Source organism: Neomonachus schauinslandi, chromosome 11, assembly GCF_002201575.2.
Source record: "Neomonachus schauinslandi chromosome 11, ASM220157v2, whole genome shotgun sequence".
NCBI lineage: Eukaryota > Metazoa > Chordata > Mammalia > Carnivora > Phocidae > Neomonachus > Neomonachus schauinslandi.
The window spans coordinates 26,881,101-27,169,458 of record NC_058413.1 but is presented as its reverse complement, the minus strand read 5'-3'; the positions used below and the strand labels follow the sequence as shown (position 1 = coordinate 27,169,458).

Here is a 288,358-nt window from a genome sequence, read left to right as displayed (position 1 = left end):
GGGAGAAAAGTTAGAGGATGGTGGAAAATGGAAAATTGGAGTATAGAGCCAGGATAAGCAGTCCGTATTGTGTGGCTCATAGCAACTGCTCCTGGAGTCATCAGAAGTAATATTCTTAATCAGATCAGTCAACGCTTTGGAGGAACGCCTGTGACTCTTTTGCTTCTGGAAAGCCAAATGGCCTGTCTCCCGCAGACCTGCAAGAGATTTCCCCTCACATGGAAGGGACCTGACAGCAAGGATGACTTTGAAAATATTTAACCACCGTGTCGTAGAGACCAGACCAGTCAGATGACACAGTCCATAGACATCGGGATAGTTTCTTCAAAGTGTGTGCAGATCAAGCCCCGGCCCTGTCTTAGGGACTGTCAAACCCGACCCTTGTTTGGCAGGAGAGGTTGAAGGACTAACCAGAGACCATGCGGTGACAGAGCTAGGAGTGGGAGCCAGGTCCCCTGAATTCACCCTCCAACCCTCTCCACTGCACATCTGACTCCTCCCTGGCCTCAAGGCCTGCATGAGACAGGTGTCCTCCTGGTTCATCCTAGACTTGACTCATACCCATGGCTGCCCATGGTCAGGGTGTCTGATTCTTGAGGGATCCCAACTGGGGAAAGCTTTTGTATTTCCACTCAGAAATATAGCTCTTACACTGCTCATGCTAGTGTTGAAAATTCTTTATCCACTAGTAAATAAACATTTATTATTTGTGTTTTGATCTACATCTACTATTTGTGTAATGTATGTAATTACAACCATAATTTATTTGCAAACATAATATGTTACATAACATATGGGAAAGGATGCAGGGGAATAGTCAGTTTTTTTAAAAGTTGCCTATCAGATGTGTAATATGTCACTATTATTTTCCTTAAATCCACCTGATTCTGATTCCAAATCCCCATCCTGCCAGGCTTGTGTGAAAGGAAACTATCCACATCCCTCTTTTCAACCCAGAGGCTTGTGCAGAAGTCTAGAGGTCTTATGCAACACCAAGGCCCTGCCTTATCATCATTATTCATTTGTTCAACAAATATTTATTGAACACCTACCACGTGCCAAGTCTGGCTCTAGGAGCTGATAAGTAGTGATGTACAAAAGAGGTTAAATCCTTGCCCTCTCTTCCTCATTGGCAAGGCTGGGATCGGGCCTCCCCTAGGAGCTCATGCAGCCCCTCCCCACTAGACGCTGCCTATCTAGGCCCTGCCAGGAAGCAGGGAGAAGATCCCCATCTAGATGATTCTGCTCTCCTTCCTGAGGGGGATCTCTTCTCCTAGACTCATCACTTCTCAAAGACATCCTCCCTGGGCCCTCCCTCTCCAGACCACCCTTCATGGTCCCTCAAGGCACAAAACTTTTTTCAAGATCATAAATGTTATGTTTATTTCTTATTATGACATCCATACATCAGAATACTCAGAACAAAATTATTTTGTATTTAATTCAATGATGTTTTTAAAAATTATAGTAAAATTCATGTAAAATTTACCATCTTAGCCATTTTTTAAGTGTTCGGTGGCATCGAGTATCAAGGTGCAAAACTTTTACCTGGAGAGGCTGCATCCAATTTTTTAGCTCTGCCCAAATTTTCCAGGCAAAGCATTGCAAAGCCTGCAAGTCTGTTTGAATGAAGGGAAAGGGAACCAATATAATATTTTAGTTAACCAACCTGACATATAAACATTGTCACTGTCAAACCAAGTTACAGTGTCGACTTGTCCCCGCTGAACTTTATGCTACATTCCTACCATATACATTTTGTCTACACATGTGCGTGTGTGCGCGCGTGCGCCCACCTGCGCATGTCCGGCAGCTGGGCCTCGGGAGACTCTTAAAGGTGGTTCTGTCTGTTGCCAGATCACTTTCTAGTCAGAGTCCTGCTGCTTCTTCCTGATCTCCTGAGAAGGAGATTAACCTCCACACCACTTCAACCTAATTCCCGCTGTCACTAGCTGGGATAAGCCCATGCTGGGTCAGGTATTTTCTGATCAAGGCCCAAAGATTATTTGGGGATATCTGCATTGTAACTGGGGACACCGAAGACTAAAAAGCTCCCAAGACACAGAAGAGTGGATCTGTAAGGACAGAATTTTGTTCATCGCGACAGGACAAGATTTTTGGATGGAGGAATAGTTTTGTGCTTCATTCTCTTTTAAGGATGGTCATGTGATTTTCACATGTTTATCCAGCAATTTAAAAAGTGTGTGTTTGCTGGGTAGGGGTGGTTTGCAGCACTTTTCCTTGGCAATTTCATCTTCTGCAAATAGTATAAACCATGACTGCTGTGCCAAGGACTCTGATTTCTGACTTCCCCCGAGTTCTGTTTTCATAAATCCAACTTCCTGCTGGATACCTCCTCCAGGATATACTCATGGAATCTCAAATTCAGTATGTGTACAACCAAAGTCATCGTCTTTCCCCCCAAACCAAACTCTGTTCCTGGTGTTTCTATTTCCTTTTTTTTTTTCTTCTATTTCCTTTTTTTTAGAGAGAGAGAGAGAGAGCATGCATGAGGGGGCGGGGTGGGGGAAGGGGCAGAGGGAGAAGGAGAGAGAGAATCTTAAGCAGGCAGCATGGAGCCTGAGGTGGGACTTGATCTCAAGATCCTGAGATCATTACCTGAGCTGAAATCAAGAGTCAGATGCTTAACCAGTTGAGCCACCCAGGTGCCCCCGGTGTTTCCATTTCTATTAATGGTGCTGTTCTCCCTGTTCTTTGTGTTTACAATCTTCAAATGATCTCTGGGTCTTTCCCTTCCCTTGCTTCCCACATCTGGGTAATTAGAATATTCTCCAGATGCGATGTCCATAAGATCTCTCAATCCACTCCTTCCTTTCCATCCCCATTGCCAGTGCCCTCATTCTGGCCCTCCTGAGCTCTTACCTGAACCATTACAGTGGCTTCAAAGTTGGTTTCTTCACATTGGTGTCTGGTCAGTCCTGTGATGGTCTAGCTCAATCTTCCTGGTTATGTTTTCAGTCATATTACTAGATGGTGAGGACTGAATTTTATTCATTTTTATATCCCAGTGCCTAACACAGAACCTGGTCCATAGGAGGTACCCAGTAAAGGCTGGATTGAATTTATGTTGTTTTTCTACTGAAATTTTTTCAGTGGCCTTCCATTGCCTACTGAATAAAGCTCCAGCCTGGCATTCTGAGCCCTCCATTTAATGGAATGGGTTATCATTTTACTAAACTAACTGCTTTTTTGCAAATATTCTCTCTACTCTCCTATCTCACACTCTTTGCTGGTACTTTCTCTTCCATTTGGAATGCACGTCTATTAAAATTCTGCTCATTCTTCTTTAATTTTTTATATTTAAAATTTTTAAATGATAAGCATATATTACTTTTATAATAAAAAAACTCTCAACATTTTAGGGGCGCCTGGGTGGTTCATTTGGTTAAGTGACTGCCTTCAGCTCAGGTCATGATCCCAGGGTCCTGGGTTCGAGCCCCACATTGGGCTCCCTGCTCAGCGGGAAGCCTGCTTCTCCCTCTGCCTGCCACTCCCCCTGCCTGTGCTCTCTCTGTCAAATAAATAAATAAATCTTAAAGAAAAACTCTCAACATTTTAAATTTCATATGTTTGAAATGTTTCATGAAAAAATTTGAATCCTCCCATCTGGACTATTATATAGACGTTCAAAATTGGATGTATATTACATGCTATTGTTTTTTACATTTTTTATGTTTGAGATTTTCATAATAACTTTCTTAAAAATACTTGCCAAGTATGTATAAGAACATAAGAATATTTATAATTTTAGGTGAGGAAAAGCACATAGTAATTATTAGTGATGTCCACTGATAACTTCCCGTTCTCCTTCCTAAACACTTCCTTGGAGTTATGTGTGGCCCTATGACTTGCTTTAGTCAATTATATGTGAGCAGAGGGCACCTGGGTGGCTTAGTCGTTAAGCGTCTGCCTTTGGCTCAGGTCATGATCCCAAGGTCCTGGGATCGAGTCCTGCTCCACGGGAAGCCTGCTTTCCTCCACTCCCACTCCCCCTGCTTGTGTTCCCTTTCTCTCTGTGTCTCTCTCTGTCAAATAAATAAATAAATTCTTTAAAAAAAATAAAATTTAAAAAAAAATTATATGTGAGCGGAAATGACGTAACTTCTAGATGGAAGTCCTGAACAGCCACTGTATGACTGACCATATTTTCTCTCCCACAGGTTCTGACGATGAACAGATGGTCAAAACTCCATCAGCCCGAGTCCCTGTGTAAGTATGACCTGAAGCAGAGGCTCCAGGAACTACACCTTTGTTTTTCTAAGGTTTGGGGGATGTTTGTGACTGCAGCATCAGGTGGCCAATTCAGACTGATGCAAAGGAGGAGCAGCTTCAGGCCGTGTAGATCACCACATACCCTGAAGGCCTTCCAATCACAAAAGAACAGAATCATTTTTTAAATGCCTTATTGGACTTGCAAGCAGTAATAGAATTGTCTAAGGACAGCTCTTCCCCCCAAAAGTGAGTTGAAGCTAGAGCTGGGAGTCAGAGTGCTAGGAAACTAAGAAGATGGGTTGTCCTGAGGGCCAGGGTAGCACTGTAAGAAGCTTTAAAGCATCAGAAGGTAGGGACTCCAAGAATCTAAGATTTCGGCATTAGGCCAGGACACTCCAGAAGGGGTAGAAGGTTTCAGGTTGGTATTTTCCCTCTGCCTCCCACCAGAAGCAGAAACAAATCCTCACAGTAGGAAGGCCATTAAGATCCACGTGTGAGTTCAAATCCAAGATGACCAAGCGCAGAAGGAGGCAGGCCACTGAGAGAGAGACAGTTGGCAGAAAAACACACATCCAGTTTAGAACCCAAGAACTTTGAATATTGGAATTCTCAGATACAGCATATATTTTTTAACTTCCAAAAGTGTACAAAGCAATGATTAAGTGCTAGGCATCACGGCAAAGATTTTTTTTTTCAAATTTAACTTATTTAATTCTCATAACAATTCTATGACGCAAGTATTATTATCACCCCCATTTTAGAAATGAAAAAGCTGAGGCACAAAGAGATTAAGTAAATTGTCCCAGGTCAACCTTACTTAGGTAGTAATGCTAGTTTGGATCTCGGCAGTTTGATTCTAGAGTCTGCACTCTCCACCACTATGTTTTGCTGCCTTTCTAACATAGAATCAGTACCTATGAAGAATTTAAAGAAATAAGGTGAAATACCAAAGAGAAGCAAGCAACAAAAGCCCCTCTGGGGGGCGCCTGGGTGGCTCAGTTGGTTAAGCGACTGCCTTCGGCTCAGGTCATGATCCTGGAGTCCCGGGATCGAGTCCCGCATCGGGCTCCCTGCTCGGCGGGGAGTCTGCTTCTCCCTCTGACCCTCCTCCCCTCATGCTCTCTGTCTCTCATTCTCTGTCTCAAATAAATAAATAAAATCTTTAAAAAAAAAAAAAAAAAAGCCCCTCTGGGATGACCAGGTAGATTTGAAAAAAGAATAATAAAAGAACCCCTAGAAATGAAAATAAAATGGTTAGAAGTAAACATTTGATGAACATGTTAAATATCTGAAGAGGTAGGTCATCAGTGAACTGAAAAACTATCTGCAGAAAATATCCAGAATGTTGCATGGGAAAAAAAGGAATGGGAGTATGAAGGGGAAGGTTAAAGATACAGAAGTGAAAATGGAAAGTTCTAATACGCATTTAATTGGAGTTTTGGAGGGAGAGGATAGAGAAAATGGAAGAGATACAATATTTGAAGCAACAGTGGCTGAGAATTTTTCAGACCTGACAAAAAGACTTAAATCCACAGATTTAGGAAATACAGCCTCTCCCTAGCAGGATAAATTAAAAAGAAGTTTATGCCCTAGATATGTTTACAGGGAAATTGGAGAACACCAAAGACAATGAGAAAATCTTAAAAACAGCTTGGGAGAAAAGAAGCATCACCTACAAAGGACTGACAATTAGACTCTTAGCGGACTTATCAATAATGACAGTAAATGCAAGGAGACAGTGGAATAATATATTCAAAGCGTTGAAAGGAAATAACTGTCCACTGTGTATCCAGAAAAGCTATATTTTATGAATGAGAATAAAGTGAAGACACTTTCAGATAAACAAAAACTAGCAGAACTTTTACTAAAGGAACTCACACCCACCCCTCAAGATTCATCTCAAATGTTATTTCTTCCATGGAGCTCTGGCCTGATTCTCCTCTTTTGAATTTTAGTAGCATTTTATTTGATCCTGTCTCATGATGATCATCAGATTCACAGACCGAGATTATATGTGCCTTTTCTTAAGGCCCCTCCACCCCCCACCCCCATTGCTCTTGCCCTCTCTCATTAAAGACCCCAGGAATGCTTTCGTGTCTAACTCACCTTAACTTTTTGTATAATTCCTATCATGATTTGTGTGTGTAGTAGGTGTTTAATAAGTATTTGTTGAAGCCCACTTGTCAGTCTTCTCCTGTGCTCTCTCTCTGTGTTTCATAAACTACCCGTTCCCAAAGATGTTTCCTTCAAAGGGGGTGTTACGATCAAACCCTCTTCACAAATGCTGCATAGAGCACTATATCTCCCTGGGGGCAATCCACAGTGTAATTTGTTTAAGTCAGCAGTTCCCCAGATTATTTGCTCATACAACTCCTTCCACTCTTTACCCCATGGATATCTCAAGAGAATGGTGTTTCTAAGGACACACTAACTACAGAAAACAATGACTTATTTGAGTATCCAAGCCAGAGAGCCAACATTTTGGATCACAGTTCTGTTAACAACTAACCACATAATTAGTTTTAAGTCATGTGTCCTCTGGCTCCTTATTTGTGACACATCATAAGCAGATCATATCATAAGCAGTCCCTTCAAACTCTAAAGTTCCAAGAATTAAAGAGCATTGCCTCTTACAATCAACCAGTCAGTCATTCCACACATATTAAATTCCTCGTATGTGGCAGTGTGCAAAATACTGGGCATGTAATGGTGAGTAAGACCAGCATGCTTCCATTTTGCTATCAGTTGAGAATGATTTTCTAGAGCTCACTATTAGAACATTGTTCTTTGGCTTCCAGAGCCAAATTTCTTCTGGTTAAAAATTGAGCATTTACTGTCTCCTTTGTTATGTATATCAGGTTGTGGAATGAATCTTTAGAATCAAAATTTATGGTCTATCTAGGCTTATGACTCTGTTTTACCCAAGAGTTCCACTGTAAGAATCAAAAATTTAACATGATCACTAGTCTTTAGATTTTCATCTTTTCTTCCATAACTTTGCATCTTTCACTGTCTTTGTAAAAGTTCCATCCTCCGTAGTTTAAAAAGCAAATTCTAGTGATATGGTGTCAACCGAGCACTATTGTGTATAGACACTGTCCTAAGCATTTCACATGTATTATCTCATTTAATCCTTATGACAACCACGAGAGCCAAGTGCTAATACGATTCCCATTTTACAGAGGTTCAGTAACTTGCCCAAAGTCATAGAGCTGGTGAAGCCGGGCTTTGACCCAATGCAGTATGGATCCTGAGTCCACACTCTGAACTCTAATATTTAACTGCTGCTATTCTTCAGATATTGTCCAGAAGGTTTTCTGATGGAAAATTAAGGGTTAACATCTCTGAAGAGCTGAACAATCATATGGGATTTTTAAACGTCTAACTCCAGCCAGGTAGTATAGTGAGGAGGTAATGAAAAATTAAAAGCCCTTTCTTTTTTTTTTTTTTTTTTTGGCTAAGTAGTAATCTTTGTGGTTCTGAATATATCCATGCGCCAGAGAATTGCACTTTAGATAATAAGTTAACAAAAAATTGGTGGTACAGTTTAAACCTGACAGCTCTGTGTGTCTGATATGTTCTGCAAAAGTAATTTTAAAGATAAGACTTTACCCTCAAATCTGAAATAGGTTCTTTAAACATTTCCAAAACCATCCAGTATTTATGGAATTGTTTCAATTATATGGAGAAAAACTATAGTGCTAAGAGGAGAAGCATCTTTTAATCATAAAATATTGTATTATCAGGAAAGAAGCAAAATATAATCAAAGAAATGTGCACCAAACAATGTCAGTGAGAATTCTTGGCATTTACTTCTAGAAGCCATTTTGCATGGAAATGAATAAAATATAAACACAGTACTTTATCTAGGATACAGCAAGAAACTTCAAGATTGTAATGTGCATTAAGATAACATTCCAAACCTATCCTTTCAAGTTTTCAGCCAAGAATTTGTTTTTACAATTTCTTTGCAGTTGGCAAACTGCTAGACTCTACTTGAGATATCAGTTTTTCATGCTTATGGTCCCAATCCCATTGTGTGTAACTATTAACTTACTATATGACCTTGACAAACTCACTCCCCTCCACCCAACCCAAATTAAGGAGGTGGCTCTCTTAGGCCCCTTCTGATTTTAAAATTCTGTGGTTTTAGCCTATGGATTATGACATAAACACCACAAAAAGTGCTTGCTAGAAGGGATTGGATTTTTTAACATTTGGGCTACTGAAGCATCTTTAAGTGACCTACCTTTGAGCCAGTTATAAAGAGAATGTAAGGCACGGCAGCCAGGGCCCCTCAGTGATTTACTTGGTTTTGGTGCTGGTCAGCAGCTGCTGTGTTTGTTTCAAGTCCCCAAGCACCTTCTGTCATTCACAGAGACAGTCCGTCTTTGGGCTTCCTTGACTCCCCAGTGCGAAAGGGGTCTGAGAGATTCTGGGCAAAAGAAGCAGTGATCACAACTGCCAGTGACCATGAGTTGACCTTGAATGCCTTCTTAAACTGCAGGGAGGTGTGGACCCTGTGGTGCCCTGCCCAGATTGCCTCCTCCAGACTGAAGTGCATATGCCTCCGGCTGCCTTGAGGGTTGGCTGCTGCAGTTCTTCAGCTCCGACCCTCTCAGGAGAGAGTTTTTGGATGAAGAGAGCTGCTTTGCCCAAAGCCACCCCACTTCCGGGGCAGCCTATGTCTAAGGACTGCATGTTCCACGGAGTGGCTGGTTAATGGCCAACCCTCTGCCTCAATAGGATCCAACTCGGAGGGGCCGCGTCAGTGCCTGAGCTCCCAGTGTGGGCTGAGAGGTGCAGCTTCTCCCGTGGCCCATAGATGTCGCCCCTGAGCACCCCTCCGTAAACTTCCTGCCCCAGCATCTCTTTCTCAGAGTCTCCTCCTGGGAATCCAGACCTGCCACAGAGACTTATTGACCTGAGTTCCAACTGGGGCTCTGCTTAGTTCAATGCTGAGTCTAGGGGTAAATTTTCCTCTTTAGCAAAATGGAAGTAATAACTACTTCATAGCATTCTTTATTGTAAGGAAATGAGGAAATGAGTCCAAAGCACGTAGGAAATGATTAGCAGCAATAATTTAACATTTATTGAGCATTTACATGTCATGGCAATGTACTTCACCACACAAAAACTCCATGAGAAAGATAATATCCCTATTTCACAAATGAGAAAACTGAGGTGCAGAAAAGTTAAATAACTTCTCCAATGTCACACAGCTAATAAAAGTCAAGAATTCAAACCCCGGCAGCTGGACTGCAGAACCGGTGTTCTTAGCTAAAACCCTGCTGCCTCCCATTGCTAAACAAAAAATTTTAATGTATTTGCGTGACGATAAATGAAAGCCCAATAAAGTCACCTGATTCCAGAAGGACCTTTAAAGCAAGGCATTGTAAAAGAAAAATTTTACAAAGAACTTTTGTACTCCTATCATTTATATTTTTGTGTTACTATAGATTATGTTTATTTTTGCTTCGGATCAACCCTTTCTCATCAGGGAAGTGAACGAAACGGTTGGAGGGGAGGGGCTCCCCCCTCTGATGTGCCAGTAGCTGCTCCATGACACCGTGTATTTTTGTGTTTCTATTTTTTTTTTTTTAAGATTTTATTTATTTATTTGACAGAGAGAGAGAGCACAAGCAGGGTGAGTGGCAGGCAGAGGCAGAGGGAGAAGCAGGCTCCCCGCAGAGCAGGGGGAGCCCGACGCGGGACTCGATCCCAGGACCCTGGGATCATGACCTGAGCCGAAAGCAGTCGCTTAACCGACTGAGCCACCCAGGCGCCCTGTTGTTTCTATTTTAATGAAACGTGCTGAATTTCTGTTTTAATGATAATGTACTAAGTATGAGGTCGAGGCATAAATAAAACAATGACATGTTTCACTATTAGGAAGTAATTTTGCATACTGATAGGGTTGAGTTATATCATATTACCTGGGCTTTTAAATATCTCCCTCCTTGGGTCATCGGGAAGTACGCTGTAACGGGGAGAGGGGCCCTCTGCAAAGGCCCCTGCTGTCCACTCCTGACCCCTCAGTTATAGTCTATTTTTGTGTTCGCTTCAGACTAGCTGTCTGTTATTATCCAATGGAAGGCCTTTGTTTCACATTTCACTTCTAACCTAACCAGATTTATGCCATAACTTTTATCTTAGGGGATAATGTGTTAACAATGCTTGTTTGGACCCCTGTTATATGTTTAAGGTCAGGGAAGTCTGTTTTACTCTTTAAGGCACAATCTGTTAAAGTTTTTATGATTTGCAAACAAAGTGGTTTTTCATCTTCTGCTATTAGATAACTAAGGTATAAGAGAGCTCCTTCTACACCAAATAAATTAAACATCTAAATAATTTACAGCTCCAGGTATGTTTGCCAGACTAGCATTACTGAATAAAGTCAACAGATTAAATGTTCCCTTGGCAATCAGTAAGGGTATGAGATACAGCACCTGGGCTGCTCCATTGGGTCTCGTTATTAAATCACAAGCAAGAGCTCAGAATCCCAGGGTCCCAGGTGACAGGTAGGAGCTGACTTTGGAGGATGGAGTCATAGCAGTCATTACCCATGACTTAGGAAGTGGGAAACTCTTAGCACAATTGAGATAGAGACAGAAAGAGAAGGAGAGAGGGAAGGAAGGGTGGGGAAAGAGAGCGAGACAGAGAGAAGAGTGTTGGGGAGAGACTATATGTTTCAATGAGGGAAGATTCTAGTTACTTAGTTATGTCACTAAATTGGGAATTCATCAACATAACACTGTGTATTTGTACAATCTTAGAGTAAAAGTTAAAAAGAGGGAATATTTTGTATGTGGAAGCCCAATCAATCACTGGCAAGGTCAGAACAAGAACTTGCTAGAAAAATAGACAGTATTTCCTTCTTTCTAATTTCTTAGAAAGGCTTCGACCAGCAACTTCTTTTGCTTAGAGAAGGAAGGTTTGGTCTGCAGAGCTGGTGGCAGCCAGAGAAACATCGGAGCACAGGATCCAAGAGGTTACGTGTAATATCCAGTCTAATTCTTGGGAAGGTTTCAAGTGCCAGAAACCAGTCATCCCATCTTTAACAAATGGAATTTTTTAACCTAAAACATGGTTTTAAATTTGCACACATTTAATGATGGGATGAGCAGTGGAAAGATGGGGTGAGGAGCAGCAAGTATACATTTAGTCAGAGGAAATCCCATTTTTAGATCATATTCATTGAGCCCAGGAGACAAAGAGGGTCCCATTTAAAAACAATGAATACCGCTCTCCTCTCTCAAGGTCTCGTGGGAATGTTAAGTGCTATAAGGAAAATATGAAAGGCAGAACCGTGCTTAGACTTCTTAACTCTTGTTGGCACAGCTTCTCTGGAGATGAATGGGAGAGGAAAAAGGAAAAACAAACATTCCAGGTGTACCGTATACTGCTGTCTTTCGTAATTACTAGACTTCCAGTTCTATGATAGCCCCTTTGGGGTGGTGTAAGAATTGGAAGGAGAGGGGACAAGGGGTGTGTGTGATGATTTAGCATGCCTGACCTACAAAGTATCTGAATTTAAGGTAAAACCATTAAATTGGGTTCATTGCTGAATTCTCTCGGGGCACACTAACCTTTTCATTTTCATTTAGGAAGAAAGGGTAGAAGAGAAGCTTCCCATGCCTGGTTTATAAATACGGCCTTGAAAATGTCCACAGACGTATTGTTGTCTTGTTGAGTCTGCAGCCAGGAAGGCAGAAATCACTGCAGCAAAGCAGGTGTGAACGTCCCCCTACTTCAGAGGCAGCTCTCTTTGAAGCTGGAAAATCAAGGACGCTGGTACCTTCAAGGAAACAAGGATATAATTATCACAACCCCCAACTGGCCAGTGACCTTCCATTCCTCAGGCCACCTTACTCCCTTCGCTGGCACCAGCCCAGGTCCTCACAGACTCAGCTCTGTGTCCCAGACCGCTCAGATCCAGCAGCAACCCCCTCATGCACCCTTTGAAAGCATTTGTAATCTCTTTCTCCTGCACTGGGCTTGCGGACATAAATCCGCCAGCCCCGGGGGGGGGGGGGCCCTCTGAACCCCCCATGGAGGGAGGCCCATTCAGGCCAAGTGGAGTCTGAACAGCTTAGGAGTAGGATTTATGCCTCCCCTCACCTGTGCCGTCTGTCTGTGGCCCCCACCCTGGTCTGGTTTTGAAGGTTTGAACATGACCCCCCAGCTTTTTGCCAAGCCTGCCAGCGTCACCTCAGTCACGGGGGTGGGGTGGGGGGTGGTGGGCAGCCGTCTCAAGGCCCTTGGAAGCTAATAACAGGGACTCTCAGCTTCTTTGTTATATTTGAAATGTTGAAAGCAGAAGCCTAATAAAATGAGTTCAGAAAAACAAAAGGAGCAATAAATTATCATTTGAAAAGAGTGGCTAAAGAACTCATCTACCCTGAATACCTAGGGGCTATTTCGAAGCTACAGCAATAATCCGGCATTTGGATTCCCTTCACTGCGCAAAAAACCTTGGCTGTGTTCTCTTAGCACAGATTCTTCCCGGCTTCTAGGAGCCAAGTGTCCAGAATCAAGAGTTACACAACACTCCCCACCCAACTCCTTTACACACACACACGCACACACACACACACACTCCCTACCCAGCCTTGGTCCTAAGGGGTCCACTGAATTGTATTAATTCTTTTTGACCATAAAGAATTTATCCTGCATTATCATCAATCAGCACTCACTGCAAATTTACATTTTATTTATTTTAAGATAAGAGTAAAAGTCTACTTCCTTGACCTCATAAAGACTACTTATGCTAAACTGATATATTTAATGAAAAAACACCAGAAGCATTATTCCCTGTGAAATCAGAAGCAAATTAGGGATGCCCTTATCACTGTTGTTCTTACTCAATGTTTTGGAACTTCTAGACCAGTCGTTGCTTCTCAGGGCACATTTAGCAATGTATGGAACCAATTTTGGTTGTCATAACTTTGGGAACTGGAGTGCAATTGGCATCCAGGGTAGATGGCTAGGGATGCTGCTAAATATCCTACAATGCACAGGACGGCCCCCACACAAAGAATCCTCCAGCCCAAAATGTCAATTGTGCTGAAGGTAAGGAACCTTGCTCTATACAATACAACAGCACATGAAACATAAATAAGAGAAATAAAGCTGAGAAAATAACTAATTTTCATTGTCATTAATTGCGAAGAACATGTATCACCTAGGAAAGCAAACCCCCCCCAAAATTAAATAAACATTCTTAAAGTTCATAAAATAGTAAATAATGTAGCTTGATAAGATGTTTTCAATTATGTGATAGACTTAAGAGTCTTTAAATTTTCCTATGGGTTTATTTATCTATTCTACAAAAATTTCCTGAGAACAAAAGGATTTGTTTTATAAAAGAACACTTAGGAGGTATAAGATGACTTTTACATTTTAAAACTATGGAAAAAAATTTAAAATTTTAATAACTGAATCTATAACACTGTAATACAATATCATAGGAAACCCAAGGGGACATATCTTCCCCAACTATAAGCTGGACTTGAGGAGGACTTTTTTAAAAAGTTTGTTAAAGCATGAAAAAATTGTTTAGGGGGTAGTAAATACACACACACACACACACTCTCTCTCTCTCTCCTTTTAGCAAAAAAAACTTCCTCCGTATTTTTTAATGAGGGTAGTATTCAGATGCATCATTGGAAATCTAACTAGTCTATCACAATAGATCATTATGATCCAGCAGATGAAGATTCTTGAGGGGAGGGCCCATATCTTATTAATCTTTCTATCTCCATAAATGACACATACCAAGAATTAATGAAATAAGGAGAAAACACTAACAGTGAGAGATGGTCTTTGAACTCCTTAGTCAAAAGTTAACATAGACCCACAGCAATTGTAATTCAGTGTCTAAGAACCCACATCTGAAAGGCTGAATGAATAGTCAAGATCTTAATAGGTTTTGCCTCATGTTGCAGCTATAAAATGTACAGGCTAAAAATAGAGTGAGTGAACAGAAATCAACCAGTGATGTTTTACTAAGAACAGTAAACTCGATTTTTATATGTTGAAGACTTGAAAGAGTCTATAAATATCTATATGCACATAACCTAAATATATCAATGATTTCTTGATCTTTAGTTCGTTTTAATGACAAGCCTTCAAAACTTGAGGGGAAGGGAGGGAGGAAGGAAACAAAGGAAGGCCAGGTGGAAAGTCACAATCAGGAAATAATCAAAAGTTTTCGCTCTACCCCTTCCATCCAATCTCGCAGGCTCTCCCGAGAACCTTCCGTCCTGAATGTTTTTTTTTTATTATGTCCTGAATGTTTAATAGCATTAATTCCACAGTTTCAAGGTGTTGAAAACCCTACAATCCAGTTTAATATCCAGTTCATTCAAAAATGCCGTATTGGGACAGATTCACAGTCCGAGAAGCCTCAGACAAATTCACCAGGGAACATATTCCAGTATGTTCTCTTGTTCAGTTTGATATAAATTTCAAAGTTTAGGGACAAGAAAAAATCACAGTTACTATTCATTGAGCACTTGGTATGTGCCAGACATCTTCCTACAGAACTGTTTATATATTTTCTTGGCCAACCCTCACGATAGCCCTCCAGATGAGGAGACAGATGTAATGGAGGTAATACAAGAGGGCCACCCATAAACTGGCAGAGCCAGCCACACCTGCCAGCCCCCAAAGCCAGACTGCCACATACCACACTGCAGGTGTCTCCAGAACATCATATTTCTCTCAATAACCCACTTCTCATGGATTTGTCATAAAATCTTCAGATCAGCAAGCATTGCTGAGACAGGGAACATAAAGGAAGTACATGAAATAGTCTTGGGCTAGAAGGACATGCTGTCTTCTTGGAGAGACATGATAGGGAGCAGGTGGTGAATAATACCAACTGTAAAGAGTGCTAAAAGAAAGTTAAAGCATGTGTCAAAATGGATGGTATAGCTAATAAACATGTGGATGACCAAGAAGCAGAAAGAGAAAATACCAGATGGCATTGTTAGGGAAAGTCTCATTGAGGACCTAAGGATTTGATAGGACTCTCACAGGATTTGGACAGATAGAGAAAGAAGTAGAGGTTGTTCAAGTCAGTTTCTGCTCACCTGGGCTCCTAGACAAATGGTGGCCAGGCATGGAGCTGTTCAGGATGCAAAGCATGGAGCAGAGCTTGGCCAAGAGACATCACCCAGGGTGACACCAAAACCAGAAGCCAGGAAGACCACCCCTGAGGTATCCATATGGAGGCACTGGGCCGAAGGCAGGAAACAAGAACAGGGCAAAATGTAGGAACTAGAGAGTTCAGTCCAAAGTCAGAGAATTGCGGAGGGAGGGAGAAATGAAATCTGGAGAGCCTTCCCAAGCTTCTTCATCCCAAAGGCAGACACCCTTAATCGGACGTGGAGCCCCAGCTCTGAGTGTGGAGCATGCTGTGAAGGATGTTGAGGAAGACTGGGGAAGAATGAATGTGTGAGTATGGTCTGGGGTCTAAGAAAGGACCAGCCAGTCTAGAACTTAGGGTGCATCTGTAGTATCAATTGGATAGGCGAAATGAGGCCAGTTAAGAGACTAGAGGACCATGGGCAACAGCCAGCTTATCAAGACACAAAAGCAGGCCTAGAGTCTGATGAACAAGTATAAATTCACATGATTAATCTGACTTTTTGAGACTGGTTAAGTCCTCTTTCTTATTCCATCACCTTCTAAATCAGGAATCTCAGCTCTGCCCTTATCAGCTGTATGGCCGTGGGAAAGTTACTTAACCTCTCTGTGCCTCAATGTTCTCATCTTTTAAATAAGCATAATGATAGTATCTACCTTGTAGGATCGCTGTGAGGATCAAACCGGTTCATATATGTCACTTGCACAGCGCAGAGCCTGGCATGTGCAAGTGCAATGTGAGGGTTTGCTGTCTATGGTTCCTTCCCCATTTCACCATTGTATAGGTTGAGGATTCACAATGGGGGGGGCAGGAAGGCGAAGAAGGGGAGGGTATCTCACAGCCATTCCTTCTCTGGATCACCTGAATTACAAATGCATCTTTTGGAAACTGTCCAGCTCCTGAATATCTTCCCTCTGTCCAGAACAGCCCAGAGAATGCTGTCAAGTTTGCTATAAAAGACTGCACCTTTCTAACAGCTTTGGATTCCAGTATCCCTGCCTGGCCTCTTTCCCTGTTAGCAGTAATACTGGGCTGATGTCTAAGTGAGCAAGTCCCCTTCTGAAGTTCTCACAATTACAACCACTAGCTCAGAGCTTCCACCATGCTTTCCACGTGATGTGCATGATTTCAGCATTATTTGCCCATCATTGTAAGAACAATGAGGACATCTGCCATTTCTTCCATTATGCTGTGTTGGAGATAGACTGAAGGGACAAGGATAAAACAAGGGAGAACAATGAAGAGGATAAAACAAGGGAGAACAATGAAGAGGGTATTGTAATAATCAGATAAGAGGTGAAGGTTGGCAACAAGAGAAGGTAAGGGGTGGTAATGAGAGTAGTTAAAAAGGGTCAGATTGGCTTGAATGTGTTTAGAAGGTATAGCCAATAGGATTTCCCGGCAGACTGGACAGGGGTGAGAAAAAAGCAAAGCAAAACAAACAAACAACCAAGAGATAAGAGGGACCTCAATGACTTTCGCTCCAGTAAATGAGATTGGAGTTGTCTCTATCTGAGATGCGGATGTTCAAGATGTCTGGTTCAACATCCAAGAGTGAAGAAATCTGGGCTGCAGGTAGAAATCAGTCTCAAAAATAGGTCTCAAAGCCCATGCTCTAGCTAATACCTTACAAACTCGGGATTCGGGGACTTGTACCTATTTTGTATGGGGCTGGGAAGAACAGGTTTCTGGAAGTAACAAGAATGAAAAAACTAATTAGACAATCTAAAAACCTAGTTTAAGTTATGACTTTCAAACTCCTGATCTTCCCAAGCTTTCTCTGATTATCTGGGCCCTTCTCCTACCTTAACTGCGCTCCACTCCCACCTCAAATAAAAGCTATCTATGCCCAAGTTGGTTCTGGCATGATAACAACAGGGCCATCACTCCCAATGGGAATGAATGTACCTTTTCACAGCAAACTTTACAGAAACAGTGGTTCTCTGCTTGTTAACACGCTCTGAGCGCCACCATGAACTCAGGCACCCCTTCCACTCTTCAGTTCTTTAGGCTACTGGCTGTCTGGACCTCTTGGCCATTTCAGAGTTTTTCTAGGTTGACAAATGAGGAAGATTGCAGGTCAACCTAATCATTCAAACAACTCTGCAATGCATCAGGAGATTCATCAGTATCCTTTTCACTTGAGTTTTCTTATCTAGGTTGTAGATCAGAGTCACTGTGATTTTTGAAGACTGCATATAAAAGAGGAGAGGCAGTTGATCGTTGCAGGAATAAAAGACTGAGCTAGACCTAAGAGCAGATGTCTTCTCTCATGGATAGGAAGTTTTGTGTGCTTATATCCTTACTATCCATTGCTTGGGAGGTGGATATGAGATTTGGATTCAAAAACATGTATTGATTTATTGACACAGCAGAGGTTAAGTGCCCTTGCTTATGTTACTCTCATGTAATCCTCACATCAGCACTGAGAAGCGGTACTGTATTATTTTGCAGTGGGGGAAAATGAGGCTCAGAGAACACGAGCAACCTGCCCAAGCCCAAGCCACCTGTAAGTGGCAAGAATCAGCCTTCCAACCCAGGGTCTCAAGGGGCTCTTACTCCCATGTCATGTTTTTGCCTCATAATATGAACAGATAATGAAAGGTTTAAGGCAAAACAGATAGTCTCTAAGCCCAGTGTTAGCCAAAGATGACTTGTCTTCTCTTTAGAGTTTTTTTTTTTTTTTAAGATTTTATTTATTTATTTGAGAGAGAGAGAATGAGAGACAGAGAGCATGAGAGGGAGGAGGGTCAGAGGGAGAAGCAGACTCCCTGCCGAGCAGGGAGCCCGATGCGGGACTCGATCCCGGGACTCCAGGATCATGACCTGAGCCGAAGGCAGTCGCTTAACCAACTGAGCCACCCAGGCGCCCTTGTCTTCTCTTTAGAAAGGAAATATCCATGTGGGAGAGGTTTCACCTCAGAAGGTGGAGATTGCCAGGAGAAGGTGAGTAAAACACTTTATTCAGTCCCTCAAAGATATGATAACAGAGACAAGAATTTTCCTTTTTTCATTTGCTCAAGAGAGTGTCAAAATTCACAACCATAAGACACACACCCCAAATGTGTGTGTATGTCTTTGTGCGTACATGGGTGGGGGAGGAGAGAGCACAGATCGGTGCTTACTCGAGGTAGGTACAGATCTCTCAGGGACCATCTGTACCTATTGGATTTATGATTTCTCAGCTTTATGGTGGTGGGAAAGCCATATGCATTCAGTAGAAACCGTACTTCGAGGGCTACCTGGCTGGTTCAGTTTGCAGAACGTGCGACCCTTGATCTCAGGGATCTCAGAGTCATGAGTTTGAGTCCCACACTTGGCATGGAGCCTACTAAAGATTAAAAAACAGAGAAAGTGTACTTTGAATTCTGAATCTGGATCTTTTCCGGGGCTAACAACACGCTTCTGTCCTGTGACGCTGAGCAGGGCAGTGAGCCACATCTCCCAATCAGCCGGGGGATCACAAGGTCAATGACAGATACGCTCACAACCGTTCTGTACCCACAGCCATTCTGTTTTGCACTTTTAGTACAGTATTTAATAAATTACATGATATTCACTTCATTATAGAATAGGCTTTGTGCTAGATGATTTTGCCCAGCTGTAGGCTAAAGGTAAGTGTTCTGAGCACATTTAAGGTGGGCTAGGCTAAGCTATGACGTTCCACTGGTTAGGTGTATGACATGTATTTTCAATTTACCATATTTTTGACTTAGGGTGGGTTTATTGGGGCATAATGCCATCATAAGTCAAGGAAGATCTATATTCTGTTAAGTGCTTTCCATACATGATTGCTCTTAATCTTTGCATCTGTTCTTTGAGGCATTCCCTCCTTTATGTTCTGGAAGAACAAACTGAGAGTCTTTCAGGTTAAGGTTTATGTACTTACTTACAGTACCCAAAGCTTATAAGAGGCAAAATTCCAACCCAAGTGGGTATGAGTAACTCCCATTTCCCCTGTAGCCCAAAACACACCATTTGAAAACAGTACTCCTGTTGAAATGGCGACTCTCACACTTCACCCACGGGCGTGTAAACTGGTAGCTTTCAAACTGATACCGTGGCGCTTTTGATCCAATTATAAAAGTAAGCATATTCTTTTGGCCCATTAATTTCATATCTAGGAATTTTGCCTAAGAAAATAATCAGACATGTGTGTGCAAAAATTAATGTGCACGTAAGTTCTATACGTTGTTATTTGAGTTATTTATCCTTAAGTTATTAATACTGTTACTAGGTTATTAGACTCAAATGTCTAATAGGAGCTAGGCAAGATCCATTATGGTATATCCACAATGGAAATGTTAGGAAGTCATTAAAAATTAAGCTGTAGGGCGCCTGGGTGGCTCAGTTGGTTAGGCGACTGCCTTCAGCTCAGGTCATGATCCTGGAGCCCCGGGATCAAGTCCCGCATCAGGCTCCCTGCTCGGCAGGGAGTCTGCTTCTCCCTCTGACCCTCCCCCCTCTCGTGCTCTCTATCTCATTCTCTCTCTCAATAAAATAAATAAAATCTTTAAAATAAATAAATAAATAAATAAATAAATAAATAAATAAATAAATAAAAAAAATTAAGCTGTAGAAGAATATTTGATAACAGGAGGATACCGCTATCAAACATTCGGTGAACACAGAGGTTATCCCAGCATAGGCTATATAGTATGTGTTGAAAAAAATACTAAAAGAGATACACTGAATTTTCTGAAAAGACCTGACCTCATTTAATGTGGCTCAAAGCTGACAAGAAGGCTTCCTCAACCAGAGGTTCAGGGCAGTGTCTTTGTGAAGTTCTGTCTTCCCACCTTGTGGAACAAAATCCAGATTTTTTAACTTGGGCTGGAAAGCCCTACACGACTCTGGTCTTCTGAACATCTATCCACCCTCCCTCTGCGTTGCTCACTATGCTTCCCACACACAGGCCCTTTTTAGCTCCTGGACTGCACATGCTCAGCCCTAGTGTTGTGCAGGGACTTTGCACATGCTGTCCCTTCTGCCGGGAATGCTTTTCCCCATTCTAATGGTTGGTTTCTTTCTTCAGGTCTCAGCTGCAATGTCACCTCTTCAGTGGAGTTCTTCCTTGACTACCTCACATAATGTAAGCATCCCCTTTTATGCTCCCCCACAGCATCCTATTCTTTTTCTTTTCATGTGTTCAAATGATCACACATGTGATCATTTGTAATGACATATTTATGTGTTTTACTTGTTCAGTGTCTGCCTTCTTACAGAAGGTAAGCCTCGTAAGGGTAAGGTCCACATCTGTTTTGCTCACCGTTGTACACTAAGTCCCTACTCAGAGGCTACTCATGGTAGGCGCTCAAGAAAGACTTGTTGAATGAATGAATAAATGAACAAAGATAATACAAAATTATTAGGCCCTGGCTCTACACCTAGCAAAGTGCCGTGGAAGGTTTAGAAGGTCTTCAGAGAAAAGAGACAGGAACTAGATAGTCAGTGGCTGATGATCAATGTAAATCAGTGTAACACACAGGCTACAAGAATTCATACAAGGAAATGCTTTGCTTACCTCGAAACCATTTTCTAAGAATGACTTGTTAGATATGAACTATGCCCTGTATCCTAGAAGTAATACGAAGTAGAGAGATATCACTGAGCACAGGTCTTCCATTTTTCTAAAGGTATCCAGTTCCAGATACATCGGTTAAAGTGGAGCCAACCTCTACCACTTGGCATGTGCTCACTTTTGCCCCACGCAGTCCCTCCAAATCTGACTTCCTTCCTGAAGCAAGCGGAGAGAACCTGCTAAGCTTGCCCCATATCCCTAGGATGCGTTCACAAGTAGAAGTCATGTGTCTTCTGAAGAACCACACAAAATAAGAAAATGGTGGCCAAAAAAACCCCCACCAAAACAAAACAAATCACTTTTCTGTTAAAAGAGAAATCTTCATAGGTAAAATCTTGCAGAAGCCTTAAGAATAACTGTAGGGAAAAAGAAAATGGATTATCTTACACATTTTATTATTTTTCCCTCTGCAGACTACAAAATGGCAACCTTTATCTGATTCTAAAAACAAACACATAGGGCGAGCTTAGGACCCATCAGCGCTCCTAGGAAATGTTGCCTGTGGACATGAATTTGGGTGTTTGCGGTGGGGGCTGGGACGGCATGAATATTTTCCAAGCCTTATTCAAACAGTAACTTCTATCTGCTACCATGCTATCAATTTTTCCAACAGTGGATTGCAAATTCACCTCATAAATCAATCTGTACAAGAGGTCAGAAGCCAACCACAGCCAATTAAAACCTCTCAGCAATAATTCATCTAAGATCTGAGTAAGGATTTTTTTTTTTACAAGTCCTAGGAGGCTCTTGTTTATTCTAATCAGATCAGTAGAGGAAGAACTAAATTGGGTAGAACCTGCATTTTTCTCTTATCCCAGAACACAAACTCAGATGTTTTTATAAGGAAAGGAAGAGGAAAAGGGGAGAGATATGAGGAAAGAGTGGGCTGAAGAATTAGAACACTTTCTGTACATAAAGTGCTACCAAGGCTCTCCCAATGCCAGACCTGCGTCTAACTGCTTCATCCTGGGATGCTTCTATTCCAACCTCTCTGGCGTCTGAGTCCTGTCAATACTGTGTCCAACAAATAAATACAGCTAAACTACTATTCAGTGAGTGTCTCTGACACCTCAGGCCCTTTGGAAGCTTGAAATAAATCCAGTATGTTTGTTGCTTTTTAGACAACTGTAGATTACAGGTTACCCAGATGTGAGAAAGTGCTGGAAAAATTAGGAGGCTGTAGAGCATATACTATAAGTGTATAAATATCTGTATAATAAATAGCTGTATACACACATACTCATATACTACAATTATACCACTGTAATTATATTTTCACTGTAGCCCTGTGTTGAAAGCTGAGCAAACTTGGAGAAATGACTCGGCTTTCTGAACTTTCGTTTTTCATCCGTAAGATGGGTAATAACAGTACCAACAGCACAGGAGGCATGGGGTAGATGAAACAAAATGTTTGCAAAGCTTCGGCACGCGCTCTGGTCCCCAGGGTGACCGCTCAGTTCTGGCTGTAACTGAACATAGTATGAGATTCTAGGCCCCATGGCAGTGCCCCCCGATTATCAGCTGATTGGGTTTCGAGATTCTCCCTCCAGCCGTGAGTCTAGCCTGATCCTTGATGGATCACCACACTGACGTGTCCTAGAGGATGGGACTGAAGAACTGCAGGCTCCTGCTGGCAAGGTGCCAACAGCCAGCCTCAGCCTCCCGCTCGTGGCAGAAGAGCCCACTGGGCAGTGTCTGCCTGGCCGGAGGGGCTCGGTGCGGCCCAGCATGCTCCTGCCTGAGGAGCAAGGCTCCGACTTATCCTCCTCCCAGCCTCCAGCACACAAGCAAACCTTCTAGCTACTTTTTAAAACAAAATGCTCTATTTCCTAATTATAAACATAAAAGTAAATGCTTATCGTAACCATTGGAACAGACCTATAAAGTGTATAAAGGAACAAAATTAATAGCCTTGCTGTCTCCACCCTCTCTACTCCCCAATCCACTACCCTCATCCTGAGGTAACCAACATGACTTGTAAATATCCTCCCATGACTTGTAAATACCTAAAAAATACAATGTCCATACTCTAAAAATACACATGCAATCATACAGACATAGGCCGCAACTTGCTTTCTTTTTCCCCCTCCGCAGAGTCCAAAGCATTACGGACATTTTTCTCAGCTACTATTTAGAAACTCTAGACAAAACTGTGGGATCTTTACCCAAGTTCTGCAGGACATTCAACAAAGTAAATAGAAATACTGGCTTTGTCTTCCTGGTTACTATCTTTTAGATTTCATCCAAGGAGTTCTAAAGCGTTAGGTTTGGGATGAGGAAGTATGTCAAAGAACTCATAACTGTTTTATTTCTCTGTAAAACCAGAATAGTTTAGCTATTTATGGTCTGGTTCCTCTTCCTAGGAAATTCTGTCTTCAGCTTTTTCTAGATTTTGAGACACGTGCAAAGAAACCTGACAGCAAGAGATACTGTCTTCCTCGTCAGAGGTCTCTCTGCAACTACCTCATCAGGGTGAGGAAATGGTGTGTGTGCTTGAGCAGACAAATACTGTCCACTCTGTGGTTACCCCGGCCAGGAGACCAGGCCCTCAACCACACCTGCCAGGAGCGTAGAGCCCATCAGAAAACATGACACACCTAAGTCTCTTAGCAGCTGGAACAGCTCGCATTTCACTTAAACTGGCCAGGGTGAGCCCAAGAGTAGAGTTAAAAGTCACTTTTCTCATCAAGTCCTGGGCAATTCCTGAGAAAACGCACATGGAGCCAACCCTGTCCCACACCCAGGACTCCAGAGACTGGGAAGGAGAGCGGAAGTTCACAGGGGACGTGGTCAGCCTGATTGCCTCCTTCTCTTGTTCTGTATTCATCACCCGCAGGGAAAACACATCCAGAGATATGGGGATGTTCTGGGGATGAGGTACTCAGGTATCTCTCTCAACTCTGCTGGGAAGACAAGAAACCAACACTCCCTCCCACTCACCTTGTGTTGGGGTCAGAGGGCAAATAAAGAGACCCTGCTGCGTGAATCAAGCTAAGAGCTAGGAAAAAAATCATGTATCCTGAGAGAGAAAAGGTACTGTGACACCAAGCCTAAACCCCTAAATCCGGCCCAGCACTAACAAGGATAAGGAGGCTCCTTCCAGCTGGAAACAGAACAGCCCCCATAGAGTTATTTATCGCTCGCCCACCATGTTTATTATTGTTTGAGAGCCAGAGAAAGTAGATGTGTTTACAGCAGGTTACAGGGATATCAGAACACGCCACACGGGATTCGTGAGGCTCCTGGAACCTGACGGAGATTAGAAAGCATAGAGACGCCCCTCCGGACACACACATATTCTCTAATTACACTCTGTGTGTGTTTATCCAAGGACTGTGAGCTTCTTGAAGATAGGGGAGATGCTTTATATCCTGTACATCCTCTCCCAATCGTCCTTTAGAGGAAATGAGACTTACGAAGTAGGAGCTCCATAAATATTTGTGAAATGAGCTCAGAGAACAGAATCTGCTCTGATTGTCAGTAAAAACAACTTAATCTTCAGCTAATACTATTCAGAATCTAGTATGTGAGGAGCTAGATTACCCAAGGGAGGAGGAAGAGATGAGCAGAAGTTAAAGGTAGATGCTGCTCCCAACCCTCCCAGTGGGGTGAGGAGAGTAGCATCACCTTTCACAGGACGGGTGACTCCATCTCTTAAAATAATTTTTTTAAACTTTCTCACTAAAATTTTTTGAACATGGCGGTCAAATCCCCACCGTTTCTCATTTTAGACATAAGGCTTAAAATATTTTTTAAAAAGGAATATATGGAGATCCCCTTGCACAGGGCCTGGAATATGCCCCCAGATGCTGGTTTCCTTCTCATTTTCCCTGTCCTGTGGGCTTTAATTCATGGAAGTTGGAGTAACCTGATGCAGATTCTTTCCTGAAAGCACAATTTGGCAGGAAAAAGGAGGATGAAGGCCAAGGAGACGTGTCAGTGAGGAACTCGGGGAAAGGTGCTGTTTTGGTGAACACTCTAGTTTGCGAGCAAAAAAGTATGTGTGGGAATATCTGCAACATCAAGGCCACTTGATGCTTAACAGCCAGGCTGAACACAACATGCTGGAGAAATCTAGCTGATAGGAATCTTACTCAGATTCTGCTCAGAAAACGCTTTCTATAGTCTAGGTTGTTATTGCTGTCACGTATCTTGTCACTCATCTCCCCACTTTGAAAAAGAAAATACGCTTACAGGCTTTATGAAGAACCTTATGTTTACTATTTTTTTTAACATGACCCCCCCCCAAAAAAATGACAATGGAAGGTATCGCACAACAACTAATAACAGAAGGAGGTGAAACCTTCCCCTAGCCCTCCAACCCCAACCCCATTTTGAACAGGAAATTTAAATTATTTGGAAATTTAAATTAGCTGTGGCCTATTATGGAATTTACTTAGAGGAAAGATGCGGATTTATAATGTGAAATAATTACATGTTCTTTTGATGGAAAGTTCTTTAAATTCCTTCTGAGACAGAGGAAATGGAAAGAAGACATCTCAGATTCTATAGAAATAAAAAGTACATTAAAATATGAAAATAACATTATGGATAACATGGCTTTCTAACTAACTTAAACTGTGATATGGGCATAACCCAGTTTTTGAGATATCTTTGACAAAGTTGATATTTCTCAAATTTGTGTGAAAATCCTTATAAGTACTGATTGAAAAGGTATAGGATTTAGTCAAAAAAGTCAAAGCGAGAATCTGAGGCTATTTTTTTCCCCTGATTTTGTTTGATTCTGTTAATTTTTTTTCTAAATTTTTTTCTTTCCCAGCCATGTCTTTTTTTCCCAATGCCATCATTTTAGCTTCAAATACCATTGTAACTAGACTTTTAGTTTATCACAATTTTGCATTTACATATAAATAAGATCTTTTATTCAATAAATAGTGATTGAATTGCCAACACTGTACCAAGAACTGAGTTTCAAAAGGCTAATAACATCTCTCAGTCTGTATTTTCATATGGCCCTTCTTATTAAAACATAGTAATATTTCAATATACTTTTCATATGCCCTAAAAAATAAACAAGCAAAACTAACTAGGATATAGGGGGAGCTTATAAACACTAACGTTAACAAACACTGACAAGTGAATACCATAAATACACTAAAAAAAGGGGATGAAAAGAATTGACTCAAGTAACTATGGAAAACAGTTACCTTGATTAGATAATTGTCAGGCTAAAGACAAAAAGAACCATTCAAATGCTGTCTTCTGTTTAGAAATGTGTATCTCATTAAATGTTTACTAGAACATTTAATAATAAGTGAATAGGTTGTAGATAATCACAACCGGGTTTCTCAGTGTTGGAGAAAGAAGTTACAAGTAAGGAAAGGGGAAAGGTTAAAATGAGCCCTGTGGATTAGAATCCAAGTTATCAATATAAATTCATATTATTATGTACACACACATATATGTACACATATGTATACACGAATACATGCATGTTTATATATATGTATACACACACAGATACATACACATAGAAAGATACATACAGAGATATAGATGGGTATAGATGGTACTGATGGGTATATATGCATGGTTTAATAGATATGTAATTTCCTAGCTCTGTCTACTGAGAGGGCCTAGAAGCAAAAGTCCCCAGTCGCAATGAGTACAACTAGCGCCCAGATCTTGGTTTGTAAGCACCATTCTCCAATAAAAGGAACCAGGGCTTCTTGGAGAAATAGTAGGGTAGGGGCAAGGGCAGGGAAAATATAAGATGAGCCTGAAAAGTGTTGTGGAGCCAGAAAGGAGAGAAGTGCTCTAAATAAGATGGGAGCATGTCAAAAGAAAACAAAAGTCTTGGGGCGCCTGGGTGGCTCAGTCGTTAAGCATCTGCCTTCGGCTCAGGTCATGATCCCAGGGTCCTGGGATCGAGCCCCGCATCAGGCTCCCTGCTGTGCAGGAAGCCTGCTTCTCCCTCTTCTACTCCCCCTGCTTGTGTTCCCTCTCTCGCTGTGTCTCTGTCAAATAAATAAATAAAATCTTTAAAAACAAAAACAAAAACAAAAGTCTACAAACATTCCTAATGGTCAAGTTGGGACAATTTGAGCAACAAAACAAATATTGATACCATTGGATTTTGCCCATAGAATAAAATGAATATTCATGAGACTAGACTGTGATAAATATATAATTGAATAAATAGATAGATAAATAAATGGCTAAGAGATGGCTTTTTCTTACAGTAGAATTTTAATGAATAGATGTAGAAAGAAAGATGGAAGTAGAAAATCACCATTAGGTAAATATTACAGTAATTCTTGTTGCAGACAAGCTCTACAGATGAATGATTAAAAAAAAAAAAAAATCTGTGGACAGGGGCACCTGGGTGTCTTAGTTGGTCTCAGCTCAGGTCTTGATCTCAAGGTTGTGAGTTCAAGCCCTGCATGAAGCCTATTTAAAAAAAAAAAAATCAGGGGACAAAAAATTGAAGATTTGCAAAGTCTCAAAGTATCTCCCTCAAGATATTTATTAACTTCAAAGGGAAAGACGGAAACTTTATAGTGGATAAACCTTTGCAGATACCACCTTAACCAGGTGACCAAAGTTAAAATCACCAACAATAAAACATATCGACATCATAAACCCCTTGATTTGAGGACACAACATCATTTCTGTGGTGTTCTTGCCAAAAATTTATAATCTTACTTCAAATGTGAAAAAACATCAAAAATCCAAATTGAGGGACATTCTACAAAATAAGGAGTACTCTTCAAAATCGTCAAGGTTATGAGAGACATGAAAATCCTATGAAAGGAGATAGGAGATTTAACAGGTAGATGCAATGGGGGAAGCTGCATAAGGTCCTGGAAAAGACAAAGAACATCAGTGGAGAAAGTGGTGATATTCAAACCGTATCAATGTTTGAACATTATGCTATGGTTATGTAAGATGTTAACACTCAGGGAAGTGGGGTGAAGGTATCCAGGAACCCTCTACACTATTTTGGCCACTTGTTTTTATAAGTTTAAAATTAGCTCAAAATAAAAGTTAAAAAAAGATTTAAAAATATTTTAGCCCTCAAAGAGAATTTAATAGGAAAAAATAGTGGAGGAAATTGAAGGTCCCACCTACATAGTACAGTGCCACTTCTGACTTCTCTTACTGTTTTCCCATAGCGCTTACCAACTTCTAACATATTATATAATTTACTTACTTATTATAGTTAGTGTGTATGACATGCTCCCCTATAGTTTGTTTTGTTTATTGGTTTATCCTGAGATCCCATAATAGTGTCTGGCCCAACGTAAGCAATCAATATATATATGTGTATTTGATAAATGAATGGGTGAAAATTTGCAAAAGAATAAATGCAAGATAGCCTATATTAAGTAGATGCTACAAACTCAGATGCCTTCAAGGGCTTGGCCAGGTAACTTGAATATGTGAAGGGGTGTCTGTTTTGTTCACTAATGTATCTCATGTGGCCCAGATAGGGCCTGATACACTTAATAAATGTTTGCTAGGAGAATTAATGTAAGTTTTTTTATAAATTGGGTGCAAATTACACATCTGGATTTTAGTAGTGTTTTGATTGTATAACTATGACTATCTTGACTTATACAACATGAAAGGAGGAAAAAACTAAATTTATTGGTAAATGCAAAGATATTCTGGATAATACTTTTATCTGCTCCATACTAAAAATTTTACTTTCTTTTTGATTCAAAAAATAAGTTTGTTGGCGGGAAATTATATTTCTCAAAAATGCTGTATTAAGATACAGTGACAGGGGCTCCTGGGTGGTTCAGTCGTTAAGCATCTGCCTTCGGCTCAGGTCATGATCCCAGGGTCCGGGGATCGAGCACCGCATCGGGCTCCCTGCTCCACAGGAAGCCTGCTTCTCCCTCTCCCACTCCCGCTGCTTGTGTTCCCTCTCTCGCTGTGTCTCTCTCTGTCAAATAAATAAATAAAATCTTTTAAAAAATTAGATATAGTGACAGTGTCACATATTGCTGGTGGCAGTATTAATTTCTATAACCTTTCTAGAAAGCAATTAAGCATTATGTATCAGGATCCTAAAAAAAGTGCTTAGGTTTTCAAAAAAACAATTCTTTTTCCGGAATTCATCTTCCAAACTGCACTGTGTAGATATAGTAATCACGGAGTTAGTTATGAATTAGAGATAGTTAAGAAATGACAGGTTGACCAAAAAACTACATCAATAATGGGAAAATGAGTAAGTACATACAATATATTCAAATTATGGATTATTTTGCAGGCACTAAAATCCATGTTTATGAATTGCTTTTTGTACCATGGGAATGGGTTTGTATTAGAATGTTAAGTGAAAAAGAGGAGGATACAAAATTGTATAGGCAGCATTATCACAATAATATACAATATGATTTTAAAAAGTGTAAATATGCACATATGTAAACTCTTCAGAATTTCCCCCCTGCTTCTCTGTACATTTCTTTACTCTCCATTAACATACACTAGTTTTAAAATCAGAAAAGATGTTAATGATAAAATACAAAAACATTCAATTGATTAATCTTAAAAATACTATGAAATAAAGAAAAAATCAAATGACAAAATAAAATCTATTTAAAAACATACACCAGCATTTATTACCAGAATAAATGCTGAATGGATCCAGGATTTAAATGTAAAAAATAAAACCAGAGAATTACTAAAAGGAAACGTGGACAAATTCCTTTATAATCTGCAGTGGGGAAAGCCTTCCTAACTATGACTCAAATCCTAGGAGCAATAAAAAGAAAAAAACTAGTAAATTTGAATGCATTAAAGCTTTTTAATGGAGAAACAAAAACATAGGCAAACAACAATAACAACAACAACAAAAACAAATGGCGAGGTTATTTGCAACTCTCAATGTAAAGGGCTAATTTCCCTACTGTATAAAGGACTTTTAAAATTGAGAAGAAAAACAGCAAAACCTGATAGAAAAATGGTCATAAAACATGACCATGCAGGGGCGCCTGGATGGCTCAGGCAGTTAAGCATCTGCCTTTGGCTCAGGTCATGATCTTGGAGGGGGGCTCCTGGGATCGAGCACTGCATCAATCAAACTGACTCCCTGCTCAGTAGGGAGTCTGCTTCTCCCTCTCCCTTTGCCGCCCCCGTCCCCTGCTTGTGCTCTCTGCTCTCTCTTGTGCTGTCTCTCTCTCAAATAAATAAATTAAAAAAATAATAACATGACCATGCTGTTTATAAAAAAGATATCAAATGACTCTTAAATATATGATAAGACACTCAACTAATTTCATAATAAGAGGACTGTAAATTAAAACCACACTGAGACACCATTTCTTACCTATTAGCTGGTGGAAACCCAAAAGCTTGATAATACTGTGAGACTGTGGGAGAACCTACACTACAGGTAGGATATAAGAGTACATTCCTATGGAGGAGAATTTGGCCATTACTATCAAAATTACACATGCATTTACCCTTTGACCCAGCAATCTTAACTCTATGAGAGTGCCCTTCTATTTTTCTTTTTATTCTCCTTGCTCATAACCACGTGTGCAGTTTACAGCTAGTGTGTTATAAAGGCATTCTAAGGAGACTGAGTCTTACTCTTGCCACTTTCTACAAACAAATCTTTCTGGGAAAGATCAGATGGGTCTGTTTGGAAGTCAGCGCTGTTTTTCCATCACCAAGGGGATTGCTGCGGAACGCCGCCCCCAAAGTTCATTATCTCAGCATTTAATGTTTTGTTTTTGTTTTTTCAAAATACAGAAAAGTAATTAGAAGACATGATGGGCAATAACCTCTGTGCCAAATTACCTTGTTTTAATTTGATGATGCTTTTGAATTGTTCAAGCTCAAATAATTAATTTAAAAACTGCCAGTCTCTTGATAGGATTTTTTTTTTTTTGGAATGTGCATGCCAAGTATTATAAAGAATGTTTTTCATGGTAAAATCTTAACCCCCTAAGAAACACAATGACCACCGGACCACTGATCTGCTTCAAATATTCGAAAGATAATAAGCCACAAGTTCACAGGAGGAAATTATGGCCTGGCCAGCCTCTAGCAGTCTAGGTCTGATGATTTCTTTAGTGACATTTATAAAACCCCATTTCTTTAATCAGATCATAAGAAGACTGAATCAGGTTTCAGATTCACTCGGGGTTGATAATTGAGCTCATTCCTGAAAGGCCTGAGGAGCACAAAAGCACTGAAGTGAAACCATGGAAATTAGTGATTTGAATAGGAGAATCATGAACTTTGGTAAAGAAAACATTCCCCTCATGGAACAAGCTTTGCCAAACTCTAATAAGATTAATGAAGGTAAAATTAAGGAAAACACGGTGAACCTTGTTTTCTATGAAAGGAAAGAAGAGAGGTGGAGAAAAAAGATCAACCTCATTTATACCCGTAACTATATAATTATGGGCCCACGTGGAGGGGCGGGCAGCACTTTCTTTCTTGCTGAGGGAATGCAACATCTAGTCCTTTCTCGAGTTGTGGGGTTTGCCTTGGGAATAGCTGGCTTCTCTAAATGAAACGGGACCAAAATTCCCGGCCATCTTTTGTAAATGTTTGTTCTCCACAAGGGCAGGGTGACTTCCTAAGTGGGTAAGCTGGCTGGAGATCTGAGCAAGCTTAGAAAGGAGAGCCAGGTCTGACCTTGAACTTCATGGGCACTGCGCACGGCAGCGCACACACCCTCCACCCTGGCTTGGGGCCCTGATGTGCAGCCCGAAGGAGTCTCCTAATCATTCACTCACATCCCCTCACCACACTGTCCTTGGGAGGAGGCTGCAAACCTGGTAGGTACACCCGGTCTTAGGAACTGTCTTCCCTCAGCTATCTGTGGGGCTTTCTCCCTGTCCTTCTTCAGTGCCTCACTCAAATGCCCCTTCTCAATGAGGCCTTCCCTCAGCCCTCCGCTACCCCCAAGCCCCCTCCCCAGCTCCATTTTTCCTCTTTCTCATCATTATTGTCTTCTTAGTATTAATTACCTTATTTATTGTGTTTATTATATGACTCCCCTGGTACAACATAAGCTCCCTAAGGGCAGGCTTTTGTCTGTTTTCTGCTGTGCTCTCACTGATACAGGAATGGTATCTGTGCACAGAAGACATTTCAATATTTTTTGAATAAATAAATAAATGAATGAATTATCCTGCACTTGCCTTATCATGACCCAGTCCACCTTCATCACAATTGTTTTCCTTAATGGATTTTAGGCTCCATGCAAGCAGGGATGGTATCTGTGTCACCCAGTAGATAGTCCCAACACCTGGGACCATGCTCGGCACACAAATAGGCCTTCCACAATCACTTATTGAATGAAAGAATTAAACCATCCTAACAATCTTTCTGAAGATATCGAAATGGCAATAAAGAGCCACAGATTCCAAGTAACTTTGGGAAAATCTTTTGACCTTAGTGGACTCAGCTTCTCCAACTAAACAACAATGGGATTGGGCCAGAGCAACAGTAAGGTCCTGTCTAGTCTTGGGATTCCATGGACCCATGCCTTCGTAGCATGTCTTCCTCTCTTCTTATCCAGTTTATTTATTTTTTGAGTATAGTTGATACACAATGTTACATTAGTTTCAGGTGTACAACTTAGTGATTTGACAAGTTTATACACTATGCTATGCTCACCACAAGTGTAGCTGCCATCTGTCCCATTACATTACTATCACAATATCATTGACAATATCATTCCTTATGCTGTACCTTTTATTCCCATGGCTGTCATTCCATAACTGGAGGCCTGTATCCCCCATGCCACTTCACCGTTTCTTCTTAACAACTCCTAAAAGTCCAGATCAAGTATGGTTACTAAGATGTATGCTCTTGGAAATTGTTTGCTGTGAAAGTTGGGGTTCCCAATAGACATTTTAGACAGTCCCAGGGGTTTGAGACATGTACATGGGATGGAAGAAACTGGCTCATCTTTTGATATGGGAGCCACTGCCCAAAGTCTGAGTCTTTCTAAGGATGGATAAATTGACTTCAGACAAGAAAATCAAGGCTTTTTAAGAGTTTTAAAATTATTTTGTTTATTTATTTTTTAAAGTTTATTTTTTTAAGTAATTTCTACACCCAACATGGGGCTCAAACTGACGACTCCCAGATCAACAGTCTCATACTCCTCAGACTGAACCAGCCAGGCACCCCCCATAAGGATTTTTTTTAAATAGTCCTACTTATAGTAGTCTATCTGACTGTTGGATCATTTTTGTTGCAGTTTGAGATTCAGAAATCTTAGACACGTTACTTCAGAAAATCACAAGACCCACAGAAGTGATAAAAATTGTAGTGTGAGGGCACCTGTGTGGCTCAGTTGTTAAGCATCTGCCTTCAGCTCAGGTCATGATCCCAGGGTCCTGGGATCGAGCCCCACATCGGGCTCCCTGCTCAGCGGGAAGCCTGCTTCTCCCTCCCCGCTTCCCCTGCTTGTGTTCCCTCTCTTGTTGTCTCTCTCTGTCAAATAAATAAATAAAATCTTTAAAAAAAAGTTGTAGAGTGAATGCCTTCTGCAGTCAGTGAGAATTGACTAAGGTGTCTGCTCATTTATTCAGGGCCTTTTCAAAAGTTATCCCTTTGCTCTAAATTCTAGGTCACTGTCCTGGTTTCTAGTGTTGGATGCCCATGTGATCTACCAATACCTCTTGAAATCATGAACTAAAACTCTTACCAGTTTCCATGGCAGGTGTAAGAAATGGAGTAATTAATAAAGCATGTAGCAAGATGCTTTCATATTCCTAACCCTAGCTTATTTTTAATGTTCTCACTGCTTTAAAAACTCACTGCAAATATTTGGCTTTGATTACTCTGCACTTCCAAACCTGCCAGTTTTTTTGTGGGCTAGGGATGCCCATGCTTTTATTGATTCTACATTTTCAATACATTAAGAAGCATTAAAATATTCTGAAGCTGATTGCATTCTGTTTTATATTTTTAAATTCATTCTAACTCAGATAAAGCTAAGTTTGAATGGTCCTTCTTGATAGTGACCAGTGTTCCCTGGCTCCTCCAAATCATCAAGTCTGTCCCAAGCTATGCCACCAAGCACCACTAAGCAACTTCCTCGGGATATGGACAAGTCTCCTCAAACCGGGTGGCCCATCACAAATTGAATCCACCCCCAGTGAGGTCTTCCATAGAGACTCAGACAAGCTGAAAATTGATGGGAACCAATGTACGATGGTTGAGGAGATGACATTTGAAGACTCAAGGCAAAGGAGTTCTACGGAGAGGGAACAGCATGTGCAAAGTTCCTGAGGTGCAAATATGCTTTACATGTACAAGAAATAGAAAAATACTGCTGAGACTGATATATGGGAACTGAGCAGTCACATGGAACAAACCAATTTAAGTAAGTTTTATTCTTCATTCCCAAGTCTCTCCTGCACAGTTTGGTATAAATGACAGCCCTGGCAAAGCTGAAAATAGTGCACTCAGGTTGGAGCTCCCCAAGACAGAGATTAGATCAAAATTCTATTTCTGGACTTTTTAGACTGACTAATCTTTAACTGGTGGTTGTTTAAATAAAGTTTCTCTACCTCTGATCTAACTTCTTTGCATTCTAATCCCCACTTTCCTTTTTCTACCCTTGACCCGCTTGGCTTCCAACATGGCTGCAATGTCCACAATCCAGGATCACCTGAGCTGGTTCACACCTGTCTTCCTGCCCTGTCAGAGCTTCTTGATTGATGACCTAGCAAGTCAGCTTCCTGATTGTTGCCTCTTCCTATCCCTGATAGCTGTTCGTCTTCACCCTTTGTCTTGCTTCCACTTCTGCTTCTCTCTCTCTAGCTCACACCTCTGGCAGCCCTACATCCATATTCTGTCTGGTCCAGCCTGCTTCTAAGTACTCCACGCTTTGATGGAGGCTTTGTGCCTGGTGCTCACTTCCCCACCCTGACGACGAGCCAGATGGCAACATTGAAAGAACCACTGTTGGCTTAGAAGCACTGCTGGCATCACATGAGGAATTTGGGCTGCAACATCTCAGAAACAACCTGCACAGTATTTGCTGACAAATACTGACCACCTCTATGGCACAAATTTCTGTAGCTCAATCAATCTCTTCTCCCAACTCAGCACCTCCTTATTTTCCAAACAACACAACTTGATATTTTGTTATAGATTTGCATTATTTTTTTGTTTTGTGAAGATTTTAATATTGCATTCCAACAAAATGTAAAGTTCTTGAAAAGCAAGAACAGTGTCCTGTATGTCATTTGTAAATTTTGTCAGTCTGAATAGTGTTGTGCCTACATATGGTGAGAGCCTAATAAATACTGGCTGATTGATCTTTCACTGTCTTAATTCAGCTAGGAGTTTTAGGCATGGGAGCAAAGGTGATGGAATGTGTAGTCCTTCTTGGTAGATCTGTGTCATTGGAGCTAAATGCTACCTCTAAATGGTGGCTAAAGTTAGAACCTGGGAGGCTGAGCAATAGAGCACTCCCACATCCCTGGAAGGTCCACAGTTGCACAATTCAGGACAAAAGGGCAGCCCTTCCTGCTTCATGTGATAATTAGATTGTTCACTCATTTGTTAATTCAGTGAATATTATTATTTTCTGAGTCATGCTCATGTACTATGTGTGAGGCAACGTGCTAAGCGTCATGGAGGACATACCAAAAAATTCTGAACCATGATGTCTGGGGTGCCTTGCTCAGCCTGAATTAGGATCAGATAAAAATCTCAGCTCTTCCTCACGGAAGAACATTGGGGGCAGAATCTGCAAACAATAGGCATCACACGTCAGTATCTGGGCTGCTGGCTGGACTCTGTCTCTATTGGAACGTGCTGTCTGGGTGGGAAGCAAAACCATGGATCAAGACCTTTTAAATCAGGACCTCCACACTTCAGAACTTCCCTTTTCTTTTTGTAGCAGGATGTCAAACGCATTCCAATAAACCACAAGAAATTCTGATGTGAGAAAGAAATATTTTAACTAGTTCATGTGCACAGATCTTATTCTAAAATGGACTTGTAAATTTTATCAATGATCACAAATGTAATGAAACAAAAGGACTTAAAAATCTGTTTCACTATACCATGATACTATTATGCTCAGCACGCGTGCTAAACAGAGGCTTCATTCATTCATTCATTCATTCATTCATTCATTCATTGGATTGTTTGTTCTTTCCTTCACATATTCATTTATTTAACAAATGTTTACTGCATGCATACTATGGGCGGGACACTGTGCTAGGAACTATGGGTGACATAAAGATGAATAAGATACTACCTCTCTGGCCTTAAAGCACTTAGAGGAAAAAAAGAGGGGATAAAACATGCCCTTAAAAAACTATGGATAAAACATGTGATAAATCATCCAAGAGAATTAAAGTGCTAGGAGAACAGAGATCTGGCTTGAGAAAAAGGGCTTCATAGAGGAGGTAGCTGGGGCCGAGGAGAAAGGATGGGAAATGAGGATGTGGAAATGGGAATGGGGTTGAGGATGAGGCATTATCACCACCAACACAATTAAGCCATAGAATATTTATATCACACCAAAAAGTTCCTTCATACCTCCTGTAGTCAGTCTCACCATCCCACGCGCCTTCGTCCCCTGGAAACCATGATTTGCTTTCTCTTACTAGAAATAAGTTTTGCCTGCTCTGGAGCTTCATTAAATGGAATTTTACAGTGTACGGTCTTCTGGATCTGGTCTTTTTCATCCAGCATGTTCTGAGATTCTTTCATATAGGTGTTCATTTTAGTAGTTTATTCTTTTTAAATGCTGAGCTGTATTCTATTGTATGGACGTGCCACAATTTCTTTATCTATTCACTTGTTTATCAGTTTTAAAAGAGTATGAATAAAGATGCCATGAATATTCATGTACAAGTCTTTGTGTGGACGTATGATTTAATTTTTCTTGGATAATACCTAAAAGCAGAATTCCTGGATTATGTGAAAAGTGAATGTTTTCATATAAAAATAACTTCCAAACCGTCTTCCAAAGTAGCTGTACCATTTTACACTCCCACCAGCAGCATATGAGAGTTCCAATTATTCCTCATTCACTCGCACTTGGTACTGTGATTGTTTCTAATTTTAGCCATTTTAATAGGCATGTAGTGCAATCTCACTGTGGTTTTAATTTGCTTTTCCCTGATGACTAAAGATGTTAAGTATTTTTTTCATATGCTTGTTAACCATTTGTATATTTGCTTTAGTGAAGTTTCTGTTCAAATCTTCTGCCTATTTTTAGTTGGTGTTTTGTTTTATTATTGTGTTGCAGGTGCTCATTATCTATTTTAGGTACAAGTCCCTTATCAGGTTTATGTATTATGAATATTGCCTTCTAGTCAGCAGTTTACTTTTTCCTTTACTGTAATGGTACTTTAGGAGAGAAGAAGCTTTAAATTTTAATGAAATTCAATTTATCAATTTTTTTTCATTTATGGTTTATATTTTTTTGTGTCCTATCTAAGAAATCTTTGCTTTCCCAAAGTCACAAAGAGTTTCTTATATGTTTTCTTCTAGAAGTTTGTTTAGTTTTGACATTTCAGCATAGGATCCATTTTCATTATGATTATGATTAAATTTTATGTAAGTTTTGTGGTAAGGGACAATGTTTATTTTTTCCATATGAATCTCCAGTTGAAACACTTCCACTTACTGGGGGAAAGAAAACTCTTTCCCTGTTGGATTATTTTGACACTTTTGTCAAAACTCTCCTGACAACTTATGTATCAGTCTCTTTCTGGGCTACATATTCGATTCCATTCATCTAGGTATCCATCCTTACACCTAATCTACACTGTTCAATTTATGTAGCTTCACAGCAAGTCTTTCAATCAGGTAAAGTAATTTCTCCAACTTTTTCATCTTTTACAAATCTAGAAAGCCAATTTGATTTGGTTTCATAACAACCTGCTGACCAACAGCAATATCACGGATACAGCTGTGAATGATGTGCACACTGCCACCAATTTCAAATACTTTTCTACTCCAAGGTAAATTTCTTCACTTAATACAAGCATTATTTCCACCTCAACACTGTGCTCCGCCAAAATTCAGATTTGTATTATTACCAGAAACATAAATTATTTTATCTTCAGCGATGAACTTTTAAACTAAACTTATGATAGCTTTCACAATAATGGAAGAAATGGCAGATGTTTCGCCCTTGACCAAACAAACTTCCAAATAGTTTATTTACTCTTATTTCATGAATTGGATTAAAAAATTGAATCACTATTAAAATTAATTTCAGTGTGTAATGGTCCCTGGAAGGAACTTGTGACCAATGGGGCCAATCGTTAAATGTGATCTATCCCTGTCTTCATCTGAAGGACCGTCTTGAGATGCATTTAATATGGCTCTTCAGGCAATCTCATGGGTTGAACAATAAGTCATATGTAGCAGTGGCCAACACTGATAGCACTTCTTTATGCTGACTCTACCTCCTTCCCTGCTTTGCTCTTCCTATTCCTCATTCCTGCTACCCAAATCTCATCACCAATAAAACATTTGAATATAAAGATTTATCTTAGGTGTTACTTTCTGGGGAACCCAGGGTAAGATAACTCAAATTAAAATAGCCAAATTAGGGGCACCTGGTAGCTCAGTTGGTTAAGTGACCCACTCTTAGCATTGGCTCAGGTCATTATCTCAGGGTCGTGAGATTGAGCTCCGCGTCTGGCTCTGCACTCTGCAGGGAGTCTGCTTCTCTCCCCTTCTCTCTCCCTCTCCCTTTGCCCCTCCCCCTGCTAGTGTGTGCGCTCTCTCTCTAAAATAAATAAATCTTTTAAAAAGACATAAAATAACCAAATTAATTTATAAAAAGGAGAAATTATGAGGCACCTGGGTGGCTCAGTCGGTTAAGTGTCTGTCTTCAGCTCAGGTCATGATCCCGGGGTCCTGGGATCGAGTCCCACATCGGTCTCCCTGCTCAGCAGGGAGCCTGCTTCTCCCTCTCCTGCTCCCCCCTGCTTGTGCTCTCTCTCTCTCTCTCAAATAAATAAATAAATAAAATCTTTAAAAAAGGAGAAATCATGCTTTAACAAGTGACACCTAAATATAACTTCTGAAGCTGCATGTGTTGTCTTCTTAAAATAACTACTAACCTAATACTTCTTCAGAACATTTATGTCTTCTAATTCCCATTAGTCGATGATATTCACTATGAATCCCGTAACAGATGGTAAATGTATGCAAATATTATGTGCAAGTTCATCAACTTTCTTGAAACATAGAAACTCAGTATTTAATTTTTATAAAACAAACCTTCCATCCATCCCTTCCTTCCTCCTTTCCTGCCTTCCTTCCTTCCTTCCTTCCCTCCTTCCTTCCTCCTTTCCTTCCTTCCTTCCTTCCTTCCTTCCTTCCTCCTCATCCTTTTCATTGCTGCTGTAGTGAATACTGTGGTGTGCTGCCCAGATTCCCCCTGCAGGACTGTGGCAAGGTTCTCCCAGCTGCTGGGAAAGCTGGCTGTTGACAGCTCACAATTAATTCCATATTCAGGAATTGCCCTTGGCTGAAATGTGCTGCCTTATGTCATGTTCTTTCTCCTGGGGAGGGGCAGCCTCCAACCCCCTATAAAATCGATAAATGGCAGGGGGATGGAAGGTGGTGGTGAAATATAAAGAAGTGGCCCGCTTGCCTCACTTCAGGACAACCTTGATAGATCATGCAGTTCCAGAACTCCCATGGGATCAGTTGAAGCTTCTGTTGCACCTGCATCACAAATCAATTTTCCTACCACCCAATCCTGCTTCCCTCGCTCTGTTCCATCACAGGTGTTGTTCCTAATAAACCCCCTGGAGGCAAACCTCTATTTCAGAGTCTATTCCTCAAAAATCCAGTCTAAGACAGCTGTTGAAAGGGTTTCATTTTAAAAAGCATTACTAAACAATGAAATAAATGCTATTTTCATCATGCAATAAATAATAAAACTTCTGTACTAAGAGTGTTGAGGCTATCCTCTATTCATTTTTCAGTAGGACTGCTCAGCCTATATTTCCTGCACACATTGCATGAAGAGCTAACCCATAATTTCCCCAATTCTCTGTGACCCAGCCCACTAATGGTCTGGTAGGTGTACCAAGAGACCAGCAGAAGCAGCCTCATTGACTGTCTCTCCCACCATCTCTGGAGATAGAAGGAATTAGCTGCCATGCCTGAGCCTATCTGATGGCACTTTGGTTTTTATCAACGAGCACTCTCCACACTGTCCTTGAAAGGAAGGTGTCAATTGCTTTGCACCTTGAAAGGGTCCAGTAAAGAGAGGAGGCTTAGTCTCCAGATCAAACCATGTGTTAAAGTGAGAATTCCATCCATTACACAACCATTTCACGTGCAATGGAGATCATGACAGAATCTGGATGTTCAGAGTGGAGGTCTGTCAAAATCCTCCCAGCTTCTCATTCCACTGTTAATAAAAATATCCCATTAAAAATGAAACACAGATGGTGGTACAAATGCTGGATGGGAGTTGGGAAAACAGGCACCAACTCATTGTCTGGGGTAAACCAACACACACGGTCGCCCTCATTTATAGGTAACAGAATGACAATGAGGCTGTGTGCTCAAGAACATTCTCTCACACCCTACAACCTTGAGTGGATGCAGGAGTGCCCTTCGGCAATACCAATAGAACCAAAATAGCTCAGAAGAAAACTAAAATTCTCCATTCTATAATATGCCCTTGGGAGATGTCACAGAAGTTAGTGATAACCCAAAAGCATGGTCTTGATAAATATTCTGTGGGTAGAGATCTCTATCCATACAGGATGTAAGATAACCAAGGTCTTAATGATGAATAACAATAAAAGCAAACTGCCAAGAGTCAACAGCCAATTTCCAGAGTTTCTGCGATTTGTCCATGTGAAAATTTCCTCCAATGCAGGTTGAAGATGATGGCATCCATGGCCAGTGTGAGCAGAATCAGAGGGTTAGATTTGTAAAATGACCATTTTAGATAAGGCAGATTTAACTGAACAGTTTAAATGTGCCTGGTTGCATTCTATTTATGTTAGGAAAAAAGTAAATATTTCAAAGGGCCAAAAAATCAAGCAGAGTTTGTTTTATCAACACAGGTTCTGAGCCTCTCCACTAAGGATTCCAGTTGGTTATTTAAAATCAGAGGCCTCTGTAGCAACTGTAGAAATTCCTAACTTTTACTCTTGAAAGATTGGGGAATAAAGTCATTTTCCGGTTAAATTAAATTTAGAAAGATGTCAACTAAATCTTTTAACCTAGTATAAGATACAAATTTCTATGCGTGTGTTAGAATTTCATACGCTTTAGGGGGGCGCCTGGGTGGCTAGGTCAGTTGAGCCTCCAATTCTTGGTTTTGGCTCAGGTCATGACCTCAGGGTCGTGAGATTGAGCCCCAAATTGGGCAGAGTCTGCTTGAGATTCTTTCCCCCTCCCATGCCTTTTCCCTCTCCTGCTCCTCCCCTGCACTCTCTCTCTCTCAAATGAATAAAATCTTAAAAAAAAAAAAAAGAACTTTACACACCTTAAATCTTTATAGGAACCCATGGCATTGTGATAACTAAATTAACACATGCAAAGCACTTAGAACAGTGCCTGACACCTGGTAAAGACTTAATAAATGCACGATGCTGGTATTAATTTTCTTTTAGGGAGAATTAGAAACAGAAGAAATTTCAGAAGTAGACAGAGTTTACTGAAAAATTGTCAAGCAACTTTTGAGATGTCTGTTTGGGATTTTCCCATTCATTATTCATTGATTCAGCAAAGCATTTGTTCAGCACGTGGTCACTGTAGCTATTCTCATTATTTGAGGCTGCCTGTCATGTAATCAATATAATTTAATCACACCAACATATGATCATAACAATTCTATTGTTGCTCCCAATTCTTTAACCAGTCTCAGCGGACTCAGATAAACCATATAATAAAAATTTATGAAGAAAATAGCTTTTAAAATAGTTTGTAGATTAAATGAATTCATTCTGATATTCAATTTCCAGACAATAATTGCCCTTCAGAAATGCCAGCAAGACACAAGAAGCTGTAAAGTCAGAGAAATGTGAACATTAACCGAACAGCTGGGTCAATTATGATGTCATTAAATAAAACACACACTCACATAAGCAGAAGCCAAATAGACCATAAAACAGTTGATTCCTTTCCACATAGAAAGACCAAACTCATCTATCTTAAGAGTGGGGATTACGTGTGCCAATTAAGTTATATATTAGATACTTTCCATCAATGGAACAAGTATAATCAGAAGCTCCTAGGATTTGATTTAAAAAATACATTTAAAGCATGTGGCAATATACAATAATTTTAGCCAAAAAAAAGGACCAACAAAGCATCAATTAAAAAAAATTGATACTCCCAAAACTTTTTGAATATAATGGGTTAAATAAGATACATCAAAATGAAAAACTAATAGATATAACTAATAGTCATTTAGTAAGTTTTGGTAAAAACTTTGGGTTTATGTCCCAGCAATTTAGAAAGCAAATTATTCTAATAGCTGAACCACAAATCCTTTTACAACATTAAAGGAGGGTATAATATAGTTGGTAGTCAACAGAAAATTAAAAATAATTTGTATGCTAGAAAATTATGTTATTTTTAATGCACATTTTGAAAGGAGCTCAAAGAATTGAATGACACTGTCCTAATAAAACTTACCTTCTATTTATGAGTGAGGTTTCTCAATGCTTACATATAAAAGATAGATTGGAATAGAATTGATGCAAAAATGCTATTTTGTCCTAGTAATAAGTAATATCTATGATAGATATACAAATCCATTTTTAAAAGCCCATCTGTCTCAATAATCATTTGCTTTTTGGGGTCAATAGTTGTTTATCAAAATTTGTAACATATTTTATGATCTTTTGCTTAGGTGGGTAATTGCCATGTACTGTATAATTGTAATTAAAAACTCAACCCAGAGAAAAACAACTTCTCTCTTGGAGGTTTATGATCATGGAGCATTTTTTAAAATTTCAATTTATTTACATATTTTAGTGGCAGAGAACTGTGAGGGAGTCATCAATAAAAGTCTGTCAAGATTAAAACAATTTACATGAGGGTGAAATTGTTTGGTGGAAGTAGAATGAAAATATAAATTCAAGAGAAAAGAGAAATGATATAAAATACTATTTTTTTTAAAAGATTTTGTTTATTTATTTGACAGAGAGAGAGACACAGCGAGAGAGGGAACACAAGCAGGGGGAGTGGGAGAGGGAGAAGCAGGCTTCCCGCGGAGCAGGGAGCCCGATGCGGGGCTCGATCCCAGGACCCTGGGATCATGACCTGGGCCGAAGGCAGATGCTTAACGGGACTGAGCCACCCAGGTGCCCCTAAAGTACTAACTATTAAAAGAGTGGATTTGTGTAATCTTTAAAAGGGCAAGTAAGGGCTTCAAATCACTGACGTACTTAATGTCTTTAAAGTCCGGTTTTATTTTAAAATGTCAACGTTTACAATGAACCAGAAATTACTTCATTTGCAACTTTCTAAATTTATGATAACACCTTTTTAAAAGATTGACTGATTGGTTAAGAGGGAGAGAGAGAAAGAGAGAGAGAGCAGCGGGGAGGGACAGAGGGAGAAGGAGAAAGAGTCTTAAGCAGACTCTGCACTAAGTGCAGAGCCCGGCTTGGGGCTCCACCTCACGATTCTGAGATCACAACCTGAGCTAGACACTTAACCCACTGTGCCACCCAGGCGCCCCATGATAACACCTTTTGATAGTCAACATAATTTGTGCAAGAGGATGCATAGTTTTTCAAAATAGAGTTGGTATGTATAAAAGCAAAAACACTGGACGATCCCTGTGGATCTCCCTGTCTGCAAACACAATGTCCACACTGAACCAAAAGGATGAAGAACTCTCCAGGAGCCTAGGACTGGGGACTGGCAGCTTTTGCAGGGCAGGAGCAAAAGCTGGGAGACTGGACAGAAAGACTGACATAGTGAAGAGAAGTGTTTTAGTTTAGCTGGAGTGAGGCACCGGGCCAGTAGCTGAAGCCACAGGAGTAGACAAATCATCCAGCTGAAAAGTTAGAATAAGCCGAGCAGCGGAGGGTAAGGATGGAGCTTCAGGGACAGAAGAGTTCGAGAGGAACCCCTGAGGACGCTAAAAAGGTATGATCCAAAAAGTGGGAAGAGAATGGGGAGTGGGTATCTTGAAAGCCAACTAGGGGAAAAAGTTTCAAAAAAGGGAATTGACAACAGTGTCCATTGAATTTAAAGGTAAAGGGTTTGCTGGTGAATGTGTTAGTTAGGGGTGTCTGGGGAGCATGGCTGAGGAAGTAGTTTAAGCAGGAAATGTGGTAGTGTGGAAAGTCAGCCAGAGTTGAACGCCCAAGCAGGAACCAAGGCAGCTGGAGGAACTTAACCTGGAGCACCAGCAGGACTCCTCAGGGGAAGCCACGAACCAGCTCGCCCCAATCACTCCCGTCTCTGGGTTTCTATTCAAACGTCTAGGAGATTGGCCCAGCTCAGGGGAGGTGTCTCCTCTTCCATAATCAGCCATGGCCATGGGGTATGATAACGTAGCACAGAATGGCTGATGGGGGGCTATTCCTGTGTGTTGGGGCTGAGTTAGAGAAGCAGGAACCACTGTGAGCGGGGAGCCACCCCCCGCGGGGGTCTACCACAGATTGCCTCCGCAGGAGAAGTCGTGGGAACAGAAGTCAGACTGCAGTGCTCAAGGAGTTCATGGGAAATGAGAAAGTGGCTTTGAAGAACTTGGCCGTGATAGGACAGAGTGAGAGAAGTGGTAACCAGAGTGACTGGATTAAGAGAGGGTATCACCAATGGAACCTTCTATACACATTCAGTGTTTCCCCTCTCTCCCATGAACATAAGAATCTGCTCTTTAATTCCATCTATGATAGTTTCTCAATGTGCCTGAACTATAAAATAGTTGATGCGGGGGGCAGGCGGAGACGATGGACTCTCGACACAGAAGTCCTTCAAATCTCCAAGGCACAAGTTTCTAATTTATAAAATGGGGAATAGTAAGAATTGTGGGGGAAAAAAAGAATTGTGGAATAAGCAAATAACAAAATGTATGTAACTCTTTCATAAACTGTAAAAAACCAAACAAATAATACAATGTAACATCCATAACAAACATGCAAATTAGAACTGGCTCACATACACAAACTCCACTCGTGAAAATTCTATGCACTTGTTAGTCCAGTAATATTTTTTGTTTTGGAGAGCTTAGAACTTTGGAGCTGGAAACATCCATAATGATTATCTTTGCAAACTCTGATTTTGTTTAGAAGAAACGTGCCCAGATGGGGCGCCTGGGTGGCTCAGTTGGGTAAGCGACTGCCTTTGGATCAGGTCATCATCTTAGAGTCCCAGGATCTCATGATCCTAGAGTCCCAGGATCGAGTCCATCATTGGGCTCAGAGAACATGCTCAGAGAAGCTTAGTAACTCATCCAAGGTCACACAGCTAGTAAGAAACAGGATGAGAACTTGACTCAAGCTTTCCTTAGTATGCAACTTCTCGCATTTGATTTACATGTTGAAGTGTAACATACTTTTTCTGCTATAGCCTATGTGTTTTTTCAAATTCTTTCGGCTATAGTGAAATCTATGTCTGTGGAAGTAAGAGAGAGATCTACATTGCATCGCCTCAAAGGGGAAGAGAAATTTCTTTGGATCACGGAGTCTTTGCCTTCTAGTTGTAGGGATAAAGAAATCACACTGGTATAGCTGAAGGGAATGGCTACTTCAGGCCAACAGCAGCCTGAAACTGCGTAGCCGTCTTGGGTGCACAGGTTTGACTCTTGGCAGGGTCAACAGGATAGCTTAACCTTTTAAGACAGATAAGTTGAGTTCTTGGAATGCCCCTGTTTAGTGGGCTTGCAGGGGTCTTTTGGATGAGCCCCTTGCTAAGTGAAGCTCAGTCTGCTTTGCATCAACTTTACACAATCTCAAGATAATCTAAGACTGGATCTCATGAAGCCAAAGCCAACAATAGGAAATTCAGTCTATCAGCTCTTTATTTGGCATGGGAGAAATTGCTATATTGACTATTGCAACAGTATTTATCGTAGTGAAGTTTGGAAACGTGCTCAAAAATTAGGAAATGTTTCAATAAATTATGGTCTATTTGTATGAAGGAATATTGTGCAGCCAATGAGATTTTGCTTTCTTAGATTCTAGGCATCTTATACAGCTAATTTTAAAAATGATTTAATTTATATTTTTGACACATGTTGCCACAATATTGACTGAGGCTGGTGAAATCTTATATAAGTCCCTCTATGATGTTTCCACTTACCAATTATTGCATTGTCTACTCCATCCTGTAGCCTCTTAACCATGACCACCACAGAAAACTTTTGAGTTCCAATGTGACTCATGAAGATGGGGGTATAGTTATGTAACTCCAGAAGCGGGGTTTTAATTCTTTTTTTTTTTTAAAGATTTTATTTATTTATTTGAGACAGAATGAGAGAGAGAGAGAGAGCTCATGAGAGGGGGGGAGGGTCAGAGGGAGAAGCAGGCTCCCCGCCGAGCAGGGAGCCTGATGCGGGACTCGATCCAGGGACTCCAGGATCATGACCTGAGCTGAAGGCAGTCGCTTAACCAACTGAGCCACCCAGGCGCCCCTAATTCTTTATAGTATACTGAAAGATGGGAAAACTCTTGAAAAGTTAAAGTGCTACATAAATTTCAGTGTTATATCTCTGTTAAATACTTTTCCCAGTCTAATTAAATAATTAAGTACTTTTTCTACTAAGTACACACTTTTCTAGCCAAATACTTTTTCAGTGTCTAATTCTGGCACTGTAACAACAGTACAAATAAATGCAGACAGGCTCTGATCAAAAACTCGGTAATAGCAAGTTTTAGAAAGTATATGGAGCAATCAAAACTCTCCAACATTGCTTGTGGGAATGTAAAGTGGTGCAGCCGTTTTGGAAAACAGTTTGGCAGTTCCTCAAAATGTTGAATGTGGCGTTACAATATGATCCAGAAATTCTACTCCTAGGTATATATACACCTACGAGAAATTAAAACATATGTCCACACAAAGACTTGTGCACAGATGTTAATAGCAGGCTCATCATAGCCCAAATAGGGAACAGTCCAAATTTCCATCTGAATGGAAACTGATGAATGGCTAGATAAAATATAGTATATCCACAGAATGGCATACTATTCACCCATAGAAAGGAATAAAATATTGATGCATACCACAACATGGATGAACCTGGAAAACATTATGCTAAGTGAAAGAAACCAGTCACAGAAGACCACCTATTGTACAATTCCATTTATATGAAACATCCAGGATAGACAAATTTATAGAGACTGAAGGTAGAGTAATGGTTGCCTAAGGCTGAGGGGTGTTTGGGGAGAAAATGGGGATTGACCACTAATGGATACAGTTTCCTTTTGGAGTGGTAAAGTGTTTTAAAATGGATTGTGGTGCTGGTTACACAACTCAGTGAATATACCAAAAACCATTGAACTGGCCACTGTAAATGGGCGAGTTGTAAGGTATGTGAATTATAGCTCAATAAAGCTGTTAAAAAATAAACTTAGATACAAAAGCGCTCTTCTCTGATTAGATGAAAGGTCACACACATTGGGAAGTGGAGTATTGAAAGGTTTGAGGTACCTGAAGATTTCAAACAAATGGGAAAAGGTGTATCTGAAGCCACCAACAAATGGGGAAAATACCCAATCTAAAACGTAGATCAGAAGTGCAATACATCTAGACTAAGTTCTAAGACACCATCAAATGGTGGATGACAAAGTTGATGCAATTAGGCAAGCTAAATATCAACAAAAGCACTCAACTTTATACCTCTCCCATAAAAATAATTTAAGTTATCACAAAAGTCAGTGGAAAACCATGATTTGCATGGTATTTAGCGATACCAGCTCTGTGATTTCCTTAACCAATTGATCCTAATCTGCCTATCAGAAGCGGAGACAATGTTGATATATCTTTTGCTTTAGCCAGAGGGAGGAAGACATTCCCACATAATAATCACATCCTTATAGAAATTGAAAACGTATGTTCCAGCCATGGTGGTCTTACAAAAATATAAACCCATACAGGGGTTCTCGATTCAGTGTCATCATTCATTTTGCTCACTGGAATAACCAGAGTTTTGCCAGGCTCTACGATGATGGATAGCTTTTTCATAAAAGGATATTTTATGAAATATTGAAATGTAGCTCATTTCTACCTGATAAATGCCAGGACCTGTAAACTCTGAACCCTCATTGGCCTTTGTTGCTTGTGACCTTGTTTAAATGATTAATGTTCTTTTAACAACTGCAGGCTGCAGGAGGCAGCCTATGCTGACTCTGTACAGATTCTTTACTCGAGGCAAAATCGAGTTGTTCAAACATAAACCTGCTCACAAAGTGCACTCTAGTACGCAGGGAGTTGCATCATTTTTTACTTCCGTTGCCCTACCAAAGGCCAGTATTGTATTTTTGTGATGCATGTTTTTTATTTTAAAAAGTTACAAAGGTCCTCTCCGTTTTTTAATTCCCACCCCCCAAAAGTGTTGACACAATGTATTCGTCATCCCCAAACTAAAAGTGAGTGGACAGATAAGATTATTTTATCACACATTTAAAAATATTTTTGTTTTATCAACATTCAGTAGCATTTTGTGCCACTCTGCTGTTATCATCAAAGTTGGTGAGTTATATCATTACCGAGCTATCTGAAGTCTCAAACCCCTCAACTCTATCCACTGTTAATATCCATCACTTAAATATCAAAGATCTGCGTTTGCCAGACGTCAGTAGAACTCACTTTCAGGGACTCGATGAAAAATGGACTGGATCTTTCTTAATTAACATCACTCTGGAAATAGTGAAGACATAACAAATTTTTCTCACTGGCTGTACACCAAAACTGAAAACAAAGGCAAAAAAAAAAAAAGTTCTTCTGGCCTACAAAGTGTTTTATGAACCCAATGTTCCCTGAAAAGATTCATAGGAAATAAATAAAATTGGAAGTCTTTAGCAGCTTGCTCGGTATACATCATTACTTCCAGTGGGTAACAAGATATGTGCAATTCTGAAATGAATGTGTTTGATAAAATACATTTTCTTATGATTACAGTAAGAAAGATCCTCCTTGTTTAGAGATAAAGATAAAGGAGGGTGAGAGGGTTACCCTATTAGGGTTAGGGGGAGCAACTATGTTTTAAAGATCTCATCTACCATGAAATCAATGGATTATTACATCAGCACTACGAACAAGACATTTCTTTTAATTAAGTTTTTATTTAAATTCCAACTAGCTAACATACAGTGTAATATTGGTTCTAAGCGTAGAATTTAGTGATTCAACACTTCCATACAACACCCAATGCTCATCACAAGAGCTGCCCCCTTTAATCCCCATCCCCCCTTCCCCCCATCCCCCCCCCCCCCCCCCCCCTGGGAAGCATCAGTTTGTTCTCTATAGTTAAGAGTCTCGAACAAGCCATTTCTTACCTTATTCAGGACTCATATCACTATAAGTAGGGTTTGGGGTTAACAATTTACATAAAATATTACTAGAGGTAACTTGCTTTTTTTTTTTTCTTAATGGCTCCAAGGTTAAAGTTGAAAATACCATCTTGAGGTTGTGCAGAGATGTGGCCATATTGAATGTCATTTCCACATTTTCCAGTAAATCACTTCATTATCCATAATAATCATCTTCACTGGCTTTATAACTAATTGCTTTGCTAAACTTAAAGGAAGTCTGATTTTAATTTGCTATCTACATCTACATTCTCATATTCTTTTTATAGATTTTTAACAAGTTATCAGTAGAATCTTCCTTCACTCAAACATAAGTGAAAGTTTTATCTATCTTGAGATATCACTAAAATAATTTATTGCTGGGGAAACAAAACCTTTTGTCTCAAAATATATTTCTTTCCGACAGCTGTGGTATTTCAGGGAAAGCACCAAAGCTATGATGGTCTGGACTGCAATCAACCGTTCTTAATAGGAAATTTTACAGACTTTTAATAAGATATCCTCAAATAATTTATGGGGAGAGGTTTTGAAGTGAAGAGGCATTGTTTGGCAATATGTTCTTCTTCTAATCTCAGGAAATTTAAATAAAAGAGTGCTCATTTCCTCTGAACTCAGCAGTTCTCCTTTAAAAAAAAAAAAAAAGATTAAGAAAAACACCTGCTAAGACAGTCCTAAAACACGGGTTACTTGCTTCAAACAAAATTGTGCTAAAACAAACAAATAAACAAATACTTCAGTACTAAAGACTTCTTTTTTAGACTTGCTGGTCTATTACAGGTTAGGAATTTCCACAAGCAAATCCACAAGGCCAGGGTCATTTGAAAACCATCAGAGAAGTGTCTTCTGTTTACTAATTGCATAGAGTAATCCCTAGGTCACCCTGCTCCCTTGGACTAATGGTTCCAATCTGTCCTATATCATGGCCCCCACCACCTGGCTGTGTTTGGTTTGGTTTTGTTTGGTTTGGTTTGGTGTTATCTTGATGCCACTCTTAATTCTTCCCATTAAAGTCATACATTACATTCATCTTCTTTGATTTTCCACCACTTTGTTGGTTTTGTTTGATTGGTTGATTTGGGCTCAAAATTTTGTTGTTTTCTTACTTAAAAGCGGAAGTCTGAACTCTCTTTACCTGTCATTATAATGGTAATTTCATCATCTTAGGATATGCCAACATTCACTCCATTTGGTTCTTATATGGGGTAGGATAGGGACTAAATTCATGTCTCTTATGCTTAGCGTACACACAAATCACTATGGTATCTTGTTCTGGTTCCTGTGGGGTCACTGAAGAGTCTATGAAATGTCCCAAAATCCTGATCAGAAAATTTTGAAAAATTTGGAAGCCACATATATTGCCTTTCTTCAAGAAATTCAACGAGGAGAATAAAAGTAAACCTAACACTAGCTGATTAGCAGCAAGCGTGATGTTGAACATATCTTTGTCTTGGGTCAAGAGAAAATTATTTTAGTCATTCTCATGCTACTTTTTTTTTTTTTTTAATGCGACTTTTGTCTCTTCCTCTCTCTCTTTCCTTCCAACAACCTTGACCTCTCTCCCACACATACATTCAGTTGGGTAGCTCCTGTACTTACATAAATTTTGCTTTCATTCATTAACCATCATCCAGAAACTCACAGCTGTACTGTTAAAAGAAAAGAAGATACCAAGATATGCCTCTGATAAGATGTACACAAATTTACTCAAAGCATAGTTGTATTCTCAGGGAAGGATGGGAGGAAATGTGGATTCATCATATATGCTCCTAAGATATCCTGAGGCTTTAGCCACTAATTCAAGAGACTTCTTTCTCCAATACCAGTTCATTCCTATATCATTTACACTGTATATGTAGCTAGAGATGGATGATTCTTAAATTTTCAGCCAAGATATAAGTCAAAACTCACCCCAAACTTAAAAAGTCATTGACCAACTTAGAATCTATTGTTGTGGACTGGATTTCATGGATTTTTCTTCTTTTCTCTTTAGAGGAAGAGATATACTCATTTAGAAATGTGGAAAACTGGCATCTCTGTTTTCTCTTTGTTTCTCTTTTCTGTACTTTAAAAATTATAGATCAAGGGAGATTACTTCAATTTTCCACTTCGCTTTGTACATGAATATCCAATTTAATGAAAGAAAAGACTTCAAGAACAGTCATGTTATACTGGATAAATGTAAGTGGAAAGAATTTTTAAATCACTCAAGAAATTACTTTTTGTAAAATTTCCAAATGTATTTGTGTATGATAGGCCTTAGGTCAGATCGCTTGAACTATTCAGAGACCAAAACAACTGAGGTCTGACATAAATTCAAAGGCTTTCAGCAAAAGGGCAAAGCAAACAAAACGATGGAGGATGGGGCAAGGGATAGGAAGAGAAGAGCAGGCCAGAACTGAAAAGACTATCTCTCCCTGGGAAGGTTTCTTTTTGAAGAACATTTAGAGCTGGGAGGGAGGAAGGGAGTATCAGCTTAGCCAATATAACCAATCCAAGGGATCAACAGTAGAGCAGATGATGCAGACGGATGACCCTCAATTCCAATTATTGCTGTGTAACAAATGTCCTGAAATTTAGTGGCTTAAAACAATAGCTCTTCTTATTGTATCTTGTAATTTTGTGGGTTAGGTTTTTGAGAAAGGCTTGACTGTTCCATGTGGTGTACCACTTGGGGGTATTCATCTAGTGGATGGTCTCATCTGTAGGATCCAAGATGGCTTCACCCCCAGGTCTGGTGACCGATAGAGATGGCTGTAAGGCTAGGCTCAGCTGGGATTGTTAACCAGAATGACTTCATGAGGCTTCTCCAGTGTGGCAGCCTGAGGGGTCAGACTTCTTACAAGAGCCAGTGTGCCAGTGAACAAGGTGGAATCTGCATGGCCTTTTATGACTTGGTTTGGAGATCACACATATTACTTCTCTGTACTCTTTTTGTTGAAGCAGTCATAAGACTGCCTACTACTTCCAAAGGAAGGGAGCATAAACCCTAACTCTTGAAGGGAGAAGTGTTAAAAATTTGGTGACCCTCTTTAAAAACTGCTCCACCCTCAAACCCATGAAATACTTCTAGAAATGGTAGACATCAGTATTTAACTACTGGCTACTGTAGTGAATGGAAACTTAAACAAATGTGCCTTCTTTTTCTTGTGCATGTATAAAAGGATGCATTTGAAATGAAAGCTGCATCTCCTATTCACATTATATTCAGATGTATGAAGTCAGTCTTTTTTTTTTTAAGATTTTATTTGACAGAGAGAGAGACAACACACAAGCAGGGGGAGCAGGGGAGGGAGAAGCAGGCTCCCCACAATGTGGGGTTCGATCCCAGAACCCTGGGATCATGACCTGAGCCAAAGGCAGATGCTTAACCGACTGAGCTACCCAGGTGCCCCTGAAGTCAATCTTCTAAAATTTTATTACTCATTTTGACAATAACTCAGTTACTACTTTTTAAAAAGATTTCATTTTTAAGTAATCTCTATACCCAGCATGGGGCTCCAACTCACAACCCCAAGATCAAGAGTCACACACTCTACCGACTGAGCCAGCCAGGCGCCCCATCAGTTACTAGTTTTTACATTACCCTTTACTGGTATTGTATTTTATTACCATCTACTTTGTAAAACATTCAGATATTGGTATCCATTGTCAACTACAAGACAATAAATTGTAGCTCTTGCCAATAACATACAGTCAGTGTATTATAAGGTATTTTTCATGTTAGGATTTTACTCAATTCTCCTGAAAAATAGATGAAGAATGGTTTGCAAAGTCTTTTTTTTTTTTAATTGAAGTATAGTTGACATACCGTGTTACATTAGTTTCCGGTATACAACATAGTGATTTGATAAGTCAATACATTATGATAAAATCTTTGGATATCTATGAATTAAATATTACATGGGGACACAAATTATTTTTGTTAGTAATGTGAAAATGTATAAAAGGAAACTTTGTTTAGAATGGGAGGCTGACAAGGGGAGCTCTCACACCCCACCATTGGTCATCAGTTGCAGACTACTTACCTTGTTCTGGAAGAAAGTCTCCCCTCCCCCACGACAACAGCCCAGCCACTGAGAGGCGGTCACAATCAGCCAATGAGAAGCCGTTATACTTTGAACTCGCAGGTTATTCCAATGGACTCCTTGTTTATAATAACCCCTCCCATTTTCCTCTATAAAAGAGCGGTCCTCTTCGTTGTTCTGCAGACTTTACCTATGATTTTGTTGTGGCTTGCTTCTCTGGGACTGCAATTATGTGCGAGTCCCAAATAAACCCATTTTTGCTGGTAAAATAATTGGCAGTTTTATTTTTTAAGGTTAACAGCTGTTTGGCAGCTTTGTGCCAGATACTTAGATCATTGACCTACGATTTCCAAACTCCTGCCCACAAATGTGTAAGTAGGTTATTGAAGTTTTATCAGTAGTTGTAGCTAGTAAAATAAATAAAATCCAGGGAAGATTTTTTTTTTATGAAAGGGAATGATATAAAATGATATGTAGAACTTTTTGTAAACCACTCATTATCTCACATACTGCTTTTTCTCTGTTCTGGCCACAGCTGAAATTTGCATGCAGTTAAAAAAAGTTAAATCGGCAAGAATCTGAAAAATCAAGGGACTGGCGCAAGCTGACTTATCAGAGAAAGTGGCACCCTCACACCAGCTTAAAAGTATGTCTTAAGCCCCTGATTCTCACGGATGATGTATTCCTAAACAACCTCTCTTTTTATTTGTAAGTCAATTAAATATAAATACACTTGGGGAATGGCTGGTAATGGGTACTGGTGACGGTTTCACAAACTTTTTGGGCAAAAAAAAAACCCCACTGAGCTGTACATTGTAAAATGGTGAATTTTATGATATGTGCATTGTATTTCAACAAAAATGTATACTGCTATAAATGTATGATCCTTATAGAAAAGTTAGGGAAAGGAATATTAGTAACAACTGAAAACCTTAAAAAACTACTTTAATTAGCAAGTGAAGTTATTGTATACAAGATGTTGTAGAGCTTAATCTAATTTATATTTTCTATCATTGTGTTGATAGCCACAGTGGGGTATTAAATTCTGCAGGAGGCAAGATGAACAGTGAGTTAATCTTTGCCACTTGTCCCCACTTACTATCACCACACCAGCCACACTCCCTAAACTGCTCATTAAAATGTCATGGAAGGAATGTGACCCAACCTTTTCAGCCTGGCTCTAACAAGACTATGAGGGCTACCAAATCAATACGTAAACTCATTCCATTTGATCAACTATTCAAAGTAAGGTTTACTTTGTAGCTCAGTGGAAGCCAAAGCACCAAAAGACTCCCACCAAACTGAAAATTGCTACTTATGGTTATTAGTGTGTGTTTGTTTAATATGGACAGCTTTTTTTGTCTTTTCTCCACTTAATTGGTTTTATCCCTTATTCAGGCTCATACTATATTAAAAATACAGTTTTTAGTTGACCTTTCTTTTCCAAGAAAAGGCCACAAAAATGCTTGCCAATAACTAGTACTTAAAGGTTATGACAGTGGTACTGAAGTAGTGAGATATTACACACAAAATGTCTTTTAAATTTCAGGCATAAATTGGTAAAGAAAAGTTCTTGCACGAAGTTACCAAATACTAGGGTTGTAGCTATAATTCAATAGTCCCCACCATATTCTACTGCAATAAAAATATTGTCCCAGATTTTTGCTCCTGGAGATCAATTATATGATGGATTTGCCTCTGGAAATTGCCAGCAAACACCTCCCTCTGAGCTGTGGGGTGCAAGACACTCAAGCAATGAAGTCATCTAGAGCATGCTCTCCTTGGCTGTGCCCCATCTCCTGGGCTTCTCAGGCCCCTGTTGGCCTCAGAGTGTCCTTGTGACGCCTGCAGCCCTCTGATGTGTGTCTCTCCACTCAAGCTGTCCTCTCTGACCATGCCCTCTGCTCCCAAATTAGTCCTCCCATATCTCTCCATCAAAGCTCCTATTTCCTCCCCGATCTCTCCTCATAAATGTTAGAAAAATGATATGGAATATTTACAAGGTGATGCTTTGAAAACTTCACAGCTCTATAGAAAAGGCCTTTGTTATTGTAACTCAGTATGATGTATTTGCATGTTAACAGAGGCTGTTTGTGGTAATGCTTTGGCCCAAGGAAATGGTAGAATGTTAAGTGGGAGGGACGTTTTTTGGGAGATAGAAGTTTCTCATCCATCCATACATCCATCCATCCATCCATCCATCCATGCAGACATTACATCATACAGCTGCTATCTACTCTATAATGTTATTAAACATATAAGGCTTCTAAATTTCTGAATAGAGGCTGAACTTTGCATCTTTAATGCTGAATTGCTTATTATTGTATGTTCACAATCTTTATGACTGAGAAAATGTGGATCACACACTTCAGTGAGTTTCTATGTTTATCAGAAGCTTATCATTACAACAGGAGGTTAATTGTTCCAGGGGGTGCCCTCTACTCTGACCCTTTAAATTGCTTATCCCACCAGGCACCACAGCCTAGCTCTTCCTAAAAAGAACACACAAACAGCAGATGCCTCCTGGAACCCATGAGGACCTTTCCCCAGATTCTCTCATCACTGTGTTATTTTTCTACAGTCTCAGATCCCTGGCTCCATACCCTTACTTCACCCTCACTCCCCCTTCTTTTTGAAGACACACTATATTCTCTTCAGGCTTTTTGAACTTTGGATTCTCACCAGATTCTGACTCTGCTCCCTCTCCCAGTTTTGGTATCCCACTTAGTTTCAGAGGAGAACCTCCACCTGCACAGAATCTGACAGGGACCAGCTCAGTCTCCCAGGAAAGGGGTGGTAGAATTCATACCTCAACACTAGTAACTGCTATATAAGATAATAATTTGTTATAGAATGGCTTACTTAGATTCAGTTTTGTTGAGACAACATGAGAAAATGATTCTTTTATTTTGTAAGACTACAAATCTCATTTAACCAACCTTAGATGATGCTAGAAACAGGACATATTCTTGTGTATCTTAAATAGAATGTATATTCCACAGTGTGGTATTCTGTGCCTTACATTTAACTTCAGGAGGCATACTATCATGTGCCATCAAAGGTCGCTGTGCATATAGCAGGTGAAATAAAGAATACCCAAGTTTGTTTGGTTTTTTTTTACAAAAATAAGCTACCTTCTGATGCTTCATAAATTAAGATAAATTTGGCCAATTTACACAGGCAACATTGTTCTTAAAAAAAACGAAGGACATTGCTATTGGCATTCTACGTTAGGTGTGTTCAGTTGCTGTGGATTCATTTAAGGGCATGACGTGAAGGCTGGATCTGTAGACTTTTAAATGTAAATAAACTGGTTTGAGTTTAGCTATCACCAAACAGACATGCTCAGAAGAAATCTTTGTTTTCCCGTGATCCATGTAATTTCTATTTCCAAGTGGTAAACATGGTATAGATTAGCACTAGGCATCCATCCACCCTCCTTGCACGAATGTTCTTATATGGCAGAGGCTGGAAAGCTGAGGAGGGGGACACTTCCTAGAGTCACTTGAAGCTAGGTGTATTATTTCCTAGGGTTGCCATAACAAATTACCTCAAATTAGATGGCTTAAAACAAGGAAATGTATTTCTCATAGTTCTGGAGGCCAGAAGTCCAAAATCAAGGTGTTGGCAGGGCTGTGCTCCCTTGATGCTTAGGGCAGAACCCCTCTTCCAGCTTCCGATGGCTCCGGGCATTCCTTGGTTTGTGGTTGCATCACTCACTTCTATCTCTGCTTTCATCTTCAAGTGGCCTTCTCTTTTCTCAGTGTCTTCTCCTCTCTGTCTCTTATAAGGACACGTCATTGGATTTCCAGCCCATCCAGATAATCCAGGATAATCTCATCTCGAGATTCTTAACATAATTATTTCTGCAAAAACCCTTTTTCCAAATAATGTCACATCCTCAGGTTCTAGGTGGACATATCTTTGGGAGAGCCACCATTCCATTACGCTGGAGTTTCTGGAGGTGAACTAGGTTATGTCCATTAGATGTATCGTGTAAAAGTTGGAATGCAGAAATGAGGAGGGGGCCATCCTTTCACTTCCTTGGCTGAAGCTGTTGGTAGTCACAATTATGAAGATCTTGGGATTTACTGCAACAAGTTAGTAGGGGATAGCCTTTACATTTGTGCAGATCAAGGGCAGTTCTTGTGCAATGGCTTCCTGATCTCTAACATGTAACTAGAGCCCTGTGTTCTTGACGGCAACGAGAAGGAAGGTGATTTCCACCTTCCTAATTGAGGCAGAGGTAACAGTACTCCTGGTGGGTCAGCTCTTTGGTGGTGGTTCTGGGAGTAGTTCTGGGTGTCCAACCTATAACCTTATATAAAATCACTTTCTGTTTCAAAAGCAACTTAGACAACTAAACCCTGCCAATTCATTCCTGTTTGTCCGATACATTCCTACACATTTTTTGAAAAGAAAATATGATTACTTAAAATAGTATCATTTAGATTGAGCCCCATACTATCTCTTATGTCTGGCTCATGGTGACTAGACCACAAAGTCATTTGAACAGTGAAGCACAGGCTTTTTTTTTTTTTTTAGGGCAGTGAACTAGTCTGTATGATATACTAGTGGTGTTAAATGATGCAATACATTTTCCAAAACCCATAGAACTTCACAGTACAAAGAGTGAACCCTAATGTATGCAGATTTTTAAAAATTCATTTAGGGGGCTAGGGGATCCTCCTGGAGAATGTGACAAAATTATCAACTCCATTACAATTGTATGAGACAACCTCCCTGAAGGAGCGGGGGAGAAACATGCTGACCCCAGTAACTTTGGAAATTAGTAGTCTGTAAGATTAAAGGCCAAAAGGCCTTTTTAAAAAATATCACTTCAAATTCCCTTTTAAGTGATTATTTTCCTTCTTCATTCTTACCTGGGACATTCTGTATAGAAGATGTAAGAGAATCCTGGCCTTTCTTCATAAATAACCTGCATATTCTCAAAAATGCAAAATTTGTTCTAAGCTAATGCAAAAGATGTAAAGTGGTGGCCCCAGGGCCTGATTCCGCCCACAGACACATTTTGTTTAGTCTGCACAGTGTTTTAAGAGTACTGGAATTAGTTGTTTATATTTCAAAATCCGAAGATTACATATAAAAATATGGATTTCCGGCTTTTTTAAAAAAATCAGAATCTCTAGCAAGACTAAACCCATATTTGCATCTGCCAACGTGCGTGGTGACAATGGGCTGCAGCTAAGAAGATGGCGGCTTCTTTACACAGACCTGTTATCCAATTTGCCATGGTCTTCACCACTCACTTAGGTTACCTTGTAATTTAAGGATTTTATTTATTTATTTGAGAGAAAGAATGAGAGAGAGAGCATGAGAGGGGTGAGGGTCAGAGGGAGAAGCAGACTCCCTGCTGAGCAGGGAGCCTGATGCGGGACTCGATCCCAGGACTCCAGGATCATGACCTGAGCCGAAGGCAGTCGCTTAACCAACTGAGCCACCCAGGCGCCCTACCTTGTAATTTAAGATGCTGCCCTGACATCGGAGTTTGCAACTCCTGAGATAATGGAAAGATTCGGGGCAATCCTCTGAAATCCTGTGAACAGGGTGGAGCTTGTCCTTTTGGCCAACCTCATTGCCCCTTTCCAGACCTTTCCCCATCTATCAGCCTCACTTTACCCCTAGTTCCCAAGGCTTCCCAACTTGCTTCCTGTTTTCCCAGAGAAAATTAATCTGACCGTGTATGACTCAGCATTGCATCCTTTGCATTTGCAGAGAAGAGAATCTAGAGAAGACTTTTTAACAGAAAGCAGTTCATCTTTAATGACAGTATTCTAGGCACCATGAGGCCTATACTGGGCCAAAGCCTTTACATCACTATTTTACCTGTTCAGACAATAGGTCTTGAGCACAGTCTCTGTATTAAAGCTTCAGAGGTATGTCCATTAGAATTGAGATTCTTTTGGTTTTTGTTTTAAATGTGGACATGGTAGCAGTGAAACATACTAGCTATTGAGTCTGGAGTGTTGGAAACTACTCATTAAGTTTATTGGTTCTTTGATGTCCCGTTCATGGCAAACTCTCATGGTTATTTTGCCAAAGAAGTCAAAGTCATCAAGTCAAACACATCAAGTTGTGTTTTTTAATGGGGATTGATACACTTTTATGAAAGAGACTTTGTGGAATTTTAAAAGGACATCCATTTCCCTTCTTCCTAAGTACAGTAACCTTGTCGTGGCCCCTTGAGGCTACTCAACACCAGCGTGAATCTGCTGCTTTTTTCATGAATTTCACAACCCACCCCACAAAATGTTCCGACTTTTTCACCTAAATAGCAAAAACTTTCCGTCAGCCAAGAGAAGAAAACATCATTATCAAAAGCCTTTCTCATCCTCGATGCTATGGAAACCACTGACCATATACAGGAAAAATAGCAGGCAGCCGAAGTTTAGATGGGGCATTCATCTTTCTTTTGCGATAAAAAGTTAGGCTGGTGACTCGGGACCTCGCTACACGCTTCATTGGCGGAAGTGCTCTGTTTCTGCTTGAAAGCGTGGGCATTTCACAAGTGCCTCCCCTCACGAGGGTGAGTAAAAACAATATCATTTTCCCTGATAGCTGCTGAATTGAAGTGAAGGATTATTTATTTAAACTTTTGAAGCATGAAGCAAAATGCCGCCAGTGTCCGTCCCAGGAACCATAAGTCAGAGGGAAGAGTTTACGAAGCGTTTGGTCAGCAGGGTGATTCCCACTTTCTTGTGTAAACCACACACACAGCAGCCTCTGAACCCCTATTAAAAAAGCAATAGTTTCAGCTCCTTAGTTCCTACTAGTGCACAATCCTATTACCTCTTCTTTCCTCACAAAAATATGTTTTGAATTATTCCACTGCTGATGGGTGATGAAAAGCTCTCTTATTACTTGCTGACAGTCATTGTTATTACCAAGCACAGTGCGTCGGAAAGCCTTTGCTCTTCCCGCCTCCCATCCTGCTGCCAGCCCCAAGTAACACCATGGGTTTGCCAGATCCCATCACCTTGGCACCTCATTGTTCCTGTGAGTTGCACACGTTCCTTAAACCTGGCTGTGGCTAGCTGCATTCAGACCTCCTGCCCCAGAGTCTCCAAACACCTTCTCTCCAGAGCTGCTCCAGTCCAAGTCTGAGCGGCTGAAACAGCCATGGAAGGTGAAGCTTAACACCTACCCTGTTAACTAGTCCTTTTACTTTCATCTAAACACGAGCCCTTCCCCAGATCTGAGAAGCCTCCTAAGGCTTGCAGCTTTTCTGATTTTCTGTTACACTCCCAGATATATGGCCCTGCTTCCTCTCTCTCCTTTGAGGATGAGTTTCTCTGTTTCCTTTTGTCGCTGTAACAAATTACTGCAAATGTAGTGGCTTAAAACACAGAAAATTTTTTCTCTTATGATTCTGGAAGACAAAAATCCAAAATAAGTCCTCTGGAGCTAAAAATCAACATCAGCCGATCCAGTTCTTTCTGGAGGCTCCAGAAGAGAATCTATTACTTGCCTTTTCCAGCTTCTGGTGGCTGTTGGTGTTCTTCGGCTTATGGCCACATCATTCCCATTTCACTTGAGTGGTCAGATCACCTTCTTCTCTTCTGTAGTCAAATCTCCCTTTGTCTCCCTCTCTAAGGACACTTGGGATGATATTTAGGGCCTACCTGGATAATCCAGGATAATCTTCCCATCTCCAGATCTTTAATCGCAGCAACAAAGTTGCTTTTGTCATAGACGGTAATATGCACAGGTTCCGGGGATTAGGATGTGGGCATCTTTCGGGGAGCACACACATTCAGCCTACCATAGGCCTCAAGTGTGAGTTAACGATATTGTTATTATTTGCTTCTAGGTAGTATGTTTTCTTTTTAAATTTAGATGTTCAAAGAATACAGTGCTTTATCAAAGTAGTAACTCTTCCAGGGGAAAAATCTTTAGGAATCTTGTGAGCTGCTTTAAATGAGTGGTTCTCTATATATCCAAAGTTTTTGATATCTGGATCTACAAAGTTTTTTAGTTTTTGTTTTTTGGGTTTTGCTTTTTTTTTTTTTTTAATCCAAAGAAGTCCTATTCTCCATAGTTCTCAGATTATGGTTTCTAAATGCCATTTTGCTCCAAAATGACTCAGAGCTCCTTGGATAAATAGTTGATGCCAGGAGTAGGGGAGGAAATCTACTAGATGAGCCTGAAACATTTCAGATAAAAGCTAGAAAAGACTCCTGAAGTCTCTTAAAAGGAGTCAGGGGACAATTTGCCAAAGCTCCCACTGGCCAATAATCACAATGGATTGAAATATATCAAATATATATAAGTCCATGAGTTTTAACTGATATTTAAAAAGTATCTCGCTTGTCATCTTTGGAGGATGCTAGGGAATCAACTTACTAGTTTAAAATCTGGTAAATAAAAGGAAAGAATCAAGCATTTGTCCTGCTTTTCTTATATGGGCTATATCCTAGGGTAATCAAATGGTTGAACAGAGAAAGTGTCTCTTTATAGGATTATTTCAGCTGATAAATAATGAAGGAACTCTAGAATTAGGAAAATCAAGGTAACCCCTAATGAATTAGTGAATCGTGCAACCCCGGTGAATTAATGGATCTATGTAACGATGATCCATGGTTGCTAGTACCACAATGCTGATACTCATAAACCACTGCTTATAAAACATCCTGCCAAAATGAATCTAATCAAAATTCTAGATCTAATAACCAATTCACAGGAAATGGAAAGACAAAAGAAACATATTAAACAATCCTAGGTTAGATGCAATTTGTAAAATCTACATGTGAGGTACTCTATAAAACCAAAATTGCAAGAAAAAAAAAAGATGGTGGGGAAACCTATAAATTAAGCCTGTAAATAAATTGCCATGTCAGTCAATCACAAGGTATAGAATCTAGTTGCATCTTTATTCAAGCAAACTACAAAAAATCAAACAATAATAAGGGAAGCTTGAACTCTGACTAGATATTTGATGATGTTAAAGAATTAGGATTAATATTTTAGGTGTGATCAGTTTAAAAAAGAAGTTCTTCTCATTTAGAGCTGTATACTGAAATATTTATAGCCAAATGAGAAATGGGATTTGCTTCGAAATAATCTGGAGTAGAGTAAGGATCAATGGATGAAACAAGATTGGCCACAAATTAATAACTATTGAAATTGAATGATGGGTGCCTAAGAATTCATTATACTCTTCTCTCCCCTTTTGTGTGGGTTTGAATTATTTTCACAATAGCCTTTTGGTTTTGCAATAAAATCTTGCTTTTGCTTTTGGCTTTAACCTAACAATATCAATAGCAATAATACCAAACACAGATTATTTAGGGTATTTTATTTTAAGTTAAACACAGTTAAATGTCTTTAGCTACAGTTCCTTAGTAGTCCAAAACTCCCCATGGACTTGTTAGTAGGGAACATAAGTTCCAAGTTCAGGCACCGGGGCCCTAGCTAGCTATTCTACGCACCTTGCATCCTACATGAATTTTTCTTGAATGTCCCACTGTGTTTTGTTATATATCAAGGCTAGACACAAGATTTAAACATGCTATAAATCCTACCAAGTTCATAGATTGCTCTTATTACCCGTTCTCAAATATCTTGATAATATTCAAGGCTGTAAATCTCAGATTGCTTTCTGCCCTAGTGCACCTTGCCACTGGAGAGAAAATTACAAGCAAAATTCAGCCCATCTCCTAAGGCAGACTTTTCTGGGAAGAAAGGCTGAGAAATATACACATTTTAAAAAAATAATAGCATGGGGGCGCCTGGGTGGCTCAGTCGTTAAGCGTCTGCCTTCGGCTCAGGTCATGATCCCAGCGTCCTGGGATCGAGCCCCACATCAGGCTCCCTGCTAGGCGGGAAGCCTGCTTCTCCCTCTCCCTCTCCCCCTGCTTGTGTTCCCTCTCTCACTGTGTCTCTCTCTGTCAAATAAATAAATAAAATCTTTTTTAAAAAATCGTAAAAAAATAATAGCATGGTTATTAATCTGTAAGGATCGTCCAACTAAAAAGTTAGCTATCTCTCCAGAGCTACACGACTCTCGGTAAACCAGACTCAACACCTTGGAGTCATCACTGATGTGTCCCATGTGCTCTTTGGGGTGACTATTTTTGAGTGGCTGCTACGTGCAGGGCATCATGCTTGGCGCTGAGGATACAGGGAATATACGACACATTCCTGCCCAGGAGGAAATCAATCTGGTGGATGGGAGAGAATGAACATGAATGAACATATCTGGTCAGGGCTGTAATGGAAGTCTTCAAGTTCTCCAGCTTTTGTGTGTCCTCTTTCCCTTCCATTCCCAAAGGACCTTGTCTGAACCAGCATCCTCTGTGACTGTAGATGGCATGGTCCAAGAGACATCAGAGTTCAATAGTTAAGAGCAGAGACTTGGCTCACCAAACTACCTGGGTTTGAATCGTGGCTCCATTACTTCCTAGATGTTTTGGAAGTATTAAATTTCTCTGTGCCCCTGTTTCCTCATTCATAAGCAGGGGGTAATAAGGCTGTTGCAAGGATTAAAGGAGTTCATGCCTATAGAGGTCTCAGCATAGTACCTGGTGTAATAAGGACCTTATCCGTTTAAGTGTCTTATCCAGTGCTTCAGACTCCTGTTTTCCCACCCATCCATAGCCCTTCCAGAAGTCGCAGTTGCTTCCCTTAATTCCACAAAGCGCTGCTAATAAATAGCCTAGTGTTTATGAGAACACTGCCAGACCTAGGGTCCATTGATGACGCCTCTTTCTGGGAAGCCACTTACAATACATCTCTCTGCTCAGCCTTCAGCCCGCCGTTGCGTTGCAGCAGCCAGCTCTTAAACCTCTACAGCCTGTCCTCAGCCCCCACCCAAGTCAAGCACCCCAACATCTCTCTCTTGGCCCCAGCAAGTGATAGCCCTGTTTAAATAATAATTTCTGTAGAAATGCTCTCTGCTCACAGCAAGACTGTCTTTTACACGTTGTTCGGCAAAGTAACTCAGCAACTCACCCTGAACTGCTCTACCCCAAAGTAGGATTTCCTTTTACTCAAGAGGAACATTATAAGTTGCTTTCCTTACAGATACACAAGCCATCTTCCCTTAAATAAGAATTCTGCATATGTATAAAATATTATAAGCACAGAGGATGAATCCAGCATGGAAATCCAAGAAGGCTTCCTGGAAGAGGTGACCTGTAAGCTTTGATTCATCCTTATTTCAATATTCTCCCCAAATGTCTATTAGGGTAATGAATGTGGAGAGACTCAGAAGAAATATGGCAAAACATAAGCAATGAGTATCTCAGGGGGAAGGACTTTTGGTAATTATTTTCTCCTTTATATTTGTATACTTCCCAGCTTGCTACAATGCATGTATTACATTTGGCATAAGAGGACAAGATGGTATTTTAAATGTCTCATATCTGGTTTTTCCTTTCCATTTCCATTGTCCCCATCAGCTCCATGGTCTGTCACTTTTATCTGGACTCTCTCCCCTGCTCAAGACCTAACAGCGGCTTCCTCCTACTTTTTCCTCAAGCCCTCTTAACTCTGCCAGATTTTCACCTTTCTTCATAATTCATCCCACCCTAACCACCTCATCATATTCCCCACTGCACCCTCTCATCGCCCAAGGATAGAATCCTACCTTTCAGCAGGAAAATGACTGCCTTTTCCCTGTTTCTGAGGGCTCGCAGGAAAATACCCAACAATGGCTAAAAATTCTTTCTTGGGTAGGTGGTAAGAAGAAGAACTAAATACAAGGATGTTAGCATGTTTATCTTCTTTCTAGGAATTGCTGTTATTTATTTACGGGAGTCCTAATTGTTACTATTAATAGCTGCATTTCATAGATGGGGTTAAGTAATTTGCCCACAGTCATACAACACTGAAAGGTATGAGAGCCTGGATTAGGACCCAGGTCAGCTGGATGCCAAAGCCATGCTCTTTCCATCACACCATGCCCTTGGCAAGGAGAACTCGTCGTATTTATGTTCACTAGTAGTTGTAATTGACATTGGCAGTTGGCAATTATCAATTACCAATATTGACACATTGGCACTGAAACTGAAAAATTGTTTCTAGCCAAGCTAATTCACTCCCACAACTCTTTTAGCTCATCATTTTGCACATTTTATACTGTATTTTTGCTAATTGTTTCTTATGTATAAATCTTGTCTCCCTAATCAGATCACTGGTTTCAGAAGATGATGATCATGTGCTAAGCACATACTAAATACATACTAAGAATTCATAGACTAAGAACTTCATTTCAGTTGAAAGCTTGCTTTATCAAAATAAGATCTCAAAGATTATGTAATTCCTAACTAAAAACCTTGAGTAAAATGATAATTTACCAACCTGGGAAATGTTTTTTTTTTTTTTAAAGATTTTATTTATTTATTTGAAAGAGAGAGACTGAGAGAGAGAGCACATGAGAGGGGGCAAGGTCAGGAGGGTCAGAGGGAGAAGCAGACTCCCTGCCGAGCAGGGAGCCCGATGCGGGACTCGATCCCGGGACTCCAGGATCATGACCTGAGCCGAAGGCAGTCGCTTAACCAACTGAGCCACCCAGGCGCCCTGAACCTGGGAAATGTTTAATAAATGAAATAATATTTCTACAGAAGCCAAAAAGAAGCTAATGTATCCCTTATTAAACTATTTATTATATCATCCTTTCTCAGTCTTTCCCAAACGCTGAGGGTTCTGCCAGTCTTACAAAGATATACACATTGTCATTGTAATCTACAAAAGAAAGTACAGATGGACATAAAAATTTTATTTTTTAAATTAAATTAAATTTTTTTGGACATACAAATTTTAAATGCTATATATTTACAGAGCAATGGGGGCTAGCTGGAGATAAAAAGATACCATTCAAAATGGGTGAAACCAACTCAAACTTGCATTCAAGAAGGAACCTAAAGAAATAATTTAATATGCCTGCAATCTGTTTTTACCCAACAAATACCTGAAAAGGGAATAGCATTTGGGAGACTGACCCAAGATATTTCTGTAATGAGGCTTTCTCATGTTGGCTACCAAGTAATTCATAATTTTTAAAATGTCAAAATGTCATAGTTTGTTTATTGGTGTTACTTTTAGAAGACTAGATTGCATGCTGCCACCAAATATGAAATAAAATTTTCTACCTGGTGAAATATTTTCCTGGTTCCTCTACCCATTCAGCCTCATAAGAGGGAGTGGAATGACAGATGTGCTGTTACTAGCAAATCGTCATCTCCATTAGGACAAATTTCATGAGTGTCTTTTCTTGTAGGGAATCTCAACTCCTTCAATCTCTGCCCCCTTCCAGCATTTTCCTTTTGGATTGGATTATAATTTCATGTAATTGTTTTCAATTCCTAGAAGGATCATCCTTCTCCAGGTAGACTCTATACTCTCCAGGGTTGGTTTTCTTTATATTCTGTAAACCCCCTTAGCTCTTTGTAGTGGAGTGCTGAAATAGGCAGTCAACAAATTAGAGCCTTATTGGATTTTATTCTTTTAGGGAAACAGAAGTGGGGTCATCCCTCTGCTTTGCTCCTGGATTCTTTGGGCTTCTCTAAAACCACATTTCCAAACACAGCACAGCTGAAATAACAACAGCACCAGCTTGCCTTTTTACGATACCATATACTTTGCCAAGTGCTTCCATGTCTCTTATCTATTTCTCACCCAAATCCTAGGAGGTAAGTAGAGCAGATATGGCCCATCTCATTTGATAGATGGTAAAACAGAGGAAGAGGGAGGTTAAGTGACTTGCCCAGACTCTCACCACTCCAGTACATCTGCCAGAATTATCTTTTTAAAAATAAATATAAACATGACATTCCCCTGCATAAAATCATCAACAGGACCCCGGCTGTCTGCAGGGTAAAGTGCAAACTCCTTAGCGGGGCACGCAAGTCCCTTCACATCCCAGCCCCATGCTCCTCACCAGCTTCATCTTCCACTACTTGGGCCAGGCACCCCACACTCCCCCAGCCACCCACAACTGCCCCCCCCACACATACACATCATTAGCACTCAAGACTGCATGCCTTTGGATGTGTAGCTTCTGCTCCCTAGAATGCCCTTTTGGGTTTAAACCTCTCGCTACCACCTGAAATCCCTATTCAGTCCCCCACATGTAAGTCACATGAAACCTCCTTTATAATCTTGCTTCTGGCTTCCTTTCTATTGGGTAAATTGACCACTCTTTACAAGCCACCAGCCCCTACCTGGTTGCTCCCCTTTACCCTGCTCTATTTTTTTCTTTTTATCCCCATAGAACTTGTTACCTTCTAACATACTATGTGATTTGCTTATTTGTTAAGGCTTCCTATCTGTCTCGCTCTGCTAGAATGTCCCGTCCTCTAGGGCGGGACCTTTGCTGATTTTCTTCACCATTCTGTATCCCAAGCACCCAGGACAGAATCTGACACATGGTAAGTGTGCGGGAGATTCAGAAAGCGTTAATTGAGGGACCATGGTTCTGACACTGAGGCTACAGAGTTGAAACACAGTCCCTGGGCGAGGAGAAAGGGAAGTGAACTCCAGCATTCCAGCACACAGGGTTGGGGAGTGTAGTGATGGTGTACATGCGGGGTGAGATGAGAACACAGATAAGGGGCAGCCAGTGAGGCAGGAGCCTGGCAGGTGTAGACGAAAGCTGCAGACAGGAAAGGCTTAGGCTCCATCCAGTGGGTGATACAGAAAGAGAGCCTTGACAGCCACAAGCAAGTTCACCAAGGTCAGAAGGAGGTGGGGGAGAATCTTTGCATTTGAGAAATTACAAGTCACTTTTTATAGCTTGATCTTAGGGTGTGTATGGGGGTAAGATATAAGGCCAGAGAACTAATAACTGGAGGAGAGACACAGAGCTCTCCAACATAAAGAACCACGTCTTTGCCTCAGATTCAAATGCATCTGGGTTGTTTATACATCCCAAACAACTATGCTTCAGAACACCCTTTTTCTGCAATGAAAAACTGCTAGACATTATTAATTCTGATGTTAATAGTTTAGAGAGGAAAACAGTCCGAAGTCTGGGCATTTCACCTTGATCTCTTGAGACTCTAGAAGAAAATTCTAGAGTACATAATTTGAAATATTAATCCTGCTCTTCCATGAGAGCTTCTGGATCAGCAGAAGTTTCATATGTTTTTCCTTATTAAGCCTTTTCTTTTGCCCTTTCAGAGTTTGAAAAGAATTTTTGTAGCTAGAGTATATCTAGTTAGAGATGAGTTGTGATACTTGGCTTAATTTCAGGAGAGTAATATTTTTATTCTTTGAGTAGCTCTCTGTTTTAAAACATCTAATGAATATCAAGCACTGTGCTAGCCCTTTTGCTACAAAGACTAATAACATAGAGTCATGGCTTTTCAGAGGCTCACAGACTGGTAGGGATAGGCAGACATACAATGCTGTAGAGATCAAATATGGAAGTTTGCATGGGATACAGAAGGCAGACAAAGAAAAGAGTACTTTATTTCTCTAGAGAGAGAGCGAGGGGGAAGTGGGTGTACAAGTTTTCCCAAAAGAGATGAGGCTTGATCAGAGTCTTGAAAGTTAGTGTGTGTTTGTCAGCGGACGTTGGACAATGGACATTCAAGGTAAATGGAGAAGCATAAGCAAAGGCTTGAGGATATGAAACAGGCTGGTGAATTCAGGAAAGTATAAATAGTTCAAAATGTCTGAACCTGGGCTCTGTGTGCCTGTGAATGTGTGTAGGCAATGGGGCATATGACTCTTTATATGCCGTGGTAAGGAGCTGGGATTTCATTTGATAGGCCAGTGTTTCTCAAACTGTGATCCAAGGAACACCTGTCTCAGACTTTTCTAGAGCTTCCTCATTAAAATGCAGATCCCTGGGCTCTTAGGATTCAGAATCTCAAGAAGAATGATGGGTGAAGTTGGAAAGACCAAGAATCTGCAAAGCTCTCTAGGCGATTCCAACGTAAAATAAAGTTTGCAGACTGCTATTATATCAATGCAGCAATGTATCATTCATTCTCATCATTCATTCTCATTCCATATGTCACAACGGGAGACATTCAAATATTATAAACAGAGGGCAATCAGATTTACTTTTTTTTTCTTTAAAGATTGTATTTATTTATTTGACAAAGATCAAGAGAGCACAAGCAGGGGGAGTGGCAGAGGGAGAGGGAGAAGCAGGCTCCCCACTGAGCAGGGAGCCTGACGCGGGACTCGATCCCAGGACCCTGGGATCATGAACCGAGCTGAAGGCAGACGCTTACCGACTGAGCCACCCAGGCGCCCCAATCAGATTTACAAAGTTTTTTGTTTTTGTTTTTTGTGAGTAGTATCATGAGAGATCCTAAACACAGGAGCTTACATGGGCTGGGCATGTGAGGTCAATGACTCAAGCAGGCCAGGTGTAACAACGGGGAGTAGTAGGCCCGGCGGCAAACCCAGAAGCATAAGCCTTGCTAAAGGAACAGCCGTCGTGCAATTTCAGTCAATTGTTGACAAGCAGGAATTTTAACCCAGAGCTGTCAGACTGTTCACTTTTCAAAATAAACTGGGTCATCTATATTTTAATATAAAATTCCCTAGTGTTTAAATGGCAACTATGTCAGTAAGGTAGGGAGCTAGCTATACGGAGTAGAAAGTCATTCTAGATGATAAAGCAGAAAACATTTTTTTAAGTAGGCTCCATGCCCAGCGTGGAGCCCAACACAGGGCTTGAACCCATGACCCTGAGATCAAGATCTGAGCTGAGATCAAGAATGGGATGCTTCACCGCCTGAGCCACCCAGGTGCCCTGAGAAAATATATTTTTTGAAAAAGATATTAAATACAGTAAAGCCACTTTGGAAAATTGTTTGGCAAACATGTATATACCTTGTGTTCCAACAACCTCTTCCCTAGATATATACTTAAGTGAAATGTGTAGGTGTGTCCCCCGGAAGACACATACTAAGATATTCACAGAGCTATTAAAAGATGGAAATTACTCAAACGCCCATCAACACTAAAAGGATAATATAGCATAATATGTTTACACACTGGAATACTATGTATAATGAGAATGAATGATCTACAACTACATGCAGCGATATGGATAATTCTTACAAACATAATGTTAAGGAAAAGAAGCCGGAAACCAAAGAGTACATACTGTGTGATTCCATTTATGTTTAACACAAAAACAGGCAAAACTAATCCATGCTGAGATCAGAATAGTGGTTACCCTTGGGAAGGAGTGTTGTGATTGGAGAGAACGCAACAGGTTGTTTTGAGGTTCTGAAAATATTGTCTCTTTATCTGTTCTGGATGCATTGGTATGTTCTGTTTGTGAAGATTTATTTGGCCATACATTTATGATATGTGCAGGGGTGTCCCTAGTGTATTTATTTATTTGTTTAAAGAATTTATTTATTTATTTATTTATTTATTTATTTATTTATTTAGGGAGCAGCAACGGGGATGGGGGACATGGGCAGAGGCAGAGGGAGAGAGAGAATCTCCAGTAGACTTCGCAGCTAAGTGCAGAGCCTGATGTAGAACTCAATCCCACAACCCTGAGATCATGACCTGAGCTGAAACTAAGATCTGGAAGCTCAAACAACTGAGCCACCCAGGCGCCCCCATTAGTGTATTTATTTTTAAACACCTTCCTCCTCTACATGACAAAATAATTTTCAATAATAGTCATGAAATAAAACTAAAATAATAATAGCTATAAAAGAAATGTAGACCATGAAATCTTTTTAAGTTAAATTTTACGTGTGTGTGTTTGTGTGTGTGTGTATGGGTATATGGGTGTATCCACACATACATGTTATATATAAGGTTTTAAATAATTGTGATATTGTGATTTATAATAAGAAATATATGTTTTGGTCTTCATCCCCCTTTCTGGCACAGAGCTCTTAAAACCCTTGCAATTTCCTGTGATCCCGGGGATAAAGGTTATGTTAATCAAGTGACCTACTGGCTAGGGCTGGTTGCTTGGAGAACCAACCAAATGATTAGAAGATTGAAACTTTCAGTCCTCCCACCCCTCTCCTCTCCGGGAGGAGAGAGGGGCTGAAGATTGAGTTCAATCACCAATGGCTAATCATGCCTTTGTAACGAAGCCTCCATAAAAACCCAAGAGGACTGTTTTGGGAGAGCTTCCGGGTTGGTGAACACGTGGTGGTGCTGGGAGAGTGGGGTGCTCCGAGCGTGGAAGCTCCGCCCCCTTTCCCGTACCTTGCCCCACGCTTCTTCTCATCTGGCTGCTCCTGAGTTATATCCTTTTATACTAGACCAGGGATCTGGTAAGTAAAATATTTTTGAGTTCTGTGAGCTGCTGTAGCAAATTAATCAAAGCTGAGGAGTTGGTCGCTGTAAACTCCAATCTATAGCTGGTTCAACAGAAGCGCAGGTGACAAGTCACCTGGACCTGGAATTGGCGTGGAGGATGGGCGTAGGGGGCAGTCCTATGGGACCGAGTTCTTAACCTGTGAAAACTGATGCTGTCTCTGGGTAGTGGTTGATATCCAGGAATTGCTTGCTGGTCTGGGAAACCACCCCCTACACACACAGACACATACAGACACACACACACGCACACACACACAGACACACACACACACTGGAAATGGATACCAGAATCATGGGGCGGCTAGGTAGCTCAGTTGGTTAAGCTTCTGCCTTCAGCTTGGGTCATGATCCCAGGGTCCTGGGATCGAGCCCCACATCAGGCTTCCTGCTCAGAGGGAGGCCTGCTTCTCCCTCTCCCCCTGCTTGTGTTCCCTCTCTTGCTATCTCTCTCTCTGTCAAATAAATAAAATCTTTTTAAAAAAAAAAAAGAAATTTCATGTTAAAGACATTCAAATTCAGTAAAATACACTACATATGAAGTAAAATTTGGAAAGCAAAAATTTTTACGAAAGTATCTTGCAGTCCCCTCGGTTTCACTGTTCAAATTTTGAATACAAAATAAAACTTAAAGTAGTCATAGATTGACAGAATTGAAGTAATTTAAGTTCTTTTTCTTTGTCTTTACATTCACCACACTATCAGTTGTCTATTTTGAACCCCTTACTTAAACACAGAAATATGTAGGACCACAGGGGTCAGAAACACAATCCGTGTGGAAATGCAGCTCAAAAGATTTAGACCTTTAAGAGTTACTCTTGAGATGTACACACGTAGCTGAGCCCACATGTGTCAGGGCCCAGCAATATAACTGGATGTCCTCCAAATTAAATTCCTTATAGAATATAATGCTTACTAAAAAAATAAGAAATAAAAGTGTGTTAATTTGATTCTTATATAAAAGATATATATATATAATAGCATCAGAATAATATATTAATGTACTTACATATAAATTAATATAAGTATATAAGATAGCATCAGATTCCACAAGTTAATATATATAATATGTAAGTATATTTTATATATTCTTAAGCTATATAAAATATATATGTTTAATTCAATAGTAACTGCACTGATTACTTAAAACATAACCTTCAAAAGATTTTTTCAGGGAGGACTATTCTGTCCTTCACATTATTTAGGAGGAGTTGTGCAGGGCGGTAGTAAAAAGCAGGATCAGCTTTGTTACTGTTTTTAAATGATCTACAGACAATGTACTTACTTACTGTTTGTACCTGGGGGTGGACCCCTCCCACGACCCCACCCTTGGTATGCTGCCAAATGTGTGTGCTTTTCTGTATGCGTATTGTGTTTCAATAAAAAGGTAAAAAAAAATAAAAGGAGTATCTGGGGCGACTCACAGAAACGTTGGGTGAGCTGGGCAAGTAGGCTTGAGGCTGTTCTTAAAACAACACCCCAAACGACATGGCCCATCTGGCCTACAAAAGCTGTTACAGCCACTGCTGCCCGAGGGGACCTACGAGGACAAGCCACCGGCACTGTAGCCCCTGAAAGCCCCTGAAAGCCACCTTGGCCAAGCAGATCATGCATCGAGTTTTCTTCTTCAAATTGCCAGTTCACAAACAGTAGATTCAAGTGGGTCTCTCTAACTGATGGAGCCTAAGGTCAAATGTTGGGGGATTTGTTTCCTGAATCCCCCTCAGGGGAGACAGCCATCAGAAGGCTGGAAATCATAACAAGGGTGTCCAAAAAATGATAAATAGCCAAAAAATATGAGCAAGCTGTTTAATATCGATATGTCTTTGTTCTATACTTAATAATAATGCATGAGCAATCACACTAAAATTCTCCGAAGGAACATAATGCAAATATCTCTCAGACAACTAAACATGCTACCTTTCTTGTCCAAAAGGGAGACCATCTTGAAGGGAAAAAAAATGTTCATCTAAGTACTGTGTACAGTTCAGAACCTTAGCCCTGGATGATGTGCAGTTCCAGATGTGTCTCCTCAGGGCCCTGTGACCTTAGCACAAAGACATGGTGACTACCTCCAGTGCACTGAATGTGCAATAGGGAAAGATCAGGATTTCAGTAACAACTTCAATTCAGGAAAGAGAATGGGAAACATGGCAGTCAGAGCAAACACCAAACACGGGGTTCTGGTAGCAGGATTGAGGACTTCTTGCCTTGGTGGTGGTATAAGATCTTGGTTAGCCCATCTGATAGCTTCTGGTTCTGCCTTCTGGGGAAATCCTCCTAGTCCATTATCCTCCATGGCATCCTATGAGAAGAGCTTTGGGAAGGATGCCTTTTCCCGGGAGCCTCACAGAACTTCATAGCCCACTCCTATCTCATAGGTGTGAGTTTAGGGTCCTGGGGTGGCCTTACGGGTTGAACAATTAGTGGCTGTTTCCAGACAGGTCTGGAGTTTCTTTGACGATATACTGTTGTGAGACAGTTTTCCTTGGGCTTCTTGCATCTGTACGTGTCTTATGCGCTGAAGCACTGATAGAACCTTTAGTTTCCAACTATCTTTTCAACGATGTTTCTGTAGAAGACAGCCCCATGGAAGATAACAATAGTGCTTCCTTCCAGAACAAAGGTCAATCATGCTTACAGTCCCTTATAAAATATTTGGGTTTCCTAAGCTTGGGGTTCCTTTCCTGTGACGGGCACATCAGACACACTTCTGGGCCCATCCACGTAGTCTGAATTCACCCCTATCGTTTGGATCTTTGCAGAGAGTGGCAAGAAGTCACCAGCATATGTCAACATGAATTATATCTACTCTTTTCCTCTAATAACAACCTATAACACCAGGGCTTATGTCCCAAGAAATAGGAGAGAGTTTTCCATGGGGAATGCTCTGATATCATACAAGGGCCGTGCTTTTTCTAGCCTGCAAAATCTGTGTCCTCACTGTCAAAGCCTTCTTTCTGTAAGCTGTTGCCATATTTTAGATTCTCTTAATTAAAGCACTCTACTTCTGGTACCAAATTTGTTCAGTTAGATTGGCTCCAAGTAATAAAATAAAACTGCCATACAGTGGCTTAGACAAATAAGGGGCGAACTTCATTCACAAAACTAGAAATCTAGAGGTAATTTTCCCAGGGCTGAAAAGGTGGTTCCATAATGAACCAGATCCTAGGTTCCTTCTAGCTGCCTTATCCAGTCCTGTTAGCATGTGGAGTTCATCCTCAGCTTATTAGCGTGGGGTTGCAAAGTGGTTGCCCCAACTTCAGCCACGTGTCTACATCCAAGGTAGCAAGAAGGGGAAAGGCAAAAGGATAAGTAAGGGCTCCTGCCAGTTAGGTATGCCTCCATTTAAATGACTTTTGAGAAAGCCCCACATAATAACTTTCTTTTCTTTTTTTTAAAAGATTTTATTTATTTATTTGACAGAGAGAGACACAGCGAGAGAGGGAACACAAGCGGGGCAGTGTGAGAGGGAGAAGCAGGCTTCCCGCTGAGCAGGGAGCCCGATGTGGGGCTCAATCCCAGGACCCTGGGATCATGACCTGAGCAGAAGGCAGATGCTTAACGACTGAGCCACCCAGGCACCCCAGTAACTTTCTTTTCATCTTATCATTCAAAAGAGGTCACATCCCCACCCCCAGCTGCAAATAGAGGCTGGAATACTTAATTCTTTAGGTGGCCATGATGCCACCCTGAACAAAAGCAGTGTTCTGCTAGTAAAAGTAAACAGAGAAAACATGTATTGGATAAGTTACCAGCAGTGTCCACCACAGCAACTGATTTTAAAAAAATTTTAATGCTATATGGGACAAAATAGATCTTTCAGCTCTATCTGTTCTGCAAGTTCTCTGAGTACAATCTCAGAGAATCAGTGGCAAGACAGTGAAAGTGGATATAGGGAGATCAGATAGGAGATGCCTGCAATAATCTAGACAAGAAATAATGAGGGTCTGAATAGAAATGTAAATAAAAAGGATAGAAAAGCTGTTCAGGGGACGCCTGGGTGGCTTAGTCGGTTAAGCGTCTGCCTTCGGCTCAGGTCATGATCCCAGGGTTCTGGGATCGGGTCCCACCTCGGGCTCCTTGCTCGGCAGGAAGCCTGCTTCTCCTTCTGCTTGTGCTCTCTGTCTCTGACAAATAAATAAAATCTAAAAAAGAAAAAAGAAAAGCTGTTCAGAATTGGGGGATATGGTCTCTCCCTATGCTCGATGTTTCCTTCCAAGTGAAGAGAGCTCTACAAAGTATCCCTCTGGTCTCTGCCTATTTTTCTGTGCCTTTGCCCAATGGGCAGTGGAGTGATTTCTCTGATCAGTGCGTGTGGGAAGAACAATGAGGCTCATTTCACATCCATGGAGCAGTGGCATGCATCCTTGTGCTAGGAAACTGGAGGTGTCTTTCTCCACTAGCCCCGCATAGTGGGGACCCAGTCTGTTACTGCCTCTTTTTCCTCTTGGGCAAGCTGGCCAGGGAGAGCATAAGTTCAGTGCTCCTCCGTGGTGTAAGTCTTACCATGTCTGAGGCCTCCCTATCCAGCCTTGCCTGGGGCCAGGTAGGTAAAAATCTGCCTAATTCTGGAGTTGAGGTTTACCCAGTGTATCTAGTTAAGAGGTCAAAAGCCATATGACCTACCTCTATCAGTAATGAGGATGCTATTTTGTCCCCCATCTGCCTCTCCTGTGCATTCTTTATTTCCTTTTAAACAACTCTGTTGATATAATTCACATACCATACAATGCACCCATTTCAAGTCTGTATTTCAATGGATTTTAGTACATATACTCAGAGTTGTGTAGCCAGTACCACAGTGATTTGGGGAACATTTCCATCACCCCACAAAGAAACCTCTCACCTTCTAGTTATCACTCCCCATTCTGCCCCCCTTGCCCCCCACCATGGAATCGTACAATATGCGCTGTTTCTGGTTTCTGGCTTCTTTCACTTAGCATAAGATTTTCCACTTTCATTCATGTTGGAGCATGTATCAGTCCTCTATTCCTTTTTACTGCCATTGTATACATATACCACGTTTGGTTTATCCATTCATCAGCTGATGATCATTTGGCTATTATGAATAATGCTGCTATGAACATTTGTGGACATGTTTTTGTATGGACATACGTTTTCAGTTCTCTGGATATATACCTGGGAGTGGAATTGGTGGGTCACATAACTGTACGTTTAGCCTTTTTAAAGAAACTGCCAGACTGTTTTCCAAAGTGGATGCACCACTTTACATTCTCATCCTCAGTGTATGAGGGCTCCACATTCTCTACATCCTCAACACTTGTTAATATCTTTTTTTATCCTAGCCATTCTAGCGGATGTACAAGGGTATCTCAGTTTGGTTTTGATTTGCATTTACCAGGCGGCTAATGAACAGTCTTTCGTTGACCTGGATGCTGGTTACGTGTGTGTGTTCACCATGATAATTCATCAAAGTGTGCACTTATGATTGGTGCATTTTTCTGAACATATTATATTTCAGTACAAAAGTTTATTTAAAAGTATATATTCCACATCAGGAAAAGACTTTTTTTAAGATTTTTTAAAATTTATTTATTCATGAGAGACAGAGAAAGAGAGAGAGGCAGAGGCAAAGGGAGAAGCAGGCTCTCTGCTGAGCAGGGAGCCCAATGTGGGATGGGATCCCAGGACCCTGGGATCATGACCTGAGCCAAAGGCAGATGCTTAACCATCTGAGTCACCTAGGCGCCCATTTTTATATTCTATTTTAAAAATGAAATCATTACCAACTAACAAAAAAGAAAAGATAAGAGCAGTGGCTTTAAAGTGAGACAGACTTGGGTAGAAATCCATGCTCTGTGTTTCCTGGTGGCAAAGCTCCCTAACTCTTCTGATCCTCTGTTGCTTCATCTTTAAATACAATTTTTTTTATGTAATTAAGTAATAATACTTCACAGGATTGTGGTTAGTGTGGCTCATGTAGGAGCTCAAAATAATGAGGTTTTTCTAAAAACATAGAACTTATTAGCTCATAAAGCTCGTCTTGCATTTGCATTGTTTGCAGCTGATAAGCCTCTTGACTAGTGAGTGCATTTTCCCCCTCTGGCATAGACATGCCTTTCTGCAGTCATTAAAAAACATAAATGATGAATGTGTCTTTCTTAGATTCAACAGATTTATTAATGTTTCAATGATTGGTTATGTCATGTGAAGTGAAGAAGTTAACCTTATGAATATTCTCTTACTACAAAGACTAATGGGAAGATTAAGGTTTTCTAATGGTCAATGTGTTTGAGATTTAAGGCACAGTATTAGTTTTACTGCTCAATCTACAGCTCAGGTGCAATATGTTCCAGTGAGTCACCAATCAACTGGCTTAAAAGGTTGTTTCATCTATAAAGTCACTATAATCATACGTTGCATCACTAGCATAAAATTTAATTATTAGCTGTAAATCTCTGAGATCCCAAGATGATAGTTGCTTTGTAAATGCAGTGTTACACCACAACAGCACTAAAAGAGATTCCAAGATTCCCACCACAAATATACATTACAAAAATTCATGAATTTATACTTAAGTAAACTTTTTATTTACAAAATTATGACTTTAGATTTTAGGTTTTTCTCTTTGTGGCAGTCAGGATTAGGTTCAGCTGCATAAAGAGAAATCCAACATAATGGTGGATTAAAGAAGTTGAAGGTTTATTTTTCTCTTAAGTAAAATAAGTCCAGAGGTAGGCAGTCATGAGCAGGCACTGCATCTTCCTGATGTTCTCGGGGACATGGACTCCTTCCATCTTTCCTCTCCATCATCATGGCTTTGACCATTATGGCCACATCTTGGTTTTAGTTTGGTTGCTACAACTCCCACCATCAAGTTTATGTTTTAGGCAGCAAGAAGGAGAAAGGGGAAAGGGCAAAAGAATCAGCTTCCAGGCCAAGTCTGTTCCTTTATTAGAGCTTTCCAAAAAGGTACTCTCAAAATCCCCACTTACATCTCATTGGCTATCCTTCCCCATAATAAGCCTGATAAACTTAGTTGCACAGAAGGGTACATTGCCACACCTATGCTGTAGGGAGGGCTTTGCTACCAAGGAGTAAGAAGATGGGTAGCAGGTTGACAAGTGGTAGTCTCTGCCACACTTTTTTTAACTCTTTTTTATGTCTTTCTAAAATATTATAACCATCTATTTTTCATTCACAATTAAAATTTGAGGCAATTATCAGAGATTTATTACAAATCAGTTTAGTTAACTTTTAAAGTATCACTAATATAATAACTATTTATTGAATTTTCTTTGTGTCTGACACTTTGATAAGTGAAGAGATGCAAGAATGAACACATCTCACCTTCTTAGAGGTCAGTGGACATTGATTCAGTAAAAGGATAATGATTATTAATTTAAATGATGCCCATTTCGAATGGGTTATCCTTGATAATATAGCATTACTATTAGGTAATCAACTACATGTACTATTTTAACATAAAAATATACCTTCCCTTATCAGATGAATAGTTCCATAGTGTTGAGATGCCTGATATAGACTTGAAGATAAATTTTAGATATCAATATGCAAAGCATTCTCCTTATAGAAAAATTATAGTTTTGGTCCAATAATAAAATTTCAAGTGAATATATTAATATGGCCCTTGCAAATAGAATAATTAAAAATATAACTAAATCCACGTTTTCCAGAATGCTTGATCAGAAAAAACGAAGAAATAGCACTAGAGGAAAAGCAGATAAATTAAACAATAAAAAAACTATAAATATTTGTTAGTATTTTTCAGGTAAAAAATCAGCTAAGAGAATATTGTCTTGCAGAAGATTGTTCAACTTCTTGGCAATTCATTTTTTGAAGGTTTCTAGGTATGTTTTTAAGAAACTCTGAAGAATATGATAACAGGTTGTTTTTGTGGTGGTATAAATGACAACTCTTATTTTATTGCCTTTAACACACTAGTGACCTGTATTTTATTTCAGGCATAGGATCAAGTTGAAATCAGCCAGCTCCGATTTCAACTGGCTGCAAATTTCTTCAACTGGCTCCAAATTTCTTTATCTTAAATATTTGGAACATTTGGAACATGCCATATATAGAAAAACAGATAATATTTCTTATATCACTTGTCTAAGTTAAGGAGACTTAAGTGAAAAAGAAAAAACCACAGAACACTTATTTTATTTAGCAAAAATAAAGCTAAAAATCTTTCCATTCCTTTAAAAATCAATTCGACTTGAGATGCTGTTTTTTTTTTTTTTTTTAAGTAGGCTCCACGTTGGGCGTGGAGCCCAATGCAGGGCTTGAACTCAGGACCCTGAGATCAAGACCTGAGCTGAGATCAAGAGTCAGCCATCTAACCAACTGAGCCACCCAGGTGCCCCATTTTTAAATGACTATAAGCCATAGGAATATACAACATAAACTTTTTCTCATGAGGTTGGTCCTTATCACCCACTTGAAAGTGGTTCTCCTACCCAGGAGCTATTAGGAATGGAACCCAATTCCCTGTTTTGAAAATTAGGAGGAGAGTTTAGAAAAGCTGATTTCAAGCTGAGGCACATAAGCTTCCTATCCCTATTCAAGATGCATCCTTTAATTTTTTCTTTCTGGTATCCCACATAACTAAGCAGTACCTAGTACATAATAGAGATAAATATGTATGAATGAGTGAAAGGTTAAAGTTTCAAATGATTTTCCCCATATCATTCCACCATCTCCCTCTCAAGAACTTCCCTTGAAAGGATGTTCTTTTACTTCCCAAGAACCATAGAATGAAGAAAAGTGGTAAAGAGGATAAGACTTCAAAATGTTTGATGAAATGGTACATGTATATTTTGTATTCTTAGAACTTAGTTGGTATTCTTAGGACTTTGCCATAATAAGGTGTCTTGTAGGAAGAACTCAGGGATTATTCCTTTAGGACCAACAGATACCTATGGACTAACCTGCTGGATGCTGGGGCACTGAGGGTGGGAGCAAGGAATGCAGTGTAAACATGACACCTAAGTTCCCTGCCCTCGGGTTTAGTTTCTACATCATCAAGGGTATTCCATGCAAGATTCAATCCTTTTAAGTTTGGTCTAGCCAGATGGTTCTGTACTTCCCAGTCCTTTTTTCCCCCTTTACCTGCCTGCCATTTTTTATATTGAGATATAATCATGATATCAACAAACTATACATTTTTAAGTGTACAACTTGATAAATCTTATATATGCCTACAACCATGACACAATCACTGCAATCAAGATAATGAACATATTTATACCCCCCCCAGCTTCCTTTTATGCCCGTTGGTAATCCATCGCTCCCTCTCCTTGCCTAGTCTCTCGCACCCACGTAGTAACAATCTGCAGTGCCGCTACTTTAGGTTAGTTTGTATTATCTAGAATTTTATATAAATGGAATCTTACAGTATGTCTGGCTTCTTTCATGCAGCAAAATTATTTTGAGATTCATCCATGTTGCATATATCAAAGGCTCATCTTTTTTAATTGCAGAGTAGTATTCTATCCCATGGATATATGACAATTTTTTTTTTTTATCTATTCAGCTATTGTGGAACATTTGGTTTGTTTCCCATTTGTGGCTATTACATATAAAGCTACTGCCTTTTTGGAAACTAGTTCCTCAAAAAGCTAAAACATAAGTACCATATAACCCAGCATTCCACTCCTAAGTATTTGCCCAAGAGAGATATAAACCTATGTTCACACAGATTCTTGTGCATGAATGTTCATAGAAGCATTATTCATAATAGCCAAAAAAAAATGGAAACAACCTATATATGCATCCCCTGATGAATGGATAAATAAAATGTGGTATGTTCATAACAATGAAATCCTATTAAGCAATGGAAAGGAATGGATGACTGATATATACTACAACTTTGAAATCATTATGCTAAAAGAAGCCAGACACAGAAGGCCATATATTGTATGATTCTATTTATATGAAATGTCCAAAATAGACAAATTCATAGAGACAGAAAATAGAGTAGCAGTTGCCAAGGGCAACTGTTCCAGCACCGTTTGCTTAAAAGACTAAATTGCCTTTGCATCTCGGTCAAAAGTCAGTTGACCATGTGTGAGTCTGTTTCCATTCTCTCTATTCTTTTCCTTTCATCTACTTGTCTGTCTTGATTGCTATTAACATTCTGCATTCCTATCAGCAATTTATTACAGTTCTAGTCGTTCTACATCCTTACAGCACTTGGTATTGTCAGTTTTTTCTTTTAATTAGCTATTACAGTAAATGTGTAGTGGTATCTCATCATGTTTTTAATTTGCATTAAAATTGGGTTGTTCTTTTTCTTATTGATTCTCCCACCATTTAAAAAAATTTAATTTTCCCTTGTTTCCTAAAAAATAACCATCTCAGGTATGTATCAGCGCCTTCTTGTTGTGTTTTCTTGCATTTTCAAGTAAGAGGCAAGCCAGTAATTACCATAAGTAGTTTGCCCCAGAATATTAGAAGGCATTGGCTTGAGTTCAGGACAAAATTTGGAGTCACCCTGCCTCTTTTTCTCACACCCCACATCTGATCTCTCATTAAATCTTAACAGCTTTACCACTAAAACATCCAGAATTCAGTTTCTCACCACCACTCCACCATCTTCTCTCACTCTGCCTTCTGTAATAACTTCCTAACTGGTGTCACTACTTTGACCCTGGCCCAACTTACCTCAAATTGCAATACAGCTGCCAGAGTGATCCTTTGCAAAAAAAAAAAAAAGAAAGTTAAATTTGATCTCCTCACTCTTCTGCTCAAAACATGTCAGAGGCTTGCCAATTCATTAAGAGTCAAAGCCAAAATTCTTGTTATGGCCTAGCAGACCATGATCTGGCTGGCCATGGCTATTTTCATTTTTTCTTTCCTCTACTTAGATCCGGCCCACAGGCCTGCTTGCCCCTACCTTGCATCCCTATCTTGCTGTTCTTATGAATGAAATGCTTTCCTGCAGGTTTCTTAATTCATACTTTCCTTATTTTCTTCAGTTCTCAATATGAATTGAGCAATTTTCTTCCATCACCCTACCTAAAAAGGCATGCACACAAACTTATACACAGCCACCCTTTCTCTCTGTTTTTCTCCCCCGCCCCCCTTCTGCTTTCACCTTTTTGGTAGAGCTAGTTAACATGTTGCATACAGTAATTCTTTACTAATAGCTAATACATTCAGTGTTCACCATGTTTTAAGTGCTTTATATATTAATTTACTTAATTCTCACAACAACACCGAGGTAAGCACTTCATTCTTATTTTTCCAAGAGGAAGCCGATACACGGATATTAAGCAATTGCCCCAAATCACACGTCCATCAAATGGTACAGCGGGGATTCCATCCCTAGGAATTCTACTCTGGAGGCCAAGCTGTAAAACACGCCATTCAGGACTGCCTTTCTAACTACTTTGAAATGTTTGTGTTCTGTGCGCCCGCTGGAATGTAAGCTGCAAGTGGGAGCTTCTCTTGGAAACTACGCTTATCCCCGGCGCAGAGAACACTGCCTGTCAGCAGGTCCCTCAATAAATGCTGAAAAGTGGGATAAATTTTAACTCGAAAAAAATTGTCGGGATCAGCAAAAAAAGTAAGCCCTGAAGGCTCTTTTCGTACTGCCAAGAGCCAAGGCGCGGTGGCTGGGGGGAGCAACAACAGAGGCGCCGTGCACTGCAGCCTGAGAGACTGGCTGGCAGAGGGGGTGTGGCTGCAAAAGAACAACTATTTTGAGCACAATTTTCGTTGGCCGAACTGGCTTAAGATTTCAGAGAGGAGGTGAGGTAAGGCGCAAGACGTGAGTTCACGCGAAGGATAATCGGCGACATCATTCTAAAGATTAGAAGGGAGAGGCGGTGCCAGGACCTAGCCCCGTAGAGCGCGTCCGCGACACCGGCCCAAGCGCGTGCGCTCCGCCCCCAGCGCCCGATGGGATTGGCCCCCCCCTGGCCCCGCCCCGCAGGGTAACCCGGAAGCAGTTGTGTGGCACACACACCTCCTCACCCCCCCGCCCGTGCGCGGTAGCTTTCTTTCCGGTCGGCGTGGTTTTTGCGAGTGGAGCGGCGGCGGTACCCGGTCTTTCAACATGAGCGTCCCGGCCTTCATCGACATCAGTGAGGAAGATCAGGTGTGCTCCCAGGCCGCGAGTGCCTCCAGGATGGGGTTGGGAGGGTATGAAGGGCTGAGCCAGGAAACCAGGCGGTCGGGACACCGCCCCGCGGAGCCCGCTCCGGGGCTTAGAGCCGCAGCTCACTCCCCACACACGGGAGTAGGGAGGCCGTGAGGCGAGGCGCTAATTTTTGACCTGGAGTTGAGTTGGCCCGCCGACCGTCGGTTCCAGCGCTTGGCCCGAGGCTTTACAGCCAGCTTCCTGGTTGGCGTCGGGAACCTTGCAGTCCGTGTCACTTCTGACGACACTACTTTTTGCCTGGGAATGGTGTCTGCTTCCGTCTCCCAAATGCAGCCACATCCGGAGTGGGAGGTAGCGAATCTTTAAACAACGTAAGCAGTCTAGGAAAAATTATTTTGTACAAAAGCTGAAAATGGTTTTATTTTGTGATTACAGAGGCAAAGGTGACCCTATTTTAAACGGAGGCCATATTTTATATTCTTACTTGTGCAAGAGTGAGAGTTCTGAAACATGAAAATAGAACAGTTTCACCCTCATGCTTTGAGGCATACACCTGGTGAACCATCGTAATATTTTTAAATTTTTTATTTCATGCTTGGTCTTTTGTATGCATGGCTGATAGTTGATGGGAGTAAAACCTGAATTTATTTTCTCTAAGTTAATTTTATAGAACTGAAAACCATATTCTGTGAAGTAGGTGTTGTTTTATATTTTTTGGTACTCCACTAACACGGAAATTTGGTTTCCATAGAGGAAAACACCATTACTGTTCTAAGATAACTCTTAGAATTACAGATGTTGATTTTTACCCCCATGGTAGAAGTGCAGACCCTCAGCCCTGAAGAACCGAGTAAGAAGGGGAAATGAAAGGCGGGGGTGGGGGGCGCTAAGGGAGGAGATAAGGCTAGGGAAGGAGTTGAGCACATTAGAAAGGAAAATGTGGAAAACAAGGAAAACATATTAATGGAATCATGTTATCAACAAATTGCTATTAGATTACCCCAAAAAAGTATTTGATTTTAACATAGGAAAGAATTTGTAGATGGAGGAAGTTCTTGTCGTTGGCCTTATTTTAGTTTTAAAGAGTCATTTCTAATTAGGTTATGCCACTTTTGTAATACATGAGTTTGACACCAGCCATTCCTTTCAGGTAGATGTGATTGCTTCAGAAGTTCAACTTTGGACAAATTCTGTGTTTGAGTAGGGTAGGAAATGGAGTTCAGAATTTTGTCTTTTCCTTTACTTGTCCTACTCCACAACTACTTGTAGCCGGTGAGGATGACAGATAAAAACAATAAACTGTTGATTGAATGGTTCTTAGAAAAAGTTTGCTTTGTATCTACAAAGCAGAAGCTGAAAAACTTTTTTTGTGGTTTTTTTTTTTTTTACCATATTATGCTTCCTTCATAGGAAAACACATTCCCCACTAGTGTTTTTATGCTCTTTGATATGGTGACAGTTTTATAAAATCTAGTTTATAATACCAACTCATAAGTGAAGATACTGTGTTGTTACCTGAAAGGGTAGCGCCATCAGATCTACAAATTTAACCTACCTTTTGTAGGTAGCCAAACATGTTTGTGGGTTCAGAAAATGTGATACCTGGGCATTTACTAATGGTATCCTTTCATCTTCCTGCTTAAGTTTTTCATTTTGTTATCTTAAATACCATCTACATTCATGTTTGGCTGCCATAAATACCAAGTCCTCAAAAGAGCATCTTACTAAATATTATATATATGCTTTAGAGTTTAAAATGTCTGAATACCTGGATGTGGTACTGTAGTTACAGGTCCCAGGGTGCTTTCTGATACAGATATGTATTTTGCATTCTAAAAAATGAATAAAGTAGATCCAATTTGAAAAGTACTATAAAGTCAAAACAACATTCAAAGCATCTTTTTATCTGTGTTTCCCAAAATGCTTGTCTCATATAGGTCTCAAACATTTTATTAACAAATGATTACCTTCTTGCCAAGGTAATGGCAAATGTCTGTAACTTTTTAAAGTAGCTATATTATATACACTTGAGAGCAATAAAATTTCGTTTCTTTAAAACAAGTTGAATTTACCAGGTCAGATTAATTGTCCACACACAACCCCTCATAAACGCTTTGGTGTATATTAGAAGTTTTGGCTATGTACTGGAAGTTCAGCAGCATATAGGTGATAGAGAAATTCTGAAGATGATCCATGTGGGTCATAGTGAGTTTGTGTAGCCACTTGGTTTTGTAGAGGAAAACCTGTGGCTCCTGTGGGGTTGTGATGGGGACTGAGGTGGGGGAGAGGCACTTCAGCATAGTAATTTAAAGTCAAGTATTTACTTCTTATTTTTTCAAAAAAGAATGGTTTGAGATCTTGAATTTTGGCATTGTCAGTTTTAGAGATGTATAGCAATCTTAACTTGATTCAACAGGCTGCTGAGCTTCGAGCTTATCTGAAATCTAAAGGAGCTGAAATTTCAGAAGAGAACTCAGAAGGTGGACTTCATGTAGATTTAGCTCAAATTATTGAGGCCTGTGATGTATGTCTGAAGGAAGATGATAAAGGTTTGTTTTTGATTTTTTTGTAATATTTCTTACTAATCAGAAAGGATCTACTTTTTAAATTTTTCTTGTAAATTATATTTGTCTTAGAACTGTTAAGCCCTGTTGTTTTTTTAATCTTACCTTTACACATACTTTCAGGTTATTCTAATCTGTTATACCTGTGAAGTAAGCCTATTTTGAGAAGACATCTTTTTTAATAGGTCATGTTTTTTGAGTGTTAAGTGCATACACTCAATACTGATAATTTGAGAATGAACTGAGGAAAAGTGAAGCTCTTCTTTCCTTTTGATAGGTTTCCATTAATATCAAATGGGATATAATTTCAGGTAATCTAAAAGATATTTAATTATTTGGCTGATTCCCTGTTTATTGACATAAAATGGGAAATTTTGAAAATTGGGAGTCCTGTAATCTTTAGTTAAGGTTTGAGATTAAATTTGGCTTGTAGTTAATATCTTACAGTCAGAAAGCAATGACCCAGCCAGGAAGTTGACCGCTTCCATTTCTCAATAATTTCCTATTTATATATAAAAGTTTTCTTCACTTGAGAAAGCATTCTAACTTAAGACCGAACCAGTAACTTCCAAATGATTGAATATCTTGCCAGTAAAAATTGAAACCATGTATATAGACATATATATCAGTCTTCTGTTTTACAGGTTGAAAACCAAATCTTAGGTAATAATTTCCTTTTTCTTTAATAAAATGTACATAGTGCTTTCTGGTTGTTAGTTGTAAACAGAACTGGTTTCATTTGAATTCATGTATAATATATTTTTAGCATAATGCACACCCTTGAAGGAGAAGTGTCCTCTGGTGGAACTGTTTTACAGTAGCCAGATTACATCTTCCTAAAGTGTTTTATGTTTAATGGTCTTCTATATATTAAAACACTGGAAATACATACTTAATTAGACACATTAAGTATGATAGTATTGCTATTGTGTTATCCATGCATGTGTAGATGTTGAAAGTGTGATGAACAGCGTGGTTTCCCTCCTGTTGATCTTGGAACCGGACAAGCAAGAAGCTCTGATTGAAAGCCTGTGTGAAAAGCTGGTCAAATTTCGGGAAGGCGAACGCCCATCTCTGAGACTGCAATTGTAAGTTAAGAACTGAAAGAGGCTCGGTTTTTCAAGAGGTTCTTTTGATGTCGCTGTCATTTAATGGTTAAAAGCAAGAATTATGGAACTTGACTGTCAGCTGTGGCTCTTACTAGTTGTATGACCTTGGACAAATTGTTTAACCTTTCTGTGCCCCATTTCCCTCCTTGTAATGTGAAGTTATTAATGGTGTCTCAGGTTTGTTGTGAGAGCAGATAATCTCAACTTAATCATCATAGTTACTGATCTCAAACACTTTTATTATTTGTTAACCAGGCTGAGCAACCTTTTCCATGGGATGGATAAGAATACTCCTGTAAGATATACAGTGTATTGCAGCCTCATTAAAGTGGCAGCATCTTGTGGGGCCATCCAGTATATTCCAACTGAGCTGGATCAAGTGAGTTACTATGTGGAATACTTGTTCTGCTTATAAGAAATGTAGAGTATATTATAACTAAAATAGCAAATATGTATGTTCTAAATGTTACCTTTTAAATGATGAAACTGTGTTCAGCTGTGTCACTAAATTTCCTCCTTTTGTCAATCCTGTAGGTTAGAAAATGGATTTCTGATTGGAACCTCACCACTGAAAAAAAAACACACCCTGTTAAGGCTCCTCTATGAGGCACTTGTGGATTGTAAGAAAAGGTATTCAGAATTAATGCACTAGCTTAAAACTTCACAGGCAATTTAACTTAAAACCTCACAGGCAACAAACAGTTGAGGCTGTTTTTAAAAACAAGTAGGGTAAGTGATTTTGCTCTGTTTTGTTCTCCACAGAGTTGCTGTAAATGTATTTCTGTAAATTTCACCTACTAAGTTAAACATAACTACAAAGTTTAAAATAGTTTTCCCCATCTTTAAACATTTTTAAAAGCAAAACTTGCTTTTGTTCTAAAAATGGTACAACTGTTAATCCGAAAGCTATATGTAACTTTAGACTAAGTTATTTAATGATGCTTTGATGTCTTAGTGTGGGGCAGTGCTACCACTTTTGTTTAGTGATAGGGTTTACCAATCAAAGTTTCCACAGTCAGTCTCTTATATAAAAAGTGCCCCCAAGATCAAATTTTGCAATAGACTCTACTAAAAGAGTACCTATTGGGCTTCTGCAAGGTCTTGGGTTTCTAAGGTATGTAATTCAGCCTAGCAAACTTCATGCCCAAAATACTTACTCTATATACCCAGCTTATAGGTTTGGCTCAGTTTTCAGAACTAGTGTTAAAAGATAATCTTACCTTTTTGACCTAGCTTTTCAATTTCTTTTCACATAATGGTTAAATACTTTTAGAAAAAGTAAACCAGTCTTCCCTTTAGTTTTTTTATTGCACAATTTTTATACTGGCTTTTAGTGCTGGGTATTTAATGTATTAGAGAGGGTCAGTAAGGTTAATGTGTTTCTGTTAAGTAATGTAAACTTTTTGCAACTATTTAACAATATAAAAGGAAACTTTTGTTACAAAAGTTGGAACGCTTTATCATAAAAGAAGAGAAGCAGGGGATATTGCGCTAACAGCCTGTTTCATTCTGATCCGTGGCTACTACCTATTGTATGTTGACAGACATATGACAGCATTCTAGCCAGTAGTCAGTAAAGTGTTAAGAGTAAATAGTTTATAACAAAGACCATTTCAAATGGAGAGAGCATTAAAAGCTGTTAGAGAACGAATCCTTATTTTCATGCACACTTCAGATGGGCAGACTGTGCATCCAGACTACTGGGATTCAAGTCTTGGCTTTCCTGCTTGTTGTATGACTAAATAAATTACCATCTCTGTAACTCAGTTTCCAATTGAATGGAATTTCCAATTTAGAGTGGAAAAAATAGTAATACCTCATAGTGCTGCTGAAAAACAAGATAACAATACTCATATACTTTTTAACACAGTGGCTTCATTATTGGGACAGCACTCCGTAAAAGTTAGATATTCTTACTATCCTTTTCATTTTTCAAGCTCACCTTTAAGAAGTTAGTCTTTTTTCTGGTAGAGTAATTTAAAATGATGAGTGTTATGGTTTCCCTCTGAATGTCTAGTGCTTATCAGAGATGATGACTACTCACTGGATGATTCTCTAATTGCTGTTTAGTAGGTCCTTAGTCTGTTATATGTAGAATGGAAGTGACCAATGTTCTAAGGAATTCCAAATTTAATTTTCAGAGAAATTGAAATAGGACATCAGTACCCATCTATGCTCTACTAGACATGTCTTTTTTTTTTTTTTAAGATTTTATTTATTTACGAGAGAGAGAGAGGATGAGCAGGGAAAGGGGCAGAAAGAGAGGGAGAAGCAGACCCCCCACTGAGCAGGGAGCCCGATGTGGGACTCGATCCCAGGACCCTGGGACCATGACCTGAGCTGAAGGCAGATGCTTAACCGACTGAGCCACCCAGGTGCCCCTACTAGACATGTCCTAATGTTAAACCTCTGCAGTATTTGGCATAGATGATCACTTTTTCCTTCTTGAAACACTTTCTTCAGTTGGTTTTTGGGGCCTCCTCCCACCCCCCTCATTTATTGAAGTGTAGTCGACTTACAGTGTACTAATTTCAGGTGTACAACATCGTGATTCTACATTTATCCCCAAGGGGCTCATCTCTCTCGATTCTTCTCTCTCTCTCTTTTTTAAGATTTATTTGAGAGAGTACACATGAGTGAGAGTGGGGGTGGGCAGAGGGAGAGAGTCTTCAAGCAGACTCCCTGCGGAGTGCAGAGCCTGTTGCGTGGCTCCATCTCAAGACCCATGAGATCATGACCTGAGCCAAAATCAAGAGTGAGAACCTTAACCAACTGAGCCACCCAGGCGCCCATCAAATCTTCTCTTTTTTTTTTTTTTTTTTTAAGATTTTATTTATTTATTCATGAGAGACAGAGAGAGAGGCAGAGGGAGAAGCAGACTTCCCGCGGAGCAGGGAGCCCGATGCAGGACTCGATCCCAGGACCCTGGGATCATGACCTGAGCCGAAGGCAGACGCTTAACCATCTGAGCCACCCAGGCGCCCAATTCTTCTCTTTGTTCACAACTTGTTTATGGGTTCCTTCTCTCAACATTAGGATAACTTATTCCTGGGACTTTTTCTGCTCAGTTACATTTATTCCCTGTGCATGTTGTTTGTATTTTTTTTGCTGTGATTTTGGGTGAGGCTGAGTACCAAATGCAGGACAGTTTTTTGTATTGCTGAGTTGTTAAAGTTCAGTACAAGATACTTCACATCCCTGTCCTCACCTACTAAAATGCCATTGGTGCTTCCCAGGCATTAGAAGAGCTGCAATGCTCCCATGCACTTGCAAATGCTCTGGAGGGCACCTGGTTAAGAGCCACTGCTGCCTAAGTGCTCTCATTCAGTCGCATGCCTTTAAATACTATTCATATGCTAGTGATTTTCACATGTTTATCTCCTGTATTTCTCTTCTGAACTCTAAATATCTATTCCTGTTTAACATCTCTCTTTAGATACTCAAAAGACATCTCATACAACAGCTGCAAAAATGAACCTTTTTTCCTTCTAAATCTGTTTTTTTTACTTTCTCCAACTCAGGAAATGCCATTTCTGTCTTCTGGTTGTCCAAAACCCAAAATTGGGATTCCTTTACGGTTCTTTTTTTGTCTTCCACTCTGTATCTAATCCAATACCAAATCCTGTCAGCTCTGATAAATCTAAAGTCTACCTTGTGGTCTAAGCTACCATTATTTCTTATTTAGATTTTTGAAGTAGCCTCTTAAATGGTCCTTGTTTGGGTCTTGTCCCCCTACAGCCTGTTCTTAATACAGATTAATACAGCTTCCAGAAAGTTCTGTTTAATATGGAGGATCAGATTATGTTTCCCCTCTATTCAGAACCCTCCAGTGGCTTCTTTGGGAGTAAAAGGCCAAGCCAGCTCCAGATTCTTAGTACTGGCCCTTCTGCCTGGAGCACTTTTTTCCCAGGTAGCCACATGGCTCCCTCCCTTCTTCAGATCTGTTCCCTTATTATTTCATCAGAAAGGTCTTCTCTTGCTGTCTGTGTATAACAAGATCTCCTCTACACCCTTGCATTGTTTTTGTTTCTCTCATCCCTATTTCATCATTTCCCCCTTGCACTTCTTACTAACAGACTTATTATAATGTTTATTATCTGTCCCCGCTAGAATGTAAGTTCATGAGGGCAGGAACTTCGTTCATTACTCAAACAGTGTCTGACACGTGGTAGGCACTCTATATTTGTTAAATGAATGACTGTTTACGAAATACGTTGCAAAAGCAGAGATGTACAAAAGCACATGAAGTGGTGGTTTATGGAACTAGAGTACATGCCCTTCCTGAAGGCTTTTAGATTAAATGTCAGAACACCTTGCAAGTATAAGATCCCTGGCTTTTTCCCCTATTTCTGATGTTACAGTAATTAGTTTGCAGTATTTGAGTGTTGGTTCCTTCATTTCTAAGAATAGATGCAGTCCAGTGGTCACTCTACAGTCCCTGTTTTCCTCCACCTCTCAGCACCATGTGACTGTGATATTCCTTCCCTCATAGAAACTTCTCTTGACTAAGGTGACACCTCTCCTTGTTTTTGTCCAACCTCTTTGGCAGTTCATTCTCAGACACCTTTGTAAATTATTCTTTCTCTGTCCCATTAAATACTACTATTACTCAAGATTTTGTCGGAGGACCCTTTTTTCACTCCGCCTGGGTCATCTCATCTATTCCCATGGCTTCTGTCATCTACTGAATGGACATCCATGTTTTTGTTTTTGTTTTTTTTAAAGGTTTTTTTTATTTGACAGCGTGCGCGCGCACGCAAACAGGGCAGCAGGCAGAGGGAGAAACAGGCTCCCCACTGAGCAGAGAGCCCGACATGGGGCTCGATCCCAGGATCCCGGGATCATGACCTGAACTAAAGCAGCCACTTAACTGACTGAGCCACCCAGGTGCCCTGACATCCATGTCTTTAACACAGTCTTCTCTTCTGTGCCTTGGATCTTTGTATTCAACTACTTTCTACCCTTTTCTGCATGTTTCCACTCAGATGTGGCACATAGCTGCCTCAAACTCAGTGTGACCAAAATGAATTTGTCATTTTCTCACTCAGTTAGTCTCTTTGTTCCTAAGTGAGACATCTTGAAGTGCAATCTATTTTCTCCAGTCTGCAACCATAATGATTTTGTGAAATAGAAGTTTCCGCAAATTTTTCTTTAGGATATATTACAAAACTCATAGCATGTAAGACCTTTCTGACACGGGCTTCTAGGTTACCTACTGAAGTAGCTTGGGCTTGGTGAATGTGATGATAATCATGCCATTTTTGTATGGTACGTTGACAGACTACAATGTGTAATGGATATTCCCTCCCTCCATTTTCCCCCAACACACAAGCGTTTCCTCTTGGTTATCACATCCAAGACATACTAAGCCTGTGTCAGCTGTAAGAGCACCCTGCTCTTTGCCAGTCTAGACCAGGGGCTGGCACCTTTTTGTATGGTCCACAGGCTAAAAATGGTTTTTACTATTTTAAATGGTTAAGAAAAAGTGAGAATAATATTTTATGACATATGAACATTATATGAAATTCAAATTTCAGTGTCAGTAAAATTTTATTGGAACACAGTCCTACTTACTCATTTATGTATTGTCTATGGCTGCTTTTGCCAAGACTAGAGTAGTTGCAGCAGAGACCATATGGCCTACAAAGCCTAAAATACTTAACTGTCTGGCTTTTCACAGAAAGTTTGCCTACCCTTGGTCTAGACGACCTATGCTCGACTTCATTTCTCTGCCTAAAGCACTACTCTTATGTTTAGGTTAAATGCCTCTCTTCTACAGCACCGTCTACTTTTATCATGGTGTGACAGCCTTAGCGGTTTGTGAGGCTGTACGCTCATGAAGGCTAGGAACCTTATCTGTCAACCATTGTGTATGCCCAGGGTGTTTGGCACATTATGGGCCCTGGATGGATAAATGCTACCCTCCCTAAGGAAGGTAGAAGAGGATGGCTGTTTTATTTAAATACAAGTTTCTGTCACACTGCTGATTTAAATTTTAAGATTTGGTTTTTGCTCAGTACACATAAAATGTAATTTTCTTTGCTGCTTCTGAATTAGAATTCTGAGGTTCACTTTGCCCTTTTAGTAAGAATGCTTATATCTATGGGTCCTCTCCTTCATTATTTTACTTACATTGGTGGTTGATGAGTACAAATCATGTAACATTTTCTTGAGCTGATTGTATGTCAGATACGGTGCACTTTAAATGGATTCTTTTATCTGGTATTTGTGAATTCAGATTTCTTGATAAGATACATTAGGTTGAAGTATATTGTGGCTGCTAAAACTGGAAAATGAAATGCACATGTGCTTGTAGAGTATCACAAGATAATTAACAATGAGTAAAACAGGTTTTCATTAAAATTTTCTTCAAATTCTTAGTTTGGGGCGCCTGGATGGCTCAGTTGTTTAAGCGTCTGCCTTTGGCTCAGGTCATGATCCCAGAGTCCTGGGATCGAGCCCCTTATCGGGCTCCCTGCTCAGCAGAAAGCCTGCTTCTCCCTCTGTCACTCCCCCTGCTGTGTTCCCTCTCTCACTGTGTCTCTCTCTGTCAAATAAATAAAATCTTAAAAAAAAAAATTCTTACAGTTCTATCACTGTATATAAGATGCTGGTTACCACTTAACCACTCCTATATTTACATTTGTGTATATATATTTTTAAAGATTTATTTATTTTAGAGAGAGAGTAGGGGAAGCAGAGAGGGAGAGAGAATCCCAGGCTGACTCCTCACTGAGCACGGAGCCAGTCATGGGTCTCGATCCATGATCCCGAGATCACGACCTGAACCGAAACCAAGAGTCAGACACTCAACTGACTGCGCCACCAAGATGCCCCTACATTTGTATATTTTAATAAACCTTTGGTTTTTAGGAAGTTTTAAAATACGATTTAACTTTTGAAAATCAATGATACAGCTCCTACTGATTTTACCCAAGTTGAATCAAGATGTTGGGTGGGGGGAGTGTTTTTAGAAAACAAAAAAAGAAAAAAATGATTTTTCATAATTCACTAAGTTTTCTATAACTGTCCAACGATTCATCAGTTTAAAGGAAGAAATAAAGGGTGAAAATAAACATTTTCTAAGACTTCAAATTGAATGAATACATTTTGTGCTTTTCACTGCAACTAAAATCTATCATCTGCATAATTTTAAGGATAATTTAATTGGAAGGATATATTTAGTAGAGTTATTTAAATATATGGTGTCGGCTCAACTTCAGCCATGCTGTTCTAATAATTTCTAGAACACAAAACTTTTTTCCTACCTAAGCCCTCTGTACTTGGTCTTCCCTTTGTCCGGAAAGTTATCCAGCCTTCACCTCCAACACTTTTCATGGCCAGTTACTTTACATCCTTAGATTTCATCTTATATGTCATTCCTTCGAAGAGAGACTTTCCTTATGTACTTCCCTGTCTCTGCTTGCGTTACTCTTTTACATCACCATTTTTTTTTTCCTTCATGGTACTTATTTGTGGCGGGTTTTTTTTCATCACTTTATTATTTTTTTTCCATCATCATAAGTGTACTTTAATCCCCATGCCCTGTTTCACCCATCCCACCACCCACCCCCCTCTGGTAACCGTCAGTTTATTCTCTGTGGTTAAGAGTCTGTTTCTTGGTTTGTCTCCCTCTCTCTTTTTTTCCCCCCTTCATTTTGTTTCTTAAATTCCACATATGAGTGAGATCATACAGTACGTCTTTCTCTGACTTACTTCAGTATTATCTAGCTCTATGCATGTTGTTGCAAATGGCAAGTGTTTTTTTTTCTTTTTTTATGGCTGAATAATATTCTGGTGTGTGTGTGTGTGTAGGTGTAGACACACACACATCTTTCTCCATTCATCTATTCATGGACACTTGGGCTGCTTCCATAGTTTGGCTATTGTAAATAATGCTGCTGTAAACATAGGAGTGCGTGTATACCTTTGGATTGGTGTTTTTGTATTCTTTGGGTAAATACCCAGTACTGTGATTGCTGGATCATAGAGTTGTTCCTTTTAAATTTTTGAGGGACCTCTGTGCTGTTTTCCACAGTGGCTGCACCAGTTTGTATTCCCACCAACAGTGCACAAGGGTTCCTTTTTCTCCACGTCCTTGCCAACACTGGTTTTCTTGTGTTTTTGATTTTAGTCATTCTGACAGGTGTGAGGTAGCATCTCATTGTAATTTTGATTTGCATTTCTGTGACGATGAGTGATGTTGAGCATCTTTTCATGTGTCTGTTGGACATCACCCATTTTTTAATTGGATTATTTGGATTATTTGTTTTTAGGGTGTTCAAGTTGTATCAGTTCTTTATATATTTTGGATACTATCCCTTTATCGGATATGTCCTTTACTTGCAAATATCTTCTCCCATTCTGTGGATTGCCTTTAGTTTTGTTAATTGTTTCCTTTGCTGTGCAGAAACTTTTTATGATGTAGTTCCAATAGTTCATTTTTGTTTTTGTTTCCCTTGCTTTGGGAGACATTATCTAAAAAAAATGTTGCTATAGCTGATGTCAGAGAAATTACTGCCTGTGGTCCTTTCTAGGATTTTTATGGTTTCAGGTCGCACATTTAGATCTTTAATCCATTTTGAGTTTATTTTTGTTTATGGTCCAGTTTCATTCTTTTGCATGTAGCTGTCCAGTTTTTCCAGCACCATTTGTTTTTCCCCATGGGATATTCTTTCCTCCTTTGTCAAAGATTAATCCACCATGTAATTGTGGGTTTATTTCTGGGCTTTCTGTTCTCTTCCATTGATCGATGTGTCTATTCAGTACCATACTGTTTTAACTATCTCTTCATAATATAACTTGAAATCTGGAATTGTGACACTTCCAGTTTTTTCTTTTTCAAGATTGCTTTGGCTGTTTTGAGGTTTTTTTGTGGTTCCATACAAGTTTTAGAGTTGTTTGTTCTAGTTCTGTGAAAAATGCTGTTAGTGTTTTGATAGGGATTGCATTAAATGTGTAGGTTCCTTTGGGTAGCATAGACATTTTAACAGTGTTTGTTCTTCCAAGCCATGAGCATATAATGTCTTTCCATTTCTTTGCGTCTTCTTGAATTTCTTTTATCGGTGTTTTATATTTCAGAGTAGAGGTTTTTCACCTCTTTGGTTGAATTTATTCCTAGTTATTTTGTTTTTTGTGTGATTGCAAATGAGATTGTTTTCTTAATTTCTCTTTCTGTTACATCATTATTATCACATAGGACTGCAGCACATTTTTGTATATTAATTTTGTATCCTGTGGATTTACTGAATTCATTATCAGTTCTAGTAGTTTTTTGGTAGAGTCTTCTGGGTTTTCTGTATATAGTGTCATCTGCAAACAATGAGAGTTTTACTTCTTCCTTACCAATTTGGATGTCTTTTATTGTTTTATGTTGTCAAATTGCTGTGTCTAGCACTTCCAGTACTATGTTGAATAAACGTGGTGAGAGTAGACATCCCTTTCTTGTTCCTGGCCTTAGGGGAAAAGCTCTCAGTTTTTCACCATTGAGTGTTTTGTTGGCTGTGGGTTTTTCATATAAGGCCTTGTTTATGTTCAGGTATGTTCCCTCTAGATCTGCTTTGCAGAGGGTTTTATCACAAATGGCTGTTGTACTTTGTCAAATGCTTTTTCTGCATCTATTGAAATGATATATGGTCCTAATCCTTTCTCTTAATGGTGTGTTGTATCACACTGATTGTTGGGTGAATATTGACCCAACCTTGCATCCCTGGAATAAATCCCATTTGATCACAGAGTATGATTTTTTTTAATGTATTGTTGGATTTGGTTTGCTAATATTTTGTTGAGAATTTTTGTATCTATATTCATGAGAGATATTGGCCTGTAGTTCTCCTTTTTTTGTGATGTCTTTATGTGGTTTTGGTATTAGGCCTTATAGAGCGAATTTGGAAGTTTTCATTTTCTGTTCAGAAAAATAGGTATTAACTCTTTAAATGTTCTGTAGAATTCGCCTGCAAAGCCGTCTGATCCTGGACTTAGTTTTTTGGGAGTTTTTAAATTACTTGTTCAATTTCATTGCTGGTAATTGGTCTGTTCAAATTTTCTATTTCTTCCTGCTTTAGTTTTGGTAGGTTATATGTTTCTAGGAATTTACCTATTTCTTCTGAGTTGTCCAACTTGTTTGCATATAGGTTTTCATAGTATTCTGTTATAATTGTTTATTTCTGTGGTGTTGGTTGTTATTTTTCCTCTTAGTGATTTTATTTGGGTCCTTTTTTTTTTTTAAATGTATCTTGCTAAAGGTTTATCAGTTTTGTATATCTTTTCAGAGAACGAGCTGATTTCATTGTTCTGTTTTTTTAGTTTTTATATTATTTATTTCTGCTCTAATCTGTATTATTTCCACTACAAGATGTGTAATGTCCTTCATTATTTCCAAATCACAGTGAAGGACTTGCAGGTTCTCTGGGAAATGTCAGAAAGGCTAAGAAGGATTCTGAACTGTTGGCATTTTCCTAATGGAAAGATACTCTGCCCTATTTTAAGCTTCTCTCTTCAAACAAATGATCACTGGAGACATTTGGAAAGATCAAGAACAGAGCTGCTAGATGCTTCCATTTCCCTTGTAGAATCTCCATGTCCCCCAAGTGAGGTCAGCTTGTACAGAAGGAGATCCATAATTTTTGGTGCTCTGAAGTGTTTTAGAATCCCTTCTGTTTTCCTTCCTCCTTTAGGTATAAGGTTAGGTTGTTTATTTGCGATTTACTTGCTTCTTGAGCGATAGGTCTGTATTGCTATAAACTTCCCTTTTATTACCACTTTTGCTGCATCGCAAAGATTTTGGACCATTGTGTTTTCATTTTCACTTGTTTCCATGTAATTTTTTATTTCTTTGGTTTCTTGGTTGACTGATTCATTGCTTAGGAGCATGTTATTTAACCTCCATGTACTTGTGTGTTTCTCAGATTTTTTCTTATGGTTGATTTCTAGTTTCATAGCATTGTGGTCAGAAAAAACGCATGGTATGACTTTGGTTTTTGGGGGTTTTCTTTTGTTTTGTTTTAATTTGCTGAGACTTGTTTTGTGGCCTATTCTGTGATCTATTCTGGAGAATGTTTTTTGTGCACTTGAATGTGTATTCTGTTTTAGGATGGAATGTTCTGAATATAGCTGTTAAATCCATGCGTTCCAGTGTGTCATTCAAAGCCACTGTTTTCCTTATTGATTTTCTGTTTGGATGATCTGTCCATCGATGTAAGTGGGGTGTTGACATCCCCTACTATTACTATATTACTATTGATTTTTTGTTTGTTTGTTATTGACTGTTTTGTGTATTTGGGAACTCCCATGTTAGGTGCATAAATATTTACAACTGTTATATCCTCTTGTTGGATTGTCCCATTTATGATTATATAGTGTCCCTCTTGGTCTCTTGTTAGTTTTTGTTTTTAAGTCTGTTTTGTCCAATATAAGTATTGCTACCTAGGCTTTCTTTTAACATCCATTTCCATGTTAAATGTTTCTCCATCCCCTCACTTTCAGTCTGCAGGCATCTTCTGGTCTGAAATGAGTCTCTTGTAGGCAGCATATAGTTGGGTCTTGTTTTTTTTTTTTTAATACACTCAGTCACCCTCTTGTCTTTTGATTGGAATGTTTAGTCTATTTACCATTCAGAGTACTTATTGACAGATATGTATTTACTGCCAATTTGTTACTTATTTTGTGGTTGTTTCTGTAGATTTTCTCTGATCCTTCTCTTGCTTCCTTTCATGGTTGGTTGGCTTTTAGTGATATACTTGGATTCCATTCTCTTTATTCTTTGCATATCTGTTACTGGTTTTTCGTTTCTGGCTACCATCATGGCACTTGTTAGTTCTTATTTTTCCTTAGTCATCGGTCTTTCCTACTAGGAGGAAAGTTCCATTTTTTTTTTTTTTAAAGATTTTTTAATTTATTCATTTGACAGAGAGACAGCAAGAGAGAGAACACAAGCAGGGGAAGTGGGAGAGGGAAAAGCAGGCTTCCCGCTGAGCAGGAAGCCCAACGCGGGGCTCGATCCCAGTACCCCGGGACCGTGACCCAAGCCGAAGGCAGACGCCTAACGACTGAGCCACCCAGGTGCCCCGGAAAGTTCCGTGATTCTTCCCATAGAGTAGGGCTGTGTCTCTTGGTCACCATTGTATGTGTCATCAATATAGTACTTGGCACTTAATAGTTTTGAGTGAATGAATGGCAGTAATGATATTCTGAAATTCCTAAAGCAATATTTCTTTTTAGTGATGCTGCTTCAAAAGTCATGGTGGAATTGCTAGGAAGTTACACAGAGGACAATGCTTCCCAGGCTCGAGTTGATGCCCACAGGTAATGTTGAACACGTTGTCTTTCTGATGGGGGCTACCTGCAGCTTGGAGGTTGAGCTGTAGCAGAAATTATGTTTGCATCTCCCAGCCCAGTGATCCAGAGCCATTTGATTCTGTGTGCTCTGTGGTGATCCGGTGTAGATACTAAAATCCAGGGCTTGGTATTGGAATAACCATAGATTGTAGGTGGAATAGTCACATAATATTTTCTGTTTAGGGTATTGCTGGTTTGGGTGTGATGATCCCAAATTGAGAAGTAGAGCCTAATATCGGGTTGATTTTATCTTAATGTTAAGGTATGTAGATGAGGAAAAGCTGGTGGCATGCTAAAAGTTAGCCCATTGCTAATGAGAATAAGGGCTTCAAACAATCCTTGGTCTACTTAGTAGCAATAATAATGGAATCAGTTTTTTAAATCTGTGAAATGGAAATAATAACTTCTCTATACGGTACGGCTTCACAGGGACCTAGGTGTTGCTAGAAAGTGTAGTTTGTGGGGAAGATCTTTAACTCTGAGGTTAGACTGCCTGCATTCAAATACTCCACCACTTAATTAGTACTTACTGGGCAAGTTCTTTCTGGGCCTGTTTCATCTTTGATAACAGGCACGATAATACTGTATATCAGGGTGTTTTAATGCACGTAAAGCACTTAACTCAGTGTCTCACATATGGGAAGATGCTTCTGCTGTTTTAATTTTTCTTTGATTATTTCAGTCGTGCTTTCGCTCCATGTTTTTGTCTACAACTACTTTGTTATGTTTTTAAAACAGATACACCTGATAAGTAGATTTATTGGCCTGTTTTAATCTCAGTCCTGTAGCTTTTTTTATGCTGTGTATATTGAAATCTTAGATATTTTACTGAATTAAATATATTTTGCAATCTGTAAACGTTGGTGGAAAGTTCCTGAATCTCAGGACTCTGAGCTTGTATTTTTGTTTTTTAATAAAGGTGTATTGTACGAGCATTGAAAGATCCAAATGCATTTCTTTTTGACCATCTTCTCACTTTAAAACCAGTCAAATTTTTGGAAGGCGAGCTTATTCATGACGTAAGTATTTATCTTTAATGTGGAAAATGTTCTCTTTTCCTAAATGTAACATATTGAAGCAGAACTCTTTTTCTTTGTATTCATGAACATGACTATTAGATCGGGAAACAGAACTGTTTGTTTTTTTTTTAATACCAAGAACAGAATGAAATTTAAGACCAGCCTTTTTTTCCAATCACTGAACATACCTGTTCCTGTTCTTTCTCCCTTTCCCTCATCTCCATACTTGTCTGGCTGTTATGAACATAAATAATAGGAATTTCTTTTTATATGTGGTGTCAGGTAGCCCCAATTAGGAAGATAAATCTGATATTTAAAAACACATGAACACTCTTTTCAAGTGTAAGTATAAATACATTTTGGATTAGTTTCCATTTGTATTATGCTATTCCCACCGTCTTTCAGGGTAGCTCACTTAGAGCTGTATTTACTGATTGTTCATCTAAATGAGTCTTAACGAAAGCAAATGGTTTAGATAGTAATTTGATCAAACAGATTGCTATTTCTTCTGCACTAAAGGAAGCATTGAGAGTTTTATTGCTGAGAGTTAATGCCTTAAAAATATCTTGAGTATAAATCTTGATTCTGTATTGAATATTATATCTTTATTTTCTATCTGTAGCTTTTAACCATTTTTGTGAGTGCTAAATTGGCATCATATGTCAAGTTTTATCAGAATAATAAAGACTTCATTGATTCACTTGGTAAGTTTTGGAGTTTATTCTTTGTTGGGCTATAAAGAAAGATGGGAACATGCTCTTCTAGAACTCTCCTGTACTGTAAAATCCAGCAAATATGGCTGTGGCCTTCTGTTTAGATTACCCTAATCAGTGGTGTATGATAGAACAGCAGCAAACAGGTGGACAGTTTAAAAGATTATTCAGAATGAATTGGGAATCAGAAGAAGATGTAGGAGGTAGCATTTGTGGTGGAAAGAGCAATGAAACTAGGAGTCAGAAAACCTAAGCCTTTATTTCTCTCTATAAGAGTTTGTTGGAATTTAGGCCCTCCTACACCAGGTGTACTAGACCATGCTTCTTTGAGGTACAGTTCTAGCAAGAAGCAGGTGTTAGAGCAGATTCGGATAGAAATAATTCCATTGTTACATGTGTTTTTAAATTGTGGAATGGAGGATAGAGCAGAAAAGCAACTTAAAGGATCACCATTACTTTGATCATAATGGCGACTTTTAGAAGTACTCATTTTAACAGCTGACAAAATTTGATGACTAAAAGCTACTTTATTATTTAAAACAAAATTATTTGTTTGTAACAGACCCTTACTCCTTATATTTTTGGTGATTTTTAAAAAAGAAGCCATAGTTACATAATTAAAACAAATGGGGTTTTCCCCCCCCTGTAATATATTTTATTCTTGGTGCACACCCCCTCCCCAAAATTAACAAATTCTAGAAGTGTATGTATTGTTAAGCAGATGTAAGTGAAGCTGTAGATGGAATTAGAAATGGAATTACATGATGGGGGAAACTTTCTTTTTTTTTACTTTTTTTTTTTTTTTTTTTTACTTTTACAAGGAAACTTTCTTTACTACAGTTTGTTGAAGACAGCATAGTCTTAGCTTTATATGATTTTAATCTTCGAATTTTCTTTCTAGAGCATCAAAGCTCTGTTTGCCAAACTGAATTTAACCTTATCCTCATTGAGCAAATTCCATATATATTCAGTAATTTCTTTCTGGAGCATGTTTTGAACATACTAAAGTTACAAAGAGAAAAGTTAGAAAATCTGTAGTTGAACAGATTTAAATTGTTCTAAAACTACCAGTTTTTTTGAGAATGAAGTCAAATGTGAAACCGAGGTGCTTTGTTTTTTTACTAGGCAATAATCAAAACACCTTAGAGGTTGGTTATATTTCCCATGTTAATATTAAGTTGTTAGTCTCATGGTTTGAGATATAGATGAAGAACTCATTTATAGTCTATTTTGATTATACTATTATTAGTCCTCAGTTTGGCCATCATTAATCCCTATCACATGTATATTTTGTGCAGCCATTGGAATTGGGGAAGATTGAATTATTCTGAACATAATAAGGCATTTGAAATATACCAGGATAAAGTAGATGCAAGTGTGTTTGTGTAGAATGCTTTGCCAGGTGCACTAGACCCAGAAAAACCACATTCTGTCCCAGTTAATTTGTTTTGTGGCATGAAGCTATGTGATGGAATGTTAATGTCAGCAACCTCTTTATTTACGCACCAAGGAAAAAGGAGTAGTAATTAACACTTTGACACTCCCCCATTGATGTGTAATTGACTGTTTCAAAGGAGCACTGGTTCATAAGCTATTGCATGCATTAAAATTACGTTTTCTATATTGCAGCATTTTAAGACAGGGGTCAGTGACAATGCAGAAATTGCTCAATGATGCACATTTTTTTATTACTGCATTAAGGTTTTGACATATTAGTAATGAATAAATGTTTCCATAAAATTAGATTTTTTATAACTTTAAAATTGAAATATGACACAGAACACTGTGACTTCCTCTTTGACGGTAATGTTCTAGTTTCATGAAACAAAGCACAGCTTTCTACAAGTCTTTAACTCATACTTCACTGGCTTAATAGTTTTGGTTTTGAGAACGAGTTCTAACACACAGGTTTCCACATGTAAGATAGATAATGGTTTTACATAATGCACTTTAGAAATAATCTTCATTTCTCTGATAAATTCTTAAATTTATGTAAGCTTGTAACTACACAAAGAGTAGCAGTAAAATAGTATTTTAATTATATCTTAGAAACTTTAGGAATATCATTTTATCATACTGAAAGAGAAGTGTATATGCCCAGAGAACTGGGGATGTTAAGGAATTTTCTTGTATTTGAAAATATTGAGAAAAATCTTTAGTAGTTGTTTTCTGTGATAGGAAAAACGTAACATTTCTAATTTATGGTGCCAACCGGAAGTCCAGTTCCCTGTTTTGCCTTCAGTTTCTTGAACATGTATGCAAATAAGCTATCTTTTATTAGACATTTGTAAAAGATGCTTTCGGCAAAATATCTTAATAAATGTGCGTATTTTTGGTTTTACATGTATTGCTAACGTTTATTACAACTCAAAGTCTGGTTACAAATGTCTAGATTCTACAGGTGGCATCACTTTATCGAAAACACTTTATTAACAGTGACAACTTGGGCCAATAGTAAGCATTATCCTGTGTCAACTGAATTGCCCTAACATGTCTACATGTAATCTGGTGTTACCCAGTTGCTACCTTCTTGCTTCAGAAAGTTAATCAGCATCTAATTTGCATTTGTTAATTAGGGTTAATGTGCACTAATTGATTTTTTGATGCTTGTAGATTTCCATTAAACCTGGTTAGCAGTACTTACTTGGATACCTCATTCATTTGAGTTATGATGATCATGTTTTTGTTGAATCTGTGCCAAATAGAAGGCCTGCATCATAATTACAGCTAATTAACAGATGATTATGTCCTGTATTAATGGGCTTCCCTTGTCTTCTGCTAATATATGTTATAAATTTCAAATTTATTTATGGAGTGTTTAGAACTTTTTTAACAGTGGAAACTTGAGGCTCTTAATTATTAGAGGGTACATGATCATTTGCTCAGTTTCATAATTTGAAACTTCAGAGAAAACGAACGTGTAATTTTAGATTAATTTTAGAAACTTGTTTTTGTAATAAGTTAGCATCAAATCAAGTATATATGATATTGTGTTATAATTCCATTTCCATTTAGGAACTGGTAATAATTTAGATATTCAGGATTTATAAATATATGTATTACTAGTCATTTATTTTATAAGCAAATATATCTTTTAGGCCTACTACACCACTTTGACTAAGTCATTTAATCTCTGCTCTTCAGTTTTCTTATTTTTTAAAATGAAAGAATCAGGACTGGGTAATTTGTTAAGTTTCCTTTTGGCTCTCACAATTGTTTGTGATCTGAAAAATTGTAACCGCATGTTTCACTAGAAGTTAAAAGGCAAAATTTGAATTATTTGTACAGTTTTCTACTTCAGGTATCACTGTTAATGGTACTATTTAATTTTATCTAGTACTAATCAGTGTAGCCTGTAATTGTTAAGTGATTAACACCCTTTTGACTTAATTATTAAATCCAAAGTGACCTGGGAAATGGAATGTTTTCATAACAGAATGTATATGAAAATATTTTAAGGCTTCATGTTTACTAGTAATACTGACACACAACAAAAAGATAAGGAATCTTGTGTTTAAATGGAGAGCAAATAGTAAAAATAAGCTTAAGTAATTAAATAAAAATGTTCTTATGAAATAAACTTTGTACGTTTTATCTCCTAAAATCTGTAACTATAAAAAACGTAAAATGTGCAGAAGTTCTAGGGCTTAAAAAATACCATTTTATAGCCCATTCTTACTTTGAACCTTTGACCTGTGGCACTGTAGCAGTAAAGAAATGTAGTTCTAGAAGAATAACTGTAATATTCCATAGTTTAATTATGGGGTCAGTTTATGGTTTGCAAATATAAGCAGCTTTGTCAAAACTCCTCTGTAAATGCTCAGTGACTTTTGACACAAGAGTTGTAATTGTGCAGATCTTTAACTAGTACGGATGTTCATCCAGCTTTAACCACTGTGTTATTCAGGTCTATTACATGACCAGAATATGGCAAAAATGAGACTGCTTACTTTTATGGGAATGGCAGTGGAAAATAAAGAAATTTCTTTTGACACAATGCAGCAAGAACTTCAGATTGGAGCCGATGATGTTGAAGCATTTGTTATTGATGGTAAGGCAATTAGAATATTTTCATTTTTTTCCTAGAATTTCTCTTTTATCTTTTGGAATATAAGATTTTATATCTTGGGGTGCCTGGCTTGCTCAGTCCGTAGAGCATGCCACTCCTGATCTCGGGGTCATGAGGTCAAGCCCCATGTTCAGCATGGAGCCTGCTTAAGAAAACAATAAAAAAAGATTTTGTATCTTGAAACTGAGTCGTATTCTAACAAAGCTAGGTTCTCTTGTAGCAGATATGAATGTTTTGACTTGCAGATTATATTTGTAGTAGAGTGAAAATTCAGTGGAAATACAAATTGCTCTGTGGTTTTTGGTGTTCTATTCCTCGAAATCATACAGAATAATGGCCTTTAGGCAGTATACCGTAGTGGTTAAGAACCTTGATTTTAGTATCAGATCTGGATTTGAGGGCCAGGTCTTCCTCTGAAACAGGAATGTAGGAGTTAATACATGGTTGTGAGGATTAAATGAAGTAATGCAGGTAAAGCACTTTATTTATTTAGCCCAGTGCCTGGCACATAGTAAATGATCTATAAATATTAATCATTATCATTTTTTTATCATTGGCTAGAAACAGGACCTTTCCCAACAATTACATTGTAATATGATTTAATTGTTACTCAGATTTTTTTTCTGGGCTTTTTAAGTTTGAAAGTTGGGGGAATTGCCCAGTCAAGATTAATAAAATGTACAGAGTTATTGACATGGTTTCTTTTTAATGCTCTAAGTCTCAAACTGTCCTATAAAGGAGTAATACCTTATTAGGAAATTAGTGTTTTCCCCCATATGCAATTGTAGGGGAGAACACTTAGAATTCTTAATAAAAACTGTATGTGATATTTAGTATAGATTCACCCAGCAACCATAGGACAAATGCACGACCTTCCTCTTGGTTCCATCACACTGCTGTGCTTGTTACTAGATTCAGAGAGCTGGTTTATAAAATAATGTTTGAAAATTGTAAAGTTTATTGTGGTTTAGTTTTATATCTTAGCTGTTTTTCTTGGGAATTTTCCATATATCATACCCTGTAAAACATCTTTTTTCAGCAGTAAGAACTAAAATGGTCTACTGCAAAATTGATCAGACCCAGAGGAAAGTAGTTGTCAGGTAAGACACTAAAGACTTTGCAGCATTTTGTAGAACAATTTAGTTTGTTCCGATTATTTCACTTAAATGTTTAGAGAACCGAGGTAGTGTTCTTATCAGTTGACTGTAGTTAAATAGTTGCTATTTATCATAATTTTATTAAAGTTCAGACTAAATGTGATTAGCTTATTTAATGAAAGAGTCCTATTTTCCAGCACATTTCATTTAATGGCTCAGCATTGGCTAGAATACTAATGACTTTTATGTCTGGTTTATGTAGTTCAGGAAAATAGAAGGTTTAGGATCAATATGATAAAGATTTTTAAAAAATAATTTAGAATGGTAAGAATTAGAAGCTTAGGTCTTTCATGTATATTTAACCTTGTTTTTAACTAGATATAAGTGTGTAGTATTGTAAAAGAATGCCAAAAGGATAAAAAGTTGACAATAACTTTGTTTTTAATTTTTCAATTTTTAGTCATAGTACACATCGGACATTTGGAAAACAGCAGTGGCAACAGCTGTATGACACACTAAATGCCTGGAAACAAAACTTGAACAAAGTGAAAAACAGCCTTTTGAGTCTTTCTGATACATGAATTTTTATGCTACATATAAAATTTTGTTCTTTTTGGAAAAAATCTAAATCACAGTAAAACAAACTGAAATTTGACTACAGTCTGGACATTATTGTCTTAAGTTTAAAGAAATGTAAAAAGTCACAAGTTTCAGAGGATACAAAGTAATCAGTTGCAAAGGGTCACTATCTTGTATATTTCATAAGTTGTGTTCGCAAGGAAGGGGGTTCAGGGTGCAGCAAAGAGCTTTGATGAAGGGATATATGGAGGAAAGCACATTTAATTTAGGGGAATTGGATGCTAACAGCCATCTTAGCTATCTGAAACATTTGTAAAAACATAATAGTATAATTTCATCACATCAAAAGAAATTGGAAGAGTATAACTGTAAGGCTTTAGGTGCAACATTTTGTTCTAGTCAAAACCTTATTGATACTTCAATTAAATCTCTGTTCACCACTGAAAGCATTTAGCAACATTCTTTTAATCTGTCATTTTTTCCAACATCTCTTCTGCTTTTCTTTTCTTAGGTTGGTTGTCATTTTCTAAGCTTAGGAAGTTTTCGATTTCGTTAATTTGATTTGTTACTAGGCTCTGCCAGTCATCTTCAGCAGTAGAAGGTGCAGTCACATCGGCAGGATCTTTAATCTTGGTTGCCTGAAAATGGCTTTGGAGCAGAACTGATTTCAGAGGCTTTATTTTCACCTAGAAAAGATCAAACTTGTTTTCCTTACCATTGAAATTGCTCGTTTTTTTTTTAAAGTCATCAATAAGAATTAAAAGAAAATCCTGCAATTATGAGTATGTGATAAAGCCATCATTTTTCTTGACTAATTTTCAACTTAATTTGGCATAAAACAATAAAATGTGCACCTGGGGGCTCATGCCTGTGTAGTAGATCCTTAAGATCCCTAGTAAAGTCCAGGGATACCATGAACATTTTCTAAAAGGTCTTGAGCCTACACTGAAAGAAAAGATATTTAAAACTATTGCAGATCAAAATCTGTTTTGTCTGCTACTCCTTCCTCTTCCCCTCCCAAACATGTCTATGTTTGGTATCTTCTATCAAAGCCAGGGGAAAATTAAAAATGTTAACGGAGGAGGGCGCCTGGGTGGCTCAGATGGTTAAGCATCTGCCTTCAGCTCAGGTCATGATCCCAGGGCCTGCGATCGAGCCCCGCATCGGGCTCCCTGCTTGGCGGGGAGCCTGCTTCTCCCTCTCCCTCTCTTCTCCCCCCTGCTTGTGCTATCTAGCTCTGTCAAATAAATAAATAAAAATCTTTAAAAACCAAAATGCTAACGGAGGTAGACTGCCATATAGAAACTGCCTTTTACTTTGTTTCCTCTCCTGCTTCAGAGCACCACTGTTGGACAGACAGGAAAGAGCAGTGAGGTATTTGGAAGTTGGCATGTTTCCAAGGCACTGCATTGGGTCATATTTTTTAACACAGTATTGTAAGTTTTTCATTTTAAGATTTTTTTTCTGATAATAATTATATTTTTTCCTCTATTATCTAAACTTCCAATAAAGAAACTAAAATCACTAGTAATCTATCCAGAGAGAACGGTCAACATTTTAGTATTATTTGCTACTAGTCTTTTTTTCTATTTTTAGCATATTTGATCATTCTATAGAAATTTTATGTCTTGGTTTTTCCCTCTGTGGGCTGTTTCGTAGTTCTTTAAAATTTCTCATAAACCATTGTCAGTGGCTGCACAAAATTTCTTAAAAAAAAAATCTTCAGTGGTCTTCTCTGATTCCAGATAAAATCTGGTAAAAAGTTATTATATATTTTAGTAAGAATTACATTAAAATTACCTAAAATCTCAACTACCATTAAACATTTTGATGTAAATATTCTGGTCTCTTCGTGTGTGTATACTTTTAAAATCTGGATCATAATTATATTTTCTATTCTGTGTTTAGAACATTTATAGTGTTTTCCTCTGTTCTTAAAAGTCTAAGAACATGGCTCCATTATATTCCATATTCCATAATGTAATATGTTGAACATTTAAGTTGCTGGGAAATGCTTACTGTTGTAAATTAAGCTATAATGAATATAATTTGTTTACAGATCTTTGTGAAGATCTTCGAGTATTATCTTACATTAAAATTTCCCCATTAGACTGGAAAAGGTGGCACATGCATAACATTGTTTTCAAAGTGAGATTATATAGTAATAATATTTCAGTGAGCTTAAATGTTTACATTTAACCTCAGTTCCCTAAGGGTTGCTCCTTTTGGATGGGTCTGCTTGGCTCCTGAGAATTCTACAGTCAGCCACAGTCCCCTTGAACTCTTAGCCTCTGATCCTTGTGGTGATGCTGTGTTCATAGTTGATTGCCTATGTTCTTATGAAGTAACAGATGAAAACGAAAGTATCAGCACTGTTTAGTTGCAAAATGCTGTTGTAGAGTAACTGGTAATGGATAAAAATGGGCATAAATGTGTATTTCTGATAATGTATGGCATGTAAGTACCCAACATACATCATTTAGCTCACAGGGCCAAAATGAAAGTAAGTCATCATGCAATATAGAGACTAGATCTAGAGAAATGTATCAAATCTAACTTTAGGTTGCCGATTTTGAGGTAAACTGACTGATGGTCTTATGATTTAATGGGGTCTCTCACAATGCTTGATGCATTTTGGTGCATTTGATATCAGGTTCAAATTACTAATTTTCCAGAATCCTTGACTTCTTTATCTTGATGATGGAGAGAAAAGAGACATTTACACATACCTGCTTTAGCTTCTTTCCCCTTAACTACCTACTTGGTGGGAGGGGCAGGAGCAGGGATTGGCTGGAGAAACAAGATGTAGTGTCAAAGTTTACACGTAACAACTTGTCATATTTGGCTTAATTGAGGTTTTGCAGCCTACAGCAGTAATTCTCGTTCCAGACATGTCCCTACATATCTTTGCTTCCTTCATTTCCTATCACTTCCTTTTAAAAATCACTTCATTACCTCTGTATCTCCTCTTTCTGCCTAAAAGATCTACTCTTTGGCATAAAATTTCCCCCAGCCAGGTTACCAGTCTTCTTTATATCAGCCTGGGGTGCATTTTAAAACTTAAATGAACTTACCTTAAAAAGGAAAATAAAATACACTGTTAAAAGCTGGTATTTGTTAAGGCTGTGTTAGTGCTGTAATTTTTGTTTTATAGGTCCTAAGGGAAAGTTTATGTGTACCTCTAAAATTTAAAAAATACACAGTGACTTTAAAATTTGTCACTGTGCACTTGGTTTTTTTCTGTAAGTAATCTTTCCTAACCTTTTTAGGTTATACCTTTTAGCAGTTAACACCTGTAATTGCCTGTTTTTAAGATTTTGAACAATACAGGCTTTTTCATGCTCAAGTTTTGCACTCTGAGATAAAAATAACTTGTAAATTTTGCCAAAAAACTGGTCAGCTGTAGTTAGTTGCTTGTCATATGACAAATGGACTTGTGGAGCCATGTAATCTCTACAAATACTTTGCTTAAAATATATATACCTCCATACTTGATATCACATATATTAAGGATATTTGATTCCTTCGCATACTGTGTTCTAACTATGGAAATAATTTAAATTTCTTTCTTTGCAGTAGTTTCCCAAAATGATGTAATTACTTAAAAGCACTATCAAGAACAATGGAACTTAGTTGATTGCATTATTTTGAGGCATCTTTTATTAAGATAAAATTTTAAATGCCCAAATGCCACTACTCCTAAGTTTGGGTGACTAAAAAATAGAAGTACATACATAACACACTACCTCACGCTGTCCTTCCCAAAACAGGCTGGGTTATATCTATTTGATTTATACACTGGGACTTTTTCCTGCTGTTTCCCATCAACCTTAATTGTGAAAAATGGTGCCATGTTGCCCTCTTGATATTATTTTGGAGATCAGTGAGGTCTTAAAGCATCCAGATGCATACAGTTCTACACATATCTGTAGAATTAGCTCACTAAGGTCTGCTCGGCAATATTTTTAATTGACTTACGTGTTCTGTGGGAAAAGAAGAATCGTAAAAAGTCTTTGCAGTTGCATTCCTCTCTTCACTGGGCTCTCCCTTGGGATCTGGATGGATACTCGAGTTATTCAAAGTGTCAGCAACTCTGTTAATGCTGGTAGTATCTGGTTGACAAAGAGGAAATGGCAACAACTGAATTTTATTCTCCAGGCACTCATTTTAGTGACTGAACTTGTTTTTCTCTGATCCTATCTATGCTTTTCTATTTAAAAAGCAACAATTTCTATTTTGTTTTTACTTTGAACATTTTGTAGTCTTCGTTGACTTTGCTCAATATACATTAGGCATTTCATTTCAGAAAACATAATTTTATTGCTACTTTCTAAAACGTGCTGGTTTCACACTAAAATGAGTGAAATGGTATAAATATCTTCTAAAACAGAATAACTTCCATAAAATGTTACCTTAATTCCCCTGGTTATTGCATTGCCACAGATGTAAACATACTAAGTGAGCCATCTTAACAGTTAAGATGGACAAGAAAAAGTCTGAACCAACTAAAAGATTTATAAAATATAAAACCGGCCACAGTAAGACGCACAACAAACGGGCTGACTAGTAGGGGTCACTGGAACTTAATAAGTAGATAAAAATGATTTAGAGAAACATGTCAGCTTTGAAGGTTAAAAGATACTTGTATCTTTTATGAGTGGATATTTTACAAGTTGAATTTCTACAGAATTTTAGATCTCCCCTTCCATCCTTATTTATATCATTGAGATTTAACTTACAAGAAAGGCCTTGTGAGAAAACGGTAAACACGAGACCAGTGCCTTAACAGCACTTGCCTCACTGCAGCATTCAGCAGGTTCAAGATGAATGCACTCTGAAGTTAATACATTTTATTTTATTAGGAAAATTATAGTGTGCAAAATGAGGTTTTACAGTATTTTGGTGGTTTCTGTTTTTCCCTGCATTACCTCTCCATTTATGCTAGTAAACCTGATATGCTTATTTTGCTTTTAATTCCCAATTTTTCTCTTCAAAGTTGTATCAGTTGCCTTTTTTTAAAGAATCCGGTAGCTCTGAGGGCCATTCAGAGCTTTCTTGTAATCTGCATTTCTTTAATGGGTCTAAAAGCACACTGTTAAAGTTCCCTTAAAATCTAAGAATATCTTTAACAACCTCAATAACTTTCACTATGAGATTGCTTTTAGTAGAGCAAATTTTTTTCATGATAATCTTAAACTGTTGTTCATTGTTCAAGTTACATCTGTATAGCATTTATATGTGATACGTAGTATATTTCTATTTTCAAATATTTTTGGTGGGAAAAATTTCAAACACAAAAATAGAGTATGAACTTAGGACCATCACCCAGCTTAAACACCCATCAATGTTAAGTCCTATGTATTCATCCATTTACCTCTCCCCCTATTTTTTACTCTAGAATATTTTTATAAAGCAAAACTTTGGACACTTATTTCATGTGGTGGTTAGAATACACTATTCTCTGAAATGTTGGATATCTGAATGTTTTAATGTTGGTACATAACTAAGGGATCCGGTTTAAAGTGTTTGAGTTACAAATATCAATGATATGAAATGTATTAATATTACACCTCAACAGTGCTTATAAAATGAAGAAAGCTGGATTCTAGTGCTGGTGAAGGGAAGCTAGAAGTAGACAAATCAAGGAAAGAGGGAGAAAATTGGGAGAAGAAAATAAGGGAAGTTTTTCAGTATAAAATGAAAAGGAATAAACGTGCCCACCGGCAGAAGCCTTAACAACTGCGAGACTCCAATTAGATAGTTGCTAATTTAAAATTAATGACCTGGACCTGTGGTTGTTTCTGCTATTTCCAGTTTCTTGGTGAAATTTTTTTTAATTTCCAGTATGCATTTGCACATGTTGCTATTAGCGGCTCAGATTTAGGTGAAAAGAAATCCCCTCATTTAAATAAAACCTTTCCTACTTTTACATATATACATGTATAGAGTATCTTAGGTTTAAGTAAAAAAAAAAAATACAGTTTAAATGGTTTCATTTTAAACATAAACAGCCCCTTTATCAGGAATAAGGAGTAGAAATTCAAATTTTAAAAGAAAACATAAACATTGTTTTCTTACCTGGTCCAATATCCTTCTTGATACCATCATCATCGTTTTTACAAAGTGTCATTGAAACCATATTTTTGTCTTCTGATGGGCCTACTGGTCTCTCCTTCAACAAAGGAATGCTAGAAGTTGAAGTGCTCAGTGTTTGACTTTTAGTTTGATTTACTTTTGACCAAGGACTAGGGTCTAAGAAATTCATATATACTGGAATTTTCTCAGTTTTTTTATCTGAAGTTGAAAGATCAAAGGCTGACCTTCCACTTCTGTTTACTAAATCTCCAGATGGCTTTATGTGAAATGAACATGATTCTTCCAGCTGTCCTTCACTGTAAATTTTTCCTGAAACGATGTCATTTAATGACTCTGTTTTCTCTGTATTATCTAACAATGAATGCTGTCTTTCATTGACATTCACAAAAAGGAAGAGGTCATTTTTTGTGGCGTCAGTTACCTGATTCTCACCAATCTGACTCTCTCTATTAGAAAACTGTATTTCTGTGGAAGTTTGCGTAGGAACAGCAGTTTTCATGTCTTTTGCTTGTGAAGTATGTATATTCTCATTTTTAACTTGAAGATGGGAAGTGGTTGCACTGTTTCCTAAATATCCCAAACAGTTCTTCAGTTGACTAGTGTGCATCTCATTCAGATTTTTCCATATAGTTCTTTCACTAGGGCTGGAGTTGGGTTTCACCAACATAGGCATAATATTAACATTTTTATCTGAATTCTTAAGTACTTTCAAATTCTCACTGAAAGCAGCTGATGAAATAGGGTGGTTAGTTGCTGTCTCAGAGGGAATAGTTAGTTCAGGTTTCTCTGAAGTATTACTACAGATCTGCTGAAAAACTGAAGTTTGTTTAAATGGCAATACACTGCACTCACTTTTTTTATTTAACAGTTGCATCTGGTTTATTTTACATTGTTTATCATCTAACATAACATTACTTGACTCCTGTAAACTGTATTTCTGACACTGAACAGCATTCTTTTTTACGTTGAGAGATGAATCCAGATCTGCTTTGGTTTGGTCACTATTTGTAAGTTCCTTCTCTGTGGCATTTTCTTGAATCCCTGGAAGCAATCTGAATTGTATGAATGGTTCATCTTCAGAAACATCTTTCTTTTGATTTGTATGGTGAGCCATCATCTCACTTAATATACTGTTAGATGATCTGTTATTTTCAACCTCCAGATGGACATCTGCATGGTGAAGATCGAATCCTTCAGTTCTTTCTAGGCGTATCTTTTCTGTTTCTATTGATCTATCTACCACTAAAAAAGAATTGTTTGGTGACTTAAATTCTGTACATCCATTGTCTTTTCCCGAACCCACCTTGTCTTTTATTTCTGAAGTAACTGCTTTTCTAAAGTCAGTAACATTCAAGGTTTGTCCTTGACTAATTAGTTCTTTTTCTGTGCCAAGGGTTTTGCTTAAGGAGATTTCACTCTGATTTTTATCCTGAGATATAGCAGGATCAGTTTCATTCTTTGAGCTTTTTTCAAAAAGCTGTAAATCTGTCATGATGAGAACACAGTATTTTTATATTATACACTAAAACCTGCTTTTATAAGACATAATGTATTACCTATTTATGTAAAAACATATTTAGCCTTAAATATTTCATTGGCCATTACACAAACATTATGATACCAATTTTACTAAATACTGAGTTCCCTTGGTCATAATATATATTTAGCATGCTAAATATTTGGCTCTACTCATATTAAATTTTTATTTCATAACAGCAGAAGTATTTTTGGTTTAAAAAGAGGGAAGTAAGTTGAGGGTATTAGGAAATGGTTTTTAGTTTTCTAGTCTGTTACACTTCCTTTTGAGCATACAGTACAATTCCATGTAAACACACAGTCGAGTAAATAAAAATGAATTTATCCTAACAAGTTAGACTCTTATTTCTATTACTGCTGTCAAACAAATATTTAACCAAGGAAATCTGAAGATCTAATTGGTTTTATTAAATGATTCATTGAATCAGCATCCTATCTAGCAAAGAGAAAAGAGCCCCAATGAGCTACAGAAAAAAAGGAAAGGTTTTTAAAGGTAGTGAATGAGTGGAAAAAGGAAATTATTAGCAAAGAATACATTGTTTTAGGCAAGGTCGCCCTCCTAAGGGGAAAGGAAGAGGTCTATCAATGGATTTCTTATTGCCGACCAGGAAATTCCAGGTTGACTGATTAAAGGTTACATTCCTGGGGTTGAAGCTGCAGTTTGGTTAGGTATTAAGTTTTGGTTTGCTGACATGAGGTTCTTAACACGAGAGACTCCCATTTTAGGCCTGTGGTTTTCTTTTTAAACTACAGGATCCAGAATTGCTAGCTGTTTCTTCAAGACAATCATCACTTTTTATTCATTACCTTCTAAGTATTTTAAAGTTTGGGGATACTTTTGGGCAAATGTATAAAATACTTAAGACATATTTTATTCATCTGGGTTTTAACCATAGATTTCAAAATTTCCATACGGTTAAAATTTAGAATACAAAATTCAGGACTTGAAGGGCTTTAGTCCATTCATTCTCTCTACAACGTCTCCACCAAGTGGTTGTTCAGCCTAGGTTTGAAAACCTTCATACAATTAAGTTTATGGTGTTTATAAACGATTCTTTTTCAAGATGGACAAATTAGTAAATTATTTCAATGGTTACAGAAAGGCCATCTGAACTAAGAAAAGTGCTCTAGGTCTGATATCAGAAGGTTATTTGTATCCCAGAGAACACACTCCACAAAGCGGTGAATGCAGAAAACAGTGCAAAAAGCCATGGAGTAAATGATAAGACAGAAACAGAATTTTCCCCAAAAATACTGACTGTAAAGAATAGCTCAAAAGAGGCCTGTCTTAAGACATATACAAATGAAAAAGTGTTTCTTCAAATATAGTACAGGATTCTCAAAGCAAAGACTGTAACTGATATTCCCCTAAATTCCATAGATGGCCTAGCACAGCACTTTGACAGATCCTTTATTTTGGGCGGGGGGGGGTGCTCAATATATAAAATTAGAAAATAGCAATAAGCTGGTTACCTTCTATAATGACTTCTATAAATGGACCTTCTTTCTTCTCCTTTTCTCTGTAGTTAGTATCTGAACAAAAACTCAAAGTATCTTTCTTTATTCCTTGCCCAGAATTGTATTTCTGTATGATGATGTTTTCTGATTTTTCCATTGACATTTCACTGTTTTTAGTATTTACTTCTGGAATATTCTAATGTAAAATGGAAAAAAATACCTTTAATGTAAAACATATTGTTAAGTAGTATAAGACATCTGAACAAATTCTGCTGATGAAAGAATCTGTGTTTCAGGTCAACCATTCAGCAATTTCTATTTGAAAGCCAAATGACTTGCTAAATTTAATATACTACTCTTTGTAACAAGATCACTTTAACCTCATTTTGTATAGTTTATCATATTTAAACAAAATTGAGACCCTTTGAGGTTTTCAACATGCATTCCACATTATTATGTAATCTCACACATTATATGTAATAAAATACCACTCTTTTATTAAAAGCAAGGTAGTCGTGGCTAGCGAATTGTTTTAAGTATTTGGTATTTTTATGTATCTTTAAAATAGTGAATCAATTCAACATCCTTTTATTCCCTATACGTATTCAGCACATACTCCATGGAAACACTGCACTAAGCTTTCAGATACAATGATGAGCAACCTACAGACCCTAGCATCAAAAAACAATCCAGGAGGAAGATAGGAAAAGAATCTAGATGAGGATAAGGAGGCACTCCAGGGAAAACAAATGGCATATACAGATGCTAAATGCAAGCAAGATTATAGTCTTTCCGTGGAACTACTAAGGATTTATTTCAGCTAGAGCTTATATTGCTGGGAGAATGGAGAGAGATGATGCTTGAGGTAAGCTACGCCCAGGTCATTAAGGGCCAAATACAGCATGTGGAGGAGTTCCAAGAATACCATGAGAAGTCACTGAATGGTTTTAGACAAGGTAATAAACATGATCTGATTGGAAAGACCATTCTGGCTGCAGCACCAAGAATAGATTAATGTTTTCTAAATTTCATTGATTAAAACCTGCAATGAGAAATAAATGTTCTACAACACAGCACACCAAATATCTACTCTTAATGAGATTACATTGTTTTCTGTGCTACTTTATTTCATTTTTTAAAGAATGCTGGTCACAGACCACTAAACTAATTTCCATGAACCACTAATAGGCTGCACCTAGAAGTCTGAAAAATACTGAATTAAAGGGAGACAGCATGAGGCAGAGAGATGCATCAGAAGAGTGTCATAGTGCCATAGTCGAGGCGATACCATTAGAGATGAAGAACTGAATAGATACACGAATTATTTATGAGCTAATAAACAGGACTTGATGAATGATAGGATATGAAAGAGAGTCAAGATTGATTCACAGAGTTCAGGTTAGGTATGTAGGTGACTGGTGGATGTTATTTACTCAACTAGAAAACAGGAGTAGTAGCAGGTGTGGATGAAAATGTCATGGGTTGTTTGAACCTGCTTAGTGTGAAAAGTTAGTAAGATAATAAGGTGGAGATGTCTAATGAACATCCAGATTTATGAATCCGGAGCTTATGAGAAAATTTACCTGGAAATATAAATTTGAAAATCATTGGTAGACAGATGGCAACTGAAGATGTACAAGCTGATGAGACTAGTGAGAGTATATTTTGTGGGAAAAAAGAGGGTAAAGGATAAAATGCTAATGAAATCCACAGATAAGGCAGAAGAAGAGAAACTTGCAAAGGAAAAATCTGCAAAGGAGAATGACAAAAACAGTATGGTAGTTACCAGGAGCTTTGTAGTCTTGGATAAATACGGGTTCAAATCCTGGTTTCAGTACTTACTAAGTGTGAAATCTTAGAAGAAGATATTAGTTACCTATTGCTGTGTAACAAATTACCCAAACTTAGTGGTATAAAACAGCAAATACTTATTATGCCATAGTTTCAATGAATCAGGAATTCATTAATGACTTGGCTTGATAACTCAGGGTCCCTCATGAGGTTCTAGGCAAGCTATCATTACTGGAAGCCTTAACTGGGGCTGGAGGGTCTGCTTCTAAAAAGCTCACTCAATGGCTGGCAGTTGGTGCTGGCTGTTGGGTGGGGTGCCTAAGATCTCTTCTACGTGGCCTTTCTTCCCCTAGGGCCTCTCTTCACAATGTGGCATCTCTAGCAAATAGCCTGGACCTTGCATGGGCTCAGAGAAAGAGGCACAGAAAGACTGCGTGGTATCTCTAAGTGGTGCATCTAAGACAGAAACAACAGTCATCTTAAAACCTAATCTCAGAAGTGATATCATATCACTTTTGCTGTATTTTATTAATTAGAAACAAGTCACTAAATTCAGCTCAGACTCAGGGAGAGGATTACAAAAGAACACTAATAAATGGAGTAGGAATCACTTGGGGCTGTCTTAGAGTCTGCCTACAATACTTAAAACACTGTGAGCCGGGGCGCCTGGGTGGCTCAGTCGTTAAGCGTCTGCCTTCGGCTGTCATGATCCCAGGGTCCTGGGATCGAGCCCCGCATCGGGCTCCCTGCTCGGCGGGAAGCCTGCTTCTCCCTCTCCCACTCCCCCTGCTTGTGTTCCCTCTCTCGCTGACTCTCTCTCTGTCAAATAAATAAATAAAATCTTAAAAAAAAAAACACTGTGAGCCTATTTTCTCATCTATAACATGAAAATGTGAAGATTAAATTCAATTATGTATATAAAACATATAACTCCTGGTTGCTTAATTAATGGTAAGAATAACATTATTTCCACTTTAAAGAGCAGTTTGAGAGGTAGGAAGAAAACAGATGAGTGAAATATGACAGGAGAAAAGGTATTCAAGAAGGAGTTTCAATGTACATTATCAAAGGGAATGAAAAATGTCCTCTGGAAGTAGTGTCCATTTGATGGAGTGGGAGGGTTGAAGCCAAATTGCGCTATGTTGAAGGATAAATGGGAAGGAGGGAAGTAAAGAGTATGGAAGTAAAGAGTATTAGACCACTCTTTTCAGATTTAAAGAGTATGAGTTTGAACCTGACGCTACAGGGAGACAACAGACTTGTATTTAGAGATGGACACAGGATCAAATAAGTCTTTGTGTACTTTGTAAAATGAGAGAAACCTGAGCATGTTTAATTGTAAATGGGAAAATATAAACTAGTAACTCACAAAATAAATATAATTGACAAACATAAGAAAGTATGTTTAAAATAAAAATGAAAATTAAAACATTAAAGTAAATATTCAGAGTTTGGGTATACAGGTATTTTTATATGTGGTTGGTGGGAGTATAAACAATCTTTCTGGAAGGCAATCTCACAATATGTGTCAAAATTATAAGTGAGCAAGCTCTTTGATCCAGCAATACTATTTCTGGAAATTTATCCTAAAGAAATAATCACAAAAGTACACAAAGATATTTGTATAAGGATGTCCTACAATAGAGGAGTGGATAAATTAATTATGGCACATCTCACTCATACAATTGGAACTGTGATATATGTCAATTTCTACTGACTTAGAAAGATATCCACTATTTAAGTTAAAACAGAAAAAAGGCAGTTTCTTGAAAGGTTTAATATAGACTCAGCAAATCCACTCCTATGTATATACCTCCCAAAAATTGAAAACAGAGACTCAAACAGATGGTTGAATGCCAGTGTTCAGCAGCATTATTCACAATAGCCAAAAGGTGAAAACCCAAGTGTCATTAACAGATGAATGGATAAACAAAATGTGGTATACCCATACACTGGAATATTATTCTGCTGTAAAAAGGAATAAAGTTCTAATACAGGCTGTAACATGGGTGAACTCTGAAAACCTCATGCTAAGTGGAATAAGCCAGATATAAAGGACAAATATTACACAATTCCACTTACATAAAATATATAGAATAGGCAAACTCATAGAGTCAGAAAGTAAATTAGAGGTTACCAGAAGCTGGGGAGAGGGGAGGTGGGGAGTCACTGGTTAATGGTTACACAGTTTCAGTTTGGGAATGATGACAAAGTCTTGGAAATAGTGGTGAAGACTGCGCAACACTGTACTTACAATTAATTGTAATTAATGCAATTGAATTGTAATTTTAAATGTCAACAGAAACAAAGGACAGAGATGATGGATTTAGCAAAAAAAAAAAAAATTACAACTATTATAAATATTCAAAGATTTAAAGAACAACATGAATATAATAAAAAGAAAAATATACCCCCCAAAAGAATCAAATGGAAATTCTAGAGATGATATATACACTATCTGAAATAAAAACTCACTGTATAGGCTTAACAGCAAGATTAAACATATTAAAACAAAAGATAATTGGACTTCAGGGCACAGAACAATAGAAAATCCCAATAGGAGAAGACAGAGAAAAAAAGACTGAAAACAATGTGCAGCATCTGATAACCTGGGGGACACTATCAAGCAGTTTAATGTATGTGTAGTTGAAGTCCCATAAAAGGAGAGGAATGAGACAGAAAAAAATCTTTGAAGAAGTAATGACCAAAAATTCACCAAATTTGATGAAAACTATCATTCCACAGATTCACAAATCATTCAATAAATCCTAAGCAAAATATGCAGTGCAAGCAACAATGGAACAGCATCTTCAAATGAATGAAAGAAAAAACTCTCCATCTAGAATTTTATATCCAGTGAAAATACCCTTTAAAAATTAAGGAGAGGGCGCCTGGGTGGCTCAGTTGGTTAAGCGACTGCCTTCGGCTCAGGTCATGATCCTGGAGTCCCGGGATCGAGTCCCGCATCGGGCTACCTGCTCGGCAGGGAGTCTGCTTCTCCCTCTCCCGCTCCCCCCTCTTGTGCTCTTTCTCTCTCTCACTCTCTCTCTCAAATAAATAAATAAAATCTTATAAAAAAAAAAAAATTAAGGAGAAATAACCACTTTTCCAGACAAAAGCTGAAGAATTCCTCACCAGATGTCCACACACATGTGCACGCTTACACACACATGCACAAATATTAAAGGAAACTCTTCAAGCTGAAGTAATAGGATACCAGCTAGAAACCTGGATCTACACAAGCAAATAAAGAGTGCCTGAAATGGCAAATATGAGTGAATGTAAAAGACGTTTTCTCTAATTCTTCATTTTCTTAACCAGGTAATTAACAATTTAAAATAAAATAAATAACAATATATGGTGGAGTTGATAACATATGTAAAAGTAAAGTGTATTATAAAAATACCACAAAAACCAGGAAGCAGAAAATGAGAATATAGTATTGTAAGCTTCTTACTAATCAGAGAATTTGACATAATATTATTTAAAAGCAGACTATGATCAATTACTCTAGAAAAGCACTTGGCAAACTATGGCCAGTGGGCCAACTCTGGCCTACTGTTTTCGGAAATATACTTTTATTGGTACACAACCATTCCCATTTATGAATGAATAATTCATAAATGCCACTGAACTGCACACATAAAAATAGTTTAAGTAGTGAATTTTATGTATATTTTACCAGAATAAAAAAAAAATGCAAGAAACAGTTCTCAAAGAGAAAATAAAAGACTTCTTCATGTCATTACTCAACATAAAGGAATTATGAATATTCCCATTAGAAAAAGTCACAGGATTGAAAAGGACATGTAATGCAAGCACTAATCATAAAAGATGGAATAGCTGTATTAATATTATACAAAATAGATTTCAAGACAAGAAATATTACTAGGAAAAATATGGATATTTCATAATGATAAAAGGATCAATTAATCAGGAAGTCATAACAATCATAAATGTATATACACCTAATAACAGAGCTTAAAAACACATGAAGCAAAAACTGAGAGAACTGAAAAAAGAAAGATAAATTCACAGTTATAATTAAAGATTTCAATAGTCTTCTCCCACTAATTAGATAGAACAAGTATACAAAAAATTCAGTAGGGATAGAAAAGACTTGAACAACATTATCAACCAACCTGATCTGACATTTATAAAACATTCAACCAACCAATAACAGAATACACATTCTTTTCAAGGGCACATGAAATATTCACCAAGACAGGGGCGCCTGGGTGGCTCAGTCAGCTAAACGTCTGCCTGCAGCTCAGGTCATGATCTCAGGGATCAAGTCCTGCATCTCTGGGATGAGTCCTGTGTCTCTCTTAGGCTCCCTGTTTAGCAGGGAGTCTGCTTCTCCCTCTGCCTCTGCCCCTCCCCCCCTTGTGTGCATTCTCTCTCTCTTAAATAAATAAATAAAATCTTTTTAAATAAGAAAAAAAAAAGAAATATTCACCAAGATAGATAATGGGCTTGGCTAAAAAGTCTTTTTTAAAAGGATATTTATATTTAAAAGGATATATTTATATTTAAAAGGAATAAAGTCTTATAGAAAATGTTCTCTGACCACAACTAAATTATATTGGAAATCACTAACAGAAAGATATTTGGAAAATTCTCAAATACTTGGAAATTAAACAACAGTTATAGATGATACCCATATGGTTTATGCCCATACCAATGGATCAAGGAAAACCTTACAAAAGGAATTCTAAAATATGAATAAGGATGGAAACACTACATATCAGAATTTGTGGAATGAAGCTATAACAATGCTTTGAGGAAAATTTATACCTTTATATGCTTATATTAGAAAAGAAGAAAGACCAATAATCAATGATCTAAGTTTCCAAATTAAGCAGCTAGAAAAAAGCATATCAAATCCAAAGTATGATGAAGGAAATAAGTTAATAGCAAAAGCCAATGAAATAGTAAATTAACAAAAATGAGAAGGAAATCAATGAAGTCAAAACCTGGTTCTTTGAAAAGACCAATAAAATTGAAAATCTAGCTAAATTAATGAGAGAGAGAGAGAGAGGAAGAAGAAAAAGGAGGAAGAGGAGTGGGAAGAAGAAGAAAGGACAATACAAATGAAAAAGAAGAAATCAATACAGATCCTAGAGAGGAATGTAATAATAAAGGAATATCACGAGCAACTCTCTGCCAACAAATCTGACAACTCATGAAAAGGACAAGTTCCCGGAGAGACAAAAATTACCAAAAATGACTGTGGTGTAAGTCTCTAAGACTACCCCCTGGTTCCGTGACTTGCTAGGAAGGTCAAAGGACTCAGTATACAGTTGTACTAATGACTAAGATTTATTACAGCAAAAGAATACAAAGCAAAAACAGCACAGGGAAAATGCATATCAGGGTGGAGTCTGCAGCAACCCAGGTGCAAACTTTCAAGAGTCCCATCCCAGTGGAGTCACACAGGAAATGCTTAATTCCTGCAGCAGTGAATTGTGACAAAAAGCGTGAATTTTCATCCACCACGTAAGCTCATCAGAGATTCAGTGCTCAAGGGTTTTTTGGGTGCTGGTCATTCAGGCACTATCTGCCTAGCATGCGCTAGAACTCCAGACTCCCAGTAAGAAAACAGATGTTCAGATAAACCACAATGTTTGACTAACAGTTTAGGCACAGTGAGCCACTCCTGGCAGTTAGGTAATGGTGGGGAACCTTCTCCAGATCCAAGTTTCCAGGTGTCAGTCAAGGGCCAACTTTATAAGCAGGCCTTTCTAAGGACAGCATTCACAGGCCTCTCTGTTAATTATTTTCTTCTGCACACCAACACAGGAAGAAATAGAGTGAGCTGCCCTCTAAATAATACTGAATTTGTTATTAAAAATATTCCCACAAAGAAAAAGCATAGATAGCTTCACTGGCAAATTCTATCTAATATTTAGTAAAGAATACCAATTCTACACAATACTCTTTCAGGAGGAGGGAACACATTCTAACTCATCTTATGAAGTCATTATTACTCTGATATGAAAACCAGACCAAAAGAATACAAAGAAAGAACAAACAAAACCTACAGATCAGTATTCCTAATCAATGCAAAATCCTTAACATAGCATTAACAAATTACATCCAGCCATTTATAAAAAAGAAGATACATATTTCAGGAATGCAAGGTTATTTTAAATTTGTAAATCAGTTACTGTAATTAATTGGTTAATAACCACATATTAAAAGGAATAAAGAAAAAAATTATTATCTCAATTAATACAGAAAAACCATTTCACAAAACTTAATACCCATTCATGATAAAAACTCAGCAAACTAGGAACAGAAGGAAACTTCCTCAATCTGAAAACATATACAAAAAACCTATAGCTAACATCATATGAAATGGTAAAAGACTAAAAATTCTCCATCTGAAATGGAGGAATAAGGCAAGCAAGTCCACTGTCACAACTTTCATTCGACATTGTACTAGAGGGTCTTGGCTACTGTACTAAATTGAGAAAAAAGTTAAATTCATACAAAGCAGAAGGAAAAAAACTTCCTTAAATTCACAGATGACATGATAATGTACACAGAAAACCCAAAAATTAGGGGGAAAAAAAACCCTACCATTACAATAAATTTTAAAAGGTAACAGGATACAAGGTCAATGTATAAAAATCAAATTTTACTTCTATATACTAGCAAGAAACAATTAGAAAAATTAACTTTTAAAATACTGTTTATAACAGGATTCTAAAACATGAAATATTCAGGGATAAATTTCACAAAACATTTTAAAGACTTACACGATCAAAATTACAAAACATTTCTGAGAAAGATACTAAAGAATGTCTAAATAAATGTAAAGATATACCATGTTCATGAATTGGAGGACTCAATATTAAGATGTCAATTCTTCACAAATTAATATACAGATTCAACACAACCCAAAATCCCACAGACTTGTCTTTTAGAAATTGACAAACTGATCCTAAAAATTATCTGGAAATGCAAAGGACTTAGAATAGCCAAAACAATTTTGAAAAAGAAAAAAAAAAATTCAAGGACTTGCACTACCACATTTTAAGCCTTCTTACAAAGTTACAGTAATAAACACAGTGTTGTATACTGACTTAATGATAAACATATAATCAATGGAACATAATAAAAGAATTCAGAAATAGATCCACACATATATTAGATCAACTAATTTTCAAAGAACATACCAAGGTACAATGAGAGAAAAAAGGTCTTTTTTAAAAAATGTGTGTATTGGAACAACTGGAAATCCATGTCCAAAAAATGACCCTCAATCTTTATATCATACTGTACACAAAAATTAACTGAAAATGTATCACAGACTACATGCTTATACTCATTTTTTAGAAGTTGAGACACTGAAAATACAAAGCAGAGAGAAAATCATCAATAATAGTCCTAATTTCTTTAAATTTTGTACCCCCAAACACTTGAACTTTACCTGGAACTTCTTGTCTTCCTCAAACTTCTTCTGATGACATAATTCACTGTAATGTTCTTGTAACTTAATATGAGTTTCTTTAAGTGATGATAACTCATTTTTAATTTCATTAATTTCTCCATTAAGTTCTTCAACCTAACATAAAATTTAACCAAAATGAACAGTTATGTAAATGTGTTTTGTATGGGGGTGCCTAGGTGGTTCAGTCAGTTGAGCATCAGACTCTTGGTTTCAGCTCAGATCATGATCTCAGAGTCATGAGATTAAGCCCTGGGTTAGCCTCTGCACTCAGCAGGGAGTCAGCTTGAGATTCTCTCCCTCTCCCTCTCCCCCCCCTCCCCACCCACCGCTCTCGTGCTCTCTCTCTCTCAAATAAATAAATCTATCTTTTAAAAAAAATGTTTTGTATGAAGATACTTTATTAACACAAGCTTTTAGAAATAGTAAAAAAATAAAAATGATCCCAAAGTAATTACTAATATTGAGAGCTACCATTTATTGAATTGGGCTGAGTACTTAATAAGTATAATTTCATACTCATAAAAATCCCCAATTTACAGGTGAGAAAGGTGAGGCTCACATATGTTTAAGTAATTTGCCAAGATCAGGTGGATATAGTCGGGATCAAAACCCAAAGCTAAATATATGGGTTGTATTCTTAACTACTACATTAACCGACCTCTTGTTACAAATGAAAAATTATTATTTTTAAAATTCTCTAAAAGTTACACCTTCATTACTTTCTTGAAGTTTTATTTTCTTGTTGCAAATCAGACATACAGATCTTAACTCAACTGACTGACGAGTATTGAGCAATGAAAAATTATTTTTAAAATTCTCTAAAAGTTACACCTTCATTACTTTCTTGAAGTTTTATTTTCTTGTTGCAAATCAGACATACAGATCTTAACTCAACTGACTGACGAGTATTGAGCACTAAGTAGTGCAAAAATAACTGACACTTCAGCCTAATATTTACATCTATAAATGGGGCTTTCACTGGCTATTTAAAATCTCATAATCTTTTTCTTGGGGGAGTACTCTTTCTTGGGAACCTCAAATATAAGACAAAGTAAGTGCCACTGAGTCCCTGTAGAGGCTAACAGACATGAACTCACCTATTACTTTCCCTTCACTCATCTATTTTTAACCTTTTAAAGATCTAACTGTGCAAGGTCCTTCTTTTCCAAGGCTCAACTCTCCATGAGTTTTTTTATCCTATCCTTTCCTATCCCCCTCAAGGCCTAGTTCTAGCACTAATCTTTTCTCTGTTGCTTATTCACAATCCTTCCCACTATACCAGCATGTTCTCTTCAGCCTTACAAATAGAACTAGAACAAACAAACCTTACAAAAAGAATATGCTCTTCTGACAGCCTTAACTCATTTTTCTCCTTGACCCAATTACTGTCTCTCTCCTTTTTTTTTTAAAGATTTATTTTAGAGAGAGGAGAGAGTGTGCATAGGTTGGGGGAGGGGCAGAAGGAGAGAATCTTCAAGCAGAATCCCCACTGAGAGTGTTGCATGACGCGGGGCTCAATCTCACAACCCTGAGATCATGAACTGAGCTGATACCAAGAGTTGGACACTTAACGAACTGAGCCACCAGGCGCCCCTCCCACTTCCTTAATATAAAAGTCCACACTTGACTACTTTCAAATTCTAACTTCCCATCACTCCTTAACAACCTGACTCGTGCCCTCACTGTTCTACAGATTTCCCCCCCACCCCACAGATTTAACCTGCAAATTAGCAAAAGGATTTTTCCCAAGTTTCATATCATTTAACAGCTCTGTAGCATGACTATGTTGACCACTTGTTCTTGGAACAGGCTCTTTTCTTTGTTTTCATGGTATTACTCTTCCTTTATCCTCCTACCTTTCTCACTGTTCTTACCAGGCTCCCCCTCCCACCCTGCCCCAACACACACACACACTACTCTTTCTTTTCTTAGCCTTCTTCTATAGTTCTCCACTCCTTCAATAGATGATTATAACTATACCTTGAAATTTTATCTTTATGCTAATAAACCTTAAATCTGTATCTCATCTCCCAACTTCTCTCCTAAGATTAGATTCTTATTTCCAAATGCATAGTATGCATTAGGCTAGATGTCCTGCAGGCACTATACATTCAACAGCTTCCAAATTAAACACATTATTTTCATCTCCCAAATCTGCTTCTCCTTTCACATTTCTTATGTCAGTTAATGACATTATCATTCTACTAGTTATACTAATCTCAGAGTCATGTTTGACTCCTTTCTCCTTCTAATCTTTATTATATAAAAAATATCACTATCCTGACAATTCTACTTTTAAATGTTCTTTACATCTATTCCTCTTCTCTGTTCTCACTACTACTACCCTAATTCACACCCTCATGGGTTCAAGGTTAGATTATTTACAGTATTCTTGCTGGTCTCTCTCCATAAGGCCATCCTCCATACTGTTGTAAGAGTTATTTTTCTAAAACTCAGATCTGACTATGTCACTTCTCTGCTTTAATATTCTCAGTGGCTTTCCATTACTTATAAAATTCAACTTCCTTAGTAAGGAGCCTTTTGGAAGATGATCTCAACCTATTTTCCAATGTCACATTCCACATATCCTATGCTTTATTCAAATCAGACTGCTCATCACCCTTGAAAATGCAGTTTCACGCCTCCATGATTTTTCCCATTCTTTACTAAATGGAATGCCAACAAGATGGAAAGAGAAGTATAGGAAATGGGCACATATTGTTGGTGAAACCTTATTTATCTTTCGAGGCCAAACTAGTGTCATCTTTTCCCTAAAACTTTCTCCAACTTAGCTAAATGATAAGATTTATTTTGTTCTTTCACAGTAATTTGTTAATACTACTAAAACCACTCCATGCTATTGCAGTCAATTTCATAGTTATCTGTCCATTTGAATGTGAGCTCTTTATTGATTTTTGTATTTTAGGCATCTCTCAAAATCCAGTACCTAGAATAATGCCTAACACACAGTAGATGCTCAATAAATGGTGTGAATTAAATTCCTTTTGTGACCTGCCCTCTCCTCTAAATAATTTCTGAACATTCTCATTTATTGTCTTTTTGTCTATATATACCCATTACTATAGAACTAGTCAAATGAAAACAGATACACATACACTGTTTTGTAATATTTAAATGAATTTTAACTATACTGTCTAAAAATATTCACAAAATTTTATTTGTACAATATCTCTTTCACTGTTTTTTGGGGAAATAGCCATTTGTATGATTCCATCTTATTTTTGTCTGTATCTTTTTAAGTTTTAAAAACCCATCTTGATCCAAACTCAGTAGGAATACTTTCACTGTTCTTCACTCAAGAATGGTGAAAAACTTACATAGAGATAGAAATACAATTAAAGAGTAGATCTGACCTCCCATTCAAGAAAACTCTTACATATAACCATAGCAGCTTTTTCTTTAAAAAAAAAAAAAAGATTATTTATTTGAGAGAGCGTGCGTAAGAGAGAGAGCATGAGCAGGGGGGAGGAGAAAGGGGAGAGGGAGAAGCAGACTCCCCACTGAGCAGGGAGCCTGATGGACTCAATCCCAAGACCCTGGGATCATGACCTGAGCTGAAGGCAGATGCTTAACCGACTGAGCCACCCAGGCACCCTCAGCTTTTTCTTACTTAACTATATTCTCTTTAGTGCTAAAGCATATTGAAGTGAAATGACTGTAGAAGCTAAAAAATCCTAAGACAAAACCAATATCATACAAATTTATAGACTGAGGCCTCACCAGTGAAACTGAATGCATATTTTTCTTCATTCAATTGATTTTTTCCTTGTGAGAGGGGCATGGCTATGGTCTCAGGGAAAAATGAATTTTAATTTTCTGAGTGCAACTAATCTCTTTTTGGCATGGTTGACATATTCCAGTATATTCTCTTTTCACTTTACAGTTTTCCTTATCCTGACAGTACCATTTCCATGGTTCTTAAACATCGGGAATGAGAAGGAAGTGTTAGGATGCAATGTGAATTTGCTGAAGCTAAAATGAATATTACATGCTTGTTGCTTAATAGTAAACTATAAAGAGTAAGCATTTTTTAGTGTTCTGATGCAAGTAACTACAAAATACTTTTTGAGATTTGGACAAATCTTAACTAAATTCATCAGTGAAGACTTGATCTCTCCAAAATACAAATTAAGGGAACATGTTAGCTGGGAATGAAGTGAAAACTCAAGAGTTACTTATATAACAATTTATATCAAAATTGTCTACAAGAAAATGTTTATCAAACTGGTATTTGGATACATATTAGTATAAAATATGTTATATTATTATAGTATTAGGAAAAATATAGCATAATTAGTATAATAGTCCAAAATATCATCTTTCCCAAAATATAGTTTTCATAAACTCATAGTGACTTTCTACTGTGTTAATTCTTTTAAAAGAATTGAAAGGAAATGAAAATACATATTAAAATAGAATAATCAATTTTGGGGTCTACCAATCTTTAAAGTGAACCTTTATATTTTACAACTTTAATTTATACCATTTCATACTTTTATTATCTACTTTACTAAAATGAAAATTTAGTGTAAAATAAATGGATGTGGCTTAAGGAAACAGCTATGTTTATAACATATCAATTCTTTATGATAAAATGTTAATACTACAGAACTCAACTACTGTATACATGTTCTAAACATGGCTTTAATACAGGTCAACAAAACTGTTGAGGAAAGCTAAATAGATCAGCTAATAGCACCTATATAATTATTTTAATCATTTTCTAAAATACTATGTAATTGTTCCATGAAAAGATAAATTTTTTTGTCACATATGGGAAGTCATTCAAATTATATATATCAATATTTATACTATTATAAATATACACACATGCAAATCTGTGATTTTTCATGCATGAAAGCATTATAGACAGTTTTATTAAATTTAGCTTTTCAACAGCATTTACTTCTTGGAAATACAAGTTCAAGAAGAATATGTGTCTGACTTTATTCCTATATTATTTTTGCAATATTTTCTTAGCATTTAATAGTTATTTTGAATGTCTACAACTACTTAAATTATTTTAATATTTTATTATTTAATAAACCTACATGCTTTTTCCAAGTTCCCAGTGCCTTCTCATGCTCATTTTGAAGATTAAGGAACTTTTCTTCATTTTCTTTTACCTTCTCCCTTTGCAGCTCATTATCTCTTTCAAGGGTCTGCAATAAAATTAATTATCCAAAAAATAATCAATACCACATTAATGAATTTTGATGTGTTTTATGTTGCTTGGACCTTTGCTTCTAACATGCTGAAAGTGCCACACAGATCAGTGATAATGTGCTATCTCAACAATAATTTTCATAAATTAACAGAAAGGTGCTTATAGTTTAGTTAACAGGAAATAGGGGGAGGTTATGAAAAAGAAATGGCTATAAAAAGGTATAAAAACATTGCCATTATTCAGTTTCACTGCATAAGTTTTAATGTCCTGAAAAAGTAATATAAAGTACAGCATTGAAAAATATGAAATGTAGCATAATCCAGCCTAACTCTACTACAAAATTTTAACCACCACAGAACATTTTTTCCATATCTGTTTATTTTAGAAATTAACTGGCTAGAAAACCCTTAAATACAATTTTAATTTTTAATTTCAAATTAACACTTTTTTAGTACAGCTTCAATATTTACCATATTAACTTATTACTTCATAAATTAACATAATATAATCACCACTACACCACCCTCCCCCCCCAAAAAAACCTTTAAGAGTAAAAATACTGTTTTCTAAGACAAGGGTTTTAAAGTTATTAAATTATTGTCACCAATATTACTAGGTTTCTTCAATGTCTGCTGATAATCCAAGTAAACTTCTGTAAAAAGATAAATAGTTAAGAACTCTACCTACATGTCTAATACATCTGGAATTAAGTTCACTTGTTTATCATTATTAAAGTTATTTACATTCAGGGTAAACATTTCAAGCCACACAAAGGATACAGAAAGAAAGGTAACATGTCCTTCTATCAGCTCTCCAGTTCTCCTCCCCCAGAGGTAACCATTCTAACAGTTTCTTGCGTAGCCTTCCAGAAATTGTCTCTAAGCATACAAGTATATAAAATATATCTTTTTAAATACAGATGAGACCATACCATACATATCATGTTCTTCTGCAATCTGTTTTTTCTTAAAAAAAAAAAAAAAAAAGAGTAGTTCTTCCTTACTTTCCATACCATGAAGTACAGATCTATCTCATTTTAAAGGCTTCATAGTATTCCATCTATTTAAAGAGTTCTCAATTATATCTAGAATACCAATACGTAATGATGTAATTATGTAAAATTATGGAAATACCTAATAAAAAGCATTCTACAGTTTTAACATTAAAATTCTCCTCTAGCACATAAAGAACATTATTGCACTTTGATAGCCTGCAATGAATACCTATTTTGCCTGCCTTTACTTCAAGATAATGTAAATATTTTTATAGAAGTCATGTGTTCTTCTTAATTTATAGGCAAATAATAGAGCAGGTTCTAAATATTTACAATGTGTTTATTTAATAGATGCTTACTATTTTAACATTTTAACTAATTCAGTATCTATACTGATAACACCATATTTTGGAAGATATACAAATCAAAGTTTAGAGGAGATGTGAGAGAATATACTACCATATCTATTTAATAATAATAAATAACCAAGAGTATTATGTTCTTAAACATATTAGATATGTCAATCATTTCCTGTCCAGACCCATACCCTCATCTAAAAGAAACTCCCTATATCAGATACTCTCATTTAAAAAAAAAAAAGATTTTATTTATTTATTTGACAGAGGGACACAGCAAGAGAGGGAACACAAGCAGTGGGTAGTGGGAGAGGGAGAAGCAGGCTTCCCACTGACCAGGGAGCCCGATGCGGGGCTCCATCCCAGGACCCCGGGATCATGACCCAAGCCGAAGGCAGACGCTTAACGACTGAGCCACCCAGGCACCCCTCAGAGACTCTGTTTCCACATTTTGGAGACTTTCCATCCTTCCATTATAATTTGGACCTATTGCTCTTTCAGTTTGCTACACTGATCAGGTGACCTCTGAGGATTTCCTTCCCTCTTCTGCGGTTGGTTTCTTGGTTCCTAAATCCTATTGTTTCCTCTTTCCTGGTTTATTCCCTTGTCTTGGTAAAGCAAACCTTCCATTACTTCTTGATAAAGGAGGCACAGATGGCACATTTTTTGAGGCCCTCCATGTCTGAAAATATCTTTTTTCTACCAACACATAACAATTCATTTGGCTGAATACAGTACAATTTTGCTTTAGAAATCAATTTCTTGGGGGTGTCTGGGTGGCTTGGTCAGTTGAGCTTCCAAATCTTGATTTTGGCTCAGGTCATGATCTCAGGGTCATGAGACTGAGCCCCATGTAGGGCTCCACACTCAGCGAGGAGTATCCTTGTTCCTCTCCCTCCCCCTCTACTCCCCCTCCTTCTCTACCTCTCAAATAAATAAACAAAATGTTAAAAAAAAATCAATCTCTCCCCAACCACTGAAGGCATGGTTCTATTATCTTCTATCTTCCAGCACTACCAGTGAGAAGCCTGAAGCCATTATGTTGCCGTTCTTATTCTTAATCCTTTATATGTGACCTAATTCTTTTTTCCACAGAGTTTTAGAATCTTTTCTCTTTTAGTATAAAATTTCATAATGATATACATTGGTTTTGAGCAAAACAAACTCAAATTCTTCAGTTCTAGGTTACATTCTCATATTATTTCTTTGGTCATCTCCTCTCCTTCCATTTTCCCTGTTCTCTCTGAAACTCATTAGACTTCTTGGACTGAATCCCTAATATTCTTTCCCTTCTGTTTTCCATCTTCTTGTCTTTTGATTCTACTTTCTAGAAGACTATCTCAATATTACCCTCCATACTTTTCACTGTACTTTTTATGTCTGCTAAAATATTTATTTTAAAGTTTCTCTTTAATTCTGAGTGTTTCTTTATCTAAAGACTCCTAATTCTTGTTTTTATGGATTAATAAATATATTTCTCTTAATAGTGTGTATTTTCTTAGTTTCTCTAAATTTTTTTTTTCATTACCCTGTTCATTTTGTCTGATTTGCATGGCAGAGACTTTCTTCAAGTGCCCAGTGATCCTTAACTGCATGTTCATATTCAGAATGAAGTATTAAAAACCTGGTTGAAAGTTTTGTCAAATGATGGGCTTCACTGTAGGTTGATCTGGTTGAGCAATTTCACCGGGAGCACTTCACTGAACAGCCTGAGCAAGTTAGTTCCCCAGAGAGGAAATTTCATTCTCCTGTCTGGAAGTGGTAAAGCTAGCTGTCCTCTAAATGGGGAAACAGAGCAGGGAGGTCTCAGATTTCAGTATTTAGATTTCCACCCTGTTTTCAATATAATTTTCTCAGTAACATATCGGTAAATTGGCTCTAAAAATTTTTTTTACAGCATTTGTCAATTTTAAACATTCCAACCAAGGGCAATTTCAAGCCACCACTAGTTTTACAACCAGCTCGCAAAATGACAACAGCTTTAACAAACAGCTCTCCCTGGTATAAGCTGTCTCAAGAATACTACTGGATTTCCCAACCTCAGTTGTCCCTCAAACTCTCCAACATAAATTTCCAATCTTCTGCCAAGTAGAAGACAGGCAGTGCCTTCTTGTGCAGGGTAGGGAAAAGAATTGGGAGGTAAGATAGCTTCTAGCTTTTTATTTTTTTTTTTTTTTTTTTATTTTTTTTTTTTTAAATATTTTTTTTTTTTAAGATTTTATTTATTTATTTGACAGAGAGAGAAATAGTGAGAGCAGGAACACAAGCAGGGGGAATGGGAGAGGGAGAAGCAGGCTTCCTGCCGAGCAGGGAGCCCGATGCGGGACTCGATCCCAGGACCCCGGGATCATGACCTGAGCCGAAGGCAGACGCTTAACGACTGAGCCACCCAGGCGCCCCAGCTTCTAGCTTTTTATATAGACCTTCTAGCTCTTGGCTTCCACTGCACATCCACTTCTAGAGACACATGATGCTGCAATTCCTGAGCATTCCTGCAGCTTTGACTGGAGTTTCTAACTTTCTTTCATTTGCTAAGTAAATTACTAATTTTCCATTTTGTTCCCACTTAAAACTTAATTTTTATTGTTTCTTCTCTTTATTTACTTGTCCTTGTGGATTTATTAATGTCATTTTATTACAGTTTCAGAAGGAAATAGAAGTTAATGTGTAGGTTCAATTCAACATGTTTAACCAGAAGCCCAGATCTGGCAATATCTGAACTTATAAAGATTCTGAATTTATTCATTTTTAATCATTCATTAATTTAATAAAATTTAATGAGCTCCTACTGTGTGCCAGATACTCTTTTAGGCTCTTAATGCTACATGCATGAAACTGTTACTGTTCTCGTGGAATTTAGACTTTATCAGAAAATTATTTGTATCTGGATTAACAAACCCAAAAACCATTCTGACAAAAAATGAATATTGCAGCAAGTCAAAATAAAATCATCTGTTAATGTTTTAATATACCAAAAATGAAGTAATTTAACCCTGGCTAATACTATTACTATAGGAGCAAACTAAGTAAATTATTCTGGTTAAACACTATGACTACAGCAGCAGAACTACACTACGTTTAGACTAAACTATAATTAAATCATAGTAGAAAATATTCTCTCTCATGGGAATTCAGGTCTCTATGCTCCAAACTGTACTATTAAAAAAATGAGACAGATGACAGCATGATTGCAGAGCACTGAAAAAAAGTAGGCCATTATGAAGAGTAATGATCCCTTTTAATACAGGTAGAATTAGAATGCTCCTCAAGAAAAACACTTGAGATATCTACGCAGCATAATCTTCAGCAACAGTTCAACACTAATATTTTGTTATACTATATTATCAGTGGTTCTCCAACACCAGTCTATAAACAAGTACTGATCCATGACAAAATTTCACTAGTTAATGGCAAACAAAGTCTATACAAGTCACCAAATGTCTTTTCTTGTAAAGGACTGTATCTATTCAGAGATTATACCCTTAATATGTGGCACTAAAATATTCTTTTTTATAAAATAAAAGTGAGGACAGATGGTGTTGCTTATTTTTAATGTCCTTACTTATCAAAATAAAAAGCTGACAATTCTATCTTGTTCTTGTCAATACTTTGCATGAAATTTCCATATGAAATCTAGTTTCTCTATGTACTATCAAGGCTCAAATAATAATGGTGCTAGTTAAATAGGCATCTGGATTATCTAAGATATTGGCACTTAGAGGTAAAAGATCCTGGGACCATAGTTAGAGTTTTCGTTAACTCAAAGAAACACGTGACTGTATGTCTCTGTGACTACTGCACACTCCACAGAATTCAACAACACATAAACGTTGCATTTAGAGCTCGTGAAGGGTAATTTAAAAGTCGTGGTTTTAGAATAAGTGATCTAACAAAGGTGGCAGTCTCACCGATCTAGGAAGAATACAATAACATTGTAGTGTTGTAGAAACGGTGTTAGAGTAGAATCAGGTCAAAAATTTAATTTTGGGGGGCGCCTGGATGGCTCAGTCATTAAGCATCTGCCTTCAGCTCAGGTCATGATCCCAGAGCCCTCGGATCAAGCCCCACATCAGGCTCCCTGCTCGGCGGGAAGCCTGCTTCTCCCTCTCCCACTCCTCCTGCTTGTGTTCCCTCTCTCGCTCTCTCTCTCTCTCAAATAAATAAATAAAATCCTAAAAAAAAATTTAATTTTGGGTTTACCACTAATTAGGAAGCATTGAACTATATCGTTTACACTTTTTGGATCTCTAGTTCACCATGAAATGAAATGATGGGATTGGCTGTTCACTAACATTTTGTTCATCCTAAAAAATCTGTTTCAACTCCTTTAAATGGACAAGAAAACAATCCTGATAACTGCTACTCCATAAAGAATTTGGGTAAATTCTATTCTATGTTTCTTGGGAGAAGGTTCAAAGTATTAGAGAAAGTCCCACTCCTCTATCTGTAGGGTGGGTAAAGGACGTGGGGGGATACTTGCTTATATCTGGACTTTCAGAGAAATTTTTTCACTAGTCTTACTGGAGGAGGTGAAAAGGGGAAAAGGAAGGAAGAGTTTGATGCCAGAATGCTTCTTCCCTCTCCCAGGTCTAAGTTTTACAGTATTGGGGATAGGCAAGAGAAATGAAGAGAGCAAAACTCTCTTTACATGATTAGTCAAAGAACATCAATGGTGAGGAGACAAATCTTGCATTGTTCAGGTTAAGTGTGGTTCCATTCAATGATGATGAAGTCAGCATAATTTGTGGGGCCCAATGCAAGATGAAAAAAGCAGGGAAAACGCACTATTAAAGGTACTAAAATACAAAACCTTTTCCTTCCTTCATGGTTACCACACCCCCCCCCTCCTTCTTTCTCTCCCTGTCAACTTATCATGGTGTTTTTTATTTTCTATTTAATGTCATGGATCCCTGGGCAGGGGGATATTCACAGGGCAAATGCAAATCCTCACAGATGCCTAAGGGCCTCATCACACAACTCAGAACAAGCAAGATCCACCAGCTATGGGGTTCTACCTCCTGCAAGCTACTAGACCCATGTACTATGCCCTGGCTGGAGGTGGGGAAGTCAACCTTTCTTTCCCATGGGACCTCTGCCCCAATCCATGGCAGATGGGTAACCCCCAACCCACAGCAACTGCCAGGCAGGGATATACCTCAGTATCTGGATTGAGGACTGACTCCCTGCCAAGTCATCTACCTAATGTGCCAACACACTGCCAACCTGAGACAGGATGCTGTAGGGCACATGCAATGGACCCAGACCCTCCCTGTTATATTTAGGCCTCCACCAAAAGTAAGGAACAACAGTAGAACACAGACCTTTCCCCACCAATGTGACCACAACAGTGGTGGGGCAGATGCAAAGAGGATGAGGCCAGGCAGGGCCCAGGATAACAAAGCCAGCAGTCAAAAACTGGTCCTACGAGGCAGCAGGAGACAGAGAAAGTTTAGGCTCTAAGCCCCTAATGCGTGCTCCATTTTCCCATCAGACTTAATTTACAAAACATAAATTCAGAGACAAAAATTAATAAAAATTTCGGGGCGCCTGGGTGGCTCAGTCATTAAGCGTCTGCCTTCAGCTCAGGTCATGATCCCAGGGTCCTGGGATCGAGCCCCACGTCGGGCTCCCTGCTCCACGGGAGGCCTGCTTCTCCCTCTCCCACTCCCCCTGCTTGTGTTCCCTCTCTTGCTGTGTCTCTTTGTCAAATAAATAAATAAAATCTTTAAAAAAAATTAATAAAAATTTCAAGAGAGTGAACACAGAATGTTAAGCCTGAAGCACAAAGCCCTTCTGAGTATGGGTCCCCATGCAACTGCACTGATTACATACCCAGGAAGTTGGCCTTGGCCTCCGCTGATAGTGGTCTTTACATGGGAGGCGACTGTAGTTTTCTTGAGAAATGTTCAGCTTCACCTTCATTACCAAGAATCCCTTCAGAGGAGCACAAATATCTTCCACTAGTCACCCCAGTGGAACACGTGCCCAGCTCCTTCTCTTGAATTGGACATCCCATCACTTGGCCAGTGGCACACAGGACAATTTCTGTCCTTCCACTAACCTCCATGTTCCTTCATGTGGAGCCAAGAAACCACCAAAGTTCTCTCTTCTGCACCTTTCCTGGGCCATAGAGTATCAGAACAAGGATAATACACTTCAAGCCCCATTGGTACATATCACTCCAAAAACTTTTGTCCTTAAAATCTCTGGACCATGGGCGCCTGGGTGGCTCAGATGGTTAAGCATCTGCCTTCGGCTCAGGTCATGATCTCAGGGTCCTGGGATCGAGTCCCGCATAGGGCTTCCTGCTCCTTGGGAGCCTGCTTCTCCCTCTGCCTCTCTCTCTCTCTCTCTGTCTCTCATGAATAAATAAATAAATAATCTTTAAAAAAAAAAATCTCTGGACCATAACTGTGCACTAGTCTATATGTTCTTGGTATAATTCCAAACTTCAAGAAACATATGCCAAGTTCTTCCACATGAACTTATCACATTTTACTCTATTGGCAACACCAGAGTGGACCTTTGAGTTTCTACAGCATCTCAAGCATCCATCTACAAAACAAGATGGCACTTTCCCCTTTTTGTACCCCAGTCTTTACATGATTTTCACATAGACTCCTTCATTTAGCTTATGAAGGAAAATGTACTCCCCCTCCCAACTAGGGATGTAATAGAAAAGCCTCTCTTATTGAACTCCCACTCCCAAGACATCAGTGACGATAACTTCTTCCCCCCTCCAATCATTTTTTTGGACCTGCCCTTAATTTCTGGAAATTCACTAACTACTCTCTTCTATTTTCAGTTTTGGTCTTGGTCACAATTCTAAGACAAAGAAAAAAAAATCCCATCCAATCTTTTACAAAATTAAGTCAGATACTTGATAAAATTGAACATTTAAATAGTAACTTAAATGTTAAAAAAAAATACGTTCATTACTTTAGACATTGATACCAAGTTATGAAGGCCATATCTTATCCCTAAAATTCAAAATGATCTCAGATAAAGTTGGGCAGATAAATGCACCTAGACAGGTAAAGCTCTTAAATGGAAATATACTATCTATATCACTATATACAACCTGATTATTTTCTTTTAACACCTTCAACTTTGCTTCCAGTTCAGTACTAACTTGAGTTTGATGCTGAAGTAACTGTTGCATATGCTGGAAAGAAATGATGATATCCTTTAAAAAAGTATAAATATGATATATCAGTTGGAAGAATTTTAAGATTGTAGGTATGTTTCTAAATTAATTCTTAAACTATATTTTCTAATTTCTTAACTTACCTTTATAGTTTAATTTTAACACCATAATAAGACAGTGAAATAAACTAGTACCACATTTTACTAACTTAATATACAAAATAATTACATTATATGATTTCTTACAAAGTACTATATCCAAGAGTTTTTCAAATAACTAACAGTTTTTTTAAATCATGAGACACTACTGGAAAGTGTAAAGAATTTAAAACCAAAACTTTTGTTGGCTTGTCTTAAAAACAGAAAATGTATCACTCCTGAAATGTCATATTGCTAATGAGCTAGGATGTCATAGTATGTATTCAGAATGAAATGGAGGAAAAGCAGAAAAAAAAAAAAAAAAACAGGAGAACTTTTCTTTCACAGACCTTTTTTAAATAGAAGAATTATAAATATCAAATAAATTCAAATGAGGGTATAACATCCTATAAATGCATGCTCTAAGCATACATATATTTCAATAATTATCTGCTAGGGTACCAATAGTCTAAACTATCAAGGAAAAAACTGATTTATTTTTATTCTATTTATTCATTAAATATTTTAATGTAATATTTTCCAACTTTATTAAGATATAATTGACATATTCTATAAACTCAAGTTGTACAACATGATTTGATACATATATATAGTGCTAAATGATTACCCTAATAAGATTAATTAACATCTCTATCACTTCACATAATTACCAGTTTTGTGTGTGATGAGATTATTTATGATCTACTCTCTTAACAACTTTCAAATATATAACACAGTTTTGTTAACTAAAACCATCATGCTGTTCATTAAACTCCCGGAACTTACTCATCTTATACCTGAAGTTTGTACCCTTGGATGAACATCTCCCCATTCCTTGGATTTATTTTTTAATGGAGCATAGTGAGACCCGGTTAAAAAGGTACACTTGTATCCATTCAATAGGCCCTAACTGAGTACTTACTATGTGCCAGGAACTGACCTAGACATGATTCCATTTGTTATTTAACTTAACTTCTTTATTTCCCACATTATACCTGCTTTTAAAAATATTTACTGGCTCTCAAAATATCTTACGATTGCTTGCCTTTTTTTCTTCTTGAATATGTGTGATCTCTTCATTAATCTTCTTATTTAATTCCAACTCCTTTAAAAAAATTGAGTAATTTTAAAGTTATGATATAAAATTCAGCAAATTCTACATTTCATTCAGTGCTCAATACGTTTAGGAGAGTCAGGAACCCTTCTCCTACCCCAGGGTACCAACATTCGTTTGCTGGTGAAGCAGTGGCTCCTAGTGAAATGAAGGTGGTACGAGACACCAAGCACCAGCCGCTGTGCAAATTTATAAATATTCACGTTAAAAAATTACAAAATTCCTCATCTCCAAAAGCTCTTCTGGAGACACCTCTGTACCACAGATTACCTGACATTATATGAAAGTGGAAACAAAATGGTTATAGACAAATTTTGTCTTAAATTCCTGCCGATAATGGCAAAAATTACCTAATAACAAAAAATAATTCACAATATCTTTTTTTACTATGTATATTAACTTTACAAAGAAGGAACATTTTTGTATTATAAACCTGGAATTCTCGTTTTATGAAAACAATTATATAAACATGAATACATTTAATTAAATACCATGTTGAGTCTTTCTTGAAGTTCTTGAAATTTTTGTTCTTTAATTGTTAAATGGATGTTTTCTTCTCCCATCTTATGTTGACATGTGACCTTGGACTTTATCAAGTCTGACGTAACTTGTTTTAGTTCCTTAACATAAGAAATATAAACAGTAAGTTCAGTATAAACATTTCATCAAAGCAAGGTATTTTCTGACAGTTTTAAAGTCCATTTTAAACCTATCATTATAATTTACTGTATTTCACATATCAAGATAATACTACTGGTCCATCAAGGTCTATTTCCCCTAGCTCCCTTGCAAGATAATTAGCCAAGGTGGGAATGCTACAGGGATAGAATGCATGATTTTTTTCCCTTAAAAAGAGCTAATTTCCCTTAAAAAGATACTAACCAAATGAACTAACCAACCAGAAGTAGGGTGTTTTCAACTTATTTAACAAAAATCTTCTGAGATAAAAAAAATAATAAAAGATTATCAATTTCCAAGTTCATTAGCATCTAATAAGAAAAATTTGTGTGAGAAATAATCATAATCTAATGTGATGAGTGCTATATTACAGGAATGTATAGAAGCATAAATAAAGATTGGTGGAGGGCATCAAGAAGGCATTATTAGGAAAAGTGGTTTCTGAATTGAGTCTTTAAAGATAAACTTGCAAAGAGGACAAAAATGTAGACATTCTAGACAAAAAGACTGTACGTGCACAAACGTGCAGAAACACGAAAGAGTATGGCACTTTTCAGGGAAACAGAATAGATTATGGCCGGAGCTACTATGTAATGGATGAGGGGGAGGAGTAGAGTATTCATGTTTGTGGCTAGAAATCTGACAGGATTCAAATATTGAAAGGGATTTGTAGGCCAAGCTAAAAAGAGCTTTAATTTTATCGTATAGGCAATGAGGAATTAATAACTGAAGGATTTTGAGTAGAAGAAAGACATAAAATTTGTAATTCAGAAAAATAACTCTAGCATCATTACAGATTATTAGAATTGAGGAAGATACAAAAGAAGTCTTCATTTGTGAAGTTACATGTTCACTTAGCTTAACAGATATCATCCAAACACATTGTAATTCTAAAATACCAACTTCTAAATTGGTGTGTAATTTATTTTTCTGCTGTTCTGTGTATACTGACTATATTAAATACTCAAGAATCCGATTTTCACGTTCTTAACTACACAGTATCTGAACTCCCTTTGAATTCTGGAGGAATTCTACATTATAAAAGTCCACTGTCCATAGAGGAGCCAGAAATGCCAGATACTAGTTTTATAAGCATGAGGCCAGATTCTGCTAATCAGATGCACCTGTCCCAGATATTGGATCAGGAAGCAGTGTCACAAAGAACAAGAACTGTTGTAAACCCTTCTGTTGTAGGCTTTAGGGGCAATGCTAGTAACAACACATTTCCATGAACAACAATGGTACCACTGTAGGAGTGGCATCCACTACAGTCAACAGTGACAGTACAACCTACAGTGTACTAATATACTTTAGTTTTTCAAAGACTGTATGTAAGAACTGAATAAATAATAATAACAAAAAACTCTTTTGTAGAAAAAAGTTCATTCATTAGGGTGATAGATTACAGGAAATTGTTATTTTCTTCATTGTACTGATTAGTATTTTCTCTTTCTTCTAAAGTAAACACGTATTTCTTAAGTATCAGTGTATAGGATATATATATATATCTCCTATATACAATATATACTATATATATATAGTGTAGTATATAATAGTATATTAAGCTATGGAAATAGGGGCAATCACTTAGAGTTATTAGTTAGAGGAAAGAAGATGGCAAATGACTGGGTCCTAAAGAACTCCAACACTCATGGATTACAGAAGAAGCTAATATAGAAAGCTGAGAAGTACAGTCAACTGAGGTAGGTGGAAAATCAAAAGTGTAATACTCAGGAAGCTGAAAAAGGAGCAGCAGAAAATAGGGCTGCCAATATGTCCAGAGTTCTACATGTTCTAGCTTCAGATGCCACATAAAAACCACTCAATACCTAGTTCAAAATCCAGGAAGAAGGATTAATGGTTTTAGTTCACATGTCCCTTTCAGATATGTGCATTGCATAAAACGACTGCTAAAGTAACTGCACATGGATCAAGAGATAGGACTCGACTCTTAGAAAAGCAGGCAGACAAATTAATGGCCGGTACAAAGAGAACAATCAACATGTACTGAATAATGAAAAAAGTCTGAACAAAGGAGGTATGCCTTGAAGAATGAATAGTATACCAGATATCCTCCATTTATCTGTCCTGACTCACTCTCCACCCTTTCTTCACACTGCTCTGTCCCCTGTGTGCTGATATCTGTGGATATAGCAAACAATTTTTCTTGCCCTCTGGCTCCTGGTTGGGTTCAATCTCTGGAGGGCACCAGCAAATCAGTATGCTGGGAAGACAGACTGAGGTATTTCCCTGTTTCCTCCCTACATGGACACAAAATGACAATAGCTCTCTACCTTTACCAAAGGTCACTGCACCTACAGCTCTCTCCAGGTTCCCAGTATCTGCTTCCTTCCCTTGCCCCCTCAGGTTTACGTGGTATAATCATCCCCCCACCGCTTCTATCCCTGTGGTGCTTCAATGCTCCTCCTGGTTTCCCTGAACCCTGCCCTTAACTTTGTAAACAGCTTCTTCATCAAACTTTCCTTTTACCCATTCCAAGGTGCCATCTATTTCCTGACTCAATCCTGTTTAATTCAAGTAAGTTGAATTAAAGTGTGGGGAGGGGATATGGAGGAGAGCAAAGGCAAAAAGGAAGGAATAATGAAGAATTACGATGATTGCAACAAAGACTTTGCATGAAATAGAACAGAAGATGCTTAAGAAGCAGTAGGAAATGATGTTGAAGATATAGAATGGGGCCAGACCATGGAAGCTCTGAAAAGCCAATTAAAGAAGTATGGGACTAAATCAATATGTTGTACACCTAAACTTACACAATGTTATATGTCAGTGATATCTCAATAAAGCTGGAAAGAAATTTGGGACTTGATTTGGTAGGCAAAAGAGAACTATTCAATCTACCCCATTCCTTCTATATATACTAAGTATCTAGCATGTCAGGCACATAGAAGCAATGCATCAAACTAGTAACCCAGTTTGGCAACAAGAATGAAGAAAAACCAAGGGCACCTGGGTGCTTCAGTCAGTTAAGTGTATGCCTTCAGGTCGGGTCATGATCCCAGGGCCCCGGGATCCAGCCCCACATCAGGCTCCCTGCTCAGCAGAGAGTCTGCTGCTCCCTTTCCTCTCCCTCTCCCCCTGCTCATGCTCATGTGCACTCTCTCTTGCTCATTCTCTCAAATAAATAAATAACATTTTTTTTTAAAGAATGAGTAAAAACCAGATAAAAGAACACTGGCTAAGGGGCTATTTTATTAATCCAGGCATGAGATGATAAATGTCTATACTATTAAGAAATGAAGAAGGGCAAATGTGAGATCTTCTAAAGGAAGATATAATTGAGTAGACAAAGGGAATGAAGGAAAAAGATTATTCCAGAGTGTCTAGGTGAAGCTAAAAGAAATGAAAAACCATGAAATGTGGAAGAGAAAGCATGACAATGGAAAGGAAATGGGAAGTCTGCTTCACTGATGAAACAGATGAAAATGTATTAAGACAACAAGAAACAAGAGATGAACAATGTTCTGAGACTGTTAAGAAAGCCAAAAAATCCCAAATCATTATGCCTGAGCCATAGGTTGTTGTTTTATTAAAAAAAAAAAAAGTCCTTCATTCATATTTTTTCAAATTATAAAAGGCTATATGTGATGAATTCCCTCAAATGAGGTTTCAATGTCCCAGCAGTGGTTCATCTTCACAGTCAGCAAGAGGATTTCCTTTGAAAGAAGGGTTGCATGAATTTGGGGGGATGTGGAGGGAGAAAGGAGGGATATGAAGAATGAAGAATTAATCCAATGTGTGCCCTGCTGACCCTGAAATTACAGTAAGTCATAAAAGGAGATGACCTGCAGGCAGTTGAAAAAATAGAACTGAGATTAAGGGAAATGTGAGGCTGGAAATATAAAGTCATCTGCATGAAGTGAATGACTGAATCACGGAATATGAGAGCTCACTGAAAGAGACCTTAGGATAGAGCTTTGGAGGAATGGAAGAAAAAGGATAATCAGGGAGCCAAAGGAATTTGTACCAAAAGACCCTCAAAAAGTGAGCTATCATACAGATGTTATAAAATGAACATATTTTATATTTTAAACATCTATTATTTTGTACAAAACATATTATTCTGTAATTAAAAAAACAAAGCGTCAGTATCAGGATGCTTTGGTTACTAGTATTAGAAAACCGTACAAATAATAAGGACATTTATTCTTCCACATAAGAGAAAGTCCAAAGTTGGGTAGGTTCTCCACTTTTATTTAACACAGTACTAGAAGACCTAGCTCCAGCAATCAGACAACAAAAAGAAATAAAAGGCATCCAAATCAGTAAGAAAGAAATAAAACTTTCACTATTTGTGGATGACATGATACTATAGATAGAAAACCTGAAAGACCCCACCAAAAACCACTGGAACTGATAAATGAATTCAGAAAGTCACAGGATACAAAATCAGTGTACAGAAATCTGTTGCATTCCTATACACTAATAATGAAGCAGCAGAAAGTGAAATTATGAAAACAATAAAATTACTAGGAATAAACTTAACCAAAGAGGTGAAAGACCTGTACTCTGAAAACTATAAAACACTGATGAAAGAAACTGAAGAGGACACAAAGAAATGGAAAGACATCCCACGCTCATGGGTAGGAAGAACAAATATTGTTAAACTGTCTATAATACTCAAAGCAATCTACACACTTAATGCAATCCCTATCAAAATACCAACAGCATTTTTCACAGAACGAGAACAATTCTAAAATTTATATGGAATCACAAAGACTCGAATAGCTAAAGCAATCTTGAAAAAGAAAAACAAAACTGGAAGTGTCACAATTCCAGATTTCAAGTTATATTATAATGCTGTGTAATCGAAACAGTATGCTACTGGTATAAAAATAGACACAGATCAATGGAACAGAATAGAAAACCCAGAAATAAACCCACAATTATATGGTCAATTAATCTTTGACAAAGCAAGAAAGAATATGCAATGGGAAAAGGACAGTCTCTTCAACAAATGGTGTTGGGAAATCTGAACAACTACATGCATAACAATGAAACTGGACCACTTTCTTATACCATACGCAAAAATAAACTCAAAAAGGATTAAAGACCTAAATGTGAGACCTGAAAACATAAAAATCCTAGAAGAGACCAAAGGCAGTAATGTCTCTGACATCAGCCATAGCAACATTTTTCTAGATATGTCTCCCAAGGCAAGGGAAATAAAAGCAAAAATAAACTATTAGAACTATATCAAAATAAAAAGCTTCTGCACAGCAAAGGAAACAATCAACAAAACTATAAAGCAACCTATGGAATGGGAGATATTTGCAAATGACATATCCAATAAAGGGTTGGTATCCAAAATATATAAAGAACTTATAAAACTCAACACCTCAAAAATAAATAATCCAATTAAAAATGGGCAAAGACATGAACAGACATGTCTCCAAAGACAACATATAGATGGCCAACAGACACATGACAAGATGCTCAACATCACTCATTATCAGTGAAATGCCAATCAAAACTACAATGAGCTGTTGTTACCTCACACCTGTTAGAATGGCTAAAATAAAAAACTCAAGAAACAACAAAGTATTGGCGAGGGTGTAAAGAAAATGGAACATTCGTGCACTGTTGGTAGGAATGCAAAGTGGTGCAGCTACTGTGGAAAACAGTATGGAGGCTCCTCAAAAGTTAAAAAGAGAACTACCCTATGATCCAGTAATTGCACTACTGGGTATTTACCCAAAAAATACAAAAACACCAATTCAAAGGGAAAGGGATACATGCACCCCTGTCATTATAAGCAGCATTATTTACAAGAGTCAAGATATGGAAGCAGCCCAAGTGCCCATTGATAGATGAATGGATAAGGAAGAGGTGGGGTGTGTGTGTGTGTGTGTGTGTGTGTGTACATACATACACAATGGGATATTATTCAGCCATAGAAAAGAATGAAATCTTGCCATTTGCAATGACATGGATGGAGCTAGAGAATATAATGCTAAGCAAAATGAGTCACAGAAAGACAAATACCATATGATTTCACTCATATGTGGACTTTAAGGCAAAATAAGAAAGAGAGAAAGAGAGACAAACTGAGGTAACTGATGATTACCACAAGGGAGTTGGGTGAGGGGGATGGATGAAATAGGTGAAGGGGATTATGAGTGCACTTATCATGATGAGCCCTGAGTAATGTATAGAATTGTTCAATCACTATATTGTACACCTGAAACTAATATAACACTGTATATTAACTACACTGCAATTAAAAACTTAATAAAAAGGGCGCCTGGGTGGCTCAGTTGGTTAAGTGACTGCCTTCGGCTCAGGTCATGATCCTGGAGTCCCGGGATCGAGTCCCGCATCGGGCTCCCTGCTCGGCGGGGGGTCTGCTTCGTCCTCTGACCCTATCCCCTCTCATGTGTTCTCTCTCTCTCATTCTCTCTCTCTCAAATAAATAAACAAAAAAAAAATCTTTAAAAAAAAAAAAAAAAAACTTAATAAAAAATATTATGTAGCCATTAAAAGGAATGAAATCTTGCCATTTGCAACGACGTGGATGGAACTGGAGGATATTATGCTGAGTAAAATAAGTCAATCAGAGAAAGACATGTATCATATGACCTCACTGATATGAGGAATTCTTAATCTCAGGAAACAAACTGAGGGTTGCTGGAGTGATGGGGGGTGGGAGGGGTGAGGTGGCTGGGTGATAGACATTGGGGAGGGTATGTGCTATGGTGAGCGCTGTGAATTGTTTAAGACTGTTGAATCACAGACCTGTACCTCTGAAACAAATAATACATTATATGTTAAAAAAAAAAGAAGAAGAAGAAGAAGAAGATAGCAGGAAGGGGAAAATGAAGGGGGAGGAATCGGGGCGGGGGGGAGACGAACCATGAGAGACTATGGACTCTGAGAAACAAACTGAGGGTTCTAGAGGGGAGGGGGGTGGGGGGATGGGTTAGCCTGGTGATGGGTATTAAAGAGGGCACATACTGAATGGAGCCCTGGGTGTTATACACAAACAATGAATCATGGAACACTACATCAAAAACTAATGATGTAATGTATGGTGATTAACATAACATAATAAAAAAAAGTGAAAAAAAATAAACATAGATAAAAGATTGTTGAACATCCAACCCGGAAATAACTACTATTGCACATTTAAGATTGTGTCTGGGTAGGTGTGTGCACGTGCATGCAGGCACACACGCTTTTTTTCTATAGATATTTTTACTTCTACTAAGATGAAATTACACAATAATTACTATTTTGGAAATGTTTTTTCCACTTAGTATTACAGTTAGCTTTCTATGCGGCAAAGATCAATGGAGAGCATAATTTTAATACCTGCATGATAGGCCACCTCCTAATGTATTTAACCAATCTCAATTAGTAGAGCTTCACATTACAACAATGTTTGTAAACATTGCTGTGCTGGACATCCTGGACTTGTTTTGTTATTGTTTGAAGATAATATTCCCGAGAGAGGAAGAGTTAAAGTCTATGAACTTTTTTTGCAGCAATGAGACATGTTGCCAAGTTCAATAAATAGATTTCCACCATCAAAAAAAAAAAAAACTTAATAAAATAAAACTTAAAAAACTTAAAAAAATAAAACTTAATAAAATTTTAAAAAACGAACAAAAAGTTGGACAGGTTCTTGTGTTGGTTGATTCAGGCACTCAATGATGAGGATATTTAATAAAGACTAGGTATTATCAAAGACTAGGATATTTTCATTTCTCCACTTTCCATTCTTGGGACTGTCCTCTTTCTTCCATTGTTGGGACTGTAACAAGAGGCCAATTTAGGTACTGCATAGCAACTGTCTCTCCCTGGAACTCCTTCTAAAAGAATAAGAAAATTTTTCTTTGAACCATTTCCTGCTGGCCAGAACCAGATCACAGGCTCATTCCTGAACCAAACACTGGCATGAAAAATGGAGATTATATTAACTATCTTAGAGACAGACTGATCATATAAAGTGGACTGAATATTGGGGAAATTATCACAATGTCCACTACAAGAAAAATTTTAGCTAACATTATAAAATACACAGGTTGTTTAGGATATTACTGACTACAAATATTATATAGTATAATAGAAGATAAATGGAGAATGTTTCTTACAAGCTGACTGACAATGAGTAATTCACCTACTCTTTTTTTTTTTAAAGATATTTATCTATTTCTTTATTTGAGAGAGGCGAGCAAGCAAGGAGGGGCAAAGGGAGAGGGGAAAAAGAATCCGAAGCAGACACTGCACTGAGCGCAGAGCCCAAAGTGGGGGCTCAATCCCATGACTGAGAGATCAGACCTGAGCTGAAACCAAGACTCATTTAACCAAATGAGCCACCAGGCACCCCTCACCTACTCTCTTCAGGTTTTGGTTCCCCTTACAAAAAAAGGAGAGGTTGGATCCAGTTAATGGTTTTTAAATTGTGCTCTGAAAAGTCCTAGACGTTCCATGGAGACCATTCATAGCTGCTAATAGAGAAGAAAGAGCCCTTAGGTATAGCTCCAGTGTTCCTCCAAGCCTCCCTTCAAGCAAAAGCAGCTCTACCTTATTCATTTTAATACTGAGCTTCCACATCTTGAACTGAAGGTTCTGCAGCTCAAAGAAAGACAAAAACAAGATTAGATGATCCCTATGATTCTATGAAATTTAGAGATGATCTGAAGAAGATAGTTTGGAGAGAACCAGATGTAGAAAAAGAAAACAGTTCAAGCATGAAGGGAGAAAGAGCAGTTGATGAGTCAGAAGGAGTTTCAGACTTTCCTAACTGATAAAGGAATTTAAAGGCAAATGAGTCTGTTTCAGTTGTCTTGAAAGACTATACATATAAACCACCTACAGTCTGTGGTGCAGAAAAGCTGACTCTAACAAAACTGCCTTAATCCTAATCTTAACCTAATTTTACTTGCAAGTAACAATAATCCCATAAATTTCTATGGCATGTTTAACTTTCTGAAGTGCTTTTCCATGCATTTATTGTTTTATATTTATTACACATATATAAAACAAGAAAGGCAGGGATCATTCTACTCATATTAAAAACAAGAAAACAAAAGGGGAAAAGAGAAAAGCAACACTCATATAGGTCTGGGTCAAGCACCTCTTTGAGATGACTAGAGTTGAAAGGTTTAGTTTTAAAGAAAAAGGTAAAGTGATGAATTAAGATAAACAGAATAATAAATGAGAAATATTATGCAGGGAATTATATGTCAGCAGGAAGAGACTAAAGGACTGGGTGAAGTAGTGGGGACTGAAGGACTAGAGGCAGAAAGAACAGATTTGAGAGTGTAATGGTACAGATGATAGAAAAGGATGCTCTGGCTGGAGAAAGAGGAGGGCCGAATGAAAGAGCCCAAAAGCAGCAGTGTTTAATGATAAAATTTCAAGGGAGGGACACAGTAGTCTAGGTCTTGACTCCGTATCTTTAGAGTCAAGTAGTCTATAGATCTTTAGACTTGAGGCGTATAAGGAGCTGATATTTCAGGAGTGTGAATAGTTAACAATTTCCCTTTCTGATAAATATATGCTTTCTAATGGGGAATAAGAAAGAGAAGAAACTTATGTGGATAAATTGCTTATGTTGCTATCATTATTAGAAAGGTTAAGACTGTAGGTTCTGGAGTCAAAATTTGTCTAGGTTCCAGTCCTGGCTTTATTTTCCTTGTTATTTAACTTTAGGTAACTTATTTAACTTCCTTCTGTCTCAAGTTCCTAATCTGTAAATCAGAAATACAATTTTTTAAAAACAAACTGTGTGGCATGTAATACTCCATGCAACAAGTATTTGTTGAGCATCTACTATGTGTCAGGCACTGTTACCTATTGCTACTACTAAGGTGAATCCAAGGGATCCTAGGATTATTTTTTCTACTTTAAAAATAGACTAAAGTCTTAATAATGGTATAATTAAATATCCTTTTATTTATTTAAAGAATTAAGATTCATTCTTTCAAAGCTAAAAACAGTAAGAATTTTCCTGTAGACCATGAGCTCCTCAAGGAAAGGTGCCATGTTTTATACTTATCCCATAGCAGCTTAATACATTCAAGGAATTTAAAAGGAACTAAACATTTATCGACTATAAGAAGAAAAGTAACATGATTATGAAAAAAATGTGACTTATCTTTACCTAAAATAAGATCTGATGAAAGCAAAGGTTGATTTATTCAGGATTTAAAAAATGGCAATAAAAATATTTGGTGAGAGCAGTAGGTGTCAGCCAGACAGAGTATTATTAATGACACAATAGTTCACAGTCAATTTGCAAGAATGAATAGAAAGTGTTAGGTATAAGTATGGTGCTGAGGGTTTAATCACTGATTGAACCAGCTGGTTTCACTCCATTCAATGTAACAACCACAGCCCTACAGATCACCATGTTATATAGACAGATGTTCCTGGTTTAAATGTGAACAGACCAGTACAATAATAGAAAAATAAAGCTTAGTAGATAGTGAGTCACTAGCATTATGTTAACTTTAAAAGAACAGCATATTTTTTGGCTAGAAAATAACCCTGACTATTGTAATCAACAGCCCGAAATTTGTGAATTTAAAATAGGTTAATTCTTCATTGTAAGTACAGATCCAAGAATATGCTAGAAAACAACAATTACAGAAATAAGATAGTATAATAAAACATTACTCTAGAACTAGAGGGTCTTTGACTTTAATTTATTGAACAAAAGGACGTACTGACCTTATTATTTCCACCCTGGATAAACATTTGAAAACATGGATGGTAGTCAAATTCACTATGGATACTGAAGGATATTTAAAAAAAAAAAAAAAAACCTAGTAATTTCAGCAATTAATTTAACTTCTTAAAAATTTAGGAGATTAATTCAAAAGAAAAATATCTGTTAGAGGACCTCAAAGTTTTAATCTCAACTCAGATTTATGGGATGTTTAGCTAATTTTTATATTGTTATTCAGTATTTAGTCAAATATCATCTGAGTATTAAAAACAAATCTTTTGTGCTCAATTGATTCTACTTTTTTAAAAAGCCACCAAGAATACCGGGCTTAAAATAATGTACATCTTTCTTTACACAATGGTGTTTCCAAAAACCTGCTTTCAAGCTGCTTTTTTTGTGTACTAAAATGGTAGTTTTAAAACTTGTAACTTTGAACTTTTAATTTTTTTATATTGGTTTTTCCTAAAGCAAGATACACCTGTAAGAAATAAACATTCAAACTAGTTAAAAATTATTAGATGCCTTTTATACTAGTTTTATACTTGTGAACTATTCTAAGTTCAATCCTAAAATGCAATGTTCTGATAAAAGTACAATTAAACTGAAGCATATATTGCTAAAACATATTTATATCAAATGGCTTATAATTCTCTGAATTAATAAAAGAGGATTCGTTTTTCTAAAAGTTATTTTTTCTGTCAAGGTAACAAAGTGCAACAAACTTCTACAGCCTTCTACACTTTCCAACAACTGAAAATATGAAGCTGTTGTAATCAGCTAAGTTTTCTAGGAGATACTCTAAAATGCATCAATTCCTATTACAAAAATTGTAATGAAACAACAAGGAAGTGGGAAAGGGGAGGGTAAGAGTGAAAACTCAGTATATGGCTGACAAAAGTAAAAACTAATCATTTCTTATGTCTTTCTTTTTCTCTTATATATTAATCTTAAGAGCATAATAAATTAAAATCAGAGACCTCCACGAAATGATTTTCCACTGAAAATATGCTTTTGATTTTATAGCCCTTATAGCTTTTAAATATCCTGAACTTTTAGTACATTGTTTTCTAACCACTTTATTCAAAGCTGTTAGTGCAGCAAGTAAACAGCACATGCTTTGATCTCATTAAATTACAACTTATAGTTCCTAGAGTCATAAATATTGTGCTCTTTTTTCCTTTACCCCTCCTTTTCTGGTACAGGGTAGTCTGTTAAATATCACTATCTCCTTGAGTGCTGTGACGTTTACTCAGACAAATAGCAGAGGTTATGAATGCTGCTCACAGATAGTATCAGGAATTCTTCATGATTGCCATAATGGTGAACCCAGCATTCAGAACTGTAATATCCAGTTTAATCTAACAGCTAAGTTTGGTCTGTTTAACTTTGCTCAAAAAAAAAAAAAAAATCCACCTTATCACAAACCAATAGCTTAACTGTTCTGAACAAAATCATAAAACAGAATAAAAGAAAAATAAAAATTATCTTTGGGAAAATTAATGATTAAAAGTTTTAAATGAGTGGTATAACCAATGTTACTAGACTTGATTAGCTTCTAAAAAAGACAATAAAAAAAATGATAAAGCTTTCTTAAAGTTGAAAATTAAGACTACATACCAAATACAAAAAACTTATACCTAGAATGTCTGAAATATTAAAAATGGCTGTTAAAATATATTTTAAATTTTTCACTCTTTTAGCCACTTGGACTTGGAAATCTCAAAGTAATAAAATTCTCTCGCTTTACCCTTTCATACACTCTTCCAAGAACTGTTTGGTAGCATAGTCACTGACTGTAATGCTCTCTAGAGAGACAGGCCACCACTGCATGACATATCAGTACATTTAGTTAGCCCTGGCAGGGCTCCAAGACCTGAGGAAAAAGGGGTAAGTGTGTTCCTGAGCAACACTATTCCACTTGTGCAAAGAAAGACACATTCTTTTTACCCTAATCTACTAATGTTGCCTGTCCATGGATTTACATGAGCCTCATCTCCATCTACAGGTCAGTCTTAAAACGATACATTAGAAATATAATATTATGATGAAACATTTGTCCTTAATTAATGAAAAAAACCACATAACTTAGTACAGAAACTTAAGAGGTACAATCTTTTTATAATAATGCAAAAACTAGGGGTGGCTAGGTGGCTCAGTCGTTAAGCGTCTGCCTTCGGCTCAGGTCATGATCCCAGGGTCCTGGGATCGAGCCCCGCATCGGGCTCCCTGCTCCGCGGGGGGCCTGCTTCTCCCTCTCCCACTCCCGCTGCTTGTGTTCCCTCTCTCGCTGTGTCTCTCTCTGTCAAATAAATAAATAAAAATCTTTAAAAAAATCATGCAAAAACTAACTGAATAAAAGCGTATGAAAATTTTAATATAACCACTAAATTAATATGATTAATCAGTTAAGTCATGGATAAAAATATTAAAAAATAAACAAATCAAAGAGACATCACTGAAAATGTGCTTATTCACAACTATTCAGTCTCAGTATTTAGTTATTTATATTTGCATTTGAAGTTTACATTGATAAAAATGAATGGTCCTTTTAATAATCCTCTGATTTGAGACTACAGGCAAAATTTTAAATTACAGCTTTTCTTTTAATATTAAAAAAAAGCCATCTTTAGTATTCTAGGATGTGACTGAAAATAAATGCTTTCTACATAAAAACTGTCTAGTTTGCTAGACAGACTTAAGACTTTTAAGGGATAGGAACATATGCTTATTACCCCCTTCTGTTTTATACTGAGCTACTCCTATGGCTCTTCCTTTCTGATCCTTCAGAAAATAAAACCAACTTATTGGCAGTTATAAGACAAAAGAATTAAATAGAATAGTGTTACAAATATTAATGGCCTTTGGACTCTGGCTTAGCATTTAGAAGCCACTTAAATCTTTATCCTAAGTAATCCCCCTTTCCTCGAAATGATGCTAAAACAGATAGTAAAATTTCCTGATTTCTTGAATTATGCATAAAAGTATATGTTATTTATCTCACAGCACAAAACACTCCTGTTCAAAACTTAAATCTGTTACTCTAGATTTTCAATAAAATTTTAATTTCAGTAAAATTATAGTTAAATATAAAAACAGGGGGACTTATTTCCAGTCTAGCAAGTAAGGAGCTTAAACTTTGTCCTGACAGCACTTTGTCCTGACAAGTAAAAGCTGAACAAACTGAAAATCAACAACTCCCCTTAGATCTGTCAGGGAAATGAGGTCATAAGGCAAATAGCTACCTCAATAATTGGAGAGAGAGACTGGCGAATATAGAGAATTATAAATTACCAGAAGAGAAACCCACAAACAGAAACCTCTGCAGGAAATAGTGCCAGGAAAGCCTGAACTGTGATTGACTAATTACCAGAGGCTCAGTGTAGAAAACTCTTGACAGTTTAAAAAAAAAGGGGGGGGACACAGTCATGGGGGGGCCCCCCCCACACACTTTTGTGAATTTCACTTCCAAGTCCTCTCACAGTATCAGAAAAAAAATCCCTCCTACTTCCAGGAGGATGAGAAGAAAAGGAACCATTTTGAAATATACCAGGGCATTCTGTTCTTCTTAACAAGGCCTGACCTCAGGAGAAATTATTGGACCTGAGCCTAAACTACCTGGGGAAAGGGTAATACTCAAATCTAGCCCCCTTCAACCATGTTGTACCACCCAAGAGAGGGAAAAAACTGAGAAGTACTGTGAAGTTCACAGTCCAGTGATACAGGCTCACCAAGAGACTGAGATCTAATCATAGGACACTTCACAACCCCCCACCCTGAACCTTACCATTACATTACTAAAGGCTATTTACTGCAGATCCTTTCACATGTATATCATGTCCATCTTTCAACAAAAAATTACAAGGCATACTAAAAGGCAAGAAACACAATTTGAAGAAGCTGAACAAGCATCATAACCCGTGTCAGATATGGCAGAAATATTAGAATTACCAAATCTGGAATTTAAAAAAACTAATATGCTAAATGTTTTAATGGAAAAAGTAGACAAAAAATAGGAGAACAAATAGATAATGTAAGTAGAGAGATGGAAATTCTAAGAATCAAACAGAAATGCTTTAGATCACAAACACTGCAATGGAAATGAAGAATGCCTCTGAGGGGCTCAATAGTAGTATGGACAAGATTGAGGAATATCAATGAACTTGATATGATGGCAAAAATTCAAAAACTGAAAACAAAGAGAAAAAAAACTAAGGAAAGCAGAACAGAATATCCACCAACTGTGGGACAGCTACACAAAATGTAACATATGCATAATGGAAATACCAGAAGGAAAAGAAAGAGAACAAGGAAGAGAAGCAATATTTGAAGCAGTAGTGACTGAGAATTTCCCTAAAACAATGTCAGGCACCAAACCACAGATCTAGGAAGCTCAGAGAACACCAAGAAGGATGAGTGACCAAAAAATTTATACCTAGGCATATCATATTCAAAATTCAGAAAATCAGTAGTAAAAAAAAAAAAATACTGAAAGAAGCCAGAAGGAAAAGAACACCTTACCTACAGAAGAGCAAAGGATTACATCTAACTTCTCAAAAACCATACAAGCAACGAGAGTGACATGAAATATTTAAAGTGTTGAGAAAAAAAACTACTAACCTAGAATTCTGTACCTTCTGAAATTATCCTTCAAAAGTGAAGGAGAGAGATGCCTGGGTGGCTCAGTTGGTTAAGCATCTGCCTTTGGCTCAGGTCATGATCCCAGGGTCCTGGGATTGAGTCCTGCATCAGGCTCCTTGCTCAGTGGGGAGCCTGCTTCTCCCTCTGCCTGCCACTCCCCCTGCTTGTGCGCTTGCGCGCTCTCTCTCTCTCTGAGACAAATAAATAAAATGTTTTTTAATGAGTGAAGGAGAAATAAAGACTTTTGAAGACAAAAATTGAGCAAATTTGTTGCCAGTAGGCGTGGCTTGCAAGAAATGTTAAAAAAAGTTTTTCTGAGAAAAGGAAAGTGATATAGGTCAGAAACTCTGAAGTACCTAATAAAAGGAAGAGCATCAGAGAAGGAATAAGTGATAGCAAATGAAATATTTTATTTCTTATTCTAAATTGATAAAATAACCATTTGTTTAAAATAAAAATAGCAACAATGTATTTGATTATGTATGCTTAGGTATTAGTAAAATGAATGACAGCAATGATACAAGTGACAGGAGAGAAGAATCAGGACTGGGTCATTGTTATAAGGTACATGCACTACCCATGAAGTGGTATGTTATTTGAAAGTAAACTTGGTTTATTGCAGATACACTGTGAACTCTAGGGCTAGCACTAAAAAAGTTTTTTAAAAAGTATGATTGAAATGCTAAGAAAGGAGAGAAAATGGAATCATACAATGCTCAATTAAAACCACAAATAGCAGAAAAAGAGTGGAAGACAAAAAAGAGGAACAAACAAGGGCAACAAATAGAAAACAGCAAAAAAAATATGGTACATATTAATCCCAATTTTATCAATAATCACCTCAAATGTCAGGAGTCTAAAATACAACAATTAAAAGATGGATTATCAGAGTAGATCCAAAAACAAGACCCAATTATATGTTGTCTACAAAAAACCCACTTTAAATATAAAAACACATATTGATTGAGAGTAAAGGGATGGAGAAGGATATACCATGCTAACACTAATCAAAATAAAGTAGGAATCGATATATTAATTTCAACCAGAGTAGATTTCAGAGCAAGGAAATTTATTAAGGACAAAAGGGGGGAATACATAATGATAAAGGAGTGAATACTCCAAGAAGACATAACAATGTCTTAATGTGTATATGCGTAGAGAGGACCAAAATACAGGAGGCAGAAACTAACAACTGCAAAAAGAAATAGAGAATCTACTATTATATTTGGAGACTTTAATATACGTCCATCAGAAATCGACAGATCCAGCAGGCAGAAAATCAGAAGGGTCAAAGTTGAACTTAGCACCATCAATCAAGTGGTGTATAGACTACTTCAGCAAAAACAGATTACAAATTCTTCTCAAGCTCACATAGAACATTCACCAAGATAGACCACATTCTGGACCAGAAAACACACCTTAACAAATTTAAAAGAATAAAAAGTGACACAATTTCTGTCCTCAGACCACAATAAAATTAAACTAGAAATCAATAAAAGGTAGCTTGAAGAAACCAAAATACTCAGAGATTAAACAGCACACTTCTAAATAACACATGGGTCAAAGAAGAAATCTCAGGAGAAATTTTAAAATACTTTGAGCTAAATGAAAATATAACTTTTCTTTTAAAAAAATACTATGGAAAGGTTTTAAAGATTTTATTTATTCATTTGAGAGAGAGAGAAAAAAAATGAGCAGGGAGAGAGGCAGAGGGAGAAGCAGGCTCCCCACTAAGCCAGGAGCCCAATATGGGGCTCAATCCCAGGACCCTGGGATCATGACCTGAGCCAAAGGCAGACGTCCAACCATCTGAGCCACCCAGGCACCCCAAAAATACAACTTTCAAAATCTGTAGGATGCAGTGAAAACAATGCTTACAGGGGAATGTACAGCATTGAATGTAAGTGTCAGAAAAGAAAAAAGGCCAAAATATAGAAGCAAACCAAGTATCCAATGATAGGTGAATGGATAAGAAAGATGTGGTATATATACACAATGGAATATCAGTCAGCCATAAAAAAAAGGATAAGATCTTGCCATGTGCAAAAACACAATGGACCTAGAGGATTGTGCTAAGAGAAATAAGTCAGAGAAAGACAAATACATAAGATTTCACTTATATGTGGAATCTAAAACACAAAACAAACAGAAAGAAGAAACAGACCCATAAATACAGAGAACTAATGGTCACCAGAGGGGCGGGGGGTGGGGATATGGGCAAAATAGATGAAGGGGAGTAGGAGATACAGGCTTCCAGTTATGGAACAAGTAAGTCACAGGGATAAAAGATACAGCATAGGGAATATAGGCAGTAGTAGCGTAGTAGCATTGTATGGTGACAGACAGTAGTTAGAGTCACAGTGACCCTAGCATAATGCACAGACTTACTGAATCACTATGTTGTATACCCAAAACTAATGTAACATTTTGTGTCAACTACACTTCAATTAAAAAATTAAAAAGAAAAAAATTTTAAATCAAATACCTAAACTTCAAACTTAGGAAACTAGAAAAAGACCAAAGTAAATTCAAAGTAAGCAGAAGAAAAGAAATAATAAAAATCAGAGCATAAATCAATGAAAATGAAAACAATAAATCAATAGAGAAAATCAAGGAAACCAAAAAGCTGATTCTTTGAAACAATCAATAAAATTGATAAGCCTCTAGCCAGGCTAAGGAAAAAAAAAAAAAAAGAAGGGACACAAATTACTAATATCAGAAATGAAAAAGTGGATATAACCTTAGATCCTATGGACATTAAATGGAAAATTTTAAAAATGCTATGAACAACTCTATGCCCACAAGTTTGATAGCCTAGATGAAATGGACCAATTCCTTGACATAATATGCCAAAATGCACACAAGAAGAAATAGACAATCTAAATAGGCCTATATCCATTAAAGAAATTGAATCAATAACTAATAATCTAACAACAGAAAGCACCATGCCCAAATGGGTTTACTGGTGAATTCTATGAAACATTAAAAGAAGAAATGATACCAATTCTGTATAATCTCTTTCAGAAGACGGATGCAGAGGGAATACTTTGAGTTCATTCTATAAGGCCAACATTATCCTAATAGCAAAACAAGACAAAGACATTACAAGAAAACTACAGACCAGTATTTTTCATGAGTGTAGATACAAAAATCCTCAACAAAATAACAGCAAATTGAATCTAACAATGTATAAAAATAATTATACATCATGACCAAGTGGGATTTATCCCACTTATGCAAGGCTGGTTCAACATTCAAAAATTAATGTAATCCATTACATCAACGGCAAAAAAAAAAAATCACACAATCATATCAAAAGATGCAGAAAAAGCATTTGACAAAATCCAACACCTATTTATGATAAAAAGTCTTAGCAAACTAGGAATAGAGAGAAACTTCCTCAACTTGATAAAGAGCATCTAGAAAGAAAACATACAGCTAACATCAAACTTAATGGTGAGAAACTTCACAATTTCCCTCTAAAATCAGGAACAAGCCAAGGATGTCCCCTCTCACCAAATTTTCAATACCATACTGGAAGCCCCAGCTAATGTAACAAGACAAGAATAGGAAATAAAACAAAACAAAACAAAAAGATATACAGGTTTGGGAAGGAAGAAATAAAACTGGCTTTGTTCACAGATGACATGATTGACTATGTAGAAAATCTAAAAAAATCAACAAAGACCTCCTGGAACTAATAAGTGATTATAACAAGGTTGTAGAATATACTATTAATATACAAAAGTCAATCACTTTCTGTACTAGAAAAACCTACAGTTCTTCCCTCTTGTATAAGGAAAAATCCAGTTCTTCCTCCTGTGTTTTTTTCCCTGTGTGTCTCCTTTACACAGAACACTTCTGACACTTCTGGTCACCAAATATGTGGAGGTTTTCCCCCCACCAAGCAATTCTCTGCAACACCAGTTGAATGTCCCCACAATTTAACTCACTTCTGACACTATCTTCTTGAAGGCAGGACCAAATCCCAAAGGTTAAGGGCTCAGTCCCATAAGACTGCTCCCATCCCACTTCAGATGCCAATCACAAGTCCAGATGTTTCTGACTGATCGGCTATAAATAGAGGTTCCTATGATCCCCCTCTTAGGTTCCATTAATTTGCCAGAACAGCTCACAGAACTCTGCAAAACACAAGTTCATTAGTTTTTTAACAGATACAGTAAAGGATACAGATCAACAGCCTGATGAAGATATACAAAGGGCAATATCTGGGAGGGTCCTGAGCACAGGGGATTCTGTCCTGGTGGAGCTGGAGTGTATCAACCCTCCCTCTGAAATGATACCATTGGGATTTTATGGAGACTTCCTCATGTAGGCATGATCAATTATTAACTCCATTTCCAGGCCCTTTTCCTGTGGAGTAGAGGGAGGTAGGGGAGAAGCAGGGCTAAAAATGTTAAGCTTTTAATCATGACTTGCTCTTTCTGGTGACCAACCCCCATCCAGGAGCCATCCACGACCCCACCCAGAGTCACATTATTAAAACAAAAGATGCTCCTAGTGCTCTTATCACTTAGGAATTTATAAGGGTTTTAGGAGCCCAGCGTCAGGGTCAGGGTGAAAGATCAGATATTAGACCAAGAGATATTCTTAGTGCTTTTATCACTTAAGAAATTACAAGTGATAGAAAATGGGGGCAGATATTTTCTATGATCTCATACTTTTAATTTTTGCTGTAATTTTTAAGCAAAAATTAAATGCTTAGGTAAAAAATCTAACAAACTATATATAAGATCTACATGAGAAGAACTATAAAACTCTAATGAAAGATATCAAAGAACTAAACAAATGGAGAGATATTCCGTATTCATGAATAGGAAGACCCAATATCTTCAAGATGTCAGTTCTTCCCAACTTGATCTATAGATTCATTACAATCCCAATCAAAATCTCAGCAAGTTATTTTGTGGATATTAGCAAACTAATTCTATGGAGAGGGAAAAGGCCCAGAATACCTAACTTAATATTGAAGGAGAAGAACAAAGTTGGAGGACTGATACTACCCAACTTTAGCACTTATTATAAAACTACAGTAATCAAGTCAGTGTGGTATTGGTGAAAGAATGGACAATTAGAGCAATGGAACAGAAATGAGAGCCGAGAAACAGACCCACATAAATATAGTCAACTGATATTTGACAAAGGAACAAAACTAATCTTTTCAACAAATGGTGATGGGACAACTGGACATTCACATGCAAAAAAAAGGGGGCATCTAGACCAAGACCTTAGACTCTTCATAAAAATTAACTCAAATGGATCACAGACCTAAATGTAAAATACAAAACTATAAAACTCCAGAAGATAATACAGGAGAAAATCTAGCTGACCCTGTGTAAGGCAATGACCTTTTAGGTACAATGCCAAAGTTATAATCCACACACACAAAAATTTGATAATTTGCACTTCATTAAAATTAAAAACTTCTGCTCTGCAAAAGACAGTATCAAGAGAATGAGAAGTCAAATCACAGACTGGGAGAAAATATTTTTAAAAGCTCTATCCGATAAAGATACTGTTATCCAAATTATACATAGAACTCTTCAAAGTCAACAATAAGAAAACAAATAACCCAATTAAAAAATGGATAAGAGATCTGAACAGACACCTCACCAAAGAAGATACACAGATCGCAAGTAAACATATGAAAGGGTGTTCAACTTCATATGTCATTAGGGAATTACAAATCACAACAACAGATACCATACACACCTATTACGAATGTGCAAAATCCAAAACACTGACAACCCCAAATGCTGGTGAGGATATCGAGCAACAAGAACTCTCATTCATGGCTGGTGGGCATGCAAAATGATACAGCCACTTTGGAAAGCAGTTTGGCAGTTTCTACAAAATGAAACATACTCTTACCATACAATCAAAACAATCATGCTCCTTGGTATTTATCCAAAAAAGCTGAAAACTTATGTGCACACAAAACCTTGTACATAGATATTTATAGTAGCTTTATTCATAACTGCCAAAACTTGCAAGCAACCAAAATGTCCTTCAGTAGAATGGATAGTTTGTGGTACATCCAGGCAATGGAATATTATTCAGTACTTAAAAAAAAAAAGAAAAAAGCTACCAAGCCATGAAAAGACATTAGACAAAACTTAATGCATATTACTGAAAAAGCCCATCTGAAAAGGCTACATTCTATATGATTCCAACTCTGTAACCTTTTGGAAAATGTTCCAAAACTGTGGAAATAGTAGAAAGAGAAGTAGTTTCCAAGGGTTGGGGGAAGGGACAGATGAAAAGGCAGAGCACAGAGGATTTTCAGAGCAGTAAGACTATTTTGTATGATACTATAATGGCAGACACATGTCACCAAACATTTGCCCAAACTCAGAAAAGGACAAAACCAAGAGTGAACCGTAATGTAAACAATGGAATTTGGAGGATACTGATGTGTCAAGGTGGTGCAGGATGTTGGCAGTGGGAGAGACGCACATGTGTGGGTTAGGTAGTACATGGGAACGCTCTATACTTGCCATCCAATTTTGCTGCAAAGCTAAAAATGCTCTAAAAAATAAAGTTTATTAATTTAAATAAAACAAAAACAGTGAAATTCAACGTATACATATAGCTGTAAATGCTTGGGAGTGTTTTTTCTTCCCTTTTAAAAGCAGGCTTCAGGGGCGCCTGGGTGGCTCAGTTGGTTAAGCGACTGCCTTCGGCTCAGGTCATGATCCTGGAGTCCCTGGATCGAGTCCCTGGATCGAGTCCCGCATCGGGCTCCCTGCTCGGCAGGGAGTCTGCTTCTCCCTCTGACCCTCCCCCCTCTCATGTGCTTGCTCTCTCTCATTCTCTCTCTCTCAAATAAATAAATAAATAAATCTTTAAAAAAAAATAAAATAAAATAAATAAAAGCAGGCTTCATTTAAAACCAAGATGAAAACATTGATCCCAAATTTAAATTTTCCTCAAAAGTTATGATATATATGAACACTATCATCCATATTCATTTATTTATTGAATCCGAAATACGTATTGCCAAAATGACTTGTTGAGGTTTGGGGTGTAATTTTTGTAAATGACTGACAACCATGGTGGGGGTTATATTCTTCCTGGTTTATAACCACTAAGGCCATTTTTCTACTTCTGAGCCAATGACTGTGACATGAGGAATAAAATGTTTATGGCCTTCTGCCAGTCTAGATCTCAATGTCCAGTGTAGTCCTTCACTCATGATGCTCCAGCCATACCAGACTTTCTCCAGTCCCTCATATATACCAAACTCCCGCCTACACTTAATCTTAGCCAAAAGTCTGAGAAGTGATTACTAAAATTCTTTCCTACCTTTTGCACATGCTGTTCTCCTTGCCAGAGTATTACCTACTCTACGTGATGCTCCCTTTCTGGGTTCCAGTAACTTATCTTCTTGCTGTTTTGGGGGTCCAGTATGGGGACATCTCTATTGCCTGAAACATTATTCTCTTCCCTCCCTATCCCTTTACCTCCAATGTAATAAATTCACCTATTATAATGTCATCACAACCTTTTTCTTCATATCATTTACAACAGTTTTAAATTATTTGGTCTGTGTGATTGTGTATTTTGTGTCTAACTCCTCCATTGGACTATAAACTTCAAAAAAGCAGGAAAATGTTTTATTTTCTTCAGACCTGTATCCTTAGTGCCACATAGTACCTGACACATACAGTCATTCAAGTATTGAATGAATGAAGAACGAATGAATAGGGGCACCTGGGTGGCTCAGTCGTTAAGCGGCTGCCTTCAGATCAGGTCATGATCCCAGGGTCCTGGGATCGAGCCCTGCATCGGGCTCCCTGCTCAGCGGGAAGCCTGCTTCTCCCTCTCCCACTCCCCCTGCTTGTGTTCCCTCTCTCGCTGTGTCTCTCTCTGTCAAATAAATAAAATCTTAAAAAAAAAAATGAATGAATAAATGGTGCTGAGATTGACATACAGTAAATATCAGCTATTCATGTCACCATAAAAAGGCATGCCACTGGTGACAGAATATTTTGAATGGGTTAGAACAAATTCATTCATTACATTTATTGGAATCATAACTCACAGTTTGTGAATCTGTATTTAAAACGTATTTGTCTTTATACCAAAAAATATCTACCCAACTTTTTCCAATACTATTTCATAAAACTAATTAGACTATAATTTTACCTAATACTATAAAACTGTATCAATCATACCTTCTTTAAACTGCATATTTCAGATTCTTGTTTTTTATTTAAAGCTGAAAGTCTTTTGTTTAGCTGTATTGCTTCCTGTACTGCAACGTGAAAAACATTTAGAAAAATATTATATTCAACATCAATTTAAGGAAAGTATCATTAAAATGGACAGGGAAAATAGCCTCAATGCAATGTATGTAACGATTATTGAATTTAAATATTAAAATGCCATTTAATATTACCAGTAGCAGATAAGTTCAATTTATTTATTATAAATAAGCTCACTTAATCACTCCCTATTAAATATATAAGTTTAAATAAGATAGTACCTACCATTTTGTTCTAACTTTTCATGATTCTCTTTTACCAATCCAAATTGACCTGTTATCGTGCCATAATATTTCTCAATTTCATTCAGTTGCTTCTGATGATCTTCTTTAGCCAGAAGATGTAACTGGACTTTTTGTTCCTATTTTGAAATTATTTAAAATGTTATAAATATATAAAACACACATATACAACATATATGCACACATATATTTAAACATACATAAAAATTGTTTTTAATAACTTTTGTTACAAAATAGGCCATGAAAAAGTGCTGAGTACACCATAGGGAGGAAATGTTAAGGAGATACTTCTAAACCTATGTAAAATTAAAGCCTTTTTTGTCTTGTAACAAAATAGTCATTTAAACTTATACTGCCCTTATTTAGAATTTCTTTTTCAAAAACCAACTAGTTTCAGAGGCTCCTGGGTGGCTCAGTCAGTTAAGCATCTGCCTTCAGCTCAGGTCAGGATAGAGTCCTCATCGCATCGGGCTCTTTGCTCAGTGGGGAGCCTGCTTCTCCCTCTGCCTGCCGCTCCCCCTGCTTGTACTCTCATGCTCTGTCTCTCTCTCTCTGGCAAATAAATAAATAAAATCTTTTTAAAAAAATCAACTAGTTTCATTTATAGAAACGTTAATTAGTCCAAGCCAGCACTAAGCAAAATCACGAGACTATTAAAGCAATACTCTTGATAATTTAGGAAAGGAATTCTTTTCTCTAAATTTGGGGGTGCAATTACGAGTGCAGTATTGAAACTCAAGTAATTTGTCTGATTTTAATGAGTATAGCCCCTTCTCATTGCATTAAAAATTGAATTATGAGGATAATATCTATCAGAGACAGGGAGGCAATACAGTATAGTAGAAAGTCTACTTAGGCTGAGAAACATAATTGGTAAAAATTGGACCCAACGTCTATTTTAATATGGGCTTTCACTGCTTTTGGCTAAAACAACTTGTTTTGTCATACTTAGAAATGTGACTTTCAATTTTAAAAAGAAATCTTATGTTAATAAAATCAATAACATTTTTTTTAAGGTTTGACCTTGACTTGGCATTGGTAGAATCACTGATTGGTTTCACAACTTTCATTCATTTTTGCCACATGCTTCAGCACCCATGATGAGCAGTGATAAAGAACAGTGTGCGTCTATCAGTGATAAAGAACAGTGTGAGTCTATCGGCTGGTACTCAGTAATTGTTTTCTGAATGAATTGTTTTTCTGTGGAGTTGCAACAGTGTAAATTTGTTAGATTTACCTGGCCTGTATCTGTTTCCCTTATCCAGTATTATCACAATTTCAAGTATTTACTTTTAGTATTTCTTCCTCATTACAATCTAGTAGAATTGAAATTCACATGCTCTATTCTCCCCTAGTCAAGTGAAGGGCATATTACTCAAAGTAAACCAACTGATTTCTACCTTTTTGGAATTTGAAACTTGAGCAAAATGACTATGAAATGAAATAAGTTCAATAGTGATCCTATCCAGACTGATGAGACTTCTGTCCTGGGTTCCTTCAACCTGCTTCACAAACTCTGGAATTACCCTGGTCTCTGTTCATTCTCAAACCCATTCTTCACTCAAATTGATTCTGAGTGCCTCCACTAAATTTCCTTTTGCATAAATTAAACAGAGCCAGTTCCTACTGCTTAAAACCAAAGTACAGGCAGTATAGCAAAGTAGTCAAAAACGAATCTGCCTGTGTTTACATACTCCCTTTGTAATTTAGTTACGGTGTGACCTTGGGAAAATTATCCACCCTATCTTTAAAACAAAGATTCTAAAAGTATCTCCCTTCTAGGGTTGCTCTGAGGATAAAATGAATTAATACATATAAAACACAAAGAACAGATGCCTGCCACAGAATAAGCACAATATGTTTTGTTATTATTATTCCTTAAGTGATAAAAGTACCTTCAGTAGTTTTAACTAATTTTATTTAGAGTAAGAATAGCCCTAATATTAATAAAGAATACACATTACAACTTAACTTGTACCTAACTATATTCTCTTGGCAAATTTGATGATAGTCTTAACTTTTCCTTTTTCTTTTTTTTAAAAGATTTTATTTATTTATTTGACAGAGAGACAGCGAGAGAGGAACACAAGCAGGGGGAGTAGAAGAGGGAGAAGCAGGCTTCCCACTGGGCAAGGAGCCCAACACGCGATCCCAGGATGCTGGGATCATGACCTAAGCCGAAGGCAGATGCTTAATGACTGAGCCACCCAGGCGCCCCAATAGTCTTAACTTTTTCAAAGAGAGTTTTTAATGATTTTAAGCAAAGTGATAATATCGTTAGTAATGATCACGATGGATGAATTAAAAGTTTCCCATATACTTCTATGGGCTTTTCAAATTCACTACTTAGTCATTTGAATTAATCATGTAAGTTATAAACACAAACAAGCTGACAAGTGTACTTACGCTGAAGATCTTATGCCTACCTGGGTAGTCACTATTTTCAATAACTAAACAATGAAAAATGATGAACCATATTCCATTCCTCTACAATACTACTTAATTCTTTAATCTAGAGAATTATACTTGCTTTCAGCAGATGTGTAAAAACCTAACACAATTTCACTAAAATTAGTCTAAAGGCATTACTTCAATCCAAGGAATTTTTTTTAAAGATTTTATTTATTAGACAGAGAGAGACACAGAGAGAGGAAACACAAGCAGGGGAAGTGGGAGAGGGAGAAGCAGGCTTCCTGCTGAGCAGGGGGAGCCCGACGCGGGGCTCGATCCCAGGACCCTGGGATCATGACCTGAGCCGAAGGCAGACACTTAACAACTGAGCCACGCAGGTACCCCAATCCAAGGAATTTTTTTTAAGTTTTTATTTTAATTTCAGTTAGCTAACATACAGTCTAATATTAGTTTAAGGTGTACAATATAGTGATTCAACAATTCCACACATCATCTGATGCTCATCATGACAAGTACACTCCTTAATCCTCATCACCTATTTCACTCATCCCCCCACCCACCTTCCCTCTGGTAACCATCAGTTCTCTATATTTAAAAGTCTGTTTCTTGGTTTGTCTCTTTTTTAACTTTACTCATTTGTTTTCTTAAATACCACATGAGTGAGATGACACAGTATTTGTCTTTCTCTGACTGACTTATTTTGCTTAGCATTATACCTTCTAGCTCCATCCATGTCATTGCAAATGGCAAGATTTCATTCTTTTTTATAGTTGAATAATATTCCATATTATGTGGAATACTTTTATATCTCACATTTTCTTTATCCATTCATCTATTGATGGACACGGGCTGCTTCCATAGCTTGACTACTGTAAATAATGCTGCTGTAAACACAGGGGTGCATGTATCCCTTTGAATTAATGTTTTTGTATTTTGGGGGTAAATACCCAATAGTGTGATTGCTGGATCATACAGTTCTTTTTAATTTTTGAGGAAACTCTATACTGTTTTCCACAGTGTCTGTACCAGTTTGCATCCTCATCAACAGTCCATGAGTGTTCTCTTTTTTCCACATCCTCCCCAACCCTTGTTGTTTCTTGTGTTTTTGATTTTAGCCATTCTAACAGGTGTGAGGCGCTATCTCATTGTAGTTTTGATTGGCATTTCCTGATGATGAGTGATGTTGAGCATCTTTTCATGTGCCTATTGGCCACCTGTATGACTTCTTTGGAGAAATGTCTTTCATGTCTTCTGCCCATTTTTTAATTGGATTATTTGTTTGGGGGGGTGTTGAGTTTTATAAGTTCTTTATATATTTTAGAAACTAACCCTTTATTGGATATGTCATTTGCAAATATCTTCTCTTATTCTATAGGTTGTCTTTTAGTTTTGTTGTTTCCTTTGCTGTGCGGAAGTTTTTTATTTTGATGTAGTCTCAATAGTTTATTTTTGCTTTTATTTACCTTGCCTTGGAGGATGTATCTAGAAAAATATTGCTACAGCTTGTGTCAGAGACATTACTGCCTGTGGTCTCTTCTAGGATTTTTATGGTTTCAGGTCTCACATTTAGGTCTTTAATCCATTTTAAGTTTATCTTTGTATATGGTATAAGAAAGTGGTCCGGTTTTCCCAACACCATTTGTTGAAGAGACTGCCAACAGTTGGATATTCTTTCCTGCTTTGTTGAAGATAGACATAGCCATGGGTTTATTTCTGGGTTTTCTATTCTGTTCCACTGATCTGTGTGTCTATTTTTATGCCAGTACCACACTGCTTTCATTACTACAGCTTTGTAATTTAACTTGAAGTTCAGAATTGTGATGCCTCCAGCAATTTGCTTTTCTTTTTCAAAATTGCTTTGGCTATTCATGGTCTTTTGTGGTTCCATACAGATTTTAGAATTGTTGGTTCTAGCTCTGTGAAAAATGCTGTTGGTATTTTGATAGGGATTGTATTAAACGTGTAGATTGCTTTGGGTAGCACAGACATTTTAATAATATTTGTTCTTTCAATCCATGAACAGGACGTGTCTTTCTATTTCTTTGTGTCATCTTCAATTCCATTCTGTGTTCTATAGTTTTCAGAGTATAGGTCTTCAACCTTTTAGGTTAGGTTTGTTCCTAGGCATCTTATTACTTTTTGTGCAATTGTAAATGGGATTGCTTTCTTAATTTCTCTTTCTGCTATTTCATTATTGGTGTGTAGAAATTCAACAGATTCCTGTACATTGATTTTGTATCCTGTGATTTTACTGAATTAGTTTATCAGTTCTAGTAGTTCTTGGCTGAGTCTTTCAGGTTTTCATTATAGAGTATCATGTCATCTGCAAATAGTGAAAGTTTTACTTCTTCCTTACCGTTTTGGATGCCTTTTATTTCGTTTTGTTGTCTAATTGCTGTGGCTAGTACTTCCAGTACTATGTTGAATAAAAGTGGTGAGAGTGAACATCCTTGTCTAGTTCCTGACCTCAGGGGAAAAGCTCTCAATTTTTCCCCATTGAGGATGATGTTAGCTGTGGGTTTTTCATACAAGACTTTTATTATGTTGAGGTATGTTTCCTTTAAACCTACTTTGTTAAGAGCGTTTTTTATCATCAATGGATATTGTACTTTGTAAAATGCTTTTTCTGCATCTACTGAAGTGATCATATGGTCCTTATTCTTTCTTATTGATGTGATGTATCATGTTGATTGATTTGCAAATATTGAACCACCCTTGTATCCCTGGAATAAATCCCACTTGATCGTGGTGAATGATTTTTTTAATGTATTGTTGACTTTGGTTTGCTAGTAACTTACCGAGGATATTTTGCATCTATGTTCATCAGGGATACTGGCCAGTCGTTCTCTTTTTTAGTGGTGTCTTTATCCAGTTTTGGTATCAGGATAATGCTGGCCTCATAGAATGAATTTGGAAGTTCTCCTTCCTTTTCTATTTTTTGGAATAGTGTGAGAAGAATAGCTATTAACTCTTCCTTAAAAGTTTGGTAGAATTTGCCTGTGAAGCCAGTTGGTGCTGGACTTTAGTTTCTTGGGAGTTTTTTTATTACTTATTCAATTTCTTTGCTGGTGATCACTCTGTTCAAATTTCTATTTCTTCCTGCTTTAGTTTTGGTAGGTTATATGTTTCTAGGAATTTATCCATTTCTTCTAGGTTGTACAATTTGTTGGCATATAGTTTTTCATAATATTCTAATTGTTTGTATTTCTGTGGTATTGGTGGTTGTTTCTCCTCTGTCATTTGTGATTTTATTTTAGTCTTTTCTCTTTTTTTCCTGATAAGTCTAGCTAGAGGTGTATCAACAGAACCAGTTCCTGGTTTCGTTCATCTGTTCTACCATGTTTTTTTAGTTTCTAGATCATTTATTTCTGCTCTAATCTTTATTTTTTCCTTCATTCTGCTGGTCTTAGGTTTTGTCATTGTTCTTTTTCTAGTTCCTTTAGGTGTAAGGTTAGGTTGTTTGCGATTTTTCTTAGTAGTCCTATATTGCTAAACACTTCCCTATTAGAACTGCTTTTGCTGCACCCAAAGCTTTTGCGCTGTTGTGTTTTCATTTTCATTTGTTCCCATGTACTTTTTTATTTCTTTTTTTATTTCCTGGTTGACCCATTCATTGTTTAGTACCATGGTATTTAACCTCCATATATTTGTGGTCTCCAGATTTTTTCTTGTGGTTGACTTCTAGTTTCATAGCATTGTGGTCAAGGAATTTTTCAATTTTTCAGCTTTGATGAATTTTTATGTAGTGTTATGAGAATATTGTCCACTACATATTAATATAGGCTTCTTTAACCTCCCATTAAAAAAATGGTAAATAGGCTGTTAATGCCTGTAAAGATTAATAATCCTGATAACTAAAACTGCAGTAAAGATTAAAGTGATTTAATTGGTTTTCTCTACATACATAGAGCTCTATACACATTAGAATAATTTGTGATATACTCTATTATTCCAACATCCTTTGCTTAAAGCCAAAGTCAATTCAATTAAAATGAAGTTTTATTTGTTTGCATGACATAATTCTGATTTTCAAATACATTAACCAATTCAATGACCATGATATTATAAAGACTTTCAAATTACATGGGCACACATAGCTCATTAGCCCATACAGGCCCATATGGGGCTGTTCATATATGAACCCACTTGGCTGCTCTGATTCAGTTTTGATAATGAGATGAAGAGGCCAGCTGTCAGGTTTGCTGCTAATCGCATGTCAGCGAATAGCTTAAATTCTTTGGGAAGCAACAACAAAAACAGATTGGTATCACTTGCCTGAGAAAGCCAAGAACATTTTAAAGAATAATATAAATAACTTTACAGCATTGTTATTAAAACTTTAATATTACATACTATATCATGGTAAAGATAACTTTATTAAGATGACTAAGAAATAGGTAAGGACATACTGTTTTTGTTCTTTTTACCTCTGTGAATTGGTTCAAGCTATTTTCTTTTACAGAATTTTATTACTAAATGCAAAAACTTTATCCACAGAAAATGTTAGGATTCATTGCTTTCCAAATACAAACTTAAATTTTAACAAATTTAATCCACGAAAAACAAGATTAGAGGAAAAGAAGACAGTATCTGCATAATTAAGAGTGAAGTGTACAGGTACATGTGTGTGCACATGTGTGTGGTCTCAAAGATTACATTAAAACTTCGAGGCATTTAAAATAGGAATAATTTAAAAATAGTATTTACACACAACTTTTTATAATTACATTTACTAATAAAAGGTATAGCTGCTCACTTCCTTCTTATTTCCTTATGGAGACCAATTTGAAAACCTTTGGGAATAAAATTAATTTCCCTTAAAATAATTAATTCATTAAATTTTAGAGAAAAAGATAAAAACTCAAGAAACTTCATACATTCTTCAAATCTATTTTGCAACTTACCTTTCAATTTCTTCACTATGACCCCAAAATAAATCAATGGGGTTATAAAACTCACTTTTTAAAAAACCTATGGCATCTTTCTTAAGATATTTTTACCTTTTTTAGTCACAAAGATAAGGTATATAATACTTAAAAAACTAACTTAAAGTTACACTAATAGTTTGTGTGTACAGATACAAATTATATTTATAATTATGAAGATTATTTCCAGACAAGTCTTCATTCTAAAAACATTCTACTATGAAAGGAAAAAATGTGGTAATTTTAAATCATATGAAACCTTCAGTATTCAAACTTTAATTTAATAAAGAAAAATAAATCTTTCTGTAAGTCTTTGCTTTAGAGGAAAGTGATATACAAAAAAATAAAACATAACTAAGAAATGGTTGGATATGTTTTTACTTCATTTATTAAGTCTTATCAGCTACTCATTACAAAACATAGTCACCTGATACAGTAATGATGAGAACACAACAGGAAAGATTTTCATCAATCACCAAATCACAATAATAGTTAATTTGATGTTCTATAGTTTTTTCTTTAATAAAGATTTTATTTATTTATTTGACAGAGAGAGAGATAGCGAGAGAGGGAACACAAGCAGAGGGAGTGGGAGAGGGAGAAGCAGGCTTCCCGCTGAGCAGGGAGCCCGATGCGGGGCTCGATCCCAGGACCCTGAGATCATAACCTGAGCCGAAGGCAGATGCTTAACGACTGAGCCACCCAGGCGCCCCTTCTATAGTTTATTTTTATTATTATTTTTTTGCATTCTTTCTATTGGTAATGATCAATGTGATCATTTGTTCAATAGAAGGTTAGGGTACTTTTAGAGCTAGGTGAATCCTTCAATTCATAATTGTGTTAATTTATCTAGAGACATATTACCACCTCCACACAAAAATCAGCTTACTGAATTCCCAAAACACAGAAATTTACTAGTAATTAAGGGCTCACCTAGAGGAGATCATGAACTTCTTTACAATTTTCTTAATACTGTTTTAAAAATTATTTCTTTTTGGACACTTAACTTAATCAGTTGCTTCCCAAAATCCTGCCTTGACACAGTGACCATTTTGTTTCCTGTCTTGCCCATAGAATTAAGTTACATAAAAGAAAAATGATTTTAATAAAATAAGATTAACTTAATTACTGAATATAGTACTTTGAATAAAGGTCATTTGAAATACATAGAAATAATGTAAGAATGTTTAGAAAAAAGATTATTTTTAAAACTTAAATCAATTATCTAAAACACATTTAATATTCTGTCAGAATGGGTATAAAATATCAATTGTACATATCAATATATACAATTATTTTAATGCCAAATTTAATGCTTTGAATTGTCAGAAAAAACACTGTCACTATAAAATATCATTTTAGAAGGTTTTTAAGAGGTTGTCATTCACATTAACAAAATACTCAGACGTGACTAAAAACTTGTTTTCATTTTTTCTAAGACTGTAAGTATCTGTTTGATGAAATTTTAAAGTGGAATAAAATAAAACACATTTTATGTTGCCTTTGATCTTTAACTTGTAGCCTTATCTCCCAGGTCAGAGGGCACATTATTCAATTTCACTATATTTTGTGTAAAACCACTGTAGCGTTGAAGATGACTTTCAGTACAAATGTCATGGTACTTAAAGCTAAACCAGAATCTAGTTTTTCAGCTTAATTAAAATCATAGTTTAAAATAGTCTGACAATATTATCTTTATTCTTTCCAGTTGAACAGCAACAGAATTTTCGCATCTTTTATTTAATCAAGCTTAGCAATCTTTCTAAGCCTCTTTTATTTTCTAACACATCAAAAACAATTTCACGAAGCAAAACAGTTACTTTATTTTTCTGTATTTAATGAGAAGTGATCTCTCATTTCTTACTTCTCATACATACAATATATAAACTTCACTCAAAAATTACTTTTACTTGTCTTACAGTCTGCTCCAAAGAAGGAAGATTGAAATAGCATAAGTCCATCCAAAGGGCCCTCAGAAGATTTAAGTGGATATGGGAGAATTGTGCTCAATCAAAAATACAGAAAAAAAATCCTTCTAAATCAAATAGGGATAGGAAGAGAGAATATCAAAGTAAATATTCCATATTATGCTATAAAAATGTAAATATTAGTTTTTAATATACTATAGAAGAGGAAGGCACAACAAACACTTGTTGAATGACAAAGAATGAGTACCATATCCCAAGGGTCATATTCAAATGCAACTTTGTATTATTTTAAATTTTCAGGCAATCATTAATAACTACATGTTTGCATAAATACCTAGAAAAGATAATAAAATAATAGGTTTTGTTGTTCTTATTTCCTTGTTCTTTGATATTAAAATAAGCCCTCTACCAATAATGGGAACTGGGTTAAATTTATTTTGTAATATGTAAACACTATGTAATCCAGAAATAAATTTGTGAAGTAAATTCATTTAAGCTATACTTGAAACTGTAATTCAGTCCTTTAAAGGGAATATTAATACCCAGTTTCAACTTATTTTAATATAAATGCCACATTTATATTGACAAAGATACTACAACATTATGTGCTAATCTGGGGAGTGGGTGTATATTTTGTAATCTCCTTACCATTTCACTTACTTTCTTCTGTAAAGAATATTTAGAAACCTTGAAAAAACAAAGAGAAAATTCATTATAATTCTGCACTTATCTGTTATCCTCCTGATATTAAAATTGTATGCTATAAAATGTGGTGTTTATTTCCTATGCACTATTTTTTCCTTGGGACATTTTTTTCAAGATGTTATTTACCATAACTTTCTTCTGTATAACAGAAACAATATATTCACTAATTATTCAACACATATTTATGGAGCACCTACTATATACCAGTCACTTTCCTTAGGACTCTGGGATACAGCACTGAACTAAACAAATCCCTGACCTTTAGAAGCTTTCTGTCTCGTGGGGGTACTGGTAGACAGACAATAAAATATAGATAAAAAGTACAAAGGTTAGAGAGTGACAACTACTACGAAGGAAAATAAAGCAAGCAGAATAGCAAGAGCAGTCCAGGAGAGTTTGTTACTTAGTATCAGCTCTTCATTGAAGAAAATTTGATAAAATGAAAAAGCATAGGGTAAAAAGTTTTAAACAAACCATCTCACAACCCAGAAATAACAATCATTAATACTTTGATACTTCCAGTTATTTTTCTATGCATTTATACTTTAAAAGAGATCCAGTGGGGAGGGAATAATAATATATGTACTATTTTGTGACCCATTTTTACTTAATATATGACAAGCACCTTTTTATGACAAATTAATCTACAATGCAACTTTTTAATGGTTACATAGTATTCCACTGTTTAACTTAATACCATAGTTTACCAAATCACTCTCATTTTTGTAGGTTTACCCAGTTTGCAGTTTTATGACACTATTGTGAAATAAACATGCTTGTACGAAGAACTATAGTTACTCATTTTAGCAGAATAAATTCCAAGAAGCAGAATTCCTAGTATTTGTTCCTTTTCATAGACTTTTAACAATTCTTACATAGTCCTCCAGAATGGGTGACCAAGTTAAACTCCAAACAGCTGTGGATGAATGCTCATTTTCTTAAACTGTTTATATTTGTTAAATTTTAAGCAAAAATAATTACTTCACATTTCCTATTCGGAAATCAATCTAGCCTTCTGCCTTGAATAAGCTGATAATTTTATTTCATTTTGTGGAATAGGTCATAGGTGATTTATTTCTTCAACAAATATTGAATGCATACTATAGTAAAGCATTAATATACACAATGGGGGTACAATACTGAACCAAAAAAAATCCTGTCCAGATTAAACTCTGGGGATTGTAGAAAATAACCAATAAAAATAAGTTTAAATACATGATCTATTAAATATTGATAAGCACTAAAGAAAAATAAATCAAGGAAGGAGATTACATAAGATGCCCCAAAAAATCCTTTCCGAGATGGCATCTCTTGAGTCAAGACTTGATAGGAGTGAGGAAGACAATTTCAGCAACTGCAAAGGCCCTAAGGTAGGACAACATTTGGAGTGTTTGTAGAACAACAAGAAAGAGTAACTGGAGCTTCTTGCAGACATGTGTCTGCCCTTGTTTCATGGGCTTTCTGCACAGCATGACCCCCAAACACCAGTCTTTGATCCTGCCTCAAACAAAGAAACTGAGACTACCTCCTGCCCCCAAGCCAGAGGTGACATCGATCTCTCATCACTTGCTGAAGGGAGAAACAGAACAGCAAGAAGCAACTGAACATACTGATGAAGTACAAGATGAAATAGACAGACTTAATGAAGAAGCCAGTGAGGAGATTTTAAAGGAGAACAGAAATATAACAAACTCCACCAACGATTTTTTCAAAGAGATTGGACTTGATTGCCAAAATCCCAAATTTGGGGATAACAACATTTGTCAATGATCCACAAGTATCTGTACTGTTTGGAAGGAAGATGAAGAGGCACTGCATTATTTGACAAGAGTTGAAGTGACATAATTTGAAGATACTAAATCAGGTTACAGAATAAATTTTTATTTTGATGAAAACCCTTACTTTGAAAATAAAGTCCTCTCCAAAGAATTTCATCTGCATGAGAGTGGTGATCCATCTTCAAAGTCCACTGAAATCAAATGGAAATCTGGAAAGGATCTGACGAGACGTTCAAGTCAAACACAGAATAAAGCCAGCAGGAAGAGACAGCCTGAGAAACCAGAGAGCTTGTGCATCTGGTTTACTGACCATTCTGATGAAGGTGCAGATGAGTTAGGAGAGGTCATCGAAGATGATATTTGGCCAAATCCATTACAGTACTATTTGGTTCCTGATATGGATGAGGAAGAAGGGGAAGGAGGAGAAGACAATGATGATGAAGGATTGGAAGATATTGATGAAGGAGATGAGGATGAAGGTGAAGAAGATGAAGATGATGATGAGGGGGAAGAAAAAGATGATGAAGGAGATGACTAATGAAACACTGATGGATTCCAACCTTCCTTTTTGAATTTTCTCTAGTCCCTGGGAGCAAGCTGCAGTCTTTTTCCCCCCTCCTCTTGTGCTTATTTGCCCTGTTTTTTGAAATCTCTTCTCTCTCTTTATACCATGGTTCTCAACTTATTTTGGAGGGAAATACCTTGAGCAGAATACACTGGGAAAAGAATCTCTCCCCCTTTCGATTCCAAATTCATTTTTTATCATTCTTTTTTTAATTTTATTATGCTATAATCACCATACATTACATCATTAGCTTTTGATGTAGTGTTCCATGATTCATTGTTTGCGTATAACACCCAGGGCTCCATTCAATACATGCCCTCTTTAATACCCATCACCAGGCTAACCCATCCCCCCAACCCCCTCCCCTCTAGAACCCTCAGTTTGTTTCTCAGAGTCCATAGTCTCTCATGGTTCATCTCCCCCTGTGATTTACCCCCCTTCATTTTTCCCTTCCTACTATCTTCTTCTGTTTTTTAACATATAATGTATTATGTTTCAGAGGTACAGGTCTGTGATTCAACAGTCTTACACAATTCACAGCGCTTACCAGAGCACATAACCTCCCCAGTGTCTATCACCCAGCCACCCCATCCCTCCCACCCCCCACCACTCCAGCAACCCTGTTTGTTTCCTGAGATTAAGAATTCCTCATATCAGTGAGGTCATATGATACATGTCTTTCTCTGATTGACTTATTTCACTTAGCATAATACCCTCCTATTCCATCCACGTTGTTGCAAATGGCAAGATTTCATTCCTTTTGATGGCTGCATAATATTCCATTGTATATATATATACCACATCTTCTTTATCCATTCATCTGTTGATGGACATCTTGGCTCTTTCCACAGTTTGGCTATTGTGGACATTGCTGCTATAAACATCGGGGTGCATGTACCCCTTCGGATCCCTACTTTTGTATCTTTGGGGTAAATACCCAGTAGTGCAATTGCTGGGTTGTAGGGTAGCTCTATTTTCAACTTTTTGAGGAACCTCCATACTGTTTTCCAGAGTGGCTGCACCAGCTTGCATTCCCACCAACAGTGTAGGGGGGTTCCCCTTTCTCCGCATCCCCGCCAACATCTGTCGTTTCCTGACTTGTTAATTTTAGCCATTCTGACTGGTGTGAGGTGGTATCTCATTGAGGTTTTGATTTGGATTTCCCTGATGCTGAGCGATGTTGAGCACTTTTTCATGTGTCTGTTGGCCATTTGGATGTTTTCTTTGGAAAAATGTCTATTCATGTCTTCTGCTCATTTCTTGATTGGATTATTTGTTCTTTGGGTGTTGAGTTTGATAAGTTCTTTATAGATTTTGGATACTAGCCCTTTATCTGATATGTCATTTGCAAATATCTTCTCCCATTCTGTCAGTTGTCTTTTGGTTTTGTTGATTGTTTCCTCTGGTGTGCAAAAGCTTTTTATCTTGATGAAGTCCCAATAGTTCATTTTTGCCCTAGCTTCCCTTGCCTTTAGCAATGTTTCTAGGAAGAACTTGCTGCAGCTGAGGTCGAAGAGGTTGCTGCCTATGTTCTCCTCTAGGATTTTGATGGATTCCTGTCTCACATTAAAGTCTTACAACCATTTTGAGTCTATTTTTGTGCGTGGTGTAAGGAAATGGTCCAGTTTCATTCTTCTACATGTGGCTGTCCAATTTTCCCAACACCATTTGTTGAACAGACTGTCCTTTTTCCATTGGACATTCTTTCCTGCTTTCTGAAGATTAGTTGACCATAGAGTTGAGGGTCCATTTCTGGGCTCTCTATTCTGTTCCATTGATCTATGTCTCTGTTTTTGTGCCAGTACCATACTGTCTTGATGATGACAGCTTTGTAATAGAGCTGGAAGTCCAGAATTGTGATGCCGCCAGCTTTGCTTTTCTTTTTCAACATTCCTCTGGCTATTTGGGGTCTTTTCTGGTTCCACACAAATTTTAGGATTATTTGTTCCATTTCTTTGAAAAAAGTGGATGGTATTTTGATAGGGATTGCTCTGAATGTGTAGACTGCTCTAGGTAGCATTGACATCTTCACAGTATTTGTTCTTCCAATCCATGAGCATGGAACATTTTTCCACTTCTTTGTGTCTTCCTCAATTTCTTCATGAGTATTTTATAGTTTTTTGAGTACAGATTCTTTGCCTCTTTGGTTAGATTTATTCCTAGGTATCTTATGGTTTTGGGTGCATTTGTAAATGGGATCGACTCTTTAATTTCTCTTTCTTCTGTCCAAATTCATTTTTATCCCTTCCTGTCACAACAAAATTTTATGGAATCAAGACCCCTGTGCTCTGTGGGAAAAAAGAAAAATCTTCTGCTCCCTTAGCCCTGTGTAGTAGTGCATAGAATTCTAATTTTTCCTCCTTTCTCTGTATACTGGGCTCAGAGATTACACTGTGTCTCTATGTAAATATGGAGAGTTAGCACTTACCAACATGTATCTACTTTCTGTTGTTAAAAAAAAAAAAAGAAAAAACTTTAAAAATGGGGTTATAGAACGTCAGCAAAAGGTAAGTTTGAGATGGTTAGGTAGGTTAAGTGGGGATTTTGACAACATTGTCTTCTCCTTTGGCATGTTTAATTGTGATGTTTAACGACACCCTGCAGTTTAAGTTGACACTTTTAAAATAAAATTATCTCCTAATGATGACTTGAGTCCTGCCACTCAATGGGAGAATGAGCAGAACCTGTAGGATCTTATTTGGAATTGACATTCTCTACCATAATTTTGTTCCTGTTTATTTTTAAATTTCTTCTTGTTTCTCTGGAAAGGAAAGATGATGCTCAGTTTTAAACATTAAAAGTGTACAAGTTGCTCTGTTACAATAAAATTAAATGTGTACACACACACACAAAAGAAAAACAAGAAAGCCAATATAGCTGGAAGGGAACAAGCAAGGGGAAGATCAGCAATAGAGGAGTTCAGAGAAAAGTAGGAGGCAAGGGGGGCAATTCATTGTCGGTCTTGCAATGCATGATATAGATTTAGGTTTTTACACTGACTGAGACAGGAAGACATTGAAAAGTTCCAAGCACAAGTATAACATACCCTGACTTGCTTTTTTAAAGGGTCACTCTGTTGACACTAACAGGGGACAGAGGTGGAAGCAGGAAAACCACTTAATAAGCTATTGTCATAATCCGGATGAAAGGATAATGAAAGAGGACTAGAGTTTTAATAATGAATATAGTGAGAAGTGGTCAGATTCTGGATATACTCTGAGGGGAATGCTGAAAAAATTTGCAACAGGAAAAAAAGGGAACCATAATTAATGAGGAAAGAAAAGACAAAGAAGTTTTCAGGAGGGGGATATTTTCTAAAACAAAAAAATCATGTTCATGGTTTTGAATATATCAAATTTCATGTCAATCCAGGTGGGATCTAGGGCTGGAGATATATATTTGAAAGTCCTTTGCACATAGATCCCAACTGAAAGACATGAGATGGTATGAGATCAGAGTATTTTTTTTAAGTTTATTTATTTATTTATTATTTATTTGACAGAGAGAGACAGCAAGAGCAGGAACACAAGCAGGGGGAGGGGGAGAGGGAGAAGCAGGCTTCCCGCCGAGCAGGGAGCCTGACGTGGGGCTCAACCCAGGACCCTGGGATCATGACCTGAGCCAAAGGCAGACACTTAAACGACTGAGCCACCCAGGCGTCCCTAGATCAGAGTATTTTTTGAAGCATACAGACAAAAGAAAAGTAAAAGGGTAGAAGTCATCTAGAAAAAAAAAAAAGAGGAAAACAAACTTCAGAACACTTTCACTCTAATCCTGAATTTATTATTTGCTAATGTAATATTTAATTTTATGTGGCTACTTGACTGGAACAAAAGGTGCCCAGATTAAACATTTCTGGGTGTGTCTGTGAGGGTGTTTCTGGGTGACATCAGCATCTGAGGCAGTGGAATCAGTAAAGTAGATTGTGGCACTTCTCTGCTTCCATAGTTGGGTAACCCAATCCCTCATAATAAATCTCTTCCTATATGTATATACTATTGATTCTGTTTCACTGAAGAACCTTCACTAACATAGCTACCATTTGCCAAAGGTAAAACTCATACATCTAGAGCAAATTTACAAAATTCTTTCAAGTCACTGTTCTTCACACATTAACACCTCTGCATTTAATTCTTTCTGAATCATGATTCACAGCTACATTTTATCAACATCTCTAGAGCATTTCCCACCTTAAAAAGCTACAACATAGTTACATTCCTATGAAACATAAATAGAATTTGAAAGTAATATAACTAGACTCACATGAAATCTTTTTATGGAGGCTATTATATATAATGACTTTTTTTCATTCTAAAATTACATAGAAGTGGATTATAGTATAAGATACAAGCATCTTTCCAATACAGAAACAAAACTATACTGACACTAATTTATTAAGTATAGAAGACAATTTCAAAGATAAAGTACAAATGTCTTCCTATTATAGTTATCCCTCACTTTATGAAAAATTTTATAAAAAGCTGACTATAAAATACATTTCTTTACAGCAAACCTTATTTTCCCATTAATTTTCTATTAACTGGCTTTATATTATTTGGGACTGTAGTAAGGAACTATCAGTTTCCCTTTTGTAGACCTTGTTATTGTTTACGTGTTTTTAGTGAACGGCCATTACAATTTTTAATTTTAGGGCACCTGGGTGGCTCAGTTGTTAAGCGTCTGCCTTCAGCTCAGGTCATGATCCCAGGGTTCTGGAATAGAGCCCTGCATCGGGCTTCCTGCTCTGCAGGAAGCCTGCTTCTCCCTCTCCCACTCCCCCTGCTTGTGTTCCTTCTCTTGCTGTGTCTCTGTCAAATAAATAAATAAAATCTTAAAAAAAAAAAAAGAACTTATAAAACTCAACACCCCCAAAACAAATAATCCAATTAAAAAATGGGCAGAAGGGCGCCTGGGTGGCTCAGTCGGTTAAGCGACTGCCTTCGGCTCAGGTCATGATCCTGGAGTCCCGGGATCGAGTCCCGCATCGGGCTCCCTGCTCGGCGGGGAGCCTGCTTCTCCCTCTGACCCTCCCCCCTCTCATGTGCTCTCTCTCTCTCTCATTCTGTCTCAAATAAATAAATAAATAAATAAATCTAAAAAAAAAAATGGGCAGAAGACATGAAAGACATTTCTCCAAAGAAGTCATACAGATGGCCAACAGACACATGAAAAGATGCTCAACATCACTATTATCAAGGAAAGGCCAATCAAAACTACAATGAGATATCACCTCACACCTGTGAAAACAGCTAAAATCAAAAACACAAGTAACAACAAGTGTTGGGGAGGATGTGGAGAAAAGAGAACACTCATGCACTGTTGGTGGGAACACAAACTGGTGCAGCCACTGTGGAAAACAGTATGGAGGTTCCTCAAAAATTAAAAAGAGAACTACCCTATGATTTAGCAATCACATTATTGGGTATTTACCCCAAAAATACAAAAACACTAGTTCAAAGGGATATATGCACCCCAATGTTTATAGCTATGTTACAATAGCCAAACTATGGAAGCAGCCAAGTGTCCATTGACTGATGAATGGGTAAAGAAGATGTGGTATATATATAAAATGGAATATTATTCAGCTATAAAAAAGAATGAAATCTTGTCATTTGCAATGACATAGTTGGAGCTAGACTGTACAATGCTACGCAGAATAATTCAGTCAGGGAAAGACAAATACCATATCATCTCACTTGCATGTGAAATTTAAGAAACAAAACAAACAAGCAAAGTTTAAAGAGAAAGAGAGAGAGGCAAACCAAGAAAATGACTGTTAACTATAGAGAATAAACTGATGGTTACCAGAGGGAAGGTGGGTGGGGGGATGAGTGAAATAGGTGATGGTGATTAAGGGGTGCATCTGTCATCAAGAGCACTGAGTGATGTATGGAATTGCTGAATCACCATGTTGTACACCTGAAACTAATATAACACTGTATGTTAACTATACTGGAATTAAAATAAAATTTAAAAAGAAGCTGAGTAAGGTGAGGAGGGCAACCCTGAAAAAGGGCAACCCAGTTCATGGTGTCAGAGTCCAAGCTGGGAAAAGAGGGCATCTATATTAGGAAGGAAGGCATGGCAAAATGGTAAACTGGTTGAATACAGGGTAGTTTATCAAAGAAGTAAATATATTAAGGATAAAGAATGGCGCATTTCTCACTGTAAGAGGAAAGAAATGTATAAATACAGAAAGGAAATAAACTAAAATTAACCTCGTGGTTTTGTATTAAAATTGGAGGTAATGTGAATTCATGGTTTTTGATATACATAGGTTGTTAGGGAAATAAACATTATAAATTATAAATAAACATAAATTATATTTGTGTGTATATAAATACATACGTAGATCTCTGTCCACCAAGAAAGTCTGAGAGCAGTGATGTATCAATAGTAATAAGTACAATAGTGCCCAGATCTTTGCTTCTACATACCATTTTCCACTAAAAGGAAGCAGGGCAACATGGGATTCATTCCAGTGCAAGGTCAAGTAAATTACAAAATGATTCTGGCACATTTTGCTTTTATCTAAAAGCAGGAAAATGCTGAAAGAATGAAGACATATCTAAAGGACTCAGTAATCAGTTTTATGGACTTCCACTAGCCAAATCAAGGATAATTTGAGCAACAAAATAAATGATAGTCATAGATTTTAATCCACTGAAAAAATCTATAAGTCTACACTGATATAAAAAAATAAACGAATATAGTAAAAGTTTGGTGAGAAATATTTACATAATTTCAAAGTATCTCCTTAAAAAATACTCTGATTACAAAGGGGAAAAGAGTACCTTTACAATGGAGAAATCTGTCTGATACTACCTTACAAATGATCAAACTGAACATCACCAATAGTGAAAATGAAATCATGAACTATCTGATAGGATTTGATTATAAGAACAAGACCTTTCTTCTGTAATATTACTGCCAAAGATATACAACGAATTCTAATCATGAGGAAACATCATTATAAACAGACATTGAGACATTCTACAAAATAACTGTATGTAATCTTTAAGAGTGTCAAAGTCACAAAAATTACTCAAAGATTAAGGAACTAGTCTAGATAAAAGAAATTAAAGAAGACAAATAAATGCAACACAAGGTTTCAAACTGGATCTTTTGGCTATAAAACACCTTATTAAGATAACTAGTAAAACCTTATTGGGGCATGAGAATTAGATTATAATTATGTGTCAATGTTAACTTACTGATTTTGGTGGTAGGACAATGTCCTTGATTGTAGGAAAGATAAACTATAGTTTTGGGGGTAGTAGAGTATCAGACTGGCATACTACTCTTAAATCATTCAGGAAAAAATAAGTTCTTTATATTGTATTTCCAACATCTCTGTAAGTTTATGATTCTCCAAACTATAGAAGTATTCAAATGTCTAACAATTCCTCATGGATAAATGTACACACTACAGCAATTTAATTCCCTTTGTCACTGTGGTTAAGTAAGGCCTAATAAAATTGTGTTTCAATGGTACAAACAATACATTATATATTAAATACACCCTCAGTTCTGTAGGAGTAATTACTATCTTAATTTATAAATTCAGTAAGTTTAAAATTTAGTGAAATAACATGACATCATAAAACTACAGAGCTTAAAATCTGACAGGTCATTACTCATAATCCAACTTTTACCACCTTCCATCTATGCTCTCTTATTCATGCCGCTTCTGGGTGGGTGAATGAAGACCTCTCCCCAAATTCCTTACTCCTGACATCCAGAGTAATGTAGATACATTACTGGTTCATGAAGTGATCTTGTTTAGGAAATTCTTTTTTTGTTTGTTTGTTTGGGAAATTCTGATGTTTTTAATTTCTTCCTTTCACCTGAAGGAAAATTGAGGCTCAGGAAGACAAAGTGTCTTACCACAGGATCATGTAATAAGTCATTAATAGGAAAAAACAGTTTACTTAAAACCTATAGATAGAAAACGCAACAAAATCAGGAAAATACATGTATAAAAATAAATTCAATACAGAAATAGAAATCATTTTTAAAAGAACAAAAAAAAATTTCTAAGGAAGTTTTAAAAGACAGATTAAGTGGAAAGACTTCCTGTGTTCATGGATAGAAGGATATTGTGAAAATGTCCATATTATCCAAAGTGATCTACCAATTCAATGTAATCTATCAAAATCACAATGTTAATCTCTACAGAAACAAAATAAAAATCCTAAAATTCATACAGAACCACGAAAGCCCCTAAAATCAGAAAATAATAGCTAAAGCAAACTTGAGCAAGATGAACAAAGCTAGAGGCATCATGCCTCCAGATTTCAAAATATATTTCAGAGTTACAGTGATCAAAACAGTATGTTACTTGTATAAACAGACATACTGGTTAAATGGATCAGAATAGAGAGACCAGAAATCCATGCAACTACAGCTAACTGATCTTTAACAAGGGTACCAAGAATACACAATGGGGAAAAGATAATCTTCAATAATGGGTGTTAGAAAAATTGGATACCCTCATGCAGAAGACAAATCAGACCCTTATCTCACACCATATACAAAATCTCTTACTATATACAAAAATCAACTCAAAATGAATTAAAGACTTAAACATAAGACCTGAAACCATAAAACTACCAGAAGAAAAAACACAGGGAAAAGCTCCTTCACATTAGCACAAGCAGTGATTTTTTGGATAGGACACTAAAAGCACAGGCAATAAAAGCAAAAATAGTCTACTAGAACTACATAAAACTAAAAAGCTTCTGCAAACAAAGGAAATAATCAATGGAGTGAAAAGGCAACCTATAATGGGAGAAACATTTGCAAACCATGTATCTGATTGGGGTTAATATCCAAAATATATTAGAAGCTCGTACACTCCATAGCAACAAAACAAAACCAATATAAAAAATGGGCTGAGGACCAGAATAGACTTTTCTAGAAAGACATACAAATGGCCAACAGGTATATGAAAAGGCGTTCAACATCACTAATCATCAGGGAAATGCAAATCAAACCCAAAGAGGTATCACCCTACACCTTTTAGAATGGCTATGACCAAAAAGACAAGAGATAACAAGATTGGTGAGGATATGAAGAAAAGGGAATCTTCTTACTACCTTAATCAACTAAAGAAAGTTTATCAGATGCTTAAACAAATCCACACTATGATGTGAATTACCTGATTAAGTGACCGTCAGGATTCTTCCATTGTAAAAATATATTTTGGTCTTTGTAATTAATGTTATCTATAGGGTGATAACTTCAAAATCATGTATTTCTCTCCTAACAATCTTTATTTTACTTTGTACCTCATTTTATTGCTTGTTTTCCCCCACCTTGAATGGAAGCTCCATAAAAGTAAAGATTTTTGTTCTTTTTATTCATTGCTATATCTCCAGTGGTTAGAACAGTGCTTGGCACATTGTAGACCTCAATAAATATATTTAACGAATCATCATTAGCTGTATGCCTCTGTATTCTATACGAGACTGCGAACAACCTAAAGGCAAATGTGATGTTTTTGTCATCTCTGTATTTGCAGAAAATAAGCACAGTACTTAACAAATAATCATGACTTGCTTAATGCTATTCTATTTTCACTTTTAACGACCACAGGTAATCAGTTCTAATACATAGGCCTGACTTGGTTTTTTTATTTACAAAGTGTTAAAAATAACATATTTATTTAATTATATTACAGTAAGAAATAATGAAGCTATTTTAAGATTTCTTTTTAAAATAAAAGATGAGGAAAATCCTACTAATTTGAAATTCGAGGCTTTCAGGAAAAAGTTACTAAGTTATATGATATATGAATTTTTGTCAGCTTTGTTTGGCTAACTTACATGTTTAGTGGACATTTTAGTAATACAATGCTAAAATACCAAATTATTTTTTTAAGCAATACTAAGTTACTTTACCTGTAATGCTTTTAATGTTTCCTTCAATCCTTCTATTTCTTTTTCTTTTATTTCTGTAGCAAGCTGATATTTTCCCTTTAAGGAAAAAACTATAATTCAGTACTTTCCAATGTAAATGATATTATTAATGGGAAAAATACAAAAGCTCAAGAACCAAAACCTCTACTTTAAAACTAACACTTCACATCTTTAAACTTGGATCTGCACCACAACTTACCTTCCTAATGACTTCAAAATATCATGAACTTACACTAAGGCCTTTATAAGATTATAAATATCATGAAATGAAAATTATAACAAATCATTTTATCAGTGTAATATTATAACAAATATTTATGGAGGCTTCAGTGCATGATAATCATTTTATCAGGAGAGCCTTCCTGAGAATTTATGGACACTATATAATTATTTAATTCACACAGCTAGAATAAATATATTCTAATTAATAAGTTACAAGTATATTTGTCTTATAAAGATATGGGAGAATTTTTTAAAAGGCCTTTGTAAATAGTATGCTCATTCATAATAAAAACATGTATTAACAAATAATTAGAGAAAATATTTAATGCTAGGTGAATTTCTAGTTCAGAGTTGTATCTTCTTTCCCAATTGGTGTACATCCAGATGCAAATCATTTTAATGTTTATTTAAACAGGTAATTGAAAAAGCACTAAAAATATACTTAATAAAAACATTACAGTAGAACAGAAAAAACATTAATTTGGGGGCTGAAGAGAGCTGAGTTCTAGTCCCAACTTCGCCACTTCAGAATGAGAGCTTCAGCTTCAGCAAGTCATTTAATCTTGCTAGGCTTCAGTACTACCAACTGTAAAATGACAGAGGTAACATGATTTCCTTGGCTCTTTTCAATTTCTAAGATTTTAAGCAATTAACAGTCTCCATTAATCTATTGCTAATACTCCTTTTCATTGTGGTGAACAACTGATAATCAAATGCACTTAACTATGCTTTAAATTATTAAAAAATTAATAAATACCTTTTCTTCTTCGAAGGCACACATCTTCATTTGCAACTGATAAATAATTTTAAGAGTTAAAATACAGGTAAGTAAACTGTTAGCAGTGATTTACACTGGTCAGTGAGACTATAAAAATATTTTACATGTAATACAATGTGAATGTGCCACCTTTACACTGAGAAAATAAAATAATAAAAGGCATAGAAGGTGGCAAAAAGCCAGTCACCAAAAGAAATGAACAATTTAATCACATGATTAGGGATACCAATGGTCCCTGAAAATTTAGTTTTTCCTTCCACGGGTTTTTTTTCAATGTTTCAATATTTTGTCATCTACTCTTAAATAATATGTAATGTTTTCTGAAGGCACACTTTTATGAAATCAGTATCATTTGTATTAGCATTGACAGTATTTTCTGAAACTTTTTTAAAAAGATGCATGTAGCTGTCTCATAAATAAATAGTGATATTTTAAAACAGAGTAACTAGGGTCAACATGCCAAAGAAAACTAATAGAATATTCTAAGCAACACAAGAATACTAGGTAAAATTACCAAGAAATAAAATTTTTCTTCGGAACTTCTCCATCTCATTTTCCACATCCCTCATTTACATTCAAGAATCAGGAAGAGGAGAGGAGTGGGGAGGGGAGGGAAAGGGAGGAAAAGAAACAAACAAAAACAAGAAAAAAAAAAAAAAGAGCCCAAGAGCACTTTCTCCATTACCCTTCAGATACCCAGATATTCTTATTTTGCCGAAAGTCCCTTGTGACAAGAGACCTAGACTTGCCCTCTCCTAGAGAATACTATGTGGTATATTTGGCTTCTGCTTCCTTAGTCTTCATTTAAAACTCCCATAACTTTGGTGAGGCTAATCTCAGACTAAAAGGAAGAAAGTTTATCATCTGCTTAAACAAATCCACACTACAGTGTGAACTACAAATAACCTCAACCAACTAGTGATTTACCTTATATAGGTATATTTCTTTTTATGCATTTCTCTTTCTAAACATACACACTGGTATGGAGAAAAAGACAAAAGAGGGAAGGAAAAAGGAAGAAAACAATGGCGATGCTGGAATGACTATAAGAAAAAAATTTCTTGAGAATATTTTTCATGAGCACATTTCTTACACTTATATTTTCTAATGAGGGACGGAAGAGCAATTTGAGGTAGTAAAGAAGAGCTATAGAACTCAAAATTTAACTGAAGGAGTTGCTATTCATTTTTTTAAATCATATATATATATATGTTTTTCTCTGCTCTTAGTTGCTGATAGTATTTATGAAGGGCTCAGTGCATGATAATCACATCTCATCCTTCACATCTCCCTCCTTCCACCTCAGCTTTTCATCAGCATTCTACTTCTGGCTTGGGTAAAGGAAGACAGCAGAAAAGGTAAGACCCTAGGATACTCTAATCCAAGGGATAAAGGGGAAAGGGAGAGAAAGAACAAGAGCACACACATCACTAACCTAATTTATTTAGGACAGATGAAAATACATCTCCAAGAAAACAGTTTTCCCAATTTCTCCCATTAACTAACTCGTTCTACTACATGTCAGTTGTGATTCAAAATAACTTTATCTCCTGCTTCCATTAATACTCTTTTTGTCTTCAATGAGTATGCCATAATACTCATATGGGGACAGGAGGGAGGTGAAATATTTGAAACTGTAGTTTTTGCCTATCCTTATGAAATTACCTGCTTTTTAAAAGCTGCCATTGCTTCTCTGTGTTGCTTTGCTAATGTTTCCTTTTGATTCTGAAGCGTTTCCTATTTTAAAAATTATGAAAAGTTAAAACATAAATTTGAGCAACTTTCAGTTTTAACTTTTAATTAGGTTCATAATTTAAATAAAAGTTAAACACTTATTGCACATATTATTGTATGCTCTTGAAATGCACTTTAAACCAATTCTATGATTTTTTTTTACCTGTCATGGATCAGCATACAATAATTATTCTTTCAGTTGCTTCTTCATGATAAAATGCATTTCTTTAAAATTTTAAACTCTAGGATGCCTGGGTGGCTCAGTTGGTTAAGTGACTGCCTTCGGCTCAGGTCACGATCCTGGAGTCCCGGATCAAATCCCGCATCGGGCTCCCTGATTCGCAGGGGAGTCTGCTTTTCCCTCTCCCTCTGACACTCCCCTTTCCCATGCTCTCTCTCTCTCAAATAAATAAATAAAATCTTAAATAAATAAATAAATAAAATTTTAAACTCTAAACACGACTCAGGGTGCCTGGATGGCTCAGTCAGTTGAGCGTCCAACTCTTGATAACAGGCTCAGGTCATGATCTCAGGGTCATGCTGAGTTGACCTGAGATTCTCTCTCTGCCTCTCCCCCCACCCTGCTCGCATGCATGCACATGCTCTCTCTCTCTCAAATAAATAAATCTTTAAAACACACACACACACACTCTAAACATGGCTCACTCCAAAGCTTTCTTGAAGAAAATATTTCATCAAAAGTTATTAAAATTAGTAGTCTTAGTACACAAGACACCTATAGTCTTTTAGAGTTCCCAAAGAAGCCCATTTTATTATCTAAGCACAAATGTTCACATGAGGTACACAATTCTCTAAATTCACCAAAGTAATTTTTTTTATAAAATCAAAACCACCATAGGGCATTTTTTTTAAAACCACATATATGATTCCGTTTCTTTTTTTTTCTTCTCTCCCCCACTTTTGATAGAAGTTGTGTGTTCTGTTCTTCAGATTCAAGATGACTTCAAACTTTTTTTCTATGTTTAGTGAATAATTCTCACTTAAAAAAAATTAGATCTTCGAGTGTTTGTTATTTGACTCCGTGTTTCTAAATATATGTTGATTTACCAACTTAAAATTTTTATTTGACTTCTATTATGATAGTTGGGAGTTTGGCTTTCTTGTACAACCATTACCTAACATCTGCTCCCTCTATTCTTCCAACAGAGTTACATAAAAACTGTGACTTAAATCAATCTTCAGTATTTGTACTATCATGACTATGCAATTTTTACTCAATGCTCAGCCATATAATATACCGTAATTACAATTCTATCTAACAGAGCTTTTTGTTTTTTCTGAAGTTAGCAATTACTTTAAAATATTTTACTTCTTGGGGCGCCTGGCTGGCTCAGTCTGAAGAGCATATGATTCTTGGTCTCTGGGGCATGAGTTTGAACCCTGTTCTGGGCATAGAGATTACTAAAAAAAAATAAATAAAATAAACTTTAAAAAATATTTCAATTCTTATAGTTAATTTTAAAAAATAGTACTACCAGTTCCCAGATCTGTACCAATGGTTCATACTCTCAAATGAAAAAAAAAAAGAAGAAGAAGAATGGAAAAAGCAAAGTGAGGAGACCCCAAGAATGACAGGGAATCACAAAATGCACAAGAAACCAGACAGATTTAGAAAAGGTGTAGATATTGGACAAAATCTTTCAGGGGCTATTATCCAGTTTTCCATGAAAATAAATTAGATTCTAATCCACTCCCATAAACAAGGAAAGAATTTATTGAGGACCTCAGGGATAGGTTCTCTGAGGAGTACATTCTCAAGTAAATGTGACCTCTAGCTTCTCCTTACTTTTTGTGACCAGCCTTAAACCTGGAAATAGGAGATTTAATATGCAACAAAAACTGGAATGGGAAATGGCCCCATTACTAGATCTCAAATCCAGATGTTCAAAAAGCCTTTGACAAAAGCAGAATAAACTGGAGGCCTTACAGATAAAACAACTTAATGTTCCCACTCCAGTCATCAAGCACTGAAGGAGTGAGCCTCTTGGTAAAGACACTTGTAGATACTTATTATAAACAGAAAGGGCACTGGGGAAAAACCTTCCTGAACTAGCTAAGAAAATGAAGGGGAAAAACATCAAGTGGGCAAATCAATGAAACTGCTCTGAAGGCAAATCATGCACCCAACTTCCCATTTTATCCTCAAACTTGCAAAAAGAAATTTCTCTAAATATTAAAAGAAACTGCAAATTTTTTTAGTCATACCATTAATCCTGCCATCATCACATAACCTCTTCCTCAGAGTCCATGAGCTACTCAGATAGTGAGTATCTCTAATAATCCAGAGATACTCCCCACTGTTTCAGTTTCCAACTGTTATCCCCGGATCCTCAAGTGAGACATATTATTTTCTCCTTTTTGACACCACACCCATTAGCATAAGAGAAAGGAATCTACTATGTAAACAGAACTGCAAAATTAAATTCTTCCCTGATTTTTTTTTTTTTAGATCCCTGAGGATTTTTCTATTGTAATCAGATCACAGCTAATCAATCAGATACTGACTTCCTGATACCTCTGTGTATGATCAAACCAAATTAAGATTTCTTTGAAGTGGCACTCTTTGTGGGCAAAATGTCGTACTGATATTAGCAGCAAACCTCTACTTAACTTTACATAATCTCTAAAACTAGAAGTTAAGAATTAAAGCCAATAGGGGCGCCTGGGTGGCTCAGTTGGTTAAGCGACTGCCTTCGGCTCAGGTCATGATCCTGGAGTCCTGGGATCGGGTCCCGCATCGGGCTCCCTGCTCGGCGGGGAGTCTGCTTCTCCCTCTGACCCTCCTCCCTCTCATGCTCTCTGTCTCTCATTCTCTCTGTCTCAAATAAATAAATAAATAAATAAATCTTTAAAAAAAAATAAATCCCTTAAAAAAAAAAAAAAAGAATTAAAGCCAATAGTCTAAAAGCCTAATAGAGAAAGGATCAATCACATTTTATACCAGTCTTTGAACACTGTTGTTTCCCAGTCAAGAAACCCAATGGGTGAAGATAAAGATCTGTTCAAGAAAAATAAATAAAATAACCGTGGCCCCAATTCTTTGTAGTACTGAGCCCAAATACTATTTTACCTTCAGTGCTATCTGACTCTACATATTTTACCACTGTAAATATACGTTCTGCTTTCTATAGTGTTCCTTTAGATCAAGATGGTGTGACCTGTTTGTTTTGTCCTGGGAAAGTCAACAATTTACCTGGATAGCTATGCCTCAGGGGTTTACTGAGGAACCTTAAGGAACTTAAATTTCTCTGTAACTCCACTCTTCTACAATACATGGGCAAGTCTTTGTTGTTCTAAAGATGAGGAGAGCTCTAACACTGACTCCATTTAACTGCTTACTGCTTTAGCTCAAAAAGGACATGAAAATTCCAAAGAAAGTTTAGAATTTTGTCAGAATAAAAAATGCCACCTTTATCATTCACTAATTTATCTTATGATTTGAATCTACTTCTAGACTCTATTATGTTCTGAGGAATACCTATCCATGTATGCTACACCAAGCTACCTTAATTACTACAGTTTATAATAATATATTTAAGAATCTAGTGTGATTATTTCGTCCTGTGCTTTTTCAAAAATTTCCCAGACACTCTTGTACGTTTATTTCCACATAAACCTTAGAACAGCTTAAGAACAGCAAACACACTCTTGGTATTGCATTGTATTAAACATACTGATTAACTTAAGGATTTGGATAACTTTATACTGTTGACTCTCTCTATCCAAAAATAAGATAGGACTTTACATTTTGAAATCTGCGTGGAGTTTCAGTTTATACTTAGTGTTTATCTGTTTTTTCTTTCTGCAGAGAGGTTCGATACCTTGGACCTCATAAAACCCAACTCTAGTTTTACTCCCATATTCTACACAACCTTGTGGGCCTGTCTGGTCTCAAAATTCCCATCACTTCTAGTTTGAGCTATCCTCTGTCACTTGAATTCTGATTCTGATATGTTACCTCCAACTTCCTATTTCAATATTGCCAAAGAGTGAAAAGAAGGGGGCCATAATTAAGATTTCAATTTTTAGCTATTAAGATTACTTTGGTGGAGAGGCATGAGAAGCACTATCAAAAGTGCTTCAGTATAAGTAAGTCTAGAGAGAGAATCAGATCTGATAATACTGGCGGTTGTTTTTTATTTTTGTTTTTGTTTTAAGCAGGGTCCACACACAACATGGGGCTTGAACCATGACCCTGGGATCAAGAGTCACATGCTCTACCGACAAAACCAACCATGTGTCCCTCTGACACCGGGTTTTTTTTAATATTTGCTTACAGTATGTAATAACAGCCTGGGAAAATGAAGAGGTTTCACTTCTTAAAAAATATTTTGACTCTCTTATAATACACAATGTGTTTCTCAGACATTAAATAGATCATAGTAGTTTTCAGCATTATTATCAGAAAGCCTGGAAAAAAATTTCATTCTCAGTGTTCTGGAGGCCCAGATGTTATTAAAAACAATTTTAGTCAGAATTCTCTTGAGACTTTGTTTAAAATGATGCACAATCTCCAAATATGTTTAGGAAATTTAAAAATTCCAACTGCAATTAAGGATTAGAATAGCTCTTTCAGTAGAGGCTAAAAAGACTAATCTGAAATAAAAATTTAAAATACTCACTTTTGGGGTACCTGGGTAGCTCAGTTCATTAAGCATCCAACTCTTGATTTCAGCTTAGGTCATGATCTCAGGATGGTGAGACTGAGCCCCACATCAGCTCCGTGCTCAGAGGAGTCTGCTTGAGTTTCTCTCCCCTCTACCCCTGCCCCACCACTCACGTGCATGCTCACTCTCTCTGGGGTAAATCTTAAAAAAACAAAACAAACAACAACAACAAAAACTCACCTTTTGCCATTTAAGTTCTTGTGTCTCCACAATAATTTTACCAATCTGCTCTTCATATTGAGTTTCTGCTTCCTAAATAAAAAAGAAAAATGCTAGGAAAATTAGGACTTTAAAATTTACATTTCAGCTCTTTGTAGAAAGATAAAAAGAGCATCCTCTCATGCTTACAACAAGAAAAAAATCTGGACAAATTGCAAATTAGATAGACAAACCCATCAGAGAACTGAGGTCCCAGATGATTCAATTAACCAAAACTCTAGATAACTCTCTCCAGCAGGGAGAAGAGAACCACAGCATTTGCTTACCTGGGACATAAACCACTGAGCGCTAATAAGAAAACTCAGCTGAAAGTTCTTAATAAATTGGTAAAGGCAGAACATGGACTAGTGTAAGAATGTGAATTCCCAGGGGCCCCAGAAATAAGGAGGTTTTATATATTTTACAAGGTTATTCCTCCAGGAAGCCCACCAAGTGCTTCCAGGGAAAGATGGGAAGAATCCAACAATCTGAGAAGCTCTCCCCTGTGGTACTGGCTGGGGAAGAGAAGAGCAGTCACAACCCATCTTCCCTATTTCTCCTACAGACCAAGAATCTTAATCTGTAAGGGAAAGGGCAACAAAAACTATACTTAAGAACACTAGTGGAAACCCTCTACAGCTGGAAAAGGGGACCAAGGTCCACCACTGAAAACTCCACCTAGACAGACCAGTCTTCCTCATCTCCCCTAAGGAACAAGAGCCTAATCTACAGGGGGAGGGGCAATCAAAATGACAGCATGAGAGCTCCAGTGAAAAGCCACTGCAGCTAGAAGCAGGCTAGGATAATAAAATAACAGCTCTATCATGGCAGGAGGAGCAGAAAAACAGCAAGAATATAGGAATACAGTAGGCCCAGCATTAAAAACAAAAGAAGGATCAGAACTCTTATGAAGACCTCACCCTGAGACCCAATTTCACCTAAGAACTGAAGCTTAATAAAGTCAGAGAATGCCCATATTCCCCCACCTGCAGCCACGACCTGACAAAGAAGCATCAAATAAAAAGAACAGGGAGATCAGCTGGGAGGGCTGCAAAGACAGACTCTCTCTGGGAGGCAGCACAAAAGTCCCAAAGTCAAGGAAGAAGGCCCAAAGCCAAGCAGGAAGCAGTTACTTAGAAAAATCCTGATTATGTTTAAAATCATGTAACACTCCTGAATTAGCCTACACCATAAACATAAGGTATCACTAAAGAAATTTGATTCTTCTGTTGAAAAATTCAACAGGTAGACTTGAAAAGTGCCTGTATACAGTGTTGAAGGTATGCCCCAACACACATAGAGAGAGCCCTTCTACAAAACCTGGGAGTTTTTTGTTGTCGTTGTTGTTGTTTTGGCTCCAGGTATTTAAGGAAATCTCTGCCAAACAAAGCACTAGCTGATCATTAAATTAAGAGCACAATGACTTCAGTGGCCACACATGACAGAAACAGCAGACTTCACAAAATTTTTTCAGAAAAGCCACTAAACAAACAGCAACCCTGGTAAGGAAAATTATCTGATTTCCAGAGTTGCCACATATTCAAAATGTCCATGTCCAGTTCTCAACAAAAAATACAAAACATACAAAGAAACAAGAAAGTATGATCCATACACAGGCAAAAAAAAAAAAAAAAAAAAAGTTAAAAAGAACTGTCTCCGAGCAAGTACAGACAATGGACTTACTAGACAAAGACTTTACATCAACAATTTAAATATGCTCTAAGAGCTAAAAGAAACCCATGTACAGATTCTGCAACCATTAAAAAGTTAGTAAGGGAAATCTACAAACAAGTTTATGCTCATAAATTTGACAACTTACAGAAATGGACCAATTCTTCAAAATCCCAAACTACCAAACCTGATCCAAGGTGATATAGATAATCTAAATAGCCCTATAAACACTAGTTAAAAAGCTCCCAAGAAAATACATGTCCAGGCCCACATGGTTTCATCTTTAGAGAATTCTACCAAACATATGAAGAATTAACACCATTTTTACAGTTTCTTCCAGAAAAATAAAAGAGGAAGGAAACACATCCCAACTCATTTTATAAGGCCTATGTACTGTGACACCAAAACTAGACAAAGACAGTACAAAAAAAAGAAAACTAAAACGAATACCTCTCACAAATTTTGATGGAAAAATCCTCAACAACATATTAGCTAATGGAATCCAACAATGTATACACCATCACCAAGTAGAATTTATTCCAGATATATTAGGCTGATTCAACAACAATATTAAGTTGATATACCTCACCATATCAACATGCTAAAGAAGAAAAGTCACATGACCATAACAATTGACAGAAAAGACAACTGACAAAACCCAACATTCATTTATAATAAAAACTCTCAGCCAGTTTGGAATAGAGAGAATTATCTCAATTTCATAAACAGCATTCATAAACACTATACTTAACATCATATTTAATGATAAAAGACTGGATGGATGGATAGACAGACAAGGAAAGGGAAAAAAGGAAAGAGAGAGAAAGAGAGGAGAGAAAAAAAGGAAACAAATCAGACAGAAGTAAACTGTCCCTATTTGTACATGACATGATTGTATACATGGAAAACCCCAAGGAATCTATAAAAAAAATCTCCCAGAATTAATAACTGAGTTCAACAGGGTCTCAGGATAAAGATCAACACCCAAAATATCATGTTTCTATACACTATTGAAAACAAAATTAAAAATACAACATAATTTATAATCACTCCAGAGAAAATGAAATACGTAAGTGTACACTTAACAAACATGGATCTGTATGCTGATAGACACAACAATATGGATGAATTTAAAACATCATGCTGAGTGAAAGAAGCCTTACCTAAAAGAGTACATATGTATGATTCCATTTATATGAAGTGTCAGAAAAAATAAAACCAATTGACAGTGGAAAATAATCAAAAGAGTGGTTGCCTCTTGGGGAGGGAGTAGGGGTAGAACTGGCCTGGGTAGACAGAAACATTTTATATCTTGATAAGATGTATGCATCTTATCAAATCCCAAAGAAGTTGGATTGAAAATGTGTAAGATACTGCTTTCTTCATGTGGGCCTGGCTATACACTTCTCTTTTAAATGGGTTCTGAGACCTTACTGTGATTTAGATATTGTTCTAAGCACTTTTTATGTATTAATTTAATCATAGGTATAATTTTTCGAGGTAAGTACTCTTATTATCACCATTTTATAGATGAGGAAACTAGGTTAGCAAGAGAATAAGTAACTCCCCTAAATGCGCATAGCAGCGAAACAGCAGAGCTAGTATTTGAACCTAGATGATCTGTCTCCAGAGCCTCTTAAACATGCCATTTTATTACCTGTAAGAAATTGTGAGTGCTGTGGGACAATATGGATTGTTATGATACACTCCTTTCCTTCAAAAACCTCAGAATCTAATCTTCATAAACCACAGAAGATAGAAAGACATTCAAAATCATATTACTTATTTTAAATATACAAGTACATACTGATATTCGGTAGAACATTTCAAAATAACAATTAGAAATATTTGTTGAATAGAAAAACAAAAGCATTAAGAATTGCTACAAATGTTCTTAGAATATTTTTCTATTTCAGAAATCTTTGTAATAGACTAAGTTGAACAATATGAAAACAGTAGCTTAAATACTAATGAGGAAAGAGGTTCTTTAAAATATGAACTTTTAGGCTATTCCATGCATATTAGTGATATTTATCTTGAATACTTTGTAGCTAATCAAACTAAGAAACTATCTGAAAGAATGATTAGTATTTTATTAGACAACATGAGAAACTGAATTGGGCAATTTCGTAGGAGGTGGATTATGAGTTTGAAAAGGAGAATAAAAGTACCCAGTCACAGTTTTGGCTGCTTGGACATGTGCCTGCTGTATGTACTATGTCCCTAAATCTGTTCAGGGTCAAGAACTGAAGAGGCCTGACCAATACACAGCACATCTTGTAAAACTACAGCCTGAAGCAAGCATTTTTAAAAAAGCATGACACTTTCTAAAGGTTATAAAGAGTAAATAAGCCATCAAATTACTCTTCTTTTATTGTTTTTATAAAAACACTTAAATCCTTGTAGTCCTAAGGCAGCTAATAAAAAATAAACACTTCTAAGGTTCTATATTCTTGGATACTTTATTGAAGTTACAGATGCGATTTTCTTACCAAATTTAATAGATTTTTCTCATTGACAGTAAGGATTTTTATTAATAACTTTTGAAAGCTGCTTGAAGAACTAATGAAATATAAAAATGAAAAGTTCCAATAAAAAGAAAATAATGTTTAATATAAAGCATATAGCTAAATTAAAATCCTAATATAGCAAAAGTGTATCATAATGTTACCTTTCAGCATTGTAGATAACACCCATTTTATCAGTTTTCCATGTGGTACAGAGATATACATTCTATAAATCATTGTAATTATAAAAGGGTATGATTCTACTCAGAGCATAACTAATTTTATGGTGCACTGAAATGCTGCTTAAGGTTATTTACCACATATTATACCATTAATTATACCCAGTTTTCCTTCACAATTTCCTTAGCAAATCATTGCTATTTTAGAATACCCAAATTTCCTTTGGCTTTTATTTATTGCTAATTTGAAATTCTAAGATTTCCTTCTGTTCACATATTTAATGAATTTAATGTGTCCTTTCTCTGAATTCCCATACTACTTTCTTCATAATTCTATTATCAGACATAATATATACTATGTGAGAATATAGTAATTAATTTGCATGGTATTAGGTGATGATTAAATTTCAAATTCTCTTAGGGCAAGATTGAGTAATGGTTTTTCAAAAGTTATCAAATGAATGCATATTTTAAAAGTGAAAGTTCTATGGTAGAGCTCTTTTATCTCCACTGTATAGATGATTTGGCTGAGAAATATAGTTTGTGTAAAAACTTTCAACCCACTTCCTATTTTTACATTCTAAAAGATTTCCTATTAAAGTCTGGATTTCTAGTTTCTCTTCGGTAATTGGAAGAACTGATAATACAAAGCCCATTATTCTATATGGCAACAAGTTTTTGGAACTTAATGGCAAATACAAGTTGAACTGAAGACAAAGGCTCTCCATTTCAACACAATTCCTACCCTATTCATATCACATGCCAATCAACTATCTGAATCCTGAAGAAAACTGAATTTGTGACCCCTCTGCCATTGGTTCATCCCCACTCATCAGTTATTATGTAATCTGATAAGGGAATCACCAGAAATGTTGTCTAACTTCTAAAAAACATACATTATGGATTCAATGTAAACTTATCTGTTGACTCAGATTGTTTATTTAAAGATCATTAAAACATTCAAATTTTTTAAAATATCATCACCAATTTAGGTCAATATGAAAAAAAATTAGTAACTTTGTTAATTACAGCATAGTTAGGTACTTAAATACAGTTTAGTGGAGTAAGAAAGTCTCTTTCTTTGACTTTTATTGTCTATTGTGTTTTGCTTCTTTAAAGAAACTTTACTATCTAACCCTTTATAGTATGGCCCAATTTTATGTTAACTGCATTAGTCAGTCCAGTTAATTTATTATATATATTAATGGAAGAGCTTTAGACAAGGAGTAGAGAGATCAGAGCACTAGTCTCTTAAAAGCTCTGGGCTTTAGGTTGGACTACAAGTTATCTCAAGTTACTTTCACCTCTAAAATTCTACAATTTCATGATCCTAAAAAAAAGACTAATCATTAAGAATACATCTCTGGAGTGCCTGGGTGGCTCAGTCTCTTAAGTGTCTCACTTCGGCTCATGTCATGATCTGAGGGTCCTGGGATCAAGCCCTGCATCAGGGTCTGTGCTCAATGGGGAGTCTGCTTGTCTCTCTGCCCCTCCCCCCACTCAGGCTCTCTCTCTCTCTCTCTCTCTCTCTCTCTCTCTTAAATAAAAATCTTTTTAAAAAATACATCTCCAAGATCATAGAAAGAAGGAAGTACAGAAAGATGATCCTGACAATCACCATTTGTCAGATCACTAGGGGCTCAGAAATTGAGGCAGATCCACCAGCAGTCATGGGGATTGACTTAGTGTTCAGGATACACCAAGAAGAAGGGATTCCAGGGGCGCCTGGGTGGCTCAGTTGTTAAGCGTCTGCCTTCAGCTCAGGTCATGATCCCAGGGTCCTGGGATCGAGCCCCGCATCGAGCCCTGCATCGAGCCCTGCATCGGGCTCCCTGCTCGGCAAGAAGCCTGCTTCTCCCTCTTCCACTCCCCCTGCTTGTGTTCCCTTTCTTGCTGTCTCTTTCTCTGTCAAGTAAATAAATAAAATCTTTAAAAAAAAAAAAAAAAAGAAGGAGGGATTCTGGAAAACACCTTAGAATTTTAGATGAAAGGCCAAGAAGCTACACTCTTAGAGTGGAGGATGGAAATAAACTAGCCCTCACAAGGAAATTCAGCCTCCAATAAGCTCAATCTTTGATGGGTAAGATGATCTGCCCCATCCTAACTTCCAAAACCAAAAATTAAACTCTCTAGATGAAGATGACATCATCTAAAGCCTCAAATTTGCTTTGCAACTTTTCATGCACAAACGCAATCAATCAAAACTTACCCTATATCCTGGGAGGCAAGTTAAATGACCAAAACCAAGAGGGAAAAAAAAGACAATAGAAATGGATCCATAAGAGGTCCAGATATTGGAGTATACATAGACTTTAAAATATATAAAACTGATATGCTCAATAAATTATATGACAAAATTAATTTCAGCAGAGGACTGAAAATTATAAAAGAAAAACCAAATGGAAATTTCAGAACTGAAAAACACAAGATGTGAAATTAAGAACTCAATAGATGGACTTTATCAGCAGATTAAATAAATTAAAGAGATCAGTAAACTGACAGAAGAAAATAACCAGATTGAAACATGGGCAGAAGAGGAAAAAGGAAAATATAGACAAAAAGCCCAATAATGATATAGGAGACTTGAACAAGATTGACAAAGTTGCCCAAATTCAAATTCATAGAATACTGCATGCAAGAAATAAAGAATATGTATTATTTCAAGTTCATTTATGTTGGCATATTTACCAAAATTGATTATATGCTTGACTACAAAGCAAAACTCCACAAGTATTAAATTATTGAAATTATATAAAGAACATATTATCGATATAATAAAATTACACTTAAAATCAATTGTTTAAAGTTAACAAAAAGTAAAATATTTTTAAAAGAAGTAATATACTTCTAAATAACTCATGAACCAAAGAAGAAATTACAGTGAAAATTAGAAAATAATTTGAACTGAATGATAATGAAGATAAAATATATAAAAAATTGTGGGATCTAGCTAAAGCCATGCCAAGAGAAAGTTTATAGCCTTAAATGTATATTAGAAAAAAAAGTTTAAATTAATAAACTAAATATCCATCTCCAAAAGTTCAAAACAAAAAGAACAGCAAATTTAAAAAGGAAATAAAGAGCAGGTATTAATATAAAACAAATAGGGGCGCCTGGGTGACTCAGTTGGTTAAGCCACTGCCTTCGGCTCAGGTCATGATCCTGGAGTCCCGGGATCAAGTCCCGCATCGGGCTCCCTGCTCAGCGGGGAGTCTGCTTCTCCCTCTGACCCTCCCCCCTCTCATGTGCTTTCTCTCTCTCAAATAAATAAATAAAATCTTAAAAATATATATATATATAAAACAAATATGCAATAGAAAGAATAACAATGCTAAAATTTAATTCCTTAAAAAGAGTAAGACAATTGATAAACCCTTAGAAAGACTGACCCAAAATTCCTACTCATTCATAATGTCTTTGCATGAGTTATTCCTTCCATGAAGCCTCCCTCACTAACCCCCTAGTAAAGCTAGCCATATCCTTATCCATCTTTCATAGTATATTGTACACTCCTTTGTTATAAAGTATTATAATCTCTAAAACATGGCAGAGTAAATGCACATTAAATGTTAATGACCAAATACAGTCTTGCATGCCTAATATCTCTAAAAATTAAAAAAAAATCAATTTGTACTATATTATTCCTTGAGTTTTCACTGTTTCAAAGTCCTAATTTTTTTTACAAACTTTTTATTTTGAAATAATTTTAGGTTTGCAGAAGACTTGCAAATATAGTAGAGTTCATGTATACCCTTTACCCAGCTTCCCTAACATTAAAATCTTACATAAGCACATTTACAAAAGTTAAGAAAATAACATTGTTACAATACCATTAATTAGACTACAGAGTTTATTCAGATTTCACTAGGTTTTCCACCAATATTAGTTCCAGGATCCAATCTGGGACACCATGTTACATTTAGTCATCATGTCTCCTTAGGCTTCTCTTGTCAATGATAGTTTCTCAGTATTTTTTTCTTTTCACTTTCTTTCTTTTTTTGGTGTTTTCTTTGTTTTTGAGAGAAGGAGAGAGGGAAGGAGAGAATCCCAAGCAGGGTCCATGCCTAGGGTGTAGCCCAACACAGGGCTTGATCTCACAACCTTGAGATCATGACCTGAGCTGAAGTCAAGAGTCAGACGCTTAACCAACTGAGCCACCCAGGTGTGCCGAAAATAGACTTTAAAACAAAGACTGTAGCAAGAGACAAAGAAAGGCACTATGTAATGATGAAGGGAACAATCCAACAAAAAAATATAACAATTGTAAATATCTATGCACCCAACATAGGAGCACTTAACCATATAAAGCAATTATTAACAGACATAAAGGAAGAAATTGACAGTAATACAATAATAGTAGGGGACATTAACATCTCACTTACATCAATGGATAGATCATCCAGACAGAAAATCAACAAGGAAACAGTAGCTTTGAATGACACGTTAGACCAGATGCAACTAACAGGTATATACAGAAGGTATACTTATCAAGTATCTTTTCTGAGTACAATACTATGAAACTAGAAATCAATTATAAGAAAAGATCTTGAAAGAACACAAATACATGGAAGCTAAACAACATGCTACTAAATAATGAATGGGTCCACCAAGAAACCAAAGAAAAATTCAAAAAATACATGGAGACAATGAAAATTGAAAACACAATGGTCCAATATCTTTGGGATGCAGCAAACAGTTCTAAGAGGAAAGTTTATAGCAATACAGGCCTACCTCAAGAAACAAGAAAAATCTCAAATAAACAACCTAACCTTACTATCAAAGGAGCCAGAAAAAGAACAAAATCCAAAGCTAGTAAAAGGAAGGAAGTAAATAATAGAGATTAGAGCAGAAAACAATGAAATAGAGATGAAAAAAAATTGAAAAGATTAATGAAACCAGGAGTTGATTTGAAAAGATAAAACTGACAAACATTTAGCCAGACACATCAAGAAAAAAACAGGATTCAAATAAAATCAGAAATGAAGGAGGAGAAATAACAACACAGAAATACAAAAGATTATAGGAGAATATTTTGAAAAATTATATGCCAACAAATTGGACAACCTAGAAGAAATGGATAAATCCCCAGAAACATATAATCGTTCAAAACTGAATCAAGAAGAAATAGAAAATTTGAACAGACTGATTACTACTAATAAAATTGAATCAGTAATCAAAAACTTCAAACAAATAAAAGTCCAGGACCACATGGACAGGAAAAGTGAATTCTACCAATTGTATGAAAAAAAGTTAATACCAGGGCACCTGGGTGGTGCACTCAGGTGAGCGTCCAGCTCTTGGTTTCGGCTCAGGTCTTAATCTCAGGGTTGTGAGATCGAGCCCTGCGTCGGGCTCCATGATCAGCATGGAGTCTGCTTGGGATTCTCTCTCCCTCTCTCTTGGTCCCTCATACTCGTGCTCTCTCTCTAAAATAAAGAAATAAATCTTTAAAAAAAAATAGTTAATACCTATTTTTCTCTAACTATTCCAAGAAATAGAAGAGGAGGGAAAACTTCTAAATTCATGCTATGAGGTCAGCATTACCCTGATACCAAAGCCAGACAAAGACACTACACGAAAAGAAAACTAGAGGCTAATATCTCTGATGAATATAGATGCAAAAAATCCTCAACAAGGTATTAACAAACCAAATCCAACAAGACATTAAAAAAATCATTCACCATGATCAAGTAGGATTTATTCCAGAGATGCAAAGGTGGTTCAATATTCCAAATCAATCAATATGGATACATCATATTAACAAGAGAAAGGATAAAAACCACACAATCATCTCAACAAATGCAAACAAAGCATGTGACAACATACAACATCCATTCATAATAAAAATTCTCAACAAAGTGAATTTAGAAAGAACATACCTCAACATAATAAAGGCCATATATGAAAAACCCCCAGCTAACATCATATTCAATGGTGAAAAACCGAGAGCTTTTCCTCTAAGATCGGGAATAAGACAAAGATGTCCACTCTCACCACTTTTATTCTACATAGTACTGGAAGTCCTAGCCACAGCAATCAGACAAGAAAAAGGAATAAAAGGCATCCAAATTGGTAAAGAAGAAGCAAAACGCTCATTATTTGCAGATGACATGATACTATATACAGAAAACCTGAAAGACTCCACCAAAAAAACTACTAGAACTGTTACATGAATTCAGTAAAGCTGAAAGATACAAAATCAATCTACAGAAATCCATTGCATTTCTGTATACTAATAATGAAACAGCAGAAAGAGAAATTAAGAAAACAATCCCATTTACAATTGCACCAAAAATCATAAAATACCTTAAAATAAATTTAACCAGAAAACTACAAAACATTAATGAAAAAATTGAAGACAACAAAAACAAATGGAAAGATACTCAGTGCTCATGGATTGGAAGAATTAAAATTGTTAAAATGTCCATACTACTCAAAGAAATCTACAGATCCAATGCAATCCCTATCAAAATACCAACAGCATTTTTCACAGAACTAGAACAAATAATGCTAAAATTTTTATGGAACCACAAAAGACCCTGAATAGCCAAAGCAATCTTGAGAAAGAACAAAGCTGGAGGTGTCACAATCCCAGATTTCAAGATATACTACAAAGCTGTAAGAATCAAATAGTCAAATATCAAAATCAAAATATCAAATCAAATATCAAAATAGTTTGGTACTGGCACAAAAACAGATACATAGTCCAACAGAATAGAATAGAAAGCCTAGGGCACCTGGATGGCTCAGTCAGTTAAGCATCTGCCTTCGGCTCAGGTCATGATCCCAGGGTTCTGAGATCGAGTCCCATATCAGGCTCCCTGCTCAGCAGGGAGTCTGCTTCTCCCTCTACCCTTCCCCCCTGCTCATGATTTCTCTCTCTCTGAAAGAAAGAAAGAAAGAAAGAAAGAAAGAAAGAAAGAAAGGAAAGAGAGCCTAGAAATAAACCCATGGATATATGGTCAATTAATCTACAACAAGGGAGGCAAGAATATACAATGGGGAAAAGACAGTCTCTTCAACAAACGGTGTTGGGAAAACTGGACAGCTATATGCAAAAGAATGAAACTGGACCACTTTCTAACACCATACACAAAAATAAACTTAAAATGGATTAAAGACCTAAACCTGAGACTTGAAACCATAAAAGTCCTAGAAGAAAACACAGGCAGTAATTGGCCTTTGATTTTGGCCTTAGCAACATTTTCTAGATATGTCTCCTCAGGCAAGGGAAAAAAGTAAAATAAACTATTGGGACTACAATAAAATAAAAAGCTTTTGCATAGTGAATGAAACCATCAACAATACTAAAAGGCAACCTACTGAATGAGAGAAGATATCTGCAAATGATATATCTGAAAAAGGGTTAATATCCAAAATATATAAAGAACTTACACAGTGTTATATGGTGACAGATGGGAGCTACACTTGTGGTGAGCACAGCATAAGGTAAACTTGTCAAATCACTATGTGGTACACCTGAAACTAATGAAACATTGTGTGTCAACTATGCTTCAATTTAAAAAAAAGAAGAAGAAGAATGTATACAACTCAATGCCAAAAAAATAATTAAATTGAAGATGGGCAGAAGACGTGAACAGACATTTTTCCAAAGAAGACATGGATATGACCAACAGACACAGGAAAAGATGCTCAACATCATTAATCATCAGAGAAATGCAAACCAAAACCACAATAAGATTATCACCTTACACTTCTCAGAATGCCTAGAATCAAAAAGACAAGAAATAACAAGTGTTGGTGAGGATGTAGAGAAAAAGGAACTCTTGTGCACTTGGTGGGAATGTAAACCGGTGCAGACACTACAGGAAACAGTAAGGAGATTCCTCAAAAAATTAAAAATTGTGGTACTGTAAGATCTAGTAATTCCACTACTGGGTATTTCCCAAAGAAAACAAAAACACTAATTCAAAAAGATAGATGCACCACTATGTTTATTGCAGCATTATGCACAATAGCCAAGATAGAGAAGCAACCCAAGTCCCCACTAATAGGTGGATAATGAAGATGTGGTATGTGTTTACAATGGAATATTACTCAGCCATAAAAAAGAATGAGATCTTGGGACACCTGGGTGGCTCAGTTGGTTAAGCATCTGCCTTTGGCTCAGGTCATGATCCTAGGGTCCTGGGATGGAGTCCCACATTGGGCTCCCTGCTCAGCAAGGAGCCTGCTTCTCCCTCTGCCTGCCGCCTCCCCTGCTTGTACTCTTGTGCTCGCTCTCTCTCCCCCTTTCTCTCTCTCTCTGGTAAACAAATAAATAAAATCTTTTTAAAAAATGAGATTTGGGACAATGTGGATGGACTTGAGGGTATTATGCTAAGTTAAATAATTCAGATACAAAAAGACAAATACCATAGAATTTCACTTACATGTGGGATCTGAAAACAAATGAACAAAGAAACAAACGAACAGACTCTTAAATACACAGAACAAACTGGTGTTTGCCAGAGGGGAAGTGGGTGGAGGGATGCGTGAAATAGATGAAGGGAATTAAGAAGTATTAAACTTCCAATTATAAAATAAGTCATCACATGAAACTTACAGCATGAGGAAGATAGTCAATAATATTATAACATAGTATGGTGACAAATGGGGACTACATTGATTGTGGTGAGCACTGAGTAATATATTAAGATTGTTGAATCAATATGTTGTATACTTGAAACATAACACTGTATGTTAATTATACTTCAATTAAAAAAATTACAGTAACTTACCAATAATTTGGAGAAGATACTGCTATGCAACTATTCTGCTTCACCTATAAGTTTCATCCACTAATTTTAGCATTCATCAATGGATCTTGCCTATAGCAATTATTACTATAATGTTCTAAGGGAAATTTTCTATTTCTCTCCTTCCTTCTACATTTATTAACTGGAATCTCCTGTAAAGAAGATTTGTTCTGTCTCCCCCATTTATTTATTCAATCATTTATTTCTATCAGTAGGAAATAATGGATATTTACTTTATTCTTTGGATTATTATTCAATACTATCATTACTTATTTTGTTGCTCAAATTGTTCCAGCTTTGTCCATGACGAGCTCTTTCTGGTTGGCTTCTGTATCCTTTCGACATGTTGTTTCTTTCTTCCAGCATTACAAGATGTCCATCCCTGGAATAAGCCATTTCTCCAAGAAGTCCTGGTTTCTTTTATTAGATAATGATATTTAGAACCAAGATCTGGGCCCTATATATGGCTGCTGATACTGGGGTGTCACTATTTCTAGGCCTTTTCAGCAGAGCTAGAATATACTAATTCATGTACATACATATCTGTATCTTTTTTTCTGTATATTATGAAGTCATGAGCTCATACTGGTATCTCCAACTCCAATCTAGCACCACAGAGCTCAGTCTAGCTTGTTTGTAACTTCTTCCTTCAACAGAGAAACACATTCTACCTAGCTCTCATTATCTACAATTTTTGCTTATTTGTTCAACCCTGGCATACCTGTAGTTTCAGTCTTACTCCTGTGAGAAACAAATTTACCAACTAGAGAGAGTGTTTATGCACCTTTTTGGTGTTATCTTTACAGCATCTAGTCAAATACTCTCTTCCAAAGTTACTTAAGTCGGCTTCTCTTCCCACCCATTTCTTTCACTAAAGTAACCTCATTTGATTAGTGAAACAGTTACATATATTTTCACACTCTGCATTCCATCTTGGAATTCTCCTGAATCCTGACTGAATTTTCACATACTGTATAGTTCAGCTTGTGGCGTACTTTTATGGGTTTTGACAGACATGTGGAGTAATGCTTCCACTACTACTTTACCATTCAGAATGATCTATCACTCCCCAAAATTCTCCTAGGCATTCCATTTATAGTCAATGCCTATCAACACCTGGCAATCACTGATTTGTTTTCCATCCCTGTAGGTTTGTCTCCTCCAGAATGTCATATAAATGCACTGGATATTGCACAGCCTCTTGGATCTGGCTTCTTTCGCTTAGAAAAATTCATTTAAAATTTAATTAACTTGGGGCGCCTGGGTGGCTCAGTCAGTTAAGCGTCTGCCTTCGGCTCAGGTCATGATCCCAGGGTCCTGGGATCGAGCCCCACATTGGGCTCCCTGCTCGGCGGGAAGCCTGCTTCTCCCTCTTCCACTCCCCCTGCTTGTGTTCCCTCTCTCGCTGTGTCTCTGTCAAATAAATGAATAAAAGCTTTAAAATAAATTAATTAATTAAATAAAATTTAATTAACTTAAGGTTCATGCCTTCATTTTTGAGGATATTTTAGGAGAACAGAATTCTAGGTTGGTAGTTATTCTTTCAGTACTTTAAACTGTCACTACATTGTCTTTGGAGCTGAATAATTATTACTGAGAAGTCCACTACCAATTGTATTATTGTGCCTTTGAAAATAAGGGGTCTTTTCTACTTCTGGCTGCTCTTAAGATTTTCCATCTGGGGGGGGGCGCCTGGGTGGCTCAGTCGGTTGGGTGTCTGCCTTCGGCTCGGGTAGTGATCCCGGGGTCCTGGGATCAAGCCCGGCGTCGGGCTCCCTGCTCAGCGGGAAGCCTGCTTCTCCCTCTGCCCTTCCCCCCCTGCTTGTGATCTCTCTCTCTCTAATAAATAAATAAAACCTTTAAAAAAATTTTTTTCCATTTGGTTACAGTCCTTCTATGATGCATCTGAGTGTGATTTTCTTAGTATTCATCACACTTGGGTTTTGCAGAGTTTCCTAAATCTGTAGGTGGCACTTTATCATTTGGATATTTTCTTCTGTTATTCGAATCTCTAATCATATCTTCTGCTATCCAAGCAGCTGTTAATCGAGGGAGTTCTTAATTTGGGGTACTGTATATTTTACTTCCAGAATTTCCACTTGATTATTTTTTTTAAGATTTCAAGTCTCAGGTAAAATTTTCCATCTCTTCCCCTATTTTCTCAATTTTCTAATTTCTTCAATGTATTAATTACAATATTAAATTTCCTTTTCTATTTAAAATTCCCCTTTTTGATATTTTCTGGTTTTTATATTGGTGTTGATCATATAGTAAATACTTCTTGGCAGGCCAAACACTTTATATTATGTTAAATCTTTTATTGTAAAACAGCCTCAAATTTACAGAACAGGTACAAGAACACTACAAAGAACTTTACTCTTCTGAAATAACCATAGTTAATGGTTTAATACATATCCTTCCAGAACTTTTTTTTTTTTGGCTAGACATTTATTTTAATTCTTTAAATAACAACCTGCATTTTTCATTTAACAATATACAAGCAGCCCTCACAATTTCAATAAACATGAACTTCAGTTACCTTGTTTTAGTTAAACACCCTCAGTTCCGTAACAACATGGTTCAAATTTCAGTTACCATGGTACAATATCCTGAGTAATTGCACAAACTTCACTGCTAACTCTTCAAGCCACAAATCATTTCTAAATAACAGATCATGATCAGTATCAATCATGTCACTTATTTCACAGTCTGTCAATGACAGGTCATGTGTATCTGTTATTCAGTATATTCCAAGACAGTAAAGCGTGCAAGGTGTTTTCCTTTCTTGTCTCCTAGTGATAAATCCACGTAACATTTTACAAAAACAGATAATCCAAAAAGGGAATTGGCCAACAAAGATGAAAGTGCAGGGGCGCCTGGGTGGCTCAGTCGTTAAGTGTCTGCCTTCGGCTCAGGTCATGATCCCAGGGTCCTGCGATCAAGCCCCACATCAGGCTCCCTGCTCAGCAGGAAGCCTGCTTCTCCCTCTCCCACTCCCCCTGCTTGTGCTCTCTCTTCTCACTGTGTCTCTCTCTGTCAAATAAATAAATTTTTTTAAAATCTAAAAAAAAAAAAGAAAATGCAGAAAAAGAAAAAAGAGAGAGAATAACATTGTTATAGAAGAAACAGCTATACTGTTAGCCATTAATGGGATAATGAAATCTGAAATAATTACAATATAGTTATATGTTTAATAAATGAATGTGATTTATATGACCCTCTAAGTTTTTTTATAGTTTGAATACACATATAATAATACTGTCTCTGTGCTTTGGATTTTTAAAAGATATTGTAAAATATACATTTAATACTTCCAATAGAAAGAGAATACTTTGAAAGAAAATGATGAAGCAGAAGTGAGAAAATATATGTAAGTCATTCTGACTGCCATGATAGCTTATATATTAAGTATTAGCCTTTGGTTATGTAGGACTACTTATTTTTCATATAGTTTATTCTTATTGCTTTTCATTTGGGCTGTGGATGTTTGTTTCTCAATAATTTTTCAAAATAAAATTAGATCTGTCAATCCAGTTCATAAAATAAAAATTTAAATTAATGTCATATTTATTCTCCAAAAGAAAACAGTTTTAAACCTTTTAAAAATTAACATTTTATTTATCTTTTAGTTCACCATGGAGAGATTTCTTTAGAAAATTCCTCTGGTCAATTGGCCAGTTTGCAATAGATATTTTCATGCTCCTTTAATTTTAGCAGACACAAAATTCAATATGATCATATACCTATTTTTTATTTTGACTTGAGTCTTATTGATAAAGACTACCTGGTACCTGAGCTGATTTCCATTTTCGTGCTTTTATATTTCATTGTATGATTAATTATACTTATTTCATGTGAAAAAATTTCCAAATTTAAATGTAGAAAATGTGTCAACAATTTGTGGAATTTTTAAGCTTCAATGTGTTTCTCTAGAGAGCTTTTTTTTTATAATTATTTCATACATCATTATACATCCTTTCAAAGTATATAGCAATTTTCTAAATATTGGAATAAAAATCAGATTGTTATAAAGAAAAAGGAAGAAGAAGAATAGCTGACCATAGGAATGTTAACACTACTGCCATTTGAGAGACCCTAGAAATGCGGCCAGAAGAACAGAGAGAAGATAAACATACCAACATAAACAAAAAGTGACTGTGGAAGGAAAGTGATTGTGATGAAAAAGGATGAAGATGTCCCAGAATTAGTAATGCCAGCAAAAATAGCACACTGAAGAAGTTCTCAAAGGTATCTGACAACATTGAAAATGCAAAGGATAAAAGGTGGGAAGCTAATCCAAACTTAAACAGGAGTATTATAATTTGCAAAGGCAGAGAAATAATGTTAAACTCCATATTGTTACACAAGAATAAGGCAAGCACTGTTCAAATTATCTGAGTAAGTGTTTCACAAAGAAATGTATCTAACGTTTTAAATTATAGTATATAGTAAGGGGTACCTGGGTGGCTCAATCAGTTAAGTGTCCAACTCTTGATTTCGGCTCAGGTCATGATCTCAGCATCATGTGATCAAGCTCTGTGCCGTGCTCCACTCTGGGTGTGGAGCCTAAAGATTCTCTCTCCCTGTCTCTCTCTCTGCCCCCCACCCCGTGTGCTCTCTCTAAATAAATAAGTAAATAAAATGCTTAAATTATAGTATACTAAATATTTTTTCATTTTCCTTTACATTTATAATGGAAGTGAGAGAGTATGTAATGTTTTCACAAATATTTTTAAGTCGCAGAACAATCACAACTTTTATAATTTATTATTAAGATCCTTTTGCTTGTTTTCAGCTTGCAGGGTCATTTTTATGGTCCTACACCACCATATACCATCTACATCTCCCATGTTAGTACGTATGTACCTACCTTATTCTTTTTAAGAGCTACATTAAATATTCTACGTATCTGATGCAGTCACTAATTCTGCATATGAAACTACCCTAAAACTTAGCGATTTAAAATACAATTTATTGGGCGCCTGGGTGGCTCAGTTGGTTAAGCGACTGCCTTCAGCTCAGGTCATGATCCCAGGGTCCTGGGATCGAGTCCCGCATCGGGCTCCCTGCTCTGCGGGGAGCCTGCTTCTCCCTCTCCCACTCCCCCTGCTTGTGTTCCCTCTCTCGCTGTGTCTCTCTCTGTCAAATAAATAAATAAAATCTTTAAAAAAAAAATAAAAAATAAAATAAATAAAATAAAATACAATTTATTAAGCGTCACAATTCTATACATTGACTAAGCTCAGTTGGGCAGTTCTTCTGCTTCACAGGCTATGGATAAGGTTACTCGTGCAGATGCATTCACTTGCTAGCTTGGCTGAGGCTGCAATTACCATAATGTTCTCTCACTCCAGTGTCTCTCCTCATGTAGCTTCTCATCATTAAATAATTAAATAATCTATTCTAAGCTTATGGCATGGCAGCTGACTTCCAAGCCCCTGCTTTGTATCATGCTTTCAGTGTCCTTGCCAAAGCAAGTCACACAACCAGGGCTAAGCTAATAAGGAAGTAATCTACTCAAGGGTATGAATACCAAGAAGTATGCTTTATTTAAAGCTACTAATGTAACAGTATCACTTGTTTACCCTCTGTTGATAGACACTTATATTGTTTATAATTTTTCCCATTATAACATTATAGGATATATCACTGTAAAAATTATTTACTCAATTAAGCCCACACAAGAAATTATCTTAAAGCGTAAATTATTCATACTTAGTGATAGGAAATTCTACATCTTACATTTAGAGACATAGAAGTCAATTTCTATTTATCATATGTACTAATTCACATCAATAAGGAAAGGATATAACAATACTCATTCCTGAAAAACCTTGCCAACACTGGTTATTGATATTTTTTCAGTAATTTGCATTTATTTTTTCAATAATTTGCATTTATTTAATTAGTAATAAAGCATATTTTTGTATATTTTATGATTATTAATAGTTTTTCTTTTTTCTATTGTGTTGTCTTTTGATTTGTATAAATGTTTTGTAAATAAGATAAAAAAAATATTTTGATTCTTTCTTCCATTTTTCATGAGGCAAATATTTTCTCTCAGCCACTGGTTTTTAGACTTTGTTTATGGCAGCTTTTACCCCATATAAGCTAATAATTTGTATGTCATCATATCTAGCCATCTTTTCTTTCTTTCTTTTTTTTTTTAAAGATTTTATTTATTTATTTGACAGAGAGAGACAGAGCGAGAAAGGGAATACAAGCAGGGGAGCGGGAGAGGGAGAAGCATGGTTCCTGCCGAGCAGGGAGTCTGATGTGGGACTCAATCCCAGGACCCCCGGGATCATGACCTGAGCCAAAGGGAGATGCTTCACAACTGAGCCACCCAGGCGCCCCTAGCCATCTTTTCTCTTAGGTGGGGTAATCTCTATTCCTGAGACTATAAAAATTAAGTCTCATATTTTCTAACATACATATACATTTTTTCTTTGCATTTTATTTTTTTCTCCTAAAATTTATTTTTGTGTATGAAGTATTATGAATCATCCAAAGCCATTTATTGACTGACTGTCCTTATTTTCCCCACAGGATTGATTTATTCTTTTACTGATTTGCTTATTCCTACAACAGTATCACATTTTTAATTATTATAGGATTAGAGCATGTTTTAATATCTGATAAAGCATGTAGCACTTCATTCTTACTTGTCTATGCTCATAATTTTTTTCCAGTTTTGTTGAGATAAAGTTGACATATATAATAATGTATTAGCTTAAGGTACAACATAATGATTTGATATATGTATATATCCATATATTTTCTTATAGATATAACTTTAGAATCATCCTGCCAAATTCTGAAAAACATCCCCCTGGGTTTTGATTGACATTACATTAAATTTTTAGATGCTGTCTTAATCTGTTCAGTCTTCTATAACAAAATACCAGAGACTGGGTGCTTATAAGCAACAGAAACTAATTTCTCACAGTTCTGGAGACTAGAAGTCTAAGATCAGATTCTATTTCTGGTGACAGATGCTCTCCAGTTCATGACCTCACATTGTATATGGGGCTAGGGAGCTCTGTTAGAATACTAATCCCATCTATGAGGGCTCTATCCCTCATACCTTAATCACCTCCCAAAGACCCTACCTCTTAATACCATCACACTGGACATTAGGTTTCAACATTTAAATTTTGGAGGGACACAAATATTCAGACCATAGCAGATTCTTTGAAGGAACACAGAAATGAAAAACATAATCACTGAAATGTAAAACTCTAAGTTAGCTAGCAAGTAAAAACATCTGAAGAGACAATTAGGAAACAACAAAATGAAACACCCAGAATGCAGCAGAGAGGCAAATACATGAAAAATATAAAAGAGTTAAGAATCATAGAAGATAAAATGACATGGTCTCCAATATGTTACCTAATGGGAGTTCTAGAAGATAACAGAAAAAATAAGGGAGAGGCAATACTCAAAAAGATCATGGCTGAAAAATTTCCTAAGATTCAGGAACCAAAATGAGTCCCAAGAAATGTAAAGAAATTCTCACATGGGGCGCCTGGGTGGCTCAGTCGTTAAGCGTCTGCCTTCGGCTCAGGTCATGATCCCAGTGTCCTGGGATCGAGCCCCGCATCGGGCTCCCTGCTCCGCAGGAAGCCTGTTTCTCCCTCTCCCTCTCCCCCTGCTTGTGATCCTGCTCTCACTGTGTCTCCCTCTGTCAAATAAATAAATAAAATCTTTAAAAAAAAAAAATTCTCACATAGACTCATTAAAACTGCAGACCATTAAAGATAAAAAGAAGCTCCAACGAACAAATAGAAAGAAATGATGGATTACCTATAGAAGGACAATTAAATGAACATCAAACTTCTCAAATGCAACAAAAGAATTCAATAAAATCTCTTCAAAATACTGACAGAACATAAATGGCAATCTACAAATCTATGGCAAAATAAAGACATTTTCTGGCAAGGCAAAGGGAGGGGAGAAAGAAAAGAGAAGAGAAAGCCTTTAGTTTACCACTAACAGACCTTACAGTATTAAAACTAATTAGAAAAAAATGTAGATTAGCTGGGCCAGTTTCTGGAATATATAGAAAACAGCATCAGTATTTTTAACCAGGATGAAGCTTCGGAGACAGCTAAAACCTAAAATTATGGCTATTTCCAACATCAAATCAAAGATACTTAGTCATGATTGCATATTTTCTCTCTACTATTTGGGATGATACAAACCCTATTCACTTGATTAACCTGAAATTTTTAATATGCCTTCATAACTAAACAAAGTCTATAGTTGGTCAATATCTTACCTCCTGAACAATACAAGGACCTAAGAATCAATTCTACCCAAGCATGTCAATAATTATAGTTCAGTATTTTAGTTCTACATTTTTTAGCTTTACAAATTAAATATAATTATCACTTTTGATCAGATCTCATTCTTTTTTGCTTTCTTTTTAAAATGCTAAATAAAAATATCTCTTCACAGACTACCAAGGGGAAATGTTAAAATTTTTCAATGAAGATTCAGGAGAGCAGGGAGGGCATGTGAGGTAATCAACATCTCATAAATAGTTCCCAAATAAGGTCCTTTCTTGCTTAGCTGTGTCATACATGCCTGCCCAACATTTTGTACAAAAATATTCATGTAGCCTTATTCAGAAGAGCCACCAACTGAAAACCACCGAGATGTCCATCAACAGATGAACAAATTGTATTATATTTATATAGTAGAATAGTACTCAACTATAAAAAGGAAAAAAACTACTGATATTTACAATAACAAATTAATCTCAAAAATACCATGCTGAGTAAAAGAAAATTTATATAAAAGAATATATGCTGTAATGATTCCATTTATATGAATTTCTAGAACAGCAATAAACTAATCCCTGGTGGAAAATAATGGAACAATGGTTGCGTCTGATGGATAAGGATGAGGAGTAAGTGAAAAAGGACATGAAGGAACTCTCTGGGGGAGTTAGTAATGATCTGTATCTTGACAAGGATTTGGATGAGACAGTTATACGCATTTGTTAAAACTCATGAAATGGTTCACTTAAGAACTATACATTTCATTGTACAGTTGACCTGTGAACAACTTGGAGGTTAGGGGCACCAACTCCCAGCACAGTCAAAAGTCTGTATATATAACTTTGATTCCTCAAAAACTTAAGTACTAATAGCCTACTCTTGACCAGAAGCCTTACCAGTAACATAAACAGTTGATTAACACATATTTTGTATGTTATATGTATTATATACTATATTCTTACAATAAAATTAGCTAGAGAAAAGAAAATGTTAAGAAAATCGTAAGAGAAAATATCTTTGGGGCGCCTGGGTGGCTCAGTCATTAAGCATCTGCCTTTGGCTCAGGTCATGGTCCCAGGGTCCTGGGATCAAGCCCCGCACCAGGCTCCCTGCTCAGCGGGAAGGCTGCTTCTCCCTCTCCCACTCCCCCTGCTTGTGTTCCTACTCTTGTTGTGTCTCTCTCTGTCAAATAAATAAATAAAATCTTTAAAAAAAGAAAATATCTTTACAGTATAGTAGTATATTTATCAAAAAAATCTGCATATAAGTGTACTTGTGCAGTTCAAGCCCATGTTGCTCAAGGGTCAACTGTATATACATTTTATATTAAAAGAAAAATACCGGGGCGCCTGGGTGGCTCAGTCAGTTGGGCGTCTGCCTTCGGCTCGGATCGTGATCCCGGGGTCCTGGGATCGAGCCCCGCATCGGGCTCCTTGCTCGGCGGGGGGCCTGCTTCTCCCTCTGCCCCTCCCCCGCCCGCTTGTGATCTCTCTCTCACTGCATCTCTCTCTGTCATATAAATAAATAAAATATTTCAACAAACAAACAAAAAAAAAAGAAAAATACATAAATATTGAACTTCAGTTAATGATATGCATACTGAAGTATACTGATTTCAAACTTCCATGGAAGTGCATCAAAAAAATAAGACCAATGACAGATGGATATATATATGAGATCAGGTGTAGAATCTGGGTGGTAGGTGTATTAGATTCCCAGTGCTGCTCTAACAAATTACAACAAATTTGTTGGCTTAAAAGAACTCAAATTTATTCTATTACAGTTTGGGAGGTCAGAAACCTGAAATGTTCTTAACTAAAATCAAAATGTTGTCCACATACCTTCTGAAGTCTCCACAGAAAAATTCCTTGCCTCTTCCAGCTTCCACCTGCATTCCTTGACTCATGATTTGCTTCCACCATCTTCAAAGGCAGCAGCACAACATCTTCAAATCTCTCTCTGACCATGCCCCCTACTTCTGTCATCACATCTTTTTTTCTGATATTATCCTGCTTCCTTCTGATTCTAAACCCTTGTGACATTGGGCCCACCTGAATAATCCAGCAAAATCCCTCCATCTCAAAATTCATAACTTTATCACATCTGCAAAATCCTTTTTTTAAAGTTTTATTTATTTGAGAGAGAGAGAGAGAAAGAGAATGGGGGAAAGACAGAGGGAAAGAGAGAGAATCCCAAGTAGGCTCCATGGCCAGTGTAGAGCCCGATGTGGAGCTTGATCCCACAACCCTGAGATCATGACCTGAGCTGAAACCAAGAGTTGGAGGCTCAACCAACTGAGTCCTCAGGCACCCCTGCAAAATTCCTTTTGCCATGTAAGGTAACATATTCAAAGTTTCTGAGGATTAGGATGTGGACATCATTGGGATGCCTTTATTCTACCTACCCCGGTGGGTATATGGGTGTTTACTGTGAAATTCTTTCAACTATTGTGTATTTTTTTAATTTTCCTAATAAAATATGGGAGAAAAATTAAAATTCCACAATAGGGATAAAGTGTTACCATCATGGTAAATGTGAAAATCAATACGTCTCTTTTTCCAATAAAAGGGAGGAATTTTTCCCCTTCTTAAGAATAAAGCTCTTCTTTCAATGAAGAATATTATTAAAAGTAGCATATACTCCTGCACTTAGTTATTGAAAACACGGTTCCTGTTGCTACCCTGAAACTATCAAAAGATTTTTAAAGGAAGCTTATTTTTTAAGTTGGAAATATAAACAGACCAAATATAATGCTTGAAACACAGTAAAACAGAATATGAAGTTCTAAACAGTTACCTAAAGTTGTTTTAACTTAGAAAAAACACCACTTTAAGCTATTCTTACAAAAATAATTTTTTACTGCTTACCCAACATATCCTTTTTTAGCAGGATTTCTTCTTTATTAAAATAGGCTTTAATTATACAGATAATAAGTACCTTTATATAGGATGAACACTGTGGTAATTAAATTTTCTTATTATGATAACAAGTTTCAATATTTTTAAATCCTAGAACAAGAATCACATAATAAAAATGTTGTTTCAGATCTTTTTTCTCACAGCTCATTTTCAGGAAATCACCAAATTCTATTGATTCTCCTTCCTATCTCTTCTTTTTTTTAAAGATTTTATTCATTTATTTGACAGAGAGAGCACAAGCAGAGGGAGCAGCAGAGGGAGAGGGAGAACTCAGGCTCCCTGCTGAGCAGAGAGCCTGAAGTAAGGCTTGATCCCCAGGACCCTGGAATCATGACCTGAGCCAAAGGCAGATGCTTAACGACTGAGCCACCCAGGTGCCCTCCTTCCTGTCTCTTCTGTTCTATTTTCACAGTTATATATAAATCCTAATGACCCCAATTCCTAGTTCATTATTACAGTAGTTTTATAGTCTATTTTCTTCTCTCCAAAATTGTACCAACTCCCATCTATCTTACAGAAAACTGACAACGGAGGTGCCTGGGTGGCTCAGTCATTAAGCATCCGCCTTCGGCTCAGGTCATGATCCCAGAGTCCTGGGATCAATCCCCGAATCGGGCTCCCTGCTCCGCAGGAAGCCTGCTTCTCCCTCTACCAGTCCCTCTGCTTGTGTTCCCTCTCTCGCTATGTCTCTGTCAAATAAATAAATAAAATCTTGAAAGAAAGAAAGAAAAGAAAAGAAAAGGAAAGAAAGAAAGAAAGAAAAAGAAAACTGACAACACACGCTTCAAATTTAGACCCACAGAGTCTCAGAAAGGAAAGGCTTTTAAGGGGTTTTGAACAATACAGATCTGCTGAAACCAAACAACTTTTACAATTTTATATAGGGGCGCCTGGGTGGCTTAGTTGGTTAAGCATCTGACTCTTGATTTCAGCTCAGGTCATGATGTCAGGATCGTGGGATGAAGCCCCATGTTGGTCTCCCTGCTTGTCCCTCTCTCTCTCCCTCTTCTCTCTCTCTCTCTCAAATAAATTTAAAAAAAACTTTAAGAAAACCAGTTTTAAGTAGATATTTCCTTTCTAAATAAATACCTCAAGAGTTATCACTTTAAAAAATAAGGACATACTTATTCTTTGAATCAGAATACTTACTACATACATTTATTTTGTCACTCAAAAATGTATTGCTCTTTCATTACTTAATCATTCATAGGCACCTATCTCATAGCCTTTAACAAAAATGTAATTTCTTGAAGAGCAGCTCCTTTTTATCAGCCATAGTGTCTAACTACGTGCTACCTATGCACTCCCAGGCACTTGGAGGTAAATACTAACTGACTTACCAAGTATTTAACAATCTGAAAATCCATTTTACTTTTTGCTTTATAAATTCTTCTTTTTCCTTCTGTGATATCGACTATATCTGTTTTTTTCTCTTTTACTTCATTATCTGGACCATATTTCTTCTTTCAAAATAAGAAGTTATTTTGTTAGGCCTTTTTCCCCCCCTTAAACCAAATGGCTGAATAAAATCAAGTTCCTTGATTAAAAAAAGCATTTTAAAAATGAGCTTACCCTTCTCATACGTAACTCTTCTAATGCTTCCAGTAAACTTGTTTTGAAATCTAATAGCTGAATAGAAAACATTGTCTCCGAAGAACTTTGAAGAGCAAAGGTAGAGGATGACGAATCAGTCTTAAAATCATTCTCCATATTAACATTTATTTCCTGTAATATAAAAAGGTTTTAACTGAAAAAAATCATTTATCTAAGTTTTTAAAGTACAAGTGCAGTTACCATAGAAATGTAACAACCTGTATCCCATAATCCTCTAGGTTTAACACTGAATAACAGTTTTGTCATCACTCCTATTCTGATCTTGATACACAAAACACTGAGCAATGATGATCCATCTACAGTTTCTCTGTGGCTGAGGCTTTTTCTGTTACTTTAGTATCTGCAGGGACTAAATTTTTGACATGCCCCTAAATGCCATGTCCTAAAAGCTAGATTCCTAAAGTTGCAGGCAAGGCTTGACCCTTCAGTAATTGCTTCGTACCGAGGCTGCCAGACACTGTGCTTCCTAACTTTGCTTTGATATACAGCATTCTGTAAGGATGGTATGAATACTAACAGTAATGCAATCTTTAAACCATACAAAGTTGAAAGAGGAGAAGTGGAGTAACTGCCTTTTATTAAAACTCAAGGCACTTATATATCTTTCTCAACCCAGATAATGTATGATTCGGGCTGCAAGAAACTTCTCTTTTCAACTTTTCGTAATAATAATTATCAATTCATAGACAGTTGGAAAGAAATGTACAGGGAGTCCTATACACCATTCACTCAGCCTCTCCCAATGTTAATATCTTGCAGAATAATAGTACAATATAAAAACTGTATGTCTGACATTGGTACAATCCACAAAATTTATAATAATTCTACCAGTTATACATTCACTCATTTGTGTGTGGGTGTGTGTATAATTCTTTGCAAGATTATATCTATAGCTTCATGTAACTACCATTACAATCAAAATACAGAATTGTAGGGGCGCCTGGGTGGCTCAGTTGGTTAAGCGACTGCCTTCGGCTCAGGTCATGATCCTGGAGTCCCGGGATCGAGTCCCGCATCGGGCTCCCTGCTCGGCAGGGAGTCTGCTTCTCCCTCTGACCCTCCTCCCTGTGATGCTGTCTCTCATTCTCTCTCTCTCAAATAAATAAATAAAATCTTTAAAAAAAAAAAAACCCAAATACAGAATTGTAGCATCAACCATGGTTCCCAGCTTCTTTGTTTCCATACCCACTACTACACTAATCCATTCTCTATTTCTATAATTGTTATTTCAACAGTGTTATATAAATGGAATCCTACATCATGTAACCTATTAACTGGATTTTTTTCAGGGGTGCCTGGCTGGCTCAGTCGGTAGGGCATGTGACTCTTGATCTCAGGGTTGTGAGTTCGAGCCCCATCCTGGGTATTGAGATCACTTAATTAATTAATTAATCTCCCCTAATAAAAAAAGATTGGATTTTTTTTCACACATAATAATCACCTTGAAGTTCATCTAAGCTGTTGTACCAACAGTTCATTCCTTTCTATTGCTGAGATATGTCCATGGTATGGACATATTATGGTTTGTTTACCATGCACTCACTCACTGAAGGACATCTGAGTTGTTTTCAGTTTTGGCTTTTATGAATAAAGCTGCCATGAATGAACATTCATATACAAGTTTCTATAAATAAAGTCCACTTTTGGTTGTGAAAAAAACTGCCAAACTATTTTCCAGAATGGAAATACCACTTTCCATTCTCACTGGCAATGTATGAGTGATCCAGCTTCTCCAAATCCCCACCAACATTCCATGTTATCACTACTTTTTATTCTAGCCATTCTGATAGTATTATTTTAGTAAGCATTACCCAGAGAAACAGAGCCAATAGGATGTATATGCAGAGAGAGAGATAAATTTATTTTAAGGAATTGGCTCATATGATTGGGAGTCTGGCAAACCTGAAATGTTCAGGGCAGGCCAGCAGGATGGACACTCAATGAAGGGTTGACCAAAGCAATCCAGAAGCAGAATTCCTTCTTCCTTGGGGAACTTTAGTCTTTTCCTCCTAAGGCCTTCAACTGTTTGGATGAGGACCACCCACATTATGGAGGGTAATCTGCTTTATTCAAAATCTACTGATTTAAATGTTATTCTCATTTAAAAATTACCTTCACAGCAGTATCTAGACAGGTATTTGGCCAAATACATTTGGTCGGTATATTTTTTTTATATTTTTTAAAATGAGTTTACCCTTGGGGCGCCTGGGTGGCTCAGATGGTTAAGCATCTGCCTTCGGCTCAGGTCATGATCTCAGGGTCCTGGGATCGAGTCCCGCATCGGGCTCCCTGCTCAGTGCAGAGCCTGCTTCTCCCTCTCCCTCTGCCACTCCCTCTGCTTGTGCTCTTCTGTCTATCTCTCTGTCAAATAAATAAATAAAATTTTTAAAAATGAGTTTACCCTTCATAGCCTGGCCAACTTGACCCATAAAATTAACCATCACAGATGTGTATACAAGAAACTTTCTAAAAGGGAAACTTCCATTCCTGAAAATGATGGGCTATGTTATCTGGATGAAGCCTCCAACTAAAAACAACTAATAATTTTGAATAAAATATTTTTAAACTTTCTTAAAAGTATCAAAGACCTAGCAAGATACTAAGAAAAAAAAATCATGAAGCCAAATTCTAAATTCCAAAAAGACCATGAGCCAAGAAACAAACTGAACACAGAAAGCCATCTTTACCCTGTGGGCATTTGCCAAACCGAATAAAATTAAATAACAGCACTGACGACCTCTGGTTTGAGAAATAGGTACTGCAAACCTAGGGCCTGCCAAAGTAGGAAGTCCAATAAGAGACCTATTAAGTAGAATTCAGAAGAGTTAAACTCAGGAAAGGTTGAAGCAAAAATAACCTACCTTCTATATGATAACTGCCTAAGTGCCAAGCAGATGAAACATAAAGAAGAAGAAAGGAAACAAGAGACAAGGAGGGAGAAAATAAAAAATGTCACATCCCAGAAAGCTGTAAACGACTTAATTTCAGATGAGTTTGTTAACAAAGATTGTTTCACAGGATGGCGAAAGAAACCTCAACTTATGAATAGGATTTCAAATGTTTCTAGACTGGTAGTGCCCATAAGAACCTGGCAGAAACAAATAAAAATTCTTTCCAGAGAAATGTAACTGTATTGTAGGTACTCAAAAAATCTTCACAAATTATTTTTCAAGGACAATGAGTAAAGCATAAAGATAATCAGGCATGGAACACAACAGTACCTTATGAGAACAAGCAGAAAAAAAAATAGATAATGGAGGGGCGCTGGGTGGCTCAGTTGGTTAAGCAACTGCTTTCGGCTCAGGTCATGATCCCAGGGTCCTGGGATCGAGCCCCGCATCGGGCTCCCTGCTCAGCTGGAAGCCTGCTTCTCCCTCTCCCACTCCCTCTGCTTGTGTTCCCCCTCATGCTGTCTCTCTCTCTCTCTCTCTGTCAATTAAATAAATAAAGAAAATCTTTAAAAAAAAACAGATAATGGAAACAATCTGCAAAGGAGATTTTTAAAAGATCCCAGGATAATTTCTAGATAGGGAGAGTATATATAATCAACTGATAACTCAATATGTTTGGCAAAGACAAGACATAGCTGAAGAGAGATTTAGTGTACTAGAAAACAGATGAGGTACAATATCAAGAATGCAGCAAGGAAATATAAAAATGGAAAGTACAGAAGAAAGCTTAAGAAAGATGGAATATAAAGTGAGAGGCTATACCAGTTCCAGAAAGAAGAAGAAAGAAATAAAGAGACATAAACTATATTCTGAAGAAATAACAGCTGAGAATTTTCCAGAACTGAAGAAAACACCAAGATTCAGATCAAGAAGTCCAGTGAACCCAAAAATACTGCCTTTGATTTAATTCTGACTGAAAAGAAACGAACATGTGGGTTGCATTGAGAAACTGAAGAGAAAGGAGTTAATTTTTTGTTTTAATTTCATGTTGAATTAATTGTACTTAGTTCATGGCTTACAAATATCTTTGGTCCATGCACTCTCCACCCTTTAATACTGTTTTATTCTTTTTAGTACTTGTTTTCTAGTTCCATTCCCAATCGTGACAGACCACCCCTAATACTTTTGATATACATTCTTGAATCTATAGTTTAACATACATAGTATTGTGTGTGTGTACATTTAATTCACAGAAATTCTATTATGCTATACAGAAAAGAAAAAAAAAAGAATTGCAGGGGTCCCTGGGTGTTTTAGTTGGTTAAGTGTCCGATTCTTGGTTTCAGCTCAGTCATGATCTCAGGGTTGTGAGATTGGCTCTGCACTCAGCGGGGAGTCTGCTTGAGTTTCCCTCTCCCTCTGTCCCTTTCCCATGCATGCACGTGCTCTCTCTACCTCACTCTAAAATAAATAAATAAAATAAAAAGAATTTCAGTGAAAGCAAAATAGATTTTAGAAATCCGTATCTACAGATATCACAGGAAAAATATGAAAAAATCTTAAAAGAACACAACTAAATCTCAAAGGACTTAAAGCATATGATACTACCAAAACAAAGAATCAAAATATGGCAATGAAAAATTACAGGCCAATATAGTTCATGAAAGTAGATCCTAATTCTAAATGAAATAATAGCATACTGAAACTGGCAATAGATAAAAATGATATATCATAACCAAGCTGGATTTATCACAGAAATCTAAGGTTTAACATTTAAAAACCAATTACTGTAATTCTCTGCATTATGATGGTAAAAGAAAAACAATTACATGATCATAAAGAAAAAAGCATCTGAAAATACACAACTGCTCATGATTTACTATTGGACTGGAAGGAACACCCACAGGGAACAGAATGGAGACTGTAAAGAACACTTCTACTGTCTTCCTTTACACTATGCACAATACTTCATTTCTGATACTTCTGGTCACCAAATAAATGGGGGGTAAATCTACCCCAAACATTTCTGTGACATTGGCTGGGTAAACTACAATTTAACTCAATTCTGACCCTACCTACCTGGAGATAACATCAGATCAGATCCCAGAGGTTAAGGGTTCAGTCCTATAAGACTTGCCCCTATCACCATCTCAAATGCCAATTCCACGTCCAGATTGCCACCTATACTTCTGACCGACTGGCTACAAATTAGAGGTTTCCATGACCCCATCCTCCTCAGGCTAGAGCAGCTCACAAAATTCAGAAAAACAGTTTACTTATTAGATAACCAGTTTATTACAAAGGATATTAAAAGTTACAAATAAACAGCCAGTTGAAGAGATACATAGGGAGAAACCTAGAAGGATTCTAAGCACAGGAGCTTCTGTTCTTATACAGTCTGGAGTACACCATCCTCTTGCTCAGAGATGCTTTCTTTTGGTGCCCCCACCAAAAGAGGGAGAGAGAGAATCTTAAGCAGGCTCCATTCCCAGCCTGGAGCCCATCATAGGGCTCAATCTCACAACCCTGAGATCAGAACCTGAGCCAAAATCAACAGCCGGACGCCTAACTGACTGAGCCACTCAGGCGCCTCCAGAGGTGCTTCTTGTTCACCAACTCAGAAGCTCTGCAAACCCCTGAAATTCAGGGATTTTTATGGAGGTTTCATTACATAGACATACTGATTATATCATTGGCCATTAGTGACCAAGTCTATCTCTAATCCCTCTCCCCTCTTAGACTAGGTCTGGTGGGGAGGGGAAACCTGAAAGTTCCAACCTTCTCATCACATGGTTGGTTCCCCTGGCAAGCAGCCCCCATTCTTAGAAGCTTTCCAAAAGTCACTTCATTAACATAAACTCAGATGTGGGTGAAAGGGCTTGTTATGAATAATGACATTTCTTTCACCTTTATAGCTCTAGAGCTATTTTCAGGAACAGAAGACAGAAGACCAAATACCAACAAAAGATGTTCCCACTGTTCTTATTGCTTAGAAAATTTGAAAGGTTTTAGGAGTTCTGTGCCAGAAATAATATGAAGACCAAATTTCATCAATACATTCTTATTATAAACCACAATATCACAAAGACCTAATTGGGGAACATGTCATGCCCATGATAACATGTGCCCACCTGCATTTCAGAGTTACTACGTACTAATGACTACTAAATGTCCTTTATCCTCTTTTTAAATGAAAGTGTCTATTGTGGTTATCCTGTCCCTGTCTCATCACTGTATATTGGATTGGGAAGCAGATGATTTGTTTTTTACTTGGCAGGTTCCTGGATCAAGAGAAGCTGCAGCCCAGGAGACTCAACCACATTTATACCTGGTAAAGATCAAGTGATTCTGGATATTGAGCCTGATACTGTTTTGGAGTGAGATTTTGGAGGTCTTGGAAGGGGTTGTGCATATTTTGCTTATGTAAAATATAAAACAGGTAAACTGTGTTAAATTGCTTAATGGCCACAAATTCTTCCCATGATGCCCATTAAATGTGATATGGTCACTTCTCCCTTCAGAGGCAGAATCTATTTCCCCACAAGGGATTGCCTTAGGATTCCCTTTGATCAATAGGCTTTGAACTCTCTGCTCTCTCAGAATGCTGCTCTGAACCTGTCTTGCCTGCCTTATCATATCATGAAGAAGCACAAAACTAAATGGAGAGGGAGAGGCCCAGCCCTCCACCAATCTACAAGCTGAATGCAGCTGTAAGAGTAAGCCTAGGCAAGACCAGCAAAAAATTAATTAATTAATTAATTATAAAATAAAAATCCCATCAAACCTGCAAAATTATGAGAAATAATCCATTTTAAGCCATTAAGTTTGCTATGCAGCCATATATTCAAAATTTCTTGTTTTAACATTTTAATTCTGCATTGTCTCTTTCTGCAAGTTCCTTTTTTCTATCTGGTTTTCATCTTTTCCATGTTGTTCTCAAATGTCTGCTGATCCCTGGCTATCTGTTTGTACCTAAAAGTAATGCAAATTTCTGGGGCACCTGGTGGCTCAGTGGGTTAAGCATCCAACTCTTAATTTCAGCTCAGGTCTTAATCTCAGGATCATGAGTTCAATCTCCACGTTGGGCTCCATGCTGGGCGTGGAGCCAACTTAAAAATAAATAAATAGTTTGAAGTAATGCAAATTTTTAATAAAAATAAAAGTATTACATTAGTCAGAATCATAAAAGAAAAACACAGGGAGACTGCTCTAGATTAAAGGACAACAAAAAGACTGCCAAACGCAGTGTGTGAACTTTGGTTCCTAAAGTGAAAAACAGAATAGCTGTAAAAAGGGCATCTGGGGGACAACTGGGGAAATTGGAATGTTGAGTGTAACAGATAACATCCTTAGGTCAATAACAGATTTCTTGGATAGCTGTCAAAGAGAGTGTCCTTGTTCTTGTTTTTAAGGAGATATATGCTAAGCATTTCAAAGTATCATGATGCTTGAAAATTACTTTCAACTGCTTCAGAAAAGAGAAGTATGTAGAGATGAAGATACAGCTTGTGTAGCAAATTTTCAATAACTGGTGAATCTAGGTAAAAGGTATAAAAGTGTTGAGCGTTCTATTATTTGAACTCTTCTAAAGTTTGAAATTTGTCAAGATAAAATATTAGGAATCATTAGGAATGATTCTTTAATCAAAAAGACAGATAATAACAAGTGTTGGCAAGAATGTGAGAAACTGGAATTCTCATAAACTCTCCTGGTGGGAATACAAAACAGTACAGCCATTTTGGAAAACAGTCAGGCAGTTCCTGAAAAGTTACCACATAACCCCCAGCAGTTACCATATGACCCAGCAACTCCACTCCTAGATATTCAAAAGATACATTAATGTTCATAGGAGCATTATTCATAATAGTCAAAAAGGAGAAATAATCAAAATGTCCATTAACTGATGAATGGATAAACAAAATGTGGTATATCCATAAAATGTATGTCAGTCAGCAATAAAAAAGAATGAAGTATTGATACATGCTACAGTATGGATGAACCTTGAAAACATTATATTAAGTGAAAGAAGCCAGTCACAAAAGGTCACATATTGTATTATTCCATTTATATGAAATGCCCAGAACAGGCAAATCCGTAGAAACAGAAAACAGATTGGTGGTTGCTTAGGGCTGTGGGTTAGGAAAATTGGAGAGGAATGGGGAGTGACTGCTAATAAATGTGGGGTTCTTTTTTCAGGTGATGAAAATATTCTAAAATTGATTGGGGTGATGGTTGCACAATTCTGAATACACTAAAAACCACTGAATTATACATTTTGAATGAAAGAATTGTATGGTATGTGAACTACATCTTCATAAAGCTATTACTTTTCAAAATGGAATAATATGCTAGAAAGCTGAATGCAGGCTCTGGGGGAGGGCTTACTGACTAATAGCCTTCACTACTGGGTGATCAAATGGCAAGACAATCTTTTCATTAGGGGACTGCCTCCCCAACATCAATATGTAGATATCTTTTCTCTCAGATCTTTCATTTTCTCCAGAGAAAAACTCTCCATTCTCCTATCTTGGAGTGCAAGAGAAGAGGACAGAGGATTTTATCTGGCACATCCATTCTGATAGAAGTATGACAGATAAAAGGTAAGGATTCCACAGTTCAGTGGGTAGATTTTTACTCAGTATTTTTTTGTCCACTATGTCTTGTATACTCCTGACTGGAACTGCAATGGTTCAATGTTTTTCAGAAATTTTTAAATTTCCCATCTTCTGTGGGGAAGGAGACCTGGGGAGGTTCAAGTATTCTACACACAGATTTTCAACAAATCTTCCTTTTTATGCCCAAACCTTATTCCTGCCTTTCAGGTTATTTGGTATTTCCAAGTGCTAAGCATACTTCCAAACTTTTAAGTCAATCACCACTCCTCTATTTGCTTTCTGACAGACACCCACAACCCCTTGTCTCTCCTTGTCTCTTTTTATGCATTTTAATGACAGTGAGAAAAACAAATGTATGTGGTTAATCCATCATGTTTAGAAGTCTCAAACAGGATTTCAAAGCCGACCTCCAATATAACTATATAAATTCTTCTGTGCATAAAACGACACATTGAACAATGTTAGTCCTAAAAAAAATACATGATGAATTACACAGAGTAGATGATTAAAGAAAATTTATAGTTAGGTTCCTAGCATACTGTAGAGCACTATGCAAGTTTCTCAGGATATGAACTCACAACCTGGCTGGAAAGATAGACACAGAAACTAACAGGGTGAAAATAGAAGCATATACAAAATACCTATGAAAATACAGATAAAAAAGCAATTGATTCTATCAACAGGACTTACAAGGAATGTTACAGAAAAGATAGCATCTGTGCTAGACCTTAAATATTAGTCTGGCAAAGACGATGGGGGAAAATAACAAGCAAGATGATAACTATATGTTTACACTGTTTATCAATTTACCAATAGAAATGTGTACCAGAATCTGTAAATCTAGATGATGTGCCACTCAGTTGTGAGAGCCAGTATTGCTATTTTATTCATTCTTGTTCCCCAGAACCTAGCATTACGTCTGGCACATCATGGTACTAAATAAATCTTCCATCAGTTCAAAACATAGTAAATTTATTCCAGCTTTAATGCCTTTAATGATCTCAGGGTTGTGAGATCAAGTCCTGCATCGGGCTCCACATTCAGTGCAGAGTCCGCTTGAGATCCTCTCTCTCCCTCTGACCCTCATCCCACTTGCACACTCTCTCTCTCTAATAAATAAATAAACCTTTAAAAAAATGTTAGCTCTTCAATATGCACCAAACCCCATTACTCTTCAGTAATTATCTGTTAATTATCTATTAACTTCATTATATCTCCTCCTTTAAAAAGTAAGCTTTGAGGGGATGCCTGGGTGGCTCAGTTGGTTGGGCATCCCACTTTTGGTTTTGGCTCAGGTCATGATCTCAAGGTCATAGGATTGAGCCCTGCAGTGGACTCCATGCTCTCTGCAGAATCTGCTTGAGATTCTCTACCTCTTCCTCTCCCTCTGCCCCTCCCCCCACGCACACACATACACATACACACACACACACATGCGCTGTCTCCCTCTCTCTTCCTCCCTCTCTCTCAGATAAATAAAATCTTTTAAAAATAAGCTTTGTGAGAGTACAATCTCATCTATACTGGCCATGCTATGTCTTCAGCACCTAGGACAGGGCCTGATCATAGAATAATATCCAAGATTACATAAATATTTGTTGAATACTGAATGAATTTACTTCATTTCCCTAGTCCTCGAAGGTATTAGTTATTAACTCTTGCTATAGGCACATAATCATTCAAAGAGCAACAGAAGATTGAGAATCAGTTGATATTAACAAATCTATTAATAGGTAGTCACATGATTGCAGACAAAATGCTTGACTTTTCTGGATCTACTTTCTTACTTTATCTCTAAATTTACTTCCAGCTAAAAGTTCTATCTAGCGACTACTATGTGAACAATTCCCAATGCATTTTCAGATGACTATCTCAAAAGTACTCACTTTTTTTTTTAAGATTTTATTTGACCGAGAGAGACACAGCGAGAGAGGGAACACCAGCAAGGGGCATGGGAGAGGGAGAAGCAGGCTTCCCGCTGAGCAGGGAGCCCCATGAAGGGCTGGATCCCAGGACCCTGGGATCATGACCTGAGCCGAAGGCAGACGCTTAAGGACTGAACCACCCAGGCACCCCTCAAAAGTACTCACATTTTTTTAACCTCCAATTTAGTTTTTTTTAAAGATTTTATTTATTTATTTGACAGAGAGAGCACAAGTAGGCAGAGCAGCAGGCAGAGGGAGAGGGAGAAGCAGGCTCTCCGCTGAGCCTGGAGCCTGATGCAGGACTGGAACCCAGGACCCTGGGATCATGACCTGAGCCAAAGGCAGACACTTAACTGACTGAGCCACCCAGGCGCCCCTTAACCTCCAATTTAACAAATCAAAATTTGCACTTTTTCACCCTCAAATCTTTTAAACTCCAATTCTGTCAGTAGTACCACATATTTTATTTAAATCTCCAAGATGAACACTCACAAAATCTTTGATCTTTGTCTTTCTCTCTCTCCCTCTTTTACTCCCCTTCATCCCCTAAATCTAATATCTAAATAGACCTGTTTGTTCTTCCTTCTAATCGGCCCTTAGATTCATTCTGCATCACTACTCCTACTGCTATCAATCGAGTCAGATCCTCATTACCTCAGACATGAGTTATAATCACCTTTTCCTGTTATCCCGTTAGTCTTCTCCCCAACTTCAATCTAATCTGCATATTTCTCCAAAATTATTTTTCAAAATACCACTTAAATCTCATCAATCTCCAAATTCAAGAGGGTTCCTCTTATCTACAAACCAAGCCCAAATGCAACTGCCTGACTTTTAAGGACCAAGATGTCCTCTACTATAATTTCCTGTCTCCTACCTAATCCATGCTCATTCCCATCTCTATACCTAGAATAAATTTTCAACTCCCCCTTATCTAAATTCTATCCATGTTTCATGCCCAATTCAAGGCCCCTTTCCTCCAAGAATCCTTCCCTGACCACCTTATCCCATTCTGACCCCTCTATTCTCTAAATGTGTGTTGTATGTTTAAATTCAACACAAGATTTAATAATAATTTCCCAGTTTTTCTATTTGTGTTCAATCTGCCTCTTTGAATGAGATATTTTTTAAGTGCAAGAAGTATTCTACACTTATTTCATTTACAATCCTGCAGCATTTAATACAGTTCTAGGCACAAAGTAAGAACTCAGTGAATTAAATGGCAATTAAAAGAGGTTTTTCTATTTGTTTTTTAAGTAGGCTCCACACCCAACATGGGGCTCAAACTCATGACCCAGGATTAAGAGTCAGACACTCCATCAACTGAGCCAGCCAGGTGCCCTAGAAGAGTTTATTTTTATGCAACTTCTTACATATTACAAAGCAATTTCAACTGTATTTTCCACTTGATCCTTAAGTTGCTTCTCTGACGTGTTCAGGCCCACACTTTTGTAAAAACTGGACTGCTCTGGGGTGCCAGGGTGACTCAGTCAGTTAAGTGTCTGACTTCAGCTCAGGTCATGATCTTGGGGTCCTGGGATCGAGCCCCAAGTCAGTTCCCCACTCAGCAGGGAGTCAGCTTGGTCCTCTGCCCCTCCTCCCACCTCATGTTTTCTCTCTCTCTCTCTCTCAAATAAATAAATAAAATCTTAGAGGAGCCTGGGTGGTTCAGTTATTAAGCGTCTGCGTTTGGCTCAGGTCATGATCCCAGGGTCTGGGATCAAGCCCCGCATCGGGCTCCCTGCTCTGCGGGAAGCCTGCTTCTCCCTCCCACTCCCCCTGCTTGTGTTCCCTCTCTCGCTGTGTCTCTCTCTGTCAAATAATAAATAAAATCTTTAAAAATAAATAAATAAATAAATAAATAAAATCTTAAAAAAAAATAACTTGACTACTCTGACAACTGTGAAACCTTGGGGTAAAAGACTAATTTTTCTGAGACCCAGTTTCCTAATCTGATAATAAATTTCAAATTTCCAAAAAGAGGCTCATATCTTAAGAGATCAGCACTGTTGAAAGCTTGAAACATATTTTTAGGTGGATTAACAACCCCAATCAGTAAAATTAATAAATGTGAAGAGAATGTGGGAAAAATCTATAGCTATGTCTGAATTCAATTTCTACACTATTGAAACTAAAAAATATTATACATAATAATACGAATGTTTTAAGTATTATTACTGTTTTACCAGAAAGCTGTACTTCTTTAAATAGATCTTACCTATTACTTACATCCAAACATATCTCAAAAGAGATTTAAGGTACTGATTTAAGACACTTGCTACATTTTCATTTTTATTAATTTATTTCCATCAGAATGCTCTATTTTATATGGGGAGTCAATGTCAAAATGTTATTCATTTATCAGAAATACACTTTGGGGCACCTGAGTGGCGCGGTCGGATAGAGTCCAACTCTTGATTTTGGCTCAAGTCATGATCTCAGGGTCATGAGATCAAGCTCCCTGTGGGGCTCCATGCTCAGGGCTGAGTCTGCCTAAGATTCTCTCTCCCTCTCTTTCTGCCCCTCCCACTCATGCATACACATTCTCTCAAATAAATAAATAAATCTTTAAAAAAAATAAAAAATACACTTGAAGTACATTTATTTAGTGACTCAGTATTTGTTTCTTGCTACATGTAACATTACTTTTTTTTTTAGAGCGAGAGAGAGAGAGAGCGCACAAGTGCACATGCAGGAGGGGGGGCAGGTTGGGGGAAGGGCAGAGGGAGAGAGAGAGAATCCCAAGCATGTTCCACGACCAGTGCGGAGCCCCATGTGGGGCTCAATCCCATGACCCTGAGATCATGACCTGAGCTGAGATCAAAGGTCGGATGCTTAACCAACTGAGCCACCTAGGCACCCCATAATGTTACTTATCTTAAATACTCAAAAGTTCAAAATAATTATGCAAATATTTACAAATTTGGGAATAATATCTCTATGTTAAAAGCAGAAAATTATATTACCTGTTTAATAATCAACAGTGTTAAACAAACCACAAAAGCAATGAAACAAATCAGTGGTTCTCAAAGTGTGGTTCCTGGATCAACAATATCAGTAACACTTAAAGGACTTTTAAAAATACAAATTCCAGGGGTGCCTGGGTGGCTCAGTCATTAAGCGTCTGCCTTCGGCTCAGGTCATGATCCCAGCGTCCTGGGATCGAGCCCCGCATCGGGCTCCCTGCTCTGCGGGAAGCCTGCTTCTCCCTCTCCCACTCCCCCTGCTTGTGTTCCCTCTCTCGCTGTGTCTCTCGGTCAAATAAATAAATAAAATCTTAAAAAAAAAAAAAAAGAAAAGAAAATACAAATTCCAGGGCCTCAGGTCTACTGAATCAAGAACTGCAGATGGGGCCCAACAATTCTGCTTCAACAAGTCCACTGAAGTGTGAAAACCACTGATACAAATTAACCTGAGCATGCCATAATTACTTGGTCACTAAATATTTTTTCTTTTTTTTTTTAAAGATTTCATTTATTTATTTGAAAAGAGAGAGACACAGCGAGAGAGGAAACACAAGCAGAGGGGGTGGGAAAGAGAGAAGCAGGCTTCCCGCAGAGCAGGGAGCCCAATGTGGGACTCGATCCCAGGACCCTGGGATCATGACCTGAGCCGAAGGCAGACGCTTAACGACTGAGCCACGCAGGCGCCCCATGTCACTAAATATTTTCTAAATATATAGGAAATTTCAGTCCTGTCCAGGAAAAGATTTTTTTGCTTCCTTGTTTTAATTTACCAAATGCTGATTTAAAGGACTATATAAAATGATAAGTGCTCTAATCAGGCCTCAAAAATGAAAATGAGAAACTTGGTGACAACTCTAATCTTTTGTATAAAGAATCGGAGAAAATTAATGCTAAATACCCCAAATTTGCAAGTATTCCCAAAATCTAAACCAGGGCATATGATTAAGAGGATTTGTTTCCCCATTCAGTACACTCTTAAAATTTATGATCAGAGTCAGGAGTGTTGTAGAAGAAGCAAAATAAGCAAAGTATATGAGAATCAATCCCAGGGTCTTAAGTTTATAAATATTCTGTCCTAACCCAGAGATTTCCAACTGGTGTGGTAGGACAGTGTGCTATGAATAAGTTACCGGTTTAGAGAGTAATTATTATTCCTCTCAGTTGTACAAAAGGCTGGGCCCAGCCTGGGAAACACTTTGGGGCACCTAAGTGGCATCGTCGGTTAAACATCCAATTCTGGTTTCGACCCAGAACTGGTTGCAATTGGCCAGGATTAACTTTGTCCGCATGCCCCTCTGCACTCTACAAATACTGTGTTACCATGTTCCAACTGTGCCATGACGTGAGCTGAAAAAAGTAGGGAGCCCTCTTCCAACCATTTCTGCTAACTCAGTAGGCAGAATAAGAGTTGCAGTTACAGAAAACACAACTCAAACTGGCTTTAAACAGAAAAGGAAATGTATGGCTTGTCTGACTTCAAGTCTTGAATCAAGCTTGACTTCAGGCAAGCAATGTAACCAGCACCTGGACTGTTAATCTTTTAATTTTTGCCTATGTGACCTTGATACTGGCTACATTCTCAATAGGCTATCATTTTTATAATGACAAAATGGCTGCAGGCAGTTACCAGAGCTACATACTTCCTTGCTCCTTCTTCCCACAAGTAAAAGAGAGTCTGCAACCTGATAAAAGTCCTAAGGTTACCTAGTTGGGGCTGCACAGGTTACCTCTCCAACCTTGAACCAATTACTGAACTCAGGACTGATAGAAGCACAGCTCAACAAGCTCAACCTCTGGAGCTGCAGGTGAAGTCAATCAGGTTAATCTCACCAATATCACTATGCCTAAGAAAGTAAGGACTATTTAGGGAAATGTCAGGTACTATTAGCAGGGAAAAGGAAGAATGTATGGGGGTCAATAAAAACAGCTTTCCATAATAGCTTACCACACATCTCTAAATGGGTTAAAATACAAGAGTAAACCCACTTCTTTTTTTCTTTGGGTTAAAGGCAATGCCATATTAGTAATCAAAAAAAAAAAACCTATATTAAAATAACATTTTTCCTTATCAAATTAGCACAGATTTTTTTTTTTTAATTACTATCTAAGGGCACCTGGGTGGCTCAGTCGATTAAGCATCTGACTCTTGATTTCAGCTCAGGTCATGATCTCGGGGCCCTGGGATCAAGCCCCACAGTGGGCTCCATGTTCAGCAGGGAGTCTGCTTGAGATTCTCTCCCTTTCCCTCTCCCTCTGCCCCTGCTCTGCCCTCTCACGCACATGCTCTCTCCTTCCCTCTCCCTAAAAATAAATAAATAAATCTTTAAAAAATACTATCTAGTATAAGTAAAGGAATGGTGAAACTGGCATTCAATCAATTCTGGTAGAAACAGAGGTAGAAACAATCCTTTGAAAAACAACGTCTCAAGAGTCATAAACTATACAGATGTATACTCACTTTACTTTTGAGAATCTATCCAAAAGAAAAAATCCTAAATGTAGAAAAATTTCCACACTAACAGATATTTACTACTACTTATTAATAAAAACAAGAAATAATTGGAAACAACCTAAGTAAGAAAAGAAAATAATCAATTACGTTATCACTACCTGGTGCAATATATGCAGCCACTTAAAAGGAAAATAGCTAATATTTGTTGAACACTTAATATATGCAAGACACTCTTTTTTTTAAAAGATTTTATTTATTTATCAGAGAGCAAGAGAGAGAGCACAGCAGAGAGGGAGAGGCAGGCAGAGGGAGAGGGAGAAGCAGGCCCCCCTGCTAAGCAGGGAGCCCGATGCAGGGCTCGATCCCAGGACCCTGGGATCATGACCTGAGCTGAAGGCAGACGCTTAACCAAATGAGCCACCCAGGCGCCCCTATGCAAGACACTCTTAACACTATATTTACTTCTCCAAACAACTTTATGAGATATTTACTGTTACTATTTCCATTTCAGAAATGAAAAAACTGAGGCATAAAGAGATTAAGTAATTTGCCCAAGGTTACACATAAGGGATGGAACCAAGATCTAAACCCAATAATCTGCTTCCGGGCTTGTATTCTTAACCACTACATTATATTGCCTCTCAATATTGTGTTTGTGTAGTTTATAACAACAAAATGTTTATGTTTTATAAAAAGCAAACAATCAACAACAACAAAAACAGAACCCAGTTCACGACTGTGGGTTGGGGGGACGCCTCAGTGGCTCAGTCGGTTAAGCATCTGCCTTCGGCTCAGGTCAGGATCCCAGGGTCCTTCGATCAAGCCCCGCATCGGGCTCCCTGCTCAGCAGGGCGTCTACATCTCCCTCTCCCTCTGACCCTCCCCCCTGCTCGTGCATACTCTCTCTCAAATAAATCAATAAAAAATCTTTTTAAATAAGATAGTAGGTTGACACAAGTACTTAGTTCAGCCCCACTAAAATAACAGCAGGCAATTTAAGGCATAAACCTTGGGTAAAGCAAATGAGAAATGCGACAAAAACAAAAAATACTGTTTTTTGGCAGGCAGATAGAGGAGTAGTAGTATTTACAAGACCTGAGAAAGCAAAGCCAGTAAGACGGAAAACTGGGAAGCAATCTGACTTACATCACTCACCCCCCTTCCCTATGCCCCTTCCCTGGTCCCTCCCTCCTCACCCCTGCAAAGGTCTAGTGATACCAGAACCTCTAAAGGTGAAGGCAAATGTGTCCAAAACCAGGACAATTTCTTGGAAGTCTATTTAAGAAGAGGTCAGACCCCAGATTCCCTTTCTCTTTCTGGTTAGCCAGATGACTACCCTTCCCTCATCTGGACAGATCAGAAGTTGTTCTAAAGGTGATAAAAGCAGAGAGTCTCTACAATAAGGGGTAACAGCTCAGGGGTTGGGGGGACCTACTATACTGAAAAGTGTACATACCAAATGTTGAAACAGCCCTGCCTGACCAGCCTTCTTCCTCTACGGGGCTCCCACAGCAGCTGACAGCTAGACAGCTCTCTAAGCAGGAGACTGGAAGTGTGTTTTCAAGGGAATTTGGGCCAAGAGAAAAGACATAAATAATATGACACTGGGAGCTTTCGCACAAAATATTTTAGTTGGATTACCTTAAAGACCACAGTCCATAAGCTGTACCCATACGTTTAGAGCTTCCAACCCACTTTTCTAGTGCCTCATCCTTAAACTACAGCAGAGAGCTAAAGACCAATGGACTTTTGAGGGTAAGTGTCTAATTTCAAACACAGAGACCAAAACAAATGAAAAAATTTTAAGTGCAATTTAGAGGAAGCAAAGATTAAGCAGAGGGAACACTTTCAAAAGAAATATCTTTAATATTCTCATTAAAAGATAAGACCATATATTGCATTTATGACAAAAGGAAGATGCTATGATAAAAGGAAGATTCTCAGAAATAAAGTTTTTTTTAATTTAGTAGAAACAAAGACAAAATTGAAGAAATCTTACAAAAAGAAGAGCAAAAAGCCAAAGAAATACAGAATTGAAGAAAAATTAGAGGATTAATTCAGAAGGTCCAATAACTATACCCTGGAAGTTCCTAAAAAGCGTATAGAGAAATTAGAGAATAAATCATGACAAACTGTTGGGCACCTGGGTGGCTCAGTCGGTTAAGCGTCTGCCTTTGGCTCAGGTCATGCTCCCAGGCTCCTGGGATGGAGTCCCGCATCCCACATATTTAGACATGTGGAAGTAAATGGCTAAAGAATAAGTTAAAAGAGTTTAAAGTAGTTGCTCTGGAGAAAAGAAAATGCCAGGGTAAGTTACTGTTTTTCTGAACAAACTTTGTCAAAAATTTTAATTATTTACATTATGTACACATGTAACTGATGAAATACATACTAAATTTTTTAAGATTCAAGGTGCGCCTGGGTAGCTCTGTCAGTTAAGGGTCTGACCCTTGATCTCAGGGTTGTGAGTTCCAAGCCCCAGTTCCACGCCCAGCATGGAGCCTACTTAAAAAAAAAAAAAAAGGGACTCAAAATTACATAAGCATCATGATTAAAACCATACCCATATAAATGTCATCAAAAAATATTGAAAGGGAATACATAAATATGATAACTGTAGTTATCTTTCAGTGATCAAAGCACAAGTGATATTTTCCCCATTCTGCTTTCTATAAAGAGTATATATAATGGAGAAAAAAAAATTTATTATGTTTTAAGTTGTTACAGAATTACTTCAGTTGAGAACCCTCAGAGAGATATATGAAATCAGTTTAGTTGCAAGCAGCATTTTTATGAAAGAGAAGAAAAAAGAACAGAATAGATTAGACTTTTTAAATATTTATTTATTTTAGAGAGAGAGTGCACAAGAGAGAGTGGGGGGGGCAGAGGGAGACATTCCTCAAGCAGACTCCCCACTGAGCAGAGTCCGACAACGTGGGCTCAGTCCCACGACCCCTGAGATCATGATCTGAGCCGAAACCAAGACTAACTGAGCCACCCAGGTGCCCCTGGTTAGACTTTATCTGCAATCTTCACATGTAGTAAGTTTCATTAAACTTTCATATTAATTATATATAAATGTAAATACATGCATGTGTACTGGATCACAATGTGAAATATATTTCTTACTGGGGACCAGAATCCAAAAATAGTTTTGTTTTGTTTTCTAATGATTTATTTATTTTAGAGAGAGAGAGACCATGAGTGGGAGGGCAGAGGAAGAGAGAGAATCCCAAGCAGACTCTCCATTGAACGTGGAACGTGACACAGGGCTCGATCTCACAACCCAGAGATCATGACCTGAGCCAAAACCAAGTGCTGGATGCTTACCCAACTGTGCCACCCAGGTACCCCCCAAAATAGTTTTTACAATACTATTATAGACAGCTTGATAAAGTGAGAAACAAGAGTTTTGAAATTTTGTGCAAAAATATAGATTTTTATTGTGTGCTTTTGAAAAAGACATATGCAATTTTGTCAATTCCTGTAAGAATCCACAACAGATGTGGATTCAAATTCTGCCTTCTCTTACTAGCTGTGTGACCTCGTTGCATTTCAGTTTCCTTATTTATACAACAGTGATAATGATACTTTACAGGGTATGAGGATTAAAGGAGGTAATGTATTAAAGTCCTGGCATATAGCAGTTCAACAGCTAGTGAACAAGAAATGAGGATGCTAGTATGGACAAAACATGCCTATTTGGTCATTTAAAGGAGATATGAAATATTTAATTTGAGATCTCATTTACTTTTCACTCTATAGATCAAAATACTCTCACATTTCAATTCTGATTTTATTACAGCAATCTCCAAAAATGCATATGCTTTTCCCTATTTTGAAACACAATTTGAATAAACTCAAATAGTGATTCTATATAGGAAAGAAATCATTAAAGGGTGCTGACTCTATCTTTATTTTTAACATTTGGCTCCAAAGTGTTAATAACAAACTCTTACAAATAGTTCATTTATTTATAGTACTTTATATATGTTTATTATTTATCATATTTGTAAATATTTATAATAAATATGCTTATAGCATAATAAATATATTTATAATTTCATTATTTAAAAGTCTTAAAAAATAAAATGTTTGAAACGTTACCTCAGCATTCGCCACATCACTGATTTTATATTTTGGAAGTACTGCCATTTTTTTAAAAGGAGTTTTTCGAAACTACATAATAAAAATCTATATTTTACCACAACTTAGGAGTTCTAAAGGCTTTTATATCTTTGAAAGTATTTATTAAAAATTACATCTTAAATACTCTACAGGGGAAAGGAAGTTAGCCTATAATCCTGATAGGGGTCAGGGTAATAACACAAAATGGACAAATTACACTGTCATTCTACTTAAATTATTTAAGTTATTTAATTTGACCTGTAGATAGTCTCTTGTCTTCTCATCATGCCTGACTTTTAAGTGGGAGGTCTTTATTCATGATGATCCTTTAATAGAAGCAAAGCTTTCTCCATTTAACCCATGCTGTTATCAATCATGTACAGGGATAAATGAGCCTGTAAGATTTTGCCAGTATCACAAATGACACTGTGACCTGAGGCCAACATCTTTATTTGCTTCTCCAGTGATTCACTTCAGCAGATATTAACCAATTTTATAATCCATGAAAGGCAAAATTAAAGGACACCATCCATAAAACAGAATAATTCCTATCAGCAACAAAGTGATGTGTGTATTATCTTATAAATTATATGGCCATACAGTGTGGTAATGTAATGAAGTAAAGATGGTAATAATCAAATGCCTAGGGCAAACGCTAATATGCATTTAATCACACAGCATGAAGCCATTTGTCACTACAGTTGAATGCATGTGTACATAAAATACATGAGTCACGTCCTTATTGTTATACTATAACAGCATCAATTTCACACTATCATTTCACATAATAACAACTGGTAGGATTTGACATTAGCTAAAACATTCAAAGAATATAAGCAAAATCATCAACAACAGCTTTACAAATACAAAAAACAATTTGATTTCTCAGTAACTAAATGGAAAGAATCCCCCCCCACCAAATTCTTTGTTAAAGAGCTAGAATTTCCAAGTTTCCTTTTCTTTCTTAAATAGCACTTAAATTGGTTTTATCATATTGCCTTTTATTCTTAGGAACACTCCTATGACTTGAACTGAATGCTAAATCAGTCTCATAAGCCTATCTCCTTCATAAGTAATTATTAATATTTAAATGTAAATTTTGGATGACATGTCACAAAAAGTGAATGTCTGCATGAAAAACTGTATTCATTAATTATACACATGCTGGTGTGTGTGTAGATTGGAAAAGATTCAGAAAAAAATGCCATAACATGATCTAAAAATATATAAACATTATTTAATTATCTGATCTTGGATTGGGAACACTCAATGGGAAACCACCTTAGCTCCATCAAGATGCTTTATTATATAATACTATCATAAATATTACATTTCCTAAAGTGTATCCCCTCTAGAAGTGAAGGACCAAAGAGTCTTTTATGTACAAGACAGTGCCAAATAGGAACTGAGTACATTTGCACTCATATTTTATCTTGTACTAGCAATAGATATGTTAGCCCTTATATTGTAAGTTCCTTGACTAGTGGCCAAGTCTCTCTCATTTCTGTGTCCTCACATTGACAAATACAATAATTTACAAAAGTCAGGCACTCAATATTTGTTGCATTGCATGTTGCAATGAATTGACTAGATAACTCCTACCCTTTGGAAAAGGTGAAGAGGATAATATTTGGAAACCATGAGTCAAACAAGGTAGGATGTACAATCAGTGTGCCCTGTAACCCCAATAAACTTTAAAAGAAATATATCAGAATCCTAGAAAAACCTATGGAAGAATAATTGTGTAATGGAGGAAGATGGAAAAGTGTCCACAGTTGGGATTTTTTTTAATTAGACTTATTATATAGAGACAATAAAGAACCAAGACTGATATAATTTAACACATCTGTTTAAGAAAATGCAAATGGTACGAATTTGAGTGAATGGTCTTTACCTTCAAAGTCTAGAAAGGTAGATAAAGCATTCATTCAAATAAGGGTAAGCCCAGACATGATAATACTAGGCATGATATAAAACATGACAGGAAAAAAAGGGTGCTCTAAGTCTTGAAAGAATTCAAAGCACATAGTGCCCAAGCCTCAATTACTTCATCTATAAAATAAAGATGCTAAACTAAGTTTAATTTTTATTTGTTAATTTATAAATATGTCTCATTACCAAAATAGTTATAAGTACAATAGCAAATTAGAGTACATGATGTCTAGCAACACTTCTAGCAGTAAAAATCTGATTTAATTAATCTATGGAGAAGAGATTTTAAGCTATTGAGGAATTCAAGAAATAGTTCTCAAAAAAGGATTTTGATACAGACCCCGAGCAAAGGAAAATCAAATATGGCTGAAGGATAGGAGGGTAGTTCTTACTGACACAAACTGATTTAGAAAGTAGAAGTCATTGAACAGTTTTCACAAACTAAGGTGGGAAGTGAGATATAAGAGAGTTTAAGGTCATAAGTAATCAAGGAAAGGTAGGGAAAGGAGAGAAATTGGAACATTTTACATTTTACAGAAAGAAGTCAGTAAAGATCGAGGAATTAAATGAGAAGAGGGGATAATTGAAGAAGTGACGTCTAGGAGTTGAGTATTGAGTAGAGGTGAAATACACTGATGAATGATTAGCCTTGGTTGGGTGGGTGAAGGACAACATTTCTTTCTTTCTTATAAAGCAAAGTGAAGAATAAAGTGAAAGGGCCAAGATACAAAAATTACTGAGGTTCCAGAAAGGAACAGGACATTATAAAATCAGGCGTAAACCTGATGTTATTAAATGAATTTCAAAATGCCAGAACCTACAGAGAATCCTGAAGCCTGAAAATACTAATGTAAACAAATAAAAGGAAAAAATTCATTCATTCAACATTTATTCAGCCCCTTCTATATTCAAAATGTAAGTATTTAAAAAAAAAAATGCAGGGGTGCCTGGGTGGCTCAGTCGTTAAGCGCCTGCCTTCGGCTCAGGTCATGATCCCAGGGTCCTGGGATCGAGCCCCACATCGGGCTCCCTGCTCCATGGGAAGCCTGCTTCTCCCTCTCCCACTCCCCCTGCTTGTGTTCCCTCTCTCACTGTGTCTCTCTCTCTAATAAATAAATAAAATCTTGAAAAATAAATAAATAAATAATGCAGAGCCCTTGTCCTGAAGAAACTCTGGTAGCAAGATACAGATGTATGAAAATAATTATAACATGATATGGTCATGTGCAATGGTAGAGATCCTTAGAAAGTGCTATAACAGCAGAAAGAAGGTGCTTCTAATCCAGCAAGGGAAAAATCAAGGAAGAATGGAAAAGGTCTAAGACTTCCTGGGGGCGATGACCTCTGGACTGAGGCTTAAAAATCTTAAAAGTTAAGTTAGCAAAGTGAAAAATGAGGTACAACTGTTTTAGAGGGGAAAAACAGCATAAGCAAAGGCACAGATGGACACAACATCATTTTAAATGAGGACCTAAAAACAGGTTAAGGTTAGAATTTACCATGTAAGGCTGGAAGAAGAGATGCACACAGGTCTTAGGTCTTTCGTTCCATGTTAAGGAGCTTGAACTAATACCTTCACACATTCTGCTCTCTCATAAAGAATGCCTTCCTCTATCTTTTCTGTTTAAATACAATTTAAAAATCAGACTGAATTTCATCTCCTCTGTGAAACTTTTCTTATGAATCCAGTTTACACCATCTCTCCTTTACTGAACTGTACTTGTTGCCCATATCATATAATTATTGTATTTATTGCCCCATTCTTATTGTCTGTTCCACATAATTTTGCACTTTGTTATGTCAACTTATAATGCTGCCATAAATGTTATTTTTTCATTAAGGATTTGATGTTTGTAGAAGGTTTATTAAGCTCCATAGGGAAATGCACTTGGGGGACACCTGACAAATAATTTCTTATATTACTATAAATCATGTACAATTATTAAAGCACTCTGAGTTTTTTTTTTTTAAGATTTTATTTATTTATTTGAGAGACAGAGTGAGAGAGGGAACACAAGCAGGGGGAGGGGAGAGGTAGAAGCAGGCTTCCCGCCGAGCAGGGAGCCCGATGCGGGGCTCGATCCCAGGACACTGGGATCATGACAGCCGAAGGCAGACGCTTAACGACTGAGCCACCCAGGCGCCCCAGCACTCTGAGTTTCTTGAAAGAAAATATTTTACACTATTATGAGTAAAATATTCTCTATTCCCAGTAAAATCTTTGCAAATTTCTCCTTGTTTTAAGAAAAGGAGTAGGGATTTCATTTAATATTTAAATTCTAAAAATGAATGCTCTGAAATGTATGAAGGAAATGAGAGAATTGGAAATTCTCTCCATAAGGATCATTATATGAAACCAACATGAAATATGTTATTAAAAGCACTATAAATTTGGGGTGCCTGAGTGGCTCAGTCGGTTAAGCATCTGCATTCACAGTTCAGGTTATGATCCCAGGGTCCTGGGATCGAGCCCCACATCAGGCTCCCTGCTCAGTGGGGAGCCTTCTTCTCCCTCCCCCCACTGTGCTCCTGCTCTCTCACGCTCAAGTGCTCGTGCTCGCTCTCTCTCATAAACACAATCTTTTTTTTAATTAAAAAAATAAAAGTACTATAAATTCAACTAATCTAAAGCAATACAACAGAGATCTTTGTATCAAATACATAAACACTAATTTTAGTCACCTTATACATAAAATATAAGAAAATCCTTTAAGTATTTCTTAACCACTTAAAATCTTTAATTATACTAAACTTCAAATTTTTCCAAATAGGAAAAAACAAGAGTAAATTTCCAAAATATCCTAATAAGAGGGATTCTAACACACCTGGAAATTTATGCTTATTGAATTTAAACTGAAAATAAAAGTTTTAGTTTATATTAATCAGTGCCAGAGATTTTTCATAAAGGCTTTTCTTATTATTAACAGAAAGTTTCCATGGTTCATAAAAAAACTAAGAAAGCTGAACAGCTTCCTGACATACTTCTGTCACATCCATATTAGCAAACAAAATAAATAAATTATGAAAATTACATGAATAACTTATAGTAAAAATTCTCACCCGAAATACATACAACAAAAACACCTTTCCTTAATTATCTACATGATCATTTTCTAAAGTCTAGAGGGCACGAGGTCCACAAAATACATCTCTAAAAATAGGTTCCACTATCAAATAAATCTGGGAAATACTGCATACTAACTCCCCATCTTAGAGATTACCATTAGCATAGTTAGAACCGGTTTAAGTTTAACCCCAACTTCCCAAGTTTATCTTAACCATGGAACACTTTTTTTTTTTTGATAACTCAAAATGCAAACTAATATTCTGGGGAACATGTGTCCCAAAGAACGTATTTTGGGAAATTCTAACAATTCTCACATGAAATTATTCTATGTTCTTACTTTGCTAGTGGCTTGATTGATTATAAAGGATAATTTCCCAATAAGAAATGTGCTGCCAGGACTGATAAAAGAATATTATCTTCGGGGCGCCTGGGTGGCTCAGTCGTTAAGCGTCTGCCTTCGGCTTAGGTCATGATCCCAGGGTCCTGGGATTGAGTCCCGCATCAGGCTCCCTGCTAGGCAGGAGGCCTGCTTCTCCCTCTCCCACTCCCCCTGCTTGTGTTCCCTCTCTCGCTGTGTCTCTCTCTGTCAAATAAATAAAATATTAAAAAAAAAAAAAAAGAGGGGGCACCTGGGTGGCTCAGTCGTTAAGCGTCTGTCTTTGGCTTGGGTCATGATCCCGGAGTCCCGGGATCGAGCCCCGCATCGGGCTCCCTGTTCAGCAGGAAGCCTGCTTCTCCCTCTCCCACTCCCCCTGCTTGTGTTTCCTCTCTCGCTGTGTCTCTCTCTGTCAAATAAATAAAATCTTTTTAATAAATAAATAAATAAAAGAATATTATCTTCAACAAAGATATTTATCATTTAAAAATAGACTGGAAAAAAAATAAAACAGAAAAAAAGTAAGTTGCTCATACTAAAGGTAAGTAATTGTTTTGTCTGTCTTATGCAGTGTTTCAGGTGTATACACACATTAATACCAGCCTGCATGTAAAATGTATTTCTTAATATAGGCTATAATCAGAAAGTTTAAGAATGCTATGAGTTCCAGGGGCGCCTAGGTGGTTCAGTTGGTTAAGCGACTGCCTTCGGCTCAGGTCATGATCCTGGAGTCCCTGGATCGAGTCCCGCATTGGGCTCCCTGCTCAGCAAGGAGCCTGCTTCTCCCTCTAACCCTCCCCCCCCCTCAAGTACTCTCTCTCTCTCTCATTCTCGCTCTCTCAAATAAATAAATACATCTTTAAAAAAAAAAAAAAAGAATGCTATGAGTTCCAAAAATGCTGTGAGTTGGGGTTAAACAGACTGCTTTATTGCAGGACTTTTGAGAGCCTTTAATAAATCTCTAAGAGTATTTCTGGCTACAGGAAACTTTTTACTGAAGCATCTCACAGGACTAGTGTTCCTCAGAACACAATTTAGGAAAACTTCTTGTTGGAAACCATGCACCCCCAGCTGTCTTGAGGCACATTATATAAAACTGATATTCAGTTCTTACCTCTTTCATAACATCCACAGATTTCTCATCTTAACTCCAAGTTCTACACTATTTGGTCAAACATAACAATAACCTTAATTTGATTTACATGAAGTAGTAGTGAAGCACCTGTGTGTCACTTACTGTGTAGTTATCAGTCTTGTATTATTATTTAATCACTTTCCCACAGCTTCCTCATATGGTATAAAGTGACTAATGAAAACACTTAGGTCACCGAGTGTGGAATTGGGATTTTTTTTAGTTTTAAATCAGATAATGCTCATAAAGCATTTAGTCCAGTGCCTGGCATGTAATAAACTTTCAACATATGAAGGATGTCTATTACTATCAGAAAAACACTATTACAGCACCAGTAGTTATGAAATCCATAGTCAAAGCTAAGGTAACTAAAAACGCTATGCTGCCACCCAGTGGGCACTGTAATATAAAAACTGATAACCAGGTTCCTTCCTGATACTATGGTATGAAGCAGTATAAAAAAATACTCTCTCAACTTACATTAGCACACTTGATAAATCATCGATTGGGGAATATAATTCTTAAGCATTCAAGAACTGGGACGCCTGGGTGGCTCAGTTGGTTAAGCGTCTGCCTTCGGCTCGGGTCATAATACCAGAGTCCTGGGATCGAGTGCTGCATCAGGCTCCCTGCTCGGCGGGGAGCCTGCTTCTCCCTCTGCCTGCCACTCCCCCTGCTTGTACTCACGCACGCTCTCTCTCTGACAAATAAATAAATTAAAAAAAAAAAAAAGAATTCAAGAACTACTGGGGCGCCTGGGTGGCTTAGTCGGTTGAGCACCCAACTCTTGATTTTGGCTCAGGCCATGACCTCAGGGTCCCGGGATCAAGCCCTGGTAGGGCTCTGCCTCAGTGTGGAGTCGGCTTGAGATTCTGTCCCTCTGCCCCTCCCCCCTCTCGCACTCTCTCTCTCTCTCTAATAAATAAATAAATAAATCCTTAAAAAAAAAAAAAAAGGAATTCAAGAACTACTTCAAGTCAACCCTGAAACCAAGGAGGGTTTGAACACAAAAATTGGCTTAAGAAATGGCTGGAAAAGATAATTGTGAAGGGGGCGCCTGGGTGGCTCAGTTGGTTAAGCGACTGCCTTCGGCTCAGGTCATGATCCTGGAGTCCCGGGATCGAGTCCCGCATCGGGCTCCCTGCTCGGCAGGGAGCCTGCTTCTCCCTCTGACCCTCCCCCCTCTCATGTGCTCTCTCTCTCTCATTCTCTCTGTCTAAAAAAAAAAAAAAAAATCTTTAAAAAAAAAAAAAAAAAAAAAAAAAAAGATAATTGTGAAGGACTGTATGTTTGCTGATTTTCAGGTTGGAATATCTCATAAGGGTTTTTCCTTCAAGGTACAAAACAAAGACAGCCATAGGCATTTATCAAAACCAAGGCAGAATAGCAAATAACCAAAAGTAAAAGGATCTCATTATTCTAAGTGGAAGAGTCTTTTTTTTTTTTAAGATTTTATTTATTTATTTGACAGAGACAGAGAGAGAGAGCGAGAGCGGGAACACAAGCAGGGGGTGCGGGAGAGGGAGAAGCAGGCTCCCCGCGGACCAGGGAGCCCGATGTGGGGCTCGATCCCAGGACCCTGGGATCATGACCTGAGCCGAAGGCAGACGCTTAAGGACTGAGCCACTCAGGCGCCCCTAAGTGGAAAAGTCTTAATGGAACCTTCACGTTTTCTTTCTAAATGAGTGTACTGATTATAAAGGTTCCCATAAATGCCTTGAGAGTTATCACTAATTATTTCCAAAAGCAAAGGTAAATGGAAGATAAAACAATAACATGAATAATGTAAATCTATAATTCAGCATTATGGGGATTGGCAGGCCAGTCATTTTATTCCCAGGGAAATTCCATTTCAGTTTGCTTGTGCAAGGCACTTCAGAAGGAATAACGTTACTGTAAGAATAAAGAAAACTGGCGAAATTTTCCTTGGGGATTTACACACTTCGGCAACTGCTTACTGCGGCAGAATTTTGCACCACGCTTCAAACATTCTGCAAAGTGACATCCACCAAACAAAATCGAGATTCACTTCCAACAGTTCAAAATGTTGCAAACTTTAAGCACCAGACTTGTTTGAAAAATTTTCACAAGAATGATCAACATTATTATATTTATTCATAATGCAAACATGAGGTTTGAAAAGAAAACAAACAAAACCTAAAACACACGTACAGGATGCTCCCGCGCGTTCCTATCACGAACAGACAAGACTCACGTTACTAACCGGCAGCCTTGATACCGCTTCGGGAAAAGTCCTGAGAAGCCCAAGCAGAACAGCGAGGTCCAAGGGTGAAGGCCTCTCCCTGGTCGAGTGGGTGGAAGATTCTAGACACCACCAACCCAAGTCAGGAGACTTCCGGGGAAGTCAACCCCTGGGCGGCCAGAGAGAAGAAGGATAGGTGAGGCGGCCAGAAATGCAGTTTAAACCCTTAAATGGGCGCTGGTTGAAAAGATCAGAACTGCTTCTGAAAAAGCCCACCTGCAAACTAGAAGCCACTCTGTGTTACCTCAGCCATCCGCCTCTCACTACCCCCGAGCTCTCACTCACCCAGCTTCCGGTTCACCTTTCCCACCCTGGGGAACTTCCTGTTTCCAGGCCAGAACCTGGCCGCAGATGCACCTGGGGCAAAGTGTGATTGATTAAAAAAAAAAAAAAAAAAGCTTCTGGAAAGTTTCTCTGATTGTTCAAGGTTTTTCTTTGTTTACTTTAAGTAAAATATGTATTGGCTTATCTATCTGTATTTTTTTAAAAAAATCTTTGTAAGAATAATGAAAAATCTAATGTGTTACCTTTTGGGAGCAATGGGAACTGTGTGGATGGGCACAGGGAAGACTGGAAGACCTCTACTTTTTTATGTTGAATCACGTGAAAGTGTTAGCGTGCAAAAAATTAAATGTTGATTTTTTTAAGTGAAATAATTAAGAGAAAAACTGATGGTCAAAATAAATAAACAATCATACTGATGATTACACCTACTCCGGCACCTAATACAGAATGGAGTATATTTCAGGCCTCCTGCATAGTTTTTGCTGTGCTATCAAAGTCTGAAAGAAATGATCCCTGTCCTCAAAAATTTAACCATATATCCAAATACAAATCTGTCTGGAACTGTTTTTCCTGACTCCCTTCCTTCAGATCTTCATCCAGATGTCACCATATTAGGAGGACTTCCCCACTCTATATAAAGAAGTAACACCCATACAACATAATCGAACCCCCCCCCTGCTTTGTTCTCTTTAGCACAATCACCATCTAACATAGTATATCTGTTTATTGCCTATATTCTAGAACATAAGTTCCGTGAAAACAGAAACTACTTTTGTTCAACTTTGCATACAAAATTCTAGCACAGTGCCTGGCATATAAATGCCAGTAAATATAACCTTTCAATTTGGTGTATGCTAACTATAACAGCTATACTCCAACAATGACTAATATTTACTGATAATTTACTATGTGTCAGATAATGAGCTAAGTGTTTTACATATATTATCTCCTTTTAGTATCCACAACAACCCTATTATCATATTATATATAATATTATATTATTGTACTTTTTGTGCATTAGGCAACAAAGGTGTAGAGAGGTTAAGGAGTTTAACTTAATGACCTCTGATCCCCTTCTAATTCAATGCAAATTTTCCAATGACTGATAAGTATAAAATGTAACTTGTTCCTAGAAGAGAGATTTAAAATAAGTTTTAGAATTTTTTTGTTATATCTCTTTTACTAAAATATTCATTGTATATGTGTCTAGTTCAATGGAAAATACCCTGGTTTCAACTGAAGTGCCTATTTTAAAATAAGAGTTTAGTTAATCACTTAAAAAATAACGTCATCATTATGTTAACAAGAACAATAGTACTAAGTGTATCTTTTGACCCAGTAATCCCACATTCCAAGGGGAATAATCAACTAGAGACAGGAGAAGGAAGAACAACAATTTTTACAAAGGTGTTTATAGCCGAGCTATTGATAGTAGTGAAAATTTTGAAATAATAATTCTGAAATTGCTGGATATTTTTAAAAACTACATGGTATATCAGTACATTCAAATCCTTCATAACCTATAAAAACTAGATTTCAATGTACAAAAATATAAGAGAACTCGAGTGTAAAAGACAGAACTCAGCAATAGGTACAAGGATTAAAGCTGTAAACATATCTGTGAATTCTGAGAAGGATCAGAGAAAACTTTAGCACAATGTACCTCATCATTTAAATTCATGGAATTATTTTTTCAATTGCTAAGTGCTTAACAAAACTTGGTAAATTCTAAAGGCTTATTCTTTCAAGTTACAACTATGTAGACTTGCTTTAAGCTGTAATAGAAATTTTCTTTTACACACAGTAAGAGAAGCCATGAAATGACCACCCTGTGGTTCCTCAAAGAATTCCACATGCTTCTGCCACCTGCCTGGCATACCCTTGTAGTCCTCCTGGCTCTCACCACCGCCCCCCTACCTCACCCCACCCTGAAGTTCTCTTAGTGTTTGCACATGCTGCTCCCCCTACCTTTTTAATCGCTCTGCCTGCCTAAAAACACCTTATTCTTTAAATCCTAGCTCACAAGTCTCCTCTTTGAAATTTCATCAACCCTCCACTCCCATCTAAGCAGAATTAATCATCCCCTCCTTGGTACAATCACTGCATTCTACATATCTTTATTGTAGTATTTATCACACTGCACTGCAATTATTTGCACTTTCTTTCTCCTAACAGACTGTGAACTCCTTGAGAACAGGGACTCTGATCATATTTACTTTTAAATCTCTTAAAGGCTAGCACAGTGAATGGCACATACATAGTGGTTAAGAGCAAATGGCTTGGGTCGCCTGGGTGGCTCAGTCGTTAAGCGGCTGCCTTCGGCTCAGGTCATGATCCCGGGGTCCTAGGATGGAGCCCCACATCGGGCTCCCCGCTCAGCGGGAAGCCTGCTTCTCCCTCTCCCACTCCCCCTGCTTGTGTTCCAGCTCTCGCTGTCTCTGTCTCTGTCTCTGTCAAATAAATAAATAAAATCTTTAAAAAAAAAAAAAAGAGCAAATGGCTTGATATAAATTGTGACTCTGCCATTACTACTCATGACCTTGGGCAAAGCCCTCAATCTCTCTGTGCCTCAAAATCCACATCAGTAAAATGGGGATAAGGATAATACCTCCTGGGGCGCCTCAGTGGCACAATCGGTTCAGTGTCCGGCTCCTGGTTTCAGCTCAGGTCGGGATCTCGGGGTCATGAGATCAAGGCCCACGTCGTGCTCTACGCTCAGCGTGGAGTCTGCTTAAGATTCTCTCTCCCTCTCCCTCTGCCCCTCCTCATGTGCTCTCTCTCTCTCTCTCAAATAAATAAATAAATCTTTTTTTTAAAAAAAAAAGGATATGGGCGCCTGGGTGGCTCAGTTGGTTAAGCGACTGCCTTCGGCTCAGGTCATGATCCTGGAGTCCCGGGATCGAGTCCCGCATCGGGCTCCCTGCTCAGCTGGGGGGTCTGCTTCTCCCTCTGACCCTCTTCCCTCTCACGCTCTCTGTCTCTCATTCTCTCTCTCTCAAATAAATAAATAAAATCTAAAAAAAAAAAAAAAAAAAGACTCTTTCTTTAAAAAAATAAATAAATAAATAAATAAATAAATAAAATTAAAAAAAAGGATAATACCTACCCCTGAGGTGTAAATATGATAGATAAGGTGTGTAAAGAGCATCATACAATTTCTGGCAAGTAGTAAGCATTCAGTAAGTGTTGACTGTTATCATTATTATTATTATTATTTTTATTTTTACTACTATTATTATCATGACTATTGTTTCTAAGAACTCAGTAAATATTGATTGAATGAACTAATGAACGAGTGAGCTGTATTTTGGGTGGCTATCGAGCATCTAAATCCAAGCCCAGTTGGTGGTAAGATCTTCCTCTTTCTTCTGTACTCTTTCCTTTTTGCCTTTTTTTTTTTTTTTTTTGAGAAAGAGTGTGAGCAAGGAGGGAGGATGGGGGAGAGGGGAAGAAGGAGAGGGAGAGAGAGAATCCTAAGCAGACTCCACAGCCAGCACAGAGCCCAGTGCAGAACCCGACACAGGGCTCCATCTCAAAACCCTGAGATCATGACCTGAGCCAATCTCAAGTCAGCCACTTAACCGACTGAGCCACCCAGGCACCCCCCATTTTTGCCTTTTAGCTCTTGGTCCTCATTTCCTCCTCTCATTCAATCTGATGTAACTTTACATATTATGAAAAGTAAAAGCTTTCCTCACTACAAAATCTGTGTTCTTTTTTATGAATAGAATGTGAATCTTTATTATAATGTAGAATAATCTTTACATTTGACATAGATTAAGGCCTCTAATCCAACCCCAACTGTAATTGTCAGAGAGTGAACATATGTCATTTTTACTTGATATAGCAAAGGGAGTGAATATATTTACATGTCTCCCAAACTAGGTTCTCTATAATCAGAATTTTCATATCTTATATTAATAGGCCTGGAGCTACTTAGAATTTGTCATGAATAAGCACAATGATGCCCTGGGAGAATAACAGGAGGCAATATCTGCATCAGAGAATAATGTTACATGCACAGAGTAAATGAACAGGTTTCTACAGCCTATGGTAGTAAAGCTATAGTGAAAACAAGTACTTATAACTTGTTACAGCTACATTTCATTATAGTTACTTGTTTCCATGCTTGTAGGAAGGGATTGTATCTTATTCATCTTTGTATCTGCAACCTCAGCACAGTGCTTGGCCCATGATACACATGTAATAAATGTTTGTGGATATATACTAAAATTTAAAGCCAAAGTTGCATATAGCTCAAAGAATTTCATATAATAGTTGGTAGTGCCATAAATTGTGATGGAAATCTCTCTTAAAAAAAAGAAACCTCTCTAAAATTTGCTGGATATATGGGTTTTCACTCTGGCTTTTCGCTTGACAATGTATAAGAATGTAACATGTCCATTAGTTGTTGAATTTTAGTTGTCAATATCAGGATGATGGATTAATCAACCACAAGATGTAGTACATGTATTACATACACTGTGGGAGAAGTTTATTATGAGCTTACGATTTGTTGATTTTATTTAACTTTATTTTATATATACACTACATAGGAGAAAAAAATTACAAGTTATTTATATTAGAAAATTTGCATTTTCTAGTTAAACATATTCTCCCCAAGACTAACTTCCCCCCCCCCCAATATACTGGGTTTTTCTTTTAACTTTTTTTTTTTTTTTTAAGATTTTATTTATTTATTTGACAAAGAGAGACACAGCAAGAGAGGGAACATGGGGGTGGTGGGAGAGGGAGAAGCAGGCTTCCCAGTGAGCAGGGAGCCCAATGCGGGGCTCAATCCCAGGACCCTGGGATCATGACCTGAGCCGAAGGCAGATGCTTAACGACTGAGCCACCCAGGCGCCCCCTCTTTTAACTTCTAATTCAAATCATAATGAAAAGCAATGAGACAAAGTCAACAAGTTTATGAAATTTATCTTCTCTGCCCCCTCAACCAGATCCTCTTCCTGACCCCTTTACTTTTGTCATACTGTTATCATTTCACCATTCTCCCAGTTAAACAGGATATAAATTTCAGAGTAATAGTATTCTACTCTTTCCCTCTCTCTTACTCCTCTTCTCCAAGTTGCAGTACTTACTGATGGATTTTGGATCAAGTAGGTGAAGGGAAGTAAAATAATGAATCCCAGAATTTCCACTTGAGCTACTAGGTAGATCTTGTGGCCATTTAGTGAAATGGAGAAGAAAGGAGGTCAACACTTTAGGGGTGAAAATTGTTATCAGGATAGCCCTGGCTATAAATAATTAAGTACTTTGGGGCGCCTGGGTGGCTCAGTCGGTTAAGCATCTGCCTTCAGGTCCAGTCATGATCTCAGGGTCCTGGGATTGAGTCCCGCATCAGCTCCCTGCTCAGCTGGGAGCCTGATTCTCCCTCTCCCTCTGCCACTCCCCCTGCTTGTGCTCTCTCTGTGTGTATAGTAAATAAAATCTTTTAAAAATAATAATTAAAAAAAAACAACTTCAACTCCAATTGAGCCAATCAACAGATATCAGGAAGTTAATGTCAGATAATAGAAAGTCAAGAGAAGGAGGACTCCAGATTTGATTTGCTAAGTCTTCTGCTCGACTTCCCAGTGGTTCTCTCTGTTTTGGCTTCCTCTGGTGTTGGCTCCATTCTCACAGTGGTAGCAAGATAGCTTTCAGTTCTGAGCATCATATCCAGGGACAACAATATAAGGAGGAAGAAACTATTGTCTAGGAACTACTTGGAAGGGAGAAAAATCCTGCCAGCAGACATCTCTCATTGGCTCAAACTCACATGCTTATCTTAAACCTATCATTGATGTGAGAAATGAAATAATCATGATTAGCTTAGATCAATTAAGATCTGCTAGAACTGGGAACAGGGTCATCTTCCCCTGAGCCACATGGTGAGGAGGGGTATAGAAGACCCAACAAAATCAAGACTCTAACAATAAGAAAAAAGGATAGCATCAGCTACAACCAATGATTCTGTTTTTGTAAAAATTAAGTTTAAGATATCTGTGAGACATCCACATGAAAAAATCAAGAAGGCAACTGAAAATATGAGTCAGATGCTCAGATAAGGATCTTGGTTGGAGATATAAATCTGGGAATCAACAGTATAAAGTATTTAATCCTAGGGAATAGATTAGATCACCCAGAGTATAGAGAAGAGGGCCTCAGTTTGGTCATCTCTAAAACAAAGATAATAATATTACCTACCAGCAGCAGCTCTTTCTGCCCATGGGTCCTGTCCCCCTGTGCTTTAATAAAACCACCATTTTGCACCAAAGACTTCTCAAGAATTCTTTCGGCTACAGCCTTCACCCCACCAAATGTCATCTATATTCCAAAACCACATCAAGATAACAGAAAATTTATAAAAACTGAGTATACTTGGTGGGAGACCTAAATTTCATCTGGTCCCAGGGATTCAGCTAGATAGTTATCAAACCATTCTGAACACCTACAAACTCAACAGGAGATCGAAGAAAAGAATAGCAGCACCTCTCTGAACAGAAAAGCAACCACTTTCTGGAAGGTAGGACGTGTGGAAAAGTGAATCCGAGGCAATATTCGGGAGGATAGATGGCGAGGGAGGGAGGGGGCCTCCGGCTGCCTCTTCTGGCAAGTGATAGAGCTGCGGAGCACAAAATCGGAACTTTTAGAAGTCTGCTCCGCTGAGGGACGTCGCTCCAGTGGCTAAGCATGGGGTGGAACCCTCACTGGGACAGTGTGGTCTCAGGACCCTTGGGGTCACAGAAAGAGCGGGGGTGCCTGAGTGTGGCAGAGCTCCCAGGTATCGGATTGGGGAAGCCAGCTGCAGAGACGGAGCCAAGGAATGGGCTCTCAGCTTGGCGTTGCCATAAACCGTGATCCGAGGCACAGTCGGGCCACTGCTCTTCCAGCAGGGATGCAACAAGCGGGAGATCTGGAGAGACTCCACTTCCTCCCCTGGGAGGAGCGGTGCGGGAGTGCACTGCAGGGATCTGCTGGGTTTGGAGACTCCACACGGGGTCATGTGCTAGAGATAGAAATGCTCAGTCATAGGCCAGGTGAGCACGGAGTGTGGCCAGAGACCAGGGAGATGGGTGTGATTGACTGTTTTTCTCTAGGGGTGCACTGAGGAGTGGGGCCCCGAGTTCTCGGCTCCTCCAGGGCGGAGATTGGGAGGCTGCCATTTTCACTCTCGTCCTCCAAACCTGTACAGAAAGCTTGCAGGGAACAAAAGCTCCAGAGAGCAAACCCGAGCAGATTTCTTAGCCCAGACCAGCAAGGGTGGGGCAATTCCGCCTCCGGCAAAGACATTTGAGATCCACGGCAACAGGCCCCTCCCCCAGAAGATCAGCAAGAACAGCCAGCCAAGACCAAGTTTACTGATCAACGAGAAAGGCAGAACTCCAGCGCTAGGGGAATACTGCACATAGAATTCATGGCTTTTTCCCCATGATTCTTTAGTCTTTCAAAGTTAATTTTTTAATTTTTTTTTTCTTTTTCTATTTTTTTTTTAATTTTTATTTTTCCCTTTTTCAACCAACATCTTATCAATCCCTTTTTTAAAAAATCTTTTTTATTTTTCATTTTTAGAGTCATATTCTATCCCTTCATTGTAGTTAACCTTATTTTTGGTAAGTATATATAGTTGTTCTCTCTTTAAAATTTTGGGATACAGTTTCTTCTAACAGATGAAAATATATCCCAAATCTCTAGTGTATGGCTTTGTTCTAGTCTCCTGCCTGATCACATTCTCTCCCTTTTTTTTTTTTAATTTCTCTTCTTTCTTTTTTCAACCAACTTATCAATTCCTTTTATAAAATCTTTTATAATTTTCATTTTTATAGTCATATTCCATCCCTTCATCATATTTACCTTTATTTTTGTACATATATAAGTTTTTCCTTCTTTAAAATTTTGGGAGGCAGTTTCTTTTAACAGACCAAACTATGCCCAAAATCTAGTGTGTGGCACTGATCTATTCACCAGCCTGATCATATTTGATCATATCTTTTTTGTTCTTTTTTTTTCTTTTACTTTTTCTTTCTTTTTTTTTTTCTCTTTTCTTTCTTTCCCTTTCTTTTCCCCTGGTTTCAGGTCTCTTCTGACTTGTTTATCGTGTATTTTCTAGGGTTGTTGTTACCCTGTTACCATTTTGTTCTCTCATTCATCTATTCTCCTCTGGAAAAAATTGACAAGACGGAAAAACTCACCTCAAAAAAAAAAGAACAAGAGTCAGTACCGACTGCCAGGGACCTAATCAATACAGACATTAGTAAGATGTCAGAACTAGAGTTCAGAATGACGATTATAAAGATACTAGCTGCGGGCGCCTGGGTGGCTCAGTTGGTTGGGTGACTGCCTTCGGCTCAGGTCATGATCCTGAAGTCCCGGGATCGAGTCCCACATCGGGCTTCCTGCTCAGCAGGGAGTCTGCTTCTCCCTCTGACCCTCCTCCCTCTCATGCTCTCTGTCTCTCATTCTCTCTCTCGCAAATAAATAAAATCTTTAAAAAAAAAAAAATAAATAAAAAAAAAAAATAAAGATACTAGCTGGGCTTGAAAAAAGCATGGAAGATACTAGTGAAACCCTTTCTGGAGAAATAAAAGAACTAAAATCTAACCAAGTTGAAATCAAAAAGGCTATTAATGAGGTGCAATCAAAAATGGAGGCTCTAACTGCTAGGGTAAATGAGGCAGAAGAAAGAATTAATGATATAGAAGACCAAATGATAGAGAATAAAGAAGCTGAGAAAAAGAGAAATAAACAACTACTGGATCAAGAGGGCAGAATTTGAGAGATAAGTGATACCATAAGATGAAACAATATTAGAACAATTGGGATCCCAGAAGAAGAAGAAAGAGAGAGGGGGGCAGAAAGTATTTTGGAGCAAATTATAGCAGAGAACTTCCTAATTTGGGGAAGGGAACAGGCATCAAAATCCAGGAGGCACAGAGAACCCCCCCCTCAAAATCAATAAAAATAGGTCAACACCCCGACATCTAATAATAAAACTTACAAGTCTCAGAGACAAAGAGAAAATCATGAAAGCAGCTCGAGACAAGAGGTCTGTAACCTACAATGGTAGAAACATTAGATTGACAACAGACCTATCCACAGAGACCTGGCAGGCCAGAAAGGACTGGCATGATATATTCAGAGCACTAAACGAGAAAAATATGCAGCCAAGAATACTATATCCAGCTAGGCTGTCGTTGAAAATAGGAGAGACAGAAAGCTTCCAGGACAAACAAAAACTAAAAGAATTTGCAAACACGAAACCAGCCCTACAAGAAATATTGAAAAGGGTCCTCTAAGCAAAGACAGAGCCTAAAAGTAACATAGACCAGAAAGGAACACAGACAATATACAGTAACAGTCACCTTACAGGCAATACAATGGCCCTAAATTAATATCTTTCAATAGTTACCCTGAATGTAAACAGGCAAAATGCCCCAATCAAAAGACACAGGGTATCAGATAAAAAAACAAGACCCATCGATATGCTGTCTGCAAGAGACTCATTTCAGATCCAAAGACACCTCCAGATTGAAAGCAAGGGGGTGGAAAACAATTTATCATGCTAATGGACATCAAAAGAAAGCTGGGTGGCAATCCTTATATCAGACAAATTAGATTTTAACCCAAAGACTATAATAAGAGATGAGGAAGGACACTATATCATACTTAAAGGGTCTATCCAACAAGAAGATCTAACAATTGTAAATATCTATGTCCTAACATGGGAGCAGCCAATTATATAAGCCAATTAATAACAAAATCAAAGAAACACATCAACAACAATACAATAATAGTAGGGGACTTTAACACGCCCCTCACTGAAATGGACAGATCATCTAAGCAAAAGATCAACAAGGAAATAAAGACTTTAAATGACACACTGGACCAAATGGACTTCACAGGTATATTCAGAACATTCTATCCCAAAGCAACAGAATACACATTCTTCTCTAGTGCCCATGGAACATTCTCCAGAATAGCTCACATCCTAGGTCACAAATCAGGTCTCAACAGGTACCAAAGATTGGGATTATTCCCTGCATATTTTCAGACCACAATGCTTTGAAACTAGAACTCAATCACAAGAGAAAAGTCGGAAAGAACTCAAATACATGGAAGCTAAAGAGCATCCTACTAAAGAATGAGTGGGTCAACCAGGAAATTAAAGAAGAATTTAAAAAATTCATGAAAACAAATGAAAATGAAAACACAACTGTTCAAACTCTTTGGGATGCAGCAAAGGCGGTCCTAATAGGAAAGTATATAGCAATGCAAGCCTTTCTCAAGAAACAAGAAAGGTCTCAAATACACAACCTAACCCTACACCTACAGGAGCTGGAGAAAGAACAGCAAATAAAGCCTAAACCCAGCAGAAGAAGAGAAATAATAAAGATCAGAGCAGAAATCAATGAAATAGAAACCAAAAGAACAGTAGAACAGATCAATGAAACTAGGAGCTGGTTCTTTGAAAGAATTAATAAGATTGATAAACCCCTGGCCAGACTTATCAAAATGAGAAATGACCAAAATAAAATCATGAATGAAAGAGGAGAGATCACAACCAACACCAAAGAAATACAAATAATTATAAGAACATATTATGAGCAACTCTATGCCAGCAAATTAGATAATCTGGAAGAAATGGATGCATTCCTAGAGATGTATCAACTACCAAAACTGAACCAGGAAGAAATAGAAAACCTGAACAGACCCATAACCACTAAGGAAATTGAAGCAGTCATCAAAAATCTTCCACCCAAGAGCCCAGGGCCAGATAGTTTCCCAGGGGAATTCTACCAAACATTTAAAGAAGAATTAATACCTATTCTTCTGAAACTGTTCCAAAAAATAGAAATGGAAGGAAAACTTCCAAACTCATTTTATGAGGCCACCATTACCTTGATCCCAAAATCAGACAAAGACCCCATCAAAAAGGAGAATTACTGACCAATATCCCTGATGAACATGGATGCAAAAATTCTCACCAAAATACTAGCCAATAGGATCCAACAGGATATTAAAAGGATTATTCCCCACAACCAAGTGCAATTCATCCCTGGACTGCAAGGTTGGTTCAACATCTGCAAATCAATCAGTGTGATACAATACATTAATAAAAGAAAGAACAAGAACTATATGATCCTCTCAGTGGATGCAGAAAAAGCATTTGACAAAGTGCAGTATCCTTTCTTGATTAAAACTCTTCACAGTGTAGGGATAGAGGGTACATACCTCAATATCAAAAAAGCCATCTATGAAAAACCCACAGCAAATATCATTCTCAATGGGGAAAAACCGAGAGCTTTCCCCCTAAGGTCAGGAACATGGCAGGGATGTCCACTATCACCACTGCTATTCAACATAGTATTGGAAGTCCTAGCCACAGCAATCAGACAACAAAAAGAAATAAAAGGCATCCGAATTGGCAAAGAAGAAGTCAAACTCTCACTCTTTGCAGATGATATGATACTTTATGTGGAAAACCCAAAAGACTTCACCCCAAAACTGCTAGAACTCATACAGAAAATCAATGCACAGAAATCAGTGGCATTTCTATACACCAAGAACAAGACAGAAGAAAGAGAAATTAAGGAGTTGACCCCATTTACAATTGCACCAAAACCATAAGATACCTAGGAATAAATCTAACCAAAGAGGCAAAGAATCTGTACTCAGAAAACTATAAAATACTCATGAAAGAAATTGAGGGAGACACAAAGAAATGGAAAAACATTCCATGCTCTTGGATTGGAAGAACAAATATTGCGAAGATGTCAATGCTACCTAGAGCAATCTACACATTTAATGCAATCCCTATCAAAATACCATCCACTTTTTTCAAAGAAATGGAACAAATAATCCTAAAATTTGTATGGAACCAGAAAAGACCCCAAATAGCCAGAGGGGTTGAAAAAGAAAAGCAAAGCTGGTTGCATCACAATTCCGGACTTCAAGCTCTATTACAAAGCTGTCATCATCAAGACAGTATGGTACTGGCACAAAAACAGACACATAGATCAATGGAACAGAATAGAGAGCCCAGAAATGGATCCGCAACTCTATGGTCAACTAATCTTTGACAAAGCAGGAAAGAATGTCCAATGGAAAAAAGACAGTCTCTTCAACAAGTGGTGTTGGGAAAATTGGACAGCCACATGCAGAAGAATGAAATTGGATCATTTCCTTACACCACACACAGAAGTAAACTCAAAATGGATGAAAGACCTAAATGTGAGACAGGAGTCCATCAAAATCCTAGAGGAGAACACAGGCAGCAACCTCTTCAACCTCAGCCACAGCAACTTCTTCCTAGAAACATCGCCAAAGGCAAGGGAAGCAAGGGCAAAATGAACTATTGGTACTTCATCAAGATAAAAAGCGTTTGTGGGGTGCCTGGGTGGCTCAGTTGTTAAGCGTCTGCCTTCAGCTCAGGTCATGATCCCAGGGTTCTGGGATCGAGTTCTGCATCGGGTTCCCTGCTATGCAGGAAGCCGGCTTGTCCCTTTCCCACTCTCCCTGCTTGTGTTCCCTCTCGCTGTGTCTCTCCCTCTGTCAAATAAATAAATAAAATCTTAAAAAAAAAAAAGATTAAAAGTTTTTGCACACCAGAGGAAACAGTCAACAAAACCAAAAAACAACTGACAGAATGGGAGAAGATATTTGCAAATGACATATCAAATAAAGGACTAGTATCCAAAATCTATAAAGAACTTACCAAACTCAACACCCAAAGAACAAATAATCCAATCAAGAAATGGGCAGAAATCATGAACAGACATTTTTCCAGAGAAGACATCCAAATGGCCAACAGACACATGAAAAAGTGCTCAACATCGCTCGGCATCAGGGAAATCCAAATCAAAACCTCACTGAGATAACCACCTCACACCAGTCAGAATGGCTAAAATTAACAAGTCAGGAAACGACAGATGTTGGTGGGGATGTGGCAAAAGGGGAACCCTCCTACACTGTTGGTAGGAATGCAAGCTGGTGCAGCCACTCTGGAAAACAGTATGGAGGTTCCTCAAAAAGTTGAAAATGGAGCTACCGTACGACCCAGCAATTGCACTACTGGGTATTTACCCCAAAGATACAAATGTAGTGATCCAAATGGGTACATGCACCCCGATGTTTATAGCAGCAATGTCCACAATAGCCAAACTGTGGAAAGAGCCAAGATGTCCATGGATAAAGAAGTTGTGGTATATATATATAATGGAATATTATGTAGCCATCAAAAAGGAATGAAATCTTTCCATTTGCAACAACATGGATGGAACTAGAGGGCATTATGCTAAGCGAAATAAGTCAATCAGAGAAAAACATGTAACATATGATCTCACTGATATGAAGAATTCTTAATCTCAGGAAACAAACTGAGGGTTACTGGAATGGTGGGGGGTAGGAGGGATGGGGTGGCTGGGTGATAGACATTGGGGAGGGTATGTGTTATGGTGAGCTCTGTGAATTGTGTAAGACTGATGAATCACAGACCTGTACCCCTAAAACAAATAATATATTATATGTTTAAAAAAAAAAAGAAGATAGTAGGAAGGGAAAACCAAGGGGGGGGAAATTGGAGGGGGACACGAACCATGAGAGACTGTGGACTCTGAGAAAAAAACTGAGGGTCTAGAGGGGAGGGGAGTGGGGGGATGAGTTAGCCTGCTGATGGGTATTAAAGAGGGCACGTATTGGGGCGCCTGGGTGGCTCAGTCGTTAAGCGTCTGCCTTTGGCTCAGGTCATGGTCCCAGGATCCTGGGATCAAGCCCCGCATCAGGCTTCCTGCTCAGTGGGAAGCCTGCTTCTCCCTCTCCCACTCCCCCTGCTTGTATTCCTTCTCTCACTGTGTCTCTGTCTGTCAAATAAATAAATGAAATCTTTAAAAAAAAAGAAAAAATAAAAAAATAAAGAGGGCACATATTGAATGGAGCACGGGGTGTTATACGCAAACAATGAATCATGGAACACTACATCAAAAACTAATGATGTAATGTATGGTGATTAACATAATAAAATTAAAAAAACAAAAAACAAACAAACAAAAAATAATAATATTACCTCCTTTTTTGGGTGATTCTGAGAGTCAGTTGAGATAATAAGCATAAAGCTGTGGATGCATAGCAAATACCCAGTATCTTTAATCACATATGTTAACCAATATCTCTGATGACCACATTTGAACCACAGTAACACCACAATAGAAAGATATTTTCCATTAGGGAGGCCTCCCAAATATCACAGTTCATGGATAATTGCCTACTATACTAACATTTATTGTTCTCTCTTCCTCTGGTATGATTGCTATATGGTACCTATTCCAATATTCTGTTTATAAAGAGTTACTAATATCATAAATGCACAATGAGTTTTCAAGCACAGTAAAATGTGCTTAATAACAGGACACATCAACCATAATTTAATCTTGTTTATTGAGTCAAAATGGGGGCGCCTGAGTAGCTCAGTCGTTAAGCGTCTGCCTTCGGCTCAGGTCGTGATCCCAGGGTCCTGGGATTGAGCCCCGTGTCGGGCTCCCTGCTCCATGGGAAGCCTGCTTCTCCCTCTCCTGCTCCTCCTGCTTGTGTTCCCTCTCTCGCTGTGTCTCTCTCTGTCAAATAAATAAATAAAATCTTTTTTAAAAAATGAGTCAAAATGTTTGTCATCATCTTGATATCTCTCAGAGTCTTCATTAATATCACCAGTGATATTATTGGTGTAACTGTGATGATATTGGTTAGTGTGACATGACATTGTTATCACTATGAAGAAGTTATAGAAGATCAAGGAGAATGTTTTATACCAAAATATAAAAACAAGTGACAAACATCAATAATATTTAATAGGCCTACATATATACAGAATTCTTCCTAACAAAAATTCACTCTACTTTATAAAGTTTTTCTAACAAACAATTCCTAGTGATTAGTATGCTAAAGTTTGTGAGCCACTCTATAATGATTACTGCTGTAATAACTACTCTTGTGCCTATCACAGCTTCAGATCATCCCTTTTTTCTGAAACTTTATTTACCGTAACAACTTCTGATCCTACTTTGTCTTCACCAGTAGACTAATACACTAAACCACATGAACCTCTTATTGAATATTAATGATCACTTATTAATTAGGTTCATATGATTCTTTAGTCAAATCAGTTTCATGAGAAAACAGATAAAGCTGAATTTTTACACATTTAAGAACTAGACATTGGGGCGCCTGGGTGGCTCAGTTGGTTAAGCGACTGCCTTCAGCTCAGGTCATGATCCCAGGGTCCTGGGATCGAGTCCCACATCGGGCTCCCGGCTCAGCGGGGAGCCTGCTTCTTCCTCTGACCCTCTCTCCTCTCATGCTGTTTCTCTCCGGCTCACTCTCTAATAAATAAATAAATAATCTTTAAAAAAAAAAAAGAACTAGACATCGAATTTTGTAATTTGCCATTAGATTATGGCTATCCTGTGTTGCCATGACCCAAATAGTATCCATTAATTGATTCTACTAGATATTATAATGTGACATAATGCTATAGATTTATCTTTATATTTGTAGATTAGCTTCTAGTTATGACTGACCCTCTTTAATTCAAGTATGACCTAAAAGTCCATTATGTGACCATTTTATGGGTAATTCACTAGATACAGTATTCTTGTCAAATTGAAGATATCATTTCTGGTATCTCTTCTCTTCAAGGTCATAAATTCACTAACTAGGGCTGCCGATAACACCAAAAAGCAGCAGGGGATTTGAATCAGCTTTATATTCACATTGACAGTCAATTGACCCAGAATGGAGTTACCTTTTGCCTAGGGCTTCAAATACTAAAACTATTCCTCTCTTCTCTAAGTCAAGTATTTTCCCAGAAATGGTGTATATGAGTTTCTCTGAGCCTTCCATACTTTCTTCCCTCTTCTTTCATACTGTGGTTGAAGATTTAATCCATAACTTCAAAACAAAGGTTTACTTAAGCCCTATCTGTGTTGAATACCTTTGATGCATGAAGTAGGGATATTCTTCACTGAGTTTTTACATTGAGATTAAAAAAAAAAAAAGATCCCCATTTTTGCTAAATAATGCTGTGGAATGTTAATCTCTGCCCACCCCCCTTCTTCCTCCAGAACTAATTGTAGAATATAGATAAGACATCTACCTGTTTTTCCCTCACTCAAACTGTGAGATAAGGCAGTAGATGCAGAAACAAACCATCTTAAGAGGACAGAAAAAAATTTTAATCAGGAAAAAGTAGTTCTGTTCTTGCAACCCTGGATATACCAACTCAAACTTAAAGAAACTTTTTTCTGAAAGAAGGCATTTCCATCACCCAACCTGAACAGCAGGCTTCTCCCAATACTCTGTCCCAAGCTTAAAGTGAAACAATGAGGCAGTTACCCAGATAATTAATTCAATTTTCCCTCCAATTCGCTTCAGTTGCTAATGTAGACGTATTTTCAACATCTTATTTTATTCCATTCATGTTAATGCTATTTAAACTTTTATATGATGTTCATAAATAGGTTAATACCATTTATATACCTATAGACTGCTTACAGACTTTTCAAGGACATAGACTTCCTTCATTTCAATCGCAGTAAAACTTCATGACATTCATAGGAATTCCACATAAATAGGAAAAGGATGAAAGAGCTCTTAAAACATATACTGCTATAAAATACACTAAAATGCTTGTTGGGCCCCTTTAGTCATAGAGTTCAGTAAGTCAAATCAAGTGTATTAAACTGCATCCAAAACATGGATCTGAGTTAAATAACAAAATAAAGCACAAGGCCAACTTGAAGTAATTTTCTGAAAAAAATTCTTCACATAAAATTTATCTAACATAGAAATTTGTGTTCTGGCCAAATGTGGCTTGAAACATCCTTGTTAAGTCAGGTAGGAACAATTTCACAAGACCTAGCAAGAGAGACATGAACCAGTCCTGGGGGGAAAAAAATTGTACTATTTTTCAGTTAATTTCTACATCTTTAGGCCTTTACCCCTCTACCCCTCACCTTCCCCCCACCCCGCCCTGAGCCACTGCTGGCTGCTCTGTAGAGACCCACTGGAGCTGACCACTATTACGCAGGCTCTAAGACTGCTCAAGAGTACCATTAAAGAATTTTAGGGCCAGAAGGAAAGAAAATCCTCAATTTCAACTATAATTCTGATGGTAAGGCCAGAAAATTCAAATAATTTTCCCAAAGTCACATAAGCTAATATTAATTCCAAATCTGTGGTTCATTCTGTGGCCTACTCAGGGTCTGACTCATTTTTGGAAAATCTTCTTTTCTTGTTATGAAATAGTAAACTACTTTGACCCAAGATAATGAAATGTTTAATTCACATTGCCCTATGTGAACTTCCTAATATGTATATAATTTATGCTGTGAACCGAAAACCAGTTACAGGTTAAAAATTCAAGTTTATTTCACTTACCGATAGTAGCTATTTATGTCAAGCCAAAAGAGCTTAAGATAACATTTTAATTCCTATTGGTTTGTATTAACATAGAGGAGAAATCAGCAAAAGCATGGAGGAAAAAAAGCTAGTCTTCCGAGTAGACTTTTTCCAGGCAGGAGCCCTCACCCAGCCCCACTCCCCAGGTTCGAATCACAGAGCTGGACATCGAGGCAGAATGGTTGGGACATCTTCAGGACAGTATGAATGGTAGAGCCAGAGCAGCATGAGGAAGAAAGAAGGTACAACAGAGAGCTCTGATTTGGTAGGTCTAATGTGGGGCTGAAAGCTGGTAAAATTTGAAAAGCCCCTCCCCCCACCCATTTGATTCTGGAACTAACCCTTTGTTCTCAGTACTTCTGGATATGCAAATAAAGAAAAATCTCTGGACCTATGAAAATATCCTGAAATTCAGAACTAAGAAGCCACCATAGAAAAGGGGGTCAACTTTTTCCATAAAGGGCCAAATCATAGAAATCTTAGGTTTTCCAAGCCATATAGTCTGTGGCAACAAGAGAGTGCTGCATTGCATGTAGTAGGAAAGCAGCTATTATAACCTCTATACTGCAAAAGCAGCCAGAGATGCTATGGAAATCAAAGTGGCTGTGTTACAATAACATTTTATTTACAAAAACCGGCCCCTGAGAGCTGTAGTTTGCCCACCCTTGACCTAGAATCGTCAGAGAGATGGCTCACTCTAAATTCGCCTCAAAAACAAGAGAAAAGTGGGCGCCTGGGTGGCTCAGTTGGTTAAGCGACTGCCTTCAGCTCAGGTCATGATCCTGGAGTCCCGGGATCGAGTCCCGCATCGGGCTCCCTGCTCAGCGGGGGGTCTGCTTCTCCCTCTGATCCCCTTCCCTCTCGTGCTCTCTGTCTCTCATTCTCTGTCTCTCAAATAAATAAATAAAATCTTTAAAAAAAAAAAAAAAAACAAGAGAAAAGTTTAGAAAATTTTCTGATTTTTATTCCCAATAAGGTCCAAGACTACATTGCATTTATGAGATCAAAATAGGCATTCTTAAAAATGAAACAATTTGAGAAAAGATGGGATTTAAAACATGATCACCAAATTTAAAACTGCACTGAAAGCAGGACACAACAAAAGTTGGAAGCAGAATTCGTAAAGTAGGAAGCAAACTTAGAAATTTAACCAAAATAAAGAGACAAAGGATAAAGGAAAGAAAAATATTAGAATAAGGAATACACGCATGGAAGAAAGAGATATTGAATAAAAATTCCTAAAAGGAAAGGTAACATATGGGAGAGAAGGAATAATCAATGAAATGAAAAACATCTTTCTAAGTTGATAATATAACATTAGTGGGGAGTAGGGCACATATCAGGTGAAACCAGATATGTGCCAATAAATTGTTGAAGCTGAGTAATGACTACTCTTCCTTCTTTTTCTTTTTCTTTTTTTAAAGATTTTAGAGGGAGGGCAGGGGAGAGGGAGAAGCGGGCTCCCTGATGATGGTAAGGGTCCTAGGACCCTGAGATCATAACCCCAGCCAAGGCAGATGCCCAACCGACTGAGCCACCCAGGCACCCCGAATACTGTTCTTTCTATGTTTGTAGGATAAGAACTATTTTTTTCCATTTTTGGAAATTTTGTAAATTTCCATAAGAAACAGAATTTTAAGTTACTGTGAGTTTTTAATAATTATGATAAATACATGTTGATTTTTTAATTGTCAGAATAAAGCACAAAGAAGAAATCTAACGTATAATCCCATGACCCAGATGTTACCCCATTAGTATTTTCATTGTCTATCCTTTTAATGCTTTTTTCTACCCAGATATATGTTTACAAAATTAAGATCATTTTATACATACTGCTTTATATCTTGCCTTTCCTTGCTTGCTATAATGGAAATATTTTCAATCTATGATTCCATTTTAATTTTATTGATTAAATAAAGGTCCAGTAGAAAATATGTGTTTGGCATTATTCTAAAGGCCATACACACAGAATTCTTAGGATTTCGCAACTAGGCTTCAACTAATATGGTAGAAAAAAATTTTAATTTAATACAAAACTTAAACATCTTAAGTGTATAGGACAACTCAATGATTAAAATAAGGTGTCTTGAACAGAAGGAAGATTAAGGAAATCTATGCTCTTGTGTGCAAGCGATTGAAATCAACTCTGGCTAACATAAGCAGAAAAAGAATTTGTTGGAAGGGAATTGAGCAGCTCACAAAATTGATGAGAAGCCTGGAGGAGATTCAAAAAAGGGACAGACACCAAGGAAGCCTGAACAGCAGGAGCCACAACCCAGACAAAACCAGAGGAGCAAGTTACTTAGGACGCCGAGAAGAGTCACACCACAGACGCAACTGACATCAGACACTTAACACCATTGTAGACTCTTGTCGTCTTTGCTATTACAAGTAATTCCAAAATTGTTTCTTTTTTTTTTTAAGATTTTTATTTATTTATTTGACAGAGAGAGACACAGAGAGAGAGGGAACACAAGCAGGGGAAGTGGGAGAGGGAGAAGCAGGCATCCCGCTGAGCAGGGAGCCCGATGCGGGGCTCAATCCCAGGACCCTGGGATCATGGTCTGAGCCGAAGGCAGATGCTTAACGACTGAGCCACCCAGGCGCCCCTCCTAAATTGTTTCTGCATCTGTGTGTTACTCCCTCAGGATTCAAACCCCTGAGCTGAAGTGCCAAATTCTGGATCTTAGATAAAGTGTCCTTACCCTGGCTGCCCCAAGCTTGGGAAAGGGAAGATCATCCCTCTTTTGGAAGGCAGGCCTTTGCATCCCACTAGGGTTACACACAATAGGGAATTGCCCCTCAATAAGAAGTAGATGGGGGAGGAATATATGAGAGGAAGAGAATATAATATATATACATAATATATGAAATATTGCATGTGTATATATATATATATAGAGAGAGAGATCTAGTCTTAAAATTCATGACAAAAAATGGCTATATGATCATGACTTACTCTTTGACTTTTAATATTCTCCTCTAAATTATGAGAGTAATATTTGTTCCTACTAGCTTCATTAATATGTTGTAAAGATAAATGATTTAATATCTGCTAACTATCCTGAACACCTTAGGAAAAGAATGCATTATCGCTACAAGTGATTTTAATTAGCAAAACTATAATTAGCAGAGTTCATAATATCTGCCGTGTTTCAGACATTGATAACACTCAATAAATGGTACAAAGTCAAAGATACTGGAAGGTGTCGCAGGCATTTTGCTCTAACTACATTACTATATATAAACTAAATTTTAAAACTGTACTAATTTTTAGTTAACCTTTTAAACTTTGTTTATATAAAATACAGTTCTAGGGCTTGGGATTGGAGAGGGGAAGAAAGATGCAAAGACTGTTCAGTTGGTTTGGATCTGTTACATTAATTTCACAATCTGTGAAGGAGTGGATTGTCCCTTGAATGGTAATGGAAAATTAGTTTCTTTATTTCTTCATTAAGACTGTGGGAGGAAAATTAATACTCACTTCGGCTTTTCCAAATTAATAGAATATATCTTTATTAAAATGATGAATGTACATGCCCACTTACCTTTTGGTTGGGCTCTCTAACTCATAGAATGACTGGACTTAAAGCTGAACCTTAGAAATCATCTTGTTAAGGAAACTGAGATCTAGTGAGACTAAATTAGTAACCGAAGGTCACACAACTAATTAAGGACAGAGCAAAACTAGACACTTGGGTCTCTGACTCTTAATCCAGTGCTCTTCCAAATTCATCAAGCCACTTAAAGGAGAAGAAAAGAAAATTCCTTTACTATGCCTTTTCACATTGTTAGTGTATGTAATGTTTTCAGTTCCTTATGCCCCAAGGAGTAGTAATCTCTTGTGCAAAATATCCAAAGAAAATATGTACCTTTTCCCAATTTTCTTTTTGTGAGGTTCACATGGAAAGAAATACAACCCCTATCTTGAAAAGGCCAACCTTGGGCAAAACTCTGAAGTCCGGTCTTTCTTTGATCCCTCTCTTCTCCATTTGATACTCCTCCACAAACCAGGTTCCCAATTAACTCTTTCCCGTCCCCACTGTCTTTCTTCATGAAAACCTCTCCGAAATTTTACTACACTATTTCATACATAAACAGTGTGTTTGATACACACCCGTGCACCCACCTGGATGCACCCACTACTTATTTTAGGAAATAAAGCATACCATTGGTGTATCACCTCTTCTTTATCCTTCCTTTAATTCATCTTCTTACCCATGCACAGAAGTAACCTACCAGTCTCCTGCCGTTTCTTCCTTTTCTCTCATTTCTTTGGTTTTCTTTACAGTTTTCCTGCATGTGACTGTACCCTTATGCAGTACATTGTCTAGTTTGTACAAGCTTTTAAATTTTATGTAATTTGCATAAACATAATGTTCTTATAACTTTTTTTCATTCAACATTTCATTTGTTAAAAATTGTTTTATGTTACCTTAATGTACAGTTGACCTTTAAACAACATGAGTTTGAACTGTGTAGGTCCTCTTATATGCAGACTTTTTTTTTATAAATACAGTACAGTACTGTAAATGTATTTTCTCTTATGATTTTCTAAATAACATTTTTCCTTTCCCTAGCTTACTTTAGGTATGTAATACATAGAACATACAAAATATGTATTAATTGACTGTTTACGTATTATTCAGGCTTCTGGTCAACAGTAGGCTATTAGGAGTTAAGTTTTTGGAGAGTCCAAAGTTATATGTAGATTTTTTACTACAGGGGAGAGGGGGGTGTCACCCCAACTCTGTGTTGTTCAAGGGTCAACTGTATCTCTTTTCAGTGCTGTATTGTATGGCATTAGATGAACATACCAAAATGTATTTATCCATTCTTCTGTTCATGACCAACTCAATTTTTTTACTATTACAAACAAAACCGCCAAGAATGTTCTTGTACCTCTATCCTGTTGCATGGAGACAAAGGTACTCCAGTAGTGGAACCACTGAGTGGGAAAGTTATAAGCATCTCCAAATTTGAGATATTGCCAAATTGTCTTCTGGATTTATTTTTACTGATTTTACTCTTCCTAACAGTGATCATGAGTTCCCATAGATCTTGCTTGGAACTTGGAAGTGTAAGATTTTTTTTCATGGCTTCCAATCAGATAGTAGTTTTATTTTACGTTTCTCTGATTAATAATATTGAGCATATTGTCATAGGTTTATTGGCCATTCTGACCTCCTCTGAACATTTTTATTGGGTTGTTTGTCCTTGTCTTACTGATTTGAAAAAATTATTAAAATACCAATTGCTGGTCAATTATCTATTTTGAAAATACTTCTTCTTGCGAGTTGTCTTTTCAAAATTTTTCATTATGTCTTTTGCTGAAAACATTTTATTTCATTTATCAATATTCTTCTCTGAGGATGTGTTTTTTGTGTCTTGCTTAAGAAATCCTTCACTTCCTTGATGTGATGATGATGATATGTTCCTTGATATTCTTCTACATGTATTTCTCAATGTTTTAAACTTTGGTTTTTATGTGTAAATCTTCAAACAGCTTAAAGTTTATTTTCATGTATCATACGAGACTGAATTTTTTCTTCATATGGATAACAAATTGTCCCAGTACCATTTATTGAAGAGTCCTTTTTATCCTTATGATTTGCAATGATGTATCTATTCCTATATTAAGTCATAAATTTCCCATGTTTCTGGGGCACCTGGATGGCTCAGTCGTTAAGCATCTGCCTTCGGCTCAGGTCATGATCCCAGGGTCCTGGGATCGAGCCCCACATCGGGCTCCCTGCTCGGCAGGAAGTCTGCTTCTCCCTCTCCCACTCCCCCTGCTTGTGCTCCCTCTCGCTATCTCTCTCGCTTTCAAATAAATAAATAAAATCTTTAAAAAAATAAATTTCTCATGTTTCTGTTGCTGGCCTCTAGATTCTGTTCCATTGATCTATTAGTTTAATAGATCTTTTATTTTTTAAAGGTTTTATTTATATGACAGAGAGAAAGACAGCCAGAGAGGGAACACAAGCAGGAGGAGTGGGAGAGGGAGAAGCAGGCCTCCCGCGGAGCGGGGAGCCCGATGCGGGGCTAGATCCCAGCACCCTGGGATCATGACCTGAGCCGAAGGCAGATGCCTAATGAGTGAGCCACCCAGGTGCCCCTAGTTTAATAGATCTTAATCACTATAGCTTTATAAGTCATGTGATAATCTGGTAGAGCAACTTTCCTTCTACCATATTCTCCTTGAGATGTATCTTGGTTATTCTTGGGCCTCTGCTTTTCCAAATCAATTTTAGCATTATTTTGTCAAGTATCCATAAATAATCATGTTGGAATTCTTATTGTATTGTACTGAATTAGATTCTATTAGGGAGAACTGAATCTTTCTAACCTTGAATATATTATTTCTCTTTATTTATTTAGGCCTTCTCTGATTTCTCTCAATAACATTTTATAATTTTCCCCATAAAGTTTATGTACCTCCTTAGTTAGATTTATTTCTGAATCTACTTCTATATGGAATACATTATATTTTGCTCTGAAAGTCAACATACAAAATTAAGTTATGCCAAATGCCTTTAACCAGGAACTGCAAATTCAATTATCTATGGAGCCAGGTTAAAAAAAAAAAAAAAATCAATGTGGAAACCAGACCAAAGTATAAGACTTTAGAAGATGATGAAAATTATAGGGTCCCTACTCCACTATGACTAATTGTTGCCCAATATTACCAGAACTTCCAAATATTCCAGGGTTGCTAGAAATTTCCTGATTTTTAAAACATTGCGTGGGCTACCAGTTTCAATCATCTTCAGATGACTTAAAATAAAGAACGATGAGTGAAATAACAGGTTTCAGTCAGCAAGTGAGAGCAGAAAGGAAAGCAAGCCACGATAGTGGCTATAATTAAAAAAGAGAAGCAATAACGAGTGTTAGCAAAAATGTAGAAAAATTGGAATCCATTGCTAGTAGGAATGTAAAGTGGTGTAGCCAGTTTGGAATACACTTTGGTAGTTCCACAAAAAGTTAAACATAAACTATGAACAATAATATTGCGTTGTAATTATCAAACTTGATAAGACACCAGATCTTGGTTATTCCTACCTCAAAAAAGAAGTGATAATTATGTGATGTGGTAGAGGTTCTAACTATTGCTCCAATGGGAATCATATTACAATATATAAATGCATGAAATCAAAATGTTGTACACCTTAAATTTACATAATGTTATATGTCAAACATAATTCAATAAAAAAAAGAAAGCTAGCGGAAAAAAGTGAAACAGAGTTACCATATCACCCAGCAAGTCCACTTCTAGATATATGTCCTGAAAAAGTGGAAACACAGTCCACATAAAAACTTATAAACAAATGTTTATTGCAACATTGGTCAGAAAAGTTTAAAAAGTGGAAAGAACCCAAATGTCCATCAAATGATGAATGGATAGATAAAATATGGCATATCTACACAGGGGAATATTATTTGGCCATATAAAGAGATGAAGTATGTACTGATATGTGCTACAACATGGACGAATCTTGACAACATTATTCTAAGTGAAAGAAGCCAGTCACAGAGGGCTACATACTGTATGATTTTATTTATATGAAATATCCAGAATAGGTAAACTCATAGAGACAGAAAGTAGATTAGTAATTTTCAGGGGCTGGAGAGAGGGAAATTGGGGAGTAACTGTTAATGGTATGGGGTTTATTTGGGGGGTGGTAAAAAATGTTCCAGAATGAAATAGTTGGGATGGTTTTTTAACCTTATGAAAATACTGAAAACATTGAACTGCACATGTTAAAAGGGTGAATTTTGTGGTTTATAAATTATATCTTAATTTCAAATGTTTTAACACAAAAAGAAAGAAAGAAAGAAAGAAAGAAAGAAAGAAAGAAAGGAAGAAAGGAAGGAAGAAAGAAAGAAAGGAAGGAAGGAAGGAAGGAAGAAAGAAAGAAAGAAAGAAAGAAAGAAAGAAAGAAAGAAAGAAAGAAAGAAAGAAAGAAAAGAAGGGAGCCTGGGTGGCTCAGTTGGTTAAGTGTCCAACCCTTGATCTCAGCTCAGGTCTTGCCTCGGGGTCAGGACTATAAGCCCTGTGTTGGGGTCCACATGCAGATGGAGCCTCCTTAAAAAAGAGAGACAGAGAGAGAAAGGAAAGTAAGTATATATTGGGCTTTCCTCCAAAGTTATAATCTGCCAACATAAAGCTAGTTCTGACTTTGAGATTAAATAAATTCACCCATAGCTAAACATGAAGATTGTGTTTCTATTATTTTCCCTTTTCTAACCACTGCTCTTAATAGTCACACCTTTGATATTGTACCTTTAGCAAGACCTATTCTTCCAGATGAGATGGAAAAAGTTTTCTAACATCTCCTTGTTTATTAAAAGACTGTGACTTGTGCTATTACCCTGTGTTGGTATGATTATTTTTTCTTTACTAGTATTTCTTTTTTTTTTTTTTAGATTTTATTTATTTGTCAGAGAGAGAGCACAAGCAGGGGGAGCGGCAGGCAGAGAGAGAAACAGGCTCCCCGCTGAGCAGGGAGCCCGATATGGGACTCGATCCCAGGACTCTGGGATCATGACCTGACCTGAAGGCAGACGCTTAATGACCGAGCCACCCAGGCGTCCCACTTTACTAGTATTTCTAAAAGGAGATGGCCCGGGGTGCCTGGGTGGCTCAGTCAGTGAAGTGTCCGCCTTCACCTCAGGTCATGGTCCTGGGGTCTTGGGATCGAGTCCCACATGGGGCTCCCTGCTCAGTGGGGAACCTGCTTCTCCCTCTCCCTCTGCTGCTCCCCCTGCTTGTGTTCTCTCTCGCTCTCAAATAAATAAATAAAATCTTATAAATAAATAAATAAACAAATAAATAAATGGCCTGTGTGTTTCCCTCCAGTTCCTGGTTGGGCTCCCTACAGAACTTACTGCCTTTGCTCTGAAACCCATCATTTCCCACCTCTCCACTGCCTCATCTTCTTAAAAACACATGGACCTACACGCCCCCCATCCCCCGGATACATCTGTAGTTTCCTTGGACAATCCAGCCCTCTTAGGTCTCTACTTTTACACATCATGTGCTCTCTGCATGGAAACTCCTTCTGGAGTGGGGGTGGCAATGGATATGAAAAGGGATTGATGACTATATCTTGAAGGCAGTTCCAAACAGAGTTGTTAATGAATTCGATATGGAGTAGCAAAGAAGAAAAGAATCAAGGGTACCTACTGTCTGACTTTAATAACTTAACAGATGACACTGCTGTTTTTCAAGTTTGGAAAGACCAGGGTGGGGGAAGACCAAGGTTAAGATGGTAAAGTGGAGCTATGGGACATCAAGTGGATCAAGTATATATAGATAGTCGTCTGGAATGAGATAATATGTATCTGGAGCACAAAGGAAAGATTTGTGCCAGGAGGTATAAATCTGGGGGTTGTCGGCACATAAACAATATTTAAAAGCATGGAGATGAACACAATCACCTAGGGAGGAACTATATCCAAAGAATGCTCAATAAGTATTAGTTAGGAACAGGTTGTACCGTAATTTATTTAACAAATGCCCTTTCTTTTTTTTTTTTTGACATATGTGTTCCTAATGTTTTGTGTAACTCATGAGTAATTTTTATATCCTCCACAAATATTTACAACAATTTTTTTCTAATAGAAACCAGCTTTTCAAAAAAAAGCCTAACTCGGAATAGGTTTTGAGACCCAAAGTCAAAGCAGAAGAAATAAGTCTGAACAGTAAAAGAAGGAAGAAGGGAAGGGGGGGTGTCAAGGCTAAGTGCTGTGTGGACAAGAGTTGGAGAGATGAGAATTCTTGCCCAGCACTGCAGAGGAGGTAGAAATGTCTAAGAGTAATCTACCAAGTTTGCTGAGCATTTATCAATTAACAAAAACAAACAAAAACAGTCTTCCATCTTGCTTATATAATCTTTTTTTTTTTTTAAGATTTTATTTATTTATTTGACAGAGAGAGACACAGCGAGAGAGGGAACACAAGCAGGTGGAGTGGGAGAGGGAGAAGCAGGCTTCCCGCCGAGCGGGGAGCCCGATGCGGGGCTCGAACCCAGGACCCTGGGATCATGACCTGAGTCGAAGGCAGACGCCTAACGACTGAGCCACCCAGGCGCCCCTTGCTTATATAATCTTTAGTAAACTTCAACATAGCTAAGTAAATGCACGAGTTCTCTACGGTGAATTAAATGCTGAGTCCTGCCTCGGGTGGGATGGTTTCAAGAGGAGAAACGGTATAGCCAGTATCTGGGTTACATTTGTTTTTGTTTTTTAAATGGCAATGCAGTGAACACTTTTAGAACTACATCTTTGCATATGCTCAGGATTATTTTTTTGGCATAATTCTAGATACTGGATTAAAAAGAATGGACCATTTTTTAAGGCTTTTTTTTTTTTTAAGATTTTATTTATTTAGGCGCCTGGGTGGCTCAGTCGCTAAGCGCCTGCCTGCGGCTCAGGTGATGATCCCAGGGTCCTGGGATCGAGCCCCGCATCGGGCTCCCTGCTCGGCGGGGAGCCTGCTTCTCCCTCTCCCACTCCCCCTGCTTGTGTTCTCTCTCTCTCTGTCAACTAAATAAATAACAGCTTTTATTTATTTATTTGACAGAGAGAGACACAGTGAGAGAGGGAACACAAGCAGGGGGAGTGGGAGAGGGAGAAGCAGGCTCCCCGCCGAGCAGGGAGCCCGATGCGGGGCTCGATCCCAGGACCCTGGGATCATCACCTGAGCCGCAGGCAGGCGCTTAGCGACTGAGCCACCCAGGCGCCCCTAAGGCTTTTTTTTTTTAAGGCATTTTTGTATACGTTGCCAGACTATCCTCCAGAGAAGTTGAACTAATGTATCACCAACATAATATTAGAGTGTTCATTTCCTCTCACCTAATCTTCTCAAATTAATCAGAAAAAGTGGTAGCTCCGTGTTTTAATATGGCACCAGCCTGACCCATTAAATTTTTTAATATGACCCTAAGTGGTCTCCTTGTTTCTAATTTATTTCCACATCAGTTCATTCTCTATGTCACTGCTAGATTATTCTTCTTATACTAGGGTTCCTATGACACTATTCCCTGTTCAAAAATCTTCAATGACTCCTCACTATCTACTGAAGTAAACACAAACTCTTCAGTCTGTCATTTAAGACACATTGCAATATGGCCTCGTCACATATTTCCAATCTTATTCTATCCTCCACTCTCCTGCACATACCCTACAATCCAGTTAAAATCATATAGTAGTCATTGTTCTCCAGAACATGACCCATAATTTCTCATCTCCATGTCATAATAGTCCAGTGATGAAAACTCTTACCATGAGTGCTTCAAATCTCCCCTCCCCTGCCTTTAGCATATCCTGCTAATTAATCATCACACTCTTTCCCACTGAGCTGGGATGCAATGTCTCAATACAGTGCTGCAGACAACCACTACCTTGAACTAGAATTGGCACGTGAGGTACAGCTAACTCGCCATCCCTCTAATGCTCCTTTCACCTAGTTGGCCTTCACCCCAGTTCTTCTTGAATTGATTGCCATATATTAAAGTTCACTTCAAATGTTTCCTCTCCTGCAAAGCCTTTCTTGATTCCACTCTCCACCTCCAATTCTCTAGGCACATTACATGGCTCTTGTATGTCTTACTTCATTCCACCTTGTTTTGTTACTTGTGTGCTGTTTTCTACCCATTTTGAACCATCTGTGTCTTAAGACAATACGTAAAGAGTTCAGGTTCTAGAGCCAGACTGTCTGAGTTCAAATCCTGGATCTGTCCCAACCAGCTTGAACACTTGAGCAAGTTGTTTAACATCTTCAACTTGCAGTGCCCTCATCTGTAAAATGGACATAATATTTGGACCTACTGAAGAAAGCTGTGAGAATTCAACAAGATAGTGTAAGTCACATGCTTAGCTAAGTGGCCCAGCATATTAAGCTTTCAAAAATGTTACATACTTCTCAAAAAGTTAAACCAAACGACTTAGCAATTCTACTCCTAGATGCAGACCCAAGAGAATTGCAAACATGTGCTCACACATGAACACACGTACATGAATGTTCATAGCAGCATTATTCACAATAGTAAAAAAATGGAAATGACCCAAATTTCCATCAACTGATGAATAAACGAAATGTGGTATATCTGCATAATGGGATATTACTCAGCCATAAAAAGTGCTGATACATGAAAACACAATGTTAAGTGAAAAGTCAGTCATGAAAGACCACATATTGGGGCATCTGACTGTTGGTTTCACCTCACGTTTGTGATCTCAGGATCATTAGATGGAGCCCCAAGTTGGGCTTCGCACTCAGCATGGAGTCTGCTTGAGATTCTCTCTCCCTCTCCCACTACCTCTGCCCTGCCTCCAGCTCACACGCGTATGCACTCTCTCCCTCTCTCTCCAATAAATTTTTTTTAAAAGACCATATACTGTATGGTTCCATTTATATTAAAAGTCCAGAAGAGGCAAATCTATGAAGACAGAAGTACATTACTGGTTGCCAGGGGTGAGGAAAGCAGAAATAGGGAATAACGGCTAGCGGGTATGGGGCTGCTTTTTGGAATGACGAAAATGGTCCACAATCAGATAGTGGTGAGGGTTTGTTTGCCCAGTATTGTAAATATACTAAAACTCATTGAATTGTACATTTTTAAATGGTTAAAATGATTCATTTTGTGTACATTTTTAAATTTTATGTTATGTGAACTTTATCTCATTAAAAAAGTGTTATTTATATTACTACTCAACTTTCTATCCCATAGAGTGCCTAAGGAAATATCATTAAGAAAATTATTTTCTTTAAAAAAAAGAAAACTATTTTCTTTCAAAGGAAAAGATATTTAATATGGCCTTAAATGCAAAGATGAAACGATACGAGTAACTTCTATAAATTATAGTGACTGCAATTTGCATGCAGAACAAACCATAGGTAAATGGTAATTTATTGCTCTATAGAAATTCCAGTAGACTAGGTCAAACTAAAACAAAACAGTTCTAACAATCTTGTGATTACACTTGGCTAAAATACAATCTAACAAAAAATATTAATAGGGAACTCAAAAAAGAACTATAAAAAAAATTGAGTATATTAAAAAAAAAAAAGGTTAAAACAAAAGGCTATTTTAAACCACTTTCTAAATCTTAATATGTACCGCCCACAATGGGAAATTATGGTCTGCCTTGTCATTTCCCATTATGTATATGTATATGTAGATGAGCATATACATTTTAACCTTTTCTACAGATTAATTTGACAACATGTATAATATAGACATATATTTACAGCTAGAAAAAGGTCTAGAATAATGTACCCCAAGTATTACACTTGGAAGTAAAATTAGGGATTTTCCCCCCTTCTCCTTATCCCCTACATTCTTCTACAATAAATGTAAGTATTGCTTTTGTAATAGAAAATAATAAAAGTATTTCTTAACCAGTTTACTTTGTTGAAGCCAGCTTAATTTTTTAAAACTTTTATGAATAAACTAGAACTTTAATGAATTTGTTACTGATATATCTAGAAAATGATAAATAGGTAAAATATAGAAATCACTGAGGAGACATTAGATCGGCAATTAGAGAATGATTCATGAGATATTAACTTTACAAATCAGCAACGCAAAAGTGTAATAGTTAGGTCAATGAAAATGGATGAGTCAATAATCTCTTGTGATGTTTAAGGATAGAATCTCTACACTTATTGAAATGAATTGCTAAATTGCCTTCTAAAATGGTCATTCCACTAGTGAGCAGAGAATGCCCTTACCACACCCTTCTCAGTACTGATGTAACCAGCAGAACAATGAGTCTCATTTTACTTCCCATCTCTTTGATTATTAGTGAAACTGAATGTTTTCTAAGGCTTATTTATTGGCTATTCATATTTCTTCTTTGGGATATTGTCTATTCATGTGTTGTATGTTTTTTAAGTAATCTTTTTCCTTGTTCATTTGTTATATTTTAAAAAGTAAAGATCTTAACTCTTTATCTGGCATATATGTTTTAAATATTTTTCCCAGTTTGTCATTTCCTTTCAACTTTAATGGTGTCTTATAATGTGTAAAAATATTTGATTTTTATGAGGTCAAATATATTAATTTTTTTCTTTCTTGTTTTTGCTTTGCTTTTATTCTTAAAGAGTCCTTCTCATGGGTGCCTGGGCGGCTCAGTTGGTTAAGTCTCTGCCTTCCGCTCAGGTCATGATCCTCGGGTCCTGGGATTGAGTCCCGCATCAGGGTTCCCTGCTAAGTGGGATGTCTGCTTCTCCCTCTGCCCCTCCCCTCCCCCACTTGTACTCATTCTCTCTCTCTCTCTCTCAAATAAGTAAATATAATCTTTAAAAAGAGAGAGTCCTTTTCAACTCTACAAGTAGATGTTATCCACCTACATGTTCTTCTAATTCTTTTATGGGGCAATTTTTTTCATTTTATTCTTAAAGCCATCAGGAGTTTATTTGGGAGTAAGATGTGAGAGAGGCAACTAACTCTTAAAAACACATTTTTAAGGGTGCCTGGGTGGCTCAGTTGGTTGACCGACTGCCTTCGGCTCAGGTCATGATCCTGGAGTCCCTGGATCGAGTCCCGCATCAGGCTCCCTGCTCGGCGAGGAGCCTGCTTCTCCCTCTAACCCTCCCCCATCTCATGTACTCTCTCTCTCTCTCTCATTCTCGCTCTCTCAAATAAATAAATCTTTAAAAAAAAAACACACACATTTTTAATACAACAAAATTTCCCGTGACATAAGCATTTAAACAGTTCTTCAGAGTTCATTTAAAAAGGACTAGGTTCTGTAGAAACTTATTTTAACAGTGTTCTTTTGGAAAAGGTGTCTTTTTACTAATTAACTTCTATATTACTTGGATGTTTTACAAAGGATATGTATTGCTTTGCTGTTAAATATATGGAAATTTATTTTCTTCATTGCATGAGAGTTTGGTGCCATATGTCAGAGTCAGATCTTGAACTTCACCTTTTTGGTGGCTAAAAGAACAAAAGAAACTCTTCATGATTCATAGGGCATGAATCATAAGTGCTAGAAGATTAAGTGAAATTCTAATACCAGTGAGGTGAAGTGGAAATCCTACTGGGTAGAAACCAGATATCCTAGCTTCAGTGCTCCCCTGGATTCACTTACTAAATCTCTTTAGACAAATTTCTTAAAATTTCTGTACCTGTTTGCCAACTCATTAAACAAAGATCTTAGTTGTCAAAAAAGACGAGCTTATTAAAGTACTAAAGGGAACTTGAAGTAAAAATCTTCATGGACAGTGTTAACAATTCTAGTCACCCAGGAACTCAGGAAGCCTAAAATGTTCCCTTAATTAATAAGTCTTCTCTCAAGGGCTCAGCTATTATGCACAACAAAGTGTGCATAAATTCTCAGAGGCCATTGAAGGGGATGGATTATCAGAGGTGAACATTTTGGGAATGATAGACATTTCATGTTACTGATGATGAGACTGAAATAATATTGTATTTTAAGAAACCTAACCTTCTTTTCAATTTCTTCTACTTCTCTTTTAACATATTTCAGCTTTTTGAGGTGCCAATCATATATATATACACAAACAAATGCTCATAAACAGATGTATACACCATAAATTTATGTTTACTAACATTCATGCAAATTTATGTATAATAATACAGACGTAGGTAACCACATGCTTGCTCACAAGCATATCTTCAAGTTTATCTTTAGCATGTTGATGAAAAGAACTAATAAAATCAGGCAATGAGCAAATCTGGTAAGATGATTAGAGACTTCTGAGTCCACAATTGGTAAAGAGCTCTCTGCCTAATGTTATCTAGGCCCCCAGAAAAACCAATGGAAAGGAGGATTTATTTATTACTGCATTCAACAAATATTAATTGAGCATCTGCCAGGCACTATGCTACGCACTGAGGAAAACTATTAGGTTGAACCACATGAAATTGCTGATATTCAAGCATATTTTTTTTTTATTTGCAAGAGAGAGAATGAGAGAGAGCACATGAGAGGGGGGAGGGCCAGGGGGAGAAGCAGACCCCCTGCCGAGCAGGGAGCCCGATGCGGGACTCGATCCTGGGACTCCAGGATCATGACCTGAGCCGAAGGCAGTCGCTCAACCAACTAAGCCACCCAGGCGACCTCAAGCATATTTTTTATTCACAACAATGGCAATTTCATATGGTTCAACCTGAGAAAGTTACAGAAATTCCTTCAAGAGGGAAAAAAATAAGAGATTTGAAAATTATGAGAAAAACAAACTTTTTCCACAATAACAACTTAGAAGAAATAAGAGAGAATGAAAGGAAAAAGGTATCACTGGGGAATGGGAAAAGGGAACATACAGACAAAAACAGAAGAGAACGGTAACACCATACACAAGGATAAACTCAAAATGGATGAAAGACTTCAATGTGAGACAGCAATCCATCAAAATCCTAGAAGAGAACATAGGCAGTAACCTCTTTGACACCAGCCACAGCAACTTCTTTCAAGATACATCTCCAAAGGCTAGTGAAACAAAAGCAAAAATGAACTTTTAGGACTTCATCAAGATAAAAGGCTTCTGTACAGCAAAGGAAACAGTCAACAAAACAATGAGGCAACCCACAGAATGGGAGAAGATATTTGCAAATGACACTACAGATAAAGGGCTGGTATCCAAGATCTATAAAGAACTCAAACTCAACACCCAAAAAACAAATAATCGAGTGAAAAAATGGGCAGAAGACATGAACAGACACCTCTCCAAAGAAGACACACAAATGGCTAACAGACACATGAAAAAATGTTCATCATTAGCCATCAGGGAAATTCAAATCAAAACCACATTGAGATACCACCTTATGCCAGTTAGAATGGCAAAAATTGACAAGGCAAGAAGCAACAAATGTTGGAGAGGTTGTGGAGAAAGGGGAACCTCTTACACTGTTGGTGGGAATGCAAGTTGGTACAGCCACTTTGGAAAACAGTGTGGAGGTGCCTCAAAAAATTAAAAATAGAGCTACCCTATGACCCAGCAATTGCACTACTCGTTATTTACTCCAAAGACACAGATGTAGTGAAAAGAAGGGCCATATGCACCCCAATGTTCATAGCAGCAATGTTCGCAATATCCAAACTGTGGAAAGAGCCGAGATGCCCTTCAACAGATGAATGGATAAAGAAGACGTGGTCCATATATACAACGGAATATTACTCAGCCATCAGAAAGGATGAATACCCAACTGTTACAACAACATGGGTGGGACTGGAGGAGATTATGCTAAGTGAAATAAGTCAAGCAGAGAAAGTCAATTATCATATGGTTTCATTTATTTGTGGAACATAAGGAATAGCATGGAGGACATTAGGAGAAGGAAGGGAAAAATGAAGGGGGGTAAATCGGAGGGAGAGATGAACCATAAGAGACTATGGACTCTGAGAAACAAACTGAGGGTTTTAGAGGGGAGGAGGTGGGGGGATGGGTTAGCCTGGTGATGGGTATTAAGGAGGGCACGTACTGCATGGAGCACTGGGTGTTATACGAAAACAATGAATCGTGGATCACTACATCAAAAACTAATGATGTATTGTATGGTGACTAACATAACATAATAAAATAAAATAAAATAGAAGAGAATGGTAAAAATGTACAACAGTAAAAACTAATATAAATTCTTTTTTTATTTTTTTTACTGAGGTGTAATTGACATACAACATTATATTAGTTTCAGACTACACATAATGATTCAGTATTTGTATACATTGTAAAATAACTACCACAGTAAGTCTAATTACTATCCATCATGATACATAGTTACAAAAAAATTTTTTTTCTTCTGATGAGGACTCCTAAAACCTACTCTCTTAGCAAATGTCAAATATGAAATACAGTATTCACTATAGTCACTGTGTTGTACAGAACATCCCCATGATGTAATGGGGATGTTTGTACTTTTTTACTCCCTTTACCCATTCAACCCACCTCTCATCCCTTGCCTCTAGCAACCACCCATCTGTTCTCTATATCTATGAGCTTGGGGGGTTTTGTTTGTTTGAAAAATGAATACATTCTTAGTAATTAATTTAAATCATCCAGTGTGTATTGAGCGTCCAACACTATATAGATAATTTCATGAAAGGCACAGTATGTGCCTCAGAAAAAAGAAAAGAAAAGAAAAGAAAATATGGTTCTCCTTAAAAAGGAAAGATAGACCAAAGTGCCCCATGTTCTTAAATCCTAAATTCTGAGGGGAAAAAAATGAAAAAAATATTGAGGTGGTAAGAGAGCTATAACAGAGGAAACTGTAGTAGAAATATAAAACTATATACAAATTCAGTACAAATCTGAGAAAAAGATAGTAATGTTGGAAAGAAATAAAACAGGAGTTCTGATAATAAAAAAAGAAAGATTCAGCAGCAATGTCACCTGATAACATAAAAATAAAAAGTATAAATCAAGTTATGAGAATAGAGAGGCCAATAAAAGTACATCTAAAGATGGTGTAGTATCTCTTTTGCCACATAGAAAATTATATTAATTTCCCATTTTGTATAACTACAGGTGAACAAATTATAAAATACATAATTTGGGTATACAGCCAAATTCTAAAATTTACAGTTTAACGTGATTAATTTATTTTTAAGTATCATAAATTATATAAAAGCAAGTCATGCAAGACTATTTAGAATGGGAAAGAATAATTAGAAAATTACTTAAATAGAGGTGCACAGCTGGCTCAGTGAGTGGAGCATGCAACTCTTGGTCTCAGGGTTGTGGATTTGAGCCCCATGTTGGGTGTAGAGATTATTTAAAAATAAATTTTTTTAAAAATTGCTTAATTAAAGCCCCCTTTACCCTTCTATTATTAAAGATGTTCAAAGAACCATAGGATTTTAGCATAAGAAGAAATCTTAGAGTTCATTCAGGCCAAACCCTCAACGTCTCAGAAGAGGCAGAAAGTTCAGAGAAGAGATTTGTTCAAAGTGATCAAGCGAGAGAAGAATGAATTTGTTCATTCTTTCATTCACTTAGCAGTCAGGAAAGCCTGCTATGGGTCAGGTGAGGTACAGAGATTAGTGTATTTTGTTCCTGGCTCTTAAGGACCTGTCAGAGTGGCAGTGGTCAGGGTGGATAAAGGAGAGCCATGAGCTTTATTAAAGCCCCTAGTGTACATCAGTAAATGAAATAATACTTTAAAATCCACATTTTATATGTCAAAACTCAGTTATTGAGAACTCTCATTTGAAAGCTTCAAGCTGGGGTGGTACATAAAATAACAAAAGAGGGGTGCTGGGTGGCTCAGTCATTAAGTGTCTGCCTTTGGCTCAGGTCATGATCCCAGGGTCCTGGGATCGAGCCCCACTCCAAGCTCTCGGCTCTGGGGAGAGTCTGCTTCACCCTCTCCCACTCCCCCTGCTTGTGTTCCTTCTCTCCCTTTGTCTCTCTCTGTCAAATAAATAAATAAAACCTTTTAAAAAAATAAAAAAATAAAGATTATATTTTAAAAAATAATAATAAAATAAAATAACAAAAAAAAAAATTCTTCACCAAAAAAGGATAAACGGGAACCTGGTTTCTAGATTTCCTAACAGTTCCTGCATATGATGTGTGTCTTTCATCAGTACCAGCAACACCAACACTGTGTTATTGATCCTTCGTTGGGGCAGAATAAATGAAAGATACTTAAACATTATCAATTGTATAGCTAAAAATACATGATTTGTTTGAACTCCCTTTGCACACATGTGCATGGAAAGTATGGTTTTGCAACTGATGTCATAACCTTGTGTGTAGGGACGCCTGGGTGGCTCAGTCGGTTAAGCATCTGCCTTCGGCTCAGGTCATGATCCAGGGTCCTGGGCATCGGGCTCTCTACTCAGCAGGGAGCCTGCTTCTCCCTCTCCCTCTGCCTGCCACTCCACCTGCTTGTGTGCACTCTCTCTCTCTCTCAAATAAATAAATAAATAAATAAATAAATAAATAAAATCTTAAAAAACTAAAACCTTGTGTGTGAAACAATCTGCACTTAGTTAGAACATCATGATTATCTGAACAGGGGTTTACAAAAAAAAGAGGCAGAAAAAATTGTTTATCAGTCAGAAAGTAAGATTATGATGATAAACTGAGTCTGACAAGTGAGAGAATTTTAATTATAAAAATGCTGAAGTCTGAACAAGAAAGAGTGAGAGTTTTGTGACCGGCTGTGACACAGACCCCCGTCACAGGCACCTGAGGGCAGCTTGGAAGCACACTGATTCCCGTTTGGCTATGCCCTGTTACGACTATAAGAATTACTAACATGACATACAGCTCTGATTACTACCCACAGCATGACGCAGAACCAGATGACCATGAAATTGGATTACCTTTCACGCTGCTCTTGTTTTTTATTTAATTTTGTTATTAATCATTGTTCTTAAATGATAGAGTTAAATGTGAGCCGTAGTCAAAAGTTCCTTTAGAGGGTTTTAAATAAATGCTTAAGATTAAATCCTTAGTCCTTTTGCCTATTTGTTGAATCTGAACATACCTGCACTTGGATATATAATCAACTTTGAACAGGAGGAGTCTTTCATTTTCCACCTACTGATTTTACTGGGACAAATTAAAACAGCAAACAATTGCTGTTGAAATGTCAAGGCTAAAATGTCACAGAAACATCAAGTTCAGTGAAGTTGTAGCTCCTGCTCGGAGTAGGCTGACACAATCATCAGTGTGTCTTTAAGGATGTGGATGTGACCTTACGTTGCAAAGCTGCATGGCTGCAACCTTCACATTTCCTGTCACAGTCCTTGAGTCAATCCTCAAGCCCCCACAGTAAAGTGAGTTTCCATTTCATTCTTGAGTTCACGCAGGTAAATGGGTGGGTATATGCTCAAACTCAGAGATGCATTATCATATTAATCCGAGTCCATTCATCTCATTGCTCTGACTTTTTTTTTCTTATCTCTTTTCAAATAAAAAAATGCTTTACCCGCTGCCCTCCATTGCTTGTTGATAACTCAGAAAAGCACTCTGGTAAGAGTCAAGAGCCAGGCGAC

At 37.4% G+C, this 288,358-nt stretch overlaps 2 protein-coding genes and 1 pseudogene across 2 annotated transcripts; 2 read left to right on the top strand and 1 right to left on the bottom strand.

Annotated features, from left to right (window-relative positions):
- The first annotated feature begins 83,683 nt into the window (after nucleotides 1–83,683).
- Nucleotides 83,684–107,368, top strand: EIF3M (eukaryotic translation initiation factor 3 subunit M). The gene is given in 12 exon segments (XM_021685341.2): nucleotides 83,684–83,803; nucleotides 86,223–86,355; nucleotides 87,320–87,458; nucleotides 87,735–87,858; nucleotides 88,014–88,052; nucleotides 88,054–88,109; nucleotides 99,699–99,782; nucleotides 100,735–100,834; nucleotides 101,457–101,538; nucleotides 105,455–105,598; nucleotides 106,656–106,716; nucleotides 107,174–107,368. Coding segments are annotated over 12 exon segments (1,125 nt in total). The 5' UTR covers nucleotides 83,684–83,761; the 3' UTR covers nucleotides 107,295–107,368.
- Nucleotides 107,342–220,992, bottom strand: CCDC73 (coiled-coil domain containing 73). The gene is made up of 17 exons (XM_021685340.2): nucleotides 220,855–220,992; nucleotides 194,946–195,017; nucleotides 190,009–190,080; nucleotides 188,323–188,358; nucleotides 187,326–187,400; nucleotides 175,024–175,062; nucleotides 165,094–165,229; nucleotides 164,779–164,858; nucleotides 141,060–141,188; nucleotides 140,500–140,559; nucleotides 139,252–139,356; nucleotides 130,705–130,815; nucleotides 125,612–125,746; nucleotides 116,398–116,578; nucleotides 113,371–114,873; nucleotides 111,271–111,404; nucleotides 107,342–107,978 (listed from the first exon to the last, which is right to left on the bottom strand). Exons 1-17 carry the CDS (start codon nucleotides 220,990–220,992, stop codon nucleotides 107,757–107,759), a joined length of 3,228 nt encoding a protein of 1,075 aa, XP_021541015.1. The 3' UTR covers nucleotides 107,342–107,756.
- On the top strand, nucleotides 176,551–177,396 carry LOC110576259 (annotated as a pseudogene).
- Nucleotides 220,993–288,358: the final 67,366 nt, after the last annotated feature.

Excerpts from the sequence above, each read along its gene's own strand:
- CCDC73 (XM_021685340.2), bottom strand. The coding sequence starts at position 220,992 with ATGGAGAATGATTTTAAGACTGATTCGTCATCCTCTACCTTTGCTCTT. Across the intron at positions 165,230-175,023 it reads AGAAGAAAGTAAGTGAAATG|GAACAAAAAGTCCAGTTACA; the intron begins GTAAGGAGATTA and ends ATTTCAAAATAG. Across the intron at positions 111,405-113,370 it reads CAAGAAGGATATTGGACCAG|ATACTACCAGCATTAACAGA; the intron begins GTAAGAAAACAA and ends TTTGTCAACCAG.